At 39.1% G+C, this 250,070-nt stretch overlaps 2 protein-coding genes, 1 long non-coding RNA gene and 1 other non-coding gene across 18 annotated transcripts; 2 read left to right on the forward strand and 2 right to left on the reverse strand.

The window, feature by feature from the left end:
- Window positions 1-99,300: 99,300 nt before the first annotated feature.
- On the reverse strand, window positions 99,301-115,427 carry LOC129136864 (uncharacterized). Its single transcript, XR_008538884.2, has 3 exons — window positions 115,338-115,427; window positions 113,193-113,289; window positions 99,301-99,567 (listed from the first exon to the last, which is right to left on the reverse strand). It is a non-coding gene; the product is annotated as an uncharacterized LOC129136864 (long non-coding RNA).
- Window positions 115,218-197,374, forward strand: TPP2 (tripeptidyl peptidase 2). Of its 15 annotated transcripts, none has more exons than XR_010150551.1 (31): window positions 115,226-116,093; window positions 123,703-123,831; window positions 133,019-133,114; window positions 135,314-135,418; window positions 137,636-137,760; window positions 141,793-141,956; window positions 145,931-146,085; window positions 146,767-146,843; window positions 148,402-148,529; window positions 149,016-149,115; window positions 152,872-153,020; window positions 154,509-154,624; window positions 155,141-155,309; window positions 155,999-156,156; window positions 157,160-157,236; window positions 159,191-159,297; window positions 162,140-162,294; window positions 163,475-163,591; window positions 163,827-163,927; window positions 165,210-165,306; window positions 166,123-166,260; window positions 167,817-168,061; window positions 168,322-168,400; window positions 170,271-170,309; window positions 175,952-176,103; window positions 182,548-182,644; window positions 183,697-183,838; window positions 186,656-186,781; window positions 193,193-193,400; window positions 195,212-195,331; window positions 197,140-197,374. XR_010150551.1 is itself a non-coding variant. In XM_016925506.4 (31 exons), exons 1-31 carry the CDS (start codon window positions 115,929-115,931, stop codon window positions 197,227-197,229), a joined length of 3,915 nt encoding a protein of 1,304 aa, XP_016780995.4. In that variant the 5' UTR covers window positions 115,226-115,928; the 3' UTR covers window positions 197,230-197,374. The 15 variants fall into 15 exon arrangements, 10 of the variants coding, with proteins under 10 accessions (XP_016780995.4, XP_009425475.5, XP_016780996.4 ...); XM_016925506.4 differs by having other exon boundaries at window positions 183,697-183,827; XR_010150553.1 differs by lacking the exon at window positions 186,656-186,781 and having other exon boundaries at window positions 115,218-116,093.
- A 7,460-nt stretch (window positions 197,375-204,834) lies between these two features.
- METTL21C (methyltransferase 21C, AARS1 lysine) lies at window positions 204,835-213,539 on the reverse strand. Its single transcript, XM_009427201.5, has 4 exons — window positions 213,255-213,539; window positions 209,713-209,864; window positions 205,846-205,963; window positions 204,835-205,331 (listed from the first exon to the last, which is right to left on the reverse strand). The coding sequence occupies exons 1-4, from the start codon at window positions 213,442-213,444 to the stop codon at window positions 204,937-204,939; spliced, it is 855 nt and encodes a 284-aa protein (XP_009425476.4). The 5' UTR covers window positions 213,445-213,539; the 3' UTR covers window positions 204,835-204,936.
- Window positions 213,540-242,770: 29,231 nt separating this feature from the next.
- LOC112205289 (small nucleolar RNA U13) lies at window positions 242,771-242,874 on the forward strand. Its single transcript, XR_002939190.1, has one exon. It is a non-coding gene; the product is annotated as a small nucleolar RNA U13 (small nucleolar RNA).
- Window positions 242,875-250,070: the final 7,196 nt, after the last annotated feature.

Here is a 250,070-nt window from a genome sequence, read left to right on the forward strand (position 1 = left end):
TCTGATGATAGAAAATAAATTACATAGAGAATAAATTTGTATCATTATAATAAATCCTTCTTTTGTTGTTTAATATGGTTCAAGTAATTTGTATTACTTGCCATTGAAAGAGTCATTGCCAATATATTCACTAAAAAAGCATTTTTAGCATATCATTTCATCATATATTGATGCTGAATTTCTTACTATATGGGATCCTGAGATATGAGTTTTCTCTATAACTGAATCTAACAGATAATGGCAAATCAAGTTAAAACATCTCAGTAACATTTTTGCTGGATTCTGAAGCACAAAATTTTCGAAGTGGATCAATTTGTGGATGATTTGATTACGAAGTTAACTTTCTCTTAAATTCAAGTACTTATAGGAATTCTCCTAAATGTTCCTAAGAAAAGAGGTTGAGAAACACAGTCTGTGATTGTGGGAACTGATACCTAGTAAGTTCCACCCCAAACTCACTTTCCTGGAGATTCACAGTAGACATTCATATTACAGATGTTGCATTGTCTTCAAGAGGAAAAAAAATGTTACCTTGATTGAATTCTCCAAGATTCTGGAACTCATTTGACCTTAGAAACCTATTTTATGTTTTAAGAATAACAACTAAAATCTCAAATAAACTTGGAAAATGTATGATGCTTAAATATTTTTAAGACTTCAATCATAAAGTAATAAAGAAAGCATTTTTAAAGATGTTCTTAACTTTCTTTTCAATGTAGTTAAGTCAGATCTTTTGAACAACAAATATTCAGAGGTTGACATAAGCCATCATTATTTTATTGGCCAAAATTGTCAGTAAGTCACTTAATCTTATCAATAGTTGTTCAAAAGGTTTGTAGCTGAACTAATGAAAAAATGATGTGTTATCTTTTATATAAGAAAATAGAGATAATAACTCACTATTTGGACAGGAAAAAAATTGTTTTCCACCTGTAGTGATGGAGATAAGCAAATTCATTTACCCTCCCTTTGCCCATGTGACAAGTGACAGACTTTGCTTTTACAGCTGGCAAAAGTTGGAGACAGGCAAAATTTACAGAAGCAGGGATAGAAATAAAACTATCATTTTTTTGAATTTTTGATTTTATAAGTGTTGTTTAATAATTGAAGGCTGGCTGGGCATGGTGGCTCATGCCTGTAATCCCAGCACTTTAGGAGGCTGAGGCAGGCAGATCACTTGAGGTCAGGAGTTCGAGACCAGCCTCACCAACATAGTGAAACCCCATCTCTACTAAAAATACAAAATTAGCCAGACGCAATGGTGCACGCCTGTAATACCAGCTACTTGGGAGGGTGAGGCAGGGGAATCACTTGAACCCAGGAGGTAGAGGTTGCAGTGAGCCAAGATCACGCCACTGCACTCCAGCCTGGGCAAGAAGAGTGAAACTCTGTCCCAAAAATAAAAAAAATAAATAAAAATAATTGAAGGCTTTAGAAAATATCTCTATATTTAATATCTAGGTGTTGTGCTCTAGCTTGCCTACTTATTTTTTAATTTCTAATGCACCAGTGTACAACATAGCTGCAGAACATTTCAAAAATCATAATTACAATTGAGACCTAAATCCATATTTATATGATCAAGTGCTAATGTTTCTATTTAATTTTTTTCTTCCATTTACTGTTTTAAGCATTTGTTGCTGTGCATAGAGCATTTGGATGCCCACATATCTGATGGATGTCCCCCATTTGACACTAATTCCAGTATATAGGACCAAATTAAGACTTGCTTATATTCAGTTTTGTTCAAAAGAAAAACGTTTCACTTTGAAATTATTTTAGAATGTTATCAAATGTAATATTTTTAATTAAAACATTATAAATTAAAACATTTTTTAATTTTAAATAAATTTTGTTAGATCAATTTGGCAAATGCCGAATTCTTTAGGATGATAGGCAGCATTATAAAATAATAAAGAACATGTATCAAATTGGATCAATTGAGGTTACTTTGGTTTTATCAGCCAAACCTCACACTACTTTCTGTCTCTAACATGGCAATTAGGAAGGATAACTACTATTTGTGAAGAGTTTTACTCACTTTATCATCATTAATTTACAAAGCAACTCTATGAGGTAGTTATTTCCATTCAGATAACAAACTTGACACTGAAAGGGTTTTAATACCTCCTCATGGAAACATAAATAGAGTGATGAGGTCAGGATGGTTGCAGGTCTATTTGCTCTATCTTTCCCACTTTTTTGTGCTAAACTTGTATTGTCACTGTCTGATCTTTTGCTCTGAACCATAGTAGACCCAACCAAATACCACAGGGCCTACGTCCTACTTGACAACACATTTTTCTATAGAATAGGCATGTAATTTTGGGGCCAAAATCCAGAAGATGAGGGAAGCCCAAGGTGCTAAGTGCAGCATTTGGACCACTTTTCCTTTAGAGGCATCTGAAAATTTTGGAGATTGTAAATGAGAGGCTGAAATTGAGAAGAGCTCTCATGAGACTCAAAAAGCAAAAGAATAACCAACAATAGACAATCCAAAAAGGAAGTTAAAAAAATTCCATTTACAATTGCATCCAAAGGAATAAATACCTAGGTATAAATTTAACCAAGAAAGTAAAAGACTTATATATATAACACTTCAAAACATTACTGAAAGAAATTAAAGACCTGAATAAATGGAAAAGCATCTAATGTTCATGGATTAGAAGACAATATTGTTAAGAAGTCTATACTACCCAAAGCAATCCGCAGATTCAACGCAATGCCTATCAAAATTCCAACGGTCTTTTTTGCACAAATAGAAAAGATGATTTTCAGATTCAGATGGAATTGCAAGGGGCTTCAAATGGCTAAAACATTCTTGGAAAAAAAACACAAAGTTGGAGGGCCCATATTTCTCAATTTTGATAGATTCTTAGCTATGACATCAAAAGCACAAGCAACAAAAGAAGAAAATAGACAAATTGGACTTCATTAACACTTAAAACTTTTGTGCATAAAAGGACAGTAAAAAGAATGTGAAAAGACATGCAAACCATGTATCTGATTAGGGTTTAGTATTCAGGATATATTAAAAATGCTTACAACTCAACAACATTCCCAATGACCCCCATCTTCTACTACTCTCACTCTTTTTAAAAAACTTACTCTTAATTGTGCATTGGACCTACTGACCTGTGTATAATCAGTATAATATGTCAAGAGTGATGGGATGTGGCTTCCATTAAAAACTTTCATCTTGCTGGTATTCTCTCTCTATTGCCTTCTTGGTTTGCATGCTTTGATGAAACAAGATGCCATTCTGGAGAGGCCTATATGGCAAGAAAGTGAGGTCAGCCTTCGTCCAACAATCATTGAGAAACTGAATCCTGCCAACAACCACAGGAGCAAACTTGGAAGTATACAATATTGCTCCCCAGTGGAGCCTTGAAATAACTACAGCCCCGGCTGATACCTTCACTGAAGCCCACAAGAGACCATGAACCAAAGGACTCAGCTAAAACATGCCCAAATTCCTGACCTGCAGAAAGAGTGAATTAATCAACATTGTTGCTTAAGCCACGAAGTTTTGTGGTAATTTGTAATTTGTTAGGCAGCAATAGATAGCTAATACAATAGACTCATTCAAAACCCAGTAGAATTTTATTTCTTGAAATTGACAGTTTGATTCTAAAATATAAATAGTGATCCAATGGCAAGTATAGTCAAGACAGTTTTAAAGAACAACAAAGCTGGATAATTTATACCTCCAGATATTAAGACCTATTATAAAAATACAGAAGTATAACAATATGGAATTGGTACAAGGATAGACTAACTTATGAAACAGAATAAAGAGTCTAAAAATAGAGCCACATATATGCAGTACCCTGCTTTATGACATAGGTGACTTTGCAATGTAGAGGGAGAATGGATGTTTTTTTAATAAATTATTACTGGGTCAGTTGGGCACACACATGAAAAAACTTAATTGATATCTATCTCCATGTCGAATGCAGATATAAATGTGAAAGGTAGAACAATTACATCTTAGGCAAAAACGTCAGAGAATGTCTTAATGACCTCAGTGTAGGCAAAAATTTCTTAAACAGATACAAAAAGTGCTAAAGTGCTAACTTAAAAAAAATAAAAATTTTTAATGTAAAGAACCTCGGTTCAAAAAAGTACAATTAAGAGAGTTAAAGGCAACCCGGATAGGGGGAGAAAATATTTGGTATGCATATTCAACACAGGACTGAAGGACTCATATCTAGAATGCATTTTTTTAAACACACAAATTAGTTAGAAAAGAGTTAAACCAAACTTTAAAAAGAAGGGCAGGAAGCAAAAGGCTTGAATGGTGTTTCACAAAAGATGACATGTCAGTGGCCAAATGTGCTCAATTGTATTAGTTGTCAGGGAAATATAATTTGCAACCAAAATGAGATTACTAGATATCACTACAATCTGCCTACATGGCTAAAACAAACAAACAAAAAGGTTGATGAGGATGTGGAGCAACTGGAACTTCCATCTGCTGCTGGTGGAAGTATAAGCTACTACAATCATTTTGGAAAACTTATTAGCATCATCTAATAAATTAAACGTGCATATCCTATGACCCAGAAATTCCACTTCTAGGCATTTACTCAATGTATAAAGTACCTGTGTGTTCACCAAAAGACACATATAAGAATTGATAGCAGTACTACTCATGATAGCCAAAAATTGAAAATTACCCAAATGCTAATCAATAGAATTAATTTTAAAGAACATTTTTATATTTATACTGTGGAATACTGTTCAAAATTACTAGTAAACAGGCTGGGCGTGGTGGCTCACACCTGTAATCCCAGCACTTTGGGAGGTCGAGGTGGGTGGATCACTTGAGGTCAGGAGTTCAAGACCAGCCTGGCCAACATGGTGAAACCCCATCTCTACTAAAAATACAAAAGTTGGCCAGGTGTGGTGGCGGGCACCTGTAATCCCAGCTACTCCAAAGGCTGAGGCAGGAGAATTGTGTGAGCCTGGGAGGCGGAGGTTGCAGTGAGCTGAGATGGTGCCACTGCACTCCAGCCTAAGTGACAGAGCTAAACTCTGTATCAAAAAAAAAGAAGAAATATTAATAAACAGATATCAAAAATGGGTAAATGTGGGGCTACTGGGAATAGTCGGAAGGAGGAAGTGGGTAATGATGGAGAGGGCTACTTGTAAAGCCCTGATAATGTCTGTAAAGCCCTGGTAATGTTCTGGTGTGATGGTTAATTTTGAGTGTCAGCTTGATTGGATTGAAGAATGCAAAGTATTGTTCCTGGGTGTGTCTGTAAGGGTGTTGCCAAAGGAGATTAATATTTGAGTCAGTGGACTGGGAGAGGCAGATCCACCCTTAATCTCGGTGGGCACCATCCAATCATCTGCCAACGTGACCAGAATAAAGCAGCCAAAAGAAAGTAGAAGAAGACCTTACTGAGTCTTCTGGCTTTCATCTTTCTCCCATGCTGGACGCTTCCTGCCCTTGAACATCAGACTCCAAGTTCTTCAGCTTTTGAACTCAGACTTACACCAGTAATTTGCCAGGTTCTCTCAGGCCTTCAGCCACAGACTGAAGGCTGCACTACTGGCTTCCCTACTTTTGAGATTTTGGGACTCAGACTGGCTTCCTTACTCCTCAGCTTGCACACGGCCTATTGTGGGACTTCACCTTGTGATTGTGTGAGTCAATCTGCCTAATAAACTCCCCTTCATATACACATTTATCCTATTAGTTCTGTCCCTCTAGAGAACCCTGACTAATACACCTGGCTAGTAGTTACATAGGTATGGTTACAGTGTGGCAACTCATTGAACAACTCACATATTTTATGATTTTTGTACTCCTCTTTATGCTATACTTCAATAAAAAAGTGAAGAAAACATTGTTCGAACAAAGAAAAAAATAGAAAACCTCTGATACCTGAGTTCGAATCACAGACATATTTAAAGATTCTTGCTTCCTTCTTGATATGTTGCTTACTTCCTATCATATTCTAGTATTCCCAAGATCTTGGCCCCCAATTTTACCTCCTATGTTGAGATTTCCAATTGCAGCCATTTTCACTCAGCCCTTAACTTTTCTCCTGCTCCACTTACTACAATCATTTCCCTCATGATAACCAAAAACCGAAAATTACCCAAATGCTAATCAATAGAATAACAGGGAATTACCCTGTTCCATGCAGGCCCAAATCTCCCAGTGGCATGGAACAACCTGGCTGGCCCTTTCCTCAAGGTGGAATCAGACATATTGACACCTTTCTGACTTACAAACCTCCTATCTGTCTATCTCCTTCAGGAGACCACAAGCTCCCCTTCAAAAGAAGCCACGTTTTGGGCATGTTCACATTTAGCAGAATTCTTGGCCCAGAGCCTGGCAAGCAACAGACATTCAGCAAATGAGCAATGACGTTGCCTTGACAATGCATTTGCTGGAAAGTACACCAGTGTCAAAGAAACAGAAGGGCTGGCAGGAACGTGGCCGGGGGACACTTTTATGCCTCTTGTTCTTAACATAAGGAATTTTATTACATCTACCTGGAAGATTTTAATGTTTTTTGTTTCCTTTGATTTTGCCCTATACTTGACTTCAAATATCCCTCTGCTAAGTTCTAACTATGGTATTCTTTGCTATAATTGTCTGATTACCAGAGAGATTAATAAGCTTTTTCAGTTTGCCTCATAAATCACAAATTTCTACAAGTGGGAGGTTTTCAAAAAAGAGGCAAACTCGCATTGCTTAGTCACTCTATTGTCTACTTGAATCAGTTTTAGAATCTAACAGCACTTCATGTTCACAAGCATATAAAAGTATTGACTTTCTTTGAGATGAACATTATGCTCTAATGACCAAAAGTGATAAATATTGTATTGAATGAAAGTAAGACAAGCCCAGTATTTCAAAAGACTATAAATCTTTACGTTCTCCCAAATAAAAATGCACTGTTATTTTATTACTAGAGAACAATTTGAAAGATTTAAACTACTAAAAGAACTAAGTAATATTAGTCTGGTAAAAGAACCTGGATATTAATGTACCCAGCAGAGTCTGTGGCTTGTAAGAGTTTATATTAAGGAAATATTTAGTGGGTGCCAGATTGAGTTTATGAACCAGGAGGAGAGGCCATAAGAGGATGCCCAATGCGAGAACTAGGTTGAGAATTCTAGGGAGGCTTCCAAGGACAGTAACCGCAGATTGTTTACCTGAGAAAGCAGACAAAGATATAGGCATTTTGGAGCCCAGGAAATACTGACTGGTGTCATTCAATTAATTTTACTATGCAAATTCTTTTTCAGTAATACAGGCTGCATGACATCGTACCACCTACCACCTGAACCACTCGAAAGTTGAATTTAGCTAGTAGCCTCCATCCTATTTCACCCCACAACTTCCTTCCCTGCCTTTATGTCTTTAGCATTAGTGAAGAAAACCATATAAAAGTATGCACTGGGGCCTTCCTGAACCAATTATGTCTCATTTCAATTGGTGCCAATACAGTGCCAAGGGTGTGCTTGGTCAATTCCCTCTACAATTTCCTTCAGGGGACTTTCCAAAATTCACAACTAATTTTGCAGAAAGATGGCCATCTTATTATCTTTAATTTTATGAAAAAAGGTAAAATATAAAACATCAGAATGACACCAGAGAAGAGCAGCCTCACTTTTCTTAATCCCAATTAAAAAAAAAAAAAACTGTCTGGGAAGGATTCTCACTTGCAATCATACACACGTTTGAAGAAAGAAAGACTACTATGTGATCGGCAGTTCTACTATAACAAAAAAAATTTTAAGTAGGAAAAGGAATTGGATCTCTCCAAAAAGAGAAAAAGCATGTTTTCCCAGAGAAGACTAAAAATAGATTTGTTCCACAGTACATGTTGTAGAATTTGGCGGATAGAATTAAGCATACCTCTTCAACTGTCCCTGAGTTTAGAACTGATTGAGAGAGAAATGCAGACAACAGATGGATAGGGGTTAAGCTACCTGTGTTATCGGTAATGCTGAATTGGAAGGGAGAGCTCAGATCTACAGTGGGTATCTATCTGCCTTATACTTGGTCTTATGTCTAGATATTGAGATTACGCACCTGATGGAGAGTTTGAATCTTCAAAGCAGAAACATCCAAAATAACTGCCTTGCACCAACAAACCCCACAGTGAGGCAGAGAGAAATGTTTCACGCAATGCCATTATCATTCGATGAATGGTGTTCAGGTATAAAGCCATTTACAAATAAATAAAATATGTCATTTAATGAATATTTAATTTAATAAAATCTATACTTTCATAAACAAAAAACATCTCTTATGTGTGAAGTACAGTTCTAAAGTGCTTGGCAAACATCAATGAATCAATCAAAGACTCCCTGTCCTGTGGAACTGACTTTCTAAAGGTAAACGGATATTGATATATATGAGAGAGACAGACCAAAACAAAGAGAGAAAGAACATACTAGAGCCAAGAATTGTTAGGGCATTGATATGGTTTGGCTCTGTGTCCCCACCCAAATCTCATCTCCAACTGTAATCCCCACGTATCGAGGGAGGGACTGGTGGGAGGTGATTGGATCATGGGGGTGGTTTCCCCCATGCTGTTCTCGTGATAGCAAGGGAGTTCTCACGAGATCTGATGGTTTAAAAAGTGGCAGTTTTTCCTGTGTTCTCTCTCTCTACTGCCTTGATGTAAGACATGCCTAGCTTCCTCTTTGCCTTCCTTCATGATTCCTGAAGCCTCCCCAGCCATGCAGAACTGTGGACGTTAATTAAACCTCCTTTCTTTATAAATTACCCAGTCTCAGGTAGTATCTTCACAGCAGTGTGAAAACGGGCTAATACAGGAGTAAAGATTAAAGAAATGGAGTAAAATAAACATGTAAAAAGCAAGAGAATTATGAGCTAGCAATGGAAAATAATAAATAAAGCTTGGGAAGAGAAAAGTTGGAGAATTTTACATATATTAGACCACTGGGAAAGGGAAACATTCAGCAAAGGGAACCAAGGAGCATAATTTCAAAAAGGAGTGGACAAAGCTTTGTGTTGTCTCATGGTTCAACTATAGAAGTACATCCATTAGGAGATATATATTGACATTTATTGAAAGGAATTGGCTTACACACTTGCAGGAGCTGGCTAGGCAAGCCTAAAATCAATAGGGAAGGCTGGCAGGGAAGGCACTGGCTGGAGCTCCAGTCCACAGGTACAAGTCCTTTTTTCTCAGGGAAGCCTCAGCTCTCCTTTTAAGGCTTTTCAACTGATTGAATCAGGCCCACCCAGATTATCTGGGATAATGCCTCTTTACTTAGAGTCAACTGATAATAAACTTTAATTACATCTATGAAATGCCTTCACAGCAACACTTAGATTTATATTTGATTGAATAGCTCAGATCTATAGTCTGGCAATGTTGACATGCAAAACTGTCCATCACAGGTATGAAAATCAAAAAAGAGGATTCTGCTTCATCAACAACCATGAGAGAAATCGAGACAGCCTTGGGAATGAAACAATGACACTCACTCCTCAGCGAAGTGAAACTCCAGGCTAAGTAGTATATGTCTACTGGGTCAAATGAAAATCTACTTGTCATATTTAGTGGGTTAGAGGTTATTACAAAACAAGAACCATAAAACCCACAAATCTACCATTAACTTTATATAAACATAGTGGCTAGAGGCCAGTAGCATTTTTTCTACAGACATGTAGCCTCTACTTGCTATTCCCAGATCACATCTTGGGTTTCTTGCCTTCCTTCCTTTGCTGTGCTCTTTCTCTTGCTAAGAATGATCTTACTATGTCTGTCCCTATCCTGCCCACATACTGCAACCACCTTAACCTATCTTAATTCCTGCAGGACTTACCACCTTCTAATTCTTATAGTATTCCTTGTGTGCATCCTATCCCCTCTACTAGACTGTAAGCTCTCTGAAGAGAAGCACCCATTCTTATATCTCAAGGAATATATTGCATATAGCTGAAAACCAAAATAAATTTGATGCATAAATGAATAACTGAGAGAATTATATAAGTGATCCATTTTAAACAATGACTAAGATTTCAATACAAAAATTCAAAAAGCCTCTAAATAATTAATAGTAAGTCTCTTGACAATTCAAGAATTACATTTAAACTATTTTTAGGTTTGCAAAATGTCTTGCCTTCTTATGCAATATTAATGTTTCAACTGAATGACACAATTAATTTTTGACCAACCAAAGAAAAGACTATAAAGTAAAAGTGCTATGAAATTAACTCAAAATAATGACTTCCTTAACTCAGGAATGGAAACCCAAACATCGTGTGTTCTCACTCATAAGCAGGAGCTAAGCTATGGGATGCAAAGACATAAGAATGACACAGTGGACTTTGGGGACTCAGGGAGAAAGGGGTGAGGGATAAAAGACTATAAATTGGATGCAGTGTATACTGCTTGGGGTATGGATGCACCAAAATCTCACAAATCACCACTAAAGAACTTACTCATGTAACCGAACACCACCTGCTCCCCAATAATCTATGAAAATTTAAAAAAAGACCTATTGTATACTTTTTAAAGAAATAAATATAACATTTTAAAGGAAAATTTGGTAGCTTTTAGCCGTGCTATTGGTACATCACTAATATCCAAGTAAATAACATGATTTCTCATTAGTTACCACTAAATCCATATTACATTTACTTTTTAATTGTCAAGTGTGCTTTCCAAATAGACATCAGTGGGCAACTTTATTGCAAATAGAACAAGTTTAATTTGATTTTTCAAGAGAAAAGCACTTTATATTTGGTGTACTTTAGAAAAAGAAGAAAGATACCAGATGCCCTTCCATAGTGGCTTCCCTATGGGACTCCATATGGCCTGAAACTCTCACTCTTCAACTCATTGTTGGACATACATACATAGCCACTGAATATTTTTACTGTTTTTTTTATAAAAGTAACGCATGCCCATTGTAGAAAATTTGGAAAACACATCACAGAGAAGAAGAGTCCATTTACCTCTCATGACCAACTTTCTCTCTGTCCCACCCCTAATTTTACCCTCAGCCACAGTGCAAGACTTCCTTTTGCCCAAACACTGTTCTATCCCTTGTGAAAATGTTAACCATCAGGTCAAGCAAATCTTGCCTGACTACTTGAGAAATGACAGGAGTAACTAGTACTGCTCCTAGCAGCTGTTACACTCAACACCACGACTCTGAACCCACCCCAAAGTCTCTCTATCTTTCTTCTGCAGGCTCTTCCAGCAGGTAGAAAGCAGCTCAGCTCCACACTAGAGACATTTCTAGACTTAAATCCAGATTTTATTCACTCAGGTTATATTAAATTCAATTTATATTCATACATAACTCTTGATTAAGGGGAAAAAAAATAGAAAGTTCCAAACTGTAGACAAAAAATGGGAAGCCTGTGGGCCTGGCTGCTTAGAAGGATGGGCACATCTGAGTTGGGCAGGGGGAGGGAGGAAGGTGCAGTACAGGCAGCAGCAGCACTGGGAGGGAGCTGGGACCAGAATGCCAAAATTAAGCTGTCTGGGCAGGGAGGCAGGCTGCATGGGTAAGCACAGATTGAACAGCTGTGAGACTCTGCTTCATTATTTTGCCTGGGAATGGCCCTAAATGCCCTCATGACTATATCTGGGCATCCCTATATTTTAGAACACAGAAATAGAAATTAAAAAAAAAAAAAGATGCACCTGGGCAGATGGCCTTTTACAACATATCTCCTAGGCAGTTTCTTTTACTCACTGGGTCAGCAATCGGACTCAGCCCTGAGAAAAATGTGAGCATCTGAAGTGAACACCAGATTGAAAGTGAATGCTCCCCTGGGCCCCCACAGATTTTCAAAATGACTGTGAGGCTACATACCTCAAAATGGGAGAAACAAGAACAGCAGTTTTAAAAAATCAAACACTCCTTTTTTCCATATAACCCAGCATAGTTATAGGTGCCAGGATTAAAGACTGAAACATCTTTTGGGATCATTATTCTGCTTACCACAGATGAGTTTAACTCATTGGTTCCCTACACATGAGCTGAAACTTTGGAATGATTTTACAGAAATGCTGAACCCATAGGTATCCCAAACTTTGTCTTTAAACTGAATAAATAACAACACGGGCAACTGACACTTAATGAGCATTTAATATGTGCCGGCCACCATTCCTAAGCACTCCACATCTATTATCTCTTTTAACCCTCAAAGAACTGTATGAGGAGCTAACTGTATGTCATAGTCTTTTTTTAAATATATATAGATACGGTTATGATTGATAATATATTAATTCTTTCAAAAAGTGTATGAAAATCACAATAGATTTTTATTATGTAATTTCTCAATCAATAGATATTATGCTGAGGTAGGAACTTAAATTTGTACTGACATTTGAACTTGTCTTTGAAATTTTCTATATGGGACATTTCTTTTTTCTATTTAAAATGTATTATTTAATATGTGATACATGAAAAATATATGTAACATATATGTAACTGATGAAGTAACACTATAAACTTACAACTGAAGATCTAGAACATTGCCGAGAGCTTGCATCTTTATACGTGGTCTTTCCTTATATTATTAACCTGGCATCTCCCTGTTCCTACACCCACTCAGAGGTAATCGTTACTCTTAATTGTTTATTATTTCTGTTTTAAAATACATTGTAATGATATTGTTATAGACTAAGTTTTTGTTTTCCTCCAAAATTCATATGTTGAAACATAATCCCCAATATGATGGTTTTCGCAGGTGGGGCCTTTGGGAGGTGACTCAGTCATGAGGGAAGGACCTTCATGAACGGGATGAGGGCCCTGATAAAAGAGATACCTGAGAGCTCTCTTGTCCCTTTTGCCACGTGAGGTTGCAGCAAAAAGACAGCCACCTATGAGCCAGGGAGTGGACCTTCACCACACAGTGATCAAGTCCACAAGTTGGATCTTGGATTTCCCTGCCTCCAGAATTGTGAGGAATAATTTTATTTGTTTGTTAGCCACCCAGTTTATGGAAGTTTGTTATAGCAGCCTGAAAGGATGAAGACAAACACATAATAAATATAATACAATGTTTAATTTTGCTTGTCTTGAAGATTTATGAAAATGATGGCATAGTAAAGATTCTCTAGTATAGCTTACCTTTTCTTCACTCTATGATTTCTCTAAGATTCATTGAAGTTATTACATGTAGTTATATTTCATTTGTTTGCCATGTAGTATTTTACTGTATAAAATGTAAAACAGTTTATCTTTTTTCTAATCACTAAGCATTTAGGTTTACTTTGTTTTTTGATACTGCAAACAATGTCGTAAAGAGAATCCATATACACATCTGACACATGAGCAAGAGTTTCTCTAGTATGTACTCTAAGGATGGAATTTCTGTCAATGAGGTTGTATCAGTTCATTCTCACACTGCTATGACAAACTACCTGAGACTGGGTAACTTATGAAAAAAAAAGATTTAATCAACTCACAGTTACACAGGCTTAACAGGAAGCATGACTGGGAGACCTCAGGAAACTTATAATCATGGCAGAAGGCAAAAGGGAAGCAAGCAACTTCTTCACACGGCAGCAGGATAGAGAGGTAGAGAAAGAGTGAAAGGAGAAGTGCCACAAACTTGTAAACCATAGGATCTTGTGAGAACTCATTCACTGTCATGAGAACAGCAAAGGGGACATCCACCCCCATGATCCAATCACCTCCCACCAGGCTCCTCCTCCAATTCAACATGAGATTAGGGTGGGGACACAAATCCAAACCATATCATTCCACCCCTCGCCCCTTCCAAATCTCACATCCTTCTCACTTTGCAAAAAATTAACCCTTCTCAACACCTTCTTAACTCATTTCAGCACTAACTCAAAAGTCCAAAATCTCATCTGAGAAAAGGTAACTCCCTTCCACCTATGAGCCTGTAAAATTAAAAACAAGCTAGTTATTCCAATACACAATAGGGGTAAAGACATGGGGTAAATGCTCCTGTTCCAAATGGGAGAAAATGACCAAAACAAAGGAGCTATAGGCCCCATGCAAATCTGAAACCCAGCAGGGTAATCATTAAATCCTAAAGCTCCAAAACAATCTCCTTTGATTCCATGTCTCACATCCAGGGCATGCTGATGCAAGAGATGGGCTCCCAAGGCCTTGGGCAGCTCTCCCACTGTGACTTTTCAGGGTGAAGCCCCTGTAGCTGCTTTCATGCGCTGGCTTTGAGTGTCTGAAGCTTTTCCAGGTGTGCAGTGAGAGTGGTTGGTGGATCTACCATTCTGGGGTCTGGAGAATGATGGCCCTCTTCTCACAGCTCCATTAGGCAGTACCCCAGTGGGGACTCCGTGTGGTGGCTCCAACCCCATATGTCCCCTCTGCGCTGCCCTACTAGAGGTTCTCCATGAGGGCTTTGTCCCTGTGGCAGACTACTGGCTGGACATCCAGGTATTTCCATATATCCTCTGAAATCTGGGAAGGGGCTCCCAAACCTCAATCCTTGCTTCTGTGCACTGACAGTCCCAACACCATGTGGAAGCCACCAAGGTTGGGGCTTGCACCCTCTGAAGCCACAGCCCAAGCTATACCTTGGCCCCTTTAAGCCACAGCTAGAGCTGGAGTGGCTGGGATGCAGGGCACCAAGTTCTAAGGCTGCACAGAGCAGCTGGGCCCCGGGCCTGGCCCATTAAACCATTTTTCTCACCTAGGCCTCCAGGTTTGTAATGGGAGGGGCTTCTGTGAAGTTCTCTGAAATGCCCTGGATACATTTTCCCCATTGTCTTGGCTATTAACATTTGGCTCTCCTTTACTCATGCAAATTCCTCCAGCAGGCTTGAATTTCTCCCCAGAAAAAGGGTTTTTCTTTTCTACCACATGGTCAGGCTGCAAATTTTTCAAACTTTTACACTCTATTTCTCTTTTAAATATAAGTTCTCTTTACTTATCCAAATGAGCATAGGCTTTTACTAGCAGCCAGGCTACATCTTCAATGCTTTGCTGCTTAGAAATTTCTTCCACCAGATACCCTAAATCATCTCTCTTAAGCTCAAAGTTCCATGGATCTCCAGAGCAGGGGTACTATGCAGCCAGTCTCTTTGCTAAAGCCTAACAAGAGTGACCTTTGCTCCAGTTCCCAATAAGTTCCTCATCTCCATCTGAGTCCTCCTCAGCTTGGACTTCACTGTCTATATCACTATCAGCATTTTGGTCACAACCATTCAACAAGTCTCTAGGAAGTTCCAAACTTTTCCACGTATTCCTGTCTTCTTCTGAGTCCTCCAAACTGTTCTAACCTCTGCCCATTACCCAGTTCCAAAATCACTTTCACATTTTCAGATATCTTTATAGTAATGCTGCACTCCCAGTACCAATATTCTGTATTAGTCCATTCTCACACTGCTAGAAAGAACTACCTGAGACTGGGTAATTTATGAAGAAAAGAGGTTTAATTGACTCACAGCTCTGCAGACTTAACAAGAGGAATGACTGGGAGGCCTCAGGAAACTTACAATCAAGGCAGAAGGCGAAAGGGAAGCAAGGACATTCTTTACATGGTGGCAGGAGAAAGAGTGTGAAGGGGGAAGTGTCACACGCTTTTTCACTATCACGAGAACAAGGGGGACATTTGTCCCCATGATCCAATCACCTCCCACCAGGGTCCTCCTCCAATTTGATATGAGATTTGGTAGGGACAAAATCCAAACCATATCAGAAGTTATGTGACTATTTAACTTTACCAGCTAGTACCTAATTGCATTCCAAGGTATTGCTGTAGGCTGGCTGTGGTAGCTCACACTTGTAACCCCAGCACTTCAGGAGACCAAGATGGGAGGACTGCTTGAACCCTGGAATCCAAGACCAGCCTAGGTAACATAGTGAGACCTCATATCTATAAAAATCGAACAAAATTAGCCAGGCATCATGGTGCATGCCTGTGGTCCCAGCTACTTGGGAGGCTGAGGTGGGAGGATCACTTGAGCCTGGGAGGTTGAGGCTGCAGTGACCTGAGATCATGCCACTGCACTCAAGGTTAGGCAATAGAGTGAGACTCTATCTCAAACAAACAAAAAGCATTGTAGCAAGGTACATTTTTTATACCAGTACAAAATCTATGCAAAAACCTCCCGTGACTCTACCTCCTTGCTAACACTTAACTTTAACAGACTTCTTTTCTTTTTCCAGTTCAGTGAACATAAAATGGTATCTCATTGTTGTCTTAACTGTCATTTCCTAATTCTAATAAGATAAAGCATCTTTGTATAACTGTGTTGAACATTTGTAATTCCATTTATGTATGATGTCTATCAATGTGATTTGATATGACAGTAAACTTTCTAATAGATTAATGTGTTTATCTCTCCATTTATTTATATCTTTCATAGTGTCTCCTAATACAGCAAATAATTTTGAGGGAGGTGGAGAATGATGATCAAATAGAACTCTCCAGAGATCATTACCCCTACAGGAACACCAAATTGAACAACTATTCACACAAGAAAGCACGTTCATAGGAACCAAAAATCAGGTGAGTGATCACAGTACCTAGTTTTAACATTATATCAAGGAAAGAAACACTAAAAAGGGTAGGTATAACAGTCTTGGACTGACAACACCATTCTTCCCTCATTCCCCAGCAGCAGCCATGAGGGGCAGAGAGAATCTGTGTGCTTGAGGGAGAAAGAGCAAAGTGATTGTGGAACTTTACATTGGAACCCAGTGCTGCCATGTTACAATAGAAAGCATACACAGGGCAGAATTTGGCCAGCACCCACAAAGGGAGCATTTAGTCCAGCCCTAACCAGATGGGAATAGTCCATCCCAGCAGTCAGAGTCTGAGTTCCAGCTAGCCCCACCACTGTGGGATAAAGCACTCTGGCATCCTGAAAGGCAGTCTAGGCCTCAAAACCTGGGTATAGAAGGAATATATCTCAATACAATAAAAGCCATATATGACAGACCCACAGCTAGTATCATATTGAGTGGGGGGAAAACTGAAAGCCATTCCTCTAGGATCTGGAACATGACAAGGATGCCTACTTTCATCACTGTTATTCAAGATAGTACTGGAAGTCCTAGCTAGAGCAATCAGACAAGAGAAAGAAATAAAAGGGATCCAAATTGGAAAGGATGAAGTCAAGTTATACTTGTTTGCTGATGATATAATCTTATACTTGGAAAAACCTAAAGACTCCACCAAAATCTATTCAAACTGATAAACAAATTCAGTAAAGTTGCAGAATACAAAATCGATACACAAAAATCAGTAGAATTTCTGTATGGCAACAACAGACAATCTGAAAAAAAAGCAAAAAAGTAATCCAATTTATAATAGCTACAAATAAAATATATAGGAATAAACTTAACCAAAGTAGTAAAAGATCTCTGCAATAAAAACTGTCAAACATTGATGAAAGTAATTGAAGAGGACACACACACAAAAGGATATTCTACTTTCATGGGTGGAAAGGATCAATATTGTTAAAATGTCCACACTACCCAAAGAAATCTACAGAATCAATGCAGTTCTACCAAAATACCAATGACATTCTTCATAGAAATAGAAAAAGTAATCCTAAAATATACATGGGATCACAAAAGACCAAGAATAACTAAAGCCATCCTGAGCAAAAAGAACAAGACTGGAGGAATCACATGACCTGACTTCAAATTATACTACAAAGTTACAGTAACTAAAACAACACGGTACGACATAAAAACAGACACATAGACCAATAGAACAGAATAGAGAACCCAGAAATAAATACATACATATACATTGAACTAATTTTCAACAAAGGTGACAAGAACATACATTGGGGAAAGTACAGTTTCTTCTTTAAGTGGTGCTGGGAAAACTGGATATCCATAGGCAGAAAAGTGAAGTTAGATCCCTATATCTCACCATATACAAAAATAAAATCAAAATGGAGTGAAGACTTAAATCTAAGACCTCAAACTATGAAACTACTACAAGCAAACATTGGGGAAACTCTCCAGGACATTGGTCTGGGTGACAGTTTCTTGAATAATACTCCAAAAGCACAGACAATCAAAACAAAAATAGGTAAGTAGGATCACATCAAGTTAAAAAGCTGCTGCACAGCAAAGGAAATATTTCATCAACAAAATGAACAGACAACCCACAGAATGGGAGAAAAACATTTGCAAACTTTCCATCTGACAAGGGATTAACCAAAATATATAAGGAGCTCAAACAACTCAATAGGAAAAAATCTAATAATCCTATTAAACAATGGGCAAAAGATCTGAATAGACACTTCTCAAAAGACGACATACAAATGTCAAACAGGCATATGAAAAGGTGCTCAACATCACTGATCACCAGAGAGACGCAAATCAAAACTGCAATGAGATATCATCTCACCCCAGTTAAAATGGCTTATATCCAAAAGTCAGGCAATAATGAATACCGGTGAGAATGTTAAGAAAGAGAAACACTTGTACATTGTTGGTGGGAATGTAATTAGTACAACCACTATGGAGAACAGTTTGGAGATTCCTCAAAAAACTAAAACTAGAACTACCATATGACCCACTGCTAGGTATATACCCCAAAGAAAGGAAATCGGTATATCAAAGAGATATCTGCACTCTCATGTTTATTGCAGCATTATTCACAATAGCCAAGATTTGAAATCAACTTAGTATTCATCAACAGATGAATAAAGAAAATGTGGTACTTATACATAATGGAGTACTATCAAGCCATAAAAAAGAATGAGATGCTATCATTTGCAATAAAGTGGATGAAACTGAAGGTCGTCGTGTTAAGTTAAATAAGCCAGGCACAGAAAGACAAACATCACATGTTCTTACTTATTTGTGGGAGCTAAAAATTAAAACAAGTGAACCCATGGAGGTAGAAAGTACAATGATGGTTACCAGACGCTGAGAATGGTAGCGAGGAAGGAGCAGGAAATGGGGATGGTTAATGGGTATAAAAATATAGTTAGATACAATGAATAAGATCTAGTATTTGCTAGCACAACAGGGTGACTACAGTCAACGGTAATTTTTGTACTTTTTAGAATACCAGAGAGTACAATTAGAATGTTCGTAACAAAAAAGGAATGATCAGCGCTTGAGGTGGATAACCCCATTACCTGGATGTGTTTATTACACATTGTATGCCTGTATCAAAATATCTCATATACTTTATAAATATACTCACCTAATATGTACCCACAACTATTAAAAATAAATTTAATTTAAAAATCCAACAGAAAAACATAATAATTTTGTCCATACAGCTCTTGCACAAATTTTGTTAGATTTATGTCAACATACCTTACATTTTTATTCCTTTAAAAAGGTATCTTTTTGTAATATTAATTAATCTTTTCATTTTAAAATAATTATAGCTTTGCATGCCATTTAAGAAATAATACAAAGAAATTCATACATGCTTCATTCAGTTTCCCCAAGGGTAACATCTTACAGAATCATTGTGCAATATGACAACCAGGAAATTGACCTTGATAGTATTCCCCTATCGTATTCAGATTTCACCAGTTTTACACACACTTGTACACATGTGTGTGTTTGTGTGTATTTAGATCTATGTAATTTTATGTGTGGCTTCATGTGACCACCACATTTGAGATACAAAACAATTTCATCACCATAAGAATTCCTTGGGCTGCCCTTTTGTATCCACATCAGCCTTGCTTCCTCCCCATCCCCCAACCCTCGCCTATGCCCTGGCAACCACTATCTGTTCTCCATCTCTGTAATGTGGTCATGTCAATCTGAATGCAATCATACCTTATGCAACCTTTAGGGATTAGCTTTTTGACTCAGCATAATTCCCTTGAGATCCATCCAAGTTGTTGCATGTATCAATAGTTTCTTTTTCTTGTTGAATAGCGATCCATGATATGGAAGTACATATGTTTACCCATTCACTCATTGAAGGGCATTTTAGTTGTTTCCAGTTGGAGCTATGATGAATAAAACTGCTATGGACATCCATGCACATGTTTTTGTGTAAACAGACATTTTCATTTCTCTAGGGTAAATGCCAAAGAGTGTAATTGTTAGTTTGCATTGTAAGTGCATGCTTACTTTTATAAGAAACAGCCAAAAGATCTTCCAGAGTATGTCTGTGCCATTTAACATTGCATTTGTAAGATCAACCCAACTATCATGTTATATTATATTTATATATTACTGGTCATTTTTCGAATAACCCCATTGATTTTTTAAAATTTTACTCTTTATTTTGTTAAATATTTTACAAACATTTTATATTCTGTATCTAATAATGTGATTAATATAAGCTCATATTTCATTGATCTTAATCTGTAGAAATACTGGAGGCTATAACTGAGGATTTTTTCACTCGGAGAGCATTTATATTTTGTGTCTGCAGCAAACCGGAGGTATTACCGCGTAAGACCCTTTCAGCTCCTTTGCAGTGTCACCTAGTTTAAGACTCAAATTCTGTTCCCCCAGATTGCATTTGTTTCACATCTTACTCTCCCAATTAAACATAGATATATTTAAGATAAAGGTAAGCAGAAATAAAGAGGAAGGAGTGTAGCAAAGGAGCACAGAAGTCCTGAGTGGCTTGGACCTGTGGCATAGCATTGACAAAAGAGGTAGACCCAGGTAAGTGCCCCCAAAATTCACACTGCTTCTTGCATTGGAAGAAGCAGAATAAGAAAACGAATAGTATAGGAATCAAAGGAAGTTTCCAAAGGCAAACTGGTACTGTCTTTCAAATTTGTCCCAGAAAAAGTCCTTTCTAGAAGCTTGCAGACATTTGCAAGTCTCCTTTCCAATGTTATTTACAGTATTAAAATAACAAGATGTTGTTTTGCTAAAATCTCAGCCAGTCTAAACTGAGTCATGTCAGTTAAACAGTGCCTTGGCTACTTTAAGCAATAAAGGTTATAGGTAATATTCCCCCAAGACCAGTGGAAACTAGAACATTCTCCACTTATGGAGTTTGTAACACAAATTTTCTATTGTCTTACAAAATCACAATATCATTATCACACCTAAAAAACATAACATAATGCATGCTTCATAGTAGTCTATAGTAAGGGCATTTTATAGTTGTAGAATAGTCTTCTACTGAGGATCATTTGGGTTATTTCCAGTCTGGCTTTTCATAAGTCATTATCAGAACTTTCATAATGAAATAACTCTTAAAAGAATATAGAAGTTTAATTTTGGCTTAGAGCTACACATTCAAGTCCTTCTGCAAGTAACCAGCTCTGGATTTTGGGAGAGGGATAAAGGAGGTATGTTTATTGAGAGTGTTTCTTTAACTGTGGTAATATGTTTTGGTTCCTGAGGTGAAGTCAATGGAGATAGACAAAATGTGACATAAAACATGTTATTTACAAAGCATAAGCAAACCCAGCCTCTGGTCACCCTAAAAGAAAATGTAATTTAGATTGCCTCCTGCTGATTTTTGAAAGAACAAATCTTGGAATTTTCTCAATTTCCTTACATTCTAACATTTATTGGCCTCCATTTCCATGAGTTCTTTTTAATCAAATGAAGCTTTTGGATATCTGAGTCAGTGTTAGGTCAAGTGGCAGATTTTTATATTTACCATTTGCTCAGTGAAATGGAACTTTTAAAAGACAGTCAATAAATCACTCTGTCACCTGAAAAGTGAACTAGAAAAAAGATAATGGGAGTGGTAAGACAAATTATAAAATGCCAAATATATTCAATGCAATTCATTCATAAAACAGAAGAGAACCGATTTCAATCTTTGAAGCATAATTCCAATATAACCTTTCTTTTCTTGCAGTCAAGGAGCTCAGAGAACCAAGCTCAGCTCTGACATCTCTAAATATAGAAAAATCAGTTTAACTTAGGAACATGGGGCTGTTAAATGATGGTACCATTTTTTAAGCTGCTGAAGTCCCAGTTTCTACATGTACAATCTGCTCCTAATATAAAAAGTGAATAATGAGTAGCAAAGCTATACTGTCAGCTCTCATTTACCCAAATCAGGGTCTCCTTCCTCTCCCTGCCCTGCCCTCCAATATAATCAGAGCAGTAGATTAGCTCAGGAAAAGCACAGGCCAGAGTCGGGCAGAGGAAGTTTCCAGTCCTGGCCTTGACACTTTTTGGCTGCCTGGTTTTTAATAATTTGCCTTCTGAATCTTATTTATTTATGACACTATTAAAATTTGGATTATAATACATATTTTCTGAGGTTGTTTGGAGAATTAACTTGAGTGGTTCTTGCACTTTCCTGAACATTAGCATCACCTGGGAAGCTTTTCAAAATCCTGATACTGAAGCCTAACCCTAGGCCAATTAAATCAGAATCTCTAGGAGGGAACCTGAGTGTCAGTTTTGTTTTGTTGTCTTAACTTCCCAGGTGATGCCAAGGTGCTGCCAAGCTTTAGAACCCTATTGAATTAGTACTGTCTATGTAAATATCGAATACACTGCCTGTCCCTGCACAGACTTTCAGTAAGTGGTGGCTATAAGTATTCTATCCTATCAAATTTCACCATGTCTTTTTGTCTGCCCTTTCTTTCCATTCTCTTATCTGCAGGTCTCCAGATAGACTGTTAAAGTGAGTACAAATTGACTTTAGAGCCTCCCTCCTCCCAACTTCATCTTGTTTTTCCCTTAGGATCCTCCTTTCTTATCTCCCTGCTCCCCATCTATTCCCTTAATAAAATACCATTCTAATACCCCTAAAGTTAAAGATGCCAGGATAGGGTAGAAAAAACTCAAAGTAGAATTTCACAATCAAAGAGTGAAGCAGCCTGGAGATCAAGGTGTCGTCCCACTGCCTCTCAATAAGACCCTTCGTCACCACTGACTATACGAGGCTGACAATGGGGGTACAATTTTGATTTGCCATTTCCAACTCTAATTACTGTGTGGCACAATATGGCTGTTTTGATTACTTTTTTAAGCCGTTATGCATTTTTATTCCAATCACTGTTTGTCCAGTTAAGTAAAAATTGTCCTCGACAATTATAAACCAGCATCATCATGGATGCCATGGCATGTAGCCAGATAAACACAGCACGCATCTGACTTGAAGAGCATCCATCTTCAGGGTTGCCAGACTGAGATGTGTTTGCTTTTAACTGAAATGAAAATATAAGTTAATTAAGATGAGATAAGTGATGAGTCTGTCCTTAGACAGGGAAGTGTTGCTTCGGGAAAGCAAGTGGTAATATTGCTACAGGCATAAGCCACCTCATTTTTATCCTGACATGCATTGTAAGTGTGTGTCAACCATTCCCAGCAGATTTCTGACACAAAGATGAATAATTTTCTGCAAGACTTGTTAAATCAAACTTAGGATTGAAAACTGACAGATGAAAAATTGAACTTTCCAAGTAAGCCAACCATTTGAACTGAACAATATAAAATTTCAATCTCTGTCCCTTTAAAAAGTCTCTAAATTCTATTGATTTATATCTCAGATAAATACAACTAATTGACAAATAAGTATCAATGTTGTTTAACCATTTCTGAGTTCATAACAATAAGGTTTGGAGGGAAGGGGGACAGCAGTATTAAGTGTTCCCCTTTGTATGTTTGTTTGGAGTACAACCACTTCCAAGAGTAGTCTACATTTATATCAATTATTTCTGAACTCCCATTCACTTCTCAATTCCCTGTAATAAGTGAATATTATTTTTAAAAACTGAATTTTAACCCTATATCTAAAGTACCTTTGTTTTGATCACCTCTTGTTCAGCCCACTGTTGAGGAAGGGATTCCTACCCTAGGATTATGACCAAACACACAACATCCAGCACTGGACAGATGAGATTTAGAGCAGTGTATTAGCTACATGTACTCACAATCTGGGAGAAAAGGACACCACACCATGCAGGGCCATGCAGGGATTGCACTCTGGAACTGAGTGAACAATCGGGGGCTGTGGGCAAAGGGAGGTGGCCCCTAACTTCCAGCAGAGGGTGTATGTAACTGCGTGTCTGAATACATTTGCAGGCTGGCAGGAAACTGAAGTCCACAACTCAGGGACTAATAGGTACTGTGCATAGTCCCCATGATCAAGAAGGGTTGTTTGACTAGGGGGCCTCATCCATGGGAGCAGAGGAAGTAGCGGAACTTGCAGTTTGGCCACTTGAGGCCCTCCCAGTTTTCCCCAAATGTCAAGGCACCTATAATGCTAGGCCTCAGTTTTAGGCCTTATACCACCACGTTACGTAGTGAGGATAGTCCAGTCACTAGATATGATAATGAGAGGGTTGGATAACCAGTGGTTTGGCAGCCAAGCAGATGCTTCCTTGTTTAATTTTGTGTCTTTCCCATTAAGTTGTAAACTCTATACGGATAAGCATTACGTCTGTCTCGTATTCCACTAAAATGGTGGATAAATATTTGATCAATTAATTAAAAACATTTTTATCAGTTCTCAGAGATCCACTTGCACGTAAACCTTTGAGTCAATGGTTCTAAGGCCTTAGTTAAGCTTCTTGTTGACAGAGAAGCATGATATTAACTTCACAGCCTTATCATCTTCAATTTTGCGATACACCCTCATCCTGTCCTACTTCCTAGGGCTCTCAATAAAACATATGCCAAATTGCGATCCCTTAATATTGTTCTATATATGTTTAGTGACAGTGACGGTGTACAGGCTACAAAACTAGGAGCTTGGCAGAAATCAAGAACAAAAGGACCAACCTCTAGCCAGTTGAAAAATGACAGTGATCTTGGTGGACAGTACACACTACCATGGGTCCTTTCCTTCAGCATTCACTGCAAATGTTATGAGCAGTACGCTGATTGTGCTGCTCTCCTCAACATGCATAATTTGGGAAAATGAGTCAAGCTTTTTGCTTCCCCCTTACTCCCTCTTTACAATTCAAAGCCAAAGCCCACTCTCAAACAGTGTTTCTTAAATGTTGACTCAAGAACAAAACAGACCGAGTGACAATTGTTTAAAGTCAATTTAGAAATATCTACCCAAAGAAGAAAAATAATGAATGCCAATGTCCAGATGGCTTTCATGATTAATAAGTTGTATTCAATCATGTCTAAAATACATAAGCTTCCTTTCTATATATTGAAATTTTCAATTATTTTGGCTGACTATAATTCCAGTTAATAAAGTAGACATGGCACAGCAGCCACTTGAAGATGATTGTAGTGAGAAGAAAACTATCTAAAATTAACTATTTTAACTGAGATTAGAAAGTATTGCATTCTTCACAATTTTCTCCCTAATAATCCTGAATAGAAAGAAATCAAAAGACTTGAATCTAAATTTGGGTGCTCCATTTTATAAGATATTTGGGCTTGGAGTTTACTTAATCCCTCCAAGCTGAAATTTCCTCATCCATGTAAAATGGGGATAATAATAATTGCCTTGCTAATCATTCTGCAAAATAAATGAGATAGTATTCATGGAAACAGTTTGAAAAGTACAAAATGTTATGAACAAATGTAAGATACTATTAGAACAAAGATTCTTTGATATTTTTGTTCCATGCTTTTCCCCTGGATCATCCAGTTATTTTTCTGCCAAAGGGTGGAATAAAAACTAAAATGTTCTGATTATGACTGAAGCTGCTCTCTGTGATTTCATCATTCACACACAGGCAGCCCAGAGTTTAATCCCAGGTCCAAACTCAGACTCCAAAACTAATTCATTGGCAGAGAAAAGATCGAGTATGGCTTCTAGAACAATTGCCTGGATTAGATTCTTGTTCTGCTATTTGATATGGTTTGGCCAAATATCATCTTGAATTGTAATAATCCCCATGTGTCAAGGGTGGGACCAGGTTGAGGTAACAGAAACATGGGGGCAGTTTCCCCATGCTGTTCGCATGATAGTAAGTTCTCATGAGATCTGATGGTTTTATAAGAATCTGGTATTTCCACTATTGACACTCATTCTCCTGCCACCCTGTGAAGAGGTGCCTTCTGCCATGATTTTAAGTTTCCTCATGCATCTCCAGCCATGCAGAACTGTGAGTCAATTAAACCTCTTTTCTTTATAAATTACCGAGTCTTAGGTATTTCTTCATAGCAGCATGAGAATGGACTAATAAACACCTCTTAGCTATGTAACCTAGAACACAGCCTTTAATCACTCTGTGCCTCAGTTTCCCCTACTATAAAATGTGAATAATAATGGCATCTCCTTCATAGGGTTCTGGTTCCTATTAAATGGGCTTGCACATGTTATGTATCTAGACAGTATCTGACACATATGAAACCCTCAGCAGCTCTGGTTGTTATTACCAGCATTACCTCCAGCCACTCTCCAGCCTTCTAACCTGCTTCTCCTCCAGTGGCTACCACAGTCACAAACCTGGGGCAATCTTGCTTCTCCCCACATCCTCATGCTGACATCCCATCATTCATCCATGATATGGTTTGGCTGTGTCCCCACCCAAATCTCATCTTGAATTGTAGCTCCCATAATTCCCATGTGTCATGGGAGGGACTTGGCGGCAGGTAATTGAATCATGGGGGAGGGTCTTTCCCAGGCTATTCTCATGGTAGTGAGTAACTCTCACAAGATCTGATGGTTTTATAAAGAAGAGTTCCCCTACATATGCTGCTCTCTTGCCTGCCACCATGTAAGATGTGTCTTTGCTTCTCCTTTGCCTTCTGCCATGATTGTGAGGTCTCCCCAGCCATGTGGAACTGTCAGTCCATTAAACCTCTTTCTTTTATAAATTGCCCAGTCTTTGGTATCTTTATTAGCAGCACAAAAGCAGACTAATACAGTAACTTGGTACTGGTAGAGTGGGGCGCTGCTGTAAAGATACCCAAAAATGTGGAGCAATTTTGGAACTTAGACAGGGTTGGAACCATTTGGAGGGCTCAGAAGAAGACAGGAAAATGTGGGAAAGTTTGGAACTTCCTAGAGACTTGGAGGGCTCAGAAGACAGGAAGATGTGGTAAAGTTTGGAACTTCCTAGAGACTTTCTAAATGGCTTTGATCAAAATGCTGATAGTGATATGGATAATAAGGTCCAGGCCAAGGTGGTCTCAGATGGAGATGGGGAACTTGTTGGAAACTGGAATAAAGATGACTCTTACTACATTTAACAAAGAGACTGGCAGCATTCTGCCCCTGCCCTAGAGATCTGTGGAACTTTGAACTTGAGAGGGATGATTTAGAGTATCTGGCAGAAGAAATTTCTAAGCAACAAAGCATTCAAGATGTTACTTGGGTGCTGTTAAAATCATTCAGTTTTATGTATTCACAAAGATATGGTTTGGAATTGGAACTTATGTTTACAAGGAAAGCAAAGCATAAAAGTTTGGAAAATTTGCAGCCTGATGATGCAATAGAAAAGAAAGACCCATTTTTTTTTTTTTTTTTGTGGAGAAATTCAAGCTGGCTGCAGAAATTTGCATAAGTAACAAGAAGCCAAATGTTAATCACCAAGACAATGGGGAAAATGTCCCCAGGGCATGTCAGAGAACTTCATGGCAGCCCCTACCATCACAGGCCCTGAGGCCTAGGAAGAAACAATGGTTTCATGGGCCAGGCCCAAGTCCCTCTTGCTGTATGCCGTCTAGGGACTTGGTGTCCTGTTTCCCAGCCACTACAGCTGTGGCTAAAAGAGGCCAAGGTACAGCTTGGCCCAGGGCTTCAGAGGATGCAAGCCCAAAGCCTTGGCAGCTTTCACATGGTGTTGAGCCTGTAGGTGCACAGAGGTCAAGAATTGAGGTTTGGGAACCTCTGCCTAGATTTCAGAGGATGTATGGGAATGCCTGGATGTCCAGGAGGAAATTTGCTGCAGGGGTGGGAACTTCATGGAGAACCTCTGCTAAGGCAGTGCAGAAGGCAAATGTGGGGTTGAAGCCCCCACACAGAGTCCCCACTGGGTACTGCCTAGTGAAGCTGTGAGAAGAGAACCACCATCCTCCAGGCTGCAGAATGGTAGATCCACTGACAACTTGCATCATGTGCTGGAAAAGCTGCAGACATTCAAACCCAACCCATGAAAGCAGCCAGGAAGGATGCTGTACCCTGCAAAGCCACACAGGCAGAGCTACCCAAGGTAGTGGGAGCCCACCTCTTGCATTAGCATGATCTGGATGTGAAACATGGAGTCAAAGGAGATCATTTTAATATTTGACTGCCCCACTGGATTTCAGATTTGCATGGGGCCTGTAGCCTCTTCATTTTGGCCAACATTTGGAATGAGTGTATTTATCCAATGCATGTACCCCCATTGTATCTAGGAAGTAACTAACTTGCTTTTGGTTTTACAGGCTCATAGGCAGAAGGGACTTGCCTTGTCTCAGATGAGACTTGGGACTGTGGACTTTTGAGTTAATGCTGAAATGAGTTAAGACTTTGGGGGACTGTTGGGAAGGCATTATTGGTTTTGAAATGTGAGAACATGAGACTTAGGAGGGGCCAGGGATGGAATGATATAGTTTGGCTGTGTCCCCACCCAAATCTCATGTTGAGTTGTAGCTTCCATAATTCCCACGTGTCATGGAAGGGACTCAGTGGGAGGTAATTGAATCATGGGAGAGGGTCTTTCCCAGGCTGTTCTCATGATAGTCAATATGTTTCATGAGATTTGATGGTTTTATAAAGGGGTGTTCCCCTATACGCAGTCTCTTGCCTGCCACCATGTAAGACCTGAATTTGCTTCTCCTTTGCCTTCTGCCATGATTGTGAGGTCTCCCCAGTCATGTGGAAGTGTGAGTCCATTAAACCTCTTTCCTTTACAAATTACCCAGTCTTGAGTATACGTTTACTAGCAGCATGAGAACAGACTAACACAATCCAATTCTGTCAAGTCAAATCCCTACATTTATCTTTTACCTCTGCCTCCTCACTTCCTCCAGACTATCACCTCTTGCTCAACTGAATGAATGAAAAATGAATCTTTCTCAGTAAAAGACTGATTACAATGACCTCCTAACTCTTCTCTCTGCTTTCCATCTTCTGCCCCTCCTTCTCACTCCCTAATCCATTCTTTCCATTTTTAACTAAATGACTTCTCATAAATGAGAATCTGCTCAGATCACTTCCTGGTTTAAAGCCCTTCAGTGGCTCCATACAGTCTCTAGGACACAATTCAAACTCTGTAACGTAGTCACACAGATAATAAACCTCCAGGGTCTCGCCTCTGCGCATTTCCCTGGACCTAGACTTAGTATTCTACTCACACTACCTCCAGTCATTCTCAAGACTTTTCAGTTCCTCAGAGGAGCCCTAACTTCCTTCCCCTTGATGCTGCTACCTCAACTATTTTCTTACCTAGAATATTTGCCTGAAATATTGTTCCTAAAATATCATTCTTCAACTGCCTCACTCTTACTCTTGCTTAATGTCTCAACTCAAATATCACTTCCTACAGAAGAATTTCACTGACCCATGAAATGTGATTAGGGCTCCCTGCTTTATGCTGATTTAGCCCCCAAACTTCTGGTACTTCCTCCTTTAGTTTGATTACTTGGATAGTGTCTGTCTTATACCCTGCATCTGAGCTCCATGAAAACCTTAGCTATTTCGTTTACTTTACTATCCTGAGTTCCTAGCACAGTGCTTGGCACGTATATACTTAATAAATATGGAACTATGAATAATTAATTAATACCACAGCTCTGACATCCAGTGGTTATATCCTCCCTCTATTCTTCCATAACTCTCCATGCACAGTTACCAAACAATTCTAAGGTAAGGTCATTTGGAAATACATCAAAATTCTAAAGAGTTTTGCCTTCTGAATATGAATGAAAGAGATAAAAATATTCAACTGCTGCTTGGATAACATACTTGGGAGACACATATGTTAGTAAGTCCTCTGGAAAATACATATATGAAAAAATGACTTTATAGAGAACAAAATGAATCTATTTGGAAATTCTAAAATAATAGGGCCAAAACTTAAAGCCTGTAATAATTACCACTTAGATTAGTATAAGATTTTACACTTTCAAAGTCTTTTGAATATGTCTTTTCATTTGACCTTCACAGTTTACCTTTGAGTTATATAAGAGCAATGTACCAGTTAGGGTTATGTTCATCATCACTTACAAGGATCAAAATAATTGTAGCTTGAAGAAGACAGAGGTTTATTTCTCTCTCATGATAAAGTCCAGGATTGTTATCATAACCCTCCTCTGAGAAATATTCCAGGTTCCAGGCTCCTTCAAGACCAATCTTTCCACATCAACAGGGTAGAGCCCTCATCTTCCTGGCCAAGATGAGGACTAAAGCTCTATCCATTACATTTATAATTGGAGGCTGCAAAACAGAAGAAGAGATAAAAAGGAGGAAGGACAAAGGGTACATCCTAAGTATTATAAGGGATCACGTAAATGTCATGAGCATTATGACATTTCTGCTCACATCCTATTGACTGGCATGTAGTCTCAAAGTCTCAGTTAACTGCAAAGGTGACTGGCAAATGTATTTTGTTTTAGTCTGAGAGACCATGTGTCCTTAAAAAAACTGAAGTTTCTACTACAATGGGAGAAAAGATTAATGGATTTTGAGGGAGAACTAGCAGACTCTTCTGCAGGTGATGTTAGATGCCCATTTTTCAGATGAGAAACTACAAAAGTTGTGAATGGAAAAGGCAGGGCTGATATCTAAGTATGCTGAGTCTCCACTCAGTGATATTCCTATTACCATTGCTATGGACTGAACTGTGCCCCACTTCCCCCAAAATTTCTTGTGTTGAAGCCCTAACCCCCAGTGCGACTGTAGTTGGAGATAGTGTCCTTAGGAGGAAGTTAAAATAACTTCCTTCTTCAGCCCAACTTCCTTCTGCCTGGCCATTAGACCATAGATCTAACTTGACCATCCAGGTGGCTCAATCTCTTCCAGTGGTAATGCCTCCTCCCTTTTTCATTTCATTCTTGTTATCACTATTCTTTAGGTTACCTAACATAACCCTAACTGGTACATTGCCCTTATATAATGCCAAGGTTAACCATGAAGATCAAATAAAAAGATATATTCAAAAGAGTTTGAAAGTGTAAAACCTTATACTAATCTAAGTGGTCATTATTACGGGATTTAATTTTTGGCCCTATTATTTTAAAAAAGGGTAAATTAGGTCTTAAGTGGAGAACTCTAATTTGATAAAATTAGTGTCCTTATAAGAAGAGGAAGAAAGACCAGAGTTCTCTCTCTCTGTACCATGTGAGGGCATGGCAAGAAGGTGGCCATCTGCAAGCCAAGAGAAGAGGCCTCAGAATGAAACCTACCTCGCCAGGACCTTGATCTTGGACTTCCCAGTCTCTGATCATGAGGAATAAATTTCTGTTATGTAAGCTACCCAGTGTTTTGTTATGGCAGCCCAGGCAGAGTAATACAACCATGTAGCCATCGCTGGTGATTAGTGACTGTTTAGACCTGGATCCATTCCCAAACTTCTCCTGCTTGCTTGGCATTGCAGGTCTGTATTCCACAGGCTCTCTGATACTCAGGGATGGTAGACTGAAGGGCGAGAAGAGTGAAGAAGCCAGAGCATTTCTTCAGCTTTCTCCCTGCTTCAGGAGTCTCCAGTGGGAGCTGCATCTGCTTCTTCAGTCCAACTTCCTTCTCCCAGTCCTTTAGACCACAGGTCTAACTACCGCCAGGTGAGCCCAGTACCATCCAGGTGGCTCAAGCTCTTCCAGCAATACCACCTCTTCCCTTTTCCTTTCATTCTGTAATTGCTATTCTTTTGGTTGCCTTTCTTTCCTCTGTTCATTCTCTCAGCCCTTCTAACCCCTTAGTTGGTTTCCTGTGCTAAATTTCCTCTTCCTGGCATGGGTTTTGTTCTCCCACCTGAACCCTGACTAAACATAATCGGACACTAAATGAAGCCAAGAATAATTGTGTTTTTCAGGAAAATGCTATTCACAAATGTAGGCTGCGTGTCATCTTAAAATGTACCACACAGAAATATTTTTACTGTAAAAGACTCCATGTGTCATATCTTATATTCAAAAACTAGGCCAAGAATTCTACAGTCCAAAGTCAAGTCACAGGAGTTTTAATTCAGCTTCACAAGGTTGAAATTTGCAGTGATACACACCACTTTATTTTAAAGAGAATAGATCACAGAAGAGAGTAGCCATTGCAGCAACAGATCCATACATATAGAAAAGTTGAGCCTAAGAGGAAAAAAAAATGGCATTCCTAATAATTGGGAAAGGAATGGTCTGTTTGAGGAATAGTACTGAAGCAACTGGGTAGATCCATGGAAAAAGCAGAAATAAAATTTAATCCCTATCTATAAAAAAAGAAACTTCAGATTAATATAGATACTAACATAAAGCAGAATATAAAAGAAAACATGAGAACATTTTCATAATCTTAAATACAACAAAGAAAAAAAAACAGTAACCATAAAAGAAAGTATTGGCAAATTTGACTGTATAAAACTTGCAATTTCTATATGATGAAAGACAAGAAATAGGATAATATATTTGTAACATATTTAATAAAAGATAAAGAATAAGATTATATAAGCCATGTATGTATATATACACACATATAAAATATATGTTATGAGTTACCAATATAAATTCATTTTTGGGCAAAGGATGGAAATTTATTATTGGGCAAAGGATGGAAAATTATTTTACAGAAGAAACAACACTGAAGAACAATAAACCTATGAAAACTATCCAATCTCATCTGCAACCTGAAAAATCAAAATTAATAAAATATTTTTCCCAGATCAGATTGGTTAAAAACATAATCAATTGCCATCCAAAACAGTCCCCAATGGCCAAACAGGAAAATTTGAGGAACAAAATCAATGAAATTACATTAGATTATAACCCAAAGTATGAAATACACAGCTATGAGTACATACTGGTATAAATAAGTGATTGAATAAATAAATAAATGGGGGAGGATAGAATTCAAAATAATGTATGCAGCTACTCTACTTTCAAGAGGGTGGAGCATAATTCTTCTTCCTTCCTTAAGTGTGGGCTCCACGTAGTGACTTCCTCTCAAAGACTGCAGGACAAACGGGGAAAGAGTGACTTGGCAATAGAGAAACCTGATAAACCCTCCCTCTGCCAGGTGATCAAGGTTAACACCACCTCCATAAATCATGTTGATAGCACATCCCCTTGACATGATGCAATGAGACTGGCACTTTACTGCTGTGATTTTTCCTCTGCAAAACCCATAATCTCAGGCTAATCATGAGGAAAAAACATCAGATAAATTCAAACTGAAAGACATTCTACAAAATCTCTGACCCGTATTCTTGAAAACTGTAAATGTCGTTGTGATGGATAATTTTATGTGTCAACTTGACTGGGCCACGAGGTGCCCAGATTTTGGTTAAACATTATCCTGGGTGTTTCTATGAGGGCGTTTTTAGATGAGTGTAACGTTAAAATGGAGAGACTGAGTAAAGGAGACTGACCACCCTCTCTAATGTGGGTGGGGGCCTCATCCAATCAGATGAAGGCCTGAATAGCACAAAGGGCTGATCCTCCCCCAGATAATAGGGAATTCCTCTTGCCTGATTGCCTTGAGGTGGGACTTCAGCTTTTCCCTGCCTTCAGACTCAAGTGGAAATATCACCTCTTCCTGGGTCAGGAGCCTTCCAGCCTTTACATTATTTACTCAATGCCTACTAGACACTGTGTTAGAGTCATTGCTGGATTTTAAAAAGATGGAACCCAGGTACGTGTCTAATAGCATAAAATAATCTTTCTTGAATAAACATTGAATTGTTAGAATACTAATGAGGGAGAGGAGGAGGAAGAAAGAGAGAGGGGTAGGAGAAGTAGAAAGAAAAAGAGGGAAAGAAGAGAGGGAGAAGAAAAAGAAGAAGAAGGAAGAGGAGCAAGGATGAATGATGATAAAACAAAGCTTGTATTTTTAATCAGTCTCAACAATCCCTACTGACTTCCCCCCACCAAAAAAAAAAAAAAAAATCTGAAAATATGTTGGACATGATTATACAGAAATCGAGCAGAATAATGTCAATTGTTTACATCATTACTCATATTATTTTAACTCGCTATGAGTTTTCCTATTATAAAGCAAACATAGTACAATTTAATAAATCCTAATAGCATTTTACTAGGTGTAAAGAGCACCAGGAGCTATTAGCCTTGTTTTCTAGGCATATATCTATGCAATTTTCTTTTCACTGTGTGTCTAGGTTTAACAAAAGTACTTACAATGATATTTGCTGCAAATCGTTTTATTTACTGGCTGAACTATAGTTACAAAGACTCATTTTATTTACGTCTAACTAAATTTTGAAAGTTGTAGAATGACATTTATATTAGTTACCCAATAAAGGTGGGGGTGTTTTGCTGCTATTATTACTTTTCAATTCTAAGCAAGACAGAGAATCTGTTCTAGCTTCTAAAAGAAACTAGAAAGATGTATTGCTAATGATGTTCAGTCCATGTGTTATTTTAAATAATCTTAAGTATTATGAAAGTACCAGTCTAACAGTCTGATTTGCCTTTCTAATTTTGATTTTAATTTATGACATACAAATAAATGTTAAAATAATTTTTTCTCTTATCCTAAGTCTGATCTTTTGAGTATATAGAATGAGACATGGTCACTGTCTGCTGAGTGCCTATCATGGGCTATACATCTTCCATTTATCATGTAGAAGAATGTATATACCATTGAATAGTCAAGCAGCATTTAATTTAAACCTTACTCATCCCCACTTTTTGTTTAACAGATGAAAAAACAGGTTCAGGTAGATTCAGTAATTTGATCAAGGATAAAACAGCCCTGAAGTGGATTCTAACCCACTTCTGAACAACTCCAACACTGCCACTGTTTCCCACCTGACATGTTGCCTTCATTCTCATGGTGGGAACATTATATTTTATGACACAGTTGCCTCAAAGTTTCATTTTGAAAAGAGGTGAGTTAACCACCTAAATCTTTAATATGCCTAAATGTTTTCCAAAATAAGCTTCCGAACATTTCTAATTACATGTGCATACGTTTTGGTGTTCTTTCATTGACCTTAAATTTAGAAACTCTGATAACCAATAATCTCAACTCACAAACAACAGTGTTTGAAGCCTCTGAAGTACTCTGGTTTTACTTAAGTTCCATTTGGGGAGGGGTCGGGGAGGGGTGGAGACCTGGAATGGCCATATAATGGCCCAAGACCCTTAAAAGCAGAAGCATATCTGGAAAATGAGTGTCCTTGTTTATGACAAAGGCTTGAAAAACATGGGATGGCTTAGGTTGTAACACTTCCACTGTTACTCGCCACACAGAATATTTGGGTCTTTTTTCTTATGATATCAGTGCCAGGTGGTGCATCTCCAAATCTACTGGTGCATGGGAGTAGGTTAAAGAAAGCCAAAATAGGTGATCTCTGATTCTGTTGGCTAACTAAGGACCATCCTAGGACAGTCTCGGTTTCTTTATCTATAAAATGAGTAATTTGGAGCAAGATACCTTTGAGTTTCACTAATCTGGGTATTCAGTGCCTCAAATTGCCCAGCAATACACTAGCAACTCAAATTTTGAACAACTAAATGTCTGAGCCTTTCAATATTTTGAAGGAGAAAATTTTTACTGGCTTGTAACCATCTTTAAATGTCAGAATTGGTCAGGTCTATTCTACAAATGTCTTTTCTGCTAAGAAACTACCTTGGGAAAATCCTTTTCAGAAAAAATCACTACATAGTTTATGTATTGGCAAAATTTATTTTGAAGTGAAAATGGTCAGTCTTCTGTTTTTGGTGATATTAAGAACAGAACCAGATAAATTGCATATACATTCTGATAAACTTTTTAGACATCTTCCATTAAGACAGTTAAATAATGAGGAATCTATCAGGACATGGTAGATTCAAAGATATGAAATGTGTGGGTATAAATCCAGACTATTTTAAATTAACAACCGAGCCACAGAACTTGAAGCTCTGATCTACAAAAATATCAGCGCACATCATGAATACATAGAGGTATCGTAACTGCAAGAAGAAAAGGGATGAAAATGTCAAATCATATTTTTCTTTGTATAAGTTTTTATTACAACACAGACTTTGAGGGAAAATACTTCCGTTTCATTAATAGAAAAAACATATTTTCCTAATTAATATAATTCCTGGTAGCATTATCAAGGCATTTAAATACTATTCAATATGGTAATTCATAATCTTTTTTGAATCACAAATCCTTTGAGGAAAGTAATGAAAGCTTTGAATTCAATTTTCATAAAAATGCATATTCACACAAGTGTGCATAAAATTTCAGGTGATTCATGGACTTTAGGTTAACAACCTTGTATCCAGGAGTGTCTTGGAGCTACTCAGACCTTTAAATACATATATTTACATGTATATTTATATATGTATGAAGATATATATGTTATACATATATCTTCTGCAACAACTTGGATATCAGCCCAGTTTATAGAAGAAATCACATTCTTACATTATCATTGATTATAAAATTAAACTTACAGAAACTTAAAAGCAGTTTAACTTTATTATCTAACTAGCAGAGTTAGATATGTATCACAGATCACTGATCTGTGATGCATAATGTAATAATGTAACAAAAATATGAAATGAAAGGATAACATTTTAGTAATGAGAAAATTTAGAATACATTAGAATTTGAGGAAACTTACTTTCATTTAGCATAATATATAAAATAACTAGGAAGCAAGAAAATACAAAAACATAAAAGAAAAATTCAGTTTGCTTACTTAGCGAGAATAATTTCAGGGTGCAACTAGTTGTCAACACTTTGCTTGACTAACATTTGAACCTGTCCAATCACAGGGACATGGAATCATTATTTTGTTCCATTCTTTCACTCTGCTGAAAACATTGACTTATCCTCCACAAAACACAGGTAGTCCCAGGTTCAAAAGAACTCTTCAAAACTCCACCTGGACTTTAATGGCCTGTGCTGCTGCAGGGTATTAAGAATTCCTTCCAAGAAGGAAAAGCTTTGAGGAAAGAGAATCACCATAACTGGCATATTTGTAGGTGGAAATACTGCTTCTTAAAGGAGCTGGTTAATCTGATTCATCTTTCCATCTTTCCCCCCTGACAACTATAATGTGAGTCATTCAGCAAGGAGGCCGATTGGAAACACACAGGCACATGTGCACACACACATACTTACAAATTATAAGGTTCTACAATTTCAGTCTTGCACATAATGCATACTGCATATAATGGCCTGCTGAAGCCAATGCTCTTACTGCGAAGAGCTGCTGCTCTGTTTTTGCAAGAAAATTAAATTATTTTCTTGTCCCCGCCACATTCCCCTGTAAGTTACAAGCAAACACTTACCGCCTGTTTCGTCTTTGGCTTCTGTTTGAATGCCAGAATAAACCTGGTAGGACAGTGGATGAAAAGTATATTTCTAAGGCCCAGATTATAAATAAAAGTAAGGTTTGTTTATGTTTTACTCATATTACTGAAGAAAAGCTTTAACTAGGCTGCAGCTTTATTATTTAAATGTGATGTTGGGGAGCCTGTCAAAATTAGTGAGAACCAATTGAATTACCTCTTCTAGTGTGCATATCTTCTTCCTTTGAATTTCTCCAACAACTGTACATATAGCACTGTTAAGATGCCCTATAACACGTGTGTTTGTAATTATGTAATTTACTCAACCAGATTACATAACACCTTTATGGTCAGAAATTATACTCTTATGTTTTATATATACAAGATCCTCAGTAATGTATTGATACTATTGTTGAAATATAAGTCAAATAGGTGACTTGCATTTAAATGAGTTTAAAAGTAACTTGTAGATAATGGGCTATTTAACATTTCTCTAGGAAGCTGTACAGAATAAAGTGTACAATTAATTTCACAAAGAGTAAATGAAAATGCGTGTAAAGCATTTAGCATAGTGCACGCAGGTACACAGCAAAACCTCAATCAGTTCTTACATTTGTTGTTGTATTCCCCTCATCAGTTGCAGCTCTTTGTAAATTATAGGAGTTCAATAAATATTTGACTGGATAGGCGAGGCAATGGTTGACAAGAGAATTGTCTCAGCCCTACAAATTGATTTTTTAAAAACAATTGCGTTCCATAAATAGTTAATAAATAGCAGTAAAGTTTACTTAAGAGTTTTCTGTCCACATTAATATTACAACAGAGAGGCCGGACGTGGTGGCTTACGCCTGTAATCTCAGCACTGTGGGAGGCCAAGGCAGGTGGATCACCTGAGGCCAGGAGTTTGAGACTAGCCTGGCCAACATGGTGAAACCCAGTCTCTGCTAAAAATACAAAAATTAACCGGGCATGGTGGCACACACCTGTAGTCCCAGCTACTTGGGAGGCTGAGGCAGGAGAATTGCTTGAACCCGGGAGGCAGGGGTTGCAGTGAGCCAAGATTATGCCACTGCACTCCAGCCTGGATGACAGAATGAGACTCTATCTCAAAAAAAAAAATTATATATATATATATATATAGAATAAAAGAAGAGAGAAAGAGACTATACACTACATTCTAGCAAGGTATTCTCCCTATTTCTGAAGCTACGTAGCTTACATTCTAGTAAGAATGAATTACATACATTCTAGCAAGAAAGAGTCTTCTTATTTCTGTAGTTATATATCTTCTATTAAAGCCTAAAGCCTACTCTTTACAATGATTGCTAAATACTGACAGAAGTCTTAGATGGAAATTTGATCAATGAAATTCTCTCTGCCTAAAGTCCATTCTTGACTGCCAGTAATCTGCCAGATCAAATCCTAGACCTCCGTCCAGTGCCAACCACGTAGCCCTCCCTCTTCTCCGCAAGCAGCTTCTCTTTGATTCTTACACTCCTTCTATACTGAACTTTTTGTGGCTTCCAGACCCCACTATGCTTTTTGGTGCCTCCACAACTTTGTTCTGCCTGGAATACCAGGATCTTTTTCTCCCTTCCACCCACTTCATCTAGATGTCTCCTAGTAACTTTTCAAGACCCAGATCCAGCATGTCCTCCTCTAGGAATTGGTCCCCAGCTTCTGCCTCCTCAAGGCTAGCCTAGAGCAGAAAGCAGAAGTCGGTATCAAAGTGATAGTCTCCCAGAGAGAAAGTGAAACTATGGGAAAAGATCTGCTTTTGATTCAAAATGTTGGAAGTTCTGGCTTTTGAACAATAAGAACGGCAATTTCTTCCACAGTACATCCTAGGTACTGAACACTGTTCTAGCTGGATTTAAAGAGAGAGGCAGAGTCAAGAATCCAGTGTAAAATACTGTGTCCCGAGGTCTAGAAGGTTTCCATGGCCTGAATATGCCACATATCAACATAAAAGGAGAATCTGACCAGGCACAGTGTCTCATGCCTGTAATCCCTGCACTCTAGCCTGGGCGACGGAGCAAGACTCTGTCTCAAAAAAAAAAAAAAAAAAAAAAGACAAAAAAGGAGAATCTGGTTTTTTTGGGTAAATTTAGTGGTCCTGGTTCTATATAAGAAGGATTCAAAGGCCGAGGTGAGCAGATCACGAGGTGAAGAGATCGAGACCATCCTGGCCAACATGGTGAAACCCTGTCTCTACTAAAAATATAAAAATTTTTATATTGGCCTGGTGGCATAGACCTGTAGTCCCATCTACTTGAGAGGCTGAGGCAGGAGAATGTCTTGAACCCAGGAGGCAGAGGGTGCAGTGAGCCGAGATTGCACCACTGCACTCCAGCCTGGCAAAAGAGTGAGACTCCGTCTCAAAAAAAAAAAAAAAAAAAAAAAGGATTCAAAATAAATGACTCAGGGTCCTGAATTGTTTGCACATTTGTATCCTTCCAGACCTCAACTTATTATTAGCAATAGTAGGCTATCAGAGGGGATGGTGTCTGTCAGACAATGTCGTGACAAGTGCTATAACCAAGTCTAGAGTTACATTTGGAATGCTTGGGAGCTCAGAGGAAAAAGTAAGTAATCAGTTGGGTTAGGTCAGGAAGTCTTTACTAAGCTGGGATTTGAAGACTGAGTAGGAGAAAGGAAGGACATTTCTGGGGAGCAGGACCACATAAGCAAAGGTACAGAGGTGGGGAGAATGTTTGTTTTGTTCAGGGACTGGAAGTGAGTAGTTCGATGTGGCTAAAAAACAAAGAGAAGGGGTCACAGATTTGCAAGATAATTACTAAGGCCTTTAATAATGGAAAAACACCTTACTTAAAACGTAAGTGTGTAATGAAACACTGATTTTAAAAGACTGCCAATGGTATTGTCCTGTGTCCTAACTGTCTGAAATGACAGCAAAATGTTATGGAAGGTAGTAATGTTTGGGATCTGGTTCTATCTCTGTCATTAATTTGAGGTAGGACCTTGAACAAGTACCTCAATCATTGTGCACCTATGTCCTCCCCATATCAGAAATAAGAGAGAGCCAAGGATCTCCAGAACAACTTTCAATGTTAAAAAGTCAGTAATTTTCAGAGTGAGACTCCACCTCAAAAAAAAAAAAGAAAATAATACTCAAGCAACTGATAGATTTTAAATATTGATATCAAACGAAATATTTGGAAATAGTGAGGTAATGTTTGTAATAGGAACAAGAATCTAGTTATTTTACATTTATATGTCCAAAGCTTCCCATGTCACTGGATGGACAGAGTCTTCTACTACAACCTCATCACATGACAAGTAAAAGAGTCAAACTAACAAGGGGTCAATTTTATCCTCATAAACTTCGCATGAATATTTTTGAAAATACAGATTTTTAAAGAGAGATTTGGGAAAAATCAGAGACCTCTCCAGCTGGATTAGATTCTTTAAAAAACTAAATAAAAAATGATTTTGCTTGTTCTGGAAAATAAATTGTTTTTATACCTGAAAACATTTCTATGATGGTATTATATAGCCAAGATCAGTGAAAAACAAACTGTATTTATAGGGTTTTGATATTAGAGAACAAATTAAAACCTTTTATCAGTAAGAAAAAAATGTCAGTAATTTTAAGAGATGCAGGTATGAAAAATGTACCTTAATATATAACCAGGAGCTGGAGCCAAGATGGCCGAATAGGAACAGCTCCGGTCTACAGCTCCCAGTGTGAGCGACGCAGAAGACGGGTGATTTCTGCATTTCCATCTGAGGTACCGGGTTCATCTCACTAGGGAGTGCCAGACAGTGGGCGCAGGTCAGTGGGTGCAGCACACCATGCACGAGCCGAAGCAGGGCAAGGCATTGCCTCACTCGGGAAGCGTGAGGGGTCAGGGAGTTCCCTTTCTGAGTCAAAGAAAGGAGTGACAGACGGCACCTGGAAAATCGGGTCACTCCCACCCCAATACCGCACTTTTCTGACGGGCTTAAAAAAACAGTGCACCAGGAGATTATATCCCACACCTGGCTCAGAGGGTCCTACGCCCACGGAGTCTCGCTGATTGCTAGCACAGCAGTCTGACATCAAACTGCAGGGCGGCAGCGAGGCTGGGGGAGGGGTGGCCGCCATTGCCCAGGCTTGCTTAGGTAAACAAAGCAGCTCGGAATCTCGAACTGGGTGGAGCCCACCACAGCTCAAGGAGGCCTGCCTGCCTCTGTAGGCTCCACCTCTGGGGGCAGGGCACAGACAAACAAAAAGACAGCAGTAACCTCTGCAGACTTAAATGTCCCTGTCTGACAGCTTTGAAGAGAGCAGTGGTTCTCCCAGCACGCAGCTGGAGATCTGAGAACGGGCAGACTGCCTCCCTCCTCAAGTGGGTCCCTGACCCCTGACCCCTGAGCAGCCTAACTGGGAGGCACCCCCCAGTAGGGGCAGACTGACACCTCACACGGCCGGGTACTCCTCTGAGACAAAACTTCCAGAGGAACGATCAGACAGCAGCATTCGTGGTTCATGAAAATCCGCTGTTCTGCAGCCACCGCTGCTGGTACCCAGGCAAACAGGGTCTGGGGTGGACCTCTAGCAAACTCCAACAGACCTGCAGCTGAGGGTCCTGTCTGTTAGAAGGAAAACTAACAAACAGAAAGGACATCCACACCAAAAACCCATCTGTACATCACCATCATTAAAGACCAAAAGTAGATAAAACCACAAAGATGGGGAAAAAACACAGCAGAAAAACTGGAAGCTCTAAAAAGCAGAGCACCTCTCCTCCTCCAAAGGAATGCAGCTCCTCACCAGCAACGGAACAAAGCTGGACGAAGAATGACTTTGACGAGTTGAGAGAAGAAGGCTTCAGACAATCAAACTACTCCGAGCTACAGGAGGAAATTCAAACCAAAGGCAAAGAAGTTGAAAACTTTGAAAAAAATTTAGACGAATGTATAACTAAAATAACCAATACAGAGAAGTGCTTAATGGAGCTGATGGAGCTGAAAGCCAAGGCTCGAGAACTACTTGAAGAATGCAGAAGCCTCAGGAGCCGATGCGATCAACTGGAAGAAAGGGTATCAGTGATGGAAGATGAAATGAATGAAATGAAGCGAGAAGGGAAGTTTAGACAAAAAAGAATAAAAAGAAATGAACAAAGCCTCCAAGAAATATGGGACTATGTGAAAAGACCAAATCTACATCTGATTGGTGTACCTGAAAGTGACGGGGAGAATGGAACCAAGTTGGAAAACACTCTGCAGGATATTATCCAGGAGAACTTCCCCAATCTAGCAAGGCAGGCCAACATTCAGATTCAGGAAATACAGAGAACACCACAAAGATACTCCTCGAGAAGAGCAACTCCAAGACACATAATTGTCAGATCCACCAAAGTTGAAATGAAGGAAAAAATGTTAAGGGCAGCCAGAGAGAAAGGTCGGGTTACCCACAAAGGGAAGCCCATCAGACTAACAGCGGATCTCTCGGCAGGAACTCTACAAGCCAGAAGAGAGTGGGGGCCAATATTCAACATTCTTAAAGAAAAGAATTTTCAACCCAGAATTTCATATCCAGCCAAACTAAGCTTCATAAGTGAAGGAGAAATAAAATACTTTACAGACAAGCAAAGGCTGAGAGATTTTGTCACCACCAGGCCTGCCCTAAAAGAGCTCCTGAAGGAAGCACTAAACATGGAAAGGAACAACCAGTACCAGCCACTGCAAAATCATGCCAAATTGTAAAGACCATTGAGGCTAGGAAGAAACTGCATCAACTAACGAGCAAAATAACCAGCTAACATCATAATGACAGGATCAAATTCACACATAACAATATTAACTTTAAATGTAAATGGACTAAATGCTCCAATTAAAAGACACAGACTGGCAAATTGGATAAAAAGTCAAGACCCATCAGTGTGCTGTATTCAGGAAACCCATCTCATGTGCAGAGACACACATAGGCTCAAAATAAAAGGATGGAGGAAGATCTACCAAGCAAATGGAAAACAAAAAAAGGCAGGGGTTGCAATCCTAGTCTCTGATAAAACAGATTTTAAACCAACAAAGATCAAAAGAGACAAAGAAGGCCATTACATAATGGTAAAGGGATCAATTCAACAAGAAGAGCTAACTATCCTAAATATATATGCACCCAATACAGGAGCACCCAGATTCATAAATCAAGTCCTGAGTGACCTACAAAGAGACTTAGACTCCCACACAATAATAATGGGAGACTTTAACACCCCACTGTCAACATTAGACAGATCAACGAGACAGAAAGTTAACAAGGATACCCAGGAATTGAACTCAGCTCTGCACCAAGTGGACCTAATAGACATCTACAGAACTCTCCACCCCAAATCAACAGAATATACATTCTTTTCAGCACCACACCACACCTATTCCAAAATTGACCACATACTTGGAAGTAAAGCTCTCCTCAGCAAATGTAAAAGATCAGAAATCATAACAAACTGTCTCTCAGACCACAGTGCAATCAAACTAGAACTCAGGATTAAGAAACTCAAAACCGCTCAACTACATGGAAACTGAACAACCTGCTCCTGAATGAATACTGGGCACACCACGAAATGAAGGGAGAAATAAAGATGTTCTTTGAAACCAACGAGAACAAAGACACAACATACCAGAATCTCTGGGACACATTCAAAGCAGTGTGTAGAGGGAAATTTATAGCACTAAATGCCCACAAGAGAAAGCAGGAAAGATCCAAAATTGACACCCTAACATCACAATTAAAAGAACTAGAAAAGCAAGAGCAAACACATTCAAAAGCCAGCAGAAGGCAAGAAATAACTAAAATCAGAGCAGAACTGAAGGAAATAGAGACACAAAAAACCCTTCAAAAAATTAGTGAATCCAGGAGCTGGTTTTTTGAAAGGATCAACAAAATTGATAGACCACTAGCAAGACTAATAAAGAAGAAAAGAGAGAAGAATCAAATAGATGCAATAAAAAATGATAAAGGGGATATCACCACCAATCCCACAGAAATACAAACTACCATCAGAGAATACTACAAACACCTCTATGCAAATAAACTAGAAAATCTAGAAGAAATGGATAAATTCCACGACACATACACCCTTCCAAGACTAAACCAGGAAGAAGTTGAATCTCTGAATAGACCAATAACAGGCTCTGAAATTGTGACAATAGTCAATAGCTTACCAACCAAAAAGAGTTTAGGACCACATGGATTCACAGCCGAATTCTACCAGAGGTACAAGGAGGAACTGGTACCATTCCTTCTGAAACTATTCCAATCAATAGAAAAAGAGGGAATCCACCCTAACTCATTTTATGAGGCCAGCATCATACTGATACCAAAGCTGGGCAGAGACACAACCAAAAGAGAGAATTTTAGACCAATATCCTTGATGAACATTGATGCAAAAATCCTCAATCAAATACTGGCAAACCGAATCCAGCAGCACATCAAAAAGCTTATCCAACATGATCAAGTGGGCTTCATCCCTGGGATGCAAGGCTGATTCAATATATGCAAATCAATAAATGTAATCCAGCATATAAACAGAACCAAAGACAAAAACCACATGATTATCTCAATAGATGCAGAAAAGTCCTTTGACAAAATTCAACAACCTTCATGCTAAAAATTCTCAATAAATTAGGTATTGATGGGACGTATTTCCAAATAATAAGAGCTATCTATGACAAACCCACAGCCAATATCATACTGCATGGGCAAAAACTGGAAGCATTCCCTTTGAAAACTGGCACAAGAGAGGGATGCCCTCTCTCACCACTCCTATTCAACATAGTGTTGGAAGTTCTGGCCAGGGCAATTAGGCAGGAGAAGGAAATAAAGGGTATTCGATTAGGAAAAGAGGAAGTCAAATTGTCCCTGTTTGCAGATGACATGATTGTATATCTAGAAAACCCCATTGTCTCAGCCCAAAATCTCCTTAAGCTGATAAGCAACTTCAGCAAAGTCTCAGGATACAAAATCAATGTACAAAAATCACAAGCATTTTTATACACCAACAACTGACAAACAGAGAGCCAAATCATGAGTGAACCCCATTCACAATTGCTTCAAAGAGAATAAAATACCTAGGAATCCAACTTACAAGGGACATGAAGGACCTCTTCAAGGAGAACTACAAACCACTGCTCAATGAAATAAAAGAGGATACAAACAAATGGAAGAACATTCCATGCTCATGGGTAGGAAGAATCAATATCATGAAAATGGCCATACTGCCCAAGGTTATTTATAGATTCAATGCCATCCCCATCAAGCTACCAATGACTTTCTTCACAGAATTGGAAAAAACTACTTTAAAGTTCATATGGAACCAAAAAAGAGCCCGCATCACCAAGTCAATCCTAAGCCAAAAGAACAAAGCTGGAGGCATCACGCTACCTGACTTCAAACTATACTACAAGGCTACAGTAACCAAAACAGCATGGTACTGGTACCGAAACAGAGATATAGATCAATGGAACAGAACAGAGCCCTCAGAAATAACGCTGCATATCTACAACTATCCGATCTTTGACAAACCTGAGAAAAACAAGAAATGGGGAAACGATTCCCTATTTAATAAATGGTGCTGGGAAAACTGGCTAGCCGTATGTAGAAAGCTGAAACTGGATCCCTTCCTTACACTTTATACAAAAATTAATTCAAGATGGATTAAAGACTTAAATGTTAGACCTAAAACCATAAAAACCCTAGAAGAAAACCTAGGCATTACCATTCAGGACATAGGCATGGGCAAGGACTTCATGTCTAAACCACCAAAAGCAATGGCAACAAAAGCCAAAATTGACAAATGAGATCTAATTAAACTAAAGAGCTTCTGCACAGCAAAAGAAACTACCATCAGAGTGAAAAGGCAACCTACAAAATGGGAGAAAATTTTCACAACCTACTCATCTGACAAAGGGCTAATATCCAGAATCTACAATGAACTCAAACAAATTTACAAGAAAAAAAAAAAAACAACCCCATCGAAAAGTGGGCGAAGGACATGAACAGACACTTCTCAAAAGAAGACATTTATGCAGCCAAAAAACACATGAAAAAATGCTCACCATCACTGGCCATCAGAGAAATGCAAATCAAAACCACAATGAGATGCCATCTCACACCAGTTAGAATGGCAATCATTAAAAAGTCAGGAAACAACAGGTGCTGGAGAGGATGTGGAGAAATAGGAACACTTTTACACTGTGGGTGGGACTGTAAACTAGTTCAACCCTTGTGGAAGTCAGTGTGGCGATTCCTCGGGGATCTAGAACTAGAAATACCATTTGACCCAGCCATCCCATTACTGGGTATATACCCAAAGGACTATAAATCATGCTGCTATAAAGACACATGCACACGTATGTTTATTGCGGCAATCTTCACAATAGCAAAGACTTGGAACCAACCCAAATGTCCAACAATGATAGACTGGGTTAAGAAAATGTGGCACATATACACCATGGAATACTATGCAGCCATAAAAAATGATGAGTTCATGTCCTTTGTAGGGACATGGATGAAATTGGAAATCATCATTCTCAGTAGACTATCGCAAGAACAAAAAACCAAACACCACATGTTCTCACTCATAGGTGGGAATTGAACAATGAGAACACATGGACACAGGAAGGGGAACATCACACTCTGGGGACTGTTGGGGGGTGGGAGGAGGGGGGAGGGATAGCTTTAGGAGATATACCTAATGCTAAATGACGAGTTAATGGGTGCAGTACACCAGCGTGGCACATGTATGCATATGTAACAAACCTGCACATTGTGCACGTGTACCCTAAAACTTGAAGTATAATAATAATAAAATAAAATAAAAAATATATATAACCAATATTCACTCAACAAATACACATTATGTCATAATCTACAAAGCAGAGTGAGGCTACAAGAATGAAATCAACACGAGCCTTTCCTCAAGGAGAGTTTTTAAGCCTTCTTTAAATTGCACTTGTAAATAACTTTAAAATTCCACATTTTCCTCAATTAATGTATCACTAAAACACACTAAGGGTATTGAGATGGAAGTCATCCTCTGAGTTCTCTCTGCAAAGAAACGGTTTGGTGACCATGGCTTTAGTTACAACTTCTGAGTCACTATCTCAAAAGATAATTCTGTTAATCCTGCTTTTCCCACGTGGACTACAGTAAGAAACATCACAAGGTACATGTCAAGGTGCCACCCAAACACAAGCTGTAGTTTTGGAGAATCATCGTGATAGCATGTCCTTATTAAGTTGCTTCCTTTTAGTGAGCACTTGCTCTCCTGCTACATGTCATGCCCTTGAATTTCTTCCCGTTTATCTACCAGGTACTACCAAGTTTTCCAGTCTTCCAGGACCACCTGCTCTTTCTTTAATGCCCTTTAAGCTTACACCTCATTCTGTGTGACAATGGAAATTCAGGCACCTCCTTGCATGTTTCTGAGGCTAAGTTCTCGCAAGTCCTTGGTGACATTTTTTACCTGTCATTCTGGGCACTACTCTTATACCTTCCCACATCTCTGCCCAAAGTGTGGATACAGCCCTTTGTCTCCACATTCCAACCACAGGTGGCTACTGTAGCAAACTTCACCCACAGTGCGGGATAACATATGTGTTTCATAATCCAAAAAGAACAAAATTAGAAACCAGATAGCAATGCTCCAAGAGCTTTCATTGATTGTAGAGGCCTATCAAACACCTTGTAAGTTAAAGTGCTTTGTTACTGATTACATTGCATACCTTATATAAAAACAGCCCTAGTTGTTGTTCAATAAGTATAAAGTTTCAGTTATGCTAGATGAATACGTTTTAGAGATCCACCATAGAACACAGCGCCGAAATTAACAATACACATTGTGCCCTTCAAAATTTAATAAGAGGATAGCTCTCATGCTAAGTGTTCTTACCACTAAAAAACAAACAAAAACAGAAGAACACATAGAAATTCTGGGAAGCGTTGGATGTATCTTTTCCCTTGAGTTGTGGTAATAGTATCACAGGGGCTTGCATATGTCCAACCTAATCAAATTACACACATCAAACCGACGCAGTTCTTTGTATATCACTTAGACCCTCAATAAGCTGTTAAAATAAATAAATAGGAATAGAAGTTACAATAGACTACACCAACTGGGAAAAAATCCATTTTAGACCTCCATATCTTGCCTTTGTGAAAAATACTAGTAAGAAGAAAAGAAAATTATTTTAACACAAAAATATATTGATTTATTCAAAAACTATTTATCACCTGCTCAGGTAGAGTCACTGGGGATATATATGATGAGCAAGACAGACGCAGTTCAGAGTTCCTACCTTCAAGGAAATACCTAATTTGCAAAGTGAGAGATGTAACCATCACCACTTCCTTAGAGATGATGCCCCAAAGATCTGATTGAGAGCTAATAGTGACTAAACATTGAAATTCTAACATCAGATCATTTCCCTTATGCCTGAGTTTTAGAGGCTTCAAGTGTTCATAAATTACAATAGGAAGATTCAACCCAAAGAAATGTAGAATGAAATCCCACACAACAAAACAGAGGATTAACAATGCAAAATAATGGGCAGTCAAACTCTTTATGCCCAGTAGAACTTCTAGCAGCTTATAAAGTGGAATTCTATTATCCAACCCCGATTCCCAGAGTTGTTTCTGTAGGGAACACAAAGCTGCCATGGATTTCAGATGAAAGCTGTAGGTTAGGACGGAGAGGAAAACGAAGAAAGGGAAATAATGCCTTTCCACTGTGGGATAAACAGACACTAGACAGCTCGGGGGCACACAGCACTCCCTTCTTAAAACATTTTCTTTGTCTAGCTTACCTGACTCTTGTGTGCTCTGTGCTCTCCTTTCCCTCTGACCATCTCTTCTCCATCTCAGGCTGGCCTGAGGTCCTCAAACTTGTCCCCATATATCGCAGGTCCACTGGAGTCTGCTCAGCAAGTTTCTTGTTGGCTGTGGGGAATTACATGCACTACTGTGGATTTTGCTATCACCTACATACATAATAGCATTTGCCATGTGCCAGGCCTTAGTTTTAAGTAATTTGCATTTATTAATTTATAATCTGCAGATGATTCCAAAACTATCCTCAGTCCAGGTCCCAGGGTATTAGAGTCTTTCAACAAACTGGCTACCAGACACCCCTACCTGAGTATCTCAGTTAAATCAGACTTAAACTGGCAGAAACCAAATTCAATTCTCGTCTCCTAAAATCTGATTGATTTCTCTGTTGTCAAACCTAATTAATGGCAATCATTCATTCATCCAAATGAGAAGCCTAAAAATTATTCCTGGCTCTGCCATTTCACTCACCGCCAACCGCTAAGCAGCCTCAAAGCCTGTCAATTCTACTTCCAAATCTCAGCCCCATGCTGGCTGGCATTGCCCTCGTTCAGGGCAATTCTCTCTGAGATGTTGAAATCGCCTCTACCCTGCTTCTTTCTATGGAGTCGCCTCTTGCTATTCCCTTAGATACACCTCTTTTACTGAAGCTACTTTATGCCTCTGTGCTCCTGGACAGGGGTTCCTTCAAACTTGACTGCTCTTGTCTTTGTGAGCCTTGAAAACTCCTGCCCATTCTTCAAGACTCAAGTGCCACTTCTCCTGTGAAGCGGCCTCTGCCTCTGCAAGTTGAGTCACTTACTCCCTTCTCTTCATCTCCACAATAAAAGTATGTATGCATCTACCACAATATGTGGAATTGCTTCATTTAACATGTATTTCAAACATCCTTGAAAAAGATGCTGCATGTCTGTCTTTGTCCCCTCAGCACTAGCATGGCCTAGCAGGTACTGAGAAATTATTGTTGGATTTAATTGTATTGAACTCAGCCAATGTAATGCTTCCCATGCTATGATAAGTGCTAGCTGGAGATGGAATTTTTTAAAGAGGATGCAGGGGCAGGGGCAAGGCAGACGTACATTTCAGATGAAGAGGATTTCTCAGGATTTTTCATTTCAGGTAGAAATAACATCATGGACACAGACATAAAACTTCTCATCATGTTTAGAAAATCGTTAGTAACTAAATATGGCTTACGCCTAGGATGTGTGGAGAAAAGCAAGAGAGAAGAAGTTGAGAAGGTACGTGGCATGAGATAACTAAATTACTTAAAAGTGAGTCTTTGGGAGGCCGAGGCAGGTGGATCACCTGAGGCCAGGAGTTCAAGACCAGCCTGGCCAACATGGTGAAACCCTGCCTCTACTAAAAATGCAAAAATTAGCCAGGTGCAGTGGTTCGTGCCTGTAATCCCAGCTACTCAGGAGGCTGAGGCAGGAGAATCACTTGAACCTGGGAGGCAGAGGTTGTAGGGAGCTGAGATTGTGCCACTGCATTCCGGCCTGGGTGACAGAGCGAGACTCCATCTCAAAAAAAAAAAAAGTGAATCTACCTAGCCAAAATATATTTCAATGCATTATTAGATACCTAAATTACCTATTCTGTTGGGCTCTTTATGATTGACATTTATGGTTGTTTTTTCCTTTCAGTGTATCTCTTAGTTTGAAATCTTAACATCAATTAATCCTTCCAAAATTTAGATAAATAATACCTGTACCTAGAAATATCTAATACACTGTGGGAATTTTGATTACTGGTGACTAAGTCTACCCAGCAATCAGGCAAATAAATACTAATTGGGAAATGAGTTAAACAGGCTCTATCCCAAATTGAAAAGACTGCCAGTAATTCACACTAAGTTCTAACAAGGAATATTGGCAGAAGAGTACTTCCTGCAAGAAATATATTGCCTGGGGCAGAGAGTGGGTTATTTCAAATGTGAAATAATCACAATTTTATAGCATTAAAATGGCTACCATTTGTTGAATTCTTCGGCACTTTAAGCGCAATACTAAATTTTTTGCCTGTGTTGTCAGGTTAGTTCCTGGTGATGACTCTGAAATGGATTTTATTACTCCCATTTTACAGACACAAGCCAGAAGCACAGAGCAGTTTAGTTGCTCAGCAAATACAACAAAGCAGGCATGCAGTGAGGTCAGTCTGCTCTCCAACTCTCAAGGTTAGTGTGAAATGGATGCTATATAAACCATCATAGATTTTTTAGCAGGGTAGCGATGTGACTTAAGGGGCAGAAGACTCAAATTTAGCACAGTCTTTGCAACCAGACTGTTGAGTTCAAATCCTAAAATTACCACTTTGTGATCCTGAGCAAGTTGCTTAACTTCCCTGAATTTCGAAGGAGGAACATGCATAAAATGGAGACAATAAAATCTCCTCCACAGGGTTGCTATGAGAATGGAATTAATACATATAACGAGCTTTGAAGTATGTCTGACATGTAAGGATCCTGCCATTGTAATTATTGAAAAAACCCTGCCAGAAATGTGGAACGTATATTGTCAGGGCAGAGTCAAAAGCAAGCAAAGCAAAGCCACCCTAACTGATGAGGGATGACGAGTGCCTGAAATAGGGCACAAAGCTGGAGAGGAGGGCAGCAGAGCTACTCTATGCTTGAGAGCTCTCCCCTAAAATGCAAATTCTATTCTGGCCATGCCACCTTGGAGAACTTGATCCACGGGGAGCAGCTGGCACACCAATGAACACAGTTTTATCAGGTTATAGAGAGGAGCAAGGATGAGAAAGTCTAGGGGAAAAGACAAGCTACTTTTTAAATTTTCAATCACTTTAGGACTACGAATGGTTTTTGGTTACATGGATGAATTTTGTAGGGGTGCACTCTGAGATTTTAGTGCACCCATCATGCAGGCAATGTTGCAGGAAGTCAGGGACCGCCAACGGAGGGACCGGCTGAAGCCGTGGCAGAAGAATGTGGATTGTGAAGATTTCATGGACATTTATTAGTTCCCCAAATTAATACTTTTATAATTTCTTACGCCTGTCTTTACTGCAATCTCTGAACATAAATTGTGAAGATTTCATGGACACTTGTCACTCCTCCAATCAATACCCTTGTGATTTCCTATGCCGTCTTTACTTTAATCTCTTAATCCCATCATCTTTGTAAGCTGAGGAGGATGTATGTCACCTCAGGACCCTGTGACGATTGCATTAACTGCACAAATTGTTTGTAGAGCATGTGTGTTTGAACAATATGAAATCTGGGAACCTTGAAAAAAGAACAGGATAACAGCAATGTTCAGGGAACAAGAGAGATAACCTTAAACTCTGACCGCCGGTGAGCTGGGCGGAACAGAGCCATATTTCTCTTCTTTCAACAGCAAATGGGAGAAATATTGCTGAATTCTTTTTCTCAGCAAGGAACATCCCTGAGAAAGAGAATGTGTCCCTGAGGGGAGGCCTCAAAAATGGCCACTTCTGGGGATGGCTGTCTTTTACGGTCAAAGCTGTAGGGATGAAATAAGCCCCAGTCTCCCGTAGTGCTCCCAGGCTTATTAGGACGAGGAAATTCCTGCCTAATAAATTTTGGTCAGACCAGTTGTCTGCTCTCAAACCCTGTCTCCTGATAAGATGTTATCAATGACAATGTGTGCCCAAAACTTCATTAGCAATTTTAATTTCACCCTGGTCCTGTGGTACTGTGATCTCGCCCTGCCTCCATTTACCTTGTGATATTCTATTACTTTGTGAAGCATGTGATCTCTGTGACCCACACCCTATTCGCTCACTCCCTCCCCTTTTGAAAATCACTAATAAAAACTTGCTGGTTTTGTGGCTTGTGGGGCATCACAGAACCTGCCAACATGTGATGTCTCCCCTGGACACCCAGCTTTAAAATTTCTCTCTTTTGTACTCTTTCCCTTTATTTCTCAGATCGGCTGACACTTAGGGAAAATAGAAAAGAACCTATGTGAAATATCGGGGGTGAATTTCGCCCGATATCTGGCTGAATTTCCCCCAATAAAGGAGGGTACATGATACACAATATGTAGCTTTTTATCCCTCACCCTTGTCCCATCCTTCCCTCTTCTGAGTATCCAATGTTCATTATACCACTCTGTATGGCTTGACATACCCATAGCTTGACTCCTACTTATAAGTGAGAACATACAGTGTTTGGTTTTCCAATCCTGAGTTACTTCACTTAGAATAATGGCCTCCAGTTCCATCTAAATTGCTGCAAAAGACATTGAAAGACAAACTACTTTGAATGTTGTAGGGAAACAGGAATGTAACCTGGATGCCGAGAGAAATGCTGTCTGCTTTTTCCTGTTGATCACAGCTTCCTTGCCCTTGGCATATCTACCTTCTAGTTGGGGACACTTCAAGATACTTAATCCACAGCCCTGTATTATGAACTTGGTAAAATGAGGTAGCTGGTCTTCAAGAGTCATTTTTCAATATTAAATTTATATTAATTCATCAAAGAAGTTGGAGAAGTACATGGGAAAGGGCACTATGAGGTAAAAAAAAAACAAAAAACAGCAACAAAAAAAAAACCCCTGGTTCTTGAAAGTTACATGAAATACAGACTCTTATCTTGCCTATGACTGCTCTCATCACAGAACAGTTAATAGACGATGCTATGATTTTGAAAATATTAAACACCCATTAATGCACCATTCTAGATCATTTTAAATGGTCAGTGAAATTGAAGACTTAGCTATTGCACTATATCAAGTAAAATAATTTTTTAAGTCTTCAAATTGCAGAATAATGTACCAATATCTGTGGTGGCATGCCTTCATCCTCTGCAGGGGGATGAAGGAATATATATTATTAAATATTCAATTTACTGGGAATACAGTTGATGAAGCACGCTGAAAAATGAATGTGGTTACTTAATAGACTACACCTTCAAATAAATAAGGAAAGATTGCTGCCCTGCTTGATATCTTCTATTTTAAATTTTCAAGCCAGCAGTTATTATTATAAATTAGTGCCTCTAAAGTGAGTTCTCAAGACAGTTTTCTATTGATGAACTGAATTTCCACTTTAAACCCGTCTGTTTAAGTTCAGAGAGTACTACTGGTGAATTCGAAGTTAAGGTTGAAATTCAGTTGCGTTAGCTTTCTATTGCTGCTGTAACAAATTACCACAAATTTAGAGGCTTGAATCAACACACATTTATTAACTTACACTCCTCAAGGTCAGAAGCCCAAAAGGAGCTACCCTGGGTTAAGCCTAAGGCATCTGCAGGGTTGTGCTTCTTCTGAAGGTTCTAAGGGAGAATCTATTCATCTCCCTTTCCCAGCTTCTGGAAGCTGCCACATTCCTTGGCCCGTGGCCCCTTCATCCTTCCTTAGAATCAGCAACCACGTCACTCCAACTTCTACTGCCACATCCCCTTCTCTCAGTCTCTTGCCTCCCTTCCCCTCAGAAGGAGCCTTGTGATTATACTGTGCCCACCCAGATAGTCCAGCATCACCTCTGCATCTCAAGATCCTTATTCAAATCTGCAAAGTCCCTTGTGCCATGTAAGGGAACGTGTCCACACATTCCAGGAGTTAGAACACGGACATCTTTTGGGGGCATTATTCTGTTGGCCACATCAGTCTATTCAGCTTTTCTCCTTTCCCTCATTTCCATACCTCATGACACAAAGCCTACACAGAGAGAAGTCATGGAAACAAGACAATGGGGGACAAGCCACACTGAATACTTTACACATTTCACACTCTGAATACTTGACATTACCTTGCCACATTTCTGTCCCGTGTAACAGACCTATTCATTTCACAGAACTGCTGATATAATCTTCCACTTTCAATACAGCAACACAGTTTCATAGCTCAGTTTCCATACCTGGAATGTGCTTTGTTCCTGTTGCAGCCTCCTTGACAACTGTGATGTTACGGAAGTTAACACACACACACCCTCTCTCTTAGATCCCTCTTTATGGTGTGTGAGGCTCAGGTGGTTCTTAACACCTAACAGGGCACACCTGGAACATTAAACCCGTGAGGCTATGTTCAGCCCAATAAGATACTTTCAATTTATACACAATTTATCTGTAATATATTCAAGCTGTTGATATCTTTGATGACTCCTTTTGGGGTTTATAACCTTGATCCAGAAGATGCCTACTGCATCAGAATAAATCTTTGTAAATTTGCTTCTAGTTTATATGTACTCCCTCCCTTGAAAAAGTTGCCCACAAATCTGTTTTTTTCCTCAAATATGTGAGCACATGAACCTGCAGATCCTGACGTGGCTGTGAGTGCCATGTGTCCGCAGTGTGCCCAGAAATGTAGGTGTGAGCCTAGATGGACGTTCTTAGCTGGCACCACTGCAGGTCACTTGTCTTTGCCCCCAGGTGGCTTATATGTTTTCTAGCTCTTATACCGCCCTCGCCTCCACCCAGAGGAAGCTCATCTGTGCCCAAAGGCAAAACTCAGGCACCCTGAGAACCTACATCCCCTGGCACGAACTTCTGGCCAGCCCTTGACAGTTTCTTTATTTAATGGCAAAGTCACTTCAGGCCTACCAGGTGTCTCTTAGTTATCGCCTGGGAATTTGAGGAACTGTTGGAGGCTTGCCTGTGCCACAGGAGAAACGTCAGAGACTCCCAGGACTATCTAAGGCCCCTTCTGACTGGGCCAGCAGTTACCACCTTGGCTCCTCTGTGTGCTGGCACGGCGCCATTGACACCTAGGACTCTCTCCGCTGGTAGAAGCATGCTCCACCCAGCTCCATGTGCCATCACTGCCCCAAACCATCTGGAGGGCTTTGTGCTCCCCACCCTGGGCTCAACTGAGGCACAGCAGGTGCAAGGCCCTTTCTCAGAAACCCTCTACAGCATCTGATATTTGACCATCTTCACTTTTGGGGTGGGGCCCAGGAAGCTGCATTTTAAACAAATACCCCAATTTACTTGGAGGCAAATAGTACATAAGCCACACTGTGTACACGTATATTTCAAATACAAATATTTCAGATCAGACCTGCCCTTCATTTTCATGATTTTGCTTTTTTTGACAGTGCAGCAATTCCTGGATTGAGGACAAACACTGAATAACTAAGCTATTCTTTATCTGAAGCACGCTAGCACATCCTGTCTTTGTTTAAGCCAAATGTGCCTCCTCTGCTGTTATATATGATTGTTAAAGCACAGTGGCCTCAATTAACTGAAGACAAGCCAAAGCCATTATCAATACTAAATTGCTAAAATTGTTAACATCGTTGAGAATAGGAAAGAGAAATAAATGGGACTTCAGACAAGGAATAAATAAGGGGAATGGTTTCACTTGCCAGGAAAATAAAAGCTATTCCTTATGTCAAAAGGCACTGGGCAATGAACCATTGAGATGTACATAGCCAAACCTTGCTAGTGACAATTAGAAATTAGCAATCTAACCATTATCTTCTGTCCTCCAGTTAGTAACAGGGCAGAGAGTAGTTCTTAAAAATGTGTTCACCAGACCAACAGCATCAGTATCACCTGGTAACTTGTCAGAAAGTGTAATTTCTTGGGTTCCTCCCAGACCCACTGAGTAAGAGACTCGAGGATGGAACCCAGTAATCTTCGTTTTGACAAGCTTTAACAAGAATCTTTTGGTGGTTCTGATGCAGGCTAAACTTAGAGAACCCCTAGTATAAAGAGAAGCCAGGAGCAAGTTATTTCTGTATCATGCAGTGACTGAAAGTAAAAAAAAAAAAAGCTGAGATGAAGTAGTTACAGGAAAGGAAGTAAGAAACACTAAGGGAAAAAGTCTCCAACACAAATCAGATTTACATTGAAGAATCTGGTTATTTTCAGGCAGCTGAATCAGACGCTCAGACCTTTTTTAGCATTCTACGCCTGGTCTATATCTTCCTGCCACTGGAAAAATCCTTCAGTTCGATTTAATTAGCATTACAGTTTACAATGTGTGTTCCTACACATTATCTCATTTGATCCTCATAGTAATCCATGCAATAGGCAGAAATTATTCCCATTTTGTAAAGGAGATAACTGAAACTGAGAGACTAAGGAATTTACATGAAACCACAAGCTATTAATTAGCAGAGGCAGAATTTGAATTCTAGGCCTTTGCTAATCCATGATCTTTCTGTTGACTAAATTTAGCTACTTTTGGGAAAGTCCTCCTAAAGGATTTATTTCAGGATTTTTCAACCTCAGCACTACTGACATTTGGGGGGTTGCTAATTGTGGGGGGGCTGCATTTGTCATTAAGTAGCAGTCCTGGCTTCCAACCACTGGATGGTAGTAGCAACCCCCTACACAACCACCCCTAAGTTGTGACAACCAAAAATGTCTCCAAGCATTGCCAAATGTCCGCAGAAGGGAGTGTGGGGTAAAAGCATCCCTTTGAGATTTATGTTAACTGAACAAGTGATTCTCAAGCTTTAGTGTACATCAGAATCACCTGGAGAGCGTTAAACTTCAGATTGCTAGGGCCTGCCCCTAGAATTTCTGATTCAATAGGTCTGAAAGGGACCTGAGAATTTGCGACTCTAACAAGTTCCCGAGTTATGCAGATGCTGTTGGTTTGAGGATCACAGTTTGAGAAACAACGGGCCAAACCATTCATTCATAAAAGGTATGTTTGCTTTTTTAAATATTTCATTACACAAAAATGAATAATCCCACAACACAGCAGCTCTGAATACATCTTCTTCCCACACATCCACCAAGCTGAAGTTGAAGCTCAAATGGGGTTTCCATTATTAATACTTGACCCTTGAATATTATTTAAACAAAAAGTACTCTTACGCTGCTCAGTGGGAAATCTCTCATACTTCTCACTTCCCACATCTCTTTATGAAATTTTTATATGAGTGAGATCATGCAATATGTGTCTTTCTGTGCCTGGCTTATTTATTTCACCTAATGTAACGTCCTCTAGGTTCACCCATACTGTCCCAAATGACAGGATGTCCTTTTTCATAGCTGAATACTATTCCATTGCGTATATATACCATATTTTCTTTATTCATTCAATGATGAACACTTAGGTTGGTTTTATACCATGGTTATCATGAATAGTACTGCAATAGACATGGGAGTGAAGACATCTCTCCAACATACTGATTTCATTTCCTTTGGCTATATACCTACTCCTGGGATTGCTGGATCATATGGTAGTTCTATTTTTAATTTTTTTAGTAACTTCCATACTGTTTTCCACAATGGCTGTACTAATTTACATTCCCACCAACAGTGTGCAAGGGTTCCCTTTTCTCCACATCCTCACCAACATTTGCAATCTTTCTTATTTTTGACAATAGCCATTCTAATAGGTGTGAGGCGGTATCTCACTGTGGTTTTAGTTCGCATTTCTTTGGTGATTAGTGATGTTCAGCATTTTTTCATACTCCTGTTTGCCATTTGTATGTCTTCTTTTGAGAAATGTCTATTAAGGTCATTTGCCCATTTTTAAATCGGGTTATTTGTTTTCTTACTATTGAGTTGTTTGAGTTCCTTGTTAAGTTTGGATGTTATGAGATGTATGGTTTGCAAATATTTTCTCCCGTTTCATAGGTTGTCTGTTCCCTCTTGATTATTTCCTTGGCTGTGAAGAAACTTCTTAGTTTAATGTAATCTTATTTCTCTATTTTTGGTGTTGCTGCCTGTGCTTTTGGGGTCATATCCAAAAAATTATTATCCAGACCCATGTCATTGAGCTTCTCTCCTATGTTATCTTCTAGTAGTTTTGCAGTTTCAGGTCTACATTTATGTTGTTGATCTATTATGAGTTAATTTTTACAGTGTGACATAGGGTCTAATTTCATTCTTCTGCTTCTGGATATTCAACTGTCCTAACACTATTTACTAATAAAACTGTCTATTTTCCATTGTGAGTTCTTGGTGCCTTGGTTGAAAATCAATTAACTGCAAGTACCTGTATTTATTTCTAGGTCCTCTATTCTGTTTCATTGGTCTATGTGTCTGTTTTTATGCCAGTATCATGCTGTCTTAATAGTAAATTTTGTAGTAGACTTTGTAGTAGATTTTGAAGCTATGTAGTTTGATATCTTCAGCTTTGCTCTTTTTGCTCAAGATTGCTTTGGCAATTCAGGTAAAAGTATGATTTTTTTTAAAGGAAGGCTATTTTTCTTTAAAAGAATGAGTTGACTTTTATTAAAATATTTTGAAGTTTATAACGATAAGGAAAGTGTCCATAGCCAATACTTTTAAAGTAGTAGGAAGTCTAGGCAAGGTGAAATATTCCTATAATCTGCATGTTATGGCCAGTTCTCACAGACTGGCATCAATTCTGACCAGCCAGCAGGTTTTCAAGCAGTGCTGAAACACCTGAAGATTTGCAAATGAAGGCGTTTCCCTATGTCCTTGATGCTTAAAGTGTGGTCCTGGAACCACCAGGGAACTTAGAAATCCAGAGTCTCAGGCCTCAACCCAAACCCACTAAAGCAGAACCTGCATTTTAACAAGAGTTCCAGCTATTTCACATACCCATTAAAGCATCAGAAACGCTGCCTAGATAAAGCTGTCAATTTTTCATCATAGTTATTAAATAGACAAAAAAAACCTTGGTGAACAAAAAAGATCAATTTTGTTTATAAACTAAAGAAAACAAGACCTATTCCAGAAGTTAGCAAATGTTGTTTTAAGTTACATTAGATGTACATGAAAGATACATTGTGTATACTAAACTTTTCTAAATTTTTAGAAACTAAATAATTATACAGAGGGTATATCTGGAAACAAAAGAACAAAATTTTTCTTTTCATGCGTCCTATTTTTAATAAAAACTATACAAAGGCCAGGAGTAAGATTCAAAGTAGAGAATATTGGCCAGGCATGGTGGCTCACGCCTGGAATGCCAACACTTTGGGAGGCTGAGGTGGGAGGATCACTGGAGTTCAGGAGTTCAACACCAGCCTGGGCAACATAGTGAGACCTTGTCTCTACAAAAAATTTAAAAATTACCCTGCTGTGGCCGGGCGCGGTAGCTCACACCTGTAATCCCAGCACTTTGGGAGGCCAAGGCGGGCAGATCACGAGGTCAGGAGATCGTGACCATCCTGGCTAACACAGTGAAACCCCATCGCTACTAAAAATACAAAAAAAATTAGCCAGGCATGGTGGTGGGCGCCTGTAGTCCCAGCTACTCGGGAGGCTGAGGCAGGAGAATGGCGTGAACCTGGGAGGCTGAGCTTGCAGTGAGCCGAGATCGCACCACTGCACTCCAGCCTGGGCGACAGAGCGAGACTCTGTCTCAAAAAAAAAAAAAAAAAAAAATTACCTTGCTGTGGTGGCAAATGCTTGTAGTCCCAGCTACTGAGGTGGCTAAGGTGGGAGGACTGCTTGAGCCTGGGAGTTCAAGCCTGCAGTGAGCTGTGATAGTGTCACTGCACTCCAGCCTGGGTGACAGAGCAAGATCCTGTCAAAAAAAAGAAGGAAAACATCAAAGTAGAGACTATCACAGTTAACAGAATTAGTATTAAGGCATGGTCTTATTTTGATTAAAATTTCCTTTAAATTTTGAATCTAGGTAATTTTCTGGTTCAATTTTGTGTAAACTGAACAACTGACTAGATTTATTCAAATAGGCAAACAGGAGATAATCATAGTGGACAGGAGGCAGGACTAGATTGCAACTCTGTCTCTGATTAACAGAGCAGCATGTGGAGTCTTGCATCGTGAATTTTAGCTCCAGAACAACTCCAAGAACAAACCAGAAATCCCAAGAAGAACCACAGACCCTCTGAAGGACCTGGGAAGCAGAGGTTACGGTGAGCTGAGATCGTGCCATTGCACTCAAGCCTGAGCAACAAGAGCAAAACTCCGTCAAACAACAACAACAACAACAACAACAAAAACAGCCTTCAGCCCTAGACGCTGTGACAGCGCCTACCCAAATGAGAAGGAACCAGAAAACCAACTCTGGTAATATGAAAAAACAAGGCTCATTAACACCCCCCAAAATAATCACTTTAGTTCACCAGCAATGGATCCAAACCAAGAAGAAATTTCTGATTTATCTGAAAAATAACTCAAGAGGTTAGTTATTAAGCTAATCATGGAGGCACCAGAAAAAGGCAAAGCCCAGTGCAAGGAAATCCAAAAAATGACACAAGAAGTGAAGGGAGAAATATTCAAGGAAATAGATAGCATAAAGAAAAAAAACAATCGAAATTTCAGGAAACATTAGACACACTTATAGAAATGCAAAGTGCTCTGGAAAGTTTCAGCAATCGAATTAAACAAGTAGAATAAAGAAATTCAGAGCTCAAGGACAAGATCTTTGAATTAACCCAATCCAACAAAGACAAAGGAAAAAGAATAAGAAAATATGAACAAAGCCTCTGAGAAGCCTGGGATTACATTCAATGACCAAACCTAGGAATAATCGGTATTCCTGAGGAAGAAGAGAAATCTAAAACTTTGGAAAACATATTTGGGGTAATAATTAACGAAAACTGCCCTGGCCTTGCTAGAGACCTAGACATCCAAATACAAGCAGCACAAAGAACACCTGGGAAATTCCTCACAAAAAGATTGTCGACTAGGCACATTGTCATCAGATTATTTAAAGTTAATATGAAGGAAAGAATCTTAAGAGCTATGGGACAAAAGCAAAAGCACCAGGTAACCTATAAAGGAAAACCTGTAAGAATGACAGCAGATTTCTCAGCAAAAACCACAAACTAGAAGGGTTTGGGGCCCTATCTTCAGCCTCCTCAAACAAAACAATTATCAGCCAAGAATTTTGTATCCAGCAAAACTAAGCATCATATATTAAAGAAGGGTACAGTCTTTTTCAGACAAACAAATGCTGAGAGAATTCACCACAACCAAGCCACCACTACAAGAACTACTAAAAGGAGCTCTAAATCTTGAAACAAATCTTGGAAACACATCAAAACAAAACCTCTTTAAAGCCTAAAGCACACAGGACCTATAAAAAAAAAATACAAGTTAAAAAGCAAAAACAAAACAAAAAAAAGAAAACAAGGTAGACAGGCAACAAATAGCATGATGAATGCAGTGGTACCTTGCACCTCAATACTAACAATGAATGTAAATGGCCTAAATGCTCCACTTAAAAGATACGGAACTGCAGAATGGATAAGAACTCACCAACCAACTATCTGCTGCCTTTAGGAGACTTACCTAACACATAAGGACTCACATAAACTTAAAGTAAATGGGTGGAAAAGAGCATTTCATGCAAATGGACACCAAAAGTGAGCAGGGGTAGCTATTTTTGAATCATACAAAACAAACTTTAAAGCAACAACAGTTAAAAGAGACAGGTACATTATATAATGGTAAAGGCCTTATCCAAAAGGAAAATATCACAATCCTAAAGATATATGAACCTAACACTGGAGCTCCCAAATTTATAAAGCAATTACTAATAGACCTAAGAAATGAGATAGACAGCAACACAATAATAGTGGGGGACTTCAATACTCCACTGACATCAAGACAGAAAGCCAACAAAAAAAAAACAATGGATTTAAACTATTCCTTGGGAAAATTGAACGTAACAGATTTATACAGAACATTTCATCCAACAACTGCAGAATACACATTCTATTCAACAGCACATGGAACTTTCTACAAGATAGACCATATGATAGGGCAGAAAACAAGCCTTAATAAATTTAAGAAAAGTGAAATTATATCAAGCCATCTCTCATACCACAGTGGAATAAAACTAGAAGTCAACTCCAAAAGGAACCTTCAAAATGCAAATATATGGAAATTAAATAACCTGCTCCTGAATGAGCATGGGGTCATAAACAAAATCAAGATGGAAATTTAAAAATTCTTTAAACTGGATGACAATAATGACACAACCTATCAAAACCTCTGGGATACATCAAAGGTGATGCTAAGAGGAAAGTTTATAGCCCTAAATGCCTACATCAAAAAGACTGAAAGAGCACAAACTAACATTCTAAGGTCACACCTCAAGAAACCAGAAAAACAAGAACAAATCAAACCCAAACCCCACAGAAGAAAGGAAATAATCAAGATCAGAGCAGAACAAAATGAAATTGAAACAAAAAAAAAATACAAAAGATAAATGAAACAAAAGTTGGTTCTTTGGAAAGATAAAATTGATACACCATTAGCAAGATTAACCAATAAAAGAAGAGAGAAAATCCAAATAACCTTACTAAGAAAAAAATTGGGAGGTATTACAACTGACACCACCGAAATATGAAAGATCATTCAAGGCTACTATGAACACCTTTAAGCACATAAACTAAAAAACCTAGAAGAGATGGATAAACTCCTGAAAATATACAACTCTCCTAGCTTAAATCAGGAAGAATTAGATACCCTAAACAGACCAATAACAAGCAGTGAGATTGAAATGGTAATTTAAAAATTACCAACAAAAAAAGTCCAGGACCAGAGAGAATCACAGCAGATTTCTACCAGACATTCAAAGAATTGGAACCAATCATTTTGACACCATTCCTCAAGATAGAGAAAGAGGGAACCCTTCCTAATTCATTCTGTAAAGCCAGCATCACCCTAATACCAAAACCAGGAAGGGGCATAACCAAAAAAGAAAACTACAGACCAATATCCTTGATGAACATAGATGCTAAAATCCTTAACAAAATACTAGCTAACCAAATCCAACAACATATCAAAAGATAATCCACCATGATCAACTGGGTTTCATTCCAGAGATGCAGGGATGGTTTAACATACACAAGACAATACACCACATAAACATAATTAAAAACAAACATCACAAGATCATCTCAATAGATGCAAAAAAAGCATTTGACAAAATTCAGCATCGGTTTATGATTAAAACTGTCAGCAAAATCGGCATACAAGGGATATAGCTTAATGTAATAAAAGCCATCCGTGACAAACCCACAGCCAACGTAATACTGAATGGGGAAAAAGTTGAAAGCATTCCCTCTGAGAACTGGAACAAGACAAGGATGCCCATTCTCACCACTCCTCTTCAACATACTACTGGAAGTCCTAACCAGAGCAATCAGACAAGAGAAAGAAATAAAGGGCATCCAAATCAGTAAAGAGGAAGTCAAACTGTCACTGTTTGCTGACAATATGATTGTTTAACTCGAAAATCATAAAGACTCCTCCAGAAAGTTCCTAGAACTGATAAAAGAATTCAGCAAAGTTTCCAGATACAAGATTAATGTACACAAATCAGTAGCTCTTCTATATACCAACAGCGACCAAATGGAGAATCAAATCAAGAACTCAAACCCTTTTACGACAGCTGCAAAAATAAAACATAAAATAAAATACTTAGGAATATACCTAAACCAGGAAGCTAAAGACCTCTGCAAGGAAAACTACAAAACACTGCTGAAAGAAATCATAGACGACACGAACAAATGGAAACACATCCCATGCTCATGGATTCTACTGCCAAAAACAATCTATGGATTTAATAGAATCCCCATCCAAATACTACCATCATTCTTCACAGAATTAGAAAAAACAACTCTAAAATTCATATGGAACCAAAAAAGATCCCATATAGCCAAAGCAAGACTAAGCAAAAGGAACAAATCTGGAGGCATCACACTACCCGATTTCAATTATACTATAAGGCCATAGTCACCAAAACAGCATGGTACTGGTATAAAAATAGGCACATAGACCAATGGAACAGAATAGAGAACCCAGAAATAAACTCAAATACTTACAGTCAACTGATCTTTGACAAAGCAAACAAAATCATAAAGTGGAGAAAGGATACCCTTTTCAACAAATGGTGCTGGGATAATTGGCTAGCCACATGTAGGAGAATGAAACTGGATCCTCATTTCTCACCTTATACAAAAATCCACTCAAGATGGATTAAGCACTTAAATCTAAGACCCGAAACTATAGAAATTCTAGAAGATAACATCAGAAAAACCCTTCTAGACATTGGCTTAGGCAAGGATTTCATGACCAAGAACCAAAAGCAAATGCAATAAAAACAAAGATAAATAATTGGGACTTAATTAAACTAAAGAGCTTTTGCACGGCAAAAGGAACAGTCAACAGAGTAAACAGACAACCCACAGAGTGGGAGAAAATCTTCACAATCTATACATCTGACAAAGGGCTAATATCCAGAATCTACAACGAACTCAAATCAGTAAGGAAAAAACAAACAATCCCGTCAAATAGTGGGCTAAGGACATGAATAGACAATTCTCAAAAGGAGATATACAAATGGCCAACAAACATATGGAAAAATGCTCAACATCGCTAATGATCAAGGAAATGCAAATCAAAACTACAGTGCGATACCGTCTTACTCCTGCAAGAATGGCCATAATCAAAAAATCAAAAAACAGTAGATTTTGCTGTGGATGTGGTGATCAGGGAACACTTCTCCACTGCTGGGGGGAATGTAAACTAGTACAGCCACTGTGGAAAACGGGGTGGAGACTCCTTAAAGAACTAAAAGTACAACTACCATTTTATCCAGCAGTCTCACTACTGAGTATCTACCCAAAGGAAAAGAAGTCATTATACGAAAAAGATACTTGCACACGCATGTTTATAGCAGCACAATTTGCAATTGCAAAATCATGGAACCAACCCAAATGCCCATCAATCAACGAGTGAATAAAGAAACTGTAGTATGTATATACGATGGAATACTACTTAGCCATAAAAAGGAATTAATTAACAGCATTTGCAGTGATCTGTACCCCAATAACCTATGGAAAAATTTAAAAATAAAATTAAAAATAAAATTGGAGACTATTAATCTAAGTGAAGTAACTCAGGAATGGAAAACCAAACATTGTATGTTCTCACTGATAAGTGGGAGCTAAGCTATGAGGACTCAAAGCCATAAGAATGATGCAATGGAGTTTGGGGATTTAGGGGGAAGTATAGGAGGGGAGCAAGGGATAAAAGACTACAAATGGGTGCAGTGTATACTGCTCAAGCAATAGGTGCACCAAAATCTCACAAGTCAGCACTGAAGAACTTACTCATGTAACCAAATACCACCTGTACCCCAATAACCTATGGAAAAATTTAAAAATAAAATGAAATGAAATACCAAAAAAAGACACAAATAGGCAAACAGGCAATATCATTTCCTTATTAACATATATTTATTCCTGTATACTTTATTTTTAAAATGATATTCAGCAGGTCAACACCTATAGATAGATTTTGAAACATTTTGAAATTATTATGAGAATAATTGATAAAGAAACAGTTGCTTTCCTTCTTCCATCTTAAGAAAAAAACACACAATGTAGAAGGTGACTAGAAATTATTTTACTTTGATGGTGCTAATTGAGATAAAACAAATAGATTTCTATCGCATATCATCCTTTTTGGATCTAATTTAACATTTTAAAAACTAAGCATCCACATTTTAACAATCAATAATTATGTAATTATAGTCTGCATATGTTTAAATGATTGAAAAGTAATAGCACAGGACAAATGTCTTATAATTAATTGTATGTTTTATATGAAAAAATAACAAAACGACTCAAGGCTAAACTAAGAAAAATTTGCAGAATTATTTCTTTTAAATGAATTCACTGTATATTTAACTAGGGCATAAATGTGAAATGAAAAAATCAAGCAAATATTTTACCACTTATTCATTTCATAGAAGAGCTATCTTTGCCATTCCTGGTTATGGTCAGGTTAATTCCAAGATTAAAAAAATTAAAGCAAAATTTAATTTTTACACCTCTATTGTAATTTTTCTTCTCCTTCAGGGTGTTTGCCCCCAGATGTCCTGCAATGCTAAGTGGCTGCATCAACCCCTCTGTCTGCTAGCTGACCCATCAGAGATATCTGATTCACCTCTATGCACTGCAGTACTGTATTATCAAAATAATAACTACATTTTTATGGCAGTCTTCAATGATCTACGTTAAAGGAAATGCTATGAACCCCAGCTCCCCTGAAACTTTCCTCAAGTATTTCTCTGGTCATTAGTGAGAAGACCTAAGCCTCAGACTACTTTCCAAAGTGCCAAAGAGATTTCTAAACCCTATTATTGTAAAAAAAAAAAAGCATGAAGATAAGTCTCACAGCCACTGTTTCCACATCAATCATTCTGCTCCTTCTTTTCCTCTTGAAATGTCTGTTGTAGGGTTCTCCCCTTACCTGCTCACCAATTTCACTAATTGGTTTGTTACCATTTCATCATAGAAAGTGAATGTAATTCCCTGAAACTTGTCAACCAAAAAAAAAAAAGGAACCTGAAAACAATTACCTGGGTAACTGAAAAACAGCAAAGGTTTCCCTTGTATCTGCCTAATAGAAAAGAAATCGGACTTGGTGATTATTTGATAACAAAATGAATTAAAGTAGAAAATTTGGGCATTACTCAAAGTGTACTTTATCTTGAATTAGCCATTTGTGCTCTCTATTCAACCGAAATTAAACAAATAATGTTTAACCTACACCTCTCCACAACAGCTTGAATGTGCTCAGACTCCATCATTTGGATATTTCAGGGAAATTCTTTTCTATCTTAAACATCTATGTAATTCCCACTGGGGTTGTAGAGAGCCAGAGAGGCATCACATCTGTGTTCTTTCCATACCAGGAATTCAACAAAAAGAAAGATCCAGCCACACCTTTATAGCACCTGCTAAAGTGACATGGAAATCTTGGTACTATTTAATATGCAAATATTTCAAAGACAACCCTAGAAGTGTTTAAAAGGAAAACTGTGTTGGAAAAAGTATTTCATGCCTTTCTTTATTTTCTTTCCTCAATATGTTTACTGAGCCTCATGTGTCACAAATGATGCAATGATGACAGACACAAAAGTGAGTAAGACAGCCTTTGCCTTCAAATATTCCATGCTCAAGTGGGAGAAACAGACAAGGAAATTACCAGCCATTGTAGATGTTGATTTTGACTACACATAAAGATGCCCAGGTATCTTTAAGAGCAGAGTTGGGGGTCCCTAAAGTACTCTTAAGATGGGATTGTTGAGGGGAGTTAGGTTTCCATAGAGAGGTGGGGCAAGAACTCAGATCAATGGCATGATATAAAAAAATGTGTAATTAGCCTTGATGTTTTCACAGTAGTGATTATGAAGGGGTGTCATGTATACATACTGGCATGGCTAATTCCTATTTTGAGAGGGGACAGTACACAAAAAGTGATTTAAAGACAACCTGGAACCTGAGGTGTGTTCAAACATGTTGATTTTGTCCCAGCAATATTTAAAGCCTGCCAGAGTCAGCTTTGTTGTGTGTCAAGCTACTGTGTTTATGAATCTCCCAAGGCTGTTTATTTTAAACACCTTATTTTTGAAATAGCTGATATTCTCATACATTTGTCTCTGCAGTTTTAAAGAGCCTTCTCCACTTACACATTGTTTCTTTACATTTCTGTGCCCCCTGAGGTTAATAATAATGAGTCAATGTGAAACCTTCACAGACACTTTAAATTGCCCTGGAAATGGAAAATCTCAATTATTGTGATTAAAGAATCCCTCCATGGAAAAATAGAGAATAATTTGAGGCTGCTAACAAAGTTAAGTGAAACAAGATCCCAAAATATGGTTTTATTTTACATTTCTTCAATTCCCTTCAATATTTCTTGACATTGTAACATTATTTTTCTGAGTGAAATATAGTTAACTATATTTCCTTAGTCTCTTTTTACAATAAATAAAGCAAAAAGGACCATAACAGACTTAGAATGTGGTCCAAAGAGAGCAACCCTTGGGATGCAGTCAAATAGAACCAGAAGAAATAGGAGGAAAAATCCACAAAGTAAAAAGCTAAAACTTGTCAATCATATGAGAGTTTTAGAAGAGAGTAAATGATATTTTATCAACATGAGAACAGAGTCTTATTGTCATTGTAATGAAACCATAGTGATGTATATACATACACACATACATATATATATTCTCTCTATATAGTATATATACACACATATGTGCATACACATATATAGAGTGTGTGTGTGTATCACTGCCATGCCACTTCCCAGCTGCACAAAGAAAATTTTACTTTTTTATTGAATAGTGGAGTTATTTTATGCAATGACCATCAGTGCTGTATAACTACAGTGATAAAATATTCCCTCAATAAGCTACTAGTTATTCTTAAATCACCCTCCCACATGAACTTTCTATAGTATATCTCAACCCAAAGAATTTGCTTGAATTTTAGAAAAGCACATGTGTCTCTTTAAATTTGAAAACATTAGGAAGTTAAAAATTTGATTTCAGAAGTTGTGCTTAACCATTTATAAGTGTTCAAGTAGAAATATTTCCTGAGAAAACCTTGAAGCAGTTTCCACAGAGGGATCCCATTAGAAAAATGATAAAATGGAAGAACTCTCCAAAGATCATGGTTGCTGAGCCAGCATTCATTCTCCCACTCTTCCTCCGCAATACATCTGCGAAGTGTGTACCTTTCTTCCCCAGCTACAGTGGTCACAGGGAAAGCTGACTCCGCCCTTGTCTTTAGTATAATCTCACTCTCCTTGCCAGCCATTGGCTCAGGATTCTGACCTCTGGGGGACATGAGGGACGGCCTGCAGCAACATCATGCCACCAGCCTGGGGATGAAGCCAGCATCGAAGAGGTCAGAGCAGATAGAAAGAAAGGGCTCAACAATATCTTTGTTGAGCCACTGAACCAAACCCTGAAAGCTACCTTGCCTCAGAAGTCCTGTGATGGTGAGATTACACATTTCTGTATTATCTGAATTGGGATTTCTGTTACTTGAAGCTGAAAGGATCCTTAAGACATAAAGAAATCATTAAGGTGTCATTTAAGCTGTGTTTAAACTACTGTGCTCCATTAAATGTTTCGGTTTTTTAGGTAAGGGATATTGCAAGTGAGAGTACTATCTTAAGCCATTAAAAATGACATGTTAGGGAGGCAACAACTTCCCCAAAATAAGTTGTAACTTCTCTATTGATCCAAAAATTAAAAATGTTTGGTTTTCATAGTTAATGAAAGAAGGAAAGAAGAAACTATAAAATAGTTTGAAAACATATCACATCTGCAGGTTATTTGGGTCCCCGAGAACTTGAATCAAAATGGAATTTTAATAAATTGAACCCTATTTTCAATGCACAGCAGACTGGATGAAGACGAATTAATATACTTAGCTGCTCCTCCAGTGCTTGTATTTTGAGTTTTCTGAAGGCCTACTCCACACTAGATATTGGGTATAGCATTTTCACAAGTGTCAAAGTACAATCTGCACAAATCTCTGTAGGGTATAAATCAATATGCCATTTTATAGATGAAGGAGATGGCACAGCTGGGCATGGTGGCTCATGCCTGTAATCCCAGCACTTTGGGAGGCCGAGGCAGGCAGATCACGAGGTCAGGAGATCGAGACCATCCTGGCTAACACAGTGAAACCCCGTCTCTACTAATAATCCAAAAAAAAATTAGCCGGGCTTGGTGGCGGGCGCCTGTAGTCCCAGCTACTCGGGAGGCTGAGACAGGGTGGCGTGAACCTGGGAGGCGGAGCTTGCAGTGAGCCGAGATGGTGCCACTGCACTCCAGCCTGGGCGACAGAGCCAGACTCCGTCTCAAAAAAAAAAAAAAAGAAAATGGCACTTGACGGGTTTAATAGCCTGGCTAAGTCTACACAGATAGTGAGTGGTAGAGCCAGGAGCCTGTCTCCCAAGACCATGTTTTTGATCACTAGACTATACCTCTTAGGTAGATCATTGTATTTAAAAAAAAAAAAAAAAAAGCTGTCAATAGGTTGCTAGTTCTCTATTGCTACTATAATAGATCACCACTAACTTATTGGTTTAAAATAACACAGACCAGAAGGAAGAAGTCAGTTCCACTGGGCCAATGTCACAGCGTCACAGGGCTGATTCCTCCCAGAGGCTCTGAGAAGACAATTCATTTTCTTGTGTTTCCAGCCTCTAGAGGCTGCCTGCATTTCTGGGCTCATGGCCCCTTCTGCCATCAAAGCACCTTATTCCAATCTGCTTCCATGATTGCATCGCCTTCTTTCTGACTCTCATGTCTCCTTCCTTTGTTTCATAACAACCTTGTGATTACACTGGGCCCACCAAGAAAATCCAGGACAATCCTCCATCTTAAGATCCTTAACTCAAGTACATCTGCAAAGTCCCTTTTCCCTGTAACATTCACAGGTCCCAGGTGATTATGTGGACATCATTGCAGGCCATTATTCATCCCACCACAATAAGACAATCCAAGATAAAAGGTCACAAACATAGAGAATGAAAGAAGATAAACAAAAGAAAACTGTAAGAAGCTTACTGCAAATAAATATACACATATTTGTGACTTCGTGGCAATCAAAGTCTAAATAAAATATATTTTATTAGTTACAACAGCATGCCAAGGAGCTCAACTATTAGAGAATCAGAATTAATTTGCTTTCTTTCCCCATTTGCTAATTCATCACTACCACTTACATTAAACACTAGGATGGAAACTATTTACACACATTGAATTCCCAATGCCCTGTTCCTCCCAACAAGCTCTGTCCTGAACTTCTGTCCTGACTGGTCCAGAAACCAGCTATCCTGGTGCTTCCCAGACCTCTGTAACTGAGATGGAAAGGGAGAGAAGCCGGTGGGAGTGGAAGAAGTCAAGCCTGTGCACATGCCCTCTTTCCTGGAAAGCTTCTGTTTCCCTCTAGGGTCTCGGTCTAGCAGATCATATAGGGAGGGCCCTGTTGTACTTTTAATCAGTTAGGTCTTTTCTCATAATGAGATGGGAGCCACCAGAGGGGTCTGAGGTGAGAAGTGATATGATCCAACTTATGTTCTAGCCTCATATTGGAGAAGGAGTATGGAAAGAGCCTGCTGAGTGAGGAGAAACCTCTCCCATGAGGATTCTGCCCTGGTCTCTCATCTGGGCTTAAGCCCACTCCCCATCTCTCCTGGGCCATTGCAACGACTAAGTCCAGGCCACAAGTTTCTTCCCACTCAGGTGAGTTTCTTCCAAAGATGGTGAGCCACTGTCTTTGTCTTGCACACAGACCGAACTCTATTCTGCCCCACTGTCATGCTAACAAACTCTTATTAGCTCCATGTTTCCTATATCATAAAATCCTGACCCTCTTCTTTGTCATGGAAGATTGTTCCGGGCTGGGCATGGTGGCTCACACCTGTAATCCCAGCACTTTGGGAGGCCGAGGTGGACAGATTACGTGAGCTCAGGAGTTTGAGACCAGCAGGTAAGTAACATGGTGAAACCCTGTCTCTACTAAAATTACAAAAATTAGCCAGGCATGGTGGCACATATCTATAGTCCCAGCTACTTGGGAGGCTGAGGCATGAGAATCGCCTGAGTACGGGAGGCAGAGGTGAGCCAAGATTGTGCCACTGCACTCCAGCCTGGGCAACAGAGGGAGACCACGAGACCCTGTCTCTGTCTCAAAAAAAAAAAAAAAAAGACTGTTAAGACTGCTGCCGATCATTGCCCACCTCTCTCTGTGAGCCTTTTTCAGTGTCTGAGTGCACCAGTCTTGATTCTTGTGGCTGAAGATACCATTCCTTCTGCCTAGAGTGCCTTTCTCCCCTTCTCCCTCATCACTTCCCCAGGCTCCCCCATTGTTTGTGTTCCCCTAGAACTGTGTTCATTCTTGTATCTCTAGGCTGTATTTCACATAGTGTTTTGGGATCTGCCCAATTAGATGTACTCCTCCTCCTTGGACTACATATTGCTATATTTTAGGCCTTGGATCTCAATAAGATGGAAATGTCAGAACACCAAAAGAAAGAAACTAGTCATAGTTTCCTTAGACCCTTTTATTCCTTATTAAATATTGAGCTTTGCTCCAGGCCTTCTGTTTACAGGCGGAAAACATCAATTGTTTGAACATCCTGGAGGTACTGCCTGCTCACTTTTGTTGAAGGTAGGGAGAAACATCCTTCCTACTGAGCTTAGAGTTCAGCTTCTGCAGGGAATCTATTGAACATCCACTTGGTACCTAAATGGAAGGAAGTCAGGTTTCTTTTTATTCTGTTTAAAGACTAAGAGCCTAGGAATTATAGCTTCTTGGTCAAAGCCAGTCACAAAGCCCCCCATTCATCCCTGGAAGGCAAAGCCTCAAAGTTGTTATTGGCCTCTCACTAAATAGGTTGATAGTGTAAGTCTAGGCAGAAGGATACCTGTACAAAAATATGGAATTTGCATGTCATTCAACCTTCCTTAGCACAAACACAGATTTCTTTACCAAAAGGGGTGCAATGACCTTTTGGCATACCTCATTCATACATGTTTCTTTAGGTTTTCAGTTATCACATAGAAAGGTGATTGCATCTCATACGTTGTTGATGGGAATACAAAATGACACAATCTCTATGGGGGAAATTTTGCAATGTTTCCGAAATTAAAAATGTACTTTCACTTTAACCCAGAAATCCCATAGCTAGTAATTTATTCTACAAATATCCTTGCACATGTGCAAAATAACATGTTACAAGATTACTCATTACTGCATAGCTTGTGATGATAAAAATTTGATAGCAACAAAAATGTTCCTCATTAGAGGATTGTTTAAACCAGGGGTTTTCAACCAGGAGTGATTTATTTTTGGTTGTCACAACTGGAGAGAGGGAAACTTATGGCATCTAGTGGGTAAAGGCCAGGGATGCTGCAAAGCATCCGATATTGCACAGGACAACCTCCACAACAAAAATTATCTAGCCTGAATTCTCACTAGAACTGAGGGTGAGAAATCTTGGGTTAAACAATCATTCACACAATGGAATATTATGCAGCCATTAAAAATAGAATAGGAATACTTTCTGTGTACAGATATTAATCTTTATAATACATTAAGTGAAAAAAAAAAGGTCAGGGATGGTTTACCTGTTAACTTTTGAGAAAGAAAGAAAGAGAAAGAAAGAAAGAAAGAAAGAAAGAAAGAAAGAAAGAAAGAAAGAGAGAGAGAGAGAGAGAAAGAAAGAAGGAAGGAAGGAAGGAAAAAGAAAGAAAGGAAAATGTGTGTGTGTGTGTGTGCGCGCACGCACACGTGTGTGTACACTCTGTCTGCAAAAAGAAACCCTAAAATGATACACAGGGAATTAGTGAAGATGATACCAAATGGGGATTGATTGGACTGGGAGTGCGGGCTGGATGGAGACATAAGTAGAAGCTATCATTCTAATTTGGAATCACGTGTCCTTATTACTGATTCAAATCAATACATAAAGATTTAGGGCACAAAAATAAATAAGACGTGAGGTCTTTGAGAATAAAGGGATTATATCTTATTTATCTTCGCATCCCAATTATCTGGCATTATGCTTGCCCTGAAAGAAACACTTAAATATTCATTAAAAGAATTGAGGCAGGGCACAGTGGCTCACGCCTGTAATCCCAGCATTTTGGGAAGTTGAGGCGGGAAGACTGCTTGGGGCCAGGAGTATGAGACCAGCCTGGGCAACGTAACAAGACCCTGTTTCTAAAACAAACAAACAAACAAACAAACAAACAAACGAGAACTCAATTCAAGCCAGTAGCTTTCACATTACTAATTACCTATGCATTCATGAGCATTGGGCTAGTTAAAAAACAAATGAAAAAATACCTTATTGCCTTTGGCCTCATGGAGGTTACAGTCTGGTATAGAAATAAACACATAAGACAGTTAACAATCCAATTATTTGGGTGATTTCATGAAAAAACTGAATTTTACTCTATAGATTTTCAGAAAAATGAAAATGAGCTAAATTAAGCTGTGAGCCAATTTATCAACTGCTCCTTTCATTGAACATGCAAATTCGTTCTTTGTTAATTTACGAAGACATCTGACTTTGATTCACAGGTTTACTATTTCAGTTAGTGGATTGAAGCATGGAATTAAAACAGTGACATCACAACAAACTCCACTAGACAAGACAAAACAAATTAGCTGCCGCTGATTCACTTGAAGTTTAACATCATCTGTCCAGGAAAATGTCACTCAGAACTGAGAGATTGCTGCCCCCAAGAGGCTAATCAAAAAACTCCAAAATAAAAAGGATGAGGTTCAAGAGCTAGGAGACGGTAATTGAGAAGGGAAGACGTGGGCTGGAGCTTTTTTTTTTTTTAGAAGAAAGTGAGACTTGAGCCCCAAATTCTAGAAGAAAAAGGGGAGAAGATTGGAGCTCCTAAGAGTAGAGATGAGTTTGTAGCAAGGGAAAGATAAGAGAGTGAGCATCCAATAAACATCAACAGCAGCTGCTTTAGGGAGACTTCTTAGAAGTTTTTACTTTTTTCCTATTTCTGCCCTGTATTTCCCCATAACTGCTTATGATTAAAAATCACTAAACATGCTTAAGGAGTTCCGTGCCTACATCAATTATTTGGGAAAAGCTGTAGATTTTAAAACAGTAGATTTTATTCTACTCAGCAGTAGGCCAGAGGAAAGAACCTCCCGTCAGAATCAACTATTAAATGCAGTGGAAATGAAAGCCTGCAAACAAAATCACTGCACCTCAAAACTCTCCGTGAAGTAGCAGGCAGAAGGAAGAGACTCTGGAGCCCAGGGTCTAATCCAGCCAAAGATGGTGAAGTGCCCCTCCAAAGCAGTTTGCTCCCCAAACCCTTGGGATCTCTTTCAAGACCTTAAGCCCCTACCTCATCAGAAATCCTACCAGGAAATCCTGCCAAGAAGAACTCACTTGGTTTCCAGAGATCGGGAGCTTAAGTTCCCAAACTCTGCTGCCCCATCTGGGGAGAATATTTCCAACATAAGTTAAGTTGGAATTCATATGTGGACATTTATCTATGGCTGCATATGTTGTTGTACAGGTAGGTTAAATAAACATATGGGAGGTATGGTTTCTCTGTTCAGATTTCAAATTGCTGACTTACAGAAATTTCTGAGGAAGCAGAATAGCCTGGTAGAAAGGCTTGAGACTGTGACGTCAAAGAGACAGTAAATTTCAATTATGATTCTGCCCTATATTTGCTGTCAGTTAACTTATCTGAATGTCACCTTCCTTATTTATAAAATACAGATATATTTTATACAGATACAGTATAAAATGTAGACCTATATTTATAATATATAATATATATTTGTATATCTATAGATAACATGTATATATGTAATATAAATATATTTATGTATCTATAGATATATATTTTATATAATATATGTACATATATTACATATATTATATATGTATATTACATATATTATATAAAATATATATCTATAGATACCTAAATATATTTATATATTTACATATATAATATATATGTATATTACATATATATTATATATGTAAATATATAAATATATTTAGGTATCTATAGATATATATTTTATATATGTAATATAAATATATAATACATGTAATGTAAATATATTTTTATATATCTATAGAGATATATTTTATATAATATGTAATATAGATATATATTTATATATCATATATAATATAAATATATAGATACATATTTATATAATATATAATATAAATATAAATATAGGTATATATTATATAATATATATCTATAGTTATATATATAACTATATATAGTTATATATAGTTATATATATCTATATATATAATTATATAATATATATCTATAGATATATATTATATAATATATAATAAATATATGTATATAATACATAATAAATATATATATATTTATATATAATACATAATATAAATATATAGATATATCTTTATATAATACATAATATAAATATATAGATATATCTTTATATAATACATAATATAAATATATAGATATATCTTTATATAATACATAATATAAATATATAGATATATATTTATATATGTAAAGTCCAGATTATAGATATATCTATAGATATACAGAAATATATATTTATATATCTGGAGCTATATCCTATATAGAGAGATATATCATATATATTTTTATATAGATATATATATAAATAGGGATATATAAATAAATACAGATAGATAGCTATATTGCTATAGCTAAAGGATTTACAAATGACATATATTAAGCATACATAAATACTATGTGCTTTATAAATGGTAGCTATTATTACCCAGTCATGACTAACCTGTACTATGTTATACAAAGCAGAAGCAAGTTTGATTGATGTGCCAAAATGCATAGTTCAGACACTGAAAAACGACAGGCCATTAGGAAGGAGGGGATCGATGTCGGCAGGAAATATGAGTAGACTTTACAAATAAGTGAGATGAAACCTGATCAAAAACCTGACAGTTCATTTGGAAAAAATGTCATTACCACCTTGAAATATTTGCAGAGATAGAAGATATAAAATTTACAATGTGCATTCAAGCTTGATTAAATATTAGACCATTAAGAGAGATTTGTTATCCATATCAAGAAAATCACTTGAGTCATGAGATTATACCTCCTAAATACAGCTTTGATGGCCACAGATATATATAATTCTGAAAATAGGATCCTGTTTTTAAAGAGGCGTACTATTACTGATAAGAGTTTATCCCAATAAAACACCATATGTTAGAGGCCTTCCTGAAGCTGCAGTAACAAATTATCAGAAACTTGGTGGCTTAAAATAACACAATTATTCTCTCATAGTTCTGGGGGCCAGGAGTCTAAAACCAAGGTGTCTGCAGGGCCACATTCATTCCAAAGGCTCTAGATAAAAATCTTTCCTTACCTCTTCCAGCTCCTAGTGGTTGCCAGCATTCCTTGGTGTCCTTGGCCTGTAGCTGCAGAACTCTAGTCTTAAAAATATTTACAAGAGTATAAAACAATGCTACTCTTCTCACACATTTTGTTTGTGTTTGAAAATATAGTTTTTTTAAATTAAAATTTCATTTCATGTTAAGCATATACATAAAAATTTTAAATTTGTGTTTTAATTTTAATACAGTAAATGTCAACAGAAAAAAACACACAAACACAAATACTCTTTGAGATTCTCTATGCTTTTTAAGAGTTAAAATAATCCTGAGACCAGAAGGTCTGAGAACTAACAAGTTAAGAGAATTTGATTTATTGATTTTTCATGTTTGATTTATTGATTTTTCATGTCTGATTTATTAAAGACATAGAGGTTTCCTAAGAACCTCAGAAAATCTTCCTTGTTAGATTTGTCATTCTGTCTTTTGAAGAGTTTGAGAGAACTGTATTTTTTCCTGTTTAAGTGTAACTTAAAATATCCTAGGGAATGTCTGAAGTATATAAGTAGTGTTGATTATCTAAGGTAAATCAGTTTGTATTTACAAATTAATTCAATATTCATTAAAGAATCAGTGATAACTTTGTTCGTATTTTTGTATAGCATTTACTAGTTTGATTTTATAAATTTAATAAGATTTTTTGCAAATGAGATTGCTTTCTTGATTTCTTGCTAGTTTATTGTTGGTGTATAGAAACGCTAATAATTTTTGTATGTTGATTTTGTATCTTGCAGCTTTACTGAATTTATCAGTTCTAAGAGTTTAAATAATTTAAATAGTAAAGGCTATATTTTTTAAAAGTTTAAAATTAAACTTTTAACAAGTTACATGTTATTTACAACACAAGTAAGTATAACAATCCTTTCTACGCACAATAGAAATTTAGATATTAAAATATATTTCTAAAACCCATTAACAGGTGTTAGGAACATAGATAACTAAGAAAAGTGGGCACAGGACAGGCACATTTTGATAAAGGGCCAAGAGATATGAGAAGTGTCTCCAGGAAGAACCCAATAAGTAGCATCCTTGGGGGTGGGGTTGTCAAGGGGGGGTTGTCACAAGGCCCCTGGTAAGTGCAGGGAAATTCTAGAGAGGAAGAAAGCCCAATAGAGGCCGTGGACATTGAGGATAATCTTTATCAACCTCTTAGGTATTAATCCCTTGTCAGATAAATAGTTTGCAAATATTTTCTCCCATTCTGTAGGTTGCATCTTCACTCTGTTGACACAGGAAGGGTAACATCACACACCAGGGCCTGTTGGGGAGTGGGGTGCTGGGGGAGGGATAGCATTAGAAATACCTAATGTAAATGACGAGTCGATGGGTGCAGCAAACGAACATGGCACATGTATACCTATGTAACAAACCTGCATGTTGTGCACATGTACCCTAGAACTTAAAGTTAAAAAAAAAAAAAAAAAAAAAAAGAATGGTCCCCTGGCTGGGGTAAGATGGTATATTATTGAGGTTTTAATTTTTCATATCCCTGATTATTAGAGATGTTGAGCATTTTCTCATATATTTGTTGGTTATTTGTATATCTGCTTTTGAGAAATGTCTGCTCATGTCACTTGCCCACTTTTTAGTGGAATTATTTATTTTTCTATTGTTGATCTATTTGAGTTCCTTGTAGATTCTGGATATTAGTCCTTTGTCAGATACATAGTTTGCAAATGTTTTCTCCTATTTTGTAAGTTGTCTGTTTAATCTGTTAATAGTTTCTTTTGCTGTGCAGAAGCATTTTAGTCTAATTAGGTTCCATTTATGGATTTATTTATTTTGTCACATTTGCTTTTGACCTTAGTCATAAATCCTTTGCCTAGGCCAATATCCAGAAGAGTTTTTCCTAGGTTTTCTTCTAGAATTTTTATGGCTTCGGGTGTTAAAGTCTCTAATCTAGCTTGAGTTAATTTTTGTATATGATGAGAGATAAGGATCCAGTTTCATCATTCTACATGTGGCTATCCAATTTTCTCAGCACCGTTTATTGAATATGATGTCCTTTCCCCAGCATATGTTTTGGTCTGCTTTGTCAAAGATCAGTTGGTTGTATGCATTTGGCTTCATTTCTGGGTTCTCTATTCTTTTCCATTGGCCTATGTGTCTACTTTTATACCAGTAGCATACTGTTTTGATTATGATAGCCTTATAGTATAATTTGAAGTCAGATAATGTGATGCCTCCAGATTTGTTCTTTTTGCTTAGGTTTGCTTTGGCTAATCAGACTCTTTTTTGGTTCCATATGAATTTTAGAATTGTTTTTTCTAATTCTGTGAAAAATTATATTGGTAGTTTGATAGGAACTATATTGATTATAGATTGCTGTGGATGATATGGTCATTTTCACAATATTGATTCTTCCAATATATTATAAGCTTGGTCTGTGTTTCCATTTGTTTGTGTCATCTATGATTTCTTTGATCAGTATTTTGGAGTTCTCCTTGTAGAGATCTTTCACCTCCTTGGCTAAGTGTATTCCTAGGTATTTTATTCTTGTTGTGGACTATTGTAAATGGGATTGAGTTCTTGATTTGATTCTCAGTTTGGTTGTTATTGGTGTATAGCAGTATTACTGATTTGTGTACATTGATTTTGCAACCTGAGATTTTACTGAATTCATTTATCAAATCTAGAAGCCTTTTGGAGGAGACTTCAGGGTTTTCTAGATATAAGATCATGTCATCAGCAAACAGAGATAGTTTGAATTCCTCTTTTCCAACTTGAGTGCCTTTTATTTATTTCTCTTGCCTGATTGCTCTAGCTAGACCTTCAGATTCTTTCCATGGTAACCACTGTAGTGTCTCCTTTTTTTGTTTCAGATTGCATTTATTTGGCTCTTCTCTCTTTTTTTTTTTGGTTAGTCTAGCTAATGGTTTCTTGATTTTGTTTATCTTTTCAAAAGGCAAGCTTCTCATTTTGTTAATCATTTGTAATTTTTTTTAGTTTCAATTTTATTTCTTTTTGCTCTGATACTTATTATTTCTTTCCTTCTACTAATTTTGGGTATGAATTGTTCTTGCTGTTTTAGTTATTTGAGATGCATTAGTAGGTTCTTTGAAATCTTTCTGTTTGTATGATATAGGCATTTATTGCTATAAACTTTCCCCTTAATACTGCTTTTGCTATATCCCATAACTTTTGCTGTGTTGTATTTCTACTATCATTTATTTAAATAATTTTTTTAGTTTTCTTCTTAATTTCTTAATTGACCCATTGGTCACTCGGGAGCATGTTGTTTACTTTCCATGTATTTGTAAAGTTTCAAAAGTTCTTGTTATTGATTTCTAGTTTTAACCCATTGTGTTCAGAAAAAAATACTTCATATGATTTAACTCCTTGTAAATTTGTTGAGACTTGTTTTGTGGCCTAACATGTGGTCTGTCCTGGAGAATGTTCCATGTGCTAATGAAAAGAATGTGTATTCTGCAGCTGTTGGTCCATTTGGTCTAAAGTACAGTTTAAAACCAACGTTTCTTTATTGATTTTCTGTCTGGATGATCTGCCCAATGCTGAGAGTGGGATGTTGACGTCCCCAACTATAATTGAATCATAGTCTGTCTCTCCCTTTAGTTCTAATATTTGCTTTATATATCTGGGTGCTCTGGTGTTGGGTGCATATATACTTACAGTTGTTATATCTTCTTGTTGAATTGATCCCTTTATCATTACATAATGAACTTCTTTATCTCTTTATACAGTTTTGACTTAAAGTCTACATTATGTCAAATAAATATAGCTACTCCTGCTTGCTTTTGGTTTCTGGTTTTTTGAAATATCTTTTTCTATCCTTTTATTTTCAGTCTACATGTTTCTTTATAGGCGAAGTGAGTTTCTTGTAGTACGATATAATTGGGTCATTTTTTTTTATCCATTCACCCAGTCTATACCTTTTAAGTGGAAGGTTAATTCATTTATATTCAAGATTAGTGTTGATAGATGATAAATTACTCCTGTCATCTTATTGTTTTCTGATTGTTTTGTATATCCCTTTTTCCTTTCTTCTTTCTTTTGTGTTTATCATTGTGGTTTTGTGGTTTTCTGGAATTATAGGGTTTTCTTTCTCTCTATCCCTTGTTTATCTGCTCTATCAGTGAGCTTTATACTTCTGTATGTTTTCATGAAGGTGATATAATCTTTGACTTCAAATGTAGTAGTCCCTTGAGCATTTCTTGTAAGGCTGATCTAGCGATAATTAATTCCCTCAGGTTTTGCTTGTCTGGGAAATACTTTATTTCTCCCTCATTTTTGAAGGATAGCTTTGCTAGGTTCTTATATCTGTTTCTATATTCAATATATTGTAACATGTTGTTTTGGTTAAAGTATATAAAGAACATTCAGATTAACAGAGACAAGTATTTGGAAAAGGTAGGAGTATTTTTAATTACCTTTTCAAATAATTACGGCTATTCTTCTTTGATACTACACCAGAATTCCATAAGTGATAGTTTCGTAAAAGTTAGTCGCAATGTGGAATCTGAAATCATATTAATGAACCTTTTGTACTCTGTGACATTAAAATCCAATGGTCTTTCTTGCGATTAAAATAGATTTTTTTACCCATGTATGATTTTATAACATCATGCATTGGTCATTTGGAATATATTGGTTTACTGAGTTAATTACTTCTTCCAAATGTGGACACCCTTTACTTCAAAATATCAAAAAAAAAATGTGTCAGTATCACCCCCAGTCTCAGTAAGTGCTGGGAAACTGTTGAACTCACACTGACAGACTCAAGTATCTAATTTTATCTTGAAAACTGAAACTTTATGATTGGCAAAAAACTGTCGGTTGTTTACTTAAAAGTTGCAGGCTCCTAACAGGCAAATAACATGTGAAGGGGGAAGCACATGGCAACTTATATTATGAAAATAGTCTTGACCGCAAGGATCCCCTGAAAGGGTCTTGGACAACCTAAGTGTCTAAGGATATATTTTGAAACTCACTCTTTTAACTACTTTAAATATTTAAAAGCAGAGAAAGAAAAAACAGGCAAAGAATAGACTAGCTAGAGAACTTACTGTAATACCTATGTGTATCCAACTTCCACAAAATTATAAATTTATTTATCATTTCTATTCTTACTTGAAAACCTTTTCAAGGATGCACTTTAATCCCTTAACTAAGAAGGTAGAATTACCTTTCTTGGGCTTGCAACAGCAGTTGGCCTTATGATATCAAGTACAAGGGCTGAGGGCTTCTTCCAGGATGATTCAATGTGAGCCATTCCCTGAGCAGCTTCTTACAGAAAAATAACTTAGCAGACGTAACTTCTTACACAGCTTTTTGTGACTAAGTTAAGATTCTGCAATATCTATCCAAATCCAACTTATACTTTTACAGTCTGAATTGAGTATACTAAATTCCACACCCTCAAGCTGGAGTTGCAACACTCTAATACAACAATATTTTATGAGATTCTATACTTCATATAGCTTATAAACAACTATTCATTAGTCATTATATTGGCAACTAATAGATATGCAACTTAATAGAGCCTTTTTAAAAATAAGAAAATCAATTTAAAGGAAATACTTTATTTTTATATTCCAAAATGAGCATTTTTGGAAAAATCCAAGACATTAGATTTTTGTAATGTTCTCCAAAAAAAGGTTAGAGAATGAAGAAAAACCCACTCATAACTGCGTAATACAATAACTAATAACAATTTAAGTATGTCTTTCAAATAATCTTATACACACATTTTTACATAGGAGCAATCATAGTATACATAGATTTTAAAGAATTTTTTAAATTTAGCATTTATCATTAACAATTGTCCCAAAACTTCAAAATTGTTATTTTATCATGACATCAAGTGAATCATTTACTCATTCTCTAATAGCCAGATAGCCAGTTTGTTTCCAATGTTTTACTCTTACAAATAAAATTGTAATAAACACATCAGGCACATAATGAAGAAATGTTTAGGAGCAATGCCAGACAACCGGAAAAAGACTAGTGGAATCTTCAGTACAAGAGGCATTTTGCTACCTGGCGTGCTCACAAGATCACTAGGTTCTAAGTTCAGAGAAATAAGCAAATAGATACCACAGGAGGTAGAGCAGCAAAGAAACCCTGAAAATTAGGTATTTGACCCAAGCTAGGGCTGCCTGGCCCTGAGCAAGGACACCCAACTAAGGTGGGAAGTGGGACGGGCACTCAGCCCATGCTTTTTCAGCCAAACTATGTGCCATCCAAACTCAGGACTGTATCCTAATTTGTACAAAGACAACAACATCCTTTAACCAAGCCCAGTGCCAAGGAAACCACATCTACCCCTACGAGGTGACTTCTTTCACTCAAAAGCTAGAGGAGGGACTGACTGTTATGTAAGATCTGAAACACTAGGGTTGCAAGAGCAGAGTAGAGCCAAGGAAGAGACGGGGGATGGAATTAAAGGCAAATAGATGAGTGTTTATGATGAAGAAACAAAGAGAAGTTCAGACGCCATGGTGGATTGATTTTAAGATAATTGAATATGTGAAAGGACAGAAGGAAGACAGTCAGAAGCAATAAAGTCTCTCTAGGGATAAAACCCAAAATAAGTTTTGGGGAAAAAAAAATCGCATCTTTCAAAGAGTAGCTTAAATTTACTGGTTCTAACGTGGTTGTTTGGTGTTGACTTCCCATAGCATTCTTCCTCCAATGCTCAGTACTGACAAATACAGAGTTAGCTATATCCTTGTTTTTAATTAAAGTAAGTTATTTTTGCCTGTTTCGTGAAAGGTTGAAGAGGCATGGTGTAGTGTTTATGTGTGCAGGTATCCAAGTCAAAAAGACACGCGTCTTAAGCTCAATCTTTCTGAGCCTCCTCATGAAGTTCCTAATACATCTTACATAATTATTGTGGAAAAAAGTAAAAGGCACAATATATGGAAAAGTTTACCATACTATTAGACTCATAGTTGGCCTTCAATAAATGTCATTTTTTTAGGTTTACAGTAGAAGCTTAGATTACCAAATATAAACAAAAAGTTAAAGTTAGAACCAAAGACATTTTAATTTAGAAAAGACTTTTAAGACCATGGGGGAAGTAGAATACAAATGTAGAAGCCATAAGGGTGCTGAAGACATGGTGACGTGCCACCAAGATCCCACATCAGTGACCCATAGCCCAGCAGCTGCCTTCAGGGTCAGCCCCTTCAGCAGCAGTTATCACTACAGGCAAAGGAGCAAGGTCAGAGAGAATGTGCGGAAACCAGAGGGAGCAGTCACAGACACAATAGAAGAGGGACAACCAACAAGAGCCTTTGGTGGGAGGATGAAGCCAACCACAGACACCCCGAAAGGGTGAAGCTATGGAAATAAATACCCTGGCCTTCCTGTCTTATCTCCATCCCATCTCTGCCAGGGCCTCCCATTTACTAGGAGCTAGGACGGAAGGAAACCCATTGACGAGAAAAGTCATTCTCTCAGAGCACAGAGAAGGATGAAGAAGGACAGAAAGTGGACCTGGAGTGGTAAATGGAAAATATCCAGTGCATCTTGGTCCCTCGGTTTAAAAGTAGTCTTTTTTTCACCTACGCCCTTATTTTCCCTAGCCCCCAGCATGACTGTGATGTCCCACTCTGGTTGACCTGACAATGAGCTGGCTTAAGCAAGTAGCATAAACATCCTCTTCTCCCCAAGGAAGAGCCTTTCCCAATCTCATCTTCCCATAGTTCTGGTGGCCTCATTCCCCCAGGTCCCCAAAGTCACCAGGTTCTGAGCAGCTTGTTTCCTCAGAAAACTCCTATCTTCAGTTGGCACCCAAATCGAGACTGTCTGGTTTTCAAACTGATGCTGTGTTCCCTACTGATGCGTTAACTCTTGCACCATAAGAAAGGGGACTCCACTGAAATTCAACCCCTGTTTTGTGTCCAGCAGACTTGAGAACATTTCTCTCCAGATAAAGCAGGTGGGGAGGGGGATCCATGACTTCTCTTCATGACTCTGCCTTGTTTTTCCTTTCTCTTTAAAGCCTACTTCACAGGACTTGGCATTAATCCCTGACATGTGACCCTGGTGCACTGTGTGGGCCACCATCCAGCCCAGCAGGGAAGAACACAAAAAATAGCCACTTTGCAAGCTGTAGATCACCTTACTGTAAATGTCAAAAAGAAAGTAGGCTGATGTCCTCCTTAATCTCTAAACTTCACGGGTATACATAAAGCAAATACAAAGGGTAGTGAATATGCCTCCTTACAAAAGAGACTTTTTGTAACAGATGTTGAAAGAAAATTTAGAATACTAATTTCTGTAATTCTTAACTGAAAATTGTAAACAATATGTATATGTCATAACTGACATGAAAGTAAATCTCATTCAATTTAGCAAATATCCTTTTAGCTCCTATTATGCACTTTGAGTTTTGGTAAGAGCAAGAGAAACAAAAGATGGGGCTGAGAATTTAATGAAAATAAAATTGGCATCATTCATATGACAATAATAGTAATAACAAAAATTAACTTTCTACATCATGACCAAATGGACTGATACTATTCCTATAGCCAAAAATCTATGATGCCTCTTCCCAGTGCTTCCCCTTCCTTCGAGTAGCTGGCCTGCTAGCCCCATGGCTAGAATGGCAGCTCCATTCTCTCACTGACCCCAAATCTCTGGCCACAGTTGATTTATACAGACTTGACTTCCTGAGCTAAGCTGTTTCAATGGGATTTCCTTGGAATTTTTGACCATCTGACCCAGAAATCCAAATTAACCCCTCTCTGGCATTAAAATTCAAAAAAACAAAAGACTTTTGAATTGATTATGGAGAAAGAAAAGGGCAGTCTTTTATTAGTGAAACCATGACATGTAAAAGTCAAGAATTCACTGGACACGTGTCCCACCATGTGCAGAAAGCGCATGAAATAAGGAGGAAGGAAGCCCACCTACTGAGTGGACACATAGAGTCAAGACCTGGGCAAAAGGCCCTGGTGATACTTGCTTCGCTGGTTCCATCAGTTCTCTGACTCTGCTCTATCTCTTCCCTGATAGAGTTTTGGAAGGTCAATACTTCCTAAGCTCTGAGGATACCCTCTGAGGCTGACAGCTCTCACCTAATCAGGTGAAAGCCGCTGCATCTTTAATAAATCTCCTAAGTAACACAGCCTTGTTGCACACACTTCAGTAAACAGAGGCATGTCCTGAGGTGTCTTGCCATAATGGTGACACCCCCAAGGTGGCAGGGAAATCAGGAATGGTCCAAGGCACCACTGGCTGCAACAGCTGCTCATGCCGTAGTGCAGCTCCTCCAGCACACTGACCTCCCTCTCCCAGCTTCTTCCACAGGCTCCAGTGCTGCTTCCCCTTGTCTGGGAGGCACTCTCTCTCCCCCACCGATGACTGCTTTCTGCCCTGAGCGCTTACTTTCTGCTGTCCATGGTCCCCACATCTCAACCCTCATCAGTATGACCACTCACCTGGTGTGGAGAGAACACAGCTGCCCAGTGGAGGGAATTGTAACTGCCCTAAATCCAGCAGTAACACAAAAAGGCATGAAATCACCTACCAAATTATGAAATGTGAGTTCAGTTTTATGTCAGTGTATAAAAGTAATAAATGTTCTCATGATGGCAAACAAGATTGGAGGACTACCAGGGCTGTCTTGGAGAAAGACCTTCTACTATGAAGATATCTATTATTCCGACACTGCTAATACTTTAGTCACCATGTATACCTATAATGTCACCGGGTTCATGCACATTCTTCTTGTCACATCAGCATACACTCTCATCTATCACTAAACTCCAGCATCGCTGCTGTCAATTAAGGAGTGAATTCTAGTGTGTCACTAAAGCATTAAAACGTGACTTGTGGCCGGGCATGGTGGCTCATGCCTGTAATCCCAGCACTTTGGGAGGCCGAGGCAGGTAGATCACTCGAGGCCAGGAGTTCGAGACCAACCTAGCCAACATGGTGAAATCCTGTCTCTACTAAAAATACAAAATTTAGCTGGGCATGGTGCCACACACCTGTAATCCCAGCTACTCAGGAGGCTGAGGCATGAGAATCTCTTGAACCCAGGAGGCGGAGGCTGCAGTGAGCCAAGATCATGCCACTACACTCCAGCCTGGGCAACAGAGAAAGACTCCATCTCAATAAAACAAAATAATTTAAAAAAAAACATAACTTGTTAATGCACCCATATCATAGAAGTTGCAGCTATCCTAACTAAATAAGTGATTTCATTACTTTAGGGAGGGATGAGAAGCTTAAATTATTATTGCTTTGAAGTAAACTTTCATCTTATTGTTTAAAATCACCTATGAAAGTCCTCCTTTTGGCTTAAATTTTGTTAAATGGCAATTTTTGGCTTAGGATGACAAGTGATTTTTCTACTAAACTAATATATCCATGTGTCATTATGATTTTTATCTCAGGAGTCTTTCCAAACATTAAGAAACTCTTCTTTATGATCACTTTATATTATAATTAAAACAGTTACTGGCCGGGCACGGTGACTCACACCTGTAATCCCAGCACTTTAGGAGGCCGAGGCGGGTGGATCACCTGAGGTCAGGAGTTCAAGACCAGCCTGGGCAACATGGTGAAACCCCATCTCTACTAAAAATACAAAAATTAGCTGGGTTCAGTGGCGCGTGCCTGTAATCCCAGCTACTCGGGAGGCTAAGGCAGGAGAATCGCTTGAGCCCGGGAGGCGGAGGTTGCAGTGAGCCGAGATTGTGCCATTGCACTTCAGCCTGGGCGACAGAGTGAGACTCTGTCTAAGAAAAAAAACAAAAAACTGTTATCATTTCTTACTAGCAGAAACTTGTCCTTACCTTAGCATTTAGGTCAAATGCAATGTGTAAAGTCCCTGGATTATCCAGAAATAGATTATAAATGAAATCACTTCTCTAAAAGAGAAAAAGCAAGAAACATCTACTTTGGAGTGTACACTGCTGCAATAAGCTGATTTAATGCCAAAGTGGAGACATTTTTAGCATGCTTTCCCAACTGAGGCCAAACAGATGCCTTCTCATTTGAGGGGGTGTCACAGGGAATCGTTTGAGCAGTCATCACATATGTATGCTCAACAGAATTCAGCAAAAACAATTGGGAAATTGCAGTCTGGTAAGAAATTTATGATTAGCTCAGTTCTTTAGGTATATTCATACTAGGAAAGACAGGACTGCTTGCTTGTTTTCGCTGAATTTCCATTTCTCCAGCCAGAATGGTGAGCTGCAAAGATGACATTGATAATGAAAGTCCTAGAAACCATTAACCATAAATATTTATGGAGTACCTATTCTGCCCAAGGCAGTTTGCTCAGAAAATCTGAGAATCTACTGTATCAAAGATGTTTTAACAACATGCAGCAGCTATTACTACAGTCCATGCCTTGCCTAATAGCAAAGAAGACAGTCTTTACTGTGCTGACATCTGCCCTGGAAGGCATGTCTCTGAGTATGGCTGCACTCCTTAATTCTCAACTAAGGACCTCTGCATCCTGGGGAATTCAGTTAAATGGTCCAATGTGGGGGAGAAGGAGGGCAATCCCTCAGCAAGGAAGAGTTGTGAAAGATGGAAAAGACACAGGACCTGTGGGTGACAGTCTATCTAATAAGGATCATGTACAACAGTGACACGTGCCAATCTCATTACATGGTAGTCACATGATTCAAGAACCTTTTTGTTCCAGCTGTTCCTGACAGCTGTGCTCCTCCCTCTCGCTCAGCACGAAGTTCCTGAAGCACCCAGATGACAGCCTTATGTTCAGTGTGGTCACCTGCACTGCCTGATTATACTTGCTAAATACTAAGATGAAAATACACTTGCTCTATCTCCTGCTTTCATTTCTTCTCTCTATCTCTCAGTCTCTAACTCACATGTATTTACCTGCTTTGCAAGTTTCTGCATGTCCATGTTTTTAAATGTCCCTATAAGCAACACTTTCCTAATTCATTTACTGTATCAAAGAAAATATCTCCTCCAGTACCTTCATCCCCATTAAGCCTTGGAGCTAAGTACTCCAGAAATATCATCCATTACTTTTTCCTTGAAAGTCATGCAAAAAAATATGACATTTATATATAAAGATGGTTTTTTTTCAATCTAAAGATGTTGAAAAATCTCCATAGTAGGAAACTATTACTACAGACTGCATATGAATGCCTGTATCCCATGAGATTCTACCACTGGATCTCCCGAAATGGTGTATTGAAAGCCCCTTTTAACCTGAACTCTTCATTTGGATTGCATTTGCAGGAAGCTTGTAAATGCTGTATATAGGGAATATTTGTTGACTGATGGAATCAATTTAAATGCAAGTCGTGGGTTTTAAGAAAATTAAAGCAGCTTTATATAGAAGTTAAGTTAAGGCAAACTCCATAGCTTGCTGCAAAGTGGAATTAGAGTGCAGGCATAGATACCAAAATCTATATTCTTCACTCCTGGCGCTGGCTGATAACAACAACAAAAAAATCCTGAAAGGGATCTGCTGGAGACAGGATTGGCGAGAGCAGGGGAAAAGACAAACGGCACTGCTTCAGCTGGAGCACAGAGGACAGGACCCGTTCAGGAGCCAGAGGAGGAGATGGAAAGCAACCCACAGAAGCCATGAGGCCCTGGGGGCTCTGGGAGGACACAGCAAAGAAATGCAGGTGGATGGTTCCCTCTATTGGTGAAAAAATTGCAGATCATATTAGTTGCATCATTGATTTCTGGGAAACAATGAAGAAAATATTGGCAAAGGTAATATCTGAGGATACCAAGGTAAGGTGGGGAAATCTGATTTGCAATTTTAGGAAAGGAATCCAGTTTGATGGTCTGGAGTATTTGTAATAGCAAGCCAGAGTCACACGGAAGCCCAGGAGCTCGCTTAATAACTTATTTTTATATTTATTTACTTATTTATTTATTTTGAGCCTGAGTTTCGCTCTTGTTGCCTAGGCTGGAGTACAATGGCGTGCTCTTGGCTCACTGCAACCTCTGCCTCCCAGGTTCAAGTGATTCTCCTGCCTCAGCCTCCCAAGTAGCTGGGATTACAGGCACCCACCACCAGGCCCGGCAAACTTTTTTTGTATTTTTAGTAGAGACAGGGTTTCACCATGTTGGCCAGGCTGGTCTCGAACTCCTGACCTCTGGTGATCCACCTGCCTCAGCCTCCCAAAGTGCTGGGATTACAGGCGTGAGCCACTGCGTCCAGCCTTAATAACTTATTTTTAGGACAAAATGTATGTGTAGATTTTATTATATGCAGAAACACAATTACATTAAATCTAGCTCTTTGTTTCATAGTAAATTAGAGCTTAGCACAAATATTATTCCTCCTGTATAAATGATTTATTTAGCTAAACAAATTACATTGTAATTCTCCTCAGTTTAAAAATGTAGAGCTTATGGGTTTTCAAAAGGTTCAGGGGAAACATACTAAGTTTCAAAGCCTAAAACTGTTAACATTCCTCCCTTATTCTTACTTTATCATGATATGCTATGCTGCAGATGTTTCTCAGAGACATTCAGTGAAAATCTAAGTCTCTCTGCTCATCATTTTTAATAGCCATGTGAGTTCAAGTCTTCAAGAATGGTTGAAAGGGGACAAATAAGGAACTCTCTTTTCTTAAATTAAAAACAAGAAAGTCTTCACCAACTTAAGCATCTGGGAAGCTATAAACTGAGAGTAATAAAAATTGATTAACCTTAACTGGAGAAAACTCCCACAGACCTTGAAATACTTTTGTGTAGGAGATAAATAATACAGCTGACTAATGATCTCACAAGTGCAAATATAGAAGACGAACTGGAGACATCTACAGAATCTTCCTTGTTAGGAACACTGCTCAGGTCTTTGTTCTTTGATGGAAATCTACATTTACGAGCTGCCAGATCTGGCCTGTCAAACCTACTTTTCGTTTTGGTGACTGACTGATATCCAGATGACATGAACAGCGTTTACATGTGACACATAAATATGTGCATGCAATTTAAGAGCTTTGCTGGTCATCAGATTTGGAGAAGGAATAAAGGAAAAAATCATACGCATTTTTTAATATTTACGTATCAATACAAGACTAAATTTCAGTCTGTGTGCCTCATAGTGAGATCAGCAGAAACTCTGCCTGCTTTTTTTCTATTGAGAAGTTCAACAACTTTAGAAACAAACAAAAAAATTACCGGTTAATTCTTTTGCAGTACACATTTTAGTCTAAAAAAACCCCCTTTATTATTTTCCATGATTGAGAATCAGTGTGTCCTTTTTGCTTAAAAGTATCAAAGTATGACAAAGGATTTCATGCATCCAGATATTAATTGAGGAAGCCGCTAGTGGCCTTTGCTATAAGAATATTGATATTTTAAGTACATTTTGAAAGGTTGAATAAGTGAAAATAAATAGTGCATCTATGCTCATTGAGTTTAGACATTTAGATCAGAAATTCTCAACCTGAGAGTCTCAATAGAAACTGTCTTGATCATTTGTGAGATTTGTCTCAAGAAAGTGTTTGCTCCTAATGAAGCGTTACCAGGAGCAGTTTGAGAGGTGGGGAGTTTTCTTATCGTGAGACTGGACTCAAGATTCAGTGCAGTGGCAAAGTCATTGAGCTTTGCACGTCAGAGGGAAATAAAGGTTTTCCTTAAACAAAGAAACTCTCACTCGTGTTAATAAGCTTTTCTGAGGGAGAAAGAGAACGATGAAGTGGGGAGTTGTACATATCTTGTATCCGAATTTAGCAGTAAATAATCATTACTGTTGAACCTTAATAGCTGTATTGAATACAAATTATTGCACTGCATTATTTTTACCAAAATGAAAGGAGGAGAAACTTTTGTGAAAATCTGGGTATAACCATGGCAGTTGTCTCATATTTTAACTTCATAATAGGAAGAAAAGGCTGGGAGAATGGGAGCTAAGAACTATTGATTTAAATAAATTCAAATGACTATAGTCAAATGCTTATAAGAGAACTAAGCAGGTGTCTTAGTGGCCCAGAAGATCTAGCTTTGGCAGTTTCTGACCTACACACACCCCAGATTTTGAGAGAAAGAGAGAGTGCACTACCTTGATCCCCTAACTAGCAACAGCACCAAATTTCTAAAGTCAGAGGAGTAGAAAAATGAAACTCCCCAGCTGAAGTCCTGGATCTGACGCACACTAATTTTATGAATGGCATTTCTTATTTAACCTCCTTGTTCCTCAATGTCTTTATTTATAGTATAAAGAAGTAATGCCCGTTTCCTGTCTCTTGGTGTTACATGAGGATTAAATATGAAAAAGCAGATGAATGTTCTTTATCAACTATAAAGCACTATAAAAATACAGTAATTACCCCCCAAGACAGTGTAATGCCTAAATATAATAGGTGCTAAATATTGCTTATTGAGTGAATGAATAACCAAATAAGAATTGACCTGCTCTTTCTCCAACACTGCCCCCAACCCAACCCCATGAAGCAGCTACTACAGAAGTGAAAACTAGACCCAGAGCACATTGAGAGGTTCCCTTTAGGTCTTTTTTAAATTAGTTTTCTAATTAACAAATAAAAATTGCATATATACGGTGTACAGCGTGATGTTTTGTTCATATGCATACACTGTCGAATAATTAGATCAAGCTGACTAACACATCCTTCACCTCACACACTTACCATTTTTGTGGTGAGAACATTTAAAATGTCTCTTAGCAGTTTTCAAGTGCACAGTACATCATTATTAACTATACTTACCATGCTGCACCATAGATCTCCAAAACTTACTCCTTCTCACTGAAACTTTGTACCCTTTGACCAAGATCTCCCCATCCCCACCCCCACCCCCAGGCCCTGGTTATGAGCATTCTACTCTCTACTTCTATGAGTTCAACTTTTTTAGATTTCACATATACGTAAAATCATGCCTTATTTGTCTTCTGTGCCTGGCATATTTCACTTAGCATAATGTCCTCCGGGTTCATCCACGTTGTCACAAATGACAGAATTTCCTTCTATTTTAAGACTGAATAGTATTTCATTGTTTATATATACCACATTTTCTTTATCCATCCATTAGTGGACAGTTAGTGTGATTTCATATTTTGGCTATTGTAAATAATGCTGCAATAAACATGGGAGTTCAGATATCTCTTCAACATACTAATTTTATTTCCTCTGGATATATACCCAGAAGTAGGATTGCTAGATCATATAGTCTATTTTTAATTTTTTAAGGAACCTCTATACTGTCTTCCACAATGGCTTTACTGATATACATACCCACCAACAGTGTACAAGTGTTCCCTTTTCTTTGCATCCTTGCCAACACTTACTAACTTTCGTCTTTTTGATAACAGTGTTTCTAACAGATGTAAAATGGTATCTCATTGTGGTTTTAATTTGTATTTCCCAAATAACTACTGATGTTGATCATTTTTTCATATACCCATTGGCCATTTCTTTATCTTCTTTTGAGAAATGTTTGTCCCAGTCCTTTGCCCACTTTTTAATCCAGTTATTTGGGTTTGTTGCTATTGAGTTGAGTTTCTTATATATTTTGGATATTAACCTTTTATCAGATGTATGGCTTGCAAATATTTTCTACCATTCTGTGCATTGTTTCTTCACTCTGATAATTGTTGCCTTGGTTGTGCAGAAGCTTTTTAGTTTGATGTAATCCCATTTGTCTATTTAACTCTTTAATCCATATTGAGTTGATTTTTCTATGTGGTGTGACATTAGAGTTTAGTTTCATTCTCCTGCATGTGGATATCCAGTTGTCCCAACGTCGTTTACTAAAGACACTATTCTTCCCTTTCTTGTGTGTGCTTGGCAACTTTGTCAAAGATCAGTTGACCATAAATGAGTGAATTTATTTCTGGGCTATTTATGCTGTTCCATTGGCCTATATGTCTGCTTTTGATTGTACCATGCTGTTTTGATTGTTACAGTTTGGTAGATTTTGAGATCAGGTAGTAAGAGGAGAGATTTTTTATAGGTTTGAACATTTCTTTTTAATACCTGGAACTTTAAATTTTGTTTGTTTGTTTTGTTTGAGACGGTGTCTCACTCTGTCACCCAAGCTGGAATGCAGTGGCATAATTTCAGCACACTTCAACCTCTGCCTCCTGGGCTCAAGCAATCTTCCCTCCTCAGCCTCCTGAGTAGCTGGGACTACAGGCACAAGCCACCATGCCCAGCCAATTTTGCTTTTTTATTTTATTTTTTATTTTTGTAGAGATAAGGTCTCATTTTGTTGCCCAGGCTGGTCACGAACTCCTGGGCTCAAGCGATCCTCTTGTCTCAGCCTCCCAAAGTGTTGGGATTATAGGCATGAGCCATGGTGCCCAGGCCTAAAATTGTTATTTCTTAAGGTGTTATTCAGTATATTTAAGTACACATTCACAGTGGGTGATCTTGTACTGAATAAAAGATAGTTAGGAGCTGTGCCAGATACTGCTAGTTGCCTACCCAATAGTTCTTTTTCCTTCTTATTAAACAACCTCTGTATTGTGGCAGTGAAAGCAGCTAAACATCTCCCAGGCTCCCCTGTAGACAGAGAAGTTCAGCATCGTGTAAGAAATAGAAAGTTATTTTAAAATATTTACTCAACTGGCAGATACATCCATTTTGTCCTCCCCTCTTCTTCTTTCTTCCTTCTTAAAACATGGATATAAAAGGCTAGAACCCCAGTGGCCTCTGTTACCCAGGAAGAAACCTTAAGGATGAAAATCCAGGTGCAAAGCAGAAATGCAGAAGGAGCCTGGCTCTCTGATACCAGCATGCCAATGAGAACTGACTACATCTGACTGTGACATTTTATTTTATTTTATTTTTATTTTTGAGATAGGATTTCACTCTGTCACCCAGGCTAGAGTGCAGTGGCATGACCACAGCTGATTGCAGCCTTGACCTCCCACGCTCAGGTGATCCTCCTACCTCAGCCTCCCAGGTAGCTGGGACTACAGGTGTGTGCCACCATGCCCAGCTAATTATTTGTATTTTTTGTAGAGACAGGGTTTCACCATGTTTCCCAGGCTGGTCTTGAACTCCTGGGCTCAAGCAATCTGCCTGCCTAGGCCTCCCAAAGTGCTAGGATTAAAAGCATGAGCCACCATGCCCGGCCTTCCATAATGTTTTAGGAAAGAAAAATAAGCCTTTATTTTGCTTAAGCCACTGTTATTTCAGATCTCTGTTATTAGCAATGAAACACATTCCTAGCTCTTATAGGAGCCTGATTTTTTCAAAGTTTTGTTTAACATTTAAATAAAGATAAAAAAGTCTGAATTAATAGTTTCTATAATATAATCAATACATTTCAATGAAATATGAATCCAGGACACATCAGTAAGTGAAAAGTAGAGAAACAGAATTATAAACTATCACTACCATAATATTTACAAAGATAACACTTTCCAAACTAGACCTTAAATTTTCTTTAGAATATTATGATGCCTTTAAAATTCTGTTTTCTTTACTGGATTACTTAATTTTAAATACCTTTTTTTGGAAAGTGGTCTTTCTTTTTCATTGACAAGTAAAAATTGTGTGTGTATCTATATGGTATACAACATGCTGTTTTGATATAAGTGTACATTGAGTAATGGCTAAATCAAGCTATTTAGCCTATGCATTAACTCACATACTTATCTTTTTATGGTGAAAGCATTTAAAATCTCCTCTCTTAGCAATTTGCAAGTATACAACATATTGTTATTAACTATATTTACCATGATGTACAACAGATCTCTTGAACTTATTCCTCCAGTCTAACTGAAATTTTGTGTTCTTTGTTTCTCATGGTTTCTAGAACAGGAGATGGCACATCCTAGACACCTTATACATATATATTTTTTTTAAGATGGAGTCTCGCTCTGTCACCCAGGCTGGAGTGCAGTTGGGCGATCTCAGCTCACTGCAGCCTCCACCTCCCGAGTTCCAGTGATTCCCCCACCTCAGCCTCCCAGGTAGCTGGGATGGCAGGCACATGCCACCATGCCTGGCTAATTTTTATATTTTTAGTAGAGATGGGATTTCACCATGTTGGCCAGGCTGGTCTGGAACTCCTGACCTCAGGTGATCCGCCCGCCTCAGCTTCCCAAAGTGCTAGGAGTATAGGCATGAGCCACCACGCACAGCCCCTTATACATATGTTCAAGGTAAGGGAGGCTGGCACTTGGCATAACATAGTACTTATCTAGCACTGATAGAATTGTGGGGTGATTAATCTTCTTTTGGTTTTAATTTACGAAAAATAAACTATTTCCTAAAGAAGAATGTGGGAGAGAGAGAGAAAGGAAAGGAGATATCAAATATATCAAAGACAAATTCACTCTTTTGTTTTGAGCCATCTTCTTTCTCAACAATCAAAATGCTGAAGTTTTTTTAACCTGATGGACAAGGTTAAGAAAGACAAGATTAAGGTTAATAGATAATTCACGAAATTGTTCCCTAATATCCAGCTTTCAGAGGCATGACTCTGGATTCAAACATTTGCTTCGCTGCTTACTCTGATGTCCTTGGACGAGTCACTGAACCTCACTGAGAGTAAATTCTTGCATCTCTAAAAAGGAGAATAATAGAACCTTATGTGACACTCTCCTGCAAATCAAAAAGAACAAGTCAAATGGACAAAAGATCTGACTAGGAAACAAAGTGCCACTACATTTATCAAGAGCGTTTCAAATACGTTGGATATCAGAATTGCAAATTCAAGCAATGATGAGGTTTCATTTTAGACTAATCAGACAGGAAGAACTTAGAAAACTGGATAATTCCACTGCTAGCAGAGAGACACAGAGATAGGATTGCCTGTGCTGCTGGTGAGCCTTGGCCCGATTCTCAGCAGCCATTCTGGGGAGCAGTCAGACAGGTCCCTGTCGAAATGCAGGTAGACTGTTCACTGTGGCCTACCAAGGATGGATCCTGGGTGTGACTCTCATAGGAATTCTCACCCAGCTCTGTACAAAGCATAAGCGGAGACGGTCCTTGCTCTGCCATCCCTGGGAAATGGAGGGGTAAACCAGGCCGCAAGCACATAATAGAGCACTAGCCAGCTGTTGGAGGTAGTTGGATGGTGTACACAGGACAACACATAGAGATTTTGAAAACAGTGTTGAGTGAACAAAGAAAGAAACAAAATAAGACAATACAACAAACATAAGTTAGAATAAAGGCACATACAACAGCAATACACATTTTGCCAGTAGCACATACATGCAAAAGAGTGTGCACTGCACTCCTTAGAACTGCACTCTGTGAGGATGGGAGTGAGGATTTTGGCTACAGGCAAGGAGGAAAAGAAACTGAATAAATAACTTTAAAAGTAATTGAGGGAGTCAGGTGTGGTGACTCACGCCTGTAATCCCAGCACTTTGGGAGGCCAAGACAGAAGGATTGCTTGAGCAGGAGTTTGAGACCAGCCAGGGCAATATAGTGAGACCTTGTCTCCACACACACACAAAAAAAATTTAATTTGCTGGGCATGGTGGTGTGTGCCTGCAGTCCCAGCTACTCAGGAGGCTGAAATGGGAGAATCACTGGAACCCAGAAGGTGGAGATTGCAATGAGCCCAGATGGTGCCACTGCACTACAGTCTGGGCAACAGAGTAAGACCCTGTCTCCATAAATAAATAAATAAATAAATGTAACTGAGACCACAAGTGTAAAAGAATTTAGTATAGTGCATGGTACAAAGTAAATGCTGAAAGAATATTAGCTCATATTACCTCTTTTTTCTTCTTTCTCTAAAAATTAAAAAATAATAGTAAAATAGGTCAGGAGTGGTGGCTCAGCCTGTAATCCCAACACTTTGGGAGGCCAAGGTGGGAGGATCACTTGAAGCCAGCAGTTTGAGACCAGCATGGGCAACAAAGCGAGACCCCTGTCTCAAAAAATAAAATAAAATAAATTAACCAGGCGTGGTGGCGTGGTCCCAGCTACTTGGGAGGCCAAAGCATGAGGATCATTTGAGCTTAGTAGTTTGAAGGTGCAGTGAGCTATGATTGCACCACTGAACTCCAGCCTGGGCAACACAGCAAGACCTTGTCTCAAAATAAACAAATTAATTATTTAATTAGAATAAAATGAAAATGGGGGGAACATATGGTACATTAGCATTAGCATAGCCTTTGGAATCAGAGACAATTGTCAGCTATTCTATGAAATTGACCAAGATACTTAACTTCCCCCTGCCCTGCCCCCCGAGACAGAGTCTCACTCTGTTGCCCAGGCTGGAGTGTAGTGGTGCAATTTTAGCTCACTGCAACCTCCGCCTCCCAGGTTCAAGCAGTTCTCCCTGCCTCAGCCTCTGGAGTAGCTGGGATTACAGGTGCCCATCACCACACCCAGCTAATTTTTGTATTTTTAGTAGAGACAGGGTTTTGCCAGGCTGGTCTCGAACTCCTGACCTCGGGTGATCTGCCCGCCTTAGCCTCCCAAAGTGTTGGGATTACAGGCGTGAGCCACGGCGCCCGGCAACATACTTAACTTTTTGAGCTTCTGTTTTCTGATGTCTGAAAGGATGATAAGACCAATTGTAAGGCGTGGTTGTCTAGACAACTAAATTTAGATCATATAGGTAAAATACCTACTATATAGTATGTTCGTACTTTATTTTCCATCTCCCTTCACCCTAATATGTCCCAAAATTTGCTATAATTTGTAGAGTGTGGCTCTCTTTCATAACTTTTGGCTGTGAGAGTCTCCTTCGCCCCACAATATCATAATTATTTTTTCAGAACAGTCATTAAACACTGCATTGCCTCTGTCTGTTTGTTCCAAACTGTAGAAAAACCCTAGTCTTTTGGACACAATCATTTTATTTGACCTTTTCTGCAACTTATTCAGCTTCATTCTATCTTTCCAAAAGAACATTGATCTGTCCAAAGAAAACAGCATTCCAATCCATACTCTTGGTTTGTTTATATACTTAGCATAACTTCTCGGTTCTATTTTCTTTATGTTGTCCTGCATTCTGTATGCTTTTTCATCTTCCAGCACATATCAAGCCAACATCTTCAGAGAGTGGTCTGCTGGGACTGGTTTACCATGCCTCACTCAGGTATCTCCTAGAACAAAATCACAATTTACCAAGGCAGTAGGATGAGTCTAGACAAGATACTGGCTTGTAAAGAAGGAATTCAACCAGAAGGTGGCACTATTGCAAAGCCAATCTAAATGCATTGCTTTCAAGACGCATTTTCTAGGATTTAATCATATACACAAAATAAATATTGAATCAAATTTTATATCAACAAAAGAGTAAAGAAATGTGTACTTCTGCTTATGATAACTATAGTGGAATTATAATTATAAAACTGAACATGTGTTTTAAAAGTTTACTATCAGGACAGCATGCTTCTTTACAATATGTAGATTTGCAGTTAACTATCAATTGTGGCCAGTTTTAAATATCACAGCCATTTAAGCAAAAAGGCAAACACTTTTCTGGCTCTCATCATGTGCTAGGGATAGTTCTAAATATTTTAAACAAAGTCATTTAATTTTTGCAGCATCCCTATGGAATTGGTATTATTGTTGGATTGGCATCTCTATTTTTTCTAGATGAGGAAACTGAGGCACAGAGAGGTTAAGTCACTGGCCCCAAGTCACAGAGCTGACAGGTGAGAGAGCCAGGACTCAAACCCATCCAGGCTAGCTCCACTCTGTGCACTTTACTACTGCAGTGTGCAACCTCTGAAAGTTAGAAGGAACGGTAACGGTCATCATGTCTCATTCCCACTGGAAGCAGAAGCCCTTCCTTGGCTACCCTGACAGGACAGGACAGTGGAGGAATCCCACTCTTCAACATGAGCACACATCAGGGATCCATGGGCCAAATCACCCCCACCCACCGCCTCCACTCTGAGCAAGGCTCAATGTAACCTGCAAGACTGGTTCTCCCCTTTCCCTTCTAGCTCCATAGTAGACCACCTGCTGCCCATCATCACTCTTTTTCCTTCACTTATATTAGTGCTGCAAATGCAGCAATGCCTGTCTGAATCCCAGGTGTGATCTGAGTTTAATTCTCCATCACAGGGCCCTGTGTAAACCACTTTTAACTCTAGTATCAAAGTTAAAAGTCAAAACTATTAAGAATAACTGTAACCACAAAACCTTGTTCATAGGTACACAATATAAAAATACACTCTGATATCAATAACGTAAGGTAGGGGGAGTAAACATGTAGAGCTTTGACATGCAATTCAACTTAAGTTGTAATCTCAAAATGGGCTATTACAGCTCTGAGGCTCATATGCAAGCTTCATGGCAACCACAGTTGCATTCCTATACGCTCACAACAAGCTATCCAAAAAGGAAAGTAGGAAAACAATCCACATATTTTTCAGGTTCTATTTAATGCCAAGCTTTTTTTTTTTGGCATGTTTTTTGCACATTTTGTTGGTAATAGTGCTGTTTAAAATGGCCCCCAAATAGAAGTGCTGCCTAGCGTTCCTAAGCACAAGAAGACTATGATGTGCCCTTACGGAGAAAACACACAGAGAAACTTCATTCAGGCATGAGTTCAGTGCTGTTGGCCATGACTTCAATATTAATGAATCAACAGTATGGTACATCCAGGAAAAGGAAGTGGAAATTCATCAGTCTGTATACAAGGGCACTCCAGAAAGTGCTGGAGTTATATCTACAGTGTATTATAAGCCTGTGTGTATTAGTTCATTTTCACACTGCTATAAAGAACTACCTGAGACTGGGTAATTTATAAAGAAAAGAGGTTTAATTGATTCCCATTTCCATGTGGCTGGAGAGGCCTCAGGAAACTTACAATCATGGTGGAAGGCTAAGAGGAAGCAAGGTACCTCTTACATGGTGGCAGGAAGTGGGGCAGGAGGAAATGCCACACTTTTAAACCACCACATCTCTTGAGAACTCACTACTGTCATAAGAACTGCATGGAAGAAACTGCCCCTATGATTCAATTACCTCCCACCAGATCCCTCCCTCAACAATTTTTCCAAACAACTTTTATTTCCTCAGTCTTCTCTAACCCTGTGGAACAAGAAGCTGCCACTGACCAGTCCCAGGGTAAGGCCGATATCTTTTCTACTCCCTCAATATATATTTTTAAAAATGCCTGCTAAGTATTATGCAGGAAAAGGGTTGTATGAATTGTAATGAAGGGATTACAATTCAATATGAGATTTGGGTGGGGACACAGAGCCAAACCATATCACTATGGAAAACATGGATTGATGAGATAACCACCGATTTAAAAAGCATGTGGACAGCATTGTTTCGAGGCTGAAAGCCAAAGACATTTATGTTATGTTCCTTAGGACAAGGAAAATGTTAAAGCTTTCTCAGCTACTGGTTGGCTCACTCATTTCATTGAAAAGGCCAGATGATGTGAGATGTTGAACTTGCAGCTGAGGTAGGGTCTGCAGATCAAGAGGCTGAGGAAGAATTTTTAAAACCTCTGCCGGAGCAGGTGAGGTAGCAGGGCTGGAAAGGCCACTCTGATTGGGCTACGAGCTTGAAGTGCCCCCTTGGGACTCAGTTGGCCTACAAAGATGCTTTCCAGGTATCCTGCCTCCAATGTGTGCTCAGACAGTGTCAGTGCCCAGCAGAGCTGACCAAGACAACCACAACAGTGCAGCTCGCCATCTTCACCAACATGCCAGGCGGCTTGCTCTTCTTACTTGTCATTCTCCATCACTACATGGCCACCAGTAATCCCAAGAGGCAGGAGTGTGAGTGGGGCTTCTCTGCCCAGGGTTCCAGGACACAGTCTGAGGTGAGATGGAGGGTGTGAGGGGCTTTTGCACTTCACCCCTCTCCCCATCACAACATACAAAGCAATGCCACCTGGATTTTTCCAAACAACTTTAATTTCCTCATAGTCTTCCCTAACCCTGTGGAACAAGAAGTTGCCATTGACTCAGTCCCAGGGTAAGGCTGATATCTCTTCTACTCCCTCAATACATATTTTTAAAAATGCCTGCTAAGTATTATGCAGGAAAAGGGTTGTATGGAAGAGCAGGTTTTGAACATCAGTGAGGCTGGCTTGTTTTACAAGGAAGTTGGCAAATAAATCTACCTAACAGGGTGGCATCTCAGTTGACAAAAATGTTTCAGCCAGAAGCTCACAGGAACATAATCCTGTATTTCCTAGCGTAGGAGCAGTGGTTCAGAATTTGCTAACTCAATGTTTGCTACAACCTTGTAGAATATAACTACCGTGACTAACAAGGATCACCCATACCTCCCTGTCATGCTGAAATCGGGCATGTCCATGCTTTCATCAATGAAATGGGAGCAGAGGGGACATGTTTGATGTCCAGACAGAGTGTTCAGAGCACTATACCCTTCACTATGCCCTGTTTTCCATTAACCACACGGTCGTCTAGCAATGTTCTAGTCTACAGCTTCTCCATGAGCCAGAGCCTGGACAGAAGATGTCAGGGAATAAATCAATGATGATCATGCCAGAGAGAGAGAACATGTGGTTTGGAGTCATTGAGATTTGGGGGACCATTTTGATTACAACATAACCCAGGCTATCCTGATAGAGAAGGTTCCTGTATAATGCAGACAAAACATCATGTTGGCTTGGATGAAAATGTTAGCAGTGGAGGTGATGAAAAGTAATCAGATTCTGAGCGTTTTCTGAAGATCAAGCCAACAGGTTTTGAAAATGGATTGGATGGATGGCAGAAGAGTGAGGAGACAAGATTTTTGGCCTGAGCAACTAGAAGCTTTACAGTTTCGTGTAATTGAGAAGAGGAATACTAGAAGAAGAACAGATCTGGGGAAGACAAATAGTTAAGTTTGGAGCATGTAAAGTGTGATATTCTTGTTAGACATCCAAGTGGAAATATCAAACAGGAGTTAGAATGTAGGAGAGAGGTCAAGCTGGAGACTTGCATTTTAGAATCTTCAGGTTGCTGATGGTACTCAGAGCCATGCAATTAGATTCCATCATCAAAGGCGTAAGTGTAGGCAGAAAAGAGAAGAGGTTCAAGGACTGAGTCCTAGATCATGCTGACATTCAGAGGTCAGGAAAAAAAAAAAGAGGAACTAGCAAAGGAAGCTGGAGCCACGAAACATGAGACATGAGGAGAGAGCAGTGTTCTCAAAACCAAAGACAGTCTCTCGAGGAAGAAGCAGCACTCAACTGTGTCAAATGCTATGGACAATGGTCAAATAAAAACATGAGGCTCAGCTTTCAGAGTTAGCAGTGTGGAGGTCCTTGAACAGACAGTTTCAAAGGTGAATCTCATCCTAGTAGATTCTTAAGAAAATAAGAGGGGTTAAATTAGAGAAAACACAAGTCAAAAATGCTCAAAGCTTAACCTTGTGCCATCTGGGAAGGGAGACAAGTTTACAGGGTCCAGCTCCAGTATCAAAAGCAGAGCAGAGAAGGTACATTTGAAGAGGAGAGGCAGGAAGCTGACAACTGGCACACTGCTCCATGGCATAAAAATATCTTAGAGAAACTTCCCAGTTTTAATTATCCGGACTGTAGTGCTATACCAGCACTAAGTACAGCAAATAAATACAGTTTAGGTCAGTGTTCTCCAAACTTCCTGATGACAAGAATCACCCAGGATCTTTGTTTAAAACACAAATTACGATGCATTTCTACTAGGGCTTCTGATTCCGTAGGTCTGAAGTGGAACCCAGGTAAACTGTATTTTTAACAAGAGTGCTGGGTGATTCAGATCTTTGGGCAGGTTTGGAGACACCAGTTGAGGAAATATTTTTCTTAGTATTCAAGCAATAGATATCTGCATCTGATTTTAAAGTGTGTATGGGGTCTGCGTGTGCATATGTAAATGTGAGTGTATTTTATATATTGTATACTGTATACACACGCATATATTATGCAATTTTGTTAAACATTTTGTTTTAAAAAATATGTGTACAAAATCTTCAAGAAATCAATTAATAAAAAAGATTTTAATTATTTAATTTTTTATAAAGCCTCTTCTCTTTCCTTCCTACCTTCTCCTATTCCTTTTATATTCCCCAAACCACCTCCAAAACACCCCAAAACAGCTTTATGAATTCATTGGGAATTGGCTCATTCTAAATGAATACTTATAGTCAGTTTTAGAAGACTTCAGAGAATTCTGTCTGGAACCCCAATATGTGACCACCCCAGTTTACATGAATATACACACAAAGTGATTTTTATAACCAATTCTCTATTTGTCATTATTTTATAAAAGAAGAAAGAATAGTGCCTCAAGATCAGACATGTCTGTTTTTTAAAAAATTAGATTCTAGAAACAGTATAAATGTATCTGTCCATAAAATATTTGACAAATTATAAAGTAAATGTTGATGATTTACCTCAAGAAAACAAGGTCCCTTTACTATATGGCTAAGCTGATTTTTAAAAACATTTCTTGCAAACTAAGAAGTCCTCTTTTTAAAAAAATTGTGTACTTTAGTAAGTCTTAACTTGAGGTGGTGTAAATCTGACCAGTTTTGGTTTTGTTTATTGAGTCTCTACTACATACAGTCACATTTTAATAATAGCAAATAGCAAATAGTTATTAGCACTGTGGAAGCTATTTTTTCTCATGTAACTTTTTTTTTTTTTTGAGAGAGAGAGAGTCTTGCTCTGTTGCCCAGGCTGGAGTGCAGTGGCATGATCTCTGCCCACTGCAACCTCCGCCTCTCGGACCCAAGCAATTCTCATGCCTCAGTTTCCCGAGTAGCTGGGATTACACGTGTGCACCACCACATCCATTTTTGTATTTTTAGTAGAGACGGGTTTCACCATATTGGCCAGGCTGGTCTTGAACTCCTGGCCTCAAGTGATCCGCCTGCCTCAGCCTCCCAAAGTGCTGGGATTACAGGTGTGAGCCACCAAGCCCGGCCTCATTTAACTCATATAACTTCCAAATTGATGACAGAGGCAGCAGAGGCCTTGCTAAAGGTCAGGTAGCTAATTAGTGGCAGACCTAGACCTAGAAGACAAAACCCTTTATCTGCTGCCCAGATGCTTTTGCTACCATATTGTTGGCTTCTCTTGTTCACTTCGGGATGTTCGGGATCATCATTGAGATTCGCCTTTAACTGGAATCTTAAACCTGGCAAGTTTTTCTGACATTCCAAATGTGGGCAGATGGACAGGTTTTATGAAGTCCCACGCAGGTGCCACAATTGAAAACAGCCCCAGTTAGGCAGGTCCAGGCATGAGCCTATCCAGTGAAGCACCACAGGGCAGGAACTACACCTTGGACAATGGCTTGTCTGATTTAATACATGTCTGCCATCCTCATGGTGATTTATTGTCATGGAATTCAGTGAGAGAATGTTTTTGCTGATTAATATACATCAGGAATTGAGGTGAAACAAAATAAGTACTATATGCCCTGTTCTAGCAGAAGCTGCTTTAAGTAAGGGAAAATTCCATATGATGTCAAATAAAAGTGTCAAATGTAGGGATACAAAGGAATCACCTGTCAACCCAAAAGCAGAAGCTGATTGGATCAGAAGCTCACTGTAAGCCCCCATCACACACTACATACCCATTTGCTTCTTCTCTGCCTCGGGTCAGGACTCTACTCCCGGTCTATCGTCTGTGGCCAGAAGGTAAGTGGGTTACATTCTTCCGGCCCACTTAGCAGGGACTGTGGGTTGAATGCCTCTAAGGACGGGAGTGGAACTTATACAAGCCATATGCAGACATTTGACTTTGTCAGAACTAAAGTAAATGATGACCTTTATTACCCAAAAGGCTTATGTTTTGGAAACAACTGTACTTGCAAGAAAGTACCCATTTCCAGCTTCTCAAGAGATTTAAAAACAAACACACGGAGTTAAATAAACTGATATATCCAAACAAATTAATAGTACGCCTGATTAACAAGAAAGAATAAAATTCTACGTACGAATATTCATCAGGAAATATTGTGAAGCAAAAAACAAAGAAAAAAATAAAGTGCAGGACAGTGAGTATAGTATACTACAATTTGTGTAAAAAAGGAAAGAGGAAATATATATGCATCATATTCTTTGTATGCATATGACATTTCTGGAAGGATATACAATTTAAGTCTAGAGAATTTTACACTCTTCAAGCTGCAATGTTTCTTGGGCATTCCTTTCTCTCTATGATACTACAACACATAATGTTATCCTGTTTTTGTATTATTCTTTTTTTCTCACTCCTAAGAACACCAAGTAATAGAGTTAGAGAGACCATGCAATCAGTAATTACCAAATAGTGTAAACATTTGATATTAAAATAAATTGGGCAAATGCACAAAGATTTGAGAACCTATTCTGAGTTAGAAGCGGTGTGAGACATCACTGGGTATGGTAGAACACAATTCTTTGGCCAGGGAGGACATAGTGTAGTTCAACCACCATTTCTGAAGCACTCAAGTGCTAGGTGCTATATAGTTGGGAAGATAGGACTCTCAGATGACCTGGGGTAGTTTCTTCTATCCAGGGGGTTATCCATGAGTAGAGGCCTCCTACTGTCTGTCTAGCAGTTCACACAAGGTTACTAACCATGGAGGAGGTCACTTCCTGTTGTAGATGATGCAGGACATGAGAGCGTCAAAACTGGGAGGATTCTTGGCTTCCCTCGGGAAACAATTCAAGGGCAAGCCAGTCGTGTTAGCAACCTTTTACTGAACAGCACTGCTCCTTGCAGTGCACCCAGAGTGAGCAGCATATGGGCTCTTGGCAACTGGGTTTATACTCACTTATACCCACTTACAATTGCATGCAAATTAAGGGGCGGGTTAATGCAAACTGAGGGTTGGGTTATTTAGAACTTTTTAGGGAACGGGAGGTAACTTCTAGGTAGTTGCCACGGAAAAAGGTGTAGCTTTTGGGTTGCTGCCATGGCATTTGAGAACTGTCACGGCACTGGTGGGACTGTTTTATGTCAATGAGCAATGAGGGCAGCGAGGGATCACTGTTGTCACCATCTGCTGGTTCCTACGGTTTCTTCACCTCATTCATTGGCACCAGGAAATAAGTCCTGCCAGTCCCCCACCTCATAGATACTCCATTACCAATGCTTCACTAGGGTGAAAACAAAGTGGACATCAGTGAGGCTGTGGGGGCAATCAGGACCATCCAAAAGTCCAAGTTATTGTTCCTGCTATGGACTGCATATGTGTTCCTTTAAAATTCATGTGTTGAAACCTAATCCCCCAAAGTGATGGTATTTGAAGGTGGAGCCCTCAAGAATGGGATTAGCGCCCTTATAAAAGAGGCCCCAGATACCTCCCTCACCCCTTCCCCTGTGAGGACACAGTAAAAAGACAGCTGTCTATGAACCAGAAGATGGGCCTTCACCAGACTGAGTCTTCAACTTGCTCTTGGATGTCCCAGCCTCCAAAACTGTGAGAAATGAATTTCTATTATTTACAAGCCACTCAGTTTATGGTATTTTGTTATAGTAGCCTGAATGGATGAAGACTGTCCCCATGGGCACACGATAGAACTGTACTTTTCTGCCTCCTTGAACTCGGCCGCAGCCATTAAACTTGCTTTGGTTAATGAAACGTGAGCAGAAGTGATGGAAGGTCTGGAAGCTGATGCCTATTTCCCCACGTTCTTGTTTCTCCTGCCGTGGTGACCAGCTACATTCCAGACAGTGCAGCCTTTCAACCTGAATCCAAAGGTGTGACAGCTTGGATCTGAGCTCTCAGCCAACCGGGAATGGAGATGCTGCATGAGTAGACAAGGGCAATGTCTTTTAGCTCACCGGAATTTGGGCTTGTATTCTGCCACAGCATAGCCTGGACTATCCCTGATCAACACAGAGGTCCTAAGAAGTTATTTACTGAAAATTCCAGTGAATGTCTCACAGCTGGAGAAGGCAACAAAGAGGAGCATAGAATTGGGCCTCATGCCCAGGATTAAGCTTGCAGATGCAAGATGCTGCCCACGAAGGGAAGCTCCTGCCTAAGCCCCCGCTCTGTGTTTCCCCGTACATACCATCTGCCCCACACAAATAATCAAGGCCATCTGCCACATAATTCTCTTATGTCTTTAAACCTACAGTCTCTAGTGTCCTCTGGAGGTAAATGGATTCACTGTTCTGCCCAGTTTCTACTGGTTCTGCAGAGGGAAGCGTGAGCCTCTGGTCCCCAGGACAGCTGTTCAGAGTTGTTGGGGAGAAAGGGAGAAAAGGCAGCTCTGGTCCCACAGATGAGAGGAAAATGGTGAGAGATTTCACCATGTTTTGTGAGATACGTGAAATTAAACACACCTCACCACTCCAAGTATTAATTTCCTGTCAAAAGCACCTATTTTTCCTATATGAAAAAATCACATTTCTCCTATTTACATAACATTGGCTCTTTTTTGTGTAAAGTAATAACCCTAGCCGTATAATGCTAAAAGTACATCTCCCCATCTCTGGCCTGGGAAGGCATTTTTAAAAAATTTCTTGCATTAACTGACAATAAAAGACACCATTCTGAAATTGATTCAACTTCGATATAGCTTTTGGGGTGTCTGAGTCTTTTTTTTTTTTTTTTTGATATGGAGGCTCACTCAGTCACCCAGGCTGGAATGCACTGGCGCGATCTCGGCTCACTGCAAACTCCACCTTCCAGGTTCAAACAATTCTCCTGCCTCAGCCTCCCAAGTAGCTGGGATTACAGGCACCCGCCATCATGCCTGGCTAATTTTTGTAGTTCTGTAGAGATGGGGTTTCACCATGTTGGCCAGGCTGGTCTCGATCTCCTGACCTCGCGATCCACCCACCTTGGCCTCCCAAAGTGCTGGGATTACAGGTGTGAGCCACTGTGCCTGGCCCATTTTTGTTTTGCCTAAAGAATATCCTTTAGTATTTACTTTTTGCTGTCTTTCTGGTGACACATTGCCTCGGCCTTTGCGTCTCTGAAGATGTTTTGATCATGTTCTCATTCTTGAAGGATGTTTTCATTAGCTACAGAATTCTGGGTTGGCGATTATTTTCTTTCAGCATGGGTGAGCTGTCGTCTCATTGTCTCCTGGTTTTCTTCATTTCTGTTCGGAATCGGTTGTCAATCAATTGCTGCTTCTTTGAAAGTAATCTTTTTTCTCTAACTACTCTTGCCTTTTCATTTTTTTTTTTTTTTACTATGATGTCCCCAGATGTAGATTTTTTAAAAATTTATCTTGCTTCAGGGCCATCAGACTTTTTGAATATATAGGCTTTCAACACTCAGATATTGCTTCTAAAGCATTTTCTTTCTCATTTCCTAAAAGCTTGTTAGAACTTCCCACTATTACATCTATTACTCTTTTCATCTCTTCTGTGTTTTTCATCCTTTTATTTTTCCAGGTATTTTTTAGTATTTTCTTGCAATCTATAATTCTTTTTGGCTAAATGACAGTAACTATGAAACTCATTCTTAATTACGAAACCGAGTTTCTTAATTAAGAAACTGAGTTCCTAATTTTGTTTTGCTTTTGTATTTTTCAGTTCTAAAATTTCTTTTTGGCTCTTTCTAAATTGGCTTTGTCTTTTTTAAGTTTCTGATTTTCTGCCCAAATGCTCAACTATATCTTTATCTTCCTGAATGAAGTAAATATAGGTATTTTAAAGTATTTTGCTTCTGCCAGGCAGAACTAGCTGAGTGGGTTTCAGCCTTGGCTACCCATTAGAATAATCTGGGTAGATATAAAATATCTCAATGCCCAGGCAAAAATCCAGACCAATTAAATCAGAATATCTGGAATTCTGGGAATCTGTGGGCTCAAGTAGCGATATTTTTAAGGTTCTCCAGATGATTCCAATGAACATATACCATTGAGAATAATCACCTTGATCCAAGTTCAGGACTTAATATTATCTATAATGTGATATCCCTCTGGGGCCAGTCTAAGTTTACTTTCAATTTATTCCTACTTGTTGGGTGTGGACTTTGCAGCCTCAACCCAAAATACAGGTTTTCCATGCTGTTCCCACTCTTGGCAGGCTCTGGCCTCCACTCTTGTACCCATTGCCCTGGGAGGCTGTAAAAAAAAATTCTGTCTCTCAGCTACCTCTTTACGCACTGGCAAATGCCCTGAAAGGCAAAGCTGTCTCAAATGTTAGGCTTAAATCTCTGAATTTATGTCTTTTACGCGAACTCTTCACCACCCTGTTAGCTCTCTGATCCTTCAGGAAGGTATCTTTCAAGCAGATATTTTTCATACATTGTCCAGTTCTCACTTTCACCAGAAGGCCTGGTCCAAACTGCTTAGTTTACCATTTTATTACTGGAGGCTCAAGTACCTGGAACTTGATGTTGTGTAGTTTACTTTGGTTTGGAGGTATGTTAGCAAAGTGGATATTTGTCACGATTTCCTGGCATCATTGGAAAGCCTTCCTATGTTTATGGAATTTCCCACATTTTCAGTCCTGCTCTCCATGTAAGAAATCAGAACTACTTGATCAGGCTTCCATACAGCCAGGCACGGCCTTGTAACTTAAACTTTGCTGATCAGGTCGCCCTGGCTTTTGGACTCAGTTATCTTTGGTAGAAATGGTAACGACGGCTTTTGCCTTTGGGGGGCAGCAGTGGCGAACCTTCATGCATCCGAACCTGTTTCTTTGGTGTGAGCTATTTTAGTTTCGGGTCCTCGGGGTGGGGGCGGACGTGTTCTGAGGAGCAGGGATACATGTTAGTGCCTGCGCGAGGTCAGGTGGTCAACGGTCCACAAAAAGCTGGGAGAGGCATCAGGCCGCGATGCAAGTCTGTCGCCGAGTAAGTAGGAGAGGCAGAGAGGCTGGGTGGAAGCGCCCTGGACCACCACGCAGTCCAACTCGGCAAAGCCGGCCGGGGAGTCCTGGAGCCTGAGGCGGCAGTCCACGAAATTGCCCGCCTCCCGGAACAGATCTGCTCCAGCATCCCTCCGCTTCAATCACGGGCTGGGAGCCGCCCACGGGAGGTGGGGCCTCGCTGCAATTGCAGAGGAAGATTTCAAAGCCCAGCGGCTGGCTCATGTAGGATGCTTATGCAATCTCTAGAGTCTTGGAAAATTAAATTTTAAAATATTCTCTAAACGATAGGCTGCAGCAATAGTTGCAAGGAAGGCGATTCATAGAAAGCTATTGCCTTCCACAGCACCTGTGCCTTGGATTGCAGCCTCAAATGGGGCAGGTGACAGGAAAAACATCTGACTCAGCACTTCCTGCTTTGAACAATGCTGGGTGAGAGAAGTTGCTGTGCGTCCAGCCTATTATTAATACTTTACCCTCCATAAGATGACCAACGCCTAGGCCTACTGACCTTGTTTTTGCCTCTCCTCCTCCTCCTTATTTTTTTGTTTTATTATTATATATTATTACAGATTATCCATGTTTCTCTGTACTCTACTTGTTTCCAATATCCAATGAACTGTCACACAAACTGTCTTAGCATTAAAAATTCCCCCCAGTGATAATGTCATTAAATCAAAGGAGAAAAAATGTAAGCACTTATAATATGTACAACATTTGGCTTGAAGACAAACAGTAAATGACTGTATTGAGTTAAAGTGATTTCAGGGGTTATATAAAATAGTGGGTTTCAAACTGGTAAATGGATAGTTTCGATGAAATCAATTTCCAGATGCCTGAAGTCATCCACTTTTTTCTAAGCTTATCTGCCTGACAGCGTGCCTGTGGCGGAAAGACATGATTCTCTTTTGCACCTGTTTCAGTGCTGGGTCTCCCACCTTTTAGGGAAAAGGAACACATCCCGAATCTTACTATTATGCACCACCTGCAGGTGTAATAGCCTCTGGGGCATCAAATAACGGGACAATTTGAAATACTATCACTAAAACGTTATTTAATATCAAAGTTCAATAACCAATCCTATCCATCTTTTTTTTAAATCAAGAACAATTTTTGTTAAGACCACAATTAGCAAAAAAAGTTATGGCATTTTTGAAACATTCCACAATCTATTATGAGGAACAAGGGCTAGGGAACAAACACCAAAGCATAACAGCATATGCTCTGCTGTGTGTTATGTTAAACCACTTTTCATTTGTCTCATTAAATCCATCTTTTCTCCAATTTAAGCAAAGGTTATAGAGCAAAAGATGACATTTGTCATATGAGTGATTCTTAAAATGGGAGCTTCAACGTACGTCTGAATTTTGTTCACATCACTTTCTGGGCATATTATGTAATACTTATATACCCTGGTTTCACTTCTTAAGAATTGATGATTCAATTTTACAAGAGACACAGACATACAAATCTTATCCTTTTAACTAGTCCTGTCATTAATAGAAGCATGACTTATTTATACCAAGCATCTTTTTAAGAGCTCCATTTTCAATAAAAATTTTTTTGTCCTGTAATTTTTAATCAAAGCTTAAGACTTACTCATGTTGTTGTAATCAACTTTGTAATAACTGAAAGATAACCTAAAAGAATAAGTTTAACATTTTTCTTCCAGGAAAATTTTTAAAATTAATATATTTTTATTGCAGATGATGATACATTATCAATATGCCTTTCCATTATAAATGCAAATTACAATGAGAAAAAATTCCATATAGAATGGAAATAAAGTTTCCAGAAGAAACAGTGATGTAAAATGTCTGCTTTTAAGTGTTCAGATATTTTATAAATAGTTGATGGTAGCTATCAGAGTTACACTCAACTGGGTATATTTACATGAGAAACGTGAAAGTTTCATTAAATAATGACGATATTTATGCTATGCCAGAAATTACATCCTTTATAATTTTTAAAATTTATGACAGGCCGGGCGCAGTGACTCACGCTTGTAATGCCAGCACTTTGGGGGGCCGAGGCGGGTGGATCACCTGAGGTCGGGAGTTCGAGACCAGTCTGACATCAAAATGGAGAAACCCCGTATCTATTTAAAAAAATACAAACATTAGCTGGGTGTGGTGGCACATGCCTGTAATCCCAGCTACTTGGGAGGCTGAGGCAGGAGAATCACTTGAACCCTGGGAGGTGGAGGTTGCAGTGAGCCGAGATCACGCCATTGCACTCCAGCCTGGGCAAGAAGAGCAAAACTCCGTCTCAAAAAAAAAAAAAAAAAATTGTGACAAATTTAGACTTCATTTTACAGCTGTACAAAGGGATACATAACTTTTTTAAAAACATGTTTATGGGATATGTAAGCAACAAAAGAAAAATCTGGCCGGGTGCAGTGGCTGATGCCTGTAATCCGAGCACCTTGGGAGACCGAGGTGGGTGGATCACCTGAGGTCAGGAGTTCAAGACCAGCCTGGCCAACATGGCGAAACCCCGTCTCGACTAAAAATACAAAAATTAGCCAGGTGTGGTGGCATGCACCTGTAATCCCAGCTACTCGGGAGGCTGAGGCAGGAGAACTGCTTGAACCCGGGAGGCGGAGGTTACAGTTACCCGAGATTGTGACATTGCACTCCAGCCTGGGCCACAGAGTGAGACTCTGTGTCAAAAAAGAAAAAGAAAAGGAAAGGAAAAGAAGAATCTAAAGAACACTGTTACGGCAGTCTAATAAAAAGTCTGCCACCTAGGTTTCATAATAAACTGTTCATTCCCCATTTATTCATTGGGTGATACTCTGGCAAAGTCATGCACATGGTGTGGTAGAACATACTGGGGAGAGATTGTGAGAAGACAAATCCAGTGTTTTCATCAACCTGTTTTGTAATCCATGACAGTCAGTTAACTTTGTTTCTTCATCTATAAAATGAAGTGATTGGACTATGGTTCATTTGAAACTGGGAGCCATTCTATTCTATCACTATAAGCTCTATACTGAATGTCTTCTGCGAGTTTGTTATTCTGTTTTCGTCTGTGTTAATTTGAAATTCTTTTCTAGAGGTAATGTAAACAGTTGGGAATAAGAAGAAAAACATTAAAGTTTTCTTTTTCCTCTGCACTAAAGAGAACATGCTTGTGTAAGACTTATGGACTGAATAAATGATCAAGGAATCAGCTGAAACCATTGCACAGCCATAAGAATAATTTTTGAGACTTAATGGAGGATCTCTGAAATTCTGTGGGTTGGAAACCGCATGCATAAGGCTTTCCTTTATACCAGGTATTCTTAACTTGGTGTCCATAGACAGAATCCAAGGGATTCAAAAACTTCCGTAGAAAAAAGATACAAACCTCTTAATTTTTTTCACATCAAGTATGAATGTAGGCAAAAACCAGGGTAGTTATGCTGTTATGTCACCAATAAAAATCAGTTCATCATAGTGCAGTTTTCACCGCTATCTCCAAATAATTATATTCTTCACTATTTTGAAGTTATGGTAGTTTATTAGCCTTGGCCCTAGCTCCTGTTATTTAATGCAAAAGAAGCACACCTGTAACTATATACACACACGTAAAGCTCCTGCTATATAACAAAATTGCCTTTAGTATTTTTGATAACTGCATTTAAACATAATTTATTTCCTGGGCAATCCTATCTATTTCATTGTATGCATTTTAAAACACTGCTTGAGAAATAGGCCTCACCAGATTGCCAAAGGGGTCTTCGGCACAATAAAAGGCTAAGATTACCCTGGCATGAGCATAGACGTAAAGATCATTAGAGGACCACTATGCAGCTTGCAGCAACTGACGGCAGGCACTGTGAATTTGGAAAACTGAAAATTATGGCTCTGTAATTGAGTGGACAGCCGTAAGGAGCAATCAGAAACTTCAGTGTAAGAGGAAAAAAAAAAGATGTTTTTCAGAAATCCCGGAAGCTAAGGATCAGCAGCGGATAGGAGGGGCCCATTTCAGTCTCATGCTTTGTTACTGGCTACAAAGGCGACGGAATGACCAACAACCCACTTCCTGTTGACTGAAACTATTGCCTGTCTCCACCCTATTGCTCCCCGTCACCACCTCACCCCCATCAAAGGGGCATAACAACACAGGGGAACCCAAAGTCTACACCCCTTAAACTACGACCTTCCAAAATCATGTCCGGAGCTTTCGCCGACACCGCAGACTCCTTAGCGGCTAAGGGTGAGTGCGCCGGCTCCCTTGCCTCGGGTCAGCAGCACCCCGGGGCTGGGGCCCCTGCAGCAGCCGCACCAAAAAGTTTCATCCACAACCTTAAGTTTGGAAACTATTGTTTGCCCAGCGAAGGGTTCCCATTATTCCTGGCTGGCGGTCCATCTCCTTGCCTGTCTCTCGGGGAGTGATTCGGTCCGGGACACTAGGACTCTGCTTGGAGGCCTGCTGTTGCCTAAAAACCCCAAGCGCGGGCCTCTTCAAGGCCCCAGGTTCGAGATCCGAACCCTCCAGTAACGTCCTCAGACTCCTCCCCCTTCACTGCAGCCCGGGCAATACTCGGGCCTAGCTCCTGAGAGCGGCGCCGTTGGCTTACGTAGCAGCACGTGATTGGCCACCGCTCCCTGGCAGGCCGGGATTGGTGGGAGACGGGCCGACCCCGCCCCTCGCCCCCGCCTCCGGCCCGAGGCCGCACGGGTGTCCTCGCGCTGCTAGTCCGCGCGCAGCCTGGCAGTTTGCCGCTTCCTCGTCCTCCATCCTGCGTCCATGGCCACCGCTGCGACTGAGGAGCCCTTCCCTTTTCACGGTCTTCTGCCGAAGAAGGAGACCGGAGCCGCCTCCTTCCTCTGCCGCTACCCGGAGTATGATGGGCGGGGGGTGCTCATCGCAGTCCTGGACACGGGGGTCGACCCGGGGGCTCCGGGCATGCAGGTGAGGCGGCCCCCGAGGGCCCGGGCGCGGGGGCGCGGGCGGCCGGGGACGCAGGTGGGGACACAGTCTCGGAGCCCGGCAGGCCAAAGCCCCGCTCTGCGGCCGAGTCCGGGCCGGGGTGGGCAGCACCGGGGTGGGCAGAGGTCAGAGCCGGGCGCGGGAGGGACGGGCGCCCGCCCAGGGGACTCAACGGCGCACAGTGCCAGGGTCGCTGGGCGGGCGAGGGCCCGGACCCCAGTTTGGGCCGTGGTCCCAGCTCAACAAAAGCAGCGTGCCCGGCGCGGCAGCCTGGGGAAGCCTGGGTCCCCCTTTGGCCCCAGGGACTCCCCTTCCTTCTCGCTTCGGCGCTGCCAGGCCGGACCCCCCAGGCTCCTTCCCTCCACGCCGCCTTCCTCTGCATACCCCTGGTGCCTCGGACACCTGTCCCTGCCTGACGTTTTTAAAGAGAATTTTACAGCTTTTATCATTGGGGTGGGGTGGAGACACCAGATAGGCAACTGACATGTGAGAACTTAATGTTTAGGGATCGGGAGATTTGGTTTGGGGAAGAATAGTTTGTCTTTAAGCACGAAAGCTGGGTTTCCAGAAGATAACCCAGTCCGCTTCCGGAATTGTTTCCTGTGGTAGTTTTGTGTATTCTATTTTTAAACGGTCTTCTGCAGCGTATTTGCTTAGGGTCATTGAATCTTGTGGCTTAGTCTTCGTTTACATAAGGAGAATTCAGTTAGGTTTGGTTTTGGCGAGCTTCTCAGACCTTATGAAATTATGCGACTTTTTTTTTTTAAACCTGAAAACATACGACGGTTTTTAAAAATTACTTAGTTTTTTGCCTTAGGCAACTTTAGAATCTGTAGATTCAAGGTATCATACCAGAAGGTAGTTTTTTTGAAAGTATGTTGTCTCTCGTTAAAAGCATTCTGTTTAAAGTCTTTGAAGTTTAACTTTTGTACTTTTAACCCTTTACTGAAATCCAGTAATAAAATTTCACCGTTGTTCAAGATCCAGCTCCCAGCATCCCTGACTAATCCTACTGTATGCTGATCTCTCGTTGATCAGCCCCTGGCTGTCTTATCCTCCTTTCTACACTAAACACTCATTCTCCTCCCCACAATGTCCCTTCCCTTCTGGATCCTTTATCGTGCTTTCTGATTATTGAGGTAGCATTTTGGAAGTAACGAGGGGGAGTCTGGCGGAATCTGCTTAGAAACCCCTGGGAATCTTGATTCCTGGTGTGTGTTCTTCAGCACCACTCTGGAGTACAGCACACCTTTTGTGAATCAGAAGAGGATCAGGTACTGAATTCCCTCCCGGTAACTGGAGTTATATAGTTGTCGTTGTATTAATAACTTAAAGACTTAGAACAATGACAGCTATCAACTCATTGAGGCTTTATTACGAAGTAATAATGCTTTTCATTCAGCTGTGGAGTGTGTTTACTTTTTATAGGATGAGTGGGAGGAAAACAGCTGGGATAAGTGGTTCACTGGTTCTTTTGTCAGGGTAATAAGAGGGTCAGAAAAGTTTGGAGAAGTGCTGCTTGGTAGAATTTGTTGGTAGAATTTCCAGATCTGTTTCTCACATTATTCTGTTACTCTCTCTAAAGTAACGATAATTTTCACCCCACAGCGTTGTTGTGAAAATTGATTATAAGAGGACTGACTAATTACATGTGACTTTTTTAAATGCTCAAGAAAAATATTAAACTATTTTGGCAATGATATTTATTCTTTTATATATATATAATTTCAACTTTTATTTTAGATTCAGAAGGTAGAAGTACAGGTTTGTTACATGGGGTTATTGCCTGATGTTAAGGTTTGGGGTGTGATTGATCCTGTCACCCAGGTAGTGAGCGTGGTACCCAGTAGGTAGTGTTTCAGTCTTATTTCCACCCCTTCCCTTTGGGATCCCCAGTATCTGTTGTTCCCGTCTTTGTGTCCATGTGTACCCAATGTTTAGCTCCCACCATAAGTGAATAGAAGTTTATGCTGGATCTTTCATCACCAACTATTTGGAGGGTAAATATATGTTAGATATTTGCATGTAATAAATATTCAGATGATAAAATATTGAAATAAAATGAAAGCATAACTCTTCTCTTTTAACAACCTTGACTCAAATATTGGCCTAAACATAGCCAGTTAAAAGAAATTGGGTACGGTGGCTTGCAAACATGAGGATTTTTTTTTCCTGTACCTTTAACAGATTTATTTTGTAGATATATGTGTACATCATTAAGATTAGAGGATGGATAGAAAGAAAAAGGAAGGAAAGAATGAAATAAGAGGAAGATGAGGCTGAACTGGCAGTTTGGAAAGCCGGGTAGGGTCTGAATAAAGGACTAGAGGCACAAGTGAAAACTTGGAAGAACACAGTGGGTTGTCTCAGTCTTTGGTGACTTCCTTGGGCCCAATTCTTTTGTGACAGGTCTGTGGGCATGATCAAGTGGAGGATGGGTGGCATGAGAAGAGTAGTAGTTATGTAAGTGATTTCATATTTCCTCAGCAGATATTCAAGCACCTACCAGGTGCCTAAGTTTGTGTTAAATGATATAGTCTTGCAAACTGTCACTCTTGCAGAGATTGACAAGGATTATTGGGGGGATGGGGCAGGAATTGGGGCAGCATTGGCCAGTAAGAGCTGGACTGGTCAGGTTTCACAGACAAGATGGAACTTGGACTAGACCAGAATATATGTATGCAATAGCCAGGAGGTCTCCCTTCCACCAGTCTTGTTTCTCTTTGATCCATCCTTCACATTTCTAGAGTTAGATTCCTTAAAAAAAAAAAAAAGTTGTATTATACCCTCATTTAAAACAAGCCATTTTGGAATCTCAACTGCTTTTGTGTAAAAATAAAAAAAAAATTGAATGGTATAGATGAGGCCATTTGCCATCCAACTCTGGCCTCCTTATGTAGCCTCAGTTCTCATCATTTCTTATGTCCATAGCCCCTTCATCCCCACCTTTCATCCTTTGCCTCCCCTTGAACATTTCATTCTTTCACTCACCTAGATGTTTCAGGTCTTTTTGCCAATACATGCCTTTGCATGTGGCGTTTCATCTTCCGTCAGGCTTCTACCATCCGTCATCTGTAAACTCCTGCTTCATCCTTTAAGATCCAGTCGGGTCTTGACACCATTATGTTTTGGAAAATCAACTGATTTAATTCTGCCCGCCCCCTCCCCCCACCACCTCGTATTTATGTGTGTTTGCCATTGTGTTAGGGCCTGCAGCTTCAGAGGTGAGTAAGGCCCAATCCCTCCTAAGAGTTATTTAGGCTTTTTGTCTCTTTGCTGTTATAGCAATTTGCTCAGATCCCCTTAATAGCACCTGAAATATGTATTTTAGTGTTTCTGATTAGATAACTTTTTCCTGGTTAACTTAAAAGTCTTTGAAAGCATGTATCAAAATTGTATGACATGTGCTTGTAATGTTAAATGTTTTTGTTGAATGGAAAAAATATATATGGGCATAATGAAGGAATATAATTTCCTCATGGAGGGAAAAAAAAGGTTTGAGGAGGTTACGAGTAGTTTCATAAAACTCTATTTTTACATTCACTAACATTTTATTACCTCTCTTTCAGTTAGCTTTCCCTCATTCCCCCCAAGTTGGGTTTTGTGTTCTTACATGTTTTTGTATGCTTTCATAGATAGTGTCCTAACCTCTTTTTTTTTTTTTTCCTCAAAGACAGGGTCTCACTCTGTCACCCAGGCTGGAGTACAGTGGCACAGTGGCAGGATCACCACTCATTTCAGCCTCAAACTCCTGGGTTTAAGCAAGCCTCCTGCCTCAGCCTCTGCAGTAGCTGGGACCATAAGCATGTGCCACCATACCCAGCTAATTTTTTAATTTTTTTGTGGAGACAGGGTCTCACTGTGTTACCCAGACTGGCCTGACCTCTATTATTTGTTGTCCTGTTTTGTCATCATCTCTCTACTTACTTTTTCTTTCCAACCGATAGTAACCTTTCCAAAAGCAAGGATTGTCTTATTTATATTAATCATTATATTCTCAGAATAAAAGTCACTGGTTAATATTTATTAAATCTTTATTTGCTTAAAAGAATATTTTCAGTACCTTTCCTGAAATTTTAAGTCAACTCATTAACTTTGTGTTGTTTATGATAGATTGCAAACTTCCCGCCATTTGTTCTGGTCCTCTCTGCAAATGTCCTACCTTTTGTTCTGGTCCTCTCTGCAAATGTTTGGCAAATCTTCCAACCTTCACTAACTCCTCTACCTTAATGGTTACATTGAAGACATACACTAACTTAGATTCTTGACATTTTGGGAAAAGCTGTGGGCAATTTCTGTTTCATCCAGCCAACATAGCCCAGTAAGCATTTCCCAGTCTCCCACCCCAGGACCCAGGATTTAATACCGAAGCTCTTACCGATACTAACTGCCCATGCTTTCAGTCCCTCTTTCCCATGTGAAGCCTCCCCCTTCTCAGAGATGAGTGATATAGTTCCATTGTTAGCAGTTCAGCTTCCTCCTTTCCTTTACTTCTCCCAAAACACCATGGCAAATCCTCAGGGGGTTTGCCTTTTTAAAACCCTCCTCTGACCCTACATTTCTGTTTTTGTCTTTTTATGTCTAGTGAAGTGGTTTTCTTTATCTAATATTAAAGTAAGAAATTCATGGATAGGATAATTGCATGTATAATAATTTGTAATGAAAATTTGTGTGTGTAGGAGAGAGATCCTTGTAAGTAAAGCATGTGGAAATAGGTGACAAATAAGCCATTAAATCCCATTAGGCTTTTTTCCTTTGCTAATATATTGATAATGAGGTTTCTAATGAGAGAGATCTATCTGACTTGTTAGTGCTCTCTTGTTATTCTTGATCTCAAGTCACTCAGGTTTGCTTATTGAGGTGAAGATAGGTGATTTGGGTTCTTAGTGGTACTGTATATCTTTCAAATTTCGTATTGGAATACATTTTAAAATAGGTTATTTTCTTATATGATTAGTACATGACCTAGCTAGTTTTAATTTTATAAAGTAGTATCAACTTTATTTTGTTTCCATTTTTATTTTGGTAGATTTTCTTACATTTTTCTCTTTTTTAATTATATTTTTGAGACATATAGCCTATCTCTTCAGCATCAGTATCTGATTTAAGTTTTATAGTTGTATCAGGGTTTGGTATGATTCCCACAGTGATTTTTTTAAATTATGACTTTGAGCTTTCTGAGTATTAGAATTCTTATTTGTTACTATTATAGGACAGTTCCCAAGAAGTAAACATCCAACTTGAGAATTACCATACATGAAAATAACAGCTGTGCCTGGGAGGCCTTTATGACCCCTTCAGCTATCAGGCCCTCAGTTGTTCCATGGCAACAAGATTGAAATGAGATTTGGGGTCCACCAACCACCCATTTGCTTTGTCTGGTAAAGGAAAAAAAATGTGTGCTTTTGTTTTCTCCACATCGAGAATTTTCCTCTCCTTCTTCAGGGTATACCTTAATTACAGAGCTTGGAGGTTATTGCAGAGGAAATACTTGTGTTGGGGTAAGGGGCGTGTTGGTCAGAAAGACCCAGAGCAGTGGACATTAAGCTTTGTCGTAAAGAGTGTGAATTCTCCAGGTGGAATTGGAGTCTGAAGACTGCTCTTCCACTTTACTGACAGTTTCTACGGTTTTTATGTTTCTTTTTCTTTCTTGAGGATGGAGTTTTTTTGTTTTTTTTTTTTGTTTTTCGTTTTTTGGTTTTTTTTTGTTTTTCGTTTTTTGTTTTTTTTTCAGTCGTTGTGACTCTGTTTTCTGGCTGACTCCTGCTGGTAACTCAGTACATATTCCCCAATGCAACAAATTCCCTTTGGAAAGCCAGCCAAGAAAGAGCCCAGAAATTATTTTCCCACAAAAATGTGTAAAAATATATATTGTTACTTGTAGCAATCATGTTATGGCTCAAATGAAAATTTGTGGACTGGCAAGAAATCAAACCTTTGAAAATCAGTCTTAGTGCTAAGTAACTTGTGTCTTGTAATTCAGTAATGAAGTATTCATTGAATGCCTGACAGGCACTGCTAGGTAGTGGGTATATGTATGTTCGTGAATGAAGTAGACATGGCTCTTGCCTTCATGGAGCTTTCTATTCTAATAGGGGGAACAGATGAAGATCACCTGCTTGTATCATTAGAAATAGAATTATGTTCTGTGAAGGAAATGAGGTACAGTGAGAAAAAATAATCCAGTTTAGGATGGCAGCTACCTAAAGGAGGTCATCGAGGAGGCCTTTCTGCAGGAGGGACTTTAATAGAAAACTGAGAGAAGATAGAATCCTGTGGAACGACTGAAGAGATAAAGAATTCTAGGCAGAAGGAACCTGTTTAAAAAGTCATGAGGCAGGAAAAAGTTGGGCATGTTTCAGGAATTGAAAGGAGGTTGGCGTGGTTAGACTCCTGAGTAACGGGGTGGCAGGGGTCAGATGGTGCCAGGCTTTTTATGCGAGTATTCTGAGTGCTCCATGAATACATTGATGGGCTTAAAGGAGAGGACTGATAAAATACAGCTTGTTTTAATACAGGTTGAGTATCGCAAATTCGAAAGTCTCCAATGAACATGTCCTTTGAACTTCATGTCCATGATTTTGGAGCATTTGGAATTTTCAGGTTAGGGACACTCAGCCTGTATTACTTTTGATGGGGCCAAGAGTGGAAACTGAGGGACCACTTAGGAGGTGATTCACCTCATGGAGGCAAGAGATGGTGGTGGTTTGGAAAGTTAGGATAGTGGTAGTGAAAATGCGATGGATTTGAGCTCTCTTCTAGACAAAGAATTAACAGGATTTCCTGTTAGCTTCGCTGTGAGGAGTCAACTGAAGTAAAGAATCAGAGGAGGATTGTTAAGTTTCCGGTGTGAACAGCTGGGCGTGGGGATTCCTGGGATGGCAAAGCCTGGAGAAAATCAGGTGGTGGGGGGCATGTTAAGCTTGAGCTTTGTTGCGTTTGAGGTGCTAGTGTGGCATCCAATAATGGTGCCATTAAGTGGTACCATTACTACTAAACATTTTTTCCCCCTAAAGCTCTAAACTTGTCCAGCCCACAGCTCACCATCTTTAGATCTTTTCTCAAATGTTACCATCTCAGCAAGGCCTTCCTTGACCAGCCAAACTTATGTTGAAAACCCCACACTGACCATCTCCCTTCCCTGCTTAATTTTTCTCCATAGTTAATTTTCACCATCTGACATGTTCTTTTTTTTCGCTAATACCCAGTGTGATAGCACATCTGACATGTTCTTTATTTTACTTTGTTATTAACTGAACTGCTTTCTCGCTATAAGATCGTCAGGGATTTTTGCGTATGGATCACTGCCATATCCCCAGCACCTAAAATAGGGTGTGGTCTATAGTAAATGCTCAGTAAATATTTGTTAATTGAATATATGAAACCACTTGAAGGATTCTGTAGTGTTTCCACGATTAAATTTTCTTACTAGTATTTGTTCAGGCTTTTGGCTTAAAACAATTCAGTTCTCTTTTTTAAGTGAATGTAGATTTTGTATATACACACACATATATATGTGGATTTGCATTGTTTTCTTTAGGAATAAAAACCTAAAATCTACCATTCATATTTTAATTTTCTTAATTTTCAGGTTACAACTGATGGAAAACCAAAAATCGTTGATATCATTGATACAACAGGAAGTGGCGATGTGAATACTGCTACGGAAGTAGAGCCAAAGGATGGTGAGATTGTTGGCCTTTCAGGAAGAGTGCTTAAGGTGAGACCTTTTGTCTTCTTTTTGAATTTTTTTTTTTTTACTCTTGCCTCAAAGCATCTAATGTTTTTACCTTACATTTGGTGGTGGTATTAGTTATCCATTGCCACATATCAGATTACCTCAGAACATCCTGGTTTAAAATGACAAATATTTATTACCTCGGAGTTTCTGTGAGTCAGGAATCTGGGTGTGGCTTAACGGGGTTCCAGTAGTTCACAGTCGCCCTGGAGGTTGCAAATGGTTAGCCATGGCTGTGACTTCAGCTGAAGGCTCAGCTTGGGAGAGGAAGGGGAAGTTTGTTTCCAAGCCTACTGGAGGGTCACTGGCAGGCCTTGGCTCCTTGCCATTGGGCCTCTCCGCAGTGCTGCAGTACCTGGCAGCACCTTCCCTGGGGGAGTGAGCCGAGAGAGTCCCCACGATGAAAGCCACAGGCTTTTTATAAAAGTGACCTTCTAAGGGACCACCTATCACTTGACTATATTGAGCTCATTGGAAGTGAGTTAATTAATCTAGCACACACTTAAGGGGAAGGGATTTCACAAGAAGTGAATCATTGGAGCTGTCTTAGAAGAAGCCATTATTTTGTTGTTTGATGAGGTAATTAGAATTGGGTGGTATTTTTCAGTGAGCTTGCCAAATTTTATGTTTTGAATACAAAGATAGAGAAAGTAACCACGTCATAGCTTTGCCTTCCTGTTTTACTGTCCCTTCATAGTATTCCCAGTTAACTTGACCATGAAGAAATACTTAGGCTATAGTAGCTGTTAACTTAAATGGCCAGCTTTGTCTTTTTTTTTTTTTAAACTTCTTTTTTTCTTTTTTTTTTCGAGACATAGAGTCTTGCTCCGTTGCTCAGGCTAGAGTGCAGTGGTGCAATCTTGGCTCACTGCAACCTCCACCTCCCGGGTTCTAGCAATTCTCCTGCCTCAGCCTCCCAATTAGCTGGGATTACAGGTGCCCGCCACCACGTCCAGCTAATTTTTGTATGATTAGTAGAGACAGGGTTTCACCATTTTGGCTAGGCTGGTCTCGAACTCTTGACCTTGTGATCCGCCTGTCTCAGCCTCCCAAAGTGCTGGGATTATAGGCGTGAGCCAGGGCACTCAGCCTACCAGCTTTGTCTTATTCTATGTCCTTGGTAGAAAGGCCTGGGTAAGCTAAACGTAAAAAATAATTATAAAGCAAGCACAGAGGAGCTCATGAGCTAAGGAGCATGAAGGATGGATGGCAAGAATTTGTGATCCTGTACTCTTAAGCAGCATTAGTTTGGAACATAAAATTATGATTATTTAGTTAGCTTTTCCCACCTTTTGCCATCTATCTGAATTGTTCTTAGGCCTTGTCTTTTAAGTAAGCTTGTTGTGGCAGCATATTGGCTTTCTGTGCCGTGTAATAAAGCACCACAGACTTAGCCGCCTAAAACCTTGTGTATTCCTGTATTTATTATATCACTGATTCCATGGGGTAGGAGTCCAGGCATGGCTTTATGTGGGTCTCTGCTCAGGGTCTCACAAGACTGCAGTCAAGATTAAAGGCTCAGCTGAGGCTCAGGCTTCTTTTCCAAGTTTACATGATTGTTGGAAAAATTCATTTCATTGCCGCTGTAAAACTCATGATAGCTTGCTTCTTCAAGGCCAGTAAGAGAATCTCTGACCTTGGTGATGACCCCAGTCTTTCTTTTAAAGAACTCACCTGATTAGTTCAGGCCCGCTGAGAATCATCTCACTTTTGATTTGCTCAGAGTCCTTAATTGCGTCTGCAAAATCCCTACACCTTCTTTACGTACCATAACGCAATCATGGGAGTGACATCTCATTATATTCACGGGTCCTGCCTTCACTTAGGGGAGGGACTTGGGTCTTCTTAGAAATCTGCCTGTCATGGGCAGATAGCAGCCATTAATAATCCAGGTTCTACTTCCTTTTCTGTGTGTTAGGAACTGATGATCTGTGTCCCCACCCCCTACCAAAATTCATACATTGAAGCCCTATCCCTCGGTGTGTTGGTATTTGAAAGTTGGGCCTTTGGGAGGTATTTAGGGTTAGATGAGGTTATGAGTATGTGTCCCCTCAGGATAGGATTAGTACCCTTATAAGAAGAGACATCAGAGAGCTCTCTCTAGAGCAAGCTCTTTCTAGGGCATATGAGGACACAGCAAGAAGGTGGCCTCTGTAAGCCAGGAAGAGGGCTTTCACCTATGCTCAACCATGCTGGCACCCTGATGCTGAGCTTCCAGCCCCTAGAACTATGAAAAAATAAGTTTCAGTTGTCAGAGTCATCCAGTTTACGGTGCGGGTTGAGAATCCCTTATCTGAAACGCTGGGGACCAGAAGTGTTTTAGGTTTCAGATTTTGGAATATTTGCATTGAATATACCAGTTGAGCCTCCCTAATCCAAAATCCGAAATGCTCCAAAATCCAGAACTTTCTGAGTGCCAACATGACACTCAAAGGAAATGGTCAATGGAGCATTTCAGATTTTCGGGTTAGAAATGCTCAGCCTTCTGAATTACTCTAGAGTTTGGCCTGTCTTCCCCCAAGTCAACCTTGTTATTAGAATATGTTTCAAAGGGAAACTTGGGATTCCTGTGAGCTATGGTACTCTGAGAAGCTAGAGAGAATTCCTAGTAAGTCTTGCAGGCTTAGAGCCATATAAAGTATTACTCGAGCATTTATTTATTTATATTAATTTTGAGATGGAGTCTTACTCTGTCGCCCAGGTTGAAGTACAATGGCACAATCTCGGCTCACCTCGACCTCTGCTTCCTGTATTCAAGTGATTCTTCTGCCTCAGCCTCCCGAGTAGCTGGGATTACAGGCATGCGCCACGACACTTGGCTAATTTTTTTGTGTGTTTTTAGTAGAGATGGAATTTTGCCATGTTGGCCAGGCTGGTCTCAAACTCCTGACCTCAAGTGATCCACCCACCTCGACCTCCCAAAGTGCTGGTATTATAGGCATGAGCCACCATGCCTGGCCTCATTTATTTTTAAATAGCTGCAGTAATCCCGGCTTTAGATAAACCACATGAACTAATAATATCACTAGTGTTCAAAGGTAGAATTATATATGTACCATATGTATTGCTATTAAATAAAGTCAAAAAAATTATAAGGTTTGTCTTTTCTCAGCTTGGTGACGTATTTCTTTAGCTCTAACATTAAGTATTCTCAGCCCCTCATTGTGGGTTTTTAAACTTAATTTTTAATTGTGTTCAGTATGTCTTAATAGTTTAAAAAGACAAATATTTTTACAAGGCTTCTAACAAAAAGAGTTAAATCCTGTCCCACTTCTCCCCTACTGTTTTCTACTTCAACAGTACATTAATACATTAAATTCTCTTCAGTTTAAAATAACATGCTAATATTTTTTATTTCTTGATTTTTTTTTTCTAGTCTTAATCTTTACTTGTAGAATTAATATGTGGAAGAAGAGAGTTTAATTCTCAGGTCCTTTATTTCCAAGAATTTGTTTTGCATTTTCTCTTAGGTAACTTCTCTCCGTTGTTTTGCTGTTTTTTTCTGGAACTCCTGTTAATTGAACATTGGACCTCTTGACTTGATCCTCCAATTTTTAAATTTTTTTCCACCTTTTCTTCATTGCCTTAATCTTTTTCCTTCCTGAGAGATTTCCAGCATTTTCTCAACATTGTAACCCTTGTGTGAATTTTTTAAAATTTTGCCTATTTTTAATTGCAAAAGCCCCTTCATGTTCACTGGGAGCATATTTTTGTATCATGTATGCAACATTTTATCTCTGAGATAAAATTTTATTTTTTTTCTATTTCATTGTTTCTTCCCTCCCCTTCCTCCTGTTCTCCTTTCTTAGTCTCCTATTCTGCTTCCTCCTCTCCTTTCTCCCTTTTTCTTCACCCTCTCCTTCCTCTTTCTCTGCCTCCTCTTCCTTGTTCTCTGCTTTTTATGTTAGATATTTTGTTTAGGTGTCTAATCATCCCTAGCTGTCTTATTTTAGCAAGTCACAAGAAAAGGTGATTGGAAGCTCCTCTGCTTATGTAGGGTCTTTTGGTGGGTTTCACTATAGGGTAATGATAACATTTAGGGGAACCCCCATAATATCAGTATACACTATATTTTTTTCCATCAGGATGCCCAGTTACCTTAAAGAAGTCCTTAGCCCATTTGGCCTGGGGTTTAGGGGAGGAGTGAGCAAGAAGTCTGGCCGTAGGTATTCAGGTAACCACACCATGCAAGGGGCCTGGAGTGATGTCATGCAGACTCATTTTTATGTCTCATCCTTTTTGTATTAGTTCCTTTTCACATTGCTATGAAGAACTACATGAGACTGGGGAATTTATGAAGAAAAGAGGTTTAATTGACTCACAGTCCTACAGGCTTAACAGGAAGCATGACTTGGGAGTCCCAGGAAACTTACAATCATGGTGGAAGGTGAAGGGGAAACAAGACATGTCTTCTCATCATGATTGAGCAGGAAAGAGAGCCAGCAAAGGGAGAAGTGCCATGCTTTTTTTTTTTTTTTTTTTTGAGACGGAGTTTTGGTCTTGTTGCCCAGACTGGAGTGCAATGGCGCGATCTCAACTCACGGCAACATCTGCCACCCGGGTTCAAGCGATTCTCCTGCCTCAGCCTCCCGAGTAGCTGGGATTACAGGTGTCTGCCACCACACCCGGCTAATTTTGTATTTTTAGTAGAGACAGGGTTTCACCATGTTGGCCAAGCTGGTCTCAGACTCCTGACCTCAGGTGATCTACCTGCCTCAGCCTCCCAAAGTGCTGGGATTACAAGCGCGAGCCACCATGCCCAGCCCCCATGCATTTTTAAACCATTAGATCTTGTAATAATTCATCATCACAAGAACAACAAGGGGGAAATCCACCCCCATGATCCAGTCACCTCCCACCACATCCCTCCCCTGACACGAAGGGGTTATATTTCGACATGCGATTTGGGTAGAGACAGAGCCAAACCATATCACCTGTTCTTTGCTTTGTTGACATGTCAGCTTTTCTCTGGTTCAGCTTGGTTGGTGAAGTTTGGGCAGGATGTGGGATGGGGCAATGGGAGTGCTCTTATATAAATTTTCCGCCAGTCTTCTTAGTCAGAACTCTCTTCTCCATCCATCCATAACATGTACTCACACACATGTTCAGTTTAATTTTTTTCAGGGATGTGCAGGTGTTTAGATATTTTGCAGTAGTCAATAAAAGGAAGAATTATTAATCACTGGGATTCTGACTAGTTGCATCTCTGCAACTCTTTAGTACATAGTTTTCAGAAACCAGCACAATGAAGTCTTCAAGTTTCTTTGATGTAGTCATGCATTTATTTATTTATTTATTTATTTATTCATTTATTTATTTATGACAGAGTCTTGCTCTGTCGTCCAGGCTGGAGTGCAGTGGTGTGATCTTGGCTCACTGCAACCTCCGTCTCCTGGGTTCCAGCAATTTTCCTGCCTCAGCCTCCCAAGTCACTGGGATTATAGGCACCCGCCACCATGCCCGGCTAATTTTTTGTATTTTTAGTAGAGACTGGGTTTCACCATGCTGGCTAGGCTGGTCTCGAACTCCTGACATCAGGTGATCCACCCACTTCGGCCTCTCAGAGTGCTGGGATTACAAATGTCAGCCACCGCGCCCAGCCGTCATGCTTTGAAATGAATTAAATGTTTATAGTCTGTTTTTTCCACATAGCCCATAAACTGCTAACAGACTTTTATTTTTCTGTCAGTTTAAGATCAACTGTTAAGTTAGGTGCTTTGAACACTTTAGTAGCCTCATTCTCTAAGGATGATATTCCTAGGCTTCCTTGAGAAACCAGTGGTAAGCTACTTATGACCTATGGTACTCCCATGAGCAGATAAAAGTACAAAAGTGAATAGAACTTTAAAACCTTTTATTGTAAAATATACATACATAAAGTACATAAAACACATATATACAGTTTTATGAATAGTATAGCTAACACCATTGTACCCACCCAGATCAAGATAAAGAGTATTGCCATACATCAGAAACTTCCTGCATCCTCCTATATCACAGCCTATTTCAACTTTCGTGATAATCATTCCTTTGCTTTTTTGTGTGTAGTTTTACCACATCTGTGTGGCTACATAAAATATATTGTTTAGTTTTGAACTTTACATAAACAGTCTCATTTCATTCATAAAATTTCATCATGCGTCATTTTTCCCTTGGTGTTGTGAGATTTCAGATTCCTGAGACTTGCCCATGTTGTCACGGGCAGCAATGATTTATTAAGTTTCATTGCTGTGCAATATGCCATGGTTTGTACCTACTACATTCTATCCATTCTGCTGTGATGTGTGTGTATCCTGTGCACATGTGTGTGGATGTCTCCAGGATGTGTGCATAGGAGTAGAATTGCTGAATCATGGAGATATGTCACTAGGTCATGCCAAACAGTTTTTCCAAGTGCGTGTTTGTTTGTTTTTTAACTGGACAGGACATCTTCTTGACCAAGTGTCTGTATTAAAGGACATTTCCAGGCCGGGCACAGTGGCTCACACCTGTAATCCCAGCACTTTGGGAGGCCAAGCACTTTGGATCATCTGAGGTCGGGAGTTCAAAACCAGCCTGACCAACATGTCGAAACCCCCTCTCTACTAAAAATACAAAAATTAGCTGGGCATGGTGGTGCACACCTGAATCCCAGCTACTAGGGAGGCTGAGACAGGAGAACGCAGAGGTTGCAGTGAGCCAATATGGCGCCACTGCACAGCAGCCTGAGCGACAGAGCGAGACTCCTTCTCAAAAAAATAAAAAAAAGACATTTCCACTAGCAGTGTATAACAAATGTTTTCTGACCCCATGATCATAGAGATATTCTCCTATATTTCTAAGAAGTGTCACAGCTTTTCTCTTCTGTTTGTTCTAGAATTCACCTGGAAGTGATTTTATATGCTTAGTTTGAAGAGTTCTGTTTCCTTTTTTCTGTGAAAAGACCCAGTTGTCCCAACACCATGTGTTCCACAATTTTCACTCTAATTTTTAATGCCTTCTTTTCACTTGGCACCCTTCAAAATGTAGTGAGCTTCTGAAGTCTCTTTCGTATTCTCTTTGTCCCTTCGTTTTTGGATGCTTCCCCGACTTCTTTATTCTAATTTTAGTAGCATTTTGGAAGGAAGCACAGTACCTTTTTCATTTTACCACATTTAACTGGAAGTCATTTTAAAAATCAACACTTAGTCTTAAGTATTTTTGGTTTTTAAAAAAAAAAAATAAAGATAAATCCAGGCATAATGAATGACTTGGCCAGATTCAGCATGGTACTTAGATGCAGTGACAGCCAAAGGAAACTGTGCGTGTGCCCTGGCCTGTGTGATGAGGCTGGCAAGACTGAAATCATTTGGAAGCAAAAGCCTCTAAGAGGGCTTCACTGCATGGTACCCTAACACTCAGATGACACTTGGCCCATTAAGAAAAATGTTTCATTTGTTAGGCATCCTCTCTTTAAGAGAGTCAGAGAAATGAGGTGTAATTGGTAATTAAAAAGATTACGTGTATCATATGACAATCAGTCTTAATACATTGTAGTTACTGTGTTATTAGAACCTTTTTAAGATACCAACCTAAAATGGTCAAATGTAAAGATTTTATTCTTAGAAAAAATAACTTTGTTTATGTAGAATACTCAAATATGCCAAATAAAATTTCATAATCGCCTCATAAAGTTAGCTTTACTCTAACTTGGCTAAAGTTAGATCAGATAGCCCAGATTATAACTTTTATCTGATTTTTTTGGTGTAATTTTTGTAACTAGTCTGCCTTCGTGGTAAGGAAGATACATAGTTGTGATTTGAGAAGTATCTGGTTCCATGGACCGTGCAGACTTTGATCTCATTTATAATTAAATTATGTCTATTGGATTGTTTTTATTGTACTTTATGTTTTTTTTAAGAAATTGTGATTAAATATAACTTAACGACTTTCTATTTTGCAGTTATTTTAATTAGTTACTTCATTTAATCTTTTGGCATTTCATGATTTTCTGTAATGTCTGTACAAAGAAGTTGCTGCTAGCCACCTGTGTAGTGGGACAGTAGTGAATAAATACTTGGAATTTAAAAGCTAGTGACTACTTCCCTTTTTGTTGTTGCAGTGCTTTATTGTTTTGCCGTGGGCTGTTGCAAAAACATTAAAGTTCAGAATTCGTATTCTCTAAAGAAGGTTCAGTTTTGAGTGAAAAGTGCTAGCTTGTATGCCAGCGTGTTTGAAATTACACATTCTGCGGACATCCAGTTGATTTGGAAGTGATTAATGGCACAGAGGCCTTCAAAAGGTCACTATTTAGTATTAGCTCCTTGAAGCTCTGTGAATGATTGTTTTCCTCTATTTAGTTGTGAGGAAATTTCATCCAAAAGTTTTCTGCCTGGGAAGTAATTGGATGAAGGACAGGGGGATGAGTTAAAGGTACTGCACAAGTGAGGATTGATGAGGCCACCAGCTCTGAGTGTTTGAACCTTGTCATTTATACATATTTAAAAGCTGATTTTGATGACCGCGGTTCCATGATTGCAAAGAATATGAATACCCTACATTTTCTTGATTGATCATTCATGTTGGTTGATGCTCAGTTCACTTTTTTGTTCCCAAGAATAAGGTAGAGATTTTCTTCCTTTTACAGATGAATAAGTGGAAGCCTGTGGGTTCCTTCTAGTTAGTGATAGAGTTTGGATTCAGAGCCAGGTTTATCTGACTTTAAATCCCATATCCTTTATACAGAATTTTTGGTTTCCATGATAGAACTAGGTTCCAGTTTTCAACTTTCCTCTTGTTCAGGCAAGTAATTTGATTTCTCTGCTGCTTTGCTTTCTCTGTTTGTAAACTAGGCATACTGTTTGCATCGCTCTACTAAAAGTTTAAAGTGTTTTAAAATACTTTGAGATCGTTTAAAAGATTATTACAAGATTTTAGGAGTTTATTGAGATAGTGTATGTTGAAAGCACTTTTTAAACCATGAAGCATTGTATAAATGAAGGTATTATTCTAGTTGAATTATTTATGGATGAGAAAAAAGAAGTGATAAAGACATTAACTAGAGTATTAAACACATTGTTGTTGTACATGAGCATCCTTATCCAATTTAAGCTTATTAGAGTAGAAGTAATATACTTTTTTGCTCAGTAGTGTATTATTGGAATTGGAAAGCATTTAGTGAATGAACAGGTTACTCTTTTTTTTTCTGTAGATTCCTGCAAGCTGGACAAATCCCTCAGGCAAATATCATATTGGCATAAAAAATGGCTATGACTTCTATCCTAAGGCACTCAAGGAAAGGATACAGGTAATGTACAATCTGGTACCAATGAGTTGTATTCTTCTGACTTGTCTTCTTCCTCAGATTTTATTCCTACTGAAGAAAAAGAAATATTTCATAAAATCTCATTAACTTAGTTTTTTGGGTGGTTGGTGGCTTTCAAACAATGACTGCTTAAAGATTCTGCTCAATGGAATGTCATCCGTGTAAAGTCGTGATTCTTGATCTTGGGTACATGGATAAGTTTAGGGAATCTGTGAATACACTGAAATTATATTCAGATTTTTGTGTTTTTCTGGGAGATGGGATATAGCTTTCACTGGATTTTTGAAGGACTTTTTTTACTTGAAAAAGGCTAAAGACAGTGGATTCAAAGTCCAGACCACCTTTTCGTTTCTGTTCCTGTAGTTTCTGTGATAATGTCCCTCCCCTGTTTAACTAGCCTTCTTGCTCCCAGTTAGTCATCATTTAGTATTAAGGTAAGTGTTAATCAGTCCTAAAACTGCTGAAGTGTAAGAAGTACCAGTGTGCCATTAGAAAAATAAGAGTGGTAAGCAGAATGATAAAGAGCCTGCTTTAAAACAGTTCAATAGAACTTTCTGTGATAATGGAAATGTTTGAAATGTTCAGTTTCTGCTCTAACCATTATGGTAGTCACTAGCCATGTTGCTATTGAGAGTTTGAAATATGTCTAGTGTGACTGACGAATTGAAATTTTATCTTATGTAATGTTTTAAAATTTAAGTTTAAATAGTGTCATGTGGCTAGTGACTACCGTTTTGAGAATGCTGATACAAGTAGCTGATACAAGTACCTAATACAAGTCCAGGGTTGCAGCTGTAAAATAAGGTATAATCCTGGGAAGTGAGCTTGATGGATAAGATGTGTGGGGCCTTGCCTCTGTCGTGTTACTTCCCCAAGGGCCTGTGAAGCATAAGAAGTTACTCAGATTACCTTATTTGTCAGTTTCTAATCATTCTGCAAAACAAACAAGAATAATGCGTATAACTTCTATTACATAATATGTTATTTTAAAATTTCAGGCTGGAATGCAGTGGCATGATCACAGCTAATTACTGCCTCAACCTCCTGTGCAATCCTCCCGTGTAGTTGGGACTACAGGCACGCACCACCACACCCATCTAATTTTTGTATTTTTTGTAGGGATGGGGTTTCACCATGTTGCCCAGGCTGGTCTCGAACTCCTGGGCTCAAGTGATCCGCCTGCCTCATTCTCCCAAAGTGCTGGGACTACAGGTGTGAACCATTGCATGACTGCATTTTATATAGTATATTAAATGTAATCAGCTGTGTTGATAAGATGTGATTTAATATGCAAATATAGTGTTGTTGAAGTGGACTGTTCCTTTAGCTGCGTTGGGAGTTACCGTGAGTTAAAGACACTGAAGATAAAGGTTAAAACCAATTTCAGTGACATAGAACCCTATCAAGTCAAAGAGGATGGAAAAAAAAATAGGGAGGAAATTGAGGATGCCTGCATTGTCTGTCAAAATGCAGCTGTAGTCTTACTCTAGTCCTCTGCGTACACTAGGCTTATGGCATTTCCCAATTTTGTATAGGCCCAGAATACAACATTTTCTTCCTTTTAATGACTGGGAATTCAGTCAGTATTCTTGGAGAAGAGAAGGTTTTAAATTGGGGAATATGATACATAAAAATACATCTGGATGTGTCTTGGTAAACTTCTCTTAAACCCTGGGTGCAATGAATTGACTAACCAGTTTTTAGTAAGCGATCCATGGCTTTATCTGCTTCATTAGAAACTTTTTTTTTTTTTTCTTTTTGAGACAGAGTCTCACTCTGTTGCCCAGGCTGGAGTGCAGTGGCTCAATCTCTGCTCACTGCAGCCTCAGCCTCCTGGGTTCAAGCGATTCTCGTGCCTTAGCCTCCCAAGTAGCTGGGATTACAGGCACCTGCCACCCCACCTGGCTAATTTTTGTATTTTTAGTAGAGACGGGGTTTCACCTTGTTGGCCAGGCTAGTCTCGAACTCCTGACCTCAGGTGATCCGCCTACCTCAGCCTTCCAAATTGTTAGGATTACAGGCGTGAGCCACCACACCCGGCCAAAAATGATTTTTTAAAACCTCTCTATGAGAATTGTGTAGTATCACAACTGTACCAACAAAGTCCACATATAAATGCCTGTCTAGGTTTACCTGAGTATTTGTCAGCCTAATTGTAAGGTAATTTTTCTGTCTTTGCAGAAAGAACGGAAGGAAAAAATCTGGGACCCTGTTCACAGAGTGGCCCTTGCAGAAGCCTGTAGAAAACAGGAAGAATTTGATGTTGCCAACAACGGCTCTTCTCAAGTTGGTGCTAGTCGATTTCATTTAAACATTACCCTAGAACCATATTCCCATAGAGTTTCTAGAGAACTAATAGACTGTTTTTCCACAAGTTTTCTTTTTTCACAAATTTTCTTTTATGTTGGTTAATTTTACTAATTTTTCCTTTATTATTTATCCTCAAGTCAATGTACATATGTATGAATTTTTAAAATTTAACACATAATACACATAGGGTAAAAGTACATAAATTGTGTTTGGTTATGAATTCTCCCATGAAAGCTGCACCTGGGAATTTCTCTTGTGCCCCTTCCTTGTCACTACTCCCTTTTTCCTTCCGAAAGACAACCACCACCTTGACTTCTAACACTGCAGATGATTTTGCCTATTTTGATTTGTGTAAAATGGAACCATATAGTATGGTTTTGTTTTTTGTTTTTTGTTTTTTTTTTTTTGAGACGGAGTCTCGCTCTGTTCCAGGCTGGAGTGCAGTGGTGTGATCTCGGCTCATTGCAACCTCTGCCTTCCGGGTTCAAGCTATTCTCGCCTCAGCCTCCTGAGTAGCTGGGATTACAGGCACGTGCCACCACACCTGACTAGTTTTTTTTTTGCATTTTTAGTAGAGACAGGGTTTCACCATGTTGGCCAGGCTGGTCTTGAACTCCCAACCTTGTGATACGCCCACCTTGGCCTCCCAAAGTGCTGGGATTACAGGCATGAGCCACCATGCCCGGCCTATGTATTCTCTAATTATATGTATTATTGTCACTTTTAAAAAGGGATTTCAAAATACTTAATATTTCAGTTAATATATCAGACCTCAAGGTCCTTGTTTCAAAACATGGGAGGGTGTAGTCCTTGGTTCCCATATACTGATTTGTGGAATTGATACTGATGAACTGATTATCTCTAAGTCACCTGAATTATTTTAAAAGTAATTAAGTTTTCTGGGCTTTATCCCCTGATAATTCTGATTTACTAAGTGGGATTAGAAACAGCATCGATGTTTGTGATAGCCTTTACATGATTGTGATTTGTGTGAAATTTAGTAATTATTGGCCAAGATAATAGTTTGCTATCCTACTAGTTTCTGATGTGACAGCCTCAGATTATCGTAAGGACAAATAACTTGCTCAGGATTGCACAGCTAAGTTGCTGAATTGAGATTTGAATCCATATTTCTTCCCTCTAGGTTAATACTCACACCACACTATTTATAGAAGGCAGATTGATTTTAAGCAATATTAAGTGCTTTTGATCAAAGACGACTACCTTTTTCAATAAATTGCCAAATAGTAAATATTTTTAGTACTCTCTTATGACTGCTCAACACTCCCCTTGTATCATGAAAACCTAGGCAATATGTAACTGAACCAGGAAGGCCATGTTCCAGTAAAGCTTCATTTACACAACTTTGTCACAGGCTAGATTTGGCCCATGCACCATGATTTGTCAACCCCTGCTGGATCTTAATATAGTAACATAGTCTAGAGATATTCGTCTCAATTTCAGTATTTATATGCCTTTCTATCTCCCAGCTTATTTCTGTTTAAACCAGTCATTTTCCTAATTATTTGAGTACCTTATTTTTTTATATATACTCTAGGTTAGAGAAATGTTTTGGAGAGGTAACACCTGCTAGTGCCAGTTGTTGTCTAGTGTGTACGTAATCGAATTTAAAGCACTTGGTTTTATTCATGACCACAGAGCTAAAATAAGGCTTCACTTACCCCCATTAAATGCTTCTATTTAACATAGCAGTTTCTAAAAGATATAAGATGATTCATGGGTTTTATTATTTATTTGGATTCTTAAGAAATAAATTTGAGATAGAATAGGTCCTGATATAAAAATCTAAGAGTCAATAGATAACCTATTTTGTAGCAGTTTTAGAGTTGCTTTTGGAAATAAGTTAGATAACAAATATGTAACAAACATATCTTGGCTAAATGGAATCACCAACGTGTAGCACTGTGTATTTCCCAAAGCAGGCCTAGTGAGTGAATAAATGAGATTGAGTAAAATAACTGTTTTTTAGATCTTTATTAATTAGATCTGTATTAATGGATATCTGCTTCATTGAATTGAATGACAAGTTGCATAGATAGAACAAAATTTTCTTACATTTTTTCAGGGTAAAATAATTTTACTATGGATTAACATTGTATCTTTGGCTGTATGTTAATACAACTTTTAGAAGGACAGAATGTACTAATGTTAATCAGTTTTCCAACTGACTAGGCAAATAAACTAATCAAGGAGGAACTTCAAAGTCAAGTGGAATTGCTAAATTCTTTTGAGAAGAAATACAGCGATCCTGGCCCTGTATATGACTGCTTGGTATGGCATGATGGCGAAGTCTGGAGGTAAACTTCATGTATTTTATACATCTTCATTTACAAATGTTTTCTTTTCTACTCTGAAAAACATTAAATGCTCAGAGCTGCACAGAATTTTGGTTTATTCGTGATATCACTCAGCAAAATCATTTGAGAGCCAAATTGGCATCTGGGTAGTTTTGGACAAGCCCCTTGAACTTCTAGTTATAATTATTGACACTAAACCTGACTTTTATCTGATTTAAATAAACTTACTTCATTAATAATTTATTAGTATGTTGACCATCCGTATATTTGGAAATGTTTCCTCATTTGTTAATTGAGATAGTGGTGCTTACAGGGCTTTGTGAAAATTAAATTTGATGTTTCTAGATATAGTAAGCAATCAATGTATGCTGTTGCTGCTGCTGTTTCTATTACTAAAACTAATAATAATAATGTGATTTATACCAAGTTACCCATCATGTACGTTTTTTAGTTTCTTTTTTAGTGCCTTACATACTGCATATGTGCTTCTTGGAGTTGATTAGTCTGCCTTCTTGAGTTACTATCTGCATGAAAACAGGAAGACATTGTTAATACAGATATTTAGCCATATGTGTGCTTTAGGATTTCTGCAAAAAAAAAAAACAACAAACAGGGACTATTTCTTAAACTTGTAGTCAAGAATTACTTGTAGTCTGCGTCCCTGCTTATACACAAAGAATTGCATCACAAGGTGGGGCACACACACATCATGCCATGACTGCTTCCTCACTGCTCTCACAATTGTTCACCTTCACAGTGCACCCTTCTTAAAGGAGGGTTCTCCTCCCACGTGTGCAGGTACTAACTCATCTTTCATCAAAGGTGTATGCAATGTTAAGTTGAATGAGAAATTTCTGCTCAATTTGGGGATGATGGTGTTAATAAAATAACTGCACGTAACTCTTTCAATCTAGATATTAAATATTAATGCACTTTTGTGTGTATTCATACATGTTGTTTTGTTGTGTGCATATGCATACACGTTTTGAAAAATTATTTTCCAGAGGCTTTATACAGAATAATAAACCTTGATACATCCACCATCTGGGGTAACATGATACAGTCACACTCAGTGATAAGCCTTAGGTGCGTTTTAGTGTGGGAAAGGAGGCAAGGTTAAATTCAAGGAAAATGCTAAATACGAAACAGAGTATATTTAGGAAAGTATATACTACAAAAGAACTTAAAGAAATACTAAAATATTAGCAGGGATTGAGTAGTGAGGCAATAGGTGGTTTCATTTAAAGTGTTTGCTCTAGGTTCTGAAAACACTGCAGATTACTTTGTCCTAGGAAAAGGAATCCGGAGTCAGGATGTCCAGGGTACCAGTGTGTGTTTCCACAAGATTTCCTTGGTCTTCAAGGTGCTTGATAAAGTGACTCACTTGTAGCAGTTTGTTGACAACTATTCTAAGGGTTTTGTTTAGAACTTTTGAGTTAGAAATGAAATTTAATCTAACATTAAGTGAAATAAAATCTGAAATCTCAGAATAACATTTTAGAACATTTTATTATAATAAATGAATATAGCATAATTATACTTTCAGGTGGTACTAGATATAATGTAACTTTTTTGCATAATACAGTATATCCTATAGGGCTTTGATCTCAGAGATCCAAAATTTTTTGAAGAGAACCTTGTAGATCCCAGGGTACATAAGGTTAATCCAGTCCTGTCTGCAGATGTTCTCATTTCACATTTCAAAAATGCCAACCATTTCTGAAGGGAGGTAAAGTGACCTATTCTTTAAGTACCTTGGGTTTTTTGTTTTGTTTTGTTTGATGACGAATGTCCAGTCTGTGCTCTCCCTGCCACATTTCTGCTAATTGTTTAGCGCGTATCTCTGCACTTAACGGGTGGCCTCAGATGACTCTGTTCTGAGCATCTGTCAGGACGCAGAGCCTCAGACTCACTGTCACTCCAAATGGAACAAAAACTGGTTGAGAGAAACAGTGTTTACAGAGGATTACATAAAGGAGAAGCTATTAGTTGATTTCTTTACAGTGGATTTTGACCTTGCTTATGTCATGTTTCCTTTTAGATTCTTGATGAAAGCTCTAGATTCTTTCCATAGAAAATTGAGAGATGTGTGAAAATGTCGAGAAATACATAAAACAAAAGCCTTTTCTCTCATCCTCCCCACTTACATGTACCCTGCTCTGTGTATGAGCCTCATTTTGATATCCTTTCTCTGTATTCTAGCTACTACTTGAATTCAGTCAACTAGACCTTCAGAAAGTTATAACCTTGCACCACATTCATACTTGTCCTCTGTCGTGTTATTTAGAGAAGTCAGTAATAATTTATGTTTTGATGTGTTGGTTGTATTGTTGAGTCATTCCAATGATGGTGGTTATAAGAAACTGACCTGTGGAATGTGTCACTGTATTTGCTGTGAGAATGTTGTTAAGGATGATGATTTCATTAATTCCTTAATCATGTGGCAGATGTTTATTGAGTACCTTCTTTGTACCAGGTTGACACCATAGAAGCTACTCCATGGACTCTAGACTCCATGGAAGCAAGTGTTGGGAACGTCTGAACCAGTCTAGGAAGAATCGAGAAAGATTTCCCAAAAGTATTAATAACATCTTACATTGAGACTTGAAGGATCATCACAGTAAACTAAGCAGAGAGGTAGAAAGGGTGGGGGAAAGATCCGGAGGATGTTGGAGGAACTGTGAGAAGTTTGGTGTGGCCACAGAGGATATGATGGGAGCAGGAGGTGAGGGAGGTGAGCAGATGATTATTAGGGGCGTTGCTCTGGAGTTTCAATGTTAAGAGCCGTTGGAAGACATGGAAGGTTTTCAGCAGGAGTCAAATGTAGGGGCAGAGCAGGCCATCAGCTCATCAGGCAACAGCGGTAAGGAAGAGACAGTGGAAATAGGCGGACACATTATGGAGATGGGACTGTGCGGTTAGATGGGCTGGGGGAAGAACAGAGGGAGGACTTTGTAGATGACCTTCAGGATGGATGCTGGCCGATTGCATAAATTTTGGAGACAAGTGCTACTTCTGTAGCATGTGGAAGATTTGGTGACATGCATTTTACCCACTAATCTCAAGCCTGATTCTGTTTAATATGTGACTTGTTTGCCCTTTGCTTCATTTTCTCCATAAATGTTTAGTTTCCTATACCTTCGTATATTCTATTATTTGAAATTACATCAGTCATATTAGGGCAATGCATAAAAAACAAATTTTTAAGAATCCTTTTTTCCTAAGTGTTGTAATTTGTTAATGAAATATGCTTCAGTATTTATGATAAATCATCTCTCTGTGCTCTACCAGTAGGCTTCTATTAATTTACTTGGCAATTTTGACTGACTTGCATAGCTTGTTAAAATACAGTTCTTGCATTTAAAACATACTTAGAGCTAAAAACGTAATATTGAACTTTTAATGATGTTCATTTCATTTATGACTTTTTGAATATTAAGTGTATTTTGTTTTAATCAGGCTATCTTCTAAAGTGTTCGGAATATAATTTAAAAACTATTTTAGTTAGTAAAATGGAAAAAACATGAAGGAAGACAACCATAAAATAATGTAGAAAATGCTTTCTGTGAGAAATAAATTTAAGTCTGTTATAACTATAGGACTGAAGCTCAGTAAAATTCACCTAGTTTCAAAGAGCTTGTGTAAGCCGTTAGATTCTTGAAGCCATTACTAAAAGAAGCAGCTGGAAGTTAGACCTAGGCCATGTGTCTGAACTATCCTAAACTGCTCTAAAACTCTAAGCCAAGTTTTAGCTGTAATTCTTAAGAGTCCAGGTGGTTTTTAACCTAGAGTTTTGTGAAGGAGGGTATTTTTAAAGCACTTTGTGCATGATTTAAGAACTGGTTGCTGCAAGCTATCTTACCTAATCCTTACTGCCCACTCTAAGAAACAGGCTAAACCAGGCAGTCATTATATTTATATTTGTTGTGGTAGAAGTAGTAGTATAGTAAAATAGTGGAGAGACTATGTTACATGATTTTTAGAAAGGTAAGAAAATAAATTTTACTGTCTCCATTTCTTTTTAATTAATAGAGCCTGCATTGATTCTAATGAAGATGGGGACTTGAGTAAATCTACCGTGTTGAGAAACTACAAAGAAGCCCAAGAATATGGCTCTTTTGGCACAGCTGAGATGTTGAATTACTCCGTTAATATATACGATGATGGAAACCTGCTCTCCATTGTGACCAGCGGAGGTATCCCATTTCAGATTGACCAATGAGATATAGATTTATGAGGTGATAAAGTGGTACATTGCGATAGCTCACAGCAACCTTCTAGAGAATTTTAAGCTAGAGATCGTAGCTAAAGGACTAGGTCCAGAATCATAAAGGTGATTTGATTTACCTGCAAGATGTTGTTTTTTAAGGTCATAACCATGTAGGATCCGGTCCAAGAATATAAAAGCATGTTCCAACATCAGAAAATCCATCAATAGGCCGGGTGCAGTGGCTCATGCCTGTGATCCTAGCACCTTGGGAGGCCGAGGTGTGTGGATCACCTGAGGCTGGGAGTTTGAGACCAGCCTGACCAACATGGAGAAACCCCATCTCTACTAAAAATATAGAATTAGCTGTGCGTGGTGGCACATGCCTGTAATCCCAGCTACTCGGGAGGCTGAGGCAGGAGAATCGTTTGAACCTAGGAGGCGGAGGTTGCAGTGAGCCGAGATCGTGCCATTGCACTCCAGCCTGGGCAACAAGAGCGAAACTCCGTCTCAAAAAAAATCCATCGATAGAATTTATCTCATGAACAGCAATTTTGCCTCGAAATCTTAACTCTTGAGAAATTCACCCATGAGTACAGATAATCAGATAAAAGAATCCTCACTACGGCGCTCTGTGTGATTTCAAAAAAGTTGGAAACTAAATACCTATTAACAAAAAAATATATTTTTTAAACAACTGTGTGTTATTCTTACTGTGAAATACAGTCATCCTTTGGTATCTGGGGGGATTGGTTCTGGAATGTCCCTCAGATGCTCAAGTACCTGATACAAAATGACATAGTGTTTGTGTATAACCTACAGACATGCTCTCCCATATGTTTTCAGCATCTCTACATGACTTCTAATACCTTATAGTATGTAAGTGCTATATAAATATTTGTTATACTATAGTTTTTTAATATTTATATTTTTGATCCGTGGTTGGTTAAATTGCATGTAGTTGGTGCGGAACCTGTGGATACAGAGGGCCGAATGTATTATATAGCAATCAAAATGCTGTGTGTATAAACCCCTAATACATAAATTATATTGAAAAAATATGTACTGATGATAAAACTTGTAAAATTCTAAAACATGCCGAATAGTACTATGCAGTGTTTATAGATATGTGTGTTTATATCGTGAAAATGTTAAATATATAGATGGAAAGATTATGCACACCAGCTCCAGGATGGTGGCTACTTCTGGGGGAAGTTCTCCCTCCCAGGGTAGGGGGAAAAAGGAGAATGAAGTGGGATGACTTTAACTCTTTAACGTCCCCCTCCTACCTCCCAGTTTATTGAGGTATAGCTTAAGTACAAAAACTTCACATACATACATATACATAATTTGATAAGCTTTTATGTAAATATGTCAGTATATCCAGGAAACCACCACAATCAAGGTAATGAACATACTCATTACCCCCAAAAGTTTGCTCTCTTTATTATCCAGCCTTTCTCCACCCACATCCCGGGGAACCACTGATCTGTTTTCTGTCACTCCAGATTATTTCACACTTTCCAGAATTTTATGTAAGTGGAATAAAAAATATGGTTTTCTTTCCTTCACTCAGCATAATGATTTTGAGATTCATTAATGTTATGATTATAAAGCTGGCTCTTTATTTCTGAGTAATAGTTCTTTATATAGCTACACCACAGTTTGTTTATCCAGCTTCCCATTGATGGACGTTTAGATTGTTTTGGTATCTGTCGACATATATTTTTATTTATTTTGGGGCTGATAGCTGAGAGAACCAGTTGGATATGGTAAACATGTACTTAATTTTTTTTTTTCCTTTTCTTTTTTTTTTTTTTTTTGAGACAGAGTCTCGCTCTGTCGCCCAGGCTGGAGTACAGGTGGCACGGTCTCGGCTCACTGCAACCTCTCCCTCCCAGGTTCAAGTGATTCTCCTGCCTCAACCTCCTGGGTAGCTGGGATTACAGGCGCGTACCACCACACCTGGCTAGTTTTTGTATTTTTAGTAGAGACAGGGTTTCACCATGTTGGCCAGGCTAGCATCAAACTCCTGACCTCGTGATCCACCCGCCTCGGCCTCCCAAAGTGCTGAGATTATAGGTGTGAGCCACCACGCCCGGCCACTTAACTTTTTTTTTTTTTTTTTTTGAGACGGAGTCTCGCTGTGTCGCCCAGGCTGGAGTGCAGTGGCGCGATCTCGGCTCACTGCAAGCTCCGCCTCCCGGGTTCACGCCATTCTCCTGCCTCAGCCTCCCAAGTAGCTGGGACTACAGGCGCCCACTACCATGCCCGGCTAATTTTTTGTATTTTTAGTAGAGACGGGGTTTCACCGTGTTAGCCAGGATGGTCTCGATCTCCTGACCTCGTGATCCGCCCGCCTCGGCTTCCCAAAGTGCTGGGATTACAGGCGTGAGCCACTGCACCCGGCCTTTTTTAAGAAATATTCAAGCTGTTACCTAAAGGGGCTGTACCCTTTTCACTCCCACCATGGTGTGTGAGAATTCCAGGTGCTCTGTATCCTCAGCAACACTTGCTGTGGTCAGTCTTAATAGTGGTCATTCTAACTGGTGTAAGGTGTTTTGAAGGAAAAAATCACATTAAACTTGTGCTCTCCCAATTTTATCTGGGGAAAGAAATAAGAAAGCCAGAATCCACAACATTGGGCGAATGTTTTCTTGCATGACAGCAGCTGGCTAGAGCAGAGGAGTCTCAGCATTGCTGCAGACCCTGTTCAAAGCCACATAGAGATGCCTGCCTACTTCTCCTGGAGCTCCAACACACTATAGTCCCCAAACATTAAGGCCCAGTGCCAGTTGTCATTTATCATTGTGCTTGTATTATTGTTTTTCTGAGACTAGTGGGATATTTCTCTATATTCATGTCTTTTAAGAAACTTTTTCACTAAAAGGCTAGTTTTTTGTTTTAGTATTACTTTATATATAACATGTACAAAAACAGATACAAATCACAAGTTGTAAAACTCTTTGAATTACTACAAAGTGGACACTTCTTTGTAACTACAACTCAGGTCAAGAAATGAAACATAATGAAACTCCCATCATGCCCCTTCCTAATCAGTAATGTACCCTCCCACCTCCTACAGTTAACTACTATCCTGATCTCCATTGCCACATTAGTTTGGACCATATGATGTTGCTGTTTTTGTGATCGGAAATGATAAAATAGTGGCAGTTTCAGATGGTTCAGCCTTTTTTTCATTTATATGAAAATTCAATATCCATTTTTGTATGTGACTTCTTTAGTTCAGCCTTATTTTTGTGAACTTTATCTCATAGTACATAGTAGTAGTTTATATTTATTGCTGTATAATTGTCAGTTCTATGAATTGATGTACATGTAACCATTTACTGTTAATGAATCTTGTGGTTGTTTTTAAGTTTTTGAATTTTATGAACAGTGTTGCCATGAACATTTTTGTGGGTGTCTTAGTTACATGTGCACACATTTTGGTATTGTGTGTACCTAGAGGTAGGATGGCTGGCTCATAGGCTGTGGCAGTGTTCAGCTTTCACTCCAGCCAGCAGTGTATGATATGTACTTCCATCCACACTTGCTTTGTCAGCCTTTAATATTTTGGCAATTCTAAAAGGTATGTAGAAGCATCTTTTTGTGGCTTAATTTGCGTTTCCCAGATGACGAATGAAATTAAACATCCTTTCGTGTGTTTATTTGCCCTTTGGGTATCTTCTTTTATAAAATCCTTTTTTAAATGTTTGAAGGGGGGATTCTCCCTTTTTTTATTGTGAATTTGAAAGATTTTTATATATTCTGGATATAAGCTCTTTGTCAGCTATACATGTTGCAAATACTTTCCTTTGTGACTTGAGTTTTTGCTCTCCATGAACAGGGTAGCAGAGTAATGTGTATTCTTTTTATCATGGTTAATAATATGCAAATTGAATTGAATAAACTTTCAGTCCATGAGAATGTTTTGTCATTTCCCCACCTTTGTGTCTCTAGGAGCTCATGGGACACATGTAGCTAGTATAGCTGCTGGACACTTTCCAGAAGAACCTGAACGGAATGGGGTAGCTCCTGGTGCTCAAATTCTTTCCATCAAGATTGGTGATACAAGACTAAGCACAATGGAAACAGGCACAGGCCTCATAAGAGCTGTGAGTGTTTGTGAGTTGTTGATTCAGAAGATTAATGATTAATGATCTTGGATATTTTTAGGTTTATAAGTGCTCCTAGTTTACCAAGAATACATTGAACTATGTATAGTGTACAGGACTTTTAACAAAGCAAAAATATTTACTAATTTATTTTTAAATTATTTTTATTAAATATTATTAGGATTTGGCCTAACCTTTGTGAAAAAATTACTTACTTCATACTCGTCATTTCTAGCAAATCCCCTAACAAGCAATTTTGAGATACTTAAAAAGAAAGACCTCTTAGCCAGCTTTCTCCATCAGCCTAAGAGGAATTTAAAACCTCAGCTAATATTCTGTACGTCATTTTAACGTAGGAAAGTATATTTAATTTTAGTGATTTTTTAACCTAGGAAGGACCATTCCATTCCCTCTACCTCTGTCCCCCTCTAACCCCACTCTTTTCTAGAAATGCTAGTTTTTTGTTTTTTTTTTTAATGACTACTTTTTTATGTGTCTCCTCCTACCTTTTTGTGTTTATGTGCTTATATGTCCAGGTATATGGTGATATGCCTGGAGGTAACTTATAAATTAGAATATGATTGGCTAAGAAACTATAGGATTATATATATGCCCTTATTTTACTGGCTAATCTGTTTCTGTAAATTGCTGCCTAAACTAGAGTCTTAATCTTTTTAATAGATGATAGAAGTTATAAATCATAAGTGTGATCTTGTCAACTACAGTTACGGAGAAGCAACTCACTGGCCAAATTCTGGGTGAGTGTTCCTTGACAGTTGTTTAGCCATAGAACCTTAGCCAGTGAAGAGTATGAGATGTTTTTCATAAGTGGATTGAGTGTCACGGTGGAAGAAAGAACAGTTGCAGTGGTTAGATGATAACTGTGTTCAAGAGGACTTTCATCCTCTTGAAGTCCTGTTTGGCTCGCAGGCCGCACACCCCCGTTCCTGTGTTCACATCTGTGACGATGTTAATGCTGTTCACTGCACCATGCCTGAAGTCTCAACTCTGAGCATGCCTATGCTGTCCTTTGTGGCTCTTCCTTGGTTAGGTCTCCCTCACAGTTCTTCTGAGATATGCAACCCACAGACTCTGGTGTTTTTTCACTGTCAGATGCACTGCATCCTCACTTCTCTTCCCAGGCAATTTAGATCTGACAGTCTGTCTATCATTATAATTACTAGTTCCACAAGCACTCTGAAGCCATCCTTAGTTGTATATACATACCCGACAGACGCCCAGACTTGCTGAAATTTTGCTATTCTCTTTAGTGACTTGCATCTCATCTGCAAAACTTACTGTTGGTTGCGTATGTTCACTAACTCGGTCAGTTTTCACATCTCCTCAATCCATTCTAGTGTGTCTAGGATGCACCCCTACTCCCCTCCTTCCTCGTTGCCTTCATTGTCTTTCTGCTGCCAAATCCAGTGTCATGGCCTTGACCTAATGTTACCTTCCTTTTTTTTCTTCATAGTAGTAGCTATTTGAAATTACCTCGAGTATTTACTTATTGATCATCTCTCCCCCATTCCCATCACCAAGCTATCATCTGGTTTTTGAGACATCACTTTACGGTCCTCGTAACATGCACCCTGTTATCATGAGTCATTTCATTCTTCCCTCTTCTCTCACTTCTTTATTTTACTTAACTGTATTTCTTTCTCTACTTTAACTTTCATCCTCTTGAAGTCCTCTTTCGCTAATATTCTTCCCTTTCTCAGATACTCACACTTACAACTTTGAAGGGTCCTGTGCATGGCTCTGTACCTTTTTAATGTTAACTTCATTTTCTTCTTCATGGTATAACCTCATCTCCTCTACTTAATGTCAGTATATTTTTCTTGTTTGCTGTCAAGCTCTAAGCAGGTTTCTTACACTTTAAAATCTTGCTCTTAAGTTCTTCCTAGTGCCTTAGTTACCTTTTCCACAAAAGATACTGGTTCTTTTGGTCAATTTCTACTCATAATTGTATGTACGAATCTTCTGAGGTGGGTCTTCAGGACTATGTTAACTGGGGGATGGAAATAGAACCACCTATTGCCCGAGTCACTACTAATATTTTACTACCTTGTAGTATATTTTCCCATATATATTGTTTTGCACCTAGCATTTTCCCCACATTTAATTTGGCCTTATAACTGCTTCCCTACCCTAAAGCCCAAGTAGGGTATATCACTTAGAATGGCTGTATCATGTTCCACCAAGGGTGGATGTACCAAAATTTATGTAGCCATATATTTAAACAAGGTTTTGGTACTATATACACTTTGGGAATAGAGGCTGATTATATGTTCAAAGGAATTCTCTCTTTTTCAGGAGAATTTGTGAAGTAATTAATGAAGCAGTATGGAAGCATAATATAATTTATGTTTCAAGTGCTGGAAATAATGGTCCATGCCTGTCTACAGTTGGTTGTCCAGGTGGAACTACATCAAGTGTGATTGGTTAGTTTCCTGTTTTAGAAATAGATTTGTTTAGAAACAAGCAAACAAAAAACAATAGTTAATGAAATGTTACCTGTATCTCTGCTACACGTAAGACACTGTACACCTTAAGTGTGTCCTCAGGAAACTTATAGTCTGGTAGGGGAACCAGCACATCTAGAACTGACCATAATTTAAAGTGGACTGAAATAAGTGGTTTCATAGAAATACACATGCATGCTTTTAGGTGCATTAGCATATTTAATCTAAAATATCCTGGGATAAATAATCCTGGGAGATAGGTATTTTGTATCCAAAAGCAAAGTTCTTAGTAAAATGTCTGGTACATAGTAGACTTTCCTTGTTTCCTTATTAAATTTTATTCTTCCATCGTATTAGAGAGAGGACTGGTGTTGAGAGATTAGGCAGTTTACTCAAGTGAACAGTGGATTTAGAATCAGGATCCCCATTTGTTTTCTTTTCTTAATGATTAAATCCATCCCACAGGTGTTGGTGCTTATGTTTCTCCTGATATGATGGTTGCTGAGTATTCACTGAGAGAGAAATTACCTGCAAATCAATATACTTGGTCTTCTAGAGGACCTAGGTAGGTGCAGGTAGAACGCGGAACCATTACGTATATTCGGTTAAACTTTACACTGTTGAGAAGGGCAGAGTTTTAGATAAGTTTGCTAGTTTTTTTCTGTTGGTTTTTACTTCTTTTTCAGTATTTTCATTTTGATTAACAGTCTCATCTCAGGGACAGATAAATAAAATAAATGAAATAGTTTCATTGTCACATGGAGAACATCACTATTCTGAGTATAAATTCTTATTCCTATATCCATAATTCTTCATTTATAAGAATCTAAAGAAAAAGTAGGGACTTGGATATCTTTATATAGTAGTGATGGCCTTGTTTTAAATAGTTTTTGATATTTGAACTTTGGTGAAATGAAAGCCCTAAGCTTTTATAAAGCATCACAGTCATAGGGCCCACGTACCTGTGGCTCATGTTTTTGAAGTTATAACTTACTTTGAGCAATTTTGGGTGAGATCCAAAAGTAAACAAGTTCTGATTGAGAAATGAAGTTTATCTCTTTTGGTTCCCTGAAGCCCTCTGAACTACATTTATCTGATTCTGTGAACTGATTTTCTGAAGAGGTATATTAAGTCCTAATTTATGTAATTCTTCGTTACACCATCAGCGGGTACATGCACCTTCTGAAAAATAAAGCCTATTTTAATTCATCTGTTTGGAGTTAATTTATAAAAAGAATAGACTTTGAATTTAGTTCAGCAAATACCTTAGTGCCTACAGTGGGCAAGGCATAAATGAACAGTTTGTGATCTGAGTTTCAAATGCCATTTTAGTATGATGGGACTCCAGAGGTGGGAGCAATCACTTGAGCCCTTCATGGAGAAGACGGTATTGAAGTTGACCTTAAAGGATGGATAGGATGTTGAGAGACAGAAGAAAGGAGTTCTATATGCCAAGAATAACATGAACCCAAAGATGAGCAGGTTTCAGTGTAAAGTTTTTTGAGGACATAACTAGTAACTGAGTATGTTTGAAGTATAAGATTAGTGGGGAATATTGGAAGATAAGATTAGAAAAATTGATTGTGCTCAGGTGAGATGCAATAATGTTATATTCTTTGAGTTACAGATATCTTCCTCGTTTTCTCTAGGTGGTTTCCTCTTTAAAAAATAAACTTATCTTAGTAGCTTATTATAAAGTGTCATTGAAAACAACCAGGCCGTGGATATCCACATGGATCAGAAAGCTTTGCTTTGCACTGTCATTGTAGACTGCCCCTGCCAGCCCAGCTAAAGACACTCAATAAGAGTGGCTTAGGAGAAGAGCCAAAAGTCAGCAAAGCTTGATGTGTTTTTGTTCAGTTAATAAAAGTGTAAAATTATTAAACTTATTCTCTTCTAAAACTGAGTTTGGAATTTTAAGTTTTATCTTACTGTCAATGTAAAAACAAAGTATTAGAGAATGTTTAAACCAGCCTTTGCCGATACTCGCCATAGAGCATTTAAAGAATTATTTTAAGAAAACACCAAGGAGTTCATGAATTATGGGGGAAGCTTGGATTAAAGTAGATACTGATTCACAAAGCAGATGTTCTAAGAATTGAATTTGTTTCATTTTTCATAAACATGAAATAATATTAGAAATAATTTGCTTTAATTATTACATTAGATGGTATAAAATATGAAACATTGATTAATGGTCACTGAACAGAGCATGTTCTGTAATCTTTGAAAAACGCTGCCTCTGCATCAGCATTGACTGAGACACACAGCAACTACTGACTTCCAGGCAATTTGCACGTGTGGCATATTTCTTAAAGACGTATTACCAAATGTCTGGGCCGGGTGCAGTGGCTCACGCCTGTAATCCCACCACACCACTTTTGGAGGCCAAGGTAGGTGAATCACTTGAGGTCAGGAGTTCAAGACCAGCCTGGCCAACGTGGTGAAATCCCATCTCTACTAAAAATATAAAATTTAGCTGGGCATGGTGGTGGGTGCATGTAATCACAGCTACATAAACAGGTCGTGAAATTTTATTATATATTGTAATTGAGAAGAAAAATATTAACTGGCTTTTTTTGAATTTTAAGGAAACATTTCTGTTTCATGAGACTTTTTTTTTTTTTCTTTCCTGAAACAGAGTCTTGCTCTGTCACCCAGGCTGGAGTGCAGTGGCATGATCTCGGCTCACTACAACCTCCACCTCTCAGGTTCAACCAATTCTGCCTCAGCCTCCCAAGTAGCTGGAATTACAGGCGCTCACCACCACACCGGGTTAATTTTTGTATTTTTAGTAGAGATGGGGTTTCACCATGTTGGCCAGGCTGGTCTTGAACTCCTGACCTCGTGATCTGCCTGCCTCGGCCTCCGAAAGTGCTGGAATTACAGGTGTGAGCCACTGAGCCCAGCTGAGACTCATTTTTAGAATACTGATTTAAACATCTAGAAATGCTTTATCATTTACCACTTTAACAAGCTAGTGGAAAATTAATAAAGAGCAATAAGTAGTCAGAATTCATGACTCTTTCCAGTTATTTTTTCCAATGCTATCAAATACCAATGCTCATTCTGAACACCATTAGGCAATATAGTGCAAACAAGAAGGTAGAAAATCACCCTAAACCTTGTTATCTGTGATATGTGCAGGTGACATATTGATGAACATCCTTTTAGTCATTCTTCCATGAATTAGTGGGAGATGACACTGTTCAGGCACCTTTGTAGCCTACTTGTTATTCAGTATTACATTGTGAGCATCTTTACAGGTCAACAGATTATTTACCTAGTAGTAATTGTTCTAAGATAGTTCCTAAAAGAGGTGCCGTCAGCCCATTTCAAGAGGAATATATATGTATTGCTTTCAGTTCTCTATAAAAATGTAAAGCCAAATTGCTCTAGTGTTTCTACCCAAGAGTAAAAATAGTTCACTCAGTTGGGAGATGGTATAAGGAGAGTCTGGCAGCCTCTGTGGGGAATGTGTGGCCACTTAGCCAGGGAGGCGGAAGTGTGCTATTCTGTGCCATTCCTTCTTTACTTGGGGCAGAGGACAGAGCTTTGTTGGATGATAATGTGGTTATGAATTCTGAGGGTTTTAATTCATCAGACTTTGCTTGTTTGAAGCCCTCAGCTGGACAGTCCTGTTAGACTTCAGCTGTCCAGTATGGCAGCAGTCAGGGACGTGAGGTTAGTCTGCGTTAAGATATGCTGTAAGTATAAAATGTACACCAAATTTCAAAGACTTGGTACAAAAAAAACAATGTAAACTAATTCATTTTTCTTTGTATCTATTAATTACATGTTGAAATGCTAATATTTTTGCTATGTCTAGTTAAACATACTAAAATTAATTGCATTAATGTCTTGTTAGCTTTTTTTAAGTGTGGCTTATAGAAAATGTTAATTTATATGGCCCACATTATATTTCTATTGTACAGTGCTATATTAGACCTTAAACAGAAGGAAAGTTTCTTATTACAGATAAGAGAGATGTACACTCATCAAAGAGTCAGAACAGTGACATTTATTTTCTCTCTCTAAATATACCTGACACTGTGGCCTGTCACACATGCCCAGATATGTATATACACACAGACATTTCTGTACACTTACAAGGAAAAAATAAATGCTGCCTATGGGAAAATGGCTATGCTGGGTGTTTTCCCCCATTGATTCTTCATAATAGTATCTTTGTCATTATTTGTAATGAGTGCAGTTAGTACATAGTGTTATACTATTGGATTTAACCAGTGGCCGTCTTAAAAATGCCCATGTATGTTTAGCTTTCACCATCCTAAGCAAACTTCAATGGCTTTCCGTTTAGTGCTGATGGGGCCCTTGGTGTGAGTATCAGTGCGCCAGGAGGAGCCATTGCTTCTGTTCCTAACTGGACACTGAGAGGGACGCAGCTAATGAATGGAACATCTATGTCTTCCCCCAATGCATGTGGAGGCATTGCCCTGATCCTTTCAGGTAAGCGTGTTCTTTATTGTCCTTATATTATTGCAGACCAATATTTTTGTTTTCTGAAGCTCTCATGGTAAGAACATGTGGTAGAATTGATAATTCCCTGGGCACAAAGTAGAGTTTAAGGTAACGAATAACTTATGTGATAATGATAATTTGAATGTGTGTTTATTCAGCAGTATATTTGTTGGCTGTCCGCTGTTAACGACTGTCAAGCAGTATTTTAGCTCTGGGGCTAAATTAGTGAACAAAGCATCAAAAATAACTGCCTATGTGGAGGTTATATCATTATATATATTATAGTTGGGATAAACAGACTCTGAACAAAATAAAAAACTGTAGATGTTGCGTGTTAGAGGTTAATGGATGCCGTGAGCAAAATGAGGTAGAAAGAGAAGGAGGGATTTCTAGAGTGGTGCACAGGATTAAATAGAGTGGCACTGGGCTTAGCCAGGACTCAGATTTAGGGTAGCCAGGCTGCTGTGAAGCTCCCTCCTCAGAAACGTCCCTCTTTAAGTTGTCTCTCCCCTGCCTCCTTTCTTCACCCCTTTTCTCACCCACACCACAGTTTCTTCTGCTCACCACATCTCCTCAGCATGGCCTGTCCACACTGGTGCTATCAGCATAAGCCTGTGATGATGTACCACTTCAAGTGCTACATCCTTCTCTAGGTTGAGCCCACACTCTTAGGATGGATCCTAACATGACCCTCTTTCTAGTTCTCTTCAGCCTCACCAGGTATTTCAAGGCCTCTTGGCCTCCATCTTTGGGTGTACTACACTCTGCCTCGAAGTCCTGTCTGCCATGTTGTGGCCTTGCAGACTCCTGTACATTCTCTAAGAGGCTGCTTATCTGTCAGTTCCTCTGATGTCTGACAATATCATCAATGTTTATGTGTTTAATGAGCTCTGGAGAGGACAAGAATGATACAGCACTCATCTTACGAATTGGTGGCCTCCATATTCTTCCCATAAAACAGTAATTCCCAATCTGGCTGTACCCTAGAATCATCTGAGAGTTGTTTAATAAATAACAATCTCTGGGACAGTCCTCAGAGATTCTGATTTAATTGGTCTGTCATGAGACCTCAGCATCTTTTTTGCTTGAGTTCCCCTGGGGTTTATAACATACAGTTGGGTTGAACACCACAGCCAACAGACATCTTGTTTAACCCAGCAGTGTTTGAAAGAAAATGTCATTCACATGCTTTTAGATACCTGCTTCGTACGTTTATATTACGCCACAAAGCCCACACCAGTCTCTCTGCCCACCACATAATGAGAACACAGTGATTTTTGTGGAATGAAGCCTTCATGTAATGCAGGTAGTTTGAGTCAGACTGTTTAGTTCAGGTCTTCAAAAAAGATTTTAAAATGAGTGTTAGAACACAAGACATTAACACCAGAGGGTCTACAGGTGATCGATCATACAGGTGGGCGGCTAAGGTTTCAGATAGTGAGTGCTACACTACTTGTTTTTGTTTCTTAATTTTAGGTCTGAAAGCTAATAACATTGACTACACAGTTCATTCAGTCAGAAGAGCTCTAGAAAACACTGCAGTGAAGGCTGACAATATAGAAGTATTTGCTCAAGGACATGGTATTATTCAGGTATTGTTGCCTATATGAAAAATGGGTTGTAAAGCATCATTGAGATAATATCTTAGATATTATTGGGTAATATTTTGTTTTATAACAGTGATTCAGTTGAATTATGGATTATATGGCCATAGAACTACAAGCAAAAAGGATACACAAACAAATTTTGTAGTTAAGACAAATCTGTTGCACTAAGATCAAGAAATGTAATAGATGGAGGCCATGTAGAGGTTAGAAATTCAAAGAAATCGAGGTCAAAAACTGGCCAATCATAACGGCATAGGGATTAATTCCTAAATTTGGTCACTTGAGAATAACAGTGTGAATAGAGTGGAGTGGAAGATGTGACTGGTGTTGTTTCTAAAAATGTAGAATTGTTCTCTTAGTTGGGGTACTAGGTAGTTTTGAGAGGTGAATATAGACACTAACTTTTTGTTTTACAACTGAAATCAAATTGATTGGTAATTTGCAACAAAATATTTTTTGACCCAACCATTTATATCTTACCATGTATATTATTTTCACTAGGTTGATAAAGCCTATGACTACCTCGTTCAGAATACATCATTTGCTAATAAATTAGGTTTTACTGTTACTGTTGGAAATAACCGTGGCATCTACCTCCGAGATCCTGTTCAGGTGGCTGCACCTTCAGATCATGGCGTTGGCATTGAACCTGTATTTCCGGAGAACACAGGTCAGTAATAGGCTGGCAGTAAGCTGACGTATTCACATTTGCTATTTGAATGAGTGGTATCATAATAAAGAATTGCTGTTTGGGCCAGTGTTGTGAAGAGAATACATGAATTGACAGTATGATTATTTTAAATCTTAGTCATAAGAGAAAATATTAGAGCAATTTGGGGTCCTTGTACAATGGCAATTTAGTTAGCATCTTAAACTACCAGGGAAAACAGTAGAATGAGCCTCAGTGACCCACAGCTTTATTAAATTGTGGATAATAAAATATCAAATTTCTTTTCCACTTTACCTACTTAGGTATAAGACAGAGCTTTCTGTTGAAGAATGAAAAGTAGAAGCAGTCTAGGAGAACTGCAGCTCGATTAGGTGTGAACAAAAATAATCATCGCTATTATCTGGCTGTCTTCATTTCAGTTGAATACTATGACCTGTGTGCAGTAATGAAAACATTCACTTAAACTCTTTATTTTAAGGTCATACCAGTGCTTGGTGAAAGTATAAATGAATCATGAGTAATCTAAATTGTAAGGAAGATTATTTGACTGTTTTATTTAAGCTGTGTTTTGGATGCATTTTACAGCCAACCAAACTAAGTCGCTAAATTTTTTTGGAAAGATGTAACATTTTTAAATGGAAAAAAGGAAAAAAATACTCATCTTTAATTTTTGGTCTTTTTCGTGCCAGAAAACTCTGAAAAAATATCCCTTCAGCTTCATTTAGCTCTGACTTCAAATTCATCTTGGGTTCAGTGTCCCAGCCATTTGGAACTCATGAATCAATGTAGACACATAAACATACGTGTGGATCCCAGGGGCTTAAGAGAAGGATTGCATTATACAGAGGTATTGATGTATCTTCATTTTTACTTTCTTCACTCTTTAAAATGTTTAAAAGGTTAAAAAAAAAAATCCAAAGTATATTTGCAATATATTGCTTTCTTGCTAAGAAATAACTAGACCTATCCATCTGCCAGGTTATTCAGTTCTTCTGGTGTGTCTATATTCATTTAAGCAGTGAGTTTCTAAAGAATCATATTTTGTCCTTGTATGAATAAGTAAAAGGAAAGAAGAGGTACAGCAGAACCTTTCAATTAGATCTCCCTCTAACTGGTGTTTTCTTTTGTCAGCTAAACAAAGCTGCAGTTGCTTCTTGTTGTTGTTGTTGTTGTTGTTTTAAGAGACAGAGTCTTGCTCTGTTGCCCAGGCTGGAGTACAGTGGTGTGATCGTGGTTCACTGCAGCCTTGAACTCTTAGGCTCAAGTGATATTCACACCTTAGCCTCCTGAGTAGCTAGGACTAGTGGCGTGCACCACCAAGCCTGGCTAAATTTTTTTATTTTTGTAGAGACAGGATCTCTCTATGTTGCCCAGTCTTGTCTTGAACTCTTGGCCTCAAGTGATCCTCCTGCCTTGGCCTCCCAGGGCTTTGGGGTTACAGGTGTGAACCACCACACCCAGCCAGTTATACCTTTTAGTACTCAGATGAAGAAAGCATCTGTTAAACAAATAGTTGTAAACCAGGCATAGAATAGTATCACAACAGTATCTCCATATCTAAAGTTGTCTGTAGTACTAGTTTGAGCTAATTTTCAGTTGGGAGTAATTAAAATGCACTTATTTTGTACCTGACGTCTCATTTTCCCATTTCAACTGGTCAAATGTTGCTATACATTTGTTTGGGCTGTTTGCTATTAATTATGTGACCTAGTGTCAGGAAATTGGTGTCAACCTCTGGTTAAGACCTTGATTAAGAGTAGATTGATTTATTCTGTCAATAGTTTAGACCTTCCCCCCCTCTTTTAAACATTTGCTTATGGATATTGACACTTACCAATTCTTTTTTCAAGGTATGTGGCTATGATATAGCATCCCCTAACGCAGGTCCGCTCTTCAGAGTTCCGATCACTGCAGTTATAGCAGCAAAGTAAGTAACAGGTTACTCACAGCTTACTGGTACATCTAAGATTTTAATGACTATTCATGGAGTCTTGTGGACTTTTAATGATCACTAATACAGAACCAGGTAATGGGGATTTTGTCTTAGTTCTGCTCCCAGCTAGCATTTTTAGGTGTCATGTAGTCAGCCATACTGACTCTTGTGCGCTCTGAGAGTAACTGATGGCACCTGGCATCTGCCCTACCTCTGCATCAAAACTATTTCCACCACAGTCACTCTGAGCTCTGCATTGCCCAGTTCAGAGGATAACTCAGGCTTCGTCTGACCCGATCCCACTGCAGTATTTGACAGTATTACTTCACTCCCCTCCATTCCTGCCCTTTTTGTCTCTGTCATGTTTGGGATTTACTCTCTTCTCTTAATGCTTCCACTTTTCTAGTTATCTACTGTAGAAGCAGAAGTTAAGAAACTCTTAACTTCCCATCTTATTCCTCTGGAACCAAGGAAAAATCAGCAGATTATATTACTTCCTGCTTAAAGTATATCAGTGGCACCTCCAAAGGTCAAGTTCAAGCTCCTTAAAATAGCAAACGATGCTCCCTCACAATTATAGCCCTAGCCAGTGTTTCCTGTCATTCCATACACCAAATTACACATTTTGGCCAACTCACTGATTTTGGCACTCTAGGATTCTCAGAATTTGTGCATGTGCACAGCTGATAACTTGGTTTCAATTTCCTGTCTCTTCAGTTAATGACCAGGTGCATTCCTGGTCATCCCTGGGTGAAGGGAGTCCCTTCTTTCTGCTTCGTGGCACATTTTACATGCCCCTGGACAGACTTTAGCCAATATGTTGTAATTTTTTATTTAACTTACACTCTTTCACTGTGAGCCCACCAAAGGCACAGAGACTACTGTTTTACAGGATGTGTAAAATAAATTATCTAGTGGATGAAGGTGAGATTGGGATTGTGAGAGTACTGGAAACCAAGTGGAAATTCTAAACTAACAGTTCTGTTACTCTGGTAAATATTAAGTATGCAATAGATCTCAGCCCATGAGAAACACAGGATGAAATTGAGGAGAATAAATTTAAAGAGTGGTATACACGTGGAAAAATTGTGCAACAGTTAAATTCTCAGCCGTATATTCCCTCAAAGTCCAGTAGTAATTTAGACCAGGTAATGTGTAAGACCTTCAGGAGTCAGCTGCCACGCAATCTCCTTCAGGAAGCTTCCCAGGCTCCGTAACTCTTCCTGTCTATCTGGAGCATCTTATGTTAAATGTCTCTGATGATGATTCTCTCCATGCTAGATTGTCTAGGTTAAAGAATCATATTTTCTTCTTTGTTACGTTTCTAGCTCCTAATAACAGGGCCTCATGTAGTAGGCACTCATTTAACCGTTTGTCCTACTGACAAGAATTTGTCTCTAGCATAAAATTTGTTTCCGTGGTGGGTAGTTATGCATTTGAACTTTATTTCATTGATTTCTTACAAAAATGCTTTGAAAGTAGTTTGCCTTTCTTTACTATTTTACATCATGGGAGTGTTTTGAAGCTACAGGAGGAGCTTAATTTAACACAAGTCTCATAGCTATAATACCAGTGACATAAAACTTTATCATTGATTTTAACATCTAGGACTCACTGTAGTTTGGAATCTGGTAATTGGAAAATTCTGTGAATGTTGTAGAATGCCTTTAACAAAAAAGAGAATGCTTTTTTAATAGTGTGTGTGAATGTATCTTACAAATCATAAAATAGACAAAAAGTAGAATCATCTATACTCTGCTATTCAGAGGTTATCTCTGCTAACCTACTGCAAAAATTGAACAATATCGTACCTACTGTTTTGTAACCAGCTTCTAAGTCCCTGTGTTTATTTCCAATGAATTGTTATTTTGCGTTTATCCAATGAAATCTAGAGTATCTGTGGTCTTATAATAAATATATACATTTAATTACTTTTATTAATTTTCAGAGTAAATGAATCATCACATTATGATCTAGCGTTTACAGATGTACACTTTAAACCTGGTCAAATTCGAAGGCATTTTATTGAGGTTCCTGAGGGTGCAACATGGGCTGGTAGGTAAAATTAAAATCTGTGTGACCGCTTATCTCTGTTTACGTTCTAATGACTATAGCTATATGAGGTTCGTTTATCTGTAACATGTATTTCCCTGGTACTAATATATGTATTTGGGTACCTTAGACTTTCTGTAAAGTTCAAAACGTTTTTAAGATCTAGTACAATTTTGCATTGGCCCATACAGGAAATTAAGCCATCTTAAGATGTTTTTAATATTTAAGGTTTGAGCTTAGTTTAGAATAATGCCTTACCTGGTAATAATTTTTTTTTTTTTTTTTTTTTTTGAGACAGAGTCTCACTCTTTCGCCAGGCTGGAGTGCAGTGGCATGATCTCGGCTCACTGCAAACTCCACCTCCCCAGTTCAAACGATTCTCCTTCCTCAGCCTCCCGAGTAGCTTGGACTAGCAGGCGTGTGCTACCACGCCAGGCTATTTTTTGTATTTTTAGTAGAGACGAGGTTTCACCATGTTGGCTAGGATGATCTCGATCTCTTGACCTCGTGATACACTCACCTCGTCCTCCCAAAGTGCTGGGATTACAGGCATGAGCAACCGGGCCCGGCCTAATTTTTAAAATACTACAAATCAGTTTAAACAATGCAGCTGTTGCTTAAACCTCAAACTGTTAAACTCTCAGAATTTTAGAAATAGAGCTTTAATCTTTGAAGCTCTGTTTATAAGAGATTTTCACTTCAGTGTCTCTGAAATTTTGAGAGTAAATGATTGCCTAACACAAAGCTCTTGAATTAACATGTTATAGTCCTGTGAGAGTGCTCATGTCATTCTTTTATACAAGAGCTGTGGGTGTACCATATTTTCCTTCACAAGTTGTGTGTCCTAAATTGACAATTTAGCAGTCAGTATAGAAGAGTATGTCAGTTGTCAGAGCTCACTCCCATTGATAGAAGGAAGCAAATATGGGCTGTCAAGAAAGTGTCACCCAATTTAAATTAGTAGCCAGCATTGTTGATACTTCTTGGATTTGGCCCCTCTGCTAAGCACTTTACAGAGATTATCTTGTCTAGTCCCGTCAGAACCCTATAAGGTAGATAGGTGTCATTAGTAAAAATGGCTTGTATTTTACTTAGGAGTGTGTTTTTTGTACTTGTATGAAAGTACAGATATATTTACATCTGAGACTTTATTGAAAATGAAATATTGAAATCATACATGTATGACCTGGTTTGGGAATAACTGGTTGTATTTGGTTCCCCATACCATTTTCTGGTCATCTATCTGTATGCTGTCCATCTGTTTGTCACCTGGTATCACAGGAAATACCAGACTTTTCTTGTTTTATGTAATTAGGTAAAGGCAAAATAATAGCAAAAGCTGAGAGCTAAAGCAGTGAATTGAACAGCACCCAATATAGCCTGTTAATTTGCACACTGGGTTATAATGGAGCTATTGCAGCAGTGAGAGGCTTCTGAGGATAATCGGGTTGTACTAGACTCATTCATTAAGCATATTTTTCTGTACCATCTGTGCCAGGCCCTTTTCAGTGGGCTAAGGTGGTGAGCTACTTAGACAAGGACCCTGCTTCCAGAGGCCTTAAGAGCATCTAGTCCAAGATATTGCAGTTAAGAGAACTGGATTAGAGGGAGGCAGCACAGAGTAGCGGCAAGGCCGCGGGCTTTGGAAATTGAGAAGTCTGGGTTTGGATCCACACTCTGCCATACACTAATGGTTACCTGGGGGCAGGTTTCTAAATTTTCTGGACTTCTGTTTCAACTGTAAATATAGTTGTTAGTCTGTTGTAAGGATTAGGGATTTTATAGTACTTGGTACATAGCTTGTCTTCGTTGGGATTACGCTCACACTTGACAGTACTTCTAGAGGGTGGAGTCAGAGTTGCTGTGTTCAGCATTCCTGGGGTCCCATTCTCATAGGGCCCCTGGGACTTGTAGAGCTCCAGGCTCTGGTAAAATGTGCACTGGTAAATTAAAGAATACAAATCTATGGTTAATTAATACTGAATTGGGTACTTGTTTAGTGATAAATGGCACTGATTTATGATTGGTTTAGGTTGGTATTGAAAATAATTTGTTTTTTTAAATAAAAATTATCAAATGATCTAGAATGCAAGTAGTTAAGAGAATTTAACAGTCTTAGTTTTATTTCAAATAATTAGAAATATTGTCATAACACTAGATTTTGTATTCTTAGCAACTGACTAGGTTCTGAGAGCTCTCTGCACACCTGGTTTTATGAGCCACGGCATTGCGCCTTGCTTCAGTTCCCTTGAATTAGCTTGGGTGTTCTTTAGAAAAGCTGCCAATCTGGCATTGCGGTGATCTTGGCTTACCTCCAGCGCTGGCTCAGAGTAAAGTTAAGCATAAGTAGTCGTGCCAGGCTTTGTAGACGCACACAGTACACAAGTAGACCAAGAAGAGAGATTAGGAAAAGTTATCAATGAGGAATTGAGGCATGATAACAAAATAGAGGTTTCCAAAAATATAACCTTCCTTACTTTATCTGGAATTGACTGGTTTTCAGCTAAAACAAGGAGGGATTTTAAAAGGTACCCGATTAATGTAATTGTATATGCATCTATGGACAGCTTGCTGTTTCCAGGTGTTTGCAGCATCATGGTGGTGGTTAATTTTAATACCAGTTTCTTTCGTTCCCATAGAAAATCTTCTAGTCTTCTAACTTTATTAATATTTTGTTGATTCTTTGTTTTTATGGAAATATGCAGATTTGAGTATACATTTTATTTTTGATCCCTATTATGTCCCTACATGGGAATTATTCCCTAAGTGGGCATTATTAAAGCCACTTTATGTCAATTTTAGGTCTTATAAGTTTAAAGCTTTGCTTCTTTCTTTCTTATTTTAGAAGTGACAGTGTGTTCGTGTTCTTCTGAGGTGTCAGCAAAGTTTGTTCTACATGCGGTCCAGCTTGTGAAGCAAAGAGCATATCGAAGCCATGAATTCTATAAGTTTTGTTCTCTTCCAGAGAAAGGAACACTGACTGAAGCTTTTCCTGTCCTAGTAAGTTTAATTATAGTTTATAATCCTAACACAATTTATTTGCCTTTTTGGTATGGGCTAAGACTAAGTATTTGCATTTGATTTTATAGTTTGTATTTAGCATGTTGGGATTATATATTTTTTTAATGCCAAAAAAATGAAGTAGAAAAATAGAAAATCTAATCAGGGTACTTGAAATCAAGTTGGAGGTAATTATGGCTGTAATTCTTGAATAGTTTAGTCAAAGAAACATACTAGTCTGGTAGATTCTCGTGCCTCGTAGTTAGGACCCTGATTTAGATTATTCTTTGTTGTACTATAGATTAATTTCTTTAAGACCTGTTTGCTTGTCACTTAACTTATTTTACTAATGCTGTGTTGTTAAGCTATGAGGCTAATTTGCATTATAGGAAAACTGCTACTGCTTCATGTCTAAGTTATCTCAGATGATGGCAGACTGCATTCTTATCTGTGGTGTTGGAAATGATGACTAGTCTTTCTTCCATAGAAGGTGAAAGTACTGATGTTCTTCCTTCAATGCACTCCTTTGTGTTTTCAGTTGGTTCTGGGATTTTCCCAGTATCTCTTGGTTTCTGGTTACTTTCATTTGTGTTCTTCCATGGATCAGTGTTGCTTCATCTTTTTAAACTTTTAAATCACTGATTACTAGAAAACTTACTTTAAAACTCAGTGCTAAGAGCAGGTGTTTTTTTTTTTTCCTTTTCTTATCTTTATTTTTTAATAGGGAGAAAGATGTAAATGACCATAATGTCATTTTGTTTTGGTTGCCAGGTAGCCGTGAGCCCAAACTCAATTGTGCCTATTGAGTATGCCTTACAAAGTTGAAGTATCTTTATTGTGTCGTTATACTTGATTATTTTTCTTTTGGTCCTAATTTTTTATTTCACTTCGAAATAATAAAATCACATTTGCTTTATTATATGTGCTTTCAGAAGCTGCCTAGGATCTTTTATGACAAGAAGCATAGGGTTATGAGTACATAACTATGTATATTTAAATACACTATATCTCTGCAAATGATTTGTCTCTTACTTAGCATAGCTGTTAAAATTTTTGAGTTTTCTTGCTACAAACAGGAAAAGTTTGAAAACATAGAATTGCTCTGAAACAGCTAGTATTTATATTCTGTAATTTGAGAAAAATAAGAAAAGAGATATATTTTATTTACTTTTATTTGCAGGGTGGAAAAGCAATTGAATTTTGCATTGCTCGTTGGTGGGCAAGTCTCAGTGATGTCAACATTGATTATACCATTTCTTTCCATGGGATAGTGTGTACTGCTCCTCAGTTAAACATTGTAAGTTCCACAACATTTTCATGATTTTTAATGTCAGTTACTTGTGTTATTGGAGAGTAACTTCATTGGTTAGATTTAAACTTTAATGAGGGGAAATTACCTGTGGTTCTGAAGATAGCAGTAGGCTTTGTGTGTGGGTACTTATAAACTTTATATTGGACACATTTATTTTAGGTACAAAATATTGCTTATTTTTAGTAAAGTTTGAGAAAGTAATTTGAGAAATCCTTTGTAGCATGCATCGGAAGGAATCAACCGCTTTGATGTTCAGTCCTCCTTGAAATACGAAGATCTGGCTCCCTGCATAACTTTGAAGAACTGGGTCCAAACACTGCGGTATCATTCAATGTTTTAGGAACTACAGATATTGAATATAGATTGGGGGGATCTCTTACACTCTTAAAAAAGGGCCTTTTTTTTTTAATCCACCTGCATGCTAGAGGTGAGAATTTTATCCTTGCCAGCAGATCTCTGCAAGGCAGCCCCAGTATCAGCTTCTAGCTTCACTGTCCCACCTGACCAGCAAAGTCAAGGATGGTGGATAGCCGATCCCAGTCATGACTAGTTAGGATCAGTGGACATTAACCTTTTTATTTCTTGCTGTAAAATAGCAAGTTAACATTCTCTCTGATATTATTTTGTGAATCCTAATGCAGTCATTTTTAGAAACTGCAATACCATTAGAAACTGTTTATTAAATGGTAGAAACTTAAGTACTGTAGCCTGCTGTTTGTGCCTCAGCAGCTCCCCTTACAAAAGCAGGGCACCTTGACCTGTGTTCACATACTCACTGTGTTATAAAGATACCTGGTTTCTTTTGTTTAATCTGACCTTAACTCATCGGCATGAAGCCTAGTCTTAAGTGTATTAAAATAACCAGTTAGGGACAATAGTCAGTGACACAGTAATGTCTAAAGATATACTGCTTCCTAGAATTATCAATAAAAATTAAAACATCCAGCTTTTGAAGATATATCCAACTTATATCATCCTGATGTTTTCTTCCTAAATCTAAAAACTTGGAGCTAAATTTAGAGTAGATTATGTTTCACTGACATTTTAAACTATATTTAAAACTTACTCTTCAGTGTCAGTTTTCTCCTTTATAAAATCTGTACATTAGCAACTTCCTTCAGAGGACTACTAAAAATATGAAATACCATTCCCTCGGCCAGGAGGAGGGCTGAGTGTGTCCCCTGCCATCTGGTGAGCGGCAGGGGTCTGGGGAGGTCTGTGCTGCACACAACACAGTACTGTCAACAGTTTGCACAAGGGGTACAAATCAGAACCTGTCTTGCAACACTTTTAGTTGTCACCCTAGTGTTAGGATTTGGTTGTATTGAGAGCTGTTTGTTCACATTTGAAAATGTTTTTGCCATGAAAAGATTGCCTTTGTCATATTTATTGCAAAATCTAAACTGTATGTATTGATATGATTCAATCAAATAATTATGTAAGTTAGTGATTAAAATATTGTAGAGTATACTGAAAAGGATAGCTCTCAGGAAGGTTCATCTGCACTTTTTGCAATATGTTACAGATTTTGTTGCATATGGTTTTATTTGTCTCATTCAATGAACTCTTGAATCAAACCAGTTATGTAGTTTCCTCATTACAGCCCAGTGAGTGCAAAAACAAAACCTTTAGGATCAAGAGATGTTTTGCCAAATAACCGTCAACTTTATGAGGTGGTCCTGACATATAACTTTCATCAAGTAAGTGTTTGCCTAGTAAAGTGTACCCTTAGGATGAACTTTTGTGTTTTATTTATGATTCATAGAATCAAAAATGGAAGGACAGTGTATATGGTATATATAAAAAACAGAATCAAGTGATTAACGGTTAATTTGGAATTACTCTTTAGGAAATTATAATTTGTAATTAAATACCATTCAGTTGTAAAGTCACAAAATGTAATTGAGTGGTGACCTAGCCTTAAGCCTTAGTTTATAAAATCACTGATCACTGTCCATTGGTGCCATCTGACCCAGGGGTGATTAGATGGCTCAGAAATACCATCTGCCTTCTGGTGATGGTGCTGGGCCTGATTGCTTTCTGCGAAGAAGGCACTGGAACAGGGAAAGGTCAGAGTAGCTCCCAGGTGGGATGGGTGGCAAAAGTAATGGAGGCCAGTTTAAATGCTGGACCAAAGAATTGTTGTAAGATCAATGAGATTTCAATAAAACTGTTACTGAAACACACATCAATTTGGTTATAATGTTAGGGAAATGGATTGGTTTCAGTGAATTTTCACATTTCAGTTTTATAAAGTAATTAGAGGTCCTGAAGTATGTATATGTTGCTTTATTAATGAATACACATAGCCAGGTGTGTATTTTTAAAAGTTTGTAAGAGAGCAGTGACTTTTATAAGTGCTAAAATACTGTGTGTTCTATATTTTCAAAATTTTTTACCACAAGTATTTTTAATGTTTTTTAAATGAAAAAGTCTCATGTCAATAACAATATTAAAAATTTGTATCAGAAATTATATGCAAATCATGCCAAGTAATCTTTTTTGTTTTTTAATAGCCCAAGAGTGGGGAAGTAACTCCAAGCTGCCCACTACTTTGTGAACTATTATATGAATCTGAATTTGACAGCCAACTATGGATTATTTTTGACCAGAACAAAAGACAGATGGGTTCAGGCGATGCCTATCCACATCAGGTATAAAATTGATGGTGATTTTTAGAATTAACGGAAGCTGTTTCCTGAACTAACAAAATCCTGGTTTCTTGTTATGGTAATGTTCATACTTTTAAAAAAACAAAAATTATAGCTTTGTGTTTAGTACTTTTGCAAACTGTGAGAGCCTGTTTGTTGTAGTCGGTGAAGAACAGATTGTGTCAACTATTTCACCGTGTAGTTGTGCTGAATTAGAGGAGGACAAGGGTGAACCTTGCCCACACTGGCCAGCATAACTTTTGGTGTGTGGTGTTTCTCCTTCCTATACACTGATTCTACCTATCTGAAGGTAGAATCATCAAAGCATGCATCAAAGAGATGCGAGCCTCTTGAAATGATCCTAAGTCTGAGGGGGCTAAAGAGAGCACTGCAGCAGTGGCCGCATGTCTTCAGTTCATTTGTACTTTTAAATTTACTGCCTCGTTGGACAACTCTGTAATGAGCACTTACTACATACCAGGCACTATGCTTTGTGCTGTTTTATTGAAGGGAAAAATCACATAATTTATAGACATTTTATCCCTTAGATATTACTGCAAAGAAATGAGATATTTCCTGTAATATGTATAATTTTATGTTGACAAATGAAAATAATTTATGGAGATTTTTTTCAATTAGTTGTTAAAGGAATGGTATCGATTTTCCTCAAAGCAAGTAGCAGTCACATCTCATTACAGACTGGCCTACTGCAGTGCTATTACTTTGGTTACTTTTTAAATCTCAGAAAAAGTGGCTGACACAGGATACAGCATCTCTTCCTCTTGAACCTGTTAAGTGGATAATAGATTTGTATCCCTTGATCTCTATTGGTTTCCTGTTTTTTTCCTGTCTGTAATAAAGGAGTGACATTTTGGTTGTAATTTGAAGATCAACTGGGCATGGTGGCACATGCCTGTGATCCCGTCTACTCAGGAAGCTGAGGTGGGAGGATCGCTTGAGCCCTGGAGCTCTAGGCTATGGTGCACTATGATTGCACCAGTTAACAGCCACTGCACTTCAGCCTGGGCAACATAGTGAGTCCCCCTCTCTAAAAGGAAATAAGGATTACCAGTAGTCATAAGTTACACGTGTGTGTGTGTGTGTGTGTGTGTGTGTGTGTATTTGTCCTAGATATTCTATGGTGCCTCAATTTTGCTCACTTTTTTGGTACTGTTTCTTATATGTCTCTGAGGGACCCATGAACTAGAAAATCACTGCTTTTGTCATTCTCAAGCAGACACTGAGTTTTGCTAAAAGTGTGGGAGTATTCTGTCGTTCTGGAAAGAATGAGGGCTTTGAAGTCAGACCTGACTCCAGCTCTCTTATACTTTACTCTGTGTGATGTTAGGCAAGTCACTTGATGTCCCTGATCCTGTCTGCTCACCAGCGTACTAGGGACTTTATGTGTTATATGAACGTCTGGATAGTTAGTGCCTTGCACTGTACCTCACATATTATGAGCAAGTCTGTGAATGGTAACTTTCACTTTATCCTCTTTCAGTGATTTCCGTTGACTTGGTTAAACTTAACTTTTCCCAAATGTTGTTTTTCTTTTTTAGTATTCTTTGAAACTGGAGAAAGGAGATTATACAATTCGACTACAGATTCGCCATGAGCAAATCAGTGATTTGGAACGCCTTAAAGACCTTCCATTTATTGTTTCTCATAGATTGTCTAATACCTTGAGCTTAGATATTCATGAAAATCATAGTTTTGCACTTCTAGGGAAGAAGAAATCAAGCAATTTGACATTACCACCCAAATATAACCAGCCATTCTTTGTTACTTCCTTACCTGATGATAAGTAAGTGATAACATTGCTTATACTTACTGCCCATCTTATACACTGTAGTCCTTTTAATGTCAGTTTATGACATCTAGGCTAAATTTAGAGGATGTAGTCATTTTTTTTTTTTTGGCTGAAGTTATTTCTTCCTTTGATTTTTGAAGTCTTAGCTATGGGAATGAATTCAGTGTGGAATTGTTTTCATGTTTTTCCCCTTACTTGTCTTTGTGAAACTTTCTCTTTTGTTGCTTTTTTTCTCTTTGAATTCTCTTGTTTAGAATACCTAAAGGGGCAGGACCTGGATGCTATCTTGCAGGATCCTTAACATTGTCAAAGACTGAACTAGGAAAGAAAGCTGTAAGTATTAGTTTTTTAAACACTGAAATTACCTATTTAAAAATCTCATTTCTTTAAAGATAAGAATTAATTCCACATTTCAGAATGGATAAAAGAGAAGATATACTCTTGGGGAAAAAAATTTAATCCTTTTTTCCCAGGTTACTAGTGAAAGTCAGTTAATATTTAGTTGTCTTTTAAAATGTATCCTACTTTTGAAATATTTAGGCTTCTTTTTCACAAGCCTACAGTACTCAGGCCCTGAACCTGTCTTACCTCCTATGGCTAATACACTTGAACTTCCTGTGAAACATGTAAATACAAATCAAACTTGGCTTAAATACATGTGATATTTAAGATTAGAACATGTTATAGAAATTTAACCAATAAGATTGGTTGTCCATATAAGATTATGGACATAGGAATAAATCAGATTATCTTGGGGTGCTTTTAAAAAGTAGTCAGAACAATTACCCTAAAACATGTTTCTTCACACTTCTACAGACCTTTCTCATTGGAATTTCACATGGTTAAGTAGGAAAATATGAGATATTTCTTTTGGTATTGCCTTTTAATTTCAAAATGATGCTTTTTTTAGAAATACGTTTCTGGTTGTTGTACTTTAGACATATATGTTACAGTTTTATAAGTACCTACCTGTTTTTGTTTTTTCCTTCTATGTTTTCATTACAAATTTATTATGAGAATGATGTTTATATAGATCTATCACCTTTTGTCATAATAATCATTTTAGCTCAATGCCAGTAAAAGTTGTCATTCTTAACAGTTTTGCATTTATCTATACTATTACTTCTTACAGAACTAAGTAAGCCTGCTACATAAATGCTGTTATCAAAATGAGTAGTTCTCATACATCTTAAGAATTATATTTATTTTTTGCCACTATTGAACCAAAGGCCATTTATTTACTGTCATTGAAGCATAATTGGGGAAACTTGTGCTTAGAAAGTTGCCTACCCTGACATTTCTTGGGTCTCATTTCAGTTTATACTGTTTATACATACGTACTTTAGTATAATTTGAAGTAAATCAATAGTTAATGGTTTGTAATTAATACATGCACTGATTTAAGAAACCCTGGTAGTTTTTTTTGTAGATTTCATTTCACAGGAAGCATAGCTGCTTCAGCTATTGGGCGTCAGCTGTGAATTTTCATTCAGATGACAGATGACACTTTGAAGAGTCTGCTTACTTGTGAAGAGTATAACAGAAAAGCATTATTAGTAAAAGTGGGGTTTTAGCAATTCAGAAATAGTTACTACTTCCCAGTTACATTGTTTTAGGAGACAATTGTGAAATTAAATTATAAATATGTGGTGTTAACTATGGTAGCTATTTATCAAGGGAGACTTTCCTGGGAGAAAGCAGTAACTTAAAGCTGTTGAGTTCATTATAACTTCCATCACATTGTTTATGTAATCTTTTCTCAGTGGTTTAGCGTTTTCTTGTTTTTTGGTAGTTGGGAAGGTAACTTTCACTTCACTTTGACTTTCACAGTAACTTCGTTGCTTTTTATAAGAATGCATACGCAGTGGGGTTGTTGTGGTACCCTTTAATCAGACTAGACCATCAACTAAATTTACTATTTTAAGAAATGCTTTTATAAGTAATGGATTTTGATCTACTAAATTTTTCAATAAGAAGTTGACGTACTCTTAGTAATAACATATTTGAGTACTTTTTCTTATGTAAGGAATGAAAGTGGCAATGTTGCTTTCTTTAAAAGCATGCCATCTTAATCACAGACCTGAGCCTTCTAAGTGGTGTAACACAGGTGGAACATAAACTGAAAGACAATTAGACAGAGGTTCTGTCTCCATCCTGTGTAGATTATGCATGTTTTCTTACAGAATGTCGTTCTAACTCCCAGGGGCAGTCTGCAGCAAAACGACAAGGAAAATTTAAAAAGGTACTGATTGTCAGTTCTTAAAAAAGATGTCTTAAAGCCTTATTTGCATATTAAACTTTTTTCTGTCACTATTATAAACCTTTTTTTTAATAAGTCTCCCTTAGTTTCCTTTCTTTGCATTCTGAAGTATAGTGCTCTTAGCTGTACTTAGAAGCATTGTTGACATACTGCTTTTCTAAAGGTTTTTTTTTTTTTCCCCACCATAAATTCCTGGAAGACTCATTTTCTCTGTGTATACAAAAATTTTAATGCTATTCATTTCTTGCTACAGATATGATAACAAGTAGCAATATTTGAAATTTTTCATATTTACAATTTTATAGAGAGACGGATGTGATAATTTTTTTTTTTAGCCATATAAGCTAAAGTACTTATTTTTAAAGTCTAAAAGCACTTTTAAATTGAGTGATTTGATTAATAAAATGTTGCAGCTTTTTAAAGCGAACTTTATTCCCTGCTCTTGTATCCATTCTGGTTCTGAAAGAAGAGAAACAATAAAGATCAATGGATGTAGCAGGAACAGAAATAAGGACTGTTCACTGACAATTAAAGCTTATGCTAAGAACACAGATTTTAAGCCCATCGCTACTAAGTGGTCTGATCAGCCTCTCTGCAGCATATTAAGCAATCTTTGATTTACTGCTGGGGCCAGATTTAACTCAGAAAAGAAAATGTCTGCTATAAATATATTTTAGGGCCAGGCGCAGTGACTCATGCCTGTAATCCCGGCACTTTGGGAGGGCAAGTTGGGCAGATCCCTTGAGCTCAGCGGTTTGAAACCAGCCTGGGCAGCATGGTGAAACCCTGTCTCTACAAAAAAATGCAAAAATTAGCCAGGCGTGGTAGCACACACTTATAGTCCCAGCTACTCTATTGGAGGCTGAGGTGGAAAGATCGCTTGAGCCTGGGAGGCGGAGGCTGCAGTAAGCTGAGATCACACCACTGCACTCCAGTCTGGGCGACAGAGTGAGACCCTGTCTCAAAACAAAACATACATACATACATACATACATACATATATATATATATATATATAAAAGGGACCACATATTTAATAAGCTTTCTGGTGAAGACGTGCTACGTCATTCAACATTTTCATGATTTCTTTTTAAACAGAAAGAATTACAGTGGGAAAATCAGTAATGTCCTAATGTATACTTGTTAATTAGTAGTGATATGGAACTGGGGAATCACCATTCTATAACAGCTTAAATTCCTTTATTAAAATGTCTTCTGAAATGTCCATATTATTACATAATAGTAAATAATTTGTCCAAACAAAATACAGATACTAGGAATCATCTTTCTGGAGAAAGATCTAAAGATCAGTATTTCTCAACTGGGTGTCTTGACCGTTTGGGGGCCACGTAATGGGATAAAAACAGCATTTTTTAAAAATAGGAAATGTCAGTTCATCAGACTCATAAAATTGTAATTTCATTTTATGTATTAATGTGTATATCTTTGGGACATTGTGAAAATAGTTTGCAAGTTACTGCTTTAGAGAACAAGGAATAGGTATTCTAGGAATCTGTTAAAAATAGAAGGCACTTATCACGAAGGCCATAGCCAATTATTTTTCTTCTTATTTTTGTTGACCTTTTGCAAGTTTGGGTAGATTTTGTTTGAATTAGGTTGTATAGTTAGGAAAACACTGAATGAATAGGAAGGCATTTACTTGGTGATTAGTAAAGCTTCATTTGAAGAACTTGGCAGCTAGAGTTATCTCTGCTCGTTCCTTTCTGTCTTCAATGCAAGTACGCAATAAAGCTCTTATTTTAGAAATAATTAGTATTACAGTTTTATAGTCACATTACAAAGAAAAAAATACATGTATAATTTCCGGTTGATGAAGATAAATAGCATTTTGTATATAATTCTTAATAGATTTTTTCCTCTGGGTTTCAGTGACTTGATTTGAAAAGGTATGTCACCCTTTTTAAAATTCCTTGTAAAATGCAATAATATATTTTTTGTTTGTTTGTATGTTTTTTTAAGAGACAATCTCACTCTACACTCCAGGCTAGAGTACAGTGGCATGATCGTAGCTCACTGTTGCCTCCAGCTCCTGGGCTCAAGTGATCCTCCCACCTCAGCCTCCCTAGAGTGGCTGGGACTACAGGCGTGTGCCACTATGCCTGGCTAATTTTTACTTTTTATAGAGAGAGGTCTTACTACGTATGTTGCCCAAGGTGGTCTAAAACTCCCGGCCTCGGACGATCCTCCTGGCTCAGCCTCCCAAAATGCTGAAATTACAGACATGAGCCACTGCACCCAGCCTGAATATTGTCACTTTTAACAGATCATAAATAGCATTCAAATATGATATAAATTTAAAAAATAGTTTATGTGAAGCTTTTAAATTTTTGAGTATTCAGTTACTAACAATTTTAAGAACTAAAGAAATTGCTATTTTGAACCACAATTTAACTTATAGTGCGTTGTGTTGCCCAAAGAGTAGTTATTGGTTTGGCAGGTGAGTTTGACTTTCTGAATAACACTGTTCAGTTTGAACACTGTTGAAATACTTCATGAATAGCTGGAATGCCTTTTTTCTAAACTTAACATTAAATATATACTGTAGAGAAATCTTCATAGCATTTCTGCTCTGAAGATTCTTCTTGACTGTCTTTTTAAACCATAATCAAGATTTCTCAAGAATAAAGGTACAAAATTATTTCTATTAAATTGATACTATGTTAACCCCTTGAGAATTGTCATAAAAATATTAATATTTATTGGTACAAAGAAGAAATTATTGTGATACAGCAAGTGAAAATAGCGCTATTTTTCTTTTGATTAGAAATTAAAACTACCAGGTTTATAATTTTTACTAATAAAAAATTCCCTGTCCTGAAACATCTTGTAGGATTACACTAACATTTATAATTGTTAATTTGATATATTTAATACGTAAAATGCTGATTACAAAACCTTGATTTTTGTTTCCCTAAGATAATTCATCATAAACTTTCTTTGTCTCTTTTTTTGCTTTTAATGTTAGCCTAAGGTTACTAGGATATCTTTTTTCCCACTTTTGATAGGTCTTTGTTAGAATTAATTGTAAATCCTAAATTAATTTTAATAGATTGTTCATTTTAAATTCAATTCTCTTTTCTCTCTTCTGTACTAAAACAATAGCAAATACCTCTGAGTCTGAGGAGGAAGTGCCTCACAACACATAGGCTGCCTGCCTAAGAGCAGCATACCTCTCTCCCTGATACGGTGAGGAGGTGTGAGAAGCTCAGGGAGAAAGACTGGAGACCACTCTTCTAGCACACTGGGTGGCAGAGAAGCTCAATTCCATGGAGAATGGAGCTATATTAACAGAAAGTAAATATTGGAGGCCACTTAGCCCCTGTAATTCCTAGATGTGTTGTCTTTGCTGTACAGATGACACTGATGCAGTCTGTTTCCATAAGAAGTTGGTGGTAGAAGATCAGCTCAGATTTTGCGCTTACCTTGGCTTTGCTCAGGGCAGTGCCTACCCAGAGAGTGAACCTCAAGAAGGAGAGGAGCAGGACAGGCAGCTGGGTCCTGAAAGAGCTAGCCCAAGCAGTAGACCTGTTTCCTTTTCCCAGCCTCATGTTTCACGTAAGGCCTTTGTTTACAGGTTCTGGCCCCCTGACCTCAGAGGGAGAATGACAGCCAGTGGCTACAAATGGATTTATATGGTTATCTGACATCAAAGTGGTTTTCTGTGCTTTAAATGAGTCAGTATGGAGATAGGATTATTATTTTCTGTTGGAATACTATTAGAACTACAACCATAGTTCCTGTTGTTTACTGTTACATCATTTTATACCCCGAAATTGTGTTGGTGAAAATATTTAAAATGGGAATATTTGTGTCGTATATGCTCCTAAAAATCCTATTTGCGGGAGGTGAGGACTTGCAGTATTATTTTTTTACTCAACCAGAGTAAAGCTTTTTCAGTGAATGTCTTTTTGGGAACATTTGTTTCAGTTTTACAAACTTTGTTAATTAAAATGAATATAGTATTTTAATTTAGCACCATTTTAAATGCAAACCTGAAGATAGAATTTGAGGAACTGACTTAATAAATAACGACTTAATTAAGGACACCCAGTTACTGTGCCAAAAACAAATCTAGCAGGTATAGCATGTGATTTCGTTTCCCAAATAATGCTTTACCTTTCACAAGTCAAGACTTATCTGTGAATAAAATAAATACAGTTACTCTCCATTTCTCTGCTGCTGTCTTCAAAGCAAAACTTCTCAAAAGAATCACAGACATGTTGACTTCCATTCTCTTTTCATCTCTGTCTCCTCCAGCCTGGACTGCTCCACTGTCCCCTGACACTGTTCTTGTCCGGGGGGTCAGCAGGCTCTGTGCTGCCGGGTTTTCAGTTCCTTCCTTCTTCATCGTACACTGCCTCTCAGCTAAATGGGCAGTTGATCATTTTCTCTTTCTTCTTGGTGGTTTTTCCTCAAGGCTTCCGTGATCCCAGGTGCTTTTTGCTTTCCCTTTCTCACTCACAGAGCTGCTTTTTCCATTCACCATCCCTAACTGACCTTATTCATCCACATATTTTTCAACATTGTCAGCAACACATTGGTTCTACCTTTAAAGAAGATCTCAAATCTATTCATTTTCTCCCATTTCTGCGACCCATTTTTAGTCTAAGGCAGTGTAGGGTTTCCTAGGTTTGTTTCCTAACTTGTTATGTTCTTGCCTCCACCTTTACCCTCTATAATCTATTTTCCAAATAGAATACAAACCAAAATTTTAATCCATACAGGAACCAGAGTCATTAAACAAAAAGCAGAAATCTTTAATCATGTCACTGTCTTTTGTAAAACTCTTCTGGTATGCTTCTTAGTGCACTTGGAAATACAATATATAGTATTTTTTCTTTTCTTTTTTAAACCATATTCTGTCAAGCCCTACTTAAGTTGGCTGCTGCCTGCTTTCTCAGAAGATACAGCTGTGCTTGCTTTATACCCAGCTCAGGTCTTTACACTTGCTCATCTGCTCCTTGTTCATTTAGGGTCGTTTGTGTAAGATATTACCTCTTCAGAGTGGCTTTCTATAACCACTTTGTGTCCATCGGCTCCCCCTCGTTACCTGACAGTCATTCTATCCTTTTCTGTTTTGTTTTCTTCCTATCAGATGTCAGCATCTGGTCTGTTCTTTACCTATTCTAGCATTACCTGGCACATCGCGGGGACTCAGTAAGTCCTGTTGGTTGGACTCAGTAAGTCCTGTTGGTTGAATGAAGGCATAAGCGTCCCCTTAAATTTACTTAGAGAATCTTTTCTTAGTTTGAACTTATTTCATCCCCTTCTCAGATTTAAAATGTGAAAGGTCAGTGTACTTTTGTCATCTGTCTGCCAAGTAAAGCCAAGAATACCAAATATACTCAAATGGAGAAAAGTATGTTCTTATCTCTTTTATTTTAAAGGAGATATTTGAAGTATCAGTACTCAGCATCAGTTTGTGAGAAAATTACTGTGACCAGAGATTGGAATTTTTGGTGTATTGTGACCCTTAGAATCTAGAATACAGTGTAGTACAACTTAGGTGCAGCCCGTGTTACATGACATGTAGCTGTTGAAGATGATTTTGATGTATGTAAAATTAAGCATATTAATCTAAGAATCTCTCTCCACATTCGTAGGATGTAATCCCTGTTCATTACTACTTAATACCTCCACCAACAAAGACTAAGAATGGCAGCAAAGATAAGGAAAAAGATTCAGAAAAAGAGAAAGATTTAAAAGAAGAGTTTACTGAAGCATTGCGAGATCTTAAAATTCAGTGGATGACAAAGTAGGTTTTTAAATGTATTTTAATTCTTTAAATGTTTAGTTCTATTTTCCCAACTATAACAATATTGTGTATATATACATAGACCGTATTTAAAATTATTAACAGCAGTTGGTAGGATTATAGGTGCTTTTAAATTTTCCTCTTTTTATATAAATGTGTAATTTATTTAAATTATAAATATATAATTTTGTAATTAAATGTTTTAATTTTTATTTTAATCACTCTAATTTGTTCTTGGAAGATAATTTTATTGGAAAGTATAAAAAAGAAAAATCACTTTTGCCCACAATTCATAAATAGTCATTGTCCTCTTATTATTATTTTTTTCCTCTGTGTTTGTACATGTAGCAGTGTGAATAAAATTAGTTTCCATTTTTCGGTTACTTTTTTATTATGATTTAACAGCCCTATAAAATACTATTTTTAATGTCTGTGTTGTATATGGTTCTATGGATGCAACATAATCTATTTAAACGTTTTATTTTGCATATATATGTTTATAGCTTTTCTTCATGATGCTGCGATAAACATTTTTATACATAAAGGTGATTTTTTAAAATTTCCATCATATTGCATCTTAAAAGTAAAAATCGTCTTGCTATGTTTTGCCAAATTGCTTTCTGAGATGAGTATAATAATTTACACTCCATCTAGCTGTGTATGTGTGCTACTACGCAATGCAAAAACCAGCCATTACTGCTGTCTTAAATTACGTCTCTAGTTATTATTAAAGGAGAGCTTTTTAGATGTTATCATTCGTTATTAGTATAGCTTCTGACAGTTGAGCATATTCTTCACCTTTTTTTCTATTCAGACATTAGGTGTTTCTGGTCGATTAAAACTTTTTACATAAAAGATATTAATGCTTTTCTGTACTTGCCACAGATTTTACTCTAGTGTACTCTTTGACTTTGGGCTTGCTTTTTACTTGAAATTTATTCTATGTAGTCAAGTCAGTTGCTTTTTCCATCTGTTATGCAATATTTCTTTTACTGCTGATATTCTGTGGGAATCCTCTTCAGCTGATTATGTATGCATCCTTGCAGTTATATGGTTTTAGAGGGAATAGAAGTCATCATGATGTGAAAATATTTCCCAGAGATTGAACCATTGTAATGTCAGTTCACTTGCAAATATACCTTTCCCACTTAAAACTAAATTGTATCTCCACTGGAAGTCAAAGTCTTCAGGTCTGTCTCTGCCTGATTTTAGGATGTCATAAACAGTTGACAATATAATATAAATTCTTCAAAAGTAAAATTGCAGAGATTGTCTTCTGGCATGACAGCCTGAGGAGACCCATGATGCTGGTCCCCAGTAAAACTAGTGAAAATTATTTAAAAACAAAACAAAACAACTTTTTAAAGCCTCTGGAAATGGTCCAAAGGACATAGAGCAAATGAAGAAGCATCTATTCAAAAATACCTACAAGAATTGGATAAGAAAAGCAAGAGTCTGTGATATTTGAACCAAGACCACTGCCTCCCTTTCCTCTCCCAGTTAGTGAGCCAGAAATTTTACTTCAGATCTTGCCTTCAAGAGCTCCAGCTCCTGGGGGAGAAGGCTTTCCTCCTTGGAGGAGGAGGACGTCATCATTTCTCATCCTGACCTACTGCCAGTTGCAGCGGCTCAGTTCCAGCTGAGTGCTCTCAAGAGGTGGGGGCTCTCTTGTAAAGTACTGTTGGGAACACTGGGGCCCCAATGCCCAGGAGGCTGTGGTTCCATACCACACGAGGCAAGCTGAGAAGACCACAGGAGAGTGCTAAGCTCCTTAAGTGGGGGTGTCACTCAAAGAAAAACATGCCATTCTTCCACTCCCTGTTCCAGAGCTTGGGCTTAGTGATTTTGCCAGTGTGGCCTAAGGAGTTCATAAAACTGATAGCTCCTAATTTCTTCCTGAAGGAATTGACTTCATTTGCAACAGAAGATGGAGAAGTCCGTGTGCCTAAGGGCTCTCTCAAAAACAGTGGAGAAAAAAGGAATGAAAAAAATGAACAGAGCAGAGCCTCAGAGAAATGTGGGACACCATTAGTGCACCAAAATCCATGGAACAGGAGTACCAGGAGAACAGAGAGAAAGCAAAAATATATTCAGTGAAATAATGGCTGGAAACACCCCATATTTATTGAAAGACATTAACCTACATATCCAGGGAACTCAGTGAACTCAAAGTAAATGCAAAGAAATCCACAAATAGACATAGCATGTTAAAAATACTGAAAGTCAAAGATAAGGAGAAGATCTTGAGAGGAGCAAGACAGAAACTCCTCATCACTTACAAGGAAATGCTAGTAAGGTTAACAACTGACTTCTGAGCAGAAGCAGTAGAGGTCAGAAAGCAGTGGGATAATATATTCAGAGTGCTCAAAAATCTCAACCAATAATCCTATATCCAGCAAAACTGTCCTTTAAAAATGAAAATGAAATAATTCCCAGGTAAACAAAAACAGAGAATTTGTTGCTAGCAAACCCACCTTATAAGAAGTACTAAAAGAAGTTATTCAGCCTGAAAGCAGGTGATCTCTGGCAGTAATTTGAATCCACATTGGTGAGAGTGGGGAAAGAAACACTGGTAAAGTTAATTATTATGGAATTATAAAAGACAGCATAAAGTTCTCATTTTTTTCCTGTTAACTAATTTAAAAAGCAGTTCTATAAATATTGTGTATATATTAGGCCTATGTAATATTTAAATGTAATATTCTGTAATATGTATTTGCTAATAGCACAAAGGAGCAAAACTGTATTGGGCTAAAAAAATGACTGCAGATAGTAAAGTAATTATTATAACAGTTAATTAATTGGTGTATTACAGTAATAGATACAACAGATAGAATACTACTACAGAAGGAAGGAGAGGGGAATAGAGCTATAAAGGGATAACATTTCTGTATCTCACTGAAATTAAGCTAGGAAAAATCTGAAGCTGATTCTTATAAGTTAAGATGTATATGGTAAGCCTTAGAGCAACCACTAAAAAAAAACTAAAAATGAACTTGAAAAAAATCATTAAATAAATTTAAATGTTAATTTAAAAATGTTCACTTAATACAAAAGAAAGCTGTATAGGAGGAACAGTGGAACAAAAAAACAGGATACATCAAAAACAAAAAATAAAATCGAAGACCTAAGTCCAAATATATCAATAATTTAAAGTTTACAGGAAATTAAGAGAATCCCATTTACAGTAACATTGAAAAAAATAAAATGTGTAGGAACATGTTTAACAAAAGAGATGTAAGAATTATACGTCAAAACTACGAAACAATTGTTGAAAGAAATTTAAAAGACCTGAGTAAATGGAAAAGGTATTCCTTGTCTGTGGACCAGAAGACTTAATATCATTACACTATTCTTCATATTGATCGAATGATTCAGTTGAATCCCCATCAGGATCCTTTTATAGAAATTAACAAGCTGATTCTAAAAGTCATATGTGATTCCCTGAGACTCAGAATAGCCAGACAGTCTTGAAAATGAAGAACAAAGTAGGGCTCACACTTCCTGATTCCAAAACTTAAATAGAAAGCAACAGTAAACAAGACAGTGTTATACTGGCACAAGGGTAAGACATATATAGATCAGTGGAATAGAATTAAGAGTCCAGAAATAAAACCATGTGACTATGGTCAGCTAATTTTTAGTTTTGGCAAGGGTGCTGATGCAAAGACCATTTAATGAGGAAAGGATAGTATTTGCAGCAAAGGGTGCTGGGACTGGATAGCCATATAGAAAAAGAATGAAGTTGGACCCTTGCCTCACATCATATATACAAGTTAACTCAAAATGTATCAAAGAGCTGAAACTACAAAACTCCTCAATGAGACGTAGTGGTAAACTTTCATGACCTTACATTTGGCAAAAGATTTTTAAAGATACCAAAAGCATAAGTAACATAAGAAAAAAAATAGATAATTTGGACTTAATCAAGATTAAAAGCTTTTGTGCTTTTAGCATAGCATGAAGAAAGTGAAAAGAACGGCCTATTTGCAAGTTACATATTTTTAAGGAGCTTGTATGCAAAATATATAAAGAACGCTAACCTTTTTTTTTTTTTTTTTGAGACAGGGTCTCTCTCTGTCACCCAGGCTGGACTGCAGTGGCACGATCATAGCTCACTGCAGCCTTGAACCCCTGGGCTCAAGGGATCTTCCCACTTCAGCCTCCCAAGTAGCTAGGACTACAAGTGCACGCCACCACCCCTAGCTTATTTTTTTAAGGGATGGGATCTCACTATGTTGCCCAGGCTAGTCTGGAACCCCCGGCCTCAATTAATCCTCCTGCTTCAGCTTCCCATAGTGTTGGGATTACAGGCACGAGCCACCTCCACACCCAGCCCCCAGAATATATAAATAATTCCTACAATTTCATAATACAAAGGCAAATGGCTCAATTTTTTAAATGGGTGAGTAATCTGAATAGATATTTCTATAAAGATGTACAAATGACCAGTAAGTGCATGAAAAAATGCTCAAAATCGTTAGTCTTCAGGGAAATGCACATCAAAATCACAATGAAATACAACTTCACACTTACTAGGATGACTGGAATCATAAAGTCAGATGATGAGTTTTGGCAAGTATGTGGACAAAGCAGAATCCTCAGACACTGATGGTAAGAATACAAAAATGATGCAGACTTTTTGGAAAACAATCTTGACTGCTCTTCAAATGATTAAACTTAGTTTCCATATGGCCCAGCAGTTCCACTCCCAGGTATATACCCAAGAAAAATAAAAACCTATATTCACACAAAAACATGTTGATGACAGTTTATAGCAGCATTATTCATAATGGCCAAAAGGTGGAATGTCCATCAGCTGATGAATGGACAAACAAAATGTGGTGTATCCATACAGGGGATTCCTTTTCAGCCATGAATAGGATTAATACATGCTCCAACATGAATGCACCTTGAAAATAGTATGTTAAGTGGTAGTAGCCAGTCACAAAAAGACCATGTATTATATGATTCTATTCATATTAAATGTCCAGAATGAGGAAATCTATAGAGACAGAAAGTAGATTAGTGGTTGCTTAGTGCTGGGGAGGCTGGGGAGATCTGATAGCAAAAGGGTATGGCGGTTTCTTTTTGTATTGATGAAAAATGTTTTAAAGTTGACTGTTGTGATAGTTACATATATCTGTTACTATGCTAGAAAGCATTGAAATTCACACTTAAAATGGGAAAATTGTATGGAGAAAAAATTGAAAAGGTTGTTTACCTAATAGGTGTTTTAGAAGAAAACAGCAAAAAATTATTAGCATTCCCTAGCAAAACTTTAAAAACCTTAGAACATTTTTTGGAAAAAAAAATTTATAATTAAGGTGCAGTAGTTTTAAAATGTAAAACGAAAGTGTTGATTTTGCCCTTGGATAATTGTTAGCGAAAAGAGAAAAACAGGACTTAATTTTTTTGTACTAAGAATTAGTGTAAATTTTGTTGTCTACAAGTTAAATTTATTTTCATAGAAAGTTAGTTATAGTATCAAAATCCCGGTCAACCTTATTTTTATATTACTGTGCAGTTTTGTTAATATATTAAGTGACTTTAATGTAAGTTACCCACTTCTGGTGCTAGTTTGTATGTTAATTTGTTTTTATCCTGATACATATAATCAGGTAGAATTGGGAATTTTATTCAGCCTCCGCATCGGGGAACATAGAATAACTCTATTCATTCAAGACTGGAATTTTCAGAAAAGTTTACATTTTTATTTTTTCTAGAATTTTCAGAAAAGTTTAATAGATCTGAGACATTTTTAAATCTTTTAATCTTTCTAGCTATTTGTGAATGTGCTTTTCTTCCTTTTAAATAAATATAATAGCTGGTATGTAAGAAAGCTATTGATGCATATTTTTATTTGGATATCTTATTGAACTCTTAATTGAAATAATTTTCAGTTTGATTTATTTATTTATTTATTTATTTTTAATTAATTAATTTATTTATTTATTTTTTGAGATGGAGTCTCACTCTGTCACCCGGCTGGAGTGCAGTGGTTTGATCTCGGCTCACTGCAACCTCCGCCTCCCAGGTTCAAGTGATTCTCCTGCCTCAGCCTCCCGAGTAGCTGGGACTACAGGCATGTGCCACCACCCCCAGCTAATTTTTGTATTTTTAGTAGAGACGGGGTTTCACCATGTTGGCCAGGATGGTCTTGATCTCTTGCCCTTGTGATCCGCCTGCCTTGGCCTCCCAAAGTGCTGGGATTACAGAGGTGAGCCACCATGCCCAGCCCAGTTTGATTTATTTTTGTTTTCTAGTTAACCATTTATACTACTTGCCAATAATGATAATCCTTGTCAATGACTATACTTGTATTTCAAATTAATGTCTTATTTTATTGGCTTAAACTTCCAAACAATGTTAAATAATAGAGAAGACAGAAGTACTCTTTTTAAAAGAAAAAAGTAAATATTTCTCTCCTTCTTACATACATAGGCTGGATTCTAGTGACATTTATAACGAATTGAAAGAAACATATCCTAATTATCTTCCTCTGTACGTTGCACGACTTCATCAATTGGATGCTGAAAAGGTTAGACATGTTCATTCTAATATATCTTATTTTGTTTGTAATTATATAAGGTTTGTGTTTTGAGGAAAAGTGCATTATCTTTCTCTTCTGTTCTTGCTAACTAAAACATGTTTTCTCAAATTGAATGTTGTGTTAAGCTGTTTTCATGAAGGTTATTATAAGACCTAGCCACTACTGTGAGTTTAGTTTAGGATTCTTGCTCATGCTTGGTCAATGAGATTAGTAATAGAGAAGATACCTTAACGATTGTTTTCATGACCTTAACCTAAAGGGCAAGGGGCAGAACGTAGTAATCCTGGCCAGATGGAAATCTGAACACCTTCACTGAAAGAATTCCTACTTTGCATTAACTTTGTTAATGATTCTCATTTGTGAGACTTGGCCATAGTTCTAGTCTGTCATGACATGGACCAGTTCTCATTATTCATCAAAGCAGTGGGAAAGTGCTGTCCTAGTCAGTTGAAAATCATCAAGGGTTTAGAGTGAACCAGAGGGTATTTAAAGGAGATTTCTTAAAAGACTTTAACAAGAGAGAAGCAAATTGTTGGGAACATCATGGTAATCACAGTTAGACTGTTGATTATAATGTTTACTCTCATCTTTGTGTTTTTCGTGATGGATCAGAAAGAAATGGTTTCATCAGCTAGGGCTTTCTTTTTTTTTCCTGTGTTCAGGTAGTGTGCAACTAGAGTAATGACAATAGCCAATCACATTTCTAGAATCTTAAGAAATACAGAAAAGGAGTTACCTTTGTTAAAAAAAAAAGCTTTACATTTTTATGAAGTTTATATTTTGCTTACTCTCACCATTGTACTCCAGCAGGGAATGTAAATAAGATATTTTTATTACACATCTGAGCTCAAGTTTTATAGAGATACCAGCAATTAGAAAAATCACAGTAGGAGATAGCAGGGAGCCCCTGGGCTACAAGTCAATTACATAGTTTACTCACACTGCAGTTGTAGGTCTCATGGTTGAGACAGCAGAAGTGAAATTGCTTTTGTATACTGATTGATATACCTATTTTTTATTATTTCTTTTTTCCTCTCCAGGAACGAATGAAAAGACTTAATGAAATTGTTGATGCGGCAAATGCTGTTATTTCTCATATAGATCAAACAGCCCTAGCAGTTTATATTGCAATGAAGACTGATCCCAGGCCTGATGCAGCTACTATAAAAAAGTACCTAACCAGTAAATAATCTTTCTTGCATCTCATTTCCTAGTTAACTTGTTTAAAAAGTAGGGACTAATATTATAGAGGATATTGCTTTTCTGATGTTTGTTATATCCTTATAATGGGAATTATCACTATTTGGATACTCCCTCCTTAGAAATTTTAAAATAATTTTGTCCAATCTTTTTAAGAGTAAGCCCAAGAAAAGTAGTTTGCCTTCTCTACTGTTAAGTGCTGTCAAGGTAGAGGGATTTGAATATCTGTGATCAAGCAGTCCAACCACTTGAGGGTTTATGTGAATTGGACCATATCAGGAAGACAAAAATTAACAATCTATAAAATAATTTTTAAAATGTTTATTGTCCAGTAACATGAAAAACCTAATATTTGGTTTGTAATAATTACATGAAAAACCTAATACGTGGTTTGTAGTGAAATAAATGATAATAAAATTAGGTTAAAACTATCTGGCAACTTTTATGAAACTGGTTTTATAGTATTAGGGAGAATAGGAGGAGAGAATTTATAGTTTTGCCTTTATAAAACCTAATGCTGTGTGTAAATAGAGAAGCTTCCCTGGGTTTATGAGTGGTTGGTATGGTTCCTTCCATGCAAGTGTGATTTCCGTATGTTGGTGTAATTAATGGTCCAGTGACTCTGAAGCAAGCTGCCATTTGGTCACTTTCACCCTTCCATGAACTCTTAAACCATCACCTCATGGTAGCTCTCCCAGTGTCAGTTACTTGTTTATCACTTTTGTTTATTTTTGACTTACGGGATCATTAACTAGGTAGAAATATCCTGATTCTTTTGTGGTTATTATAACTAATAAACCAAAACTATTCAGGCTGCCTGAAAATACTAAATTTTCCTTAAAAATTTTCTCAGTTTCAGTCAGTATTTTTTTCTACATAAAATACTTGGATTCCAAACTGCTAGAATTCTTTCCATTATATCATTTATATTGATACTATAGGATCTTATGAATCTTACAAGCAATAATTTTCAAGTGGGATAGAATATATTTAAAATTGCTTCTTTGGCCACTATTATTACCTTTTCATATTTTTCAAAAGAATAGTCTCAAAACATTGCCATTTTGTTGTTGTTGTTAATAATAACAGAAAATACAGCCACCATTTATTAAGTGCCGATTATGTATAAGGGACTATTGAGGGCATTTTAAATACATTGTTTTATTTAAATTTAGTCTTCCAAACAACATGGAAGGCAGGGGCCTTTGTATCCCCCTTTTAAGGAAGAGAAAACTGAAGTTCAGAGAGTTTAGATGACTTGGCCCAGGTGCCACTGCTAGGAAGTTGGAAAGCGCATAGTCAAATCAGGATCTGCCTCCACAGCCAATGCCCTTTCTTTTCTCTGTATATTCTTCTCCCTTCTTGAGAAGGTTAACATAACTCAGTATTATCTCACAGAAAAAGGAGCATCGTCTGCCTCCCACCCATCCTCATTGTGTTCCTTTCTGTCTCAGGGTGATCATTGTTAATCTTATTGCAAGAGGAGGCTGGCCTTGGTCACTTTAAAACTGTCTTCCACAGATCACCAGTGATAACCAGTTGCTAAAAAGAATGGCCCATTTTGAGTCTTCTTTGAGCTCTCTGCAGCCCCCGACATTAACTATCCCATATACTTTCTAGCTTTTGTTATTTTTTACATTTTGTGAAAATAATATGATTTTCTCAAACTCAGGTGTTACATGAAATAACACATATGGTTTTCTCAGTTTTACCATCCACAGAGGAAACTCAATCTCAGATTACAGTGAGCCATAAACTAATACGATATTAGTTTTGTTTTCTTATTGGTCTTTTTTTATCACTGTTTTTAATCTCTTTTTTTTTTTTTTTTTTAGTTTCTACTTTGGAGATTACTAGACATTGACTATCATGGCTATTGAAATAAGCTGGGATAAAACTAGAAAAGAAGCCATAAAACTTTGTAAAAACGCTAAGAGTGGAGCTGCTTTAAGTTTTTAGCGACACTGGGTCAACTTGTTTATCCTTGTAATTAAAGAATTTCTATTTCTCTCCAGGCCTTTGCTTTGGCCTGACTGAAATAGACTCTGACTAGGTTGTGTTTGGACAGAAGACAATATTCAGAGTTGAAATATTATACAAGATGCTATCAGGAAATACTTAACATTTCTTACAGATGTCATCTATGGGCAAGTAGCAGCCAACTTAAGCATTAATTTCTCATTTCCATGCAAAATTGCTTTCTCTTAAATCACTAACATCAAAAATTATAAAATGCCATTTTCTAATCTTAAAAATGATATTAACTTTTAGTTAATATCATGTTTTAGTTAAATTTAAACTGCACTTATTTAGGCATTAAAATACTGATTCCAATTAAGTTGCTTCCTAAAATGTAGCTATTATCTTGATGGATACCTAACTAGATTTGATTTCAAGGTCCTTATTGAGCAAATACTTCATGTAAGGCATCACTGACAAGGACTTAAAACATGAGCAAGATAGTCTCTACTCTTAGGAAACTTATCATCTAATATAGAAGATGAAATTGCCAGATAGGAAATTATTAAGAGATAATGAAATACAAGTATTTTTAAATAAATATTTCAAATTGTAAAAGCCTGTAGAAAGAAAAGCTGACTTTCACCTGAGTGGAAAAAGCCTCATGTACTATAAAGGTATTCAATCTCAGCCAGTCAGTACAAAACCTAAGGAGAGGAAAGGAATACTCCAGATATGTAGAATTTAGATTACGTGATCAGAGGATGCTAAAATAGAAAGGGATCTTACAGCTAATTTAACCCAGGTCTGACAAATGCAGATTACCTGTGTCACCCCCAGGTTGCCTTCTGATTTCTGCATCATTCCAGCCCTTCTCTGGGCAGCCAGGATCCATCAGGCAGCATTTGCCGAGTCTGCCCTGCAGACTCTGGCCGAGCGACGGATGAAAGGAGTGCTCAGACACAGGTATCCAGTGAAAGAGCGGGCTAGGGGACTGCCAGCACTAAGGGCCAAAGAGAGTTAGCAGTCCCCCTGAGCCAGCGACGCTCACATTTATTTAGTAGAGATTTAATGACAAAGGCTTGGAGCAAACACAATTTGTGGGTAATAAACATTGTCGACCCCCAAGTAGAGAGCAGTCCTGCACATGAATGATCAAAGGTTGGTTTTTGGAGACAGGAGTAGACAAATTTATCTAGCGCAAATGATCAAAGGTTGGTTTTTGGAGACAGGAGTAAACAAATTTATCTAGATAAGTTCCTTTACATTCCCTTGTTATCTGCCTTTTGCTCCCTGGCTCCAGATAAGAGAATTTGGCTGCCTTCAGCCAGATCCTCTTTCAAAGCTTTTGCAAAACCTCCCAGCCTTCCAAGAAGGTTTGCATCTTTCCCTCTAACTTTTACCTACCACCCTGACCAATCTCCTACATCTCCCCATTTTCTGTTTTTTTGCATCAGGTTTTGTTGATTGAAGAGTACAGATGTGTGCAGCAACTGGTTTGTCTGGCGTAGTGGTTACTGCTTGTATTCCAGCTTTGCATCCTAGAATTAGTAAATAACATAAGACAAAATGAGTATAATCAGTAACATTCTTTTCCAATCAAGGAGTGACATGTAGTGTTTCTTGGCACCTCAGTCCAATGTGTGCTGTTACTAAGGAACCCCACTGAGGGTATGTTACCCCCTTCCAGCCAAGCAGTTACTTTATTGGAGGCTGGGAAGGTGGGGTCTGCCCAGGTAACAGGGCAGAAGAAAGGCAAATCTAAATGATGAGCCCAATAGAGTGTAGCAGGTATGGGTTGCAGGCAGAGTGAGAGAATAAGAAGGGTTAATACCCAAAAGAGTTGCAGTGTACAACGGAAAGCATAGCAAGGAACAAATTATCTGGAGTGAATGGTGTCTGTGTCCAGAGCAGGATTCATTCAGCCTTCTGAGTTTTCTTCAGCATCTCCCAGGTAATGTCCAGGGTTTGTGTCGTCTGAAGAAGCTGCATCATCCAGGGCTATGGGTCCCACAGGGTCATTTTCTTCATTTCTGGTACCGGGTTGGGTCCTAGCCACGCTATGGTATGGTTTGATGCCTCGTGCTGGAATCCAAGGAGGACCTGAGGGGGTGTGAACACAAGCATGTCTTCTTCCCAGTGTTAACAATTCATTTGAACCGCACCATACATTACTGTTTATATCTTTCCATAAAACTGCAGGTTTATGTCTTGAGAGGTTTTAGCAACATGCTCTTCTTTAGCTGATTGAAATTTATCGTTTAGATTTTAAAAAGTAAGGGTAAATAAGGCTTCTGCCAGTAGTGTTGCAGGGTCCTTACTCATATTCACTTTTTTGTTGTTTTCTGAGCATATTTTTAAGGGTGGATTGGACACGTTCTACTGTGGCCTGTCCTTGGGGGTTGTGAGGGATGCCTGTGGAATGTTGGATGTTCCACATGTGACAAAATTGCTGAAATTTTGAGCTGGCATAAGCTGGACCAATATCAGTTTTAATTTTTGTGGGCCGCTCCATAAATGCAAAAGTTAAAAGAAGATGTTTAATAACATATTGAGCAGACTTTCCAGGAAGAGCATGTATGCTAATTAGGTGAGAATTGGTATCAACGGATGCATGTACATATCCTAGTTTTCCAAATTTAGGGATGTGTGTAACATCTGTTTGCCATAACTGATTAGGTTCTAGTTCTCTAGGGTTAACACCTGTTGAAGGAGGGGACATGCCTGTGAGCTGGCAATTTGGGCATTGCAGGATAATTTGTTTAGCCTTTGGGTAAGTTGAAATCGTTTAGATAAATTTCTCCAATTTTGGTGGAAACATTGATGTGAATGGGTGGCTTGGTCAAGCAGTGATGTCATAACCTGCAGGTCTGCTTGATCATTGCCATAAGCTAGGGGGCCAGGCAGTGAGCTGTGGGCCCAAATGTGTGTAATAAAAATAGGATGTGTACATTGATCCACCGATTGCTGAAATCAAAGAAAAACTGCACACAGGGTGGGCTTGAGAGTGGACTTAATAAGGGCTGTTTCAAGGTTCTGCAATAAATAAACAGAGTAAGCAGAGTCACTAACCATATTGATTGGCTGAGCAGAAAAGGTCTCTAGGGCCAGTATTAAGGCTCCAACCTCAGCTTTCTTGAGTGTTAGTAAATCCAGAACAAGTGAGGGAATTGTGCAGTCTCCACCAAATAACCACTTTTCCATTTTTACCAGAGCCGTCAATAAAAAGCATTAAAGAATTAGGTATTGGGCGGGGGGGGGGGTGTGGCGGTGAACCACTTTTGTAGGCATAACTACAGGAGTACTACATAATAACTGAAGTAGTTTATCGGCAGGAAGGGCATGTTCTATATGGCCTGTGTAATCAGAGAGTGCTATTTGCAGGTCTAGAGATAAGGGCAAGACTGCTTTGAATTGCTTTTTACTTAAAGGACTTCCGATGACATCACGGTCATAACCTAGCAACTGATTGCATCATCTGCAGCCTAAATAGATGATTTTACTAACTAGCTGGGTATAGGGAGATAGAGTTTTAGTTCTGGTATGTGAGCAAAAAACTCATTTTAGGAAGCATAGCCCTGGGGACATCTGTCCTATTAATCCTGTTGGGGAATGCTTAGTAGGAAAAACAAACAATTGAACTGAATATTGAATATCGTGGGTCTGTGCGATCCTGTTGCCTCTGAAAAATAGCATGCTCTATTTCCTCAATTTCCCTTTTTGCTGCAGGAGTTAAATACCTGGGAGAGTCTAGGGCTGTATTGCCCTTTAGGATAGAAACAGGTTTTGTAATGTATCAGTTATGCCCAAGGTGGGGTGAAGCCAGTTAATATCTCCTAGTAATTTCTGATAATCATTTAATGTGTGTAAGTTGCTAGTATTTAACTTTTTAAGGTCTTACTGACCGGTAAGTTAGAATGTATCCAAGATATTTCTAAGGAGAAGACAATTGTACTTTTTCAGGTGCTATGATTAAACCTCTTAACTGTGTATTCTTTACGACAGAGGCATATAGACTTACAAGTCCTGGCTCCGTTGGAGCTGCTAGTAAAATATCATCCATAAAATGAATAATCTTGCAATTAGGAAAGTCTTTTCTAATGGGGAGCAAAGCCTGATTTACATGATACTGACACAGTATTCCTTGAGGAAGTACTTTCCAATGAAATTGGCGAGCTGGCCTTTATTGATAACTGGTATTTTAAACACAAATTTTTCTCTGTCCTGTTCTGCAAGGGGAATAGTATAAAAGCAGTCGTTTAAGTCAATAAGACTATAGGTCAAACTACAGGAATTGCCGCTGGGGAAGGGAGGCCCTGTTGAAGGGGCCTCATAGGTTGCAAATTAGCATTGATAGCCCGTAAGTCATGAAAAAGTCTCCATTTGCCAGACTTTTTGGGAATGAGGAAAATGGGCAAATTCCAAGGGCTGTTTGACAGTTGTATGTGGCTGGCTTTTAATTGTTCCTGAGCTAATTCATGGGCTCTTTGTAATTTCTCTCCCTTTAAAGGTCACTGTTCTACCTAAATAAGATTTTGAGAGAGCCTCATCAGGGGTAGGGGAGAAATAACAGTGGCCATTATTAGAAAGAGATCTGCAGAGTGACCTCAACCCTCTTGTAAATGGGCTAGCGGCTCCGTTTTCTTTAATGCTTTTCCTTATCTCTTTATAAGCGTTAAAAGTAACGGGTTCATACACCTGATGGTGTTGTCAATTTTGCGTTACCAGGCAGGCCAAGAGCTCCCCTTCTAATGCCGCTTGCCTAAGACAGGGTCCCATAGCTGTAGCATATTCCTTGTCTTTTCTCCAATGTATTGGAGGACGGGGCTCAGGCAAAACCTCCGTTTCCTCTTTGTTATCTTTGCCCGGTAACAGCGGGGCTGAGGGAGAAGGGGGAGGAACCATGGGTTATGGGAAACAACAGTTTGCATTAGGTCCCTTAATTGAGCCTGCGAAACCGAGCCTCCACTAGCTTTAAGCAGCTGTTTGAATACTTTTATATACTGTTGCTGTTGAGCTGATAACTGTTGTCCCATGATGAAACCCTAGCCTGAACAATTCCCTCGAACTTGGAAATCCCAAGCGGGCACCAGTGACTTACTGACTGCGCAGTCTCTTCACCTTCATTTTCGAGGGTTCCATTGTGATCCATTGCAGCGTTCCTCTCATGGGGCACCACCTGCCAAGTCTGTCCCTCAGACTATGGCCGAGTGACAGATGAAAGGAAAGGAGTACTCAGACACAGGTATCCAGTGAAACAGCAGGCTAGGGACTGCCGGCACTAGGGGCCGAAGAGAGTTAGCAGTCCCCCTAAGCCAGTGATGCTCGCGTTTATTTAGTACAGATTTAATGACAAAAGCTTGGAGCAAACACAATTTGTGGGTAACAAACATTGTCGACCCCCCAAGTAGAAAGCAGTCCTGCTTGTGAATGATCAGAGGTTGGGTTTTGGGGACAGGAGGAAACCAATTTATCTAGATAAGTTTCTTTACATTCCATTGTTATCTGCCGTTTGCTCTCAGGCTCTGGATAAGAGAATTTGACTGCCTTCAGCCAAATCCTCTTTCGAAGCTTTTGCAAAACCTCGCGGCCTTCCAAGAAGGTTTGCATCTTTCCCTCTGACTTTTACCCACCACCCTGACCAATCTACAAGTATCAGCCTGGGTGTGGAAACCTGCCTTGTCAACCCATTGCTGTTCCAAGCCCCTTTCTCCTTCACAAAATCAGGATAGTAGTTGTGCCCGACACCTTGGGTTGTTGGAAGGCATAAGCAAAGGACTGCTGAGAAGACATTTGAGGATGGCACCTGGCATCTAAGAGGAGGGGGAAGGAGGGTGGATCAGGCAATGGCAAGCCATGCAGATGCCCCACAGCTTGGAAGTCCCAAAAGTCTACTCGTAAATCCTTTTCTTCTTAATTCCAGTGTAAACAAGCAGTACCCAGAAACATCTCTACAAAAAGGCAGTGAAAGTTGGTTCTTCAAGCTTTGAAGCACTGTGCTGAGAAGCACTGAGGGATCTTTTAGGCATAGTTTCATTTACATTGCAAATGTATTGGGGTTGGTAATTGCCCTCTTTGATGAACTCTGCCAGTGTGAAGGAATTTCTCTACTACCCACATTGCCTCCCTGCCCACTTTCAAGGTACAGGATCAAATGGGCTTTGAACCTCTGAGAATACCCCGGTCTCGGGCAATGTTTCAGCAGCAGCATTTTCTATGGTACTTAGTGTTCATGTTCCCTGCCATGCGGCCTCTTAGATTAACAGGACTCCTTGGTGCGCAGGATTAATGTGGGTAAGCCCTTGAGCCTTCAAGTTGTTGGGTTGATGGCTGTCTTTCCTACTGCGGATCCTTATTGATGGTACAGTCCCGGCAGTTTTCACATGCTACACATTTCACTCTGAGTCTTTCAGAGTCACTCTTAGCTGTTAGTTTGTTCCACAGCTAAGTGCCTCAATCATCATCATTTTCTCAGTACTTTTAGTCCTCATCGTTTTCACGTGTATCTGACATAAGTTGGACAGAATGCCTCAAATAAGCACACATTCTAGAGACTAACACTTTTCCCTGGAGTGTAGGTGGTGGTTGTATTTCATTCAGCAATGATTTATTGAGTTTCCATTCTGTGCCGGGCATTGTCCTAGGCACATGGAATGCATTGAAGAAAACAAAGATGTCTGCCCTGGATCAAGGCAATGTGCCGTAGTGATTAAGAGCACAGATTACAGATTTCTACTGCTAAGCTTAGAATCCTGGATCTGCCACTTCCTAACTGGAGGACCTTGAACAAATTGCATAGTCTCTTTGGGCCACAGTTTCTTCCTTTGCAACATGGCAGTAATTAATAGTCTCTTACTCAGAATTGTTTTGAATGTGAATGAATTAACATGTTAAAATGCTGAGACAGTTGCTGGCACATTCAGAGTAAAGCATTACATTTATTTGTCCTAGTCATGAACTGAAAGTTTTAAGACATAACCTCTGGGTATACACATAGACAAATGTGTAATGATTACTATTTATAAGAAAACTGAAAACTCAAAAGTCATTTACCTGATTAAGAGTTATATAGCTAAAAAAATTTAGAATAGTGATTAACCTTTCAACTCTGTTGCTTCTGGCATTCCGTTTCAACCAGGTGCAGCTACCCTAACTCATGTAATCTATATGTGTAATATAGTAGCTCCTTTGATGTTTATTAATAAGGCATCATATTTGATGTACAATACAATTGTGCGTACCTGGATATACAGTATTTCTGCATTATAAATCTTAGGCAAAAGAATACATGAATTTAAATTCAGATAAGAATTTACTTTTAAAGACATTTAAAGACATTTTACTGATATCTGAAATATTTTTTAATTTGCTGTACAGTGACATGGACAAACAAAAATCCACCCTCGTAGATGCCCTTTGTAGGAAAGGTTGTGCCCTGGCAGACCATCTTCTTCACACCCAGGCTCAAGATGGAGCCATTTCCACGGATGCAGAAGGAAAGGAGGAGGAAGGAGAAAGTCCTTTGGATTCTCTGGCAGAAACATTTTGGGAAACTACTAAATGGACTGATCTCTTTGACACTAAGGTAACCTTTCTGCTTCTTGTTTCAGCAAAGTTCTTGGGGTTACCTCACAGACCTCTCTTGTGCCCCACTGCTGGTTAAAAGAGGAAGAAGATAAATGGAAAGAGGCTACGCTGGGCTCTGAATATGACATGTTTAGCCTAGTACTTCATGTTTGTCTCACCTTTTTTTAAAAAACATTATTTTGTGGTACTGCAAACTGGCTGTTAAACCACGATAATTTTAAAAACAGTTTGAGAATATGTGTAGTAGGCTTTTAGTTAAACCAGTTATGTATGTAGCTAAATTAAGAAAGTCTTCTAGAAAATGCCTTCAGGCCCACCCTTCTCTAGTTATATGCTAATTTGTTGGTGGTAGGAGATTGGGGGCAGGTTGAGGAGACATACTGGTTAGTTTAGATGTTACTTATTTTCCTCAAAACTCTTGAATTTCTAAGTAGTTATCATCTTGATTTGTAGCTAATCAGTTTTAAAACCCAATTCGTAAAAGCATCGTTGATGAACTTTTTTGGATTTTGGTTACAAAAACATTTTAAATCTCTTAGCTCTCTACTATAATTCTTGCAATAGCGTTTATACAAGTTATTAATCTTCTTTTCCTGTGGAAATAAAATAAAGTAAATGGAGTCAGTAGGATTCCCCTCGCGTATCACAGACCATCATTTTGTTTTAGTAGACAGGTGCTTGTTCTCAGAATTAACTGGTAATTTGCAGTAAAGAACCCTGGAAGTGGCAAGAAAATTCTTATATGCTTCAGATTTTTCCAGCACAGTACAGTGGTGCATTTAAAGAAGGTACTCAGTTACTCAGTTATATTTGGGAAACTGAAGGAGCCAGTATTGCAGCAGAGGTCAGGAATTTGAATCTGAAATTAGAGCCCTTGAGTTTGGCTCCTGCCTCTACCACTTTTATGTATGACCTTAGGCAACTTACTAAATTTTGATACTGTAGTTTCTTATCTACACGACCTGCCTTAGGCTGTGATGAATGAGTATTAAGTACTTGCAAAGTCCCCAACAATATTTGCTGTTATTGCAAACAATTATTGAAGGCCTGTGTGCCAGACACTACTTACTACTGGAAACATAAAGATGAATAAGAACCTGGTTTCTGTCTTTGAGGAATGTAACAGAGATTGACAAACACTTGATGAACATCATAATAAAATTGTTATAGATCATTCTATTTTTGCAATACTACTACTATATTAGGGGCTATGCATTCTATTACCTGTTTACTGTGTTTACTGTGTTTATGGCAACAATTGTTAAATACTTTAGTTGCCTTTACAGTACAAATCAGTGTCATAGGATTTTCTTTGAGTACATTCTCCACATTCCAAAGTAGAGACCAAAAATATATATAAATGATTATAAGTATATTTGACAGATGCAATAATTACAGGTAAAAACTTGTACCAAAGAAACCATGTTTATATAATCTAATACTTGTTTTTTTACTTCTATCCTCATTTGCAATTTTGGCATTTTTTATTTCTATCCTGATTTGCATCTTTGTAATTATTTATGTTAGCTCTGGTTTCTTGTGCATGAAGAGGTATTTTTAAGTGGATTTCCACGGCTAATAATTTCTCATATTAGTTTTCTTCCCAAAAAACTAATGGTTCATTCTGTGGAATACTCAGCTCTTTTGAAGACACCAATTTTCTTTTTAAAAGTTTTTTAAAATGTACTCTATGTACCATATTCATTTCAAAAACTACACTTCTGTTAAAGCCTTAATTTTATTGTTAAAGCTAATGCCTTAAAATGTAAATTATTTTATAAACAAGCTTTATCATGTTTTACATTGTAGGTTTTGACATTTGCATATAAACATGCATTAGTAAATAAAATGTATGGGAGAGGCCTTAAATTTGCAACTAAACTTGTGGAAGAAAAACCAACAAAAGAAAACTGGAAAAATTGTATTCAAGTAAGTGATATTTAAAATGTCACTGTTAAGCATCACTTTGATATTGCATAGTGACAAGATAACTAGAAAGGATTAGGACTGTGATATAGCAATACTGGTTTTATTGTGACCAGTTATTACAGTAATTAGCGTAATATGAACTATAGAATAAATATATGAGAGACAGTCAATAAGCTATTTAAATTTTAAAAACACTTTTCACTGCTTTCCAAAAAACTGATACTAGCCTCAAATGTTTTCAACTAGAGCAAATGCATTTTGAATTTTGTAACCGTAGAAGCCAGTTTTTCTTTATGAAGGAAACAAATCCTTTTAAAGGCATGTTGCCTCAACTCTAAAATGGTTCAACTTCTGGAGTTTATATTTGATTTTATTCTTCATTTGAGATGGTAGGTATTTTTAAAATTATCTTACCATATACAATATTATGTGCAGAGAAATTCTATAGTTGAGGTTTCTGCACAAGTTAGTTGTCAAGTAAAAAAATTTAGCTCATTTCTACAGAAGTTACTTTAGTCTGACCTCGTCTTTGAACATGCATAATTGGTTTATGCCTAAAGGATACGTGAAGGCAGGGGAGTTTGGTGGTGCCAGATTCAGCTAAAGGGCAAGTCCAGGTTAATTATACTTTATATGTAAGGTACCCTTTGGATGTAAAACTGATCAGTAGGTTCCTCTGAAAATGTTTGATAATTAGAGTAAGCTATATTCATATTTACTCTTAGAGCTTTTTGTTTACCTTCACCAGTCAGTCCAAATTGTAAGACATTTTAAATTAGCTCCTCCAGATCTTTGACTAGATTAAGAGAACTCTTTCTGGAGCCAGGTGTTGATATGTCTAATGTGGTTCTCATCATGTGGAATCTGATCCGTGAGCACTTAGGTTTGTAAAGCCAGTGATCCCTGCCGACATTCACATCAGGGAGTGTTTCTTAACTTGTCTGCCCTCCACTCTGCCCCCCCTGCTGCCTGTTCTCCACACAGCAGCTGGAAAAGATGCCTTTTGACACCTGCTGTTGAATCTCCATCACATTTGGAATAAAATCCAAACTCTCCGCAGTGGTCCATAAGGCCCCTGCCTACCTCTCCAGACTTATTTCATATCACACTTGCCCATACAAACTCTGCTTCTGCCACACCAGCATCTCTGCTTAGCACAAACAGCCACACCTTTTCCTACCAAAGGACCTTAGCACTAACTACTCCGGCTGGATGGAATGTCTTCCCCAGATTTTCGCACAGATTTCTTGTCATTCAAACTCAACTGAAGTATCGCCTCCATAGAGATCCTTTCTTAACCATCTAACTCTCCAGTTAGTTTATATTGTGTCAAATATTATTTCTACTGTACACCTGATAAATATCTTACTTGTTTATTCATTTATTAATTTGCTTATTATTTATTTTTCCTGAAAGTGGGAGGTGAATTTGTTCAGTGCTGTTTTCCCAGTGTTTGACATGATAGTTACTCAGAAAAAATGAATGAAAGGAACTTAGGTTGGTAGGAAGGAAAGGAACAAGTAAGTTGGAAGGAAGAAGGGAGGAACACAGGTGAATAGGAAAGAGGGAAAAGGACAGTTGGTAAGGATAATGATGAGAACAATAGGTTGGTTGGTAGGAAAGTTGGTTGATAGTAAGAAAAGTTGGTTGGTGGGAAGGAGGATCAATGGGTGGGTGACGGTTGGTGGAAGGAAGGTTCTATATGCTACTACCTTACTGTTATTATTTAATACAGAATTTATTCTAAATACTGAGCTTAAAAATCTGTCACTTCCTTTATAATAATATATTATTGTATTTTGTTGTAGCTGATGAAGTTACTTGGATGGACCCATTGTGCATCTTTTACTGAAAACTGGCTCCCCATCATGTATCCTCCCGATTATTGCGTATTCTAAAATAGGAAACAAGACTTTAAATTTTAAAAAAGGAAGTTTTATAGTGAATGGATATAAAAACAAATTTGTGGCATTTTTAGTCTAATGCATGTTTTCATCCACTATCCAGTACTGATTATTAAAATGACATGTATTTATCAGAGAATTCACTGACGTGTGGCTTAATACATGTAAATCTAGACCTCTGACATCATGGTGTTTTCTTAATGCCTCACATTGCTGGCACGGGGATGTGCCCTGCCTGCCAGCACCTAGGATTTCGAGTTGGGTTGCAGCTTATGACATGCATGATAGGTTTTGGAAGGTAACTTTTAACTGCAAACCTGTAAAGTACTATTTTTTATTTTATAAATGAACAGGGTTTTAACATGCTCAACTTTAATTTTTTTCAATTGTATGAAGGCCTTAAAAAAGCTACATTAAGCGTAGCTAAAATTATTTATTGGACTAAAACCTAACAACTTCATTTCCAGAATTTTTTTTTTTTTTTTTTTTTTTTTTGGCAAATGTTTACATTCAATTAAGGGGAAAAAGTAGAACCAGCACAAATGAGTGGCAGTTGCTGGAGCATAACTGCTTCAATAAATCTTCATCTTGGGGTAATTACAGGCAAGTCATTTTCACATCCTCTTGAGGTTCAGAGCATCAGAATGAACTCTAAGAATACATGTGTAAGTGCCAGACAGCTGAATCTTTATCAGGTATTGTAAAGATACACATATGATATGTTTATTAAAATTGAAATAATGTAAAACACGTGAATAAATTTGCAAAACCAAGATCACAGTACACCATATGCACTCTGGTACCTTAATTTTTTTTTATAAATAATAAAAGTGAATATTGAAGCTTCTTAAAGTTGGTCTTAATTTTTCATAAATAAAATTTGGGGTTATAACAGAAATAATACATTAAATACATAGACAAAAAAAGTTAAACATAAGGTAATCTATTTTACAGTGTTTCTCATAGGCTTACAATTATTTGAATATATTTCCACTTCTTGTATGATTAACTTTTGTGCATATCTAACTTTTTATTATTTTTATCATTGGCTACTACACGTGCATCTCTCATCATTCCTCCACCAAATAGACAAAAGTAGTATTGAAAAGTTTACAATCCCTTATCTAATGGAAAATTGTGTGTATGTATGATTTTTTTATCTTGTTCTCTTAAGATTTACTGCTGCTTAAAATTACTACCAGTAATCCTTAGTCACTCCCAACTGTTTCTGCTGTATCTCATGAAGTGTTAGAGCGTTTATGAGAAACATAAATACATGTATAAGCATATTGGTCACACCTTCTGGGCTAGCTAGGGTCTAAAGTCTATCCATGAAAGCTACATGCATGTTCTCTCTCACACACTCATGGACTTTCACCTGCACACACATACAGGTCCCCATTTGTATAGGTTTAGTCCAGTAAGAGAATGGAGAAGCTCAGTAAAGGTAGGATGACTTCCCAAGGTTATATGGCTGATCAACTGTTGGAAATTAATTACAGACCTTGCTTTACAACCCAGGTTTTGCTATTTCAGGTAAGTACTACCTACAGCAGGGATCAGTAACGTTTGGCCCTTTAACCCAAACTGGACTGCTGCCTGTTTTTGTAAATAAAGTTTTATTGGAACAGAGCCATGCCTATTCATTTGTGACTCCTGTAACTGGAGGCAGTTATACAAAGCTGCCATGTTAGCTCCTGTTTCCTGTCTGGTTCATTCTGCATTTCTGTGGTGACAAGTGGACCCAAGTAAGCTCTAGAAGATGTCCTCAGTAAAATCATTACTGTTTCTATGTGATTACATTAAAAATAATACAAACAGTAGGATGGTACTTCAAAAAGTCAAGCAGTTTTCCTGTTTCTGGTCACAGTAGCCAATGTTTGCACACCCACTGAAAACAATTGAAAAAACTAGGTAAAAATAACTTTTAAAAGAACCATTAGAGACAGTACAGGGTATGTGCTCAATACTGGTTCTGTGGCCCCTTTCCAATAATAAGAGGCAGTTCTCAATTGTCACTGGGAGGAGTTTTGCCATCTCATGGGATTTCTTTCCTTCCTTATGTTAACCTGCTTTCTGGGAGAACTTCTCTTTACCCCAGAAGAGCCCCACCTGCTTCTCTTCTTAGGCACCACAAATCTCAAACCCTTTCTCCCTCCACCCCCAGCTCTAATGAAATGTGCAGGGACTGGATGACTGGAAGCCCCAGCCTGGGTCTCTGCTGTCTAATCCTGGCTCAAGTACTGACAAGTCAAATCATTTGACCCCCATGAATCTCCTTAAGAAAATCGTGGTGTTGAATCAGTGTGTCTATTCCAACCAAAAAAATTATTTCATTTGAATTAACTGAGTCTTTGCCTCCACTGCGTTTCGTTCTCCGTCCTCCCAACAACCCAGCATTCAGAACACATGTGTCTTTGTCTTTCCCTTTAGGATCTAAGTCAGAGAAGCCTTCATAGGGAGATAGATAATAGGGATTCTTGCTATCTCCCCTAAAGGGGAAGGGGAGGAAACCTTGAATGGAGATAATTTTTTGAGGAATAAAGAAGTGAGAAACTGAATTTCATGAGTCTCAGTCTGAACATAGCAAACCAAGGGGTGAAGAATTTATCGGTAGTCATGGGTGGTAAACTGAAAAAGGGAAGCTGACTAAGTAAAATCCCGGAAACCAGAAGAGGAAGATGTAAGTGACGCTCTAACATGAAGAGTTTTTGGGCATCCCAATCAGCAGAATTTCTGCCTGCCTTCTGATACCCTGCGACAGCCAGGTCAGGATGTGATGGTGCAGTACCTGCTAGCACTTTGCTGCAGAATGCCTCTGCAGTCAGTTCTGCAAATGTACTGTTTTAGTTTCATTTAAAACCCCTGCTTTTGTGAGAGGATTTCAAACATCAGGCAAGTTTGTAATGAATTCAAGCTGAGTTCTCTCGAGGGACAAACATGTATAACTACAGTTCCAGTGTCAGTGCCAGCTGTCAGGTTTTCACTGCAGCTAGGGCTGCCTGCATACCCAGTCATGTAAACCAAATTCACTCTAGAATCGGCCAGGTCTTACCAAAATGCAAATAGAATACAAAGCAACTGGAAATATATTTGGTGATTTCATTTTATGTGTGATTTTAAAAGTTAAGCTACCTCAAAACTCATCTATCTACAGTAATTTATTTTCACTAATAAGTGTAACTTGCCTGGAATTTGGCAGATCTAAGCTGGGCTTGGGCTAGATGGTTTCAAGCCTGAGTCATTAAGATGTGAAATTTACAGAAACAACAGAGGACTGAGAAACAAGTTAAAGGACACTCTAATGATGCAGTCTGCATAATGCAGTAGTATGAAATTCTACAAAAAACCAAGATGAAAGGAGGATCAGATTTAAGAGGCATACTAATTAATCAAATTTGGACCTGATTGGGTTCTGATTGAAACTAAAAATAAATGTCATGACACAAGACAATTGGAAATTTGAACACTACATATTTTAATGTATAATGTTATTTAATATAAAATTATATTTTAGATGTGATAGTATTGTGGTTACGTATCTTGTATAGATACAACCTGAATTTACAAAAGGAATGATTTGTCTGATTTGATTCAAATTAATATGGGAGCAGAGAAAGGAATGGTTTAGATTAACCATGGTTTTCCATGAGTTGAAATATACTTATTTAGCAGAATATTGAGCTATAGTTGCCATATAATAAACTGCACGTATTTAAAATGTACAGTTAGTCTACTTTATTTAAAATTTTCTGTAATAGTGTAAAGAAAAAAGTAACTAATCAATTCAGCCATTCTAAAAGGACACTTCATTTACAAAATAAGCATATGATCATATTCCTTTGCCCTGGAAGTGTGAAAAGTTTTTAAGAAGACATTTAAAAGAACAAGTTTCATTGCTGTAATTTTCTTAATAGATTCCTCTACATCGTATATTTGAAAGATAGAGGATTTGAAAGAAAATTTGCATAACATTTGGGACAAACCATGGGTTTTTTAACAGCTTTATTGAAGTGTAATGAACATATGATAAAGTTTAACCATTTCAAGTGTGCAGTCTAATGTCTGGAATGCAGCCATCAGCACAATCTGGGTTTTTAGCACTTCCCAATCATCTGGAAGAACTCCCTCAAGCTCATTTGTAGCCAGTCTCCATTCCCACCCCTAGCCTCAGCCAGTGAACTGCTTTCTAATCCTATAGTTTTTCTAGAAATTTTATATACATGGAATCACAATATGTAATTTTTTGTGTCTTCTTTCGCCTAATGTTCTTAAGTTTCAGCCACTTTGGGTGTATCTGTTCATTCCCTGTTGCTGCTGTGTATACTGTGTTGTGCGATGTACCACATTTTGTTCATTCACCAGCTGATGGATGTTTGGATTGTTTATATTTGAGGCTATTAGGAATCATGCTGCTGTTCTGCTGTGAACGTTTGTTTACAAGTCTTTGTATGGGCATATCTTTTCAAGTAATGTTGTGTAGATATCTAGGAATGAAATTGCTGAGACGTGGTATATTTCTTTTTACATTGTAAGAAACTAGCAGACCATTTTCAAAATGACTATCATTTGACATTCCTACTAGCAGTGTGTGAGACTTGCAAGCTTTGCACATCCTCATCAACACTTGATGATATCACCTTCTTAACTTTGGCCATTCTACTGGTTGTGTTACAGTATCTCATTTTAATTTGCATTTCTCCAGTAAATGAACTTACTAGACACTTGTATATCTTCTTTGATAAAGTTTCTATTCCGATATTTTGCCCATTTTTTCAGTTGTTGGATTGTCTATCTTGAGTTGTGAGAGTTTTTTTATATGTTTTGGATACAAGCTGTTTTTTAGATGTGTGTTATGCAAATATTTTCTCCCAGTGTGTTTCTTGCTATGTTGCCCAAGCTAGATTTCTGGATTCAAGTTATCCTCCTGCTCGGCCTTCTGAGGAGCTGGTACTACAGGCACGTGCCACCGCACCTGGCCCAGTGTGTGTAATAGTCTTGTGAAGAGCAAAACTTTTTAATTTTCATAAGGACCGACTCAGCATTTTTTTCATTTACAGGTTGTACTTTTGGTATCATATCTAAGATATCTTTGTCTAACTTAAGGTAACAAAGGTTTTACCCTATGTTTCCTTACAGAAGTTTTACAGTTGTTATAGCTTTAGTTCTTGTATTTAGATCTGTGATCCATTTCAATCGAATTTTTGTGTATAGTATGAGAGAAGGGTCAAGGTCGTGTGTGTGTGTGTGTGTGTGTATACAATTTGAACACTAATTTAAAAAGCTATATTTTCCCATTGAATTACTTTGGCACCTTTGTCAAAAATCAGTTAACCATATATGTGTGAGTCTATTTCTGGACTCTGTTCCATTGATGTATACATCTATTTTTATGCTGAAATCAACTGACTTGCTTACTGGGCTTCATACTAACAAAGCAACGTTTTCCAGATTGAGTGACTTTCCTGGCCTTGCTCACACAAGACAGAGAAGCAGCTGCAAGTAAAATTGGCTGGAATAATTGGGAGTCACCAGGCAGATACCCTGTGCTTTCCACACAGTATCCAGATGTAGAAGACACGCAGCCTTTTCCTACAACTTTTCTTCTGTTTTGGGGGTTCTGATCTTGTAAGTTTTATATCCTAAGAGAGGACATTGCAAAAGGAATGTTCATTTTCCTTCCCTTTTGCTTGAGAGAAAGAAAGGCGACTTCTTTAGCACCATATGTATATATATAAACATATATTTTTATACGTGGGAGTGGGGGAAACATGATTTCCTTTTTAAAAAACAATTAGTCTTAAAATCTTGGAAACAGGTTTGTATCAGGTAGATCTTGCTGTTAATGAATCCACTGTTGTTTATTTTAAAAGAAGAAACTTTAATCACCATCAACAGGAATTGAAGAGTATTTAAAAACATCAAATTTACCTGAGAGACTCATTCTCAGAAGGCAAATATCAATAAAGGAGAAAATAGAGACAATTAAATCTTTGGAATTATGGCTAGAATGCCCATTTGTTCCTTAAACTTACAGATACTTCTTGTTTTACAGGCAAATTTAAAGATCACTTTAAGAAATACCCATATGTGTTATTAGCAAATCATACTAATTGCTGTCTCAATTATTGCCTCTTTAAAGTACTACTTTTTTTTTTTTTTTTTGAGACAGAGTCGTTCTGTCGCCCAGTCTGGAGTGCAGTGGCGAGATCTTGGCTCACTGCAAGCTCCGCCTCCTGGGTTCATGCCATTCTCCCGCCTCAGCCTCCCTGGTAGCTGGGACTACGCTACAGGCGCCTGCCACCACACCCGGCTAATTTTTTTTATTTTTAGTAGAGACTGGATTTCACCATTCACAGGATGGTCTCGATCTCCTGACCTCGTGATCCGCCCGCCTCGGCCTCCCAAAGTGCTGGGACTACAGGTGTGAGCCACCGCACCCATCAAAGTACTACTTCTTATGAAGCCTGTCTTCCCACCAGGTTCTTCAGGAGCATCTTGATTCTTCTTGGCCTTTTTATTTTCACATGATTTTAGACTTAGCTTGACAAATTCCACAAGAAAGTATATTGGGATTTTTACAATGATTTCACGTAAGCTGTTGGTCAGTTTGGAGAAAACTGACATATTTACAATGTCTTCCAATGCACAAACTTGATGTCTCCCCATTTACTTATGTTAGTTTTAATTTGTCTCGATAATGCTAGATACATTTGCATCAATTTCTGCCCATCTTTTGTTAGATTGATTCCTAAGTCTTCACTATTGAAATTGTAAGTGGTATCTTAATTTAAATTTCATTTTCTAACTATTTGTAGTTAGAATTTACAAATAAGATTGAGCTTTCACTATTGACATTTGGCAACCTTGCTAAACTCTTAGAAATTCCAATAATTTCACTGTGGATTGCCTGCAGTTCCAGGGGTTGGTAAACTATGAGCTGTGAACCAATTCTAACTCAGGGCCTGTTTGGGCAGGCTAAGAAGGTTCTTACCTTTTCATAAATGGTTGTAAAAGCAAACAAACAAACAAATATATATAGAGAGAGAACAGTATGTGACTAGAGAGCCTAAAATACTTATTGTGAAAAAAGCAGACAATACAGAAATTAACTAGAAATTATTAAGATAATTGACACAGAGGGAGAGTCTTTGTAAATTATCTTAAGAAGTTCTTAAGACAACATTGTTCTCATTCCGGCAGTTTTATTTTTCACTTTTAATCAACTTTAAGCCTATTAACTGTTTTCTATCATTCAATATCCTCTTTTTGCTGCAGTTAAAAATCTGCAAAAGTAGATTCTTCAAACTAAGATATAGTGACTCTGTCAAGCCCAGTTTCAAAAAGCATGTGACAAGACTATATTGCCAAGTTTAAACATATGCTCTATAGCAGAAATAGGGAAGAAATTCACTTATTACTTTATCCATGTAAGATTTATTAAACATGTAACTTCGTTGGAACCAACAAAGCTACTTTCATGTTTTTATGTTGTTCTTTTTAGATATTTAGATTAACCAGATAATCTTAAATTATCTTAGAAATTAGAAAGTTTCTGCAGTATTGTTACATTTGTTCCAAGTATACAAGTTGTTTCTATGCACTACCTTCTCAATCCTATGAAAGAAGTCTATTACCAAAGCAATTTCTAACACATTGCTCAAAAGACACAGTAACGTTGTGAAAGGCATTTTGTTGGATTTAGTCCCATTTTAGTATCCCCTTAAAAAGTTTGACTGATGACTCTGGATATTCAGCCAACAGTGTTGTGTCAAAAACTTGCTTGAATTTATCTAAAAATTCATAGTCGGTGCTGAACCTGAATTTGTTTGCCCAAAGCAGCACCGTCCCTGGCTGGGAAAGGTACACCATGGTGGTGAGCAGCTTGTCCAGGAAGTAGTGATGGTAGACCACATCCGAGGCTAGGACGTAATCATAGTAAAAAGCTGACTTGGGAAAGTTTTTGTCCAGGTCTTCCCCCCACACCAGTTCTTTCACTTCAGGCAGATGTGCTGTACATTGTAGTGTGTTTTTTAAAAGATTGTATTGAAGGTTTCCCAGGACATCAGGCAAATCTGTTGCTGTGACTTGAGCTCCTAAGAGAAAAAGAAAACAATGACCTGGAAACATCTGGGCAGTCACAGTGTACATATACCCAGGGAGAAACACAAGAAACAACTGGATTCCTTAGCCTTGGCTCTATTGGTGGGTGGGCTGGACATGTCTGACCTAATGTGGGCTGGCTAATTCTTGTGGGTGGTCCTGTCCTGTGCACTGTAAGATGGTGAGCAGCCTCCCTGGCCTCCAACCACCTGATGTCAGTAGCTCCCCCACCTCACCCCACCCGTGGGATTGACAACAGAGATTCAGAGTCATGCCTCTGGACTCAACTTCGTCCCATGGAAACTGGTTGATTGGAGTTTATTAACCTCTCTGAGACTCAATGATCTCTGTAGATAACAGCAGTAATTCCTGCCGCATGACATTTTGGGGAGAGTCACTGAGTGAAGTGAGGGCCAGGCACCTAAACCACAGCCTGTCATAGAGTAAGCACTTGCTATTGTTGTTACAGTAAAGGTCTGGATACTAGGTCAGGAATAAACAACAAACCTAAAATACTGGCCACAATGGAAACAAGGCCTGGTCCGGCACCAATTTCAAGTATTTTTGCATCTTGGAAATTGAGTTCCTCGGCATGTTCCTCCAAGTATTGACACAAAGCCGTAGCCTAAAAAATAATTATAACTTTTCATGTGGGCATTGGAACATTGGAAACCAGTAGCAACCCTTTCTGGCACCCAAATTTAAATACTAAAAGACATGTTATTACATATGTTCAGTTTATATTCATAAGAACCCAAATGTACACTCAATGCCATATTTAGACCTCTGAAATAAAGAAGTTATAACAAATTGCATCTAAGGAACTGGGGAAAAAGATTTGTTAAATTGCCTCCTAAATCTCCAAAGAATAGGAAGAACATTAGATCAGCTTAGCTCTTTCAAATCAGGGCAATGTTGGGCTAAAAAAACAGCAACTCCTTCCACTGGTTTAATCATGTTGGTCTCCAACTGCTTTAGGAATGTTGTTTTATGTTAGAATTCTTTCTTGTAAGAGAGTTTTTTAAATTATAGAAGTAATTTTTTAAAATGTCAATTTATAAACTTGAACACCTCTTTCCTGACTCCTTTACCAAAATTTAGGTTGGCGTGCACTTTGCCGTATTGAGCAACGGGTTAGTGACTTTTTTAAAAGTGGTTCTTCTAAGAAACAGACAGTTCAGAAACTGCTTCTCAGACTTCAGTGTGCAAACAGATCCCCTGGATAGCTTGTTAAAGACGCAGATCTTCATTCAGTAGGTCGAGAGTGGGGCTCGAGATCCTGCACGTCTAAACAAGCCCTGACATGATGCTCATCTGCTGGCCCATGTACCCACTTTGAGTAGTAGCAAGCAGATTTTTTAAAATGTTTTATATATCAACAAATATTGTTAGTTTTTTATACAGGAAATCAAACTTCCCTTTCTTCTTTATTCATTCTCTTCTCCCTCCACCTTCCTCTAACCTTTCCACAAAGAGTAAAGGGTATTTGATTTGCATTGATTGCTGAGGTGTTTACATGTATGGCAATGAGGCATCAACTAGCAGCGCCCTTGATTGGAGAGATTAGGAAGAGTTATGAGAAGAAATGACAAAAAGTTACTTAAATTTGAGTATAAATAGCCCAGAGTGAGGAACGTGAACACTGAGATTTAAAAAACAATGAACTCTATAATTTACTTATACATTTAGGCCCTAGCTAAAGATATGCCCCCATCTTCCTCTGGACACTACTTTCTATTTGGGGCCCAGTTTGGAGTGGGGGCAGCCAGGATGATTGGAGACGTGTCACTCTTAGGATTACCAGTGGTAGGTTTGGTAGCCAACCTGACCCTGTACGTCACTCCATTTCATCCTCATCTGTTTATATTGAACTGCCACGGGCACAGATGAATATGACGCAGTCACCTCTACTGTCTGGGAACTCAGTGGTGGGGCTTAGGGGCCATGTCAGCCAATTACAAACTGAATTCTGGGGACGTAAGTGCTGTAGAGGAGGCAGACAGCTGGTTGAAGGGAGAGGGGTCACCACAGAGCCACCGAGGAGTCTGGGCCGACTTCATGGGGCCGGGGAGAAGCCAGCTGGTGTGGAAGGCCAGGGCGGTGGGTAAAATAGCAACATGGGTGTGACATAAATAGCACCAACTGCAGCATGCTGCAGGGAGCTCCAGAGCTTAGAAGGGAAGTTTTGAAGAAAGGAGTTCTTTGGTCCTTAAGGAGAGAAGAGAAGTATTTGCTGTGGGGGCTGGGAGGAGGGGGTCAATATCAGGAAAAGAGTGTCACCTAGAGCCATTCAGAGGGCAGCTCTGAGGAACTTCCTGGAGATGGCTGCAGGGGTCCTTCCTGGTGCCCTGCCCTGTGAGGGGCTGGCCGCAGGGTGTCATGTGGAGACAAAGCTTTTCTCAGGGACAGCTGTGTCTTTTGACATTGCAAACACTCCCCCCAGCCCCTTGTCCTGTTAGCACACTCTGAAGAGATCTTTTCACAGAGTTGCACCTGAAGTCGCACAGGAAAAGGGCGCCTTCCCACTCTAGATGCCCTTCTTGTGCAGCTTTCAGGAAGCAGGTTTCATGAGAGGGTAGTGTTTGGTGCATGAGTGATACCTTGTTCAGAATAAAACGGGGACAAATATTCTTTTTTCAATTTCTGATCTTTTTTTAATTATTATTATTTTTAAAAGGGAGATGGGGTCTCACTATGTTGCCCAGGCTGGTCTCAAACTCCTGAGCTCAAGCGATCCTCTTGCCTCAGCTTCTGAAAGTGCTGGGATTACAGGCATAAGCCACGTGCCCGGCCTCTGATCTCTTACTATACCACTTTCTCGCTACACCACTGCTGTCGTCTATTTGCTGAATGTGTTACAATAGGAAGCTGTGAGTAGTTTGGTGATTTTCAAACTTGTTTTTAAGGCAAAGAAAAGCCTTTAGTTGAAGGAAATTATATGCATAAGGTGTAAAAATAGAGCTCCCTGTTTGGGAGTGAGTGAAGGTCGACACCTAAGAGCCTGAAGCCCTTTGGCTACCCTTCTCCCCATCCTGTGCCATCGCCAGATGACCTGAGGGAGCCCCGTGGAACCACTAACCAGGAATACTCAATGTGGGCACCCTGGCCCAGCAGCTAGGCATCACCCCGGAATGTGTAAGACCTCCTGAATCAGAATCCGCATTTTAACAAGACTGCAGATTGAGAACTTCTGATCTGGAGCCTTTCTAATCACTGACAACATCCGCAGTGGGAAAAGCAACCACGCTGGCTCCGAGGGCCACTGTCCATCTTGGCTCTGCCCTGCACCCCAGTCGGGAGCTTTACCACGCCAGCAGACTGGCCTGCATTCCCATTTCCTCAGCTGAAAGGTGGAAAGAATATTACATTAATGAGGACAGTTCATGTGAGCTTACGCTAGGACTTCATTTAATCTCACAATCTGAAATTAATTCTCACAATTCTGACAACCACGTCAGGAGCACTGTAGACATTACGACCACCCTAGGTTTTAAATATGGAAATGAAGGCAAACGGAGGTGAGGTGAACATTTGTGACTACCCAGCCCTGAAGTGGCCGCTTTTCTGACTAAAAATCCAGAGGACTGCCCCCATTTCAGCGCCATCCTCTCAGGGCTGTGGCAGGGGTGACATGCCACAAAGTCATGCTTCCTAAACATCCCTACCGACACAGCCCCCGTGGAAAAGAGATGAATGGCTGGCCGGCCGGGCGTGGTGGTTCACACTTGTAATCCCAGCATTTTGGGAGGCCGAGGTGGGCAGATCACTTGAGGTCGGGAGTTCAAGACCAGCCTGGCCAATATGGTGAAAGCCTATCTCTACTAAAAATACAAAAATTAGCCGGGCATGGTGGCACGCACCTGTAGTCCCAGCTACTCGGGAGGCTGAGGCAGGAGAATTGCATGAACCCAGGAGGTGGAGGTTGTAGTGAGCCAAGATCGTGTCACTGCACTCCAGCCTGGGTAACAGAGTGAGACTCCATCTCAAAAGAAAAAAAAAGAGAGAGAGAGATGAATGGCTGAGGGTCGATGGGCGTGGCTTGGAGATGCCCACTGCAAAATCTAAACTCTAAATCCCTGGGTTTTTTCTTAACAATTTATACAAGTTTTGCATTCACTTCCTCATGTAGCTGAGTTTATTTAATATAAAAATAATGTTTCGAGAAACAGCTTAAAGCAAAACCACTGTTTCTGAAAGAAACACTGTTTTTGCTGATCCCAAGCACACCACCAACACCCTCCAGGGGGCAAGCAACTGAACCTCAAATGGAGAAGCAGGATATGAAGGAACTTGACAAATTGTCCAAGGCAACTGTGAAGTACGGAATTGTTATCTCCAGAAATCCTGACATCACAAACATGACAGTTCTCTCACCCCTGGCCACACCACCGCTCCGTAACTCTCTATGGATTCCTGGATGACAATCTCCTTTCCTGCAAACCGATAATGCTCCTGAGTGTAGCTGGCGTAATCTGTAGGAACAAATTTCTGGAGGCTATGAAGAGATGGTTCTATCTTGTTGGATTCTGTGAAGCAGAAAAATAAAATGGAGTTCATGATTTGTTCAAATCCAGTGCAAAGACACACTTGGTATAATTGCTAAGATGGCATTAGATTGAATGACCTTTACATAAAGAGAGGGGATGATGCTATCAAGGAGAACAGCTGCAAATTGGCACAAAATTGAATTATATGGGGTGATGGGGACATGAAATTTGGATGTGACAGTTTTATCAGATGACAAAATGCCAAAGAATGCTCTGGGCCTTTATTTAGGGGAGGACAGAAGATGTGTGGATCGGTCCCCACCCTATATTTTGCTGATGGAAAAATGGCGAACTTACCAGCAAAATTGCACAAATGAGCGGTCTGGATACAGAGGAACTGGTAAACACAAACCTGCCTTTTTTTTTTCTTTTTGAGACAGAGTCTCACTCTGTTGCCCAGGCTAGAGTGCAGTGGTGCAATCTCAGCTCACCGCAACCTCTGCTTCCCGGGTTCAAGTGATTCTCCTGCCTCAGCCTCCTGAGCAACTGGGATTACAGGCGTGCACCACCACACCCAGCTAATTTTTGTATTTTTAGTAGACACGGGGTTTCACCATGTTGGTCAGGCTGGTCTCAAACTCCTGACCTCGTGATCCGCTCACCCTGGCCTCCCAAAGTGCTGGGATTACAGGCGTGAGCCACCGCGCCCGGCCAGACCTGCCTATTTTTAGGTCTCGAAGTAAAGTAGCATTCCCACGTGTTGGCTGGAGCATGTTCCTTCAATCTTTCCTACAATTGCTGTTCAAAAGGTAGAGGCCCAGCCAGCCCCACAGCCCTGGGGGAGGATGTCAGCTGAGCTCTGGCTATTAAGTTACTATTGCTTTAAATACTCCTTTAAACCCATGACCCACGCTAGCAGCTCTCAAATGGCATATAAAATGAGAGGAAAAGAGCACCTGATCGGGCTGACATCAAGGGATCACAAGTGTTTGCAGGTTTTCCAGAGTGCTTAGGAATAAAAGAGCAGTGAGTCAAAGTGTGTGGAAGAAGGAGCAGGAGCAGAGGAAAAGGTGTTGGTCCCAGAGGTGGGAAAGAATTAACAGTGCGGAGAGTAGGGGGGAGGAAGGTCAGTTTTGTTTGCACGAAACCTGCCTTTGTGGCCTGGGATATGAGTGTAAAATGTTTAACCGGGGGTCAAATATGGGCTTTGGACAAAGGTAGAAGGGGGCAGCCGGTGAACATTGGAAGTGTTTTAATCTGAAATAGCCTCTCAAGGTGGAAGGCAGGAGGAGGTGAATACGAGGCAAAGGGAAGTGGGTCTTGGAAGAAACCTGGTCAGCAGGGCATCCCTCAGGTCGGGGGCAGGGCCTCCGGGTGTTTCAGGTCTCACTCATTCCATACACACTGGAACAGTTCCATGCCACTATTCTGCAAATACTGGTAACAGCTCCACAGTAAGTAGAGGGATTTGGAGTGAGCCTTTAGAAATAGTCACAACCATTTGATGATGCCTGTTGAATCTAACTACAAACAAAACCCGGAGCTTGTATTTTATATGTCTGTATATATTTTCATTTAATTTCTCTAGAAATTCATTTTTGTTGTATATTACAAAAGTATCAGTGTGCAGCACACTAAAAAAAAAATGTGAATGAAGTGACTCATTTGTAAATTAGCATCATGGGTGCCTTCAGCTCTTCAGAGTGTTGTTTTAGCCTGTGACTTTGATTTAGTATGTTCTACCACTTTGAAGGAGAATTCTCTGCCCTGACAAAAAAGGTGAGCTTCCAGAAACCTGGGACCTCAGTGAACTTGCAAGACGCCTCTAGTAAAGGTAACCAATTCAGTCCTGAGACCTTGTCCTTTGCGGTCACCTGCCCTGGTAGGAGGCTGTAGGGAGATTGCAGGGAAAGGAGGGAGCCCTGTAGCTTTCCCCACCTCTTTTGGGAAGCCACTGACATCTAGCCGAACCCCAGCTCCCAACACAGGGCTGAGAGGCTGGCTCTGAATTCTGGTTTAGAGGCAGGAGGAAGGCCGAAAAATAGGGTGATTAATGTTTAATAACTAGTTCAGCAAGAGGGGAAGAAGCGGTGATTGACAGCGTTTGACAATTGCTCTGGAGTAAATACTCCCACCGTGCCGTTTTCAGAGAAGCAGCATGACTTCGCTGGGGAAAGACGGGCAGTACCTCGCTACTGTGTAGTGTTCCTAGCGTACAGACACGATTAACCTCGAGAGCATAGATATTAGGAAGAGGTAATAGAATAATTGATGATGAGTTTTGAGTGTTTATCAACCTTGCTTTTAATATATCTTTGTCTTTAATATAATCTATTTAATCATAAGATTCTAACTTAAATTTAAATGATGGTTATACATAACAATCAGCTACAAAAAATGCTGAAATTCAGGTGCCAGTACAAGCCGTCTCCAGCACACCACTGGGTGGTGGCTCAGAGCATCAGGGACCTGTACCAGCCCCTGCCGGCTTCCCTGCCCTGCCCCACTCTCATCCAGGCCATGCCTGTCCCTCCTTCCATATGTCACCATCTGGGGACTTATTTTTCTCTAGAGACTAGGAAGAGTAAGTAGGCTGATTTTGAATGGCTCATCATTTCACAGGTAAATAAACTGACAAATATTAAGCTTGACAGCTACACTTTTCCAATCAACATTGTAAAGAAACATAGACATACACGTATTCTCTCATAAGACCCTGTGAGTTTCTACAACGATAAAGAAACATATGTTTTTGTGCCTGAAATATTTTCATTTATTCTCTGTGCTATTCTGATAGTTTTAGAGAGATCAGATTTTCAGATAAGGTAGAGTTGCATTTTTATGTAAACAATGCAGTAAAAATAGACAACATTCTCATTTATTGGAGTTGGGATACATTTTTTACCACCTTCAATTATGAAAACTGTAAATGCTGCATCTTGGCTTTTATTAGATCATTTGTTATGTCTATTATTTATTTACAACTGAATCCATGCCCAGAAATGAAACCCTAAACTGTTACGTTGTCCTAACGGGGAAATACAGTTTGATTTATAAAGATTCACTGTATGACAAAGCTGCCAAGAATGTATTTTGGTGAAAAGCAGAAATGAACCTAGATTTTTTGTTCTTCTTTTAAGTTCTTGTTACAAAAATACAGCAAGCTTAGATCTATACATAGAATAAAAACAAATGTGCGAACTTTGATAAGTAAATAATGAAAAACCAGGAATTACTTTTAATAAGTAAATAATGAAAAAACAGGAATTATGTTTATACTTGCAAAACATTTTTCTGCTAAGCTTCATTATAGCAAAAAATCTAATGTTAAAAGGAAATGGAAATTCTTGTCACTGAAATTTACTTGAAAATGTCATCGCCAGGAAAACAACTGAGGAAAACTGTTGAAGTGATGAAGAAGGAGGTTACCTTCCAGGACTGCCCCGGTGCTGTCTTTCTGCGGAGCCCCCTTCTTCTCAGCCTCTAACCAGCCACCCGGGGAGCTGAGTCCTTCCCCCCGGCGCCCAGGCTGCTGCGCGGAGCTCAGACATACGTCCATAGCCGGAGCCTGCTGAGAGGAAAGAGCTGGACAAGGCCCGAGTCGCTCAGCCCAAGACATTCCCGAAGAGCTCTGAAAGGTGTAGCTTATCTGAGCTGAAAAGAACGCCTGCTTTTCAGCTTAGTTCCCTGAGTGAGCAAAGCAGCCACCCAAGGAGCTGTTATCCTGGCTTTGCTGAGCAAGATGCAGAGAAACCATTACGCATTTCTGAACCTATGCGCGTGAAGAAATGCAAAAACAACAGCTTTGGCCTGAAAACCAGTTTTATGTTGCTCAGGGGCCTATAGCAAGTTTTTATTCTTTTGAAAAATTATTCTTTGCCATCCTCCTCCCAACTCCAAATATTGCAGCCCATCACTAAGTTCTGGGACTCTACACTGTATCTCTAATAACTTCTGGAACTGAATCGTAAAATCTATCCAGACTTGCATACCACTGGGGGTACATGTGGATTCTGGGGTTAATGACATCATGGATGAGAAGCTGGGATTTGGAGCAAACACAAGGCTGCTCTGCTTTCCTCCTAGGCTCTATTGCAAGACGGTAGAAAGCACTGGGGCCGGGGCCAGGAGCTCGACTTGGCTCCCGCTCTAACACTGGGCAACTCACTCAGTCCCTCAGGGCCCATTTCCTCATCAGCGAAAAGGCGATCATAATATCCGCCTACCTCCTAAGGCTGCCGTGAGAAACAGAAGAGTGAACGTGATTATCAAAGTGCGGGAAATGGTACCTGGTCCAGAACAAGAGACCTAGCTATTGGGATCATTCATTGGTCTCAAAATAACGATGCCTGATGTTGCTGGAGGAATTCTCATATTGTTGCTGCGTATAGTTCTTGAAGGGCTTGAGGTGTATTCATTGAATCCTCACAAAAACCCTATGAGGTAGACACTGGCATGACGCCTTGTCTCAGATGAGACAAATTCAGGCTCAGAGAGATTAAAAACCAGCGCAAGACCAGGCGCAGCTGGCCAGGGATGACGCCAGGAGTCAGAGCCAGGATGGGCCATCCAGCCGAAGTCTCCATTGGTCCTCAGCGGGCAGGATGCAGCCCGAGGTGCCTTGGTTCTGACTTGGTTTCCCATGCCTGTTTGTCCTGAAATTTCTCATCATGTTTTGTTTATCTGAAGTCTATGCTGTCACAGTGACATTTTGTGGTCCCTTTTACAAAGTGTAAATGGTTCTCACCTGTGTTTACTGTCCTGGGTTTATTCCTCACACACACGAGTTGCCCATCACATTGAGGTTCCATCCAACTGAGGATGGAAGCTGGACACGCCAGCCACACCACAACTGACTAGCTCACCTAAGACCAGCACTAAATCCAGCCGTGCAGGCACGAAATTGCCCTCAGGGAACAAAGCATAAGAAAAAGCGCCAGGCCCCCACCATGTGGGTAATTCTGTCTATACCTGGGAGAGGCTGCGTGCCCCACACATGTCTACACAACAGATTTCAAAGCACTGAGATTGTGGTGGAATAATGTGGCATTTTCATTGACTCTAGAATCAAATAATCAACTATTTGATACAATTTCCCAGTTCACCAAGCCAGCCAAGAATGCTCTACCAGGCTCTGATTCACAGGAGAATTTGTTTCTCTTACAGGTGCTCACTTTCTCCTTCTTTCCAACTTTCTCACAACTGCAGGAAGTTAATTGTTCCCCCTAGAAAGTAGCAGACTGGTTGTTACAAAAAGTACCTGGAGGGTCCGCAATGTAGACGTCTCAGCACTGTGGTGAGAAACCTGCCTGCCCTTGACTCTTGGCTGTGCCATGTACAATCCAAGTAAATAATGTAGATGATGGTGACACCTGCTTCATACTATGATTGTGGGAATTAAGAGGGGTCGCCCATGCAAAGCCTCCTGCACATACAATATCAACTGTTGTTATTGTCTCCAAAGTTACAGAGGAGGTACACAGTGTGACACTGTGTACGGAATTTCAACCTGTCACCAGGGGACCCTGCACACTAAATCTAGGACATCTTCATTTTACATGCAAGAAAAGAACTATTTTCAGCCAAATACCAGTGACAGTTTTCCTTATGCAATGAAATGATAACCTCCCCATCATTGTAGACATGATAAATTAATTTTTCCCAAAGACAGCTGTGCATTGAAAAGCAATCTACAAAAGAACGACTATAATCTACTGACTGACTGTTACTAGTTCAGCACATCTATGATCTACATCGCATGTTCGTAATTAATACAGAATTGGAAATGACTCCTTGTTAGTATGCCCAAAATAATTTTGAATTGTTACACGTATCTTTACCTTATGCAGCAGAAGAGATGTGAGGCTTCTGTGCACTCTTTAATCCCCAGTGTTTTATATAGGTCTACACCTGAAAGGATTAGCATTTGATGAACAAAATCCAGCCAGTGGAAGCCCAAGTTATTTAGGGTAGCATTATCTACCAGTCCTCATAGACACATTACTTTGCTAGAATTCTCTTTCTCTCTCTCTCTCTCTCTCTCTCTCACACACACACACACACACGCGCACACGCACAGTCCTAGCAACATTCAATGGAATTCCCTTCAAAAGTTTCAGGAATATCACTGGAACAGAACAGAGGCTGCCCCTGTGGCATCCAGTTGCTGCGATGTGGTTGGAAACGTTAGACTTCCAGTTCACTTTTCAAAGAAGTGGGTGGTGGACAGTTGCACAGACTTGCAAATTTTGTGCTCATTTGCCAAACTCCAGTAGCCACAGGGAGGACATGCCCACCCAGCCTCTGCCTAGGACCCGTATCCAGGCAGCCAGAAAGAACACAAGGATCTACCAAGAGGAAGGGAATGCTTTGGGGAGGAAGAAAGGAGAGCATCTATCCATGAGAAGGGACGGGAGTCAAAGGCTTAACGTTGAATCCGGGGGATTTAGAGCAGAGGGAAGAGGAAATCAGAAAAACTCTTCCAAGAAAAAGAAAGCCATTGTGATTTATTTAATTGAAATAAGGGATAGTCAAAAGGGAAGGAGAAAAATCATGTGCTCATTCGTGAAGCTCAGAAACCCTTAAAATAGAATATAGGTCACACAAAGTAAAGCCTCAGACAAATGGGAATTAGAGAATCACTTGTGATAGGCTACATTCAACCAGGGAGTTGGATGAATGGTGTTTTAACTTGAGTAGATATAAAAGCCCATTTTTGTTTTTGTACCCACCCTTGGTACTCGTTTCTCTGGTGTCACTATTTTGTGTTCTTTATGTCAGTTTCTTTTCACTCAGGATGTTCATCTAGATGTGCTGTGGTCCCATGTAAATCACCTTTCCCACTTTCTTAAATGACTGGGGATAAGCCGGCATTTGTTCCAGCTCTATCGTTCTAATGCTTTCTTATTCCCCAAATGCATCTAGTTCTATGATTGCATACTGCATCTCTGCGACTTATTTCTTCCAGGTGTCATCAGTCCCTATGAGAAATAGCAAAAAGATAGTCATCAGTACAATTCTACAAAAACCTTTTAAAAACTGATTGCAATGTACGTGAATATATGTGTGTATATTTATATGCATATACACACACACATAGACACACATATGCGTTCATTCTACAAGCTTTAAAATGAAGCAAAGGACAAAGGAAAAAATGTTGATCTCCTTTAATTCTACTATCTAGAGAAAGAAACCTCACCAACTTTTTTTTTTTTTTGTATCAACTTCTAGGCTTATTTTTTTTGTATAAACTTTTTAAAAGCTCTTTTACTGAAAAATGTGACTTGATAGAAACATGTACCTCTTTAACCTAGCATCCTATTAAGAGTTCCTTTTTAGGATGAGTTCATGTCCTTTGCAGGGACATGGATGAAGCTGGAAACCATCATTCTCAGCAAACTAACACAGGAACAGAAAACCAAACACCACATGTTCTCACTCATAAGTGGGAGTCGAACAATGAGAACACATGGACACAGGGAGGGGAACATCACACATCTGGGCCTGTCAGGCGGTGGGGGACTAGGGGAGGGAGAGCATTAGGAGAAATACCTAATGTAGATGATGGGTTGATGGGTGCAACACACCACCATGGCACGTGTATACCTATGTAACAAACCTGCACATTCTGCATGTGTACCCCAGAAATTAAAGTATAATAAAAATAAATAAATAAATAATTTAAAAAACAGTTCCTTTTTAATACTTTCTTCAAAGCCATCTTTTAGATAGCTGCTTTAAGATATACATCAGAGCTCTATTGCCTGGAGCTAGACCACGGTAGATCAAAGGCTCTTAAATGCTGGACTTACCTGTAGGCAGAGGCTATGTCCAAATCACCCGGAAGCTTTAACATGCGTCAACTCCAGGCTCTGGCAATTCTTGTTTGCAGGTGTGAGAAGGAACCAAGAAGTCTGAATTCCCTGTCTGAGAATTGTTCCCTGACATATGGTAGCTCCTGGCACATAGTAGGTGTTGTAATTGCTGAATTTGTTATTGAGCGAAACTCTGAGTGCCCAAGCAGCCACGGGAAGACTCCAAAGGTTCAGGAAGGGATTGACGGGGGGCAGGGCAGGGAGGGAACAGGGCAGGGACACACAAGTTGTTTTCAAATAGTTGAAGTGCAGCCCGTGAAAAGGATTAGTCCTCCTGCATGGCTTCGGAGGGCACGCTGATGAAGTCAGTTACTGGGAAGCAGATTTGGGCTCAACAGGAAAGAACTTTCTAACAAGTAGAACAATGGAACAATTGATCCCAAGAAGCCTACATAATGGAAAGTGGGCCAGATTTGGAGTCAGAAGATACAAGATTGGATCAAAGGCTCAATAAGGAGGCTATTCATGTGCTGTCACTCGCCTCTCTCTGTCAGGATGGGCACTGCCTTTTTTCCTATGAAATCTGGCTCTCTTGGGCTGTGGTTCTCAAGGGGGAGTCCTCCCCTCTTGCCAAGGGGACATTCAGCAATTTGGGGGAGACATTATTAGTTATCGCAATAGGGGGTGGGATGCTCCTGGCATCTAGTGCACGGAGGATGCTGCAAAACCTCCTACAATGCACAGGACAGCCCCGCACAGCAAAGAATTACCCAGCTCAGAATGTCCACAGTGCAAAGATCAAGCCACCCTGGGCCAGGCAAAGGATCAGCATTGCCATGAAGGGTAAACCACAATTGCCAGCCTAGGTGTCTACTGACTGAGTGATGTCAGGTGAGTTGTTCCCGCCTCCCCTGTGTCTCAGTGTTCTCCTCTATACGGTGGAGGTGGATTTGCATTGATGGAGGGATTGACACAGGACCAACCCTGAGCTGCATCTTCCAAGCATCCCAGAAGCCCCCATCTTACTTAGTCTGGTTTCTCGATGAAGCAGACTCCAAGGCAGGGATTTGAGTGAAAGTATTTTATTTGGGGAGTGTGAATAACACAGCAAGGAAAGTGGACGCAACCCAGGGAAAGGATGACATCCTGCCACGTGTGTGCCACAAGACCAGCAACAGGAGCAGGCGACCAGAGCTTAACCCCATGGGGAGACACTGGGAAAGGAGGCAAAACACACACTTCAGAATTATTCCACTCCAGCTGCAGAGAGCTCCGGTGGTATTTTTCCACCAGGACCTCAGCTACACATGCAGAGCAGCAGCCGGGGCACTCCAACACGTCTGACACACATGAGCGAGGCCAGGACAGTATCTGCTACAGCTTCATAAGATGCCGTTGCTCCTTTCCAGAATCATCAGGAGCAAGTGAAATTTTATATATCTGAAAGAATCTGGCACAGTGCCAGGTGCTCAGAAGGTCCTCGATAAATAAATGTCTCATATTATCTTGTATGTTGTTCAAACAGAGGGTTGAGTCCACAGGGTTCTTTGGAAGGGTTCTGGATCACTCACCTAATCATATGGAAAAGCTGAGCATCTGAAACCATCCCAATAAACTTTATTAATCAGGGAAGAAGGGAGGGAGAGAAATGAGACTAAAACGAGCTTGCAGCACACCCAGCATGGATCATGAGGTCGGCCTGTTCTCTGACGCGCTTCCTTGTTGTTGTTTGTCTGTTGTCCTAGAATCAGATAGACCCTGTTACAAGATTATAGATCCCCTTATCTGCTCTAGAGATAACAACTAGGACCTTATGAAATGTTGTTTTCCTTTGAGATATTCTTTCACGTCCTACATGCCACTAAAACCACCCACATCAGCAGGTCTGAAGGACCCCACAAGAAGCTGACTCACCAAAACACACAGGCTCCACATCCTGATGATTTCATCCTCCTCACCCTGACCAATCAATGACCCCAATTTTCCAGCCCCTCATCCTCCAAGATCCCCTTTAAAACCCCAACTCAGAACTCTCGGGGAGATGGATTTGAGGGTCTTCTCCCATCTCCTCGCTAGGAGCCCTGCAATTATTAAACTCTTTCTCTGCTGCCTCCTGGCTGTCTCAGTGCATTGGCCTGTTACTACACAGTGGGCATATGAACCTGTTGGTCCTATAACACATCTGGCCTTGAGATATAAAGGGTCCAGGGCTGCTCTGGTTCCAGAGATATCAGCAGCAGGAGTTCATGGACCTTCTGTTTAAACATTGCCATTGAAGGTCACAACTGCAGTCACCATCCATCACTGTGTATCTATGGTCAAGATTCAATGTCTAGGGAAAAAGATTCCGGGTGCTCTTAGTCTTAAGTTCACCCCTATAGTCAGGGCTGGGTTGTGGGAAGCCTTGCACCAAACCACGAAGAGCAGGCTGGCAACTCAAAGAAGGGATGCAGGGCCATAACCCATAAAAAGCAAGGGTTATAATAGCCCTCCTACCCTTCTTCTCACCCAGTGCATACATACTTCCTTATTTCCATAAATACAACTTCACAGTGGAGACCCACCCTTTCTACAATGGAAAATAACCTGAAGTCTCCTCCAGCTATTGCAACTAAAGGCAATGGAGTTGCACTTCCCAAGTCCAAACCTCTAGATGATGTCCATTTCTTCCCTGGCTCCGTTGCTTCTTCCATAACAGGCACATGATCCCAGGGGACCACTGACAATAACTTGATTGGCTGTTTCACCACAGCTCGCCCTGGGCTGCTATTCCTGTTCCCATCCCAGAATATGAATAGGAGACTCATTGATTTCCACATTGATCTTTCCTAAAAGGTCCACAAAGGATGAGATACTGATCAGGCAAATGCAAGACATACCCACCATGCCTACTTATAAGGGAGACTCAGTGGGAATTCCCTCCCAGAGAAGTGAGGGTTTCATTGGAGACACAGACCTTCTTCAAGAACCCTGGAACCACTGACATTCAATGTGTGTGATTTCCAGTGTGTAATGGAGAAAAGGTCAAAGTGAAATCATGCAATTTCATAACTTCTGGTCCCTCAATTAGCTGGTAACACAGTGGCCCAAAGGTCAGAATCCTGCCTGTCAAATGGTCCAGGGCTGCTGCAATACCCCCCCGACCCAGCCCTGCACTGGCCAGACTTCTGGGGGAGTCCCCTGAGAGCAGCCGCTGTGACTGCCAGCTGCTTCTATATGGGATGCAAAGACTGAGGCCACTTAGAACACCTGTGCTTCAGGATTTTAAGACAGGATTCTTCCTGCTTTGGATTTGGCTCTGGTAACAATTAAATCCTATACCCACTCAGGTACAGTGTCAAATTTCCACATGCAGAGAAAGGAATTTTGTAAACTAAAATTTGTCAGACTTGCGAACATGGAAAATATTACTTCTGTTTCATCTTAGATGACCAACATTACCAGTGAAGAAGGAAATAAAGCATAGCAGTAAAATAATCCAATAGGTTTGGAAACAGCAGTGAAGTTATAGTCTTTTTATTTTAAAAATAGCACATGCCTGTCCCTAAGCATTCGAGCCCCAGGCTTCACTGCAGGGGATGGCCTGGCTGTCCATAAATCACCTGCCTTGTAAAGTGGCTCTGATCAAAGGCCAGTGTGTTGCCTTGATAAACTTATATGCACTTTGGAGAATAGACATACTTAGTTGTTCGCTTCTATTTTTTATTTTCTTTCCCCAATCCAGTCCTTAAAACAGATTTCCCCCTCAAAGAAATTTTATTGTAATTTTAGAAAAATCTCCAACTGCAACTATGTGTAAATCACAAAGGGTAACTGCCAGGTTTCATGTTATCAAAATAGCCAAGAATGCTTTGCAGCTGAGCTATAAGCATGTGATATTAATTACACGGAGGAACGCCGTGCTTGGGAAACAAGTTCGGATGAGAAAGTCTGACACTGAAAATGTGCTTGAAATAAGGGATACTCTGGCAACGACATTTATTCTATTTTCCACTTTAATAAATGATACCCTTCTGCAGCTCACTTTAATCCTCAGACAAATGAAGTGAAATAAATGTATCAGTGTGGAAACACCATATCTTCACAGTGATTCAGCTTTGAAGCTGAGGAGGGGCAAGGATGCCTCGGTTCCTGTTTTACTGTGAGGCCTGGGAAGCAGCGGGAGAGGCTGCCCCATGACTCTGACACCCTACGACTCCCAGCCAGGAGCAGATGCCTCCAACGCTGTCCGTTCTTTCCATAGCGCCGTCCGCTGCTTGGACATGACACTTTTGAGAGGGGACTTAGTTGTCACTAATCATGCTCCGATTTTAGCAACAGCAGTTGACCACTGTTCAGAAAGATCATTTTTTCCCAACAGATTTCTATTAGGAAAGAATGTGTTTACCTGTTGGAACTATTCTGGGATGTGCCACAACGCGGAATTCCTTTGATTCCTTCCCCTGTTCTAGGGGGAGGAATGGACTCCATTGGAGAGACGTTCTCCCATGAGGCCATGCTGTCAAGGTTTGGGGGGAAATACTCTGAATTATTTAAATATCTATCCAGGTGAAAAGCAACAGAGAGCCTGTTCCTTGGAAGCTGAGCCCTCCCCCTTTCCAAATAAGTGGGCTAGATGCGCCTCTTCAGCTCTGGGGTTCTGTTTCCTTCGTCTCTGAGAGACATAGCACCTTTCACATACCAACTCCACCAGGTTCTGGAAGGAAAAGCCTCTGGGAACTTCTCCAATCTGCTTCTCCCCCATTCTCTAGTAAAAAGCAAAGTATTTGGGTGGAGAAATAATGAAGCCATTCAAGGAAGCTGCCTCCATAGCTGCACCTTCTCACGGACAACCACTGCCCCTTGCGTGCAAATCTTATATGACCAAGACAAACGTTTAGGGGACAAACCACTGAGATGCTGGAGGTTTGTTATCACACATACTTCTAGTCTAGCCTGATTGTGTGTGTGTGTGTGTGTATGTGTGTGTGTGTGCATGCATGTGTGGCTGTGTGCATACTCTTGTCAAATGATTATTCTACGAGCATGAAGAAAAGTACAGGGCACATGCTGCAATATTAGTGGGAGCTGATAAAAGGGGAATTTGTGTGTAATTCCTCCCTTTAACAGACTAAAGAAGAAAAACTATGTGATCATCTTGAAAGATATATAAAAAAGTTTGGTACAAGTCAACATCATTCATGGTCTTTTAAAACCAACATAAATATTAGGGGACTTCGGCAGGGCCCAGTGGCTCATGCTATAATTCCAGCACTTTGGGAGGCTGAGGCGGGCAAATCACTTGAGATCAGGAGTTTGAGACCAGCCTAAACAACATGGTGAAACTCGTCTCTACTAACAATACAAAAATTAGTCTGGTGTGGTGGCGGGTGCCTGTAGTCCCAGCTCCTCTGGAGGCTGAGGCTGGAGAATCACTTGAACCTGGGAAGTGGAGGTTGTAGTGAGCTGAGATCGTGCCCTTGCATTCCAGTCTAGGTGACAGAGAAAGACTCTGCCTCAAAAAAAAAGTGTGTGTGTATATATATACATATATATATAGAGAGAGAGAGACAGAGAGAGAAAGAGAGAGAGAGAGACTTCATAAACATGACAACATGTGTCCACCGAAAGCCCACATTAAATATATTCATTATTTATACATAATACACACATTAAATGGAGGAAAATTACAAAGACAGGAAAAAGACAACAATATCCACTGTCACTGTTCCTATTTAGCATTGTGTAGAAGTCTGGACAGCGTGATAAAAGCAAGGAAATGAAATAAGAGCTGTAACAATTGGAAAGGAATAAACGAAGTTTCATGTTTGTAGATGACATGATTTTCCATATAGAATATGCAATAAATTCTATAGACAAACTATTTGGAACTAATGAAGGAGTTTGTCAACTGCGTGTAAGATCCTGTACAAAAACAGGATTTTTTTTTTTTTTTGAGACGGAGTCTCGCTCTTGTTGCCCAGGCTGGAGTGCAATGGCGCAATCTCCACTCACTGCAGCAACCTCCGCTTCCTGGGTTCAAGTGATTCTCCTGCCTCAGCCTCCCAAGTAGCTGGGATTACAGGCATGTGCCACCATGCCAGGCTAATTTTTGTATTTTTAGTAGAGACAGGGTTTCACCATGTTAGCCAGCCTGGCCTCGAACTCCTGACCTCAGGTGATCCACCCACCTCGGCCTCCCAAAGTGCTGGGATTACAGCCGTGAGCCACTGCAACCAACCCCAAAAACAGCATTCTTATATACGAACAACAAAAATTTAGAAAGGGTAATTTTTAAAATATGCCATTTGCTATATAACAATAGTTCTAAAGTACCATGGAATAAAATATATTGAAAGATGTTACATGAAACTGTCTTTTTCTCAAGATCTTTCCCTGTAATTGATGGAGAGACAGCTTCAAATAAATACTCTCATTGCAGTGGGATAGAGGTAACATGAGCTATCATAAACCACCTGGTTATGACATTTACCAATGACACCTTTCTTTCTATAGCTGATGACTAGATCTTCAGCAAAATAAATCAGAAGCTTTTAGAGCTTCACGTGCTGCCCTTCTCCTTTCCCCTCCCTGCCCTCTTCTGCTCCTTCCTCTCCTTTCCTAGAGCTTAGTCAATGGGCAGCTGGAACTTCTAGCCCTGAGGGTTCTAGGTGCCCCGTAGCCAGGCCTGCAGGCCAGAAAACATCAAATCTCAAGGTGCTGCCACAGTTAATTCATTGGTGTTCTTTTTCTCTCTCTGTCTCCAGCTCTGTTTGCTTTTTGTTGTCTTTCATTACTCAGTTAAAGTTAACTGCCAGTTTCATTTAGTTTTGTCAAAAATGGAAAGAAAACCCTGAAGCAGGAGATGAATGTAAACTGGGAAAATCTTGCAAAATCGCAAAGATAGTTCTTGGCGCTTCTGTTAAAGGAAACATTATTCAGCGACGCTCGTTACAGCACAGTGAAGCTGATGTTATTCAGGATCATCAGGGTTGGTGGAGGAGCCACGGCAGTGAGGTTTTGTGGTGGGGGAGATGGGGCTAGTGAAAATATGTAATTCAAAATCTAAGCTGTTGGAACTTTAAATTATTTTGACCCTTAAAGGAATGTGATTATGGGGCCTGAGTCAGGCAAGCAGGCAGACATAACCCAGACAACTGAAACCTGTGTTTCTCTGATTAGAGATTAACCTTCTTCCTTCCCTATATTGTTCTATTAAATGTAAATGACTTAAGGGCCCCAGGGAAGACCTCTTCCCTATTCACTGTGGATCTTCATTATAGATTCACTTTCTCCCTACCTTTCTCACACAAAGACTTTGTGGCTATCACATTGTCTTAAGATGCAATACTAAATATACTGTTTTAAATTGGAAAGAAAATGAAAGCAAGCAGCAAACAAACTGTCACCATTTAAATTGCTGTAACTCATAAACCAGCTTTGTATAGAAAATGTTGCAATCCAACTAAACTTCTCTGTTTTCTGCCTATATAAGCAAAAGCTTAATTTTTAACGTCACAGCGCCCACCTCATTTCTCTGGAGTCTGTGTTTCCCAGATGGATATTCTCAGCTTTTCAAAGCTTAAATAACTTCTTTCAAGCTAGGTTCTAATTCTTTTGATTATTTCAAGTTGACAGGGTCAAGTTCTACCACAGCAGGGGCAAGTAAGAACTTATAGTCAAGGAGCAGGGAGGGGGTCAGTGGATAGAAAATTACAATGAGGTAACATCTGGGTAAGGAGGATTCTGGCTAAACCGACCTAACAGGATTCTTGCTGAAGACAGGTCGGGGTATGAGACATCACCTAGGGGATGGTGGAGGATGAGGAATCTTACCCTGAAGATGAGGAAGATGGAAGATGATCAGATATCAAGGGTTCTGGCTAAACTGACTTAGCAAGCTTCTTGCTAAAACTAGATTTCACAAGGAAGTGCACAGCTAGATCAAGAAGTGGCATGAGGAACCTGGGTCATGCAAGAATTTTTGTCCCTTCCAGAGACAGAGGGCACTGAAATAGATACACTTCTCCCTGAGACAGAGAAAGGTAACCTTCTAAAAGCTCTGGAATGAAAGATGACATTTACAGCTTCTTATCTCTTAGATTTCAAATGCTATTGTCAACTGTAATACAAAAAAAAAAAGGTCTCTCTCTGTCTTCTCTCTTTTTAACAGGTTGGGATCTTGCTTGCGCTGTTGCCCAGCCTGGTTTGCAGTGGCGCAATCATGGCTCATTGCAGCCTTGATCTCCTGGGCTGAAATGATTCTTCCACCTCAACCTCCCAAGTCTTTGGGATTATAGATGTGACTACTGCACCTGACTAAAAATTGGTCTCTTTATTACATTTTTCTTTTTTTTAAAAAAAAGAAAGATGGTCTCTTTTTAATTGGTATAATGAATACAATCCACTGGCCAAAGAAGAAAGAAATAAAAGCATGTGGATATATATGTGCATGTGTGGTGTGTGTGTGTGTGTGTGTGTGTGTACTGTCAATAGACTAGTAATGTCACCTGATAGGTGTACTGCTGCTTTTCAGTTTAAAAACCCCATCTATAAACACCATCTCATTTGATGCCCATGGCAATTGTGTAGGATCCATAGAAATGGCATAATGAATACTGGGGCACAGAAAGTGGAGGAGAGGTCCCTATTAGTCATCAAGGGCAGTGAGAAGGAAAACAATGAGTCAAATAAAAACAAACCAGCCATGAAAGAAAACATTGATATCCTGGACTTCATTAAAGCTTAAACTTCTGCTCTGCAAAAGACACCACCAAGAGAATAAGACACATCACAGACTGGGAGAGTATATTTGCAAAAGACATATCTGATAAAGGATTTTTATCCAAAATATGCAAAAAAAACTTCTTAAAACCCAACGATAAGCAAATGAATAACTCAATCAAAAATGGACAAAAGACCTGAACAGAAACCTCCCCAAACAAGATACACAGATGGCAAATAAGCAGATGAAAAGATGCTCAACATCATATGTCATCAGGAAAATGCAAATTAAAACAAGATACCACTATATACCTATTAGAACGACCAAAAGCCAGAACACTGACAATACCAAATGCTGGTGAGGATACAAAGCAATAGGAAGTCTCGTTCATTGCTGGTGAGAATGCAAAAATGGTTATAGCAACTTTGGAAGACAGTTTGGCGATTTCTTCTTTTTTTTTTTTGAGACAGAGTTTTGCTCTTGTTGCCCAGGCTGGAGTGCAATGGTGTGATCTCAACTCACTGCAACCTCCACCTCCCGGGTTCAAGCGATTCTCCTGTCTCAGCCTCCTGAGTAGCTGGGATTACAGGTGCCCACCACCACACCTGGCTAATTTTTGGTGTTTTTAGTAGAGACGGGGTTTCACCATGTTGGCCAGGATGGTCTCAATCTCCTGACCTTGTGATCCACCCTCCTCGGCCTCCCAAAGTGCTGGGATTACAGGCGAGAGCCACTGCGCCCGGCCCAGCTCAGTGGTTTCTTACCAAACTAAATAAACATACTCTTATTATACAATCCAGCAAACAAGGTTTTTGATACTTACCTAAATGAGCTGAAAACTTATGGAACCCTAAGTTTATGTCCACAAAAACCCTGCACATGGATATTTATAGTAACTTTATTTTAAAATTTTTTTTATTTTACTTTAAGTTCCAGGATACATGTGCAGAATGTGCATGTTTGTTACATAGGTATACATGTGCCATGGTGGTTTGCTGCACCCATCAACCAGTCATCTAGGTTTTAAACCCCACATGCATTAGGTATTTGTCCTGGTCTCCCTAGTCCCCCACCCCTGACACGCCCTGGTGTGTATTGTTTTCCTCCCCGTGTCCATGTGTTCTCATTGTTCAGCTCCCACTTATGAGTGAGAACAGGCAGTGTTTGGTTTTCTGTTCCTGTGTTAGTTTGCTTAGAATGATGATGGTTTCCAGCTTCATCCATGTCCCTGCAAAGGACATGAACTCATTCCTTTTATGGCTGCATAGTATTCTATGGCGTATACGTGCCACATTTTCTTTATCCAGTCTATCACTGATGGGCATTTGGGTTGGTTCCAAAGCAACTTTATTTGTAATTGCCAAAACTTTGAAGAAACCCTGATGTCTTTCAAAAGGTGAATGGATAAGTAAACTGTAGAACATCCAGGCAATGGATTATTATTCAGCACTAAAAAGAAATGATCAAGCCATGGAGAGACATGGAGGAATCTTAAATACATATTACTAAGTGAAAAAAGCTAGTCTGGAAAGGCTGCATGCTGTATGATTCCAACTATATGGCATTCTGGGGAGTGCAAAACAATGGAGACAGTAAAAGGATCAGTGGTTTCCAGGAGGTGGGGTTGAGGGGGATGAATATGTAGAGCCCAGAGGACTTTGAGGGTGGTGTAACTACTCCATATGAGAGGATAATGGTGAGTACATGTCATACATTTGTCTTTATGTACATTAAGAGTGAACCCTAATGTAAACTATAGACTTTGGGTGATAAGTGTCCATGTAGGTTGATCAATTGTGACAAATGTACCGCTCTGGTGTGAGATACCGATAGTGGGGGAGGCTGGGGAGAGATGAGTGGCATATGGGGTGTATGGGAATTCTCTGTGTTTTCTTCCTAATTTTGCTGTGAGCCTAAAACTACTCTAAAGACGTCTTTTAAATAACTGCACACATAATAAAAGTAAATAGCAATGATATTCAAGATTCAACGTTTTAGTTAAGAGACTTTATTTGCAATAACAGGTTAGCTTCTGTTTTAGTTCTCCCAGAACAAAATTCCATAAGTCAATATTTTACTAATCCTTTCTCACAATGTTAATAGAAAACCCTGAGTGGAAATCAGAATTCAATCGTCAAGTCTGTGCAAGTTGAAACCCTGAATTGCAGGGTAGCTTAAGTGCTTTACACACATTGAAGATCAGCTGATTTAGTTACTAGTCTTGGATCTCTTCCCAGCACAGCAATAACGATGGCATTATCAGTGGCTTCAATATGGGATTGTCTTGTCATTCCAGACATATGAATCACTCTAGATACTGGAATAACAGCACAGGGATTTCTCCCAAAAGAAAGAATTGCAGCATGCCTTAATACAGAGACAATAAAATCAGAAATACTCAGTTACACATGCATAGAAGACCTCAAGTTTATCTTGCAGTATCTCTTTAAGAAGCCCAGGATGAATAGAAGAGAGCAAGGAAATGTCACGCTCCTCTCACTTTAGAGAAGATGAATGTGATAAAAGGCTCATCTCATGAAAGCTGTCTATGTCACCTGTCCCAGAATGTGTTGATTCTAGTCTGAAATGCATGCCAAGTTATCCCAACCACTTAAAACCATCAACATTAGAAGATAGCCAGGAAACTGACTGAGGCCCAAATAGAACCTCTCTTTTTTTAGCTTTCCTGGCAAAATAGGAGCTGTAGGTTCATAGATCATTTATAAAAACTTCGACTCCATCAAACTTACTAATCATTTTATTTAAAATAGAGCTCATCTCTACAGACATTCCTTATTTAGAGTATAACCTTTTCCATTCTCTTGGTTTAATTATTTTATAAGTGACAAGCTGGGCTAGACATTTTCCTTCCAGACATTTATTTTGTTCTCTGGAAAATGTTTCCTGCCTCTCTTTACCTAGATAATTCTTACTATTTCCTGCATCACAACTAGGCATCACCTGCATCAGGTCCACTTTAATTATCTGAGAATCTGCCTCTGCCTCCTACCCACTGGACTGTAAGGAACATGAGGGTTGAGACCTTGTACCTGGTCTGGTTACTGGCATGGAAAAAATGCTCATTAAATGTTTAAAGAATGAATGAATGTATGAATGAACACTGGGAACAACTTCTTTTTATTTCTTCAACAGAATTTAGGTCACACAAGTTTTAAAAATTCATGCAGATCAGTTTCTTTTTAAGTAGAGAGATGCTTAATACTCTTATACTCACTCCTTTAGAAAGATTGAACTGCTATATACCGATCACTTTTTCTCACCAAGATTTTTCTTCGCTAAATTTAAAACATATAGAAAGTTATAAAACTAATATAATAAATACCAAAATTCCCACCACGTAGAATTTTAACTTAATATTTTCTCCTATTTGCTTCCAGTTATTTTTTAAAGATATAGATACAAGTAGAGGTCCCTTCCAACAGATACACTGTGTCAGTCATGCACTTACCACCTTTCAGCTCCAAATTCACCCTTTTTTGCCTGCTCTATGCAAATGGATGTGGGCCCTTTCAATGCTTTGCCAGCTGGAACAATGCTAAACTTTGTCAGTAGACTAGACAGAAGGAGAGGGTTTTGCCCCTTGGTTCAGGTGTGCTCCTGCAGACTGGCAGCTTCCCCAGTGTCCAGCTCCTTTAGAGCACATGGTTTCCCCAGGACCCAGCTCCTGCAGAGCTCATAACCTCTCTAGTTCTCAGCCTCTGCAAGGCATGGCAGCCAGCAGCACCCAGCAGCAGCAACTCACCTCCCTACCAGCATCCTTGAGTAGTTTTGTAGCTCAGCCCTTCCCTACAAGCAGCTTTCCCAGAACTGTCTGGAGCAGATTTCTGACTAATGTGACTAGCACAGCACCACAGGGACTTCTCCGCAATCCAGTGAGCCATGGCCACATCCTCTCAATAGGCTCTGGATCTCAGCCCTTTTGAGGGGACAGGCAACTTCTATCTCAGACTTAAGCATAGAGGCTGCTGCTTATATTTGTTATTTCCACACTTTTTAGGGTTCTTGTTTTACTAGTCAATGCCTCATTATTCTAATCCCTTGTTATACCTAATTCTTTTATATTCAACTTTCCCTGTTTAAATTACTGGCTGGTTTCTTTCTCCTGATTGGACCCAAGCAGAAATAGATACAAAGGGTCCTTTCAATAGGAATATAAAATTTATATTTTTCTTGTAAGGTATAAAATTAATCAGTATAGCTGCTGTAGCTTCTTCTACATCTAGAGGTATGATAGGAACTGATTGCCTGTACTCTCTGTCCTGCAAGTGCCAGAGGGGATGATTCTGATTGGGAAAAGCCACATGTAGAGACATGCTAGCACCCTTGGAGATTCACACACTCCTGGTTCCTTTGAGCTTCAGGTCATGGTGACCAATGATTATGCCAAATGGGGTCCCTGTCAATGGGAGACACCCTCCACCCAAACACATGCCCAGAAGTGTTGAACTTGTCACTTCCCTGTTGTGACCACCAGGCATACTCCTTCTGAAAATCAGCTATCAGCTTGGTCTTGTCCTCTAGTTGAAACTGCACACCTGACCTATAAAGGCCTTGTGACTCTCTAGTCTGTTTAAACTCAGACTCAATCGCTAACATGGTGAGAAGGGTCCAACAAGCCTAGGCTGGAAAATGGAATTTGGACAGCCTGGCCCCAGCAGCATCTTGGCTGTACACAAAACAGTGGGCACAAGCCCTCTGAGGGAAATTTTATCTCCTATTCACCACCTGAGGCGAAGCTGTGGCTCCATGGGGCCCTCACTTTACAGAGGTTCCCCTAAATGCATGGGCCTGGGTCACTGATGGTTTTTCCAAGCTGAACCCCAGTGGTGTCCCCTGGGCTGCTGTGACTACACAGATCCAAAAACAGATGTGAGCTGTCTGCTCAGAAGGCAGAATGCATGGCTGTTCTTGTAGGTCTGGCCAAGACTGCCCTTGATGCAACTTGCCCTATTTTTAGTCATTCTTGGGCTGTTGTCAACGGCTAAGCGTTTGGTCAGCCACTTGGAAAACTACAGATTCCAGATGAACAGCATCCCGTTTGCAGGTCACAGACTGTGGAAACAAATCGTGACTGCTGAGAGAAACATCTGGGTCACTCACATAGATGGAAATGATCAAGGCCCCTTCTCTGATGAGACCGATTAGAGCCAAGCTGCCGGTGGAGCCTGCACTAAGCAGATGGCCACGTTGCTCTCTGGACCCATCGCTGTGCTGGATGTGGGAACGCACCCACCACTGTGGATGGCACAATGTGCAGGACTCCATGTTTATGATGGGGGGGCTCCCACTGGAGCTCCTGCCACAGTTGACCTACTTGTCTCACAATGGGGTGGCCTCGTGGCAGGGATGCTTTCCCTGCTGCCACCCGCAGCCTGACCTTTGGGCCCTTCATGGGACTATGGTGGTGCCCTGCTACTCTTGACACCTTTTCAGGTGGTGGTGTTATTGTTCTAGTTCCATTAACCAACTCTGGCCACATCATTGTGGCCCTTGAAGATAATCTTTGCCATATTTTCAGCTCTGTGAACCACCAGCAAATAGCTACTTGATGGCCCTTTCTCTCCCTACCACCCACAGGCATCTGATGTTGTTGATCGTTGGAGCAGCCTCCTAAAAACTTGATTTAAAAGATTTCTGATCCTATTCCTGGTCCACACTCCTTAGTCAGGTAGTTTGGTCATGTACGTGGCTCATTATTGACTGAAATGCCATTATAGGCCATACTAATAAAAGACACAAAGTTGACTTAAACAATTGGAAAAACATAATACGTTCTTGATAGGAGGACTTAATTCCTTAAGATGTAATTTCCCCCTTACTATATAAATTTGATGGAATTCCATTAAAAATGCTGATTTTGCTCTCTGGAGCTAGATTATCGGGTTTGTATTTTAAAAAAAAAATTAATAGGCTAGGCAAGGTGGCTAATGTTTATAATCCCAGCACTTTGGGAGGCCAAGGCAGGTGGATCACTTGAAGTCAGGAGTTCAAGATCAGCCTGGCCAACATGGCTAAACCTTGTCTCTACTGAAAATACAAAAATCAGCTGGGCGTGGTGGTGCACGCCTATAACCCCAGATGCTTGGGAGACTGAGGCAGGAGAATCGCTTGAGCCTGGGAGGCGGATCCTGCAGTGAGCCAGGATCGTGCCACTGCACTCCATCTTAGACGACAGAACGAGACTCTGTCTCAAAAAAATAAATGAATAAATAAGTAAAATTAATAAACAAGACTATCAAAGAAAATTTTGGAAAAAGCGCAATGTGGGAGGCTAATCCCATCAGTTATTTAAAACATTATAAAACTTCTATATTCAAAGCTTCATGGTATTGATATGTGATAGAAAAACAGGCCAAAGTTCGCATTTGAATAGCACAACCGGAAACAGACATATATGGTTATGGAAGTTTAATAAATAGTGAAGGTATTATCTCAAGTCATGGGGAAGTTTTGAATTATTTCATAAATAATATTGAGCTATGTGGGAAAAAATACACAGGAATAAATTCCAAATGGATGAAATCTAAATGTAAATAATGTAGCTATAAGTACTAGAAGGCATGTGTTAATTTCTTTATGACTTGAGAATTAAGAAAACTTTTTAAAGCATCATTAAAAATCCAAAACCAATGTCTAAAAGATGTACAAATTTTGGCTGAGCATGGTGGCTTACACCTGTAATCCCAACACTTTTGGAGACCAAGGCAGGAGAATCCACTGAGCCCAGAAGCTGGAGACCAGCCTGGGCAACATGGCAAGACCTTATCTCTACTAAAATTTATAAAATTAGCCAGGACTGGTGGCATGCACCCATAGTCCCAGCTACTCAGGAGGCTGACACAAGAGGATTGCTTGAGCTGAGGAGTTTGAGGTTGCAGTGAGCTATGATTTACCCCACTGCACTCCAGTCTAGGTAATGGAGCAAGACTCTGTCTCAAAAACAGGTATAAATTTGACCACATAAAATTTAAATAATACTGTATGACAAAAAATTCAGATGCAAGGCTGGGCGCAGTGGCTCACGCCTGTAATTGCAGCACTTTGGGAGGCCGAGGAGGGTAGATCACCTGAGGTCAGGAGGTCAAGACCAGCCTGGCCAACACGGTGAAACCCCGTCTCTACTCAAAATACAAAAATTAGCCGGGTGTGGTGGCACACACCTGTAATCCCAGCTACTCAGCAGTCTGAGACAGAAGAATGGCTTAAACCCAGGAGGTGGAGATTGCAGTGAGCCAAGATCGTGCCACCGCACTCCTGCCTGGGTGACAGAGTGAGATTCCATCTAAAAAAAATTCAGATGCAAGATCACAAGATAAATTAACAAACTAGGAAAAGATATTTGCAATTTAAGTCTCTGATAAAGGGCTAGATCTCTGTTCAAGGTGAGATTTGGGTGGGGACACAGAGCCAAACCATATCAGTCTCTGAAAAGTTGTTTAAAAAATGTACATCAAGACCATCCTGGCTAACACGGTGAAACCCCGTCTCTACTAAAAATACAAAAAATTAGCCAGGCGTGGTGGCGGGTGCCTGTAGTCCCAGCTACTCGGGAGGCTGAGGCAGGAGAATGGCGTGAACCCAGGAGGTGGAGGTTGCAGTGAGCCCAGATCGCACCACTGCACTCCAGCCTGGGTGACAGAACGAGACTCAGTCTCAAAAAAAAAAAAAAAAAGTACAAATTAACTTACAGTAAACAATGTACAAAAATATAGAGTTCAAAGAAAAATAAAAATGGTCTTAAACATATGAAAAAATGCTCAATTGCATGCATGTAAAATAAATGTAAGTCAAATTACATTGAGATTTCATTTTAATCTGTTTTTTTTTTTTTTCCAAGACGGAGTTTCGCCCTTTCACCCAGGCTGGAATGCAGTGGTGTGATCTCGGCTCACTGCAACCTCTGCCTTCCAGTTTCAAGCGATTCTCTTGCGTCAGCCTCTCGAGTAACTGGGATTACAGGTGCCTGCCACCACGCCCGGCTAATTTTTGTGTTTTTAGTGAAGACGGAGTGTCACTATGTTGGCCAGGCTGGTCTTGAACTCCTGACCTCGTGATCTGCCAGCCTTGGCCTCCCAGAGTGCTGGGATTGCAGGCATGAGCCACCACACCCAACTTTAATCTGTCATAGTAACAAAAATTGACAATAAGTTTTATTGATAAGACACTGGAGAAACAGACACTCTAAAACTGGTAGCAATGCAAAATGGAGAATAATTTGTCAATGTCTACAAAAAAATTCTATGCATTTATACTTTGACCCAGCAATTCAATTTCCCAAAGGCACACTAGCAAAAATATAAAATGATTTATGCATCTAATTAGGGGACTGGTTACATAAACTATGACGCATTTTCCCAATGTAATGCCATGTAGCAGTAAAAGAGGCAAGAGGAGGGCCACCACATGCTGCTGTGGAGTGAATGGTGGATATATTGCTAAATGAAGAAAGTACACTGAAAATAGTATATATAGTATGCAACCAGCTGGGCACAGTGGCCACGCCTATAATCCCAGCACTTTGGGAGGCTGAGGCAGGTGGATCAATTGGGCTTAGGAATTGGAGACCAGCCTGGACAACATGGCAAAACCCCATCTCTACCAAAAATACAAAAATTAGCCGGGTGTAGTGGTGCACACCTGTGGTCCCAGCTACTTGCGAAACTGAGGGGAGGATTGCTGGAGCCTGGGAGGTCGAGGGTGCAGTGAGCTGTGATCGTGCCACGCACTCCAGCCTGGGTGATGGAGTGAGACCCTGTCTCAATATAAATAAGTAAATAAAAAATATATAGTATGCAACCCAGTGTGCAAGCAAGCAAGGAGAATGCAGGTACAGTTTATATTTGTTAAAAGAAAGGCTAGAAAGATAAAATTAAAGCTAACAAAAATAGCTGCTTTTATGGAGAGGGAGGAAGTAGAATGAAGGGGACAGGAATATAAGCAGGTCTCTCTTGAGAGTCATTTGCTATATAGCTTTGATTTCAGAGAAATTCAAAAATAAAATGTTTAAAAACTAAGCCGGGCGCGGTGGCTCAGGCCTGTAATCCCAGCACTTTGGGAGGCAGAGGCGGGTGGATCACGAGGTCAGGAGATCGAGACCATCCTGGCTAGCACCGTGAAACCACTTTTCTACTAAAAATACAAAAAATTAGCCGGGTGTGGTGGTGGGCACCTGTAGTCCCAGCTACTTGGGAGGCTGAGGCAGGAGAATAGCGTGCACCCGGGAGGCAGAACTTGCAGCAAGCCGAGATAGTGCCACTGCACTCCAGCCTGGGTGACAGAGTGAGACTCCATCTCAAAAAAAAAAAAAAGTTTAAAAACTAAAAATTAAATTCAAACAACAATAAATGAGTCAATGTGTATGACATACTGACAAAAGAGTTGTTTCAAGTGATTTTAGAACATAATATTTTGACTATGTGTGCTTATAGAGATATATTCTAAGGGCAAATAGAAGTGCAAGTAAATGTTAGAGTTGACTGGGTAGTCTAATTTTAAGTAGGTATACTGTATTACTAGTATTTTGAAATTTTTACATAGTGTAGGATAATAAAAATAGATAATTAGGCTGATGTTATTAATAACCAAAATTTTCAGTATGACAAAAGAGAAACAAGTATAAAGTCATAGCCAAAAGTGCACAATTTGGGCATTAATAAGAAAAATATATTCATTCAATTAAATGAGCAAATTGAACATATGAGAGAAAGAGAGCTCCAGCTCATTGGACACCATTGTAAATACCAGGGCACCAATTCCTTACTCTGAAAATTTACAATTAAAAGAGATGAATTAAGCACTCATCTTGTCTTTCAGGATAATTAGATAGCTCTAATTGGAGAGAGAAAATTATTATTTACTGAGGAATTCCAGCTAATAAATGAATAAGGAATGACAGAATCAGAAAACCATCACTTTGCCACCCCTGGTGAAACAATTGAGTCACACAGCAATCACCAGAGGATAACATTACTTCATGATTGGTTGGTGGGGAAGGAGAATGGAGGGGTCAGGCTGTCACTACTTGAATTCTTTGATCAATCTCAGCATCACTAAAAATGGAAACTGATCATTTGGTGCCTCCTGATGTAATGTGATATGAAGCACACAGCACCAACTGTAATGTATTCTTGCCAAAAAAAAAAAAAAAAGTTAAGCCTGAATCTAACTAAGCCTCTAGGGAAACACAAGGGATAAAGAAGGAAGTGAAAACCACAAGGAAGCAAAAAAGAAATCAAAATATGGGACATTCTATAGGACAGCTTGTCTGGTTTCTTAAATAAGCCAACATCAGAAAGCAAGGGAGAGAGGGAGGAATCAATTTGATTAAAAGAGACTTAGAAATTACAATATGCAAATGAAATGAATGGACTTTGATTTGATCTGAATTCGAATAAACATTCTGTACAAGTTTTTTTTTTTTTTTTTTTAAGATGGAGTTTCACTCTCATTGCACAGGCTGGAGTGCAATGGTGCCATCTTGGCTCACTGCAAACTCTGCCTCCCAGGTTCAAGCAAATCTCCTGCCTCAGCCTCCCAAGTAGCTGGGATTATAGGCATGTGCCACCATGCCTGGATTATAGGCATGAGCCACTGTGCCAGACCATGTACAAGTATTTTTGAGACAACTGGAAGAATCTAATCATGGTCTGATTATAAAATGTCTCTGAAGAATTATCGTTAATTTTATTAGGTGTGATAACATTGGGATTAAGGAAGATAATGCTGTTATACTTTAGGGGCTAATGTATGCAGGAGAGAAAGGACATGTTGTCTAGGATTTTCTTTAAAATACTTTTAACAAAGAAAAAGAAAATAGACGTGGGTAGGTAAGTATGGAAAACTCGAGAACTGTTGAATCTGGGGAGCGGTGTGCAAGAGTTCTTGTGCTATTCTCTGTAATTTTGTGCATGTTTAAAATTTGTATAATAAAATAACTTAAAGCCTTTTACATAACACATTAAATAATAGACCAAAAGAGAAATTATAAACTATTGATTTATCAGCTGAAAAGCTGAAAATCTTCTGCACTGAAAATAAGAAACTTACTAAAGCGAAAGATTTGGAGTGATGTTGAATGCCTTGTCTGTCATCACTGGAAGCTAGGAAACAGTTGGACTGCATATATTAACTAGTGCTAGAAAAAGACTACAAGCTAAGGTTTCCATACCCAGCCAAAGTATCCTTCATCCAGGTAGCGACAGAAACATATGCGTGGATATATATGGTTTGGGAGAGTATAGCTCTCATATGCTATGTGATGAAAGAGAAATTATAAACCATTGATTTATAATTTCTATTTTGGTTTATTATATAATCTGTTATGTTATTTTCTTTTCCCCTCACAAAAAATGTATTGAGTTGGACACGTATAATCTATACATTTTCATGTATGTGTGTTATCCCTCAATAAAAGTTTTACTTCCATCAATGCAAATGATTCCTTTAAAATATTCAGTAGATTAACTGAAGAGAGGTTATTTATTGTTGAGACACAAATTTGTGACCTAGGAAATCAAATGAAAGCTAATTTCAAAACACACAAATTGTGAGGGGAAAGATGAGGAATTTGGAAGACAGATCTAAGAAACTTCACATACAAATAATAGAAGTTCCAGGAGGAAAAAAAGAAACCAACAGAGGGGCAAACACTGGACAGGTAATAGATGAGGAGACCCCTAAGTAGGAGAGAGACACTTATTTGTAAATGGAGAGGGTGCATGCCTCTTCAGAAAAGACTATGAAGGCCCACACCTAGGCATATCCTGGTAAAATAGCTGAACTCTAAGCATAAAGATGAAACTGAAAAGCTTCCGGACTGAAAATAAGAAACTTACTAAAGCAAAAGAATTGGAGTGATGTTGAATGCCTCGTCTGTCATCACTGGAAACTAGGAAACAGTTGGATTGTATATATTAACTAGTGCTAGAAAAAGATTACAAGCTAAGGTTTCCATACCCAGTCAAAGTATCCTTCATCCAGGTAGCAACAGAAACATACATGTGGATATACGTGGTTTCGGAGAGTATAGCTCTCATATTCTATGTGATGAATATGCTGGAGAAATCTATTTACAGTAAACCACAAATGAATTAAAAGATTGACTTAAAGATGAAGAAACACTAAGTGAAGAAATGCTTTATAGCTATGACCCTTGTGATAGTTAAATCTAAATGGTTGATTATTGATTGTTTAGGTTTCTAGAACTCTATATAAATGCTAAATAAAGATTCTTGTAACAGAAAAGGCATTCTGCAGAGGAGAACCTGTCAATAGCCTGAAAGTAAAATATTCAATTATTTATTGTTATGGACTGAATGTGCACTTCCCCCTCCAAATTTATGTGTTGAAATCTCTTGTTAGGATGGTATAATGAGGCGGGACCTTTAGGAAGTGATTAGGTCATGAGGGTGAAGTCCTCATGAATGGGATTAATGCCCTTAGAGGGGAGATCCCAGGCAGCTCTCCTGCCCTGTTTCCACCATGTGAGGATACAATGAGAAGACCACAGTTTGTATCCCAGAAGAGGGCCCTCACCAGACCCCCAACCATGCTGACACCCTGATCTTGGACTTCCAGCCCCTAGAACTGTGAGAAGGAAACGTCTATTGTTTACAAACCACCCAGTCTGTGGTATTTTGTTAAAGCAGCCTGAACTGATTAAGACAATTATCCATCCCTGATAGTTAGGGAAAGGCTGGGACTCATAGGAAGCAGAGCTTTCTCAAGATCGTATCTGACAAGAGGAAAGTAGGTGAGGTAAAGGTAAGAAAGGATGAAAGTCGTGTCAGGAAGTTAGTGCTGCCTTCACACTCCAACAACAGGGTCCCTTGCTCTTCACACATGTCTTCAAGAGCCTGGCTTTTCTTCCATCCAAAGGCCTCCTTCCAAGCAAGGAGTGCATGGTGTGTGCGAGAGGGGTGAGGGGAGGCAGGAAGTAAGGGGCCACCCACCTTCTTCTGGACCCTGCTCCGTGCTCCTGGGATTGCAGAATACCCAGTCTAAAAAGTCCTGAGCCAACTCTAAGCCACATCTGGGAAGAGGCACAACTCCTGAATGTGCCTCTTTTCGGATCTGTTCTCCAAGGAACCCAGTGGTAGGCAAGAGACAGCTGTGTGTGTGTGTGTGTGTGTGTGTGTGTGAAGGTTGATGGCATGTGTGTGTGTACTGGTGTGTCCACACCTGGGACCCCCCTTCTTGCTGTGGAAACAGAGCCAGGTTGGAGATAAAGCTGGGAGGGCTGCAGGCCAGAGTCCTAGACCAAGAGTGGCTCTGTGTTCATATACATTTCCAGAACAGGCTTCCAGGAGCTCTGAGGATTCTAAACTCAAGCCTGGGCTTTCAGTGCATTCTGAAGATGATTTTGACAGGGTAGAAGAATAGAGCATATATGACAGCTTATTAGTTTGATTTATACATTTTACATATTTAGATAAATGGTACATGGTTCTCCCTTTATATTCTTGTCCCAGCCCTGCTAAATGTTGGGGCAGCATTTTATATGGCAAGGATGAGTCATGAATTCAGAGCAGAAAGAGATCACAGTGGGCTGGGTGAGCTATGAAGGAAGGCTTCGTGAGAAATCACTGCAAACTATGGCATTTTAGGGTAGAAAGAGACTGTTGAGATTAAGCTAACTAAAAAGCCAGGTGTCTTTTATTTGGGTTTGGATATAGCACAGCTGAAATCAAGGATCTAGTACTATCCTCTTACTTTGCTCTAAAAGAAAGCCCAGGAAGCTCTGGCTGATAGTAACAGAGCTGAGCCTGACCCCACGCCTCTTGGTTGCCATCTCAGGGTCCTGCCGCTTCCCCATGTGCTTCTGCTGACCTGAGAGGAGCAACAGCTCTGGAAAAGCAGGAGTGTGTTCAAGGACAGGCAAAGAACCTGGAGCTCCTGAAACTTTTCGGATGGGAAGCGAGTGATTGGCTCTTCTCTACATCTGGAAGCGCAGCCTGAAGTAACTGCCTTTGAAATCTCACCCCGATCTTTAGAGGTGATGTGAATTGTACATTCTGTTCTCTAGTGAGGCTTTGGAATTAGACCAAGGGTGGAACTGAGATGCTGCCCCTTAATTGGTAAATTTGGGAAAGTTATTTGACCTTTGAGCCTCAGTCTCCATGTCTATAAAATGGGAGTAGTAATAGCAGGGCTGCTGTAAGTATCAGATGATATCATGTATATCAAGAGTTCTTTGGTGTCAGCTCACACCTGTAATCCCGGCGCTTTGGGAGGCCAAGGAAGGGGGATCCCTTGAGCCTAGGAGTTCGATACCAGCCTGGGCAACATAGTAAGACTCTGTCCCTATAGAAAATAAAAAATTGGCCAGGTGTGGTGACATGCACCTGCAGTCCCAGCTACTTAATAGGCTGAGGTGGAAGAATTGTTTGAACCCCAGAGTTTGAGGCTACAGTGAGCTATGACTGCACCACTGTACTCCAGCCTGGGCAACAGAGTAAGACCCTGTCTGGAAAAAGGAAAAAAGAAGAGTGCCTTGTGCTCAACACATGTGGGCTGATGAGCCTCCCAGCTGTGTGGGTGGGCAGATTTCCCTAATGAATGGTCACTCTCGGTATGGTTACTTAGCTTTGCTATGTACATCGAGATGGTATTATTTAGTGTTTAGAATGGATGTTGCAACTTATCTTCTCCGTTTGGAAAATGATATGCCAGCAACAGCTGAGTTTTGAAGAATTGATGACATGTTAACTTAGAACGGACACAGGGTAATGCTGAGGCCTGGTAAATTTCCTGTGCAGCAGCTCATAATCAGTGCAGATTCTTGGATCAAGGGGAAGGTTCTCTTTCCAGAGTTCCAGTCTATTTTTGTCAGCAAGGAGAGGTGATATGGCTTATTTTGTAATAATTCTTGCAATCCTATGATGATATGCATGATCTAAATAGACTAATGAGCCAGTCGCAGTGGCTCACGCCTGTAATCCCAGCACTTTGGGAGGCCAAGGCAGGTGGATTGCTTGAGCCCAGGAGTTCAAGAACAGCCTGGGCAACATGGTGAGACATTGTCTCTACAAAAATTAAAATTAGCTGGGCATGGTGGTGTGCACCTGTAGTCCCAGCTACTTGGGAGGCTGAAGTGGGAGGATCACTTGAGCCCGGAAGGTGGAGGCTGCAGTGAGCTGAGATTGTGCCACTGTACTCCAGCCTGGGTGACAGGGCGAGACCTGTCATAGTATTATGCTTTTATACATATTTAGGGGGAACATTTAAGTTGCTAGAAAAGTCATGGATATGTCCATGTGGTACACAAAAGGAACCAGGAATACATATTTGACAGTGTTTTAGTAAAACAAGTAATAATCTGAAATATGAAATGTATATTAGTCTCAAAATGAACTTAGAAAAAATGGCTTTGGTAGTATGTTCTCCCTGCGAGGAACTGTGAATTCTAGGAAGAAACTGAATGTTAAATTGTGTAGATCTATCACTAGTTTGCTGCAAAGTAACAGAATTGCTCTCCTCCTATGTTTCACCCACTTTGGATTTTAAGATGGGACTGGGACTGGCCCACCAATAAGGTAAGGATGAACACACACACACACACACACACACACACACACACACACACAGACATACACAGAGACACACACAGAGACAATACTTACATACAACTAGCCCATAAACCAATACTTCTGACCCTCTCTCCACTCTAACCGTTAAGTCAAATTGGGAGAGTTGGTTGGATGATGAGACCAAAGTACCTCTCACTTCGAAAATGATGTGATTCTTTGGCAAGTCAGTGACTTACCTGTCTTCGTGTCAGAACATTAATTCTAGGATTTTACTAGGATTCTTCCAAGTATAACATAAAGAATAGGGTCTTCAGTCCCAGGCTCCCCCAACCCCACATGTACTCGATGGCCTTGGTTTTCTGATCGTCCCTGAGACTGCTTTGGTTTCAAGATGCCACTGGTAAATTGGTAACAAGAACCAAATTCTGGCTTGTCTGACTCCAAAGCTGTGTTAATTTCATTGCACTAGTATTACAAGTTTTCCAAATCTTTCCTTTGAGTATTTTATCTATGATATATTACTCATATTTTAAATGTTCTATTAAAATACTATGGTATCTGGTACAAGAGGATAAGTACTCTTTATCATCTTGGATAAAAAGGATAAATAATTATTGGGGAAATAATTAAAGAGAGAATTTTGCACCTATCAAATTTACTCAGAGGTTATCTACCCCTGTTTATGTTTTTTGTTTTTTTTTTTTTACAAAAGAAAGGGAGATAGTAATAGCTTCCACCCCTTGAAGACTCTGAGTTGGCCTAATAGAATATTTTAAACAACCTTTTATTTCAAAGTTGACTTTTCAATATTGATATAAGGCTCAGTGTTTTCAAAATATTTTAAAAGTTGAGATTCTTATTTAAAGGTATATTGAGATCCTTTTGTGGTTCATACATGTGATGATTGGGTTTTCACACTCACATGTGAGATGTGCCTCCCTCCAACCTTGTTATGATGTCAGCACATTACCCATCTGACATGAAGGAGAAAAAAAAGGAAAAAAAATTCAACATTATGCAATCAAGTCATGTCCTGTCAATGGGCAAGCAAAATTTGTTTCCATGTGCTGGTCAGCTCTGCTAACCTCTCTGCTCAGTTGGCCGGTCGCCTTTCAGAGCTTTGCCATTGTGTTTGCTCATCCTGCTCCAAAATATCCAAGTGTTTATGTACCAGATGTCTGGGCACAGTGATGACTGTATCATCCACATTTAGACTGAGACACTGGTCTATAATACATTCTTTTCAGCACCATTAATTTGGGATGCAGTTAACATTTCAGTTCTATTTGTAAGGATCCATTATTTATGTTGGTTGTGGATGGAACAGCACATTCTTTGAGCTCCATCTATTTCTGCCACTATTTGGTGTTTTTCAAAGTGCTCTGAGGAGCTCTGTAGCGTCAGTGCAGAAAGAAGAGAGGGTAGAGAGCCAAGTCACCAGGGGCTCATGCCACTTTCCCTTTACCAAGAGCAGTTCTTCTTCTACTCATGTGCTTGGAGAATATCTTGAGAGGTTCATTTCTAGGATTTTTCTTCTTTTCCATGTAATTTCCTCTTTTCCTTCCACCACTCAAGGAAGTATCCAGCTTAATTTTACTCCTTCCATAGAAGTGTGTTTTAGGGCTAAAAAGCAAATTCACCCGTAAAACTTTCTGAATTTTGTTTCAAAAGATTATGTCCATGGGAGATCATAAGAGGCTGGTGGTGGAGGCTGATAGCAGAGAAGGATTTTCTGATAGAGGTAGAATGTCCAGAAGATGCAGAAGGGACCATGAGGATCTCCCCTCTGATTAAAAAGAATGCTTTTTAATCAAATCTTGTGGTTTGGCTAAAAAGAGCAGTCTTTTCTTGGGGCGTTTCTTTTGTCAGCTATTTGCATGGTGTTTCCAGATTCTGAGATTCTCCAGTCCAGAATATATAAGTGAAAAAGTTAAATAGGAAACTAACCTCCATATCCTTTTTTGAATCCTAAAGTATCTAGCTAATTTTCCATATTTTCTCCCCCTTTCAGTCTTCTGATATTTATTTTATGTGTTTTGTCCAGGGTTTTTAGCTGTAGCTGAAGGAAGAGATATGGTAGAATGTGTTTACTCCTACTTGTGTGGAACACACACACCCTTGGGTTTTTGACCTGAACAACTGGAAGGATGGATTTACCATCAACCGAGATGGGAAAGACTATGGGTAGAACAGGTTTCCTCACGAAGATCAGCACTCCAGTTTGATTATGTTAAGTTTGAAATATCTACTATTCAAACGAGGGGGGATATTGAGTAGGGCAATCGTATATGTCTAGATTTTAGGAGAGAATTTTGGGGATGGGGATGTAAATTTGGTTGTAATCCAGTAGATAGAATGCCTTTAAAACCATGGTATTGAATGAGATCACCAAAGATGGAGGAAGAGAAAGAAAAAAACCCAGCACATGCAACTGAGACGTAGGAGCCAATGACGGAGGTCTGTGGTATCCTGGAAGCAAACTGAAAAAAAATATTTCAAGAAAAAGACAGCAATCACCTGTGTCAAATACTGCTAATCAAAAATAGTATTTTTGAATTAGATCTAGCATTGAATTTCACAACATAGAGTCTACTGGAGACTTTGATAAGAAAAGTTTAAGTGGAATGGTGTGAGAAAGAAAGATTGGTGTGGATTTATGGGACAGCGGGAATAGAGGAATTGGACTGTGAGCACAGATAATTCTTTTGAGGACTTTTGTTGCAAAGAGGAGAAAATAAATGGGGAAGTCATTGGCAGGGGAAGAAGGGTTAATGGATGATTTTAATTTTATTTATTTATTTTTTAGATGAAGGAGATAACAGCATGTATGCTCTTGGAAATGATCTGGTAGAGGGTGAAAAAATGCTAATGTAGCAGAGAGAGAGGAGAAATGTTGAAGTGATTCCATGAGTATATGAGTGCTCTGGTTTGAATGTTTGTGTCCCTCCAAAATTCATGTTGAAATGTAATCCCCAATGCAAGAGTATTAAGTGGTGGGGCCTTTAGGAAGCTACTAGGTGAATGGGATTAGTACCCTGAAAAAATAAAATGGCTTGAGGGAGCGTTTTTGGCCCTTTCTACCCTTCCACCGTGTGAGCACACAGCAAGAAGCTGCGAGTGAGGAACAGGCCCTCACCAGACACTGAATCTGCTGGTGCCTAGATCTTGGACTTCCCAGCCTCCAGATCTGTAAGAAATAAATTCTTGTTCTTTAGTAATTATCCGGTCTAAGGCAGTTTGTTATAGCAGCCCTAGTGAACTAAGACAATGAGAAAGAATGAGATTTGGCATGCAAATGGAGGCATTGACTTGAGATGGTTCTGTTCATCTGTGGTAATAGGTGAAGAGGCAAGTTATGTAGGTGGAGATGTGATGAAGAGAGTCTGTGAAGTCTCTTCTCAGTGAAGTATGAAGCAAGATCATCTGCTTTTGAGTGTGGGTACAAAGTGTTCAAAGTTTGAGAAGAGTAGCAAAGGTATAAAATAGCTAAGAGGGCCAAGTTCTGTGGCTCATGCCTGTAATCCCAGCACTTTGGGAGGCCGAGGTGGACAGGATCATTTGAGATCAGGAGTTCGAAACCAGCCTGGCCAACATGGCAAAACCCTTTCTCTACTAAAAATACAAAAAAAAAAAAAAAAAAAAAAATTAGCTAGGCATGATGGCAGGCACCTGTAGTCCCAAATACTCGGGAGGCTAAAGCAGGAGAATCACTTGAGCCTGGGAGGCAGAGGTTGCAGTGAGCTGAGATCATGCCATTGCACTCCAGCCTGGGCAACAGAGCAAGACTCTGTCTCAAAATAAATAAATAAATAAAATAGTTAAGAGGGTTGGGGAGAGAATGGACTATGGGAATGTACTAAGGCCCACCAGAGTTTCGTCACGAATGTAGTGATTCCAATTAGAGTGGCTGTGTGTATGTGGGGTAACCTGGTGGCAGAATGCCATAAATCCAGCTTGAGTCTCTCACTGCTTTCAATTGTCCCCTTCTCTCACTCATATCACCTCTCATCATCCCATTGTTCTTGAACAAGCTACAGAAAACAAAGCATGGCAACAAATTTGAGACAGCAGTTCCAAACATGCGCTCTGCAGTGACATGGAGTATTTTTGAGCTGTGAACATAGCGGCATCTGTTGGACACTGTATGAATTATTAGCTCAAGGGAGTTCACAGTTTTATTGCATGGTGCTACATTCCTTTCCATTACATACTTTCTTTGTCGAGCTGAGTTTTCAGCCGTTGCTGAAATAAAAGCAAGTATTGCACAAGAATCAGTGTGGTGTTCCATCCAATTCCAAAGTTTGAGTTGTGTCATGCCCAACAGGCAAACACACCTCACTCAGTAATTGTGATTAAGAATGAAATAGGCGCAGTGGCTCACGCCTGTAATCCCAACACTTTGGGAGGCTGAGGCGGGCAGATCACGAGGTCAAGCAATTGCGACCATCCTGGCCAACATGGTGAAACCCTGTCTCTACTAAAAATACAAAAATTGGCTGTGTGTGGTGGCATGTGCCTGTAGTCCCAGCTACTTGGGAGGCTGAGGCAGGGGAATCACTTGAACCTGGAAGGCGGAGGTTGCAGTGAGCAGAGATCAAGCCGCTACACTCCAGCCTGGCGACAGAGCGAAACTCAGTCTCAAAAAAAAAAAAAAAAAGAAAAAAAAGAAAAGAAAAAGAAATAAAAAATATTTTTATTTCAATTTATATGTACTATTATTTAAGCAACAACTAAGTTGTTAAGATATGAGTAAGGCCGGGCACAGTGGCTCATGCCTGTAAACCCAGCACTTTGGCAAGCCGAGGTGAGTGGTTTGTCTGAGGTCAGGAGTTTGAGACCAGTAGAGCCAACATGGTGAAACCCCATCTCTACCAAAAATACAAAAAAATTAGCCAGGCATGGTGGCGTGTGCCTGTAATCCCAGCTACTCAGAAGGCTGAGGCAGGGGAATTGCTTGAACCAGGGAGGTGGAGGTTGTAGTGAGCCGAGATTGCGCCACTGCACTCCAGCCTGGGCAACAAAGCGAGACTCCGTCTCAAAAAAAAAAAAAAAAAAGTAAAAAAGAAAAAAAAAGGTATGAGTAATAATTGTTTAGACCTAAGCTACTTTTAGTGCTATTGTTAGCAATTTATTTTGACCTAGAGGTGCAGTGGAAAAATTAGAGATGCTAAGGGCACCTAATTGACTGAGAAAATGTGGGAACCTCTGACTTAAAAATGAATTCCTGTTGCTTTCTCTATTTCTTCCACGTACCGGGTCAAGGCCTCGTAAAGTGCAGTTGTGTGCAGTAGAACTAAGAAATTCTCATGCCAAAGTCAAAATCTTGCAGGGGAATCGCTTATGACAAACGCTCTCTCCACCCCACTCCACCAAGTTCCCTCATTACCTTAAAACTTGAGCCTAAATATCTCTCCCTGGTTTTAATGGCATATGGCTGCACCATGACCATCTGTTATAATATGGGAATTTAAAGCCAAGAGCAAACATGTGCCTTTTAGCTCCCCTAGGGACTTACATCTCTAAAAGAAGCCAGAACATGTGGGTCACCAGAAGACTTGGCTTGGAGGTTTATCGTTTTGTCAACATCTACTCCAAATAGGTAATTCTTGATAGATGACTTAGGCTGAATAATTGTGGCCTCAGGACTGCTTTCTTTTTGCCAACAGAGATACCAGTAATATACGCATGTGTGTTGGGGAAATGAGATGCCACCAGGTGGTGTTTGTTCATATGTCTATGTGTCTATGTGTGTTATGGTCCTTTCAAGAGACTGTCTCTCTTCCCTGACCTGACACTGTGAGTTTTGCAAGTCAAGATTGTGCTTTGCAGCAAAAGAAACTCTCAGCAGAGTAAACAAACAATCTACAGAAAGAGAAAATATTTGCAAATCATGCATCCAACAGAGGATTATATCCAGAATTTATAAGGAACCTAAATAAACCCAGAAGAAAAAGCAACTCCATTAAAAAGTGGGCAAAGGACATAAACAGACACTTTTCAAAAAGAGACAGACAAGCAGCCAACAAACATAAGAAAAAATACTCAACATCAGTAATCATCAGAGAAATGCACAATGAGATACTACTATCTCACACCAGTCAGAATGGCTATTATCAAAAAGTCAAAAAATAATAGATGTTGGTGAGGTTGTAGAGAAAAAGGAACACTTATACACTGTTAGCGGGAATGCAAATTAGTTCAGCCACTATGAAAAGCAGTTTGAAGATCTCTCAAAGAACCAAAAACTGAACGACCGTTTGACCCAGCAATTCCATTACTGGGTATATACCCAAAAGAAAATAAATCATTCTTCCAAAAAGACATGAACTCGTGTGTTCATCACAGCACTATTCACAGTAGCAGAAATGGAATCAACATAGGTGTCCATTAACAGTGGATTGGATAAAGAAAAATGTGGTACATATACACCATGGAATACTATGCAGCCATAAAAAAGAACAAAATCATGTCCTTTGTTGTAACATGGACGCAGACAGAAGCAGTTATCCTAAATGAACCAATGGAGAAACAGGCAACCAAATATCACATGTTCTCCTTGATAAGTGGGAGCTAAATCTTGGGTTCACTTGGACCTGAAGATGGGAACAATAGACACTGGGGACCCCAAAAGAAAGAAGGGAGGGAGGGAGGGATGGAGGAAGGGCTGAAAAACTTCCTATCGTGTACTATGTTTACTATCTGGGTGTTGGGAGCAATAGAAGCCCCAATTTCAGCACCACGCAATATACTCTTGTAAAAAACCTGCACATATACCCCCTGAATGTAAAATAAAAATGGAAATTAAAAAATAGATTGTGCTGGCCATGCATGATGGCTCATGCCTGTAATCCCAGTGCTTCGAAAGCCTGAGGTGGGTAGATCACGAAGTCAAGAGATTGAGACCATCCTGGCCAACACGGTGAAATCCCATCTCTACTAAAAGTACAAAAATTAGCTGGGCATGGTGGTGTGCGCCTGTAGTCCCAGCTACTCGGGAGGCTGAGGCAGGAGAATCTCTTGAACCTGGGAGGCAGAGGTTGCAGTGAGCCAATATCACACCACTGCACTCCAGCCTGGTGACAGATCGGGACTCTATCTCAAAAAATAAATAAATAAATAAATAAATAAATAAATAAATAAATAAATAAAAGAGTATGCATTGTTAATCCAGGTGTGGTGTCACGCATCTATAATCCCAGTTACTTGGCTTGAGCCCAGGAGTTCAAGACCAGCCTGGGCAACATAGTGAGACCTAGTCTCAAAAAAGATAGTTTAAAAAATAATAAATGCTTGAGGTAACAGATACCCTAATTACCCTGATTTGATCATTACACATTGTATGCTTGTATCATAATATCACATCAACCTCATAAATATGTACAGCCAATATGTACTCATAATAATTAAAATTTTTTTAAAAAATTTTAAGATTGTGCTTTGTTAATTTTTGTTCTGTTCAGTACCCAGGACAAGGCGTGGTATATGGTTGACTGAATTTGTTGCTTACAATATGGAAAATAATTGATGTTATCTGCATAAGCAGATATACTATAAAAGCTGAAAAAGCTTGAGCTTCAGGGCCCCAAAGATTTGTAAAAATAAGACAGGTTTACTGCAATTAGTTAAAAATGTTATTTCCACTTTGACTTACCCTCCATTACATCTGACTTCAAGTCAGTGAGATTGGATAGGTTACCAATATTTTGGGGACTGGATTTAGGGGAAGTTGAGTTAGGGTGCATTTAGACTGGGTTGTATATTTTTGTGATTGACATTCGCTTTGATATATATTTCTGTCAAAGTGTAGGAATAACTTTCAGGAATCCTTCTGCCCACTTTAAAGGACATATCCTAGGTGGTGAAATAAGGATGCAAAGTCAGGGGCTACATCCCAACATGAAAGCCTCCTACAGTGTCCAGGACCAAAGGATTGTGCAAAGAGAGGAGAAACAGGGCTTGAAATGTACAGTATGAGAAACTGGTAGGCAGAAAAAGGCTTCTTTTCATCAGGTGTGTACAATTATAAGCAGGTAAATCTTTCTGTACAGCATCTAGTCAAAAAGGATGTTCCCTTCTGTCAAGAATATACTCAAAAGAGCAGAGCATGAACTATCCATTTACTAGTCTTTCTTTTTTGATGGGAATTGCATGACATGAGGTTCACCAGAATTTTTGT

This window comes from Pan troglodytes, chromosome 14 (genome assembly GCF_028858775.2).
Source record: "Pan troglodytes isolate AG18354 chromosome 14, NHGRI_mPanTro3-v2.0_pri, whole genome shotgun sequence".
NCBI classification, from domain to species: Eukaryota; Metazoa; Chordata; class Mammalia; order Primates; family Hominidae; genus Pan; species Pan troglodytes.

Bases quoted from the DNA above. Each gene is read 5' to 3' on its own strand.
- TPP2 (XM_016925506.4), top strand. From the start codon at position 115,929: ATGGCCACCGCTGCGACTGAGGAGCCCTTCCCTTTTCACGGTCTTCTG. The intron at 148,530-149,015 runs GTTAGTTTCCTG...TCCATCCCACAG, and splicing joins AACTACATCAAGTGTGATTG to GTGTTGGTGCTTATGTTTCT. The intron at 193,401-195,211 runs GTAACCTTTCTG...TTTACATTGTAG, and splicing joins CTGATCTCTTTGACACTAAG to GTTTTGACATTTGCATATAA.
- METTL21C (XM_009427201.5), bottom strand. From the start codon at position 213,444: ATGTCTTGGGCTGAGCGACTCGGGCCTTGTCCAGCTCTTTCCTCTCAG. The intron at 205,964-209,712 runs GTGAGAGAACTG...ATTATTTTTTAG, and splicing joins GAGCGGTGGTGTGGCCAGGG to GCTACGGCTTTGTGTCAATA. The intron at 205,332-205,845 runs GTTTGTTGTTTA...TTTTTCTCTTAG, and splicing joins CATTGTGGCCAGTATTTTAG to GAGCTCAAGTCACAGCAACA.